Below are 243,793 nucleotides of genomic sequence, written 5' to 3' on the forward strand. Positions count from 1 at the left end.
CAAGCAGCCCCTGCCTCTCCCTAATGGAAGCAGCAACTGCACACTCACCTACCAGGTGGCCCAAGGAGCATTTGGAAGTGCCGAGCGCCTTCCAAGTGTCCGGGACAGACACACTCTGTCTAGGTGACTACAAGCAAAGCCTTCTTGCTCTCTGGGCCTCAGGTCACAGATGAGGAAACGTGATTTCTAAGTCCCTTTCATCTGGAGATTCCTGAAAATGTTCACTTGGGCTTCAGCTGTGAGGGAGCTTACGTGAGTTTCAGGGCTACTGTCTGGAGGTGAAGCATGCAGGCTGACCAGGTGTACGGTTGCCAGATATAGCAAATAAAAACAAAAGGATACCCACTTAAATTTGAATTTCAGATAAATGACGAACACTTGTTTAGTCCTCATCTCATATTTGGGATATACTTATCCTAAAAACATATCATTGTTTTTCTGAAATTCAAATTTAACTGGGCATCCTGTATCTGATCTTACAGCCCTAGCGGGTGTAGGTTGAATGCCTGCCTGAAAGACACTGGTGTTGGTCTCTCTACACCAGAAAAACATGGCCCCAAGAAGCCAGAGGCTTTGTGGGAGATGGTAGGAAAGTCAGAGGGAAAGCATATCTCCCCTTCCAACATCCTCCCTCCTCCTGTTGTTGTTCTGAAACTCACCCCTGCTGTTGGCTGAGCACTGGCTCCCTCAGCGCTGGGGGCCTGAAGAGATATGATGTAAGACTAGCCTTTATCTGATGGGCAGGCTCAGAATGGCTGCTTGGGTGCTTGAGAGCAGGGTATGGGTAGGTGGGGCAGGCAGCCCCAGGGACTTGGCAGGCTCCAGACCCCGTTATTTATGCCACCCCCTCCTGCTTGCCACTCCCCCACTCTGATTGGAACCCAAAGAGCACCCTGGATTTGAAGACCACCCTGCCTCCCAGTACAGGCCACGGCTGTGATCGGGTCTGCAGCTTGCGTGGCGTCTCAGGGCACTCCACGGCGAAGAGGCCCTTCTCTCTGGGTCCAGTGTTCTCTGCCTGTGAAGTCGGCTTTAAGTCCCCTGGCCGTTCCAGCCAGAGGAGATGGTTCCCCGAGCCCCTCTGGCATGCGCGTGTGCACAGTAGTCTGCCCCTGGCCACTTCCCTCTGCCCATCCTGAGTCCTCACATGTGCCCTGTCCTTGGGCCGGCTGCGTAATTTGGAGGCCCCTTAACTCTGATTCAAAAGGCAGGAATAAAGTATGGTTGAAGGACTAAGACATAAACCTTTCCCATTCTTCCATGGTCTTTCTTTCTCTCTGTTCTGTCTCTCTCTCTCTCTCTCATGGTGCTCTGTATTGGCTACTTAATGTCACATTCTCTTGAGCGCAGGGACACTGTGGGAGACGGCGCCTGCACCTGGGATGGTGCCTCACAACTCAGCACTCACGTGCCCGCTGATTTGGGCCGCCCCTCCCACAGGGACCAGTGGGCCATGGCCTAGACAGGTGGCAGTCCAAGCCAGACCGTCCCCCTTCCTGGGCCTGCCACCTCAACCCATGGGGACAGGCACTCCACAGGGTAGCATACCCTCCCTGCTAGGGCAGTAGCCCTCTGTGCTGGGCACCTAGATGCCCCTGTCAGCTGGGGCAAGAAGACCCATTGCTTTGCCTCCTCTGAGGTGCCGGGGGCGTGTGACCCTGACCCTCTCTCTGCCAGCACCCAAGCCCCGGCGGAAGGCACATCAGCTAGATGGGGTTCTGATGGGAACTTCCGTGTCCTAGGCTGGTGGCAGGAGGTGGGACCGCGTGCCACAATGCCAGCTGAGCCTCCACGTCCCTGGTACACGCTCCACATTGGACTCAAGCAACACAAATTCGAACATAAAATTATTACGAATTTCAAGGCGACAACTAGGGGTTTTAAACCCCAAGTGTGGGGCTCTTCTGAGCAACGGCACCGGGCTTGTACCCCAGAAGGCCACCTGGTCCTGCTCCCTCCTGCTTCATGGCCTTTGCACAGACTGCTCTCTCTGCTTGGAATGCTCCTCCCTTCCTTCCTTCCCCAGTTCACTCATGCACACTCAGCACTTGCCCAGGTAATCCCCTGCCCACCCCCCCACGCCCCCCCACCGAGGGATCCTGCATCACCCCTCCTTCCCAGACGGGAGGCTCATGAGAGCAGGAAACAGATTGTATGGTTCTTGCCCAGAGTACACGGGGCCTGTCACACAGAAGGCGCTCAGTAGTGTGGAGTGAGCTTTCAACTGAATGAGTGGCCAGGGCTGAAGAGGAAGGAGGGGGTGTGTCCCAGGCACTGGAGACAGCAAGGCAGCTGCCTGGAAGCGGGATGAGCCTGCTGTGTTGGGGAGAATGCTGTGTCCTGGGCCCGAAGGCAGGTGAAAGGCCGGCAGGCAAAGATGCACAATGGCAGGCGCTGGGGTCAGATTGCTAAGCCTTGAATGCCAGGCTAAGGGTTCAGGCTGTGTCCTGGGGAGGGTGGAGTTCTCCGAGGAGATTCACAGTGGCGTGCTGTGGTCACAGCTATGCTGAGGGCCGATTGGGCAGGGTTAAGACTGGAGGCAGGGAGCCTGGCAGAGGCTGGTACAGTTGTCCAGATCCCAGGGAAGTGAAAGAGGAGGGAGAGCCTTTTAGCAAGCTGCCCCCTGTGCTGGGTCCCACACAGCCTAATCCCTTCCTCTGGCTCAGGCTAGAGCAAGGTGCTTAGATGTCATGTGGCAGCGGAGCCCCATGCTCTGGGATTACTGTACGCTCATGGAAGACTCGGGCTCAGAGGAGGGCAGAGCCACACACCAAGCTGCAGCCACCTCGGAATCTCATTGCTGCCACAGAGCGTCTCTCATCTGATCTAGGGTCCAGATTTAGCTCTGAGGGTGAAACCCCACTCCTAGAATAAGAGAACACTGGAGCTCTGGCTGGCCACTGTAAAAGGGAGCGTGGAGAGAGACGGGCAGGTGTCAACCCAGGAGAGTAAGTGACAATTCCAGGAGCCCTGCAGGTACAGAGTCCCGTCTCAGTTTGAAGTGTTGCCCTTAGAACAGAGTGACACCTAGGCAGGCGGAGAGGCTGGGGGTGGGGAGGGAGTCAACAGGAGGAGTGTGAACGCCAGGCCAGGACAGTGCGTGGGGGGGATCAAAGATCTCTGAGTTTACCCGGCCCTCCTCCGTTCTGAGTGACTTCTTGGTTTGGAAAGAGACCCTGACAAAGGGAGAAATCTGGGCTGGGCCGGGGACCGTGGGCTAGACCGTCCCGCTGTCGATGCCAGGGCACAGCTGGTCATTGCACCCCAGAGCAATGGGGGAGCAGCTTGCCAGGTCCTGGCAGAAGTGCGAGGTAGTTAGTTTATCGGGTGTTTAAAGAGAGAGCTTGTTAAATGGGTTGATTGACTAAGCGTGTCAATCAGCCTCAGAACTGCCCAGCAGCGCAGTGAGGCCCCAGAAGAACCAGACAATCAGGTGCTGCTTCTGCCCTCGAGGAGCTTTGAGTCCTGGCTGGGAGTTGACTGGGACAAGGGGGCCACCTCAGTGAATTACTCTCAAGCCAAAAGAGGTCATTCACTTCAGAGAGAGGAACACGCTGCTGGGGAGCCAGAGGAGGGAAGCTGGAAGCCAGAAGATGCCCAGGGGGAGCAAGGGGAGGCCCTGGGCCTTAGTGTCCCCTGTCGCACTGGACAGGAGCTGGGGTTCTCAGCGCTGCTGGAGCATCGGCATCCCAGGGGCTTGTGGCACCGCCCAGAGTATCTGATTCTGTAGGTCCGAGGAGGGGCCAGGAGGGGACATCTCTAATGAGTTCTAGGAGCTGCTGCTGGCCATCCAGGGACCCCACCTTGAGAACCAACAGGCTGGAGGAGGGTTTTCAGATGTTGCTTTAACTGCATAGCCTGCCTTTGTGAAGCCCTACTCCTAGAAGGAGCTCTAAAAGAGAGCTGCAAGCATGTGGGGGGGCACCCATACTGTCCCCGCTCCCCACTTAGGTGACACGTTGAGGCCACTGTCTGTCCTCAGCGGCCCTGAGCCCGTCCCCAGGGACGCCACCACCGGTTCAGACAAAGTGTGCGGCCTACGAAGTGAGCTTGGGTGAAGGCCCCGTGCTCTCCCCGGCCCTCCGTTTCCTCCTCCATAAAGTGGGTCGTTGAGGAAGTGAGCAAGGCACGAAGCTGGGGGAGCCCGGTCAGCACTTCTGCCTTCTCCCCGCGTCCTCGGGCAGCTGCGTTGGCTCCTGGAGCTCACAGCCAAGAATCCAGCTGGATTCGGCCCCCAACGCCCCAAACCACAGGCATGTGCCGCCCCCACTGGGCAGGAGCAGGCCAGGGTTAAGCTGGCCCCTAGGACCCCCTGGCTCCTGGCTTTGGGACAGGGTGAGTATTTCCAATTACAGAACCTCCCGGAGCAGCAGCGGCTGTCTGGGGTTGGGTATCTCTCTGCCCACCCCTTGCAAAGCCCCTCAGGCAGAGGCTGTCACGGGGGTGTGGTTCGGTGTTTTGTTACCAAATTCTTCTTCTGGAAGAAAGGACCCACTGTGTCTGGCTGCTCCCGGAGGCTGGCTGGGTGAGAGGGTCAGCCCCATTCCCCCTCCCTCCAGGGCTGGGGTTGCTGAGGCCAGAGAGAGCTCAAGGGGCTCAGTTTGCTTCTCCCGAGCTCTCCTTCCTTGAGGGAGCAGTTTCCAAAAAGTCACAGCATTTCCTAATGCCCACATCTTGTGCTCGGCATTCAAGGCCCCTGGAACCCAATTGCTCCTCCTTTCTCCCTCTCCTCCCTGTTCCCCGACCCAGGGGGCTTCCACAAGCTAAGGCAGCCATATCTGCCACTCACACACTTTCTCTCCCACCTCCTAGCCTTCTCCACCGCTGGGCCTCCTGCCTGCCTTGCCTTCCCTTTGCTTGAGAATGACCAACAGGCCCCATTAGCCCTGGACTAAGGTTTCCAGGATGCACGGCGCTCAATGCTCAGGCTGGGATTGTCCCAGACACACAGGATGAGTTGGTTACCCTGCTTCTCTCTACCCGCACCACATCAGGGCACCGACTCGCCCACTGCAAGGCAGGGACACAGACACAGAATGGAATAAAAATTCAGAGTCCAGCCAATCTAAGTAGACCTTGGTCCAGGTCACACAGCCTCCTCCTGGGTATAGGCTCCGTCTTCTACTACCCCATGCCTTGCTTCCTGGAGTTGGGGATCTGTTTTACAGAGCAAGTAGCAAATGTTAGGGAAACCGTGGGGCAAAGGCTGAGCCAAGAGAGGCAGCCAAGGGTGTAGGCAAGATGTGGATTGGCAGTCTCCACCACTTGCTGCTGTGTGGCCTTGGATGAGCCACTTTCCTTTCTGAGCCCAGTTTCCCCAACTGTAAAACCAGCCTTTTGATACCATACCTCTAGGGGATTCGAGAAATGACAGATCATATTACAACAAAGTATAACCAGCAGCCCACAGCATGTAGAGGATCCAGAATCCTGCAGTCCAATGCTCTGTGCTCCCCGCATATTTGGGACGTGAGACTCTGGGCCCCCAAATAGAGGAGATGTCCCCTTCCAGGCACTGAGACCACCCAGCGAGTGAAGGTACAGCAGGGCTGGGCTGACCTCATATCTCCTGGGATGGTCAGGAAAGGCCTCTTTGAGAAAGTGACCTTTGGGCAGAGACCCAAAGAAAGGGAGTAATGAAAATCTGGGGGAAGAAAGAGCATTCTGGGTAGAAGAAACAGCCAGTGCAAAGGTCCAGAGGTAAGAACTAGGATGTGTCTGAGGCTGATGGGGTCAGGGTAGGAGATAAGCTTGGGAAGCCCAGTGTAGGTCAGGTCATGCAGATGCAGGAGTGCAACAGATGTGAGTCTAGAGAGATAAGGTGACCCACCGAGGGGCACACATCGGGCTCAGGGGTACAAGGCTGAGGTGGGAGTCACGCAAGGTTGGAGATGGACGCTCAGAGCTCAGTGGCCTGGGCCCAGCAGAGGATGCTGCTTCTGTAGTGCTCACGAGCCAGACAATGCCAGGATTCAAGGTGCTATCCCACAGCACCCCACTCAGCTAGGGCAGGGCACCTAATCTGACCCAGATACAGCCTCAGCATGGTGGCTTGAACAGGGAGCAGACCCCAGATCCCCTAGAAACTCTAGGACAGGAGGCATAGAAGGGCCAGCTGCACTTTTTGGTCCTGGGCCCTGGGTTCCAGGTGTTTCTGGATAACACATGACATGTCAGCAAGATATGAGAGTAAGGGTCCCTGCCTCCAGAGTTCCCCCCATCCCTGGAGATTGCATGTGACCCTAAGCCCACCACACACCCGCTTGTCCATTCATTCATTCTTTTACTGACTTAATTCACTCACTCACTCACTCATTCATCCACTCAAAAAACTTTAATGAAGAGCCAGGCTCAGATCAGATCTTTATTTATAGCCACAGAGCCTTAGATCCCAAAAAGACTCTTACAAAAAAGAAAAAAAAAATCCCAAAAGAGACTTGACCCTGAGAAAGGATCCCCAGAGGTGAGGACATTTGCACTGAGGCTGCAGGAACTCTGTTGAGGCAGAGGAAAAGTCCTTCTGGGCTCCAGGTACTGACTACAAGGGCACGGTGAATTTGCATGGCTTTCAGTGGCCGAGGACACGGCCACTCGGGCATGATTGCACCACAGGGTACAGGGATTTGTGTGAGAGTAGGAGGGGGTGAGTAGGTGTGAACAGGATGAGGCAGCTTGGTGCCATGGACACTGGGAAGCCACCAAGGATACATACCACTGGTTCCATGACTCCAGGCCATGTCCAAGCTGACCCCAGGACTGCAGCACCCTGGCTCCCTTTGGCAGCTCGGCCTTTTCTGCGTCTTCCTCCCAGCCTCTCATGAGCTCCAAACCCGGGCTCATATGTGTCTTTTTTCCTCCCATAGCCAGTCCCCATAAATCAACCCTGCTCATCCCTGAGTTATTTTTTCACTGTGGAGATATAACCTTGCACATGCTTGGCCTAGGGCCACCCATTTGCTGGAAGGAGATATCAAGGCTCGTGTTGCTCAAAGCTCTGTTAGCCTATCCGGCCTCAGCACGGCTGGGAAGGGCAGCTAAGCTGGGCACATTCCTATACTTTGGTCGTTAAACATGTACAGAACAAGGGGCTGGGCCCATTGAGGGGCTCAGTGCCCAATGATGGCGTCAAGAGAACAAGATGGGGCTCATCCTCCTCCTCAATATACAGTTCAGGTGAGGTAAAGAAGGTCTCCCTCAATTCACATAGAGGTTGAGTCTTTCACATCTTCACATTTCCTTCTTAAGCCTCCCACTTTCCTTTCCCAGTTCGTCAGGGTCTTGTCTTATTCTGGCTGAAATAACAAAGAAATTAATGTCCACTAAAGCGTTAGCTGAAAAAGAAGATGGTAGGTGTTAACTGAGAAGTAAGGTATTTAGCTGAAAGCAAAGAGGTTAGTTCGCTAATTAAAACATTAGCTAAAAAACAAGGAGTTAACTCATGACTAACTTAAAGATCAAGATCTTTAAGACCTTGGCTAAAAGTTAGGGTTGGTGGATAACTTCAGTGTTAGTCAATAACTAAGATGTTGGCTGAAACACTGAGCAGTTAACCATCACTAAGGTTGAAACTCAGATGTTACTTCAAAAGTAAGGTTTTCATAACTCAGTAGCGAAATGACTACCCGATTGAGGCAGAAACCCTAAGAGATATTTGTACACCAATATTCATCTCGGCATTATTCACAATAGCTAACACATGTCAGCCAATGGTTGAACGGATAAACACAATGTGGTCTGTCCATACAATGGAGTATTATTCAGCCATAAAAAGGAAGGAAATTCTGACACAGGCTACAACGTGGACAAACCCCGAGGACATTGTGCTCAGTGAAATAAGCCAGTCACAAAAGGACAAACACTATAATTTCACTTCTATGAGGCCCCTGTGGTAGTAAAATTCATAGGCATAGAAAGTAGGAAGGTGGCTGCAGGGGAGGAGAATGGCGAGTTTGTGTCAGTGGGGACAGAATTTCAGTTTGCACCGATGAAAAAGTTCTGGAGACAGATGGTGGGGATGGTTGCACAACACCATGAATGTACTTAACAACACCAAACTGCACACCTAAAACAGCAAGTTTTACATTATGAATCTTTTACTACAATAAAAAAGGACAACCCCACATGGGCGAAAGGAAAGATATATGGTGGCCAATATGCACATGGAAAGATGGTCAACATTGCTAGGCATCGGGGAAATGGGAGTTCAGCCACGATGCCATACCAGCACACGCCCTTTGGAACTAAAGTCACTTCAAGTGTTGATGTGCTAATGAGCAACTGGAACTCTCACGCACTGCTGGTGGGCGTGTGAAACAGCACAATTACCCCAGAGAACAGTTAAGCGTTAAACATCTACCCACCATTCAACCCAGTGATCTAGCCCCCCCACCCCACCCTGTGGGGTGGCGGGGATATCCAAGAGAAATGGAAATATATGGCCACACAAAGACCTGGACCCAAATGTTTCCAGAACCTTTATCTTCTTAAACCTCAACCTGAAAGCCACCCAAATATCCCTCACATGGTGGTCCATCCATACAAAGGATTGCTACTGATGATAATGGGGAAGAAACTACATTATCTACAAGACACAGGAGAACCCTGAAATCATTTTTGCTGAGGGAAGGGGCTAGACTCCAAAGAGAACACACTGAGTAATCCCATTTATGTGAAAGTCTAGAAAGGACGAATTGAATTGATGGTGACATGAGGGGTTAGAGGTGGGAACTGTCCACAAAGGGACACGGGAGTGATATTTTTGCAATGATGGATACCTTTCACATCTTCATTGTGCCATTCAGCCACATGGGTGTATCCCTTTGTCACAACTCAGATGACCATAGGGACTTTAAAGAGGTGATTAAGTTAAAATGAAGTCTGTATTGACATTCTTCCAAAGAAGACACACAGATGGCCAACAGGGACATGGCAAGGTGCTCAACATTACTAATCACAGGGGAAATGCAAATCACAACCACAGTGAGCTATCACCTCACATCCGCTAGAATGGCTATCGTATCAAAAAGACAAGAGGAAACAAGTGTTGACAAGGACGTATAGAAAAGGGAACCATTGTGCACCGTTGGTGGGAATGCAAATTGGTGCAGCCACTATGGAAAACAGCATGGCAGTTCCTCAAAAAATTAAAAATAGAATTATCCTATGTGCCCAGAACCCTACTTATAGGTATAGATCCAAAGAAATGAAATCACCATCTCAAAGAGACATCTGCATCCCTGCATTTATGGCAGCATTATGCACAAGAGCGGAGGCACAAAAACTAAGTTTCCTACAGCGGATGAATGGACAAAGAAAATGTGGTGTATAAATACAATGGAATATTATTCAGCCATGAAAAGGAAACCCTGCCATCTGTGATGCTATAGATGGCCCTGGAGGACATCTTGTAAGTGAAATAAGTCAGAGAGAGGCCAACACCTTATGATCTCACTTACGTGTGCAGTTTTAAGGAGTCAGACTCAGAACCAGAGAGAAGCGTGCTTGCCAGGGGCCAAAGGGTCAGGGAAAGGCAAAATGTTAGTCAATGGCACAAACTTTCTGTTATAAGATGAGCATGTTTTGAGACTCCAACGTGCAGTGTGGTGTCTGTAGTTAACAATCCTGTCTTGTATACTTGAAATTTGCTAAGACGGTAGATCTTAAATGTTCTCACCACAAAACAAAAAGAGGTGAGGTGAGCGATGTGTTGACGGATTTTATTATGGTGATCGTTGCACAACATATATGTACTTTAAATCATTATGTTGTATACCTTAGGCTCATATAGTTTTATTTGTCAGTTGTACCTCAATAAAGCTGGGGAAAGGGGAAGGTTAAAATGAGGGCGCGTGGGTCGGCCCTAATCTAATAGGATTGTTGTCCTTACAAAAAGAGGAGATTGAGACACAGACGAGGACCATGTGACCATGTGAGGACACAGGATTAGGAGAGAGGCCTGAGAAGAAACCAGCTCGGCCAAACCTTGATCTTGGACTTGCCAGCCTCCAGAACCATGAGATAATAAATTTCAGGTGTTTCAGCCCCCAGTCTATGGTATTGTTACGGCAGCCCTAGTAAGCTAATCCAGGGTACATTTTACTGTATATAAATTATAGCTCTATAAAATAAAACTAAAGGAAAATAAGAAGGCGAGCAAGTTTGGGTCATAACTGGATTGTACCGTCACCCTCCAGGGCTCGCGCATCCTTGCACTCAGCTCTGTTCCTAGTCAGCCGACATAAATGCTAACTTAAAGTCCAGGCTGCTACCTGAAGTATTAAGTGATCATCCAGGCACTCCCTTCCCTTCTCCAAGAGATTCTGGAATTTTTTAAAAGCCTCTCCAATGGAGACAGAAAGTAGGGTGGTGGTTGCCAGGGGCTGGCAGAGAGGGGGAACAGGGAGTTAGTGTCTAGCCGGCGCAGAGTTTCAGTTTGGCAAGACGAAAAGAATTATGGAGACGGATGGTGGTGATGGCTGCAAACAACATGATGAATGTGTTTAATACCACTGAACTGCACACTTAAAAATGGTTAAGATGGCACAGTTTGTGTTAGGTGTACTTTATCGTGATTTTCAATATTGAAGAAAAAAAAAAGCATCTCCAGTCCAGAGTAATACTTACTATGTGCCAGACAAAATGTGCAATAATGGTCAAGTGACACAGGGGTTGCAAACCTCGTAAGGCAGTTGTTTTTCTTTTTATTTCTTTTTTTCAAAGATATTTATTCATTCATTCGAGAGAGAGAGAGAGAGAGCACACACGTGCATGAGTGAGGGGGGGTAGGGGAGAAGGGAGAGAGAATCTCAAGCAGATTCTACATGGAGCTCCGAGCCAGACTCGGGGCTCCAGCCCAGGACCCTGAGATCATGACCTGAGCCGAAATCAAGAGTCAGCTGTTTAACCAGCTGAGCCACCCAGGCGCCTCGAAGCTGTTATTTTCATCTTTATTTTACAGGTTCAGAGAGAGGACATGACTTGCCCAAAGTCACTCAGTGAGTTGGTGGCCAGTTCAACGTTCCAATGAAAGGCATTGTTCACACAGGGGCGGGTCATGTTTCCATGGGCTCGCTGGGCCCCGGGACAAGGGCCCAAATCCTTTCAGGGGAGTCAAGTTCCTCCATACCTGTCCTTGTCAGGCTCTGAGAGGCTTAAGACAGGTGTTACCTTTCAGGGCTGTGGGGCCCCTGCACCGGCCAGCAGGCTGCACGCAGACGCTGCCACCAAGGAGGCAGGGCAGATGGCCTGGAAGGTGGGCTGGGCCGTCCCACCCCACTGGACGGCAAGCTGCCTAGTGACCCGAAGCCCAGGAGGTGCACCCTGGTTGACAGGGGCGGGGGTCACATCCCTGTGACCCCGGAGATGTGGCTGTGCTGGACAAGGCTGTTGCGGTGTGATCAGGGTGCCTGCCGCCGGCTGGCTGTGACCTTGGGCGTTCCTCTCTGACCTCCTTTTCCTTATTTCATTTCACGCCTTCTGGACAGCTGGCTCTGCCCCTGGCAGGTTGGGGGCCCCCTGGCTCCCACTGAGCTCTCCTCTCAGCTGCACGTGGACCTTCCTCCTCCCCGCAGACTGCGAGCGCCGAGCGCCGTGGGGCAGAGCCGGCACCTGCCTCCCCGTGGAGCCCCCGCTCCCCACGTCACAGGGAGGCTGCACAGCGAGGGGCGTAAACACAGGAGCCAGAGGCACCTTCCAGCTCTCCCACCACAGCTCTCTGAGCCTCAGCTTTCACTTCTGCCAAATGGGGCTTCCGAGGACCATCCTGCCTCTCTGACCGCAGGTGACATGAACAGCTGGATCGGTTAGAGGAGCCCAGGCGAGCCTCCTGGAGGCGTGTGGCTCAGGCCACAGCCACACTGCCAGACCTAAGCAATGTCATCTTCCAGCAGCCGGCCCCAAGGTGTCTGCAGCTGCCGAGTGAGCCCAAACAAAACCGCGGCAGGGCCCAGCTGCACCCAGATCAGATGGCAGAGCTAATGAAGTGGTTGCTATTTTCAGCCTCTGAGTTTGGGGATGGTTTTGATGCATCCATAGATCATTGAGACAAACTTCTCAGTGTCTGGTGTCCGAAAAGGAAAAGACAGGCGATGTGGTACGATGTGACATAGCAGAGGACTGTAAGGTGTCCTGTCCTGGGGAGCATCGTGGGAAGAAAAGGCTTAAAGGGGGAATTCCCAGGCTCTGGTTTGCTGACCTCTGTGGCCCCCTGAGGAGGTATCAGGGGTTTGCACCCTCCTCTGCATTCTGGACCCTGGAGAGAAGCCTAGCCTCTCACATCACTATTTCCAAAGCACTGCACTCCCCTCAAAGGCTGCAGCCCACCTCTTTATCTAGCACCCGGCACACGTCCAGGCACATGGTAGGTGCTTTAGAAATAGTCAAATGATAGAGGATGCGTGGGTCCTGTTCTCTGAGCCACTGTGGGAACACTAGACTTCCACTGCCTTGTGATTCCGGGTGTGCCCACCCCCAGGATGCGTGGAGTGTTTGCCTCCCTCCTTAGACTGACTCGGGCATCTGTTCTGTCCCCCTCCGGGTGAGGCAGCACATGAGTCTCCCCTTGGGACAAATGGGGGTGTGTGCCCCCCCTCGTGGAATGGATAAGTGTAACCTGCCTTCCCCCTTAGATTCTCTGGAATATCCACCTACGCCCTTACACCGGGTAGGAGTAGCTCCCCTCCCCTTTGGGACTAGGGGTTCCTTAAGAGCAGGGTGCCCACTTCACCCAGCACAGAACACGGCCCTGGGGCTCTGCTGTGTAGGTCACTTGCTGATCTGTCAGTGTCCTTGAGCCTGGAGTCCGCGAGTGATGGTCAGAAAGAGGGACAGACACACAGCCTTCCTCCCCAGCAGGCCTCGTGCCCCCATTTCAAAGAACATGAATCTGAGACCCAGAAGGGATGAAGGATGTGCTCGCATTCATGACAGGCAGCATGTGGTGGGGTCAGGACTCAAACTCAGGTCTCCCTGGCTGCAGCCCCAGTGTTCCTGAGAAGCGCCCCCACTGCCACTGTGCAGGAGGGTCTTGGAAGCCCGTGCTATTTGCAGGGGGCCTGGATGAGGCTCCTAAGTCAGTCTTGACACATGCCTGGAGAGGGTCTCTCTGAGAGGGCTGTGCACCTGGTCAGGGCTTCCGAGGACCACCTGTGGAGGGCTACAGGAAAGCCTCCAGGCCCACAGGCACTCTCAGGCCCTGCAAAGAGCACTGGACCAGGAGTCCCATGCAGCCAGAAGCCAGACCCGATTCTACAGCTAACCGGCCCCTCTGCCTCCATCTCCTCATCCGTACAATGGGGACAGGTGGTACCCACCCAAGAGCATGGTGCTGAGTGCCTGGCCCACTGTAAATGTGAGTTCCCCTGCCTCATGGAGCCCCATCCCATCTTGGACTCCCTCCTTCCTCATTCACACAGGCTCCCTCCGTTTCCTGGGTCAAATGCCAGCCACAGATTTCTTCCTCCTTTTGACTTAACCAAGGCAAGTTGGGGTTGGCCACAAAATAGAACAAAATACCTGCAAGGAAAAAAACAAAACTCAGAACAAACAGGATGCCTCTGGGTGACATGTGAGGTGGGGGTCACTTGGGCAGCCGTGACCATGTAGGGGCTGCTCACCCCCACTGCAACCATCAGGGATTCGAGAGGGCTGGGGGCCAGCCCAGGGTCCTGGAGCTGCCAGCCCTGCCATTTATCCAGACTCCACTTTTCAGTCACTACAAGACCTTGGGAAAGTTGTGTCGCTTCTCTGTGCCTCAATTTCCCGATTGGGAATTGGGAATGGGCAGAGAAGTAACAGTACTTGTCTGTCCTTTTGCCTGTCAAATATTCTTTTCTGGGTTTTTAAAAAGATTTTATTTTATTTTATTTATTCATGAGAGACACAGAGAAAGGCAGAGACACAGGCAGAGGGAGAAGCAGGCTCCACGCAGGGAGCCCAATGTGGGACTCAATCCCAGGACCCCGGGGTCACACCCTGAGCCACCCAGGCACTGCTGATTTATTTGTTTTAAACTGGAAGTTTGTGTTTCTTAATCCCCTTCACCTATTTCACCCACCCGCCCCCACCCCCAGCAACCACTGGTTTGTTCTCTGTATTTATGAGTCTATTTCTGTTTTCTTGTTTGTTTTGTTTTCTAGATTCCACATATAAATGAAATTTTATGGCATTTGTCTTTCTCTGATTTATTTCACTCAGCATTATACCATCTAGGTCTACCCATGTTGTCGCAAATGGCAAAAGTTCATTCTTTCTTATGGCTGAGTAATATTCCACTTAAACGTGCGTGCGTGTGTGTGTGTGTGTGTGTGTGTGTGTGTAGGCTGCTTCCATATCTTGGCTATTGTAAATGATGCTGCAATGAACACTGAAGTGTGTATGTCTTTTTGAATTAGAGTTTTCATTTTCTTTGGGTAAAGACCCAGTAATGGAATTACTGGATTGTGTAGATATTTCTATTTTTAAAATTTGAGGAACCTCCTACTATTTTCCACGGTAACTGTACCAAGTTACCTTCCCACCACAGTGCATAAGGGTTCCTTTTTCTTACATCCCACCAACGCTTATTTCTTATCCTTTTGATACCAGCCATTCTGACTGGTATGTAGGTAAGTTCTCGCCTGCCATCTCCTTTGCTCTGCACAACCACCCAGGAGGTAGAGCCTGCCTGACTCTAAGACTCATTCCTAGTGCCATAGGAACTCGCAAGAGAAGTGGTGGTGACAGAAAGAGGGACGGGGGTAATTTGTCTCTAGAGACACCCACTAAGAAGCCCTCCACCCCGTCTCCAAACAGAATGTGGGCTCTATCGCACATCTGGTATGTGCCTGTTGAATGCATGGTGGAACAGATGAATGTAAGGCTTGTTGGTAGTGCTCTGCAAGAGTTTCCTGAGCAGATGGATGGGTGAATAGATGGGTGGATGGATGGGTGGATGGATGATTTGCAAGAGGGTACATTGTAGGCTCTTGGCCTCTGCCCTTGGACAGGAGGTCTGGGGCAGTCTGCTTCCATGCCCCTAACACCATGTGTTCTCTTTTCCCCTTCTTATTCCTCCAGGAGAGCCACCTGCCCAGCTCCATTTCTCCTTTGGAAGTAATTGTTTCTGCTTCCCTCTGTCTCTTGTCACCCAAAGCTAGCTCCATGATTCATCCCTTCAAGGACATCTCTTGACCGAGGAATGAGCACTGATGGGCTAACTCGGTTCCTTTCTATGGGGGCAGGTTTACATTTTAAAGGGCATAGTCTTGAGACAATCGAATCTAAGGACCCGGTGTGTGGTCTGGTGGCATCCAGGTTTGGGGCTCAGCTTGGGGCTGGACTCAGAACTCAGTGTGTCACCAGGACAAGGGCTCAGCTTGGAGACAGGACAATGGGTCATCCAAAGATGAAGTTAGTGCTCAGTCTATGACCAGGAGCAGGGCTCAGTCTTTGACCAGAGTCAGGGGTCAGTTTAGGAGCTGGGATTAGAGGTCATCTAGGGATCAGGATCAGAGCTGAAGACTCCGTCTATAACTTGGGTTAGGATTCAGCTGGATGAATTTGGGATCGGACAAGGATGAAGATAAGTTTGAGTATATAGTCATGATCAGGGCTTAGTTTTTTCCATGAACCAGGATTAAGGATTAGTCTACAGTTAGCATCAGAGCTCTCTGTAAGACCAAGACCAGGCCTAATTCTTTGGCCAAAACTAGGGCTCAGTCTGTGACTTGTAGCCCAGTTCTGTCTATGACCAGAGTTAGGCCCAGGTTATGATCAGTTGTCGTGATCACTGTCTGAGGCTGTGTTTATAACCAGGCTATGATTGGGGTGACAAGTCTGAGACAGTGATCACGACTCAGCCTATATCTGTGTTTAGAAGCTCCTCCACGGGTTTCTAATGACATCAAAGAATGAATCCTGCTTCCAGAACAACTTAGCTCTCTCCCAAAATTTGGACCCCTCTGGAGCCAACGGAATTTTTCTTTTGTTCTCTGAAAACCTAGCTGCTAGCTAGTGGGCACCGTCCCGTACTCCCCACGCCACCAGGGGAGCTGCCTCAATGCGTCCGCCAAGACCCTGTCTCCCCCATCCCTGCCAGGGAGCCTCCCGGCTCCAGGGTTATTAAGGGAGGAATCTGTGGGAAGAAGAGGGTAAACAAAATCCGTCACGCGGGGCTGGGGCAGGCGCCCATTCCTCCTGTGGCTCCACAAGCTGACTCCGAAGGAAACCAGCAGCTCTGAGCCAGTGATGTTGACAGGATACTTAATGAAATCCAGAGGGAGGGGCCCTGGCAGGGCCCACCTGGAAGGAGGCCCGAGATGGTAATTAAATTAATTTTGGTATATGTCCCAACAAGCGCAAAAGCAAGAGCTGGGGCCAGGGTCCATTCGCCCAAGGCTCCAGGAGTGTCATAATTACAGGGAAAAATAAGTTTCAGAACTTACGTAACCCCACTGCTTGGGCCCCAAGGGTTAGGCCCAAATTGTTTTTCTTTTCCAGGAAATGCACATACTGCAAAGCTGCACCTGCACACCAGAGTCACCTCCGTGGGTCATGGGACATGAAAGAGCACAGAACATTATTCCCATTTCTCAGATGAGGCAAAATGAGGCTGGGGGAGCAAAAGAGTCTTTTCAGAGTTCTGTGATCGTCCTAGGACTACCATCAAGCTCCAGAACCCAATTATGCTGCCCCAGAAACCTCTCTACTGTGGAACTATGGGCAACTAGGGGTGGGAGAGGTTCACTCTACCAGAGATTGAGGAGGGGAAGGCGCTGGAAGGCCTCCTTTAAGAATGAGTTGGGGCTGGCCAGGCCGAGAAGAGGAACAGCATACCAGGCAGAGGAAACGGCACATTCAAAGGCACAGTGGCTAGAAAGAGCACGGCGTGATGGGAGGAAGGGGTCATCCCATCAGGCTGAGTGCCGGCTCACAGGCAGGGTTGGATGAGGACGCTGACGTGCGGTGGCAAAGAGCCCCATACACAGCCACAGAAAGGTCTCCCACCACTTATTTAATTTAATTAATTAATTAAATTATTATCTTATTTAATTTCACCCCATGCCCCATGAGCTAGATGCTTCCACCATTCCCATCTGACAGATGGGTAAACTGAGGTTCAAGTGATTTGAGACATCTGTCCAAAGCAACACAGCCAGAAAGTGGTGCAACTGGGATTTGACCCACATCCATTGGGCTCAATACTGCTTCCCTAAACACATTTATTTCCTGCTTCCACACCCCCACCCCCACCCCAAGGCACTTTCCCCGCTTCCTAGTTCAGCTCAACCTGGGTGCCAAGGCATGAAGGTGCCCCTGGCCGGGGTGGAATGCCATCAGGATCTCCAGGAAAAGAGGACGGGCAATGGGACCACCAGCCCAGGAGCAGGGTAGTAGCAGGGAGCTGGTTCCTGACCCCAAGTGTCTGCAAGGCTGTCTGAGGAAGCAGAGGAGTCCCGGGGACCCGAGACCCATGGCGCAAGGGAGGGAGGAGTTCCTGAGAAGCCGGGGCCAGCTCAACTATGGGCTTCTTGGGCAGGAAGTAAGCATCCCATCCAGGAAGACACATAGGTGGGCACGGACGGGGAAGCAGGAGAAGCCACTTCTGGGTTGGTCGCTGTGGGATCTGCACATCAAGTTCTCAGGACCCCTGGAAAAAGCCATCCCTGGTGGTTGGCAAGTGTGGGATGTCATCAAATGAAGCTCTTAGAAGAGGCAGGGCCTACCCAAGGGGTCTATTTGCTTTCAGAGGGTTTCCCTCTTCAGAGGTTCAGATGTTTCCAACACCTTGAAAACAGCATCTGAATAGAACCTGTCAAAAAAGCCCTTAGCTCGTGGAGAGCTCTCTGTGGGGATCTGTCTCCTCCCTGAGCTGGAGGCACTAGACTCGGTGGCACAGAGAAGGACAGCGACTGACAGGGCATCACACAGCCCTACCCAGGTGGGCCTCCTGGGGAGGGCATGTGACCAGGCTCGGCTGTCCAGGCGAGGCCCTCTCCTTTGGGTCAGAGGGTCCTTGACTTTGCCCTTAATCAGGAATGAGAGTGTTTGCTTTCAGCTGAATATTTCCCCAACCGCAGACAAGACGGGACTGCAAATTCCAGATTCCTGGCAGCTTGGGAAACTGGGCTGTGGGTCGTGCCTGGTCACTTCTCCTCCTGGTGGCCTACTGCCCACCCCGGCCGGTACCCGGCTTGGGCCAGGCCCTCACTTTACTTTCCTCCCTGATTTCCGGGATGTCATACTCCCACCTGCGCAACCTGCCCCCCGCTGACCCCCGCCCAAGGGTGTTTCCAGGGTAGGCTTCCAGCCTTGGCACTCCCTGCTCACCTTCTATGGCTCTCTGAGGCTGCAAGATAAAACACAAGGCCTGAGTGCTCTGGGCCCTCAGCAAACCAGCCCATGCCTGCCTTGTCTCATCACCCCCCCTCACTGGCTGGGAACCCCCCCCACCTTAGCCACAGAGCTCACGTGCTTTCTCCAAAGAGGCTGCACCTTTGTTGTGCCTCTGGGCTGCAGCACGTGCTGTTCCCTTGCCCAAGATGCTTATCCTCACTGTGTCTGGTGAAACACCAATGACTCAAGTTAGTGTCTATGAAGATGAGATCTGAGGGAGGGGAATAGAGGAATCGGGAAGGACGGGGAAAGGAGAGGCAGTAGGATCCTGCCAGCACCTTTTACCACAAAGAGGGTTCTCACCCAAGCTGGCAGCCAGACCCCCGGGCCTTGGGGGTGAACCCCCTGTCCTAGGCCTCCAACGTAGCTCACCTGAACAACAGAGCAACTTTCTCCCCAAGCAATGCATCACATTGGCCACCCATGTACTCTACCATCCTAATGACACCAAACTGTGTGATGTTGCCCAATAGAGCACACACGCCCACATGGCCACTGACTTGGCGCTTGCCATTCTCTCCCCTGGATCACTTTTCCCGGTGAACTCCTCTTCATCCCTCGATACCCAACTGGAAACCACCTCCTCAGAGCTGCCCTCCGCATGTACACAGAATCAGTTTCTGTCTTTTCCAAACCCTAGGGAGGTGGCTTGCCTTGCCCCCCCCAACACCCCCACCACCAGGGAAGGGACAGGGCACCTATCTCACCTCTGCCTCCTTTGCATCCAGAACAAGGTATACAGTAGGTCCTCAATAACTGTGTACTGTAGTCAATGAGAGAGAGAGAGAGAGAGAGAGAGAGGAATGAAGGCACGGGTGAGTGAATGAAGGAATGACTCAACGCCCACATCCCAGAAGAACAGATGGTCAACGACAAGTTTGAAGTTAGATCCCAGCTCCGTCTTCGGCTCGCGGAGCCTCAGTTTCCTCTCCTGCGGAGTGCTGGCAATCCTCCTTACCGTGCAGTCGGAAGAATACGTTAGGTAACACAGCGATAACAACCCAGCACGGTGGAGCCCTTGGAAGCTCCAGGAAGCCAGCCGGCCTGTTTGCCTCAGCCACTTGCCAGCTGTGTGAGTTGGGACAAATGACTTGACTGCTCTGTGCCTCGGGTCCATCTGTAAAATGGAGAATAACAGTGCTGACCACACAGGGTTATCCGGAGGATCAAAAGAGGAAATGTGTGCAACATGCTTATGACAGAATGTGCCAAGTGGTGAGAGCTTGGCACGTGTTTGTTTTATAAACCCGTCTGTGGAGTGCCCGGCACGCGGTGTGTGCTTGAACCGGGTGAGCGTGCGGGCTCTCACCTCCCCTACCTGCATCCTGCGGCCCAGGGGCACTGGGGGTTCTGATCAGTTGTCACAGCCACAGCCACAGCCTGCAGAAACATTGGTGAGTCCAACCCTGCAGGATTTGCTGGTTTTCCAAACAGAAATCCCACACAGACCCCAATGACTTGCCCATGTCAACAATAATGGCTTGCGTTTCGGATCTTTCCATGGAGGGAGATACAAAGCAAGTCACGCTGAGAAGGGACTTGAGCTCAATGGCTCTCAGCCTCTGAGCTCTGCTCCAGAAGCATCTGTTCAACACGCTCCTTTCAAGGCCCAAATCAAAGTGTTCCCTTCCACTATGCAAGGTTGATATTGCTGTGAGCATGATTGTTTCCATTGCACTTGCTTGCTTGCTTTCTCTCTCTTTTTTTTTTTAGCTCTAAGTACTAGATAATTTGCTCAAATTATGATTTAATCCCTTTAGCCCGTGACAAGAGTATCATTCCCAATGGAAGGAGAAGGAGACCAAGGCTCCGAAGGGTTGCCCAGCAAGTCCAAGTTCACCCAGCATGGAAGCAGAGGCAGGAATTGAACCTACATGTGTCTGACTGCAAAGGTTTTCACCACTGGCTATACGTTGGTATCGAGTGGGGAGCTTTGAAAATGCTGACTCTGGGAATCCCTGGATGGCTCAGCAGTTTAGCGCCTGCCTTGGGCCCATGGCGTGATCTTGGAGTCCTCGGATCGAATCCCACATCGGGCTCCCTGCATGGAGCCTGCTTCTCCCTCTGCCTGTGTCTCTGCCTCTCTCTCTCTCTCTCTCTTTCTGTGTGTGTCTCTCATGAATAAATAAAATCTTTAAAAAAAATTTAAAAAAAAAAAAAGAAAATGCTGACTCTGGGGTGCTGCCTGGGCATCAGGTTTATGAAGCTCCCCAGGAGATCCACCAGTCAGCCAGGTTGGCAGGAGAGGTCCAGGGGACAGAGGAGCATGGCCAGGGGAAAGGCATCCAGTGGAAGATACACAATCCACACAGCAAAGATGGGGTGAACACCTGTGCCAGCTCGACCCAGGCTCCCAGTGATGATTTATTTATTTATTTATTTTTAAAACTTATTTTTTTTTTAATTTATGATAGACATAGAGAGAGAGAGAGGCAGAGACACAGGCAGAGGAGAGGGAGAAGCAGGCTCCATGCCGGGAGCCCGACGTGGGACTCGATCCCGGGACTCCAGGATCGCGCCCTGGGCCAAAGGCAGGCGTGAAACCGCTGAGCCACCCAGGAATCCCCTCCCAGTGACGATTTAATCACTGGAGATCAGACCCCAGCCAGACACAGGCCTGGAACTTCCAGAACGCTGCAATTCTGCAGAGTCAACAAGCAGGGAGCATGTCTTGGGACAGAACTTCTCCCAGGAACCCCTCCTGACCCCCGACTGTCCCCAGGACTGGAGGTGCAGCGTGGCCCCCAAGTCCGGCCTGGATGCCAGCCCCCTCTCATGGTTCAGCTCAGGCATGGCTTTCTGACCTTTTATTCCCTTATTACCATGGGATCATTTCTTCAAACAAAATCTCAGGAATTTGGTTCCTCTAGACTTTAACTCAGGCCCATTCATTTTGACATTCCAGTGAATTGTCTCTAAGCCAGCATCCTCCCTCCAAAAGCTCCTCTGACCCCCACAAACGCTGGTCCTGGTTGCTCATCCACCTCCCCTGAGGCTTGCAGACTCCACAGCCCCTAAGAGAATTTAGGTTCGAATCCCTGTTCTGCTGCTTTTGAACTGAGTGACCATGGGCTGGTCACTCAACTTCTCTGAATCTCAGTTTCATTTTCTGTAAAATGGGCTCTTACTTCATACTGCTACAGAGGCAGCAGGTTAACTGAGATGATAACGTCACATCTCAGCCAGCATCTGGCACGCAGGAGTGCTCAGTGAAGACAGCTGTTATTAGTTGATCGTAGTACGAGAGGGAGAGCAAACCCAGAGTCCCACAGCCTCCACTACAGGCCCGGGGGATTCATTCGCTTTGAGGCTGTGTCATTGTCCTGCTGCCAGAGATGGATCCCCGGGGGCCGTCACCAATACACTGCCCATCTCCCCTGGCACTGGCTATAATAATGAATATAACGAATGCTGAGAAACCCACCAGGTGCCACCAGCCCTCACACCACCTGTGTAACTCCTTTGTCCCGCCCCCATTGCCACCACCGTAGTCAGGCCCCGTGGGTGCTCATGTTCTCACTCCCACCCTGCCTCTGGGCTCAGCCCCACAAGTGGTTCTCTACCCAGCTGAGGCCACATACGTCATTTTTTTTAAAAGATCTTATTTATTTATTCATGAGAGACACACACACACATACACACACACACACAGAGAGAGAGAGAGAGAGAGAGAGAGAGAGAGGCAGAGGGAGAAGCAGGCTCCATGCAGGGAGCCCGATGCACGACTCAATTCCGGGTCTCCAGGATCATACCTCAGGCCTGTGGCAGTGCCAAACCGCTGGGCCACTGGGGCTGCCCCACATATACCACTTTAAACCCCTGTGATCACCTGGTTACACTCTTCCATGGCTCCCCAGTCCTTCCATCTAAGCCAGGCTTTGGAGGCTTTTTGTGACCTGACCTCTCCGTGCCCCTGGCTTCCACTGTATGTTCCACCCACCACATGCCTCTCGGAGCTGCCCGGATGTGCCAAGCTTTCTCTTGCCCCTGAGCCTTTGCACGTGCTGGTCCCTATTTCTCCTGGAATACCCTTTCCCTTTCTCCTCCACTGACCAACTCCTGTTCATCCTTCGGCTCAAGTGGCTGGGGCCTTGGATCTTTGCTATATGGGCCTCCACATACCGCCTGGGATTCCTCACAGCATGGCAGCTGAATTCCAAGAGTGAGTGTCCCAAATGAACCAGACAGAAGATATATGGCCTTGATGGCCTTGCACTAGAAGTCACACACCATCATTTGTCTTTGTCACAGGCCCACTCAGACCCAGGGGGACAGACTATGTGGACCTCACCTGTCAAAATGAGGAAGGTCAAAGTCACATCATAAAAAAAGCCTGTGCAATGGGAGCTGGTTGTGACCATTCTTGGAAAACACAAAATGGCACAGGGGGGAGGGTAAATGTCACAGCTACATAATCTCAGCCCCTGGGGACCTCAGGGCAGGGATAAATGTCCAGGACCCTCTCTCTTACAACTAGTGTCTTGGTAGATGATTGGCCTAACTCCTTTGGGAAAGCTCAGCTGTTAGTCCTGTCCACAAGGTGCAGGAAACATGAGGAACGTGTCTGTCTGTACTGGGAACATTTGCAGTGTAACAGGTTTTGAATCTTAAAGCTCTAAACAGTAGTGATCTTAAAAATTCCCCTGTGGTGCTGACAATGTGAGTTGGGCCACAAGTGACTTAAAAGAGGTTTGGGGCAGGAAAGAGGGGGAAATTCTCCAACTACACATGGTCAGCTAAGGACCAAGTCCTCCAGAGGTTTTCAGGAGAAAAGGGACCTCCTGGCATCTATCCTTCTGAACACAGAACGGGGCTGTGTTCTGGGTCGATGTCCCAATGGGACTGGGTGTGTACACATTCCATGCAGAACTTCCAGAAGGAAATTACAGGCTCAGGGTTGGGGGCTGGCATGGGCAGAACCAGCCCAGATGTACTCTCTTCCTTCTTACTCTGGGCCTCGCCTCGTCTTTCCTTCTCCCAGTTGAGCCCAAAGAATTCAGATTTCCAGAGGTGAGGAATCCTTCAGACCCCACGATTTAGTCCCTGACACTAATTTTGGCTGTTTTCTACGGAGACCCCCACTTACACTCAGGCAGTTGGTTGCACCATTTGGGTCTCCCGGGCCTGCGGCACCGACATCTGCTCTGTCTCCTTGCCCAGGAAAGGCAAAGCCGTGCTAACCCGGTGCATGCCCCCTCGCCTCTCGGAGCCACTCCTAATAGCAACCCCTGAGCTAGTCTTACGGGGCAGTTAGGGAATAGCAACACAGAAGTGCTCCGTAAGGGAACTGTAATTGGCCGTGCAGTGAGCACTCGGTGTCGATAATGGAACCCCCAGTCCCGGTGCCCGCACCAGAGCAGGAGTGTGGGAAGAGAAAGGGTTTTAGGATGAGAAAGCACGAGCTCTTTTCCTTCCAAGAGTGAGTAAACCTTTCAGTGAGCATTTATTGAGCACCCATGGTATGCTGGGCCCCAGGCAGTACTGTGGACAGAATACAGAATAACACACATACAATGGATGTGGCCTCTGCACCCGAGGTCTCACAATCTGGACTGTTCCAGACACAGGGGACGTATAGCAGACATCTGAAAGATGAAGAAGAATTAGCCAGAGAGGGCGGTGGCAGGGGAGGGTATTGTCTTCCTAATAGGGGGAACAGCATGTGCGAGGACCCGGGAATCAGGGAGCACAGAGACTTCTGGAGTATAGAGCTTGAGCACAGAGGCAGAGCTAGAGGGGGAATAAATAATAATAAAGACCAATAAAGAAAACGCACAGCATGTGAAGAAGGGGTCGTTGTGAAACAGAAAACTAAAGCAGGAAAGGGACTGAGTGTGTTGGAGTGAGGGTAGGCGCTGCTGTTTTCAGTAGGGGAAAGGCTGTACCAGCAAGAAGACATTTGAGTAGAGGCCAGGGAAGTGAGACAGTCATGCGTACTGGGGGGAAGAGTATTCCAGGCTGGGGGAAGCAAGTGCAAAGGTCCTGAGATAGAGGTGTTCCTGGACTTGGGAGGAACGAACAGGAGGCCAGTGCAGCGGGAGCACAGATGAGGGGAGGCAGGTATGATGGGCACACATACCTGTCTGTTCTCTCCTGAGGTCCTGACAGATGTCATTAATTGTGACCTTGTCCTCTTGATCCCAGATCGATCTTCAGACTCCTCCTCAGCACAAACCTTCAGGCCGTCACTCCCAGCAATCAGAGTTGAATACCCAGTGAGGTCAGAAGGCAGTCTGGGTTCACACAGGGACGGAAGCCGTGATCTGTGGTTATCTGCCATGTGCCTAGTCGTGGCTAGTTGCTTTTTGAAAAATCAATTTATTATTATTATTATTATTTAATAATTAATATCCAGCTTTATTTAGGTTATAATTGACATATGCTAGTTGCTTCTCAAATTCTCTCGTTTCAACATCCACAACATAAACTATAAGGTTGGCATTAGCATCCCCATTTCACAGATGAGGAAATGGAGGCTCTGGGAGGTCCAGAGACTGGCCCAGAATGCCCCTCTTCGGAAATTTAATTCAAACACGGCAGTCCTGTATTCCAGGCCCCCTCCTCCGGGACCCCCACCAAAGACCCTGCTCAGGCCTCACTCGCCACACCCGGGCCTCCTGGCCCCGCCAGGACTCTACGTGCCAGCAGGCTGGTAGAGGCAGGTGTGGGCAAAGCGCACCGGAGGCCGAGAACGCCTGCCAACCCTCGGCAGGCAGGACGGCGTGAAGGGGTGCGTGCTCGGGCATCAGGGGCCAGGCGCTGACTGGGCCCCACCCCTCCCAGCCGGGGGCTAAGGGCAGAGTGAGGCCAAGGTCCTCAGTTTCTCCGCTCCCTGATGTATGTGTAGAAGCAGGGCCCCGAGTTATTAAGGACAGAATGTGGCTGAGGTCCTGGCATCATCGGTGCCTGGGGCTGGGGCTGGCCCTGTCGCCTGGGCCCTGCTCCCCTGCTGGGGCACCTTCCACACAGACAGTCCATGTGCCTGTCTGTCCTGATGGGCCGTGGGGTCTCCAGGAGGCTGCTATGACTTAGGACAAAGAGGCTTGTGCCTTCACAGGGGGCCCCAGAGGCTGAACTGGGATCCTGCTCTGTCACTCCCCTGCTGTGGGGCCCAGGGCCATTGCACTGTCTTCACCTCTCTGGGCCTCTTTCTATGTAAAAAGGAAATAGTATCTATCTGATAAGGATTTATAAGTGTTGTGAGTGGCAATATACACGAAGCATTTAGCATATTATTATTATTATTATTATCATTACCATTATTACTCATCCCTGAGTCTTCAGGATCCACCTGGATCTAAGCAGGCACGCAATCAGTCTGGGGAGAACAGTGCGACCGGCCTCCTTTAAGCGGGTCCTGGAAGATGGGAAGGGAAGGAAGGAGCCAGGGACGAGCCCATGTTGGCTACCACCTTGCTGGGTGACCTTGGGCAAGTCTAATGCCCTCTCCGGCCCTCACACATGACAGCCCTCCTCGCTTGGCAGCTCTGCGACTAGAGTTTTTAGAACCTGCTGTGAGCCCAGGCCAGGGCCAGGTGCTTGGTGGGGTCTTGATATCAGGGTTAGAGAGGGCTTAGGATGCCCGGGCCCCCGGCCCCTTGGAGGGGGCTTGTTTTCCAAGGAGGAGGACTGCTCCCGTTACGGGGTTTCTTCCCTGGTGCCCGTCCTTCCCACCTCCCACCGGTCTGTAAGCTCCAGGGCTGAGCCATGTGCTCTCTCAGTGCTTTGCAAGGCTCAAGCCTCAATACCAGGCCTGCTCCTCCTCCTCCTCCTCCTCCTCCTAACCTCAGAATTGGGCTTCTCTTTCTCCGGGAAGCCTTCCTTGACTCAGGCTGAGTTAGCTGCCTCCCCGGGCCTCCTTGGGGTTTGTGCTCCCCTCTCCCATGAGCTGGTCAGATTTGGGATCCGTCTCCCAAACAGACCGCTATACTGGCAGGCAGGGGCCATGTCTGACCTGGTACTATGTCCTGGGCACTGATAGAGCACTGGCCACAGCAGGCCTGGGGACTCCCTGACGACTGATGGATGAATGAGTGGAGAAACCCCAGAGGAGGGGATCTTGAGGCACCTGAGTGGCTCAGGTCACAATCCCGGGGTCCTTGGATCTAGCCCCATACTGGGCTCCCTGCCCAGCAGGGAGTCTGCTTCTCCCTCTCCCTCTGCCTGCCGCTCCCCCTGCTTGTGCTCTCTCTCTGTCAAATAGATAAATAAAATCTTTTTTACAAAGAAAGAAGGAATCTTTGACACTGTCTGCCTGGTGGAATGGGATGGTGCCGAGAAATGGAGCCACAAGGATTTGGATCTAAATCCCAGCTCTGCTCTGTACTGTCTGGGCAGACAGTCCCATGCTGAGCCTCTGTTTCCTAATCTGCCAAAAGTGGCCCATTCTTGCTGCCTCTCACACGGGCCGGGCACTGGAGACAGCGTGGGTGCGGCCCCTTAGGGTCTGTGCTGAGTGTTTCCACTTGTCCCCCATCCCAGGCATGGGCACCCCCAGAAGCCACCCTGCCTCGCCAGCTTCCTGCCACCAGGCCAGCTCCACCTTGCACACCCAGGGCAGGGCCGGGCTGCACTGGCCTGGCCCCCTGTGCTGAGTGAGGGTGGCAGCCCAGCCGGTGGCTGTGGGACGGGCAGGTTCTCATGACCTGTCTGCTTGCAAGGGTCTGAGCAGAAATCCAAGCAGGCTGGGGAGCCTGCTCATCCCCACCCTGGCTGGGCTACCTCCAGCAAGCCAGCAACACCTGAGAGCCTCTTTTGTCACCTGTTAAGTGGGAACACTCAGCACCATCTCAAAGATGAAAAGTTAGAGATGCAGAGCCTGGCAGGGCTCTAAGGAGAAGAGAGAGACTCACTGGTGAGAGAGCTTTGCCCTTTGCTAATGTCAGAGCGGGGCTGGGCGTCCGGATGCCTCTCTGCCACTTGGAGTCTGTCCTTCTAGCAAACCAGAGGCATGTCTCTGGCTTTGAGTTCTCCCAGGTACCAGCACCTAGAGAAAATGATAAAATCACATTCTGTCTCTAATTATATCCGTTTTTCTGGTACCTTCTGTTTGTAGCAGCCATTTCTCACATGTGACACAGCTTTTTCTTTTTCTTTTTTAAAGATTTTATTTATTTATTCATGAGAGACACACACAGAGAGAGAGAGAGAGAGAGGCAGAGACACAGGCAAAGGGGAAGCAGGCTCCATGCAGGGAGCCCGACGTGGGACTTGATCCTGGGACTCCAGGGTCATGCCCTGGGCCGAAGGCAGACACTCAACCACTGAGCCACCTGGGCGTCCCAGCAGCTTTTCTTTTTAAACCTGCTGACCTAAGCAATAGTGTCAAGTAGCTGGCGGGGGTAAGTCCAGGGACTCTGGGGCCAGGTGGTCCCAGTTCAAATCCCAGCTCTGCCTCTCTTCGCTGCTGTGTGCTCGCAGACAGTTGTCGCCTCTGTCTCCCCGCCTGCAAGGACAGCACCGGGACCCCCGTGTGGCCCGAGGGCCGTGATGAGGGTAGATGAGTGCCAAGTGCTTAGAGCTGAGCCCAGGGCATCATCAGGGCTGCCGTCTGCCGGAGACAACGTTTTACCAAGTGAGTTGACACAGAGTGAGTGCGTTGGATAAACCCGGTGACTTGCAGAAATCACGGCCTGGGAAACACTGGCGCAGGCCACCCGCTCTGCCTTCCCAGGGAGGGCCTGCTGTTACCTGCCTCCCTGGTAAGCCCCCTGGCAGCAGCGTCGCCTTTAATCTCGGGGCTGGTAAACATGCGATCAGGTTTCCCAGGCTTTGTCCTGTTACTTGGAGCAGTTCTCAGGCCCTGCACACTCCTCCCAGCCGTCCTCCCCACCGGCCTGCCTCCAAAAGCCCCGGATTTCCTCTGCCCCTGACCCATGCCTCAGTCTCCCCGTGTGCGAATGGGCAGGGATACCACCTGGCACCCATCAGTGGGCACAACACTGTTTTTACCTTGTAAACGGGGGTGAGAGGGGGCCGCTGTGCTCCCACACACCATTGCTGTGCACTGGCTGGTTCAGACACTGCCTGCGGGGCCCCAGATGATTCTCCTGTGCCCTGTGCCCTCCGCCGCTCACACCCACCTCTCAGCCTCTTCCTGAGCTGGGACCCTCACCCAGGATGCCCTTGGCTTGCTTTGTCCATTCACCCTCCCCTCCACTGCGGACATCCCTCGGTGTGGGGGCCCAGGGTGCGGGCTGGGCAGAGGCCGGTCAGACCTCGGGTGCTGGCCCCATGGGCTTGGGAAGGGCACCTGGCTCTCCGTGGCCCTGGGTCTGCCTCTACAAAATGGGAAAGGCAACCGCGGCCTCCTCATGAGGTTATCGTGGTGACTTCTGCAGCCACACGCCTGGCGTACACTCGGCCTCCCGCCGCTGTGTTCACCGGCATCATCATCTGTGTGAGTCCAAAACGGGGAGGAGATCCTGCCTTCTGTGGGGTGTTTCTGGCACTGTCCTTGCTCTTAGCACGTATGGAAAAATTCACCCCATTGCATACTCTCTGCACACAGCTCCCTTGGCAGGGTGGCTGGCGCTTCTCACCCACCCGTCTCCACAGCCCCCACCTGTCACCGTGGCTTCCAGACCCCCCATCTGACCAGCTCCTCCCCTGGTCGAAGCCTCTTATGCACTTCATTGTCCTCACCTCCTCCCAGCCACTCTCCCTGCTGCCACCACTGGTGCCCTGGCCAGGCTCCGTGACGTACTTTCCCCAGATATGCCTCGTGCTTTCCCAGCTGGGCCTCCAGCCCAGAGACCTCTTGGGCCAGCCCTGTCCTGTCACCTGCTGAAATCTTACTCATACTTCAAGGCCTCGGGCTTGCCACCTTCCTGGACAGAGCTAGGAGCCCCGGGTCAGCCAGGCCTGCACCTGAATCACAGCTTCCAGCTCCCATCTGCTGCATGATCTTGGCTAACTCACCTTTCTTCCTAAAGCCTCAGTTTCTCTAACTGGAAAACAGGATCATGCTGGAGATTAAGGATAACACAATTTATCAAGTGATTCGGATGCTCCAGGCACCCAGCCAAGCATTTCACCAGCATGATTTCATTTTCTCTTTCCAACTGCACTGTGATGTGGGTGATGATTATCGTTTAAGAGCAATGACTCTGTCAAGCCGTGTTCCAAGCATTTTATCTATATTCATTCATTTAATCTGCAAAACGATGCCAGAGTCTCTATTTTACATAGGAGGAGACTAAGTCATGGGATGGTGAAGTGACCAGCCCAAGGTCACGCCCCAGCAACTGATAGAGCCAGGCAGTTCTGCTCCAAAACAGATGCCCTTGGCCACTTAGTGATGTGATATTTACATATACCCATTTTGGATAAGGAAGTTGAGACCCAGAGAGGGAAATGACTTGTCCAAGTCCCACAGCTAACGCATAGAAGAACCGAGTCCAAGGCTGGATCATTCCAAAACCCATGCCCACTGCACAAGGCCAGGTGCCTAGTAGAGCCTTTGCAGGGAAGATTGAATGGGGCTGCCACTAAGAGAAGGTCAGTCTCCCTGGGAATCTGCTTTGGGACCCCTAAGCCTTTCTGTCTGAGGAAGAAATGAGTGATGAACAAGGGTAACTGTCCTAACCTACCGAGGGGCTCCTTGATGACAGTGCCTTTGCCTCATTCACCGGTCCACCTACCCATCCATTCATCCTTCCACCCCTCCACACCCTGCACCCCTCCATCCATTCACACCCCACCCACTCATCCATCCCACCTACACCCGTCCATCCGCCGACCTACCCGTCACTACTTTCTGTCCATCTTCCCATCTATCCATGCACTCATCTACTCTCCCTTTCTTCCTTTTTTCTTCCCTTCCTTCCCGCCTACTCTCCTTCTTACTTTCCCACCTCCCTTCAATCCTGCCTGCATCCATCCATCCATCCCATCCATCTTTCCACCTACCCAGTCAGCCAGCATCTCTTCCGTGCTAGGCCCTGTGCTGTGCTGTGCTGAGGACTTGGGTCAATTGCCTCAGTCCCTGATGTCTAGAACTCATACCCCAGTAAGGCAGCCCAACTTATAATTCGGTGGGACATGGTGTGACAAACGCTATGTAACTGCAGCATGGAGGGCTATCAAAGAACAGAGAAATGGAGGATTCCACCCAGGAGTCAGAGAAGGAGGTGCCCTTTGATTGACACCTGTATTGGTCAGATGCAGATGCAGATACATACAGATGGACATCTTTATTCTCCAAAGAAACAGAACCAATGTAAAAGAGATTTATTTTAAGGAATTGTCTCTTGTGATTATGGAAGCTGGCAAGTTCAAAATCTGCAGAGTGAACCAGCAGGCTGGAGACCCAGGAAGAGTTGAATCTGAAAAGCGGCTGCTTGGGGTAGGTTTTTTGCTCTATTCGGGCCTTCAACTGATTAAATGAGACCCACCCACGTTTGGAGGATGATCTACTTGAAGTCCACCCTTTTAAATGTTAATCTCCAGGTTCCTGGGTGGCTCAGTTACTTAAGTGACCAGCTGGTGATTTTGACTCAGGTCAAGAACTCAGGGATGTGAAGTCAAGTCCCCCCATTAGGCTTCCTGCTTAAATGGGGAGTCTGCTCAAGGTTCCCTCTCTCTCTCTCTCTCTCTCTCTCTCTCTCTCTCTCTCCCCCCCCCTCTGCCCCTCTCCCCACTTGTGTTCTTTCTCTCTTTCTCAAGTGAATAAATCTTTTAAAAATAAAAAATAAATAAACGTTAATCTCATCCCCAAACCGTCTCATGGAAACATCTAGAATAATGTTTGGCCGTGTTTTCAGGCTCTGGGACCCAGCCAAGCTGGTGCGTAAAATTAACCATCATGACACCTTATGTGAGAACAGGGGTTCCGAGCATTCTAGGCAGTGGAAATAATCCTTGCCTTGGCCCAGGGGTGGGATGTGGCCTTGGGACAGTGAGCTGCCCACTAAGCACAGGGAACGCGGACGACGGGAAGGGCGGCCAGCAGGTGACTTTGTCCACACACAGCAGGGAGCATGAGAAACGTGCCGGTTCACAGCTGACTGTTGCCCATCCATTCCCCTCCCCGCTCTGGGGGCTTTGGCAGGCCCAGGCCGGATGTGGTGGGCAGGGGGAGGGCCTGGCGGGCCAAGGCTGCTTCAGCTGCTGCCTCCAGCTGCCCCCGGGTGAGGGACCTTGTCCTGCTAGCAGGAAGGGGTGGGCCTGGCTGGGCCAGGAGCCCCACCCCCACCCCCACCCTGATTCTTCTCACCCCCACCCCCCAGTCTCCTTCGCCTTCTCTGTTCTCTGCACATTTATCTCTAGCTCCACCTGCTTCTCCCCACCACCACCGCTCCCACTGGTTCTCTTCTCTGCCTGTGTGCTATCTGCTCTTTGTGGCTCTCTCTCTCTCTGTCTCCAGATAAACGAGGCACACATCAATGGCTCTTTGCCACCCAGACATCCAAGCATCCCAAATACAGAGAACATTCAGCTGGAAAGACCTCAGAAACCACCTTGTCCGACAGCTGGGATGATTGAGGCCTCCGAGGGTTGCCCCAGGTGGCTCAGCAGGTAGAGGGGCTGGGAAGTGCCCCCACCCCCACCGACTCCCAGGTGGGCCACTGCCCAGCTGCCCAGGCCTGGGAGCCCGCTCCTTCCGTCTCTGCAACTCCTCCAACTGCGAACACCTTGAAAGTCGTAGAAGCAGCCGGGTGCCCCAGGATGCTCCCTGGTGAGGGATAAGCTCCCCACAAGTTTTGGGCAACTGCATGTCGAGGGATGTCCAGGAAGAGGTGGCTGGGGAGGCAGATGCCACATGTGTGCCTCAGTTTCTCCACCTGTCTCTCTCTGCCTCAGTGATGCCTCCGTTCCTCAGAGGCTGGGACCCCATTTGGGGGTTTCATCCCTGGCCTGTGCCCTCGGAGGCCCCCATCCCTCGTTTCCTGCTCTTCAGCCTCTCTCCTCACACCAGCAGGTGTGGAAACACCTGCAAACATGGGTGCTCTCCTCTTTGGGTGGCTTTGGGCAAATCAAGCCCCCTCTGTCAAAATGGGCAGGGCCCTGGTGACAACAGGTGCTGAGTTCCTGGCATTCATCTCCCTGGGCCTCACTTTTCTCACCTATAAAATGGGGTAAGTGCACCTGCTTCACAGAGCTGTTGTGCAGCACGACGAAGTTCGTATTTCTGGAGTGCCTGGGACGGCGCCCCGCACAGGGCAGGCACCATGACCCCCTCCCACTTGCGAGTGTTGTTATAATTACCATCACAAGTGGCTTCAGCCTCTTATTTCTCTAAGAAGATGCCAATTCTGTTACATTCACTCCAGAGAAAGAGCTTAAGAAATTCTGACCAACTGATGCTGTGATCTTACTAACAATGCCATCCAAAGGGCAGGAGGTCTGGACCCTCACCCACCACTGCTGGGTGATCACAGGCAAGTCCCTGAGCTTCCCTGTGCCTCAGTTTCCCTATGTGGGAGATGATGTTACCCCAAAGCCCTTCCAGCTCTGACATGATTCAAATCTGGGAAATTTTGGCATAAATCTCAGCCCAGCTATTTAAGTGCAAAATGCAGCCTCCTCCCTGGCAGCAGAGGCAGGAAGGGAAAGGAGAAGAAGCCTGAGCTCTTGGTGGTGACACAGTGGGCCCAGATGCCAGAACCCTTCCAAAATGACCTGCCCACTGGTACTGAGGGACACTGACCAATGGGACTCCTTCCTTTGTATTCTTGGTTGATCAACCTCTCATTGGCCCTCCTCCAGGCTCAGCTCAAATGCATCTTCTTCCAGGAAGTCTTCCAGGCTCCTCACCCCAGTGGCTATCATCCTTTCTCCTTGTCCCTCCCTCCTTCCTCTCTCCCTGGCTCTCTTGCTGGTTGCTTCTCTCTCACTCCCCAGTCTCTTTCTCTCTCTCTTTGCTCCCATACCTCTCTGGCTCCCTGTCTTCACTGCTCCTTCAGGCACTTATCAGCCATGCCAAACTCAGCACACAACCCCTCTGGGCCTCTCTTTTGTGGCTTTCAGCATTTGCCCTGAAGTCATGGGTGTGAGCCCCGCAGCAAAGGGCTAGGACCCACTCGCCTCATCTTCCCAGACCCCTGTGCAGGCCTTGCTCCCTCTGCCATCCCATCGAGTCCTACATCAGGGCTTAAACAGGGCACATGGCATGCTCAGGGGTCACACAGCTTGAGAGTGGCAGCCCCAAGGTCAGACCCTGCTCGTCTGACTCAATCTCCAAGCTCCCGGATCAACCTGCCGTATCTCCATCAGGGTGGGGCCCTTGTTGGGCCAGAATTGACTTACAGGGGTCTTTGCAAAGGCACTGAGGGACAGGGAGGCAGAAACGGACAAATCAATGGGGATAGGGATGGAAGGGCCCAGCAGGCCCCCGGTACTTGACAACACCCAGGTAAGATTTCCCAGCAGGGCCTGCCCGAGCCCCGAGCTGTCTCTCTGAGGGTGACCTGAATTGGCTCTTCCCGCCCGGTTCATGTCTGTGTCCCGCCAGTGCGTCGTGCCTGAGTGAAGCCGTGGGGTGGGCAGGCTCCCCTGGTGGCGGCCGCCCTGGGCCGGATGGGTGGGGGCCTGTGCCAGTGCTGAGGGTTGATGGTCTCTGGGGGGAGGCAAACAGGGGCAGCTGTGGAAAGTCCGAGGGAAGCGGCCGCCTCTCCCCCGGGAGAAGGAGGAAGGAGGTGCGAAAGGAAGGGTGGAGGAGACGGGAGGGGGTGTTTCCTTGGGTCCCTGATCTTGGGGTGACATGCCTGCATGTCTGAGGCATGAGCTGACTGACCAGTTGTGTCCACAGCCACATCCCAAAGCCCTCCCAGCGTGGGGATGGTGCCAGCCCCTGGCAGCTCCGGGCTCCAGGATGCTCACTGGTGCCTCTGGTAGGCTTGCATCCATCTGCAGGGGCTGCGTGGAGAGGTGCTCTGCTCAGAGCACGGAGATAAGACACCACTCACCTCCCTCTAGCCAAGGGACGGTCTGGGCACCTCACAAAGCCCATTCCGCAGAGGTGCAGAGAGGGCAGGGTGGCCCAGGGTCGCATAGCTCACCCCCATCTGTGACTAGATCCCATCTGCCACAGCTGCAGCCGTGTCCCCGTGTCCTCTGCTCCATCCTGATTCCTCATCCTTCATCCCTGTTGGATCCTCAGAGCCCCATTTAGCACTTGGCCACGGCAGGTGTCCAGCATGTGCTTGCCAAATGAATGAATCTGAACAAAACCAGAATTAGGGCACCTGGGTGGCTCAGTGGTACTCGGTGCTCGGTGCACCATAGGGTTTTTTCTGCCACTTAGAAGCTGGCTAATCCCAGACGAGCTCTTTAACCTCTGGGAGCCCACTGTCCCATCTGCAACATGGGAGACAAAACCACACCCACCCGGACTAGTGGATGTAAACTCAGGAAGAAATCTGCAGCGAGTGCCATGTGCAACGAAACATGAACGAGCAGGGGTTACGCGGACCAACGCGGTAAGCCTCATGAGCACACTCCGGAGGGAGAAAAGGCAAGTTCCAAGAGGAAGCATTCCATGTCGAGCTTATCCAAGGCAGAGTTGTGTTAAGATGTGATGTTTAAGGACACCTGGGTGTCTCAGGGGTTGAGCATCTGCCTTTGGCTCAGGGCATGATCCCGGGGTCCTGGGATCGAGTCCCACGTCGGGCTCCCTGCATGGAGCCTGCTTCTCCCTCTGCCTGTGTCTCTGTGTCTCTCATGAATAAATAAATAAAATCTTAAAAAAAAAAAGATGTGATGTTTATGCGTATCGCGTGTCCCATCCATGCATTGTCCAGGCGTGTGATCAAGGTGGGCGGGACCAGTACGCTGGCACAGGGGGAGCACATCTGACCAGTATTTTGAAGCATGCTTTCACAGGTCATGCTCTGGAGCTGCATCTGCCTTTGGGCAAGGGACTTGACCTCACTGAACTCAGCTTCCTCATCTGCAAAATGGGGAACACTTCTGTACGAAGGGCTGCGAGGACTCGGAGCTGTAATGCCCACAAAGTGCTCAGCACAAGGCCTGGCTTGCTCAGGTTCTCTTTCAGAGATAAATGGCCTTAACCACTAGGGTGGGGGATGGAAGAGGGGAGAAGCTGCACGGGGGCTCTGGGACTCAAGGCCCTAAGCTAGGGCAGCCCCTCACTAGCACATTAGCGGGTCGGGGCTTCTACAGCTCCCCCCACTCCACCCTCCATGGCAGGAGGTCAGTCCCAGAGATACTTCACTCACGGCAATCCCTGAAAATCCCTCCCCATGGGCCTCACGGGCCCCACTAATCGGTCATATGGTTGACCTTGAGCTTAGAGGCTGAGCCACACAGCTCAGTACTGACCTCCTCCCAGCGTCCTGAAGCCCTAGCCAGATGGGGGTCTCCTCCCAGTGGGAAAGAGAAACCAGCCCTGCAGCCCAGAGCATTCCAGAGACCCAGGCTGAGAGCTGATGCTCTCGTGTCGTCTGGACTCCCAGAGCCCACTTACAAGGCCTGGGATTAGGCTTGGCTCTGTGGCCACAGCCGGTCCTTTCAGCTGTGAGCCTTGGTCTTCTCACCTGTCAAAGGGGGATATGATGTGGCCACTGCAATCAGATGACACGTGTACATTGCTTGGCTGGAACGGAGGTAACTTTACTATTAGCATCAATCCCAAGGTCATCTCCAGACCCTGTTCCTGACACAGGACCACAGTTTTAAGCACCACAAGGTCTGTTTCATCCCCCCACCGAATCCCAGTGGCCAGCACAGGCCACGGCACACAATATAATATGTGATTAACTGCTTTGTGTCAAGGAAAAGTGGAGAAGTACCTCAGGAGGTCCCTGTAATGGGCCCGAGCCCCACATCTGACCTGACCCCTGAGTAACAGTATCCCCTACCTTCTTGTTTTCCTGGACATCCAAACCAGCTCAAATGCCACCTCCACCTGGGCCTTCCCTGATTGCTTCCAGGCCAAGGAGCTTTCTCTCTCTTTCTAGGGTGTGTTGTCCTCCATCCCAGTGTTCCTGGCATATCCAGCCGTGTATTTGAGCTCTGGGTGGTGCGTGATGCCCTCGCTAAGGAGATGCCATCAGGGTTCGGAGACTTTGTCTGTCCCTCTGTGGCCCACAGGACTTTGGAGCTGAATGGCTGGAGTTCTTTCTCTGCTCCAGTCAGGCCAGGCTTGCTTCCTTCACCCCAGCGCACCCGAGGTCAGGTATCCCGTGTGCCAGGGCGACGAGTGCGCTGGCAGGTAGACCCAGAGGTCGGGGGCATTTTTCCCTATTCACCCCCACGTGCTTCCAAATCGGGTCCAGTGATTCTTTCCCCCTGGGAAGCACACTCTTGCACAGTACCCCCTCATGCCAAATAGGGCTGCCCTGTGCAACCGATAGGATATTGCAGAAATGATGGTGTGTGACTTCCGAGGTTAAGTCATAGGTATTACAGCTTCCGCTCCCCTCTGGGACCACTTCCTCTGGGGGAAGCCAGCCACCACGGAGGCAGCAGCCTGTGCAGAGGAGCCAAGCCTTCCCCCCAACAGCACCAACTGGCCGGCCCTGTGAGTGGGCCACGTCAAAAGCTGAGCCTCGGCCCTAGGCAAGCCTTCTGATGACAGCAGTCCCAGCTGACCCCTTGACAGTGACCTCATGAGAGACCAGACTGCCTCTGCAAGCCAGCAGCACCCAGCTAAGCCACTCCGGAATTCCTGAGCCTCAGAACACAGGAGATGTAACCAATGTGTATTATTCTTTGGGCCGGTCTGTTACACGGTGATGGATAACTGATGCAAAGAGCCAAGGGCCCCACCACATTCCTTGGGGCGACAGAATTTCAGGCAGGAGCTGCCCGTAGTTGCTGGGGGACAACTTGCCAGGTGCAGGGGCCTGACCCTCCCCCACCAGGGCCAAGCCTGGGGGAGGAAGAGAGACCTTTCTGACCTAGGCTCTAGGCCAGGAACTTTCTGTCCTCAGGTGGCAGACCTGACTATTCTCTGGAGCAATGTGAACAGTGCTCCCCGAAGGCAAAAGGGCCTCCCTGGTGATTCATGGTTCTCGGGGAGGAGGGTTAAGCGTGTTATTAATCAAAAGCTTCTGCAGGGGCTGCTGGGAAACTGGATCAGACTCTTGTTCTGTTTTTTTGTTTTGTTTTGTTTTGTTTTTATTGCAGCATCAAACCCCAAAAGTCACAGCCTCTCCGAATTCAGGCACACCCAGGTATGACGAGAACCTTCTCTCTGCCTGGCTTCAGGCTGGGCACACAGAGGTGAACCACCCACGGTGTCTGCCTTCTCAAAGTTCAGCTCAGGCAACTAGCCTTGATAGAGCACCTCTGCCTGTAGGCACTGAGGCCAGCACGACTCTACCCAGAATCTACTTCTCGCCACCTCCACCCCGCACGTGGTCTGCTTCTGTAGCCCCCTCACCCACCACCCTGATTCTGCCCTTGGCCCTCTGCAGTCTGTTCTCCAAATGGCAAATCACATCTTGTCATTCCTCTGCTCAGAACCCTCCACTGACCCTGCCATAAAAACTGAACCTGACTTTAACAGTGGAAAGATCTGGGGTCAGCGCCTGACCACTTTGAAATCACTAACGGTGAGACCACCCAACATTTTGGGCCTCCTTGTAGGATGTGTTATGATGAGCACAGCCCCACCTATGGGATCTTGATGTGGCTTCTCCAAGGCGTTGGAGTCCATATAAAATAAGGTGAGAGAGGAACAGGCTAAGCCATACCACAAGGAAACTGGCAGACACCACAACTGTCCCAGGCTCGTCACTTGAGTCTTTTTTTTTTTTTTTAAGATTTTACTTATTTATTCATGAGAGACACACAGAGAGAGAAAGAGGCAGAGACACAGGCAGAGGGAGAAGCAGGCTCCATGCAGGGAGCCCGACGTGGGACTCGATCCCAGGTCTCCAGGGTCATGCCCTGGGTCGAAGGCAGGCGCTAAACCACTGGGCCACCCAAGGATCCCTTGAGTCAATGTCGTATTCACAATAGTCAACACACTCCAAATCCCCTTCAGTGGGACAGGAGAAAAGTGTGGTTCATTCGCAGAAATATGGTGACACTCTCAGATGTCGTGCTAAGTAAGAGAAGCCTTACCTGAGAGAATGTGCTGTATGGTTCCATCTACAGGAAGTTCTAAGACCGCCTAAACCAGTCTGTAGTGACAGTAATTAGAACTGTTCTGGTCTCGGGAAGGGAGGGGGTAGGGGGCAGGGATCCCCTGGAAAGAGCTTGAGGGAAACTTCAGGGAGGATGGAAATATTCTCTATCTATTATATATGTGCAAATTGACCAAGCTACAGATTAAGACTTGTTCACTATAGGGGTGATATATCTCAATTTAATAAAGTAATCAAATGAATAGACTTTTTAAAAAGTCAGTGTTGGCGGTGGGGGGAGGGGTGCCTGGGTGGCTCAGGCAGTTAAGCGTCTGCCTTAGGCTCAGGTCACCATCCCAGGATCCTAGAATCCAAAGCCCCGCATCACAATCACAGCATCAGGCTCTGTGCTCAGCAGAGAGTCAGCTTCTCCCTCTCCCTCTGCCCCTCCCGTTCCCCCTCCCCCCCCCCCCCCCCCCCCGCTCATGCTCACTCGTTCTCAAATAAATAAAATCTTAAAAAAAAAAAAAAAAAGAAAAGGCAAATATGCCAAAATATTCGCAGTGATTGAACTGAGGTAGAATCCTGTATGGGTGTTTATTCTGTATTCTTTGAATTGTTCTACATTTTAAGGCATTTTTATGAGAAAAATTTAGGGGTACAATGAATAAAATCTAAAGTTCTGTGAGATGAAATCTTGCCATTTGCAATGACGTGGATGGAACTAGAGAGTATTACGCTAAACGAAATAAGTCAGTCAGAGAAAGACAAATATCATATGATTCACTCATGTGGAATTTAAGAAACAGATGAACATAGGGGAAGAGAAGGAAAAATAAAATAAGAAAAACAGAGGGAAGCAAACCATAAGGGACTTTTTCACTATAGAGAACAAACAGGGTTGCTGGAGGGGACGGGGGTGGGGGGATGAGGTACCTGGGCGATGGGCGTTAAGGAGGACACGTGATATAATGGGTATCATGTGCAACTGATGAATCTGTAAATTCTACCCCTGAAACTAATAATACACTATATGTTAATAATTAGAATTTAAATAAAAAATTTAAAAATCAAACAGATGAAAGACAAAAATGAAAAACCAAAAATAAAATAAAGTTCTATAAAGTTCTATGTCATACAGACCCTGCCACCCCTGATCTCCTCTCCTGCACGCTCCCCCTCTCCTACAAGCACACAGGCGCATGCACACACACGCACACACACACAACTTTCTCCCTGGCATCGGAGCACACTAAGCTCCTTCTTGCCTGGGGTCATTGCCCTGGCTGTTCCCTCTGCCTGGAACACCCGTTCCCTAGACTGCCAGAAGGCTGGCTCTTGTCACTCAGGTCTCAGCTCTGATCCCGGGGGGACCTAGTTGTTCAGTGCTGCCCCAGGAAGCCACAGCATTTCTGACTTTCCCCAATGCCATCCTCGGCATTTCAGGGGAACGAGTGGTGGACAGGGTATCCAGCACCCCAAGCTGGGAGGACTGGGCAACAGCTGCTTCCCTGAACAACGAGGTGTCCCTTTCTTTTCTCCAGAAGGAAAACTTTCTCTTAAAGCCCCTAGCAGACTTTCTCTTAAGCATCATTGGCCAGAACTTGGTCACACGGCCACCCCGGACCGACTCTGGCTATGGGGAATGGGATGGCTGGGCCCGCCTATTCCATTCAGAATTGTTCCCTGGGGGGGGGGGGGGGGGGAGCACGTTACTCTCTCCCCCCAAATCAGAGTTCACCTGACCAGGAGGAAGGTGGCTGCCTAATGGGGAGACAATGCCAGGGGAGGCTCTTGCATGTTTCTGGAACTTGGAGATGATAAAGCTCATCATCTGTCTGTATCTTCTTTTAAGCCTTCCCACTGCCTTGGGGAAGAGCTGGTGGCCCCCAATCCCACTTCACGGATGGGCAAATGCTGGATCAGAGAGGCAGGACTTACCTAGCCCTGGCTGATCCAACCCCCAATTCTCTGTAAGTGGAGAGGCTACAAGGACACCATGGGCAGGATGTCATAGAGTCCAGGAGGGGAGGCGGTCCATCACACCAGGAAATACAGCAAGGCCTGTGCCCAGAGAGTGCAGGGGATTGCAACAGAGGCTGGACCAAGTGTGGGGATGGGGGAGCGAGTGAGTGAGGGCCAGGAGGGGTGGAGTACACGGAACACTTGGGAGGAGAGCGAAGGAAGAGGAGAATGGGCCTGGATCCCAAGGCCGCTTGGAGTGTCAAAGGGGGCCTGCTCTTTGTTCTGCAGGCGAGCGGGAGCCACTGAAGGTTCTAGGGGGCAAGAGCATCGCAGAATGAGCCGAGAGAGGACTGGAGGGGCGAGATGGAGGCCAGGAGGCCGTGGAGACTGGTGCAGAGCTGTGGACTCGGAGAGAAGACTTGGGGTCAGCTCAGGGGGCTGGGGGTTTGCAGAACCACTTCTCTGGGGAGAAAAGTCTCTCCTTCCTGGGTGACTGGGCCTTACTTGTGAGACGGCATCCCAGCAATGCCACCTCACAAGACTCTGTGAGGACTACGTCTCTTAGCGCCTGGCCCTAGGGGCCCTCCCCTCACCAACCTTTTGGGGTACTGCCACTCACTGCCTACGCAGAGGCCTTGTGCTGAGACCTGCAATTACTGCACGTCGCACCGAAACTCCTCCAGCTCCCGGCAAGAACAGCATTTTTGAAGGACCTTGTCCACAGCAAACAGCTAGGGGAGTGGCCAGTGTCCTGGAACTGGGGGGCCTGTGCACCAGCTGCCCCGTGGCCTTCTGACCCAGAGCCTCACAAGTCAGGCCAGCCCAGCTCAAGTGCTCCCGGGACCTACTCTGGCCTGCCTCAAATGACCCCCGTTCCCAGGCCACCTCCCACCTCCCCCCACCCCTGCCTCTGCCCCAGGGCAGGTTCGTCTCCCAGACCCCCAGCTCCCTCTGACCCTGACAGTGCCACCTGCTGCGGGCTGGGCAGAGGTTGCTGAGCTTCCCGGAGGCCAAGAGAACAGGCCCGACACGGGGTACCTCCCTCCTAGCCCAGGGCACAGCTCAGATGTGGGCACAGTTTTGGTCTCAAGGAAACCTCATACTTGGAAGAAGCACAGAGAATCCTCCTGAGGGGCCCCAGGGAGGTCTGGGGTGAGCAGAGGGACTCACGGGGGACTGATGTGAGGCTATGCGTCACTGAGATGGGCACAGGGTGGCAGCTCTCCGCAGCAGGACAGACAGCTGACAACAGCCTCGGCACGCTGGTTTTCCAAAGCCTCCCAGCTGGTGTCCTCTGGGATGTCCTGGGTATGGAAGACGGAGGGCGCACTAGCTTCTCAGGTTTGTTCAGATGCGGAGGCCTAAGGGGCCTGGATCCTGAGACTCTGCTGCCTGACAGCCCCCGTTAGGACCCCGGGCTTCCAGCAGCCTCATCTCCTTTCGCTTCTTAGACTGAGGGCTCCCTCCATCTGGCGATCCTCCCCTTGAGTCTGGGGAGGTGGTGGGGTGCAGGGGTAGAGAGGGGGCTGGCTCCCAGACTCAAGGGGCTCAGGAGGAAGTAATCACACAGAACCCACTATGGCAAGACAGTTCAACGAGCTCTGTTACCTACTTCGGGAGGAGCCGTTAGCTCGGCCTGGGGGACAGGAGGGTGGACCCATAGGACTGTTCACAAACACACACACACACACACACACACACACACACACACAGTGGGAAAATCCAAAGGGAAGAGAAGACTTGCGGGTGGCCAGTCTGAAGAATCTGGGGAGGTAGCTGAGAGCCCAGCTGGGAAGAAAGCATTAGGAGCCCAGGGAAGGCTGGGCTGAGGAGTTGGAGCATTTGGAAGAGCATAAGGAGGCACCACCGAGATTCTTTACCGAGAGGGACGAGGGACGTGTGAGTTGGCTTGCTCCCACCCCCACCGCAGGACTCAAGCGGTGGCAAAGCCAGTGAGGAGGGATCTGTCAGGATCTGTCAGGGAGCCTTGGGCTCCCCCTATTAGGTGAGAGTCTTGTAGGGTGCCGTGGGCCTGCGGGTGGGGACTGACTCGGGGCTGCCCCGGTGGGGCAGGAACTGGGAGAAGCCAGGAGAGAGGAGCTTCTGGGTAACCCAAGAGAGCAGGACTCAGCCTTTCATGGTACAGATAGGGCAACTGGGGTCCCAAGAGAACGGGGCTCCAGCAGGAGTCTGCGGCAGTTCTGAGCACAAACGCAAGGTGCGAGCTCCCGACCCTTGGACAGGCACCCCCTTCCTGCCTGCTCTGGGGTCAGGCTGCCAGGATTAGATTCCAGTCCTTCTGCTCCCAGGTCCTGTCACACATGGGGAGATGTCTTCGTTCTCTGTTGGCAACGACGAAGATACCAGCCCCGCTTCGTTGGGCTACCGTGAGGACTAACGGCCTGACAGGGTGCCAGAGCAGAGAGCAGGGGCTGGCACACAGCAAGTGCTCGGGGCATTCCTGCCACCATCCCCCCTCCTTCCCCCCTTCTTTCCTTTCCTTTTCCTTTCCCCACCTCCCTCCCCCAAACAACCCTCCACCCCCACCCACGTTTTGTTTCTCCCTTCCATAAAAAACAGGCATCCACCTGGTCAGGTGTGTTGTATGAAAACAAAGAAGATCCAAGTTGAGCTCCCTGGGAGTTCCACCGGCCGAGCAGAGCCTCACACCCGCACTGCTGTCCGCATTGCTGTCCGCTGGACGCCCCCTCCCTGGGTTCTTGGCTGCTCTTTGTCACTGAAGAGCCAGGAGTGTAGGCAGCCACCACAACTCCATGGTTCAGGTGAAGATGCCAAAGCCCAGAGAGGGGAGCTCACTTGCCCTAGGTCACACAGCTCACAAATGTGGGGTGTCCTGCTCCAGAGCCTTGGTGCTGGGCCCCAGTGCTGTGCTGGGGGGCAATCTACCCAAGGAGATTACACTCACTCATTTGTTCTTTTATTCATTCATCCACCATCTCTGTGTCTCCCCGAGGGATCTCCCATTTCTGAAGATGCAGACTGTTGGGTTTACTTCTGTATCCCCCAGTTCCTAGGAGCACAGGAAGTGCCCCTAGATAGAGGTGGAAACCATACTTCCATGAGAGAATATTTGCAAACATAATACACCTACGCTCCACGCCTTCTCTTCATCTAGATTCCCCCTTGAGCCATGGTGTTCAGACTTCCTCCCTGTGTACTCCATGGAATCCCACCTGGCCAGTGCCGCTGACGGCTCGTCTTCAGGTGGGCACATCCAGTTGCCACTTGTCAGTCCTCTTCCACTGAGCTTCTTTGGACCCCAGTAAGCCCTCCTCCTTCACGATTCCCTTGCTCTTCTCTTGGCTTCCATGACATGCCCTCTTTGGTTTCCATCCACTTCCTGCCCTTCTTTTTCAGGCCCCGTTATGAGCTCCTCTTCCGAGGCCCACTCCTGCAAGGTTGGGGTTCTCTCCTCTCTTAACGTACTCTTCCTCTGGGTATTCTGAATTCCTGGGGATCTAAAACCCTTGTAAGGATGGCTTTCCTGAAGAGCACCTTACCCCCAAACCACCAACAGGGGCCCCTCTCTAACAGGGACATGGGGAAGAGAACTAATCTCAGGTGAAATGAAATTAGTGGGAAAAATCCCCAAACCTACGAGAGATTTCATGCGCTTTCTTTTACCTCTAACTGCTAAAAAACTATTTTGTCAGAGGAGTGAGAGACCATTAACATCTATTGTGCCTTCTCACTGTGGCAGGCCCTGTCCAGAGCATAACTTGATTTACTCCTCACCAGCCCAGAGAGGCTTGGAGTGGCAGGTGGCAGCTAGCTTCAGCTGTATAACAAGCATCCCAAAGTGAAGGGACTTGAAACATCATGACGTCTTTGGTTCACAGTTCTACGGGTTGGAGATGTGGACTTAACTCAGCGAGTGGTCCTTCTGCTGGCTTGGCTGGCTTCCCTCATGAGTCCTCATGGTGTCTCATCCTCCAGGGGGCCACCCTGACTTTTGCACATGGCATGGCTGCCATGTGACAACAAAAGCAAAAGCTATAAGGCCTCTTGAGCCCCAGACTTAAAATCGGCACCGCGTCCCTTCCACCATATTCAATTAGCTCAAGCCCATCACTGGCCCAGCCGCCATTCAAGGACAGTGGGAACAGACCCCACCTCTTGTGGGGAGGGTCGTGAAGTGTCATGGGCACTACCTAGTCTGCCACATGGGCCATCTTCATTTTACAAAGGGGGCTGGTGGGAACAAAGGGGCTGGCTGGACTGCAGGTCCCATGCCTCTCCCACAAATCCAGACCCGTGTGTCTCTGAGCTCAGAAAGGCAGTCCTCACCAAAGAGACTGCTCTGAGGGGTCCCAGGCAGGCCAGTGACAAGCAGGGGCTTGACTCAAGAGGAGGATTAAGGACACTAAATCCATCCCTTGGACTTGAAGCCTGGCCAAAGCAGTAGGGCATCGCTCCAAGTACAGGCCTCTAAGGGAGACAAGCACGGGTCTCCCCACCAGGCTGCCTGGCTCAAGCTTTGCCAGTCTGTCCTCTTGGGACTCCGGGCACCTGGCATGCACCAGGCCCTGGGCTGGGCCCAGGGTTCTGATGGCTGAGCACAGTCACTGCCCACACTGTCATCAAGTACCACCAACTCAAGCCTCGATATTTTCCCTGTGGTTGTCCTTAGAGCTGGGGCTCCCAAGCCTTCCTGGGGAGAACTCCATCTTTCCCACGTGCTGGGTAGGTGTGAGACCTTGGGCAAGTCACTGCATGCTCTCTCTGAAGCTCGGTTTCCTCCCCTGTAAAATAGGATTGAAGACAACGCTTTCCTTACAGGGAGGTGACGGGGATCAGAGAAGACAAGCATGTAAAAGACTTCTCTCTAGGCCAGGGACGCCTGGGTGGCTCAGTGGTTAAGCATCTGCCTTCAGCTCAGGGCGTGATCCCAGGGTCCTGGGATGGAGCCCCACTTCGGGCTCCCTGCATGGAGCCTGCTTCTTCCTCTGCCTGTGTCTCTGCCTCTCTCTGTGTGTGGGTCTCTCATTAATAAATAAATAAAATCCTTTAAAAAATAAAAATAAATAAAAGACTTCTCTTTGGGCCAGATAGATGTGACATTGTCTAGAGAGGACAGCCATCATCAGTTATACTCTCGGGTCCACAGTCCTGTCTGCAAACCCTTGAGTCCAGATGTGACTGGGATTACAAAAACCATGCAGTGCCTGTACCATATATTACGTATCACCCCAGGGTGTGTGGAGCAGCCGCTTTAGCCAACCCACCTGATATTTCTACAGCAAAGCCTATGACTACTAGTGGTATATGGGCTAAATAAAACTTCTAGATAGTTTCACAGAATCTCTAGTTTTGCCACCAAATTCATTTTTAGGCTTTTGGTTTTCAAAAAATTGCTAGCAATGGGAATTACAGATTTTTGGATCATTGTAATTATTAGTTGTGATTCTCAATCCTGGCTTCATATTAGAATGAGCTGGGGAGCTGGTTAAAATGCAGGTTCTTGGCTTCACGCCAGACCAAAGGAATCAGAAGCTCAGGAGGCAGGCCCCAGGGAATGGGCATTTTTTTAAAAAGGAATCTCTGTACCCAATGTGGGGTTCAAACTCACAATCTTGAGATCAAGAGTTGCATGCTCCACCGACTGAGCCAACCAGGTGCCCCAGAATGGGTATTTTTTTTTTAAGATTTATTTATTTACCTTGTAGGGGAAGGGCAGGGGGAGAGGGAGAGAGAATCTTAAGCACACTCTGCACTGAGTGGGGAGCCCAAAGTGGGGCTCGATCTCACGGTCCTGAGATCATGACCTGAGCCAAAATCAGAGCTGGCTGCTCAGCCGACTGCACCACCCAGGCACCCCCAGAATGGGTATGTTTTACAAGAGGCCAAGGTGAGTCTGATGCAGAACCTGTGATGAACCATACCCTAGAGATCATAAAACAGCATGGGGTTGGGTGGCCTCACTAGCTTAGGAGGACCAGGGAAGACTTGCCTGAGGGTAGGACCAGGCTTGCGCAGAGCAGCCAGGAAAAGGGGTGGATGAATGTCCCCAGCAGAGGGAACAACGTGTACAAACCCCACAAGGCAGGCAGACCCTTGGCAGCAAACTACAAACCACGGGAACTGAAAGGTCCCTAAGGTGGCCCGAGCCTGTGAGAGAAGCTGCCTCCTCCACTTCCTCTCTGGTGGGATTCAGAGGGGAGCTCGGAGACTGGGGTCCTTCCCGAGGGTGAAATCTGTGCAGATGGACACTCTACTCCCAGAGAAAAGCAAGAAGCAACTGTTCCTCTCTTCCTAGACCAGGGAGGGGAAAAAGTTAAAATCAGGGTGGGTGGGACGCCTGAGTGGCTCAGCGGTTTAGTGCCTGCCTTCAGCCCAGGGCATGGTCCTGGAGTCCTGGGTTTGAGTCCCACATCGGGCTCCCTGCATGGAGCCTACTTCTCCCTCTGCCTGTGTCTCTGCTTCTCTCTGTGTCTGTCATGAATAAATAAGTAATTTTTTTAAAAAAATAAAATAAAATAAAATCAGGGTGGGTGCCAGGAGTTGCTCAGACTTACCAACACAGTGGTTTTCCAAGTGTTTCCATTTTGTAAGTTATTGTGGTGCCTTTTTGTCAAAATATTTTCCTACTGTCCCAACAATGGATGGAGCAAAGTGGTAGTGATACTGGGGGGTCTGGAGTCTTGCCGTCTTTGACCTCTCCCAATTCTCCCCAGGTTCCTTTGGGACTCTGGGGGATGGGGACCAGCTCAAAAACTCCAGGGAATCAGGGCTCAAAGAGGGTGACACCGGGATTGCCCGAGGAGTTTCTGTCATGCGGGGAGGCTGGGGCAGGATCCTGGCACCCCCTAACTCCCTTTCCCATGCCCTTCTGGCCTGGGTGGAGTGTCCCTTAGGTCTCTCTGCATAAGTGTTTCTTTTGCCACAACTCACCTGTTAGGTATGGGTTGGACCTGTGTGTCCACAAAGGGAGATGTTGAGGTCCTAACTCCCAGCACCTGTGAATGTGACTTTCTTTGGAAACAGGGTCTGTGCAGATGTAATCCGGTCAAGATGGGGTCATCAGGGTGGCCCTAACCCAATATGACTAATGTTCTTATAAGAAGAGGGAATTTAGGTTCTCGGCGGCTAGTTCCCAAAGACATGGGGTTCTGCAGAGTGAAGATATAAATCCTAAGGTCATGGCAAAACATCTGAAGTTCACTGCCAGGACTGGGATGATACAAGAGGGGAATGCGGAAGGTGCAACCAGGACCCTAAACAGAATCCCCGCCATGGATGTACATTATGGTACTCTATGAAAAGCCTTGCCGCCAACAGAGGGAAAGCTGCCAGCGGATCTACAATGTGGAAATGACTTGCAAGACCAATCTGTTGTGAAAGAATCAGGAAGATCCGTGGCTGCACCGCTGAGGCATGTGAATAGTAGCGGGGGGAGGGGGGGAGGGGCAGAGGGAGAGAGGATCCCAAAGCAGACTCCACACTCAGTGCAGAGCCTGACACGGGGCTCAATCTCACGACTCTGAGATCATGACCTGAGCCGGAATCAAGAGTCTGATGCTTAACTGACTGAGCCACCCAGGCGCTCCAACTATAATAACATTTTTTCAAGCAAAAAAAAAAAAAAAAGGACGTAAAAGAAGAGGGAATGTAGGACACAGAGTGATGGCCATGGGAAATCTGGGACGCATAAGGAGAAGGCTATGTGACAACAGAGAGAGATTGGAGTGATGCAGATACAAACCGGAGATCAGCGGAAGCTAGCAAGGGGCAAGGAAGGGTATACTATCCACCCAGAGACTCAGAGGGAGTAGGATCCTGCTGACACCTTAATCTAGGACCTCTGGCCTCCAGAACTGTGACACTGTTCCCACTGCTTTAGGCCGGCAGTCTGTGGTGCTTTGTTCAGGCGGCCCTAGGAAACTGATATGCCTCCTAAATCATTGCTCGTTTAATTCTTTTTCCTTCGAATGGACTCATTTTTAAACAACATGCATACATTTTGCTAAAAAGTAAATCTCCCATCACTGCTATAAATGGAAGACCACGATCCTTTCCATAAATAGAAGGCGCCTTAAAAATAAAGACAATGAAAACCAGGCAACGGTGGCTCTGATCTGGGGACGCCTTTGTTGAAAAAGGACACACGCTAGCGATGAAGGAAGACACACAAGCCCCTAGCTGAGACTTCTTGATTTAGCAGAGAGATAAAAGGAGAACTGAAAAGGGAAAACCTGATTATTACCTGGAAATGTCATATTCTGAGATGTCTCTAAGGATTAGGATTTCAGGGGTGGTCATTCCCCCTCCCTGCCATCTTCCCTTTATGTTTGAGGAAACTGAACCCAGAGAAGCTCAGTGATTTGCCCAAGGTCACACAGCATCAGTGGCCAAGTCTGGATCTGAGCTGCGCTCCTGCGTGCTTTCCAGGAAAAAACTTCTTGGGCCCATTCAACAACCCCGGGTCATGCTGGGGTGGCCAGGTCCTGATCACATGGTTGCAGAGCAGGGTCAGTAAACTCTGAAGGCCGAGCATACAGACACAGCCTGTGTGTTCTAATCCCATAGAAGTTATAGCTCAGCGGAGGCTCTACCGGATATTACTATGCTTCGAGCAACTGGATGTGCGAAAAAATTGGCTCACACGGAGGGTTATAACCCACATGATGATTATAAGATTTTTCTCTTCTTCCTCCATTGGATCATCATCTATACTGAAAATCAGGGTCCATGCAGGCAGCTGTCCCACATCCTGTCACATATGGTCACATGCTAAGCCACTGAGGTAATGGGGCACATCTCCCACACCAGGTATCTCCTTCACCCTTGTTCTGACCCTGAGGTCATCTTCCTCCTCCTCCCTCCACTCCTCTCTCCTAGCTTCCATTGCCTGCTCTGGCCTCTGAGAAGGAGCAGGGCTCATAGCTTAGAGTCTGATATGTTTGGATTCAAATCCCAACTCCACTGTGTGGCCTCGAGTCAGTGGCTCATCATCACTGAGCATCAGTTTTCTCATCTGCGAAATGGGTTCCCTCTTTCCAGGTTCAACAAGAGCACGCTGTGAGTGAACCTAGGAGCTCAGAAGATATTCATTCCTTCCGCCTGCCAGACTGCAAGAGATGAGAGAGGCATTTTCACCACTGCTGTGTGTCCTAGGACCAGTCACTCACCCTTTCTGAGCCTCCACCACTCCTAGGGCAAGTGGCCTCAGAGGGCACCTAGGGCCACTCAGAGCTGAGGGATTCTGAGATTCCAGGAGTAGAGCTGGGGTGGCCTTTGAGCTGGGGCCCACTCTTCCTGGCTCAGATGACCAGTCCCGAGGGCCCAATCAGGCCAGCCTTGGATCAGGCCATAAGTGGGAACAAAACAGCCAAGGAGCTCGCCTCTCTGGCTTTGTTTATTGTCTGGAAGCTGGGAATATTTTGAATTGTTGTGTTTGGGGAGGGAGGGGAAAAATAACCAAATATAAGAAGGCAGCCAGTGAGAGGCCCGGGCAGGAATGCAGAGGAATTAGGCCTGCCTGGGTATGTCTGGGAGATGCTGATGCTCCCAGAGTCCCCCCGCACCCCCTAGGTCAAGTATTCTCATCTCTGATGAACCATTCAAATTGCCTGGAGAACTTAATTTTTTAAAAAACCTCATGCCCAATTACATTAGGATTTCTTTTTTTTTTCTTTTAAGATTTATTAATTTATTTATCATGAAAGACACACAGAGAGAGAGAGAGAGAGAGAGAGAGGCAGAGACACAGGCAGAGGGAGAAGCAGGCTCCACGCAGGGAGCCCGATGTGGGGACTCGATCCCAGGACCCAGGGATCATGACCTGAGCCAAAGGCAGATGCTCAACCACTGAGCCACCCAGGCGTCCCTACGTTAGGATTTCTAAGAGTGGGACTCAGACGCAGGGTTTTGTAAGCTTTCTGGGTGACTGTAACGGGTAGCCCAAGTTGAGAGCGAGAGCTGCCCAAGTGGTGCATCAGAAGCCCCCGGAGGGCTTGTCAAACGTGATTGCTGGGCCTCCAGCCCAGAGTTCCTGAATCAGGAGGCCTGGGCCAGGCTTGGGACTGTGCATGTCTCACAGGTTCTCAGGCGCTGCTGCTGCTGCTGCTGCTGCTGGCCTGGGGCCTTCACTTGGACACCCTCTCCTCTGCATTCTCAGGACTCAGGATGTTGTCTGAGGACCCGGGGCTTCTGCCTGGAGCTAGTCAGAAATTCAGATTCTTGGGCCCTATTCCAGGCCATGCAGTGGAATCTGCACGTGAACATCCCCTGGTGGCTCCATGCGCTTCGCAGTTAGAGGAGGAGCAGGCTAGGTCATCTTGGCCAACATTTCCTGGTACAGATGGGGAGACTGAGGCACCCAGAAGCCCCCTCAGGGCTTAGATCCAGGTCTCTCTAGGATGGAAGGGTAGGAGAGGGAGCTCCTGTGGGTGGAGTTGCATTCACAGTTTTGCAGATTGGCGCCTTTACCCCCAGCTCCACAGAAAGTTAATTTTGCAGTGTGTGTGTGTGTGTGTGTGTGTGTGTGTGTAGGAGGGGTGATCCCTTATGAGGATATGTACAGCCGCTGTAGGAGAGCTACAGTCCCCTTCATCACTCATTCAGCAGACGTTCCTGGGGCCGGACCATGGGTCTCGCCTTGCTCTCGGCCCTGGGAATACGGCATTGGACCTGGCGGCCTCAGCCCTGCCCTGGTAAAGCGGGCAGCCTCGAGGTGGAAACAGACGTAAACAGGCCAACATATAAGTGATCAAGGTACCTTCGCCCTGTTACCCAAGTTGGGATGAAAATAAAACCGGGCCAGGGCACAGTGCTGGGGGGAGGGGCAGGTGGCTGTAAGAGACCTGGTGGTCGGGCAAGGTCTTTAGGGAGGAGACACTGGTGCCGAGGCCTAAAGAATGGGAAGGAGCCCACCCTGGAAAGGGCTGAGGGGACCGTCTTGGCGGGGCCGGGGAGTGGGCAGCCAAAGCAAAGGCCAGCCGCTGAGGAGCAGGCTTGGAGGGGGGCAGGAGAGCAGTGCGGGAGGGCAGGGGCGCGGGCTTAGTGTCAGCGTGGTGCGGGGTGTCCAGTGGCTCCAGGCAGGAAGGAGGAAGGGGTGAGTCTGAGGATCTGTCTTGATTTTTACTGAGCATGCTTTGCATTTGCGTGGAATGCACCTAGCTAAAAGGACACAGCTCCCGGGCGGGCGTTGGCATGTGTATGCCAATGCTCAAGACACAGGCTGGTTTCTGCCCTCAGGAGGGCCTGGGTGGGTGGGGGGGGGCTTGCGGCCAGCCCCCCCCCCCCCCCCCCACCAAGGCAGCCACCAGCCAGGCTCCAGCACTTGGCCTGGTGGAGACGCCGGCGCTGTGGTGTGCGGGCCTGGTGTTCTGGAGATCCCCCTATGGTTTTGCACATCTCTGGAGTCCTTCATCTGTTTGTCTGTTTTTCCGTTCTCCTGTGGGTGTTACGCAACCAAGGCTGTTTCCGTTTTTTTTTTTTTTTTTTTTTTTTTTGGCTATTATGAAGAGTGCTGCCATTCACATTCTTACACAAATCTTTGTGTGGATGTATGTTTTCATTTCTCTTCGGTCAAAGCCTAGGCATAGAATTGCTGGCTGTGGCTAAGTGGATGTTTAACCTTATAAGAAATTGCTGAACTGTTTTCCACGGTGGCTGTGCCATTCCATTCCCCCGCCAGCCGTGGAAGAGAGACCCAGGACCCCTCAGGCTGCTCATTGGAGGTGGGCCGGTGGGCAGGAGAGGAAGCCAGAAAGCCAGGAAGGAGGCCCTTGCAGTCACCGGAAGGGAGACCACGGTAGCTTGGTCTGGAATGGATCTGCAGCATTGCATTAGCGAATGAATAAACACACACACCCTGAATGTCTGTCCCCTGCCCTGACACCTCTCTGGTCCGTGGGGACAGATTTGGTCCTGTCAAGGGAGACGATAAAGGGAGTCCTCGGAGGCTTGCCACGTATAGGCGACCATTTCCTGGGATCTTCTATGTTCCAGGCCCCCGTCCCAGGTGCTGCTAGGGCTACCTGGCTTATGGGTACTCCCAGTCTGGGGCTCCAAGATTGGCTGAGGCCCGGTTGAAGGAGGACAATGAGCAAAGGGCATTGGGGATGGGAACAGCATGGAGGAAGGCTGGAAGGTGGGAAAGCTCAGAGCCCATGTGGGCAAAGTCAGCAGGCATTCTGGTTACCCCGACGTTAGACTGTGTGCCCGGCACCAGGCTCTGTATGAATCTTCTCCACTTAATTCCCACAACAACCTGGGGCATAGAGATTATGGTTAGCCTAGCTTAACAAATTGGGAAACTGAGGCACAGAGCTATTTGTTTGTTTGTTTTTTCCAATAATTCAATCTAGGTCACACAGCTCATGACAGATGAAACTGAGATGTGCAAGCAAGCAAGAGGAGGATGGGCAGGTGGGAAGCAGATTCCCGAAGGTCCAGATGCTCTGCTAAAGCCTCTATGGTACAGGGGTCCATTTACACACATCCAGCAGTGAGGGCACATGGAGTTTGCCCAGGAAAAGGTGCCCAGGATGGGGACCACTTGACAGTCCCTTCACTGTCTCTGTCTCTTCAGGGAATGATGTCCTGAGAGGCTGGCTGGATGCCCCTCGGCAGGGCTAGTGCGGAGGGGCTGGTCGGCCCTGGCCAGATGGCCTGGCACAGTTAGACCTCCAGCAACCATTTGGACAACTCTTGTTGGTCGCCTGATAGATGAGACAAACGATTCTCTGGCAAGGGACTAAAGATTTTGTTTAAAGTCCTGGATCGGTTTTATTTTATTATTGCCAGTTGCTGAAAAAAGCATTACCAGGAACCTTTTCAAAATCAAATCCACCGCCTTTAAGTTAAGGACTGGAGACTAAAGCCTGAAACGCAGCCACCTTTCCTCACAGGCCCTCCGTGAGCTCTCCTGGCAATCAATTTTCATTCTTGAAATGGCAGGAGTTAGTCCCAATGGGATTTCAGACTAGTATGTGGCTTCTGAAGGAAACCTCTGCCTGGGTTTCCTTGAAGTTCCCTCCTTGCTGCCAGCACTTTGGGCTCCTTGGTGCTCACAGTGTCTTCCTGGGGTTTCCAGCTGCCATCCCCCTGGCAAGGGGCAAGGCCAGTGCACAATGTATACTCTGGGCTTCACAGTGTGCTCCCTGCAGGGCCAGGTGGGTGGCATAAATGAGGGAACCAGACAGGTGGGGACTGTGGCACTCTGGGGATCTTGCATCACCAGGTAAGGGGCTGGCTGATGTCACTCAGCTCCCAGGGATGCTGGGCAGGTAGAGAGTGGGCCCCAGGGGGCTCCATCGTGCCATTTTCTAAATGTGAAATCTTCCAGCCAGACCTTCAGATTTCTAAGATGTGAAATCTTCCAAGTTTTTCTTCATGGCAATTAAAATGTTTTTTTTTTTTTTTTAAAAAACAAAAACAAAAACAAAAACAAAAACACCTTTTAAAGCCAAAAAAGCACATCTGGGCACTAGATTCAGTGCAGACACCCGTTCCCTGTCCCCCCCCCAAGTTTGAGACCTTTCCTCACAGTGGCTCAGTGACACAGGACTCACTATAGCATATTAGGGATGAGGACACCGACCACCCCCTACCCCCCACCCCGGGGAGTGGGCATGCAGGCCCAAGTGGCACAACTGGGCAGCAGCAGAGGAGGAAATGCATCCTGGGGGTGGGTCTCTGGCCTTCACAAGGAGCTCTCTCCATCCCACCCTATACTGCGGCACATCCCCTGTCACCTCTCCACCCTCAGTGCCAGCTTTCCTTGGGGTTGAGGTTGGAGCACTTCCTGGCTTCTCTTCTCCTTCCTGCCTCCTTTCCCTGTTGCTGCTGCTGCTTCTTGGCTTGGGTTTAAATTCCAGCTCTATACCTATACCATCATCTTGTCTTCTATGTCACTCACTCGTTCTTCTACCTCGTTAACCCCTCGTCGTTAGGACTTCTAGTTTGGATTGCATCTCATTCAATTGATTTTTAATTTCTGCCTGATTAGATCTAAATTCTGCAGTCATGAAGTCTTTTGAGTCCTTTATGCTTTTTTCTAGAGCCACCAGTAGCTGTATAATAGTGCTTCTGAATTGGCTTTCTGACGCCGGGACACCTGCACCCCGATGTTTCTAGCAGCAAGGTCCACAATAGCCAAACTGTGGAAGGAGCCTCGGTGTCCATCGAAAGATGAATGGATAAAGAAGATGTGGTCTATGTATACAATGGAATATTCCTCAGCCATTAGAAACGACAAATACCCACCATTTGCTTCAAAGTGGAGGGACCTGGAGGGCATTATGCTGAGTGAAGTAAGTCAATCGGAGAAGGACAAACATTGTATGTTCTCATTCATTTGGGAAATATAAAAAAAAGTGAAAGGGAATAAAGGGGAAAGGAGAAAAAAATGAGTGGGAAATATCAGGGAGGGAGACAGAACATGAGAGACGACTCCCAACTCTGGGAAACGAACTAGGGGTGGTGGAAGGGGAGGGGGTGGGGGGTGGGGGTGACTGGGTGACGGGCACTGAGGGGGGCACTTGATGGGATGAGCACTGGGTGTTATTCTATATGTTGGCAAATTGAACACCAATAAAAAATAAATTTATAAAAAAATAATAAATTCCAGCTCTACTCCGTACCAGCTGAACGACTTTGGACAAGTCATTTAATTTCTCTGTGGCTCAGTTTTCCTTTCTGTAAATGGGGCAGATTAATAGTATGAACCTCATACGGTGGCTGGGAGGATTCGGTGAGTTGAAACACACAAGTGCATCTGGGGTGCCGGGCACTCAGCTAAGTGCTATCTGTATAAGGATCTGCGAAATAAGCGCAACTAACATTTCTGGGGTGTCTGCTGTGTGCCAGGCCCTCGGATGAACCCCAGGACTCCGTGGGGGCACAGAGAACAAGCCCCCACCCCTCAGAACTTACTATCTAAAGGAGGAAGATCCAGGGTGTGTGAGCCTCGTCTGTGTTCTGCATTATACTGACTCGCCTGCAGTTTGCAGGATCCAACGGGCCTTTCCGGACCACAGTCCTGGATGGGCCCCCCTCCCCCTCACTCCTCCCATGGCCTCTGCTGCCTTTGCTCACTCTCTGACCCCCAGCTGGCCCACGTCACCTTTGCTTACGGCCCAACCACGCTTGCCAACAAGCTTTTGCACGGCAGCTTCCTCTGCTTCCCCCTCCCTGCCCCTCAACCCCTTGGCTTTAGTCAAAGCCTCCTCTCCAGAGTCACTTAACGGCGTTATGACCTGACACTTTGTGCTGTGTGCAGTGACACACGCAGGGAGGCTGGGGGGGTTTTGCTTGCCATCTGCTCCTTCAGCTCATGGAAGAGGCTCACTCACATGGGGAAGGAAGGGAGAGATGTAAGGACTCGGCTGCCTTCCGCCCACCCCCCAGCTTTGCTTTCCTCACCTATAGGAGTGCTGTTGCCATGAAGTGGGAGGACCACGCTGAGGAGCCTGGAAGTGGATGCCCCCCCCCCCAGGTAGTCGGGTGCCTCCTGGAGGAAGGGGCCGCTGGGTGAGGGTAGCAGAGGGCAGGGGGCCTCAATGAGGAAACCAGGCAGAGAATAAATGTCATCTCTCCCGCCCTGCTGCTCAGCGTCCTTAGTCCTCCCTGGGGGCCGATCCGGGAAGAGGGTGCTACGAAGCTCCTCCAGGCAGCGGGTCCAGGCTGGGCCAGGGGTGATGCAGGGGAGGCCTCTCTGTGGAGCCTGCGTGTCTTCTTTTATCCTCAGTCTAAAAGCTGGAACGAGCCAGGCTTCTCCACACAGCCTTCCAGGTGCAGAGCGCGAGGGGGTGAGAGGAGAAACTGGAGAGTTCTTAGGGGACAGGCGTAGCTGGAGGTCACACAGCACTGCTCCTCAGGCCCAGGTAGGGCGCGCGTGTGGAAAATGGTCTCAGAGGAGCCGCTCCCGCAAATAAGGACAAGAATAATGGCACATTCCCCATTTTCATTTAAAAATAGTCACGGTGAGGACAGCTTGGCACTTTCTAAGTGCCCGGAGCTGTTCTGAGCTTTTTGCACGTTAACCTCGGATCTTCACAGGGGCCAGAGGACACAGGTTCTGTTGCATTTATTTCCATTTTACGGATGAGGACACTGAGGCACAGAGAGCCTCAGTCACTCCCCGAGGTGACCCAGCGGGGACAAAGCCAAGAATCCGGGAGCTGTCGGGTGACCGCTTCACATCACATTCCGGTGAGGCAGCGGGGGCGGGGCTGCTGTGCCCATTTTTCGGAGGAGCAAGCCGAGGTTCTGAGAACCGGGTCGCCCGCCCCCGGGGAGGCAGGGGAGTGGTTTGGACTCGCCACTCGCCCGGCCGCAGGCCCCCCGGCGGGCCAGGTCGGGGCGGGGGCGGGGGCGGGGGCCGGGGCCGGGGCTCTTCACCCGGAGGCGGGGGGAGGCGGGGGGAGGCGGGGGGAGGCGGCACCGCTGGGCGCGAGCCTGGGCTTCCTCGCACGGTGCGCTCGGGCGGGGAGGCGGTCCGCCGTGCAGCACGAGGGTGTGCGCGCCTCGGCGGGCCCGGGCCCTTTGTCCGAGCCGGTGCGCGCGCGCGTGTGGTGTGCGCGTGCGTGCGCGCGCGCGCGCGTGTGTGTGTGTGTGTGTGTGTGTCCGCGTGCGGGGCGGGGCTGGGCGCTCGGCCCCGCCCCCGGCCCGCCCCGCCCCGCCCCCGGCCCGGCCGAGCTGGTATTTTTCCACCCAGCAGGATGGGTGATGCTGAGAGCAGCCCGCTCAGACAACAGACACGCGAGGTCAGGAAGGAGCCGCGTACACGTTACCGCTTCCTCCGCGCCGCCGCCAGCGCCGACCCCCGGGCCCCGCCGCAGCCCCGCTGGCTCCCCGGCTCCGAGCCCCGAGCGCCGCGAGCCCCGAGCGCCGAGCCCCGGCCACGCGGACGAGCGACGAGCGCGGAGCCCGCCGGCCCGAGAGCGAGCGGGAGGGCAGCCCCGGCCGGCGGAACCGAGCGCAGCCGAGCGCAGCCGAGCGCGGCGCCGCGGCCGCCCCAGGTACCCGAGGGACGGGGCCCCTCCCGCGCCCCGCGCCCCGGGCAGCCCCGGCCCCCCCCCGGGAGCCCCCGTGCAGGCGCCCTCTCGCCGCCGGGGGAGGGACGGGGGCCGCCGGCTCAGCCCCGCCGCGCGGCTCTTATTGTTTGCCCGGCGAAAGGGCTCGGGCTTCCCGTGCAGGCGGCAGGTGTGCGTGTGCGTGTGCGTGTGCGTGTCGGCGCCTGTGTCTCGCCGGGTGCCTGCACGTATCTCCGTGTCCCCGCGTGTGTCTGTGTGGCCGAGGGGGCTGTTTCTGCAGCTCTCCAGCAGCGTGCCCTGGGCGCCCCAGTGTATGCCTCTGTACGCCGCGTCCCGGGGCGCGCGTGTCTGTGTGTCTGTCCTGGGGTGTCTGCGATACCTGAGTGCGGCCGTGGCCGTGTGCCCTAGGGTGTGTGCGCTCGCGTGTCCCGGCGTGTGTCTGCTGCGAACCTGTCTGTATGTGGCCGTGTCTCCGGGTACCTGGCAGTGCACGTGTGTGTCCCAGACTGTGGCCGTGTCTCTGGGCTCCTGGTTGCAGGCGCTTGTGTGTCCTCCGCGGCACCTGAGGGAGTGTCCCTGGTGCCTAGAGGGCCAGACAGCCAGAGCTGATTCTCCAGGGCAGGCACTGAGTCGAGAGGGGTGACAGGGGGCAAGGCTCCAAGGGAGCTGCCCGTGTGTGGCGTGCAGGTGGCAGTGCCAACGTCCAGCCGCCTTGAGTGGCAGGACACAGGCCCCGAGGGATAGCTGGGGGCCAAGTGGGCAGCAGGCAGGGACACATCCTCCTCTTGCCTTTTCTCCTTCCTTTGCAGGGTTCCTCTTTTGAGCAAGAGGTTCTCGTCCCCCTCCCACCAGGGAAGCCAGACAGAGAATCTCAGGGACCTTCTCCAGCGGCCCCAGAGCTTCAGCCTGAACTGGAAGGGGGGGACCTGTGGGCCACCCCCAGCCCCCCACATTCAGAGGGAGGTGTGTGCCGGGCAGGGCCACCAGCCTGGCTATTTTGGTCACTGCCTGGCCCCTGCCAGATTCTGGCGTCCCCTAGGACCAGCCTCAAAGCCTTGGGAGGTAGCCCGGGCCCCCATTTCCTGCCTGGAGAAATAAATCAGCTCAGTAACTGCCCCGACACTTGAACGGAGGGTCTTTGGGCTGAGGTTTAGCGGCGCGTGGCTGGCTCCATTTGGACTTTGGTAAATTGGCCCACGCTTTGGCACTGCTGGCATTCAAATAAATGTCATGGAGGAGATCTTTTTAAAATTTCTTTTTAATTTTTTTTTCTTGGCTAGAAGGGAGGGGAGCTCATCCAGAGTCTCCCAGCCAGAAGGAGTTTATTTTTGTGAGAAAGAGCGGGTGACTGCTTAGCAACCGCCTGCCTCACTCTCGACCAGGGAGTCATCCTGAGAGTGTGGGGTGGGCATGAGAAGGTGTGGGGGTGGAGTAGGGGAAGGAATTTAATCAGGATGGTGTAGGGGGATTAGAGGGATGTCCGTGCCGGAGCGCCCTGGCTCAGAACCCGCCACGGGGTGGGATTGGCAGAATAACCAGAGGTCCTAGGCCTGGCTCAGCCCCTCGTTGACCCTGTGCAGCTTTTGGAGGGGGTTGGGCTCAGTTTCCTCATCTGTAGAATGGGTGAAGTAGACTGGTTATGGGGTCAGCGGGGACCAAAAGGTAGGAGCGTGTCCCCAGAGAGCTCAGATCAGTTACCGTGCCTCAGTTACTCAGTAGGTGACCTTGGGTGATTCTCTTGGCCTCTTGGGACCTCAGCTTGGCTGTCTGGGCAGCAAGGACGCCAGTGCCGGCCTCACTGTGTCCTTGAGGGGATTGAGGGAGATGAGGATGAATAAGCCTGTGGTAAGCTGTAAAGCCGGGCTCGGCTTCGTAGCTGCCGATTAGAGAGTGTCACGAGGTCCCAGGTCACTGGTATATGGCAGGGCCAAGGTGCACTCCTGAGCTTTTGTCCTTTGGGGATACCGTCATGCTGGCCCAGGATGCAGCTGCAGTGGGTCTCCTCTGCCCGGTTCCTCCCCTCTCCACCTGCAGCGATGGGGTCACAGCAGCTTTGCAGAGTCAGGAGGCCTGAGTGGGAAGTGCCCATTTTAGAGATGGGCAAACTGAGAGCTGCCTAGGGGACTTTGCCTTGATTGGGCAGTGGCAGGAGCGGGCCTCAAAGGTCTTCTTTTGGCCAGCTGTGTGTTTGGGCCCCATGGACCTTTAGTCAATGATGTGCTGAGGATTTGAACTTGGACCTCAGTCGAAACCTGGGGAAAATGAGGGACAGAGACCCCCTCCCATCCTCAGGGTTGGAGGATGAGTGCCTGGGACCCACTGACACCTCGGTTCTGCCCCTCATTATTCATTTTCCCTTCCATGTGCCTTCTGGGGGAGCCCTGCCACTCTTCCTACACAAGTGTCGGTCCCCAGGAGGGAGTTTGGGCTCTGGGGGTGGTATTTTTTTAACACCTCACTTTGGGGGTTTGACTGTCAACCTGTCAGAGGACTTGGGAGCCGTACTTCACTGAAAGTCCTTCCAAAGGTCCCAAAATGATTAGATGCTTGTGAGACATTGAACACGTTCCTGTATATAGGAAAGAGCTGACAAATAAATTACAAGGAGGGCCCAGAATCTAGCTTAGCCTCAGCTGGAGGGGGTCTGGGCAGGAGGAGGGCTGGCTTTGGAAGCCCAGGGTCACCTTGGCAGGTGCAGGAGGTCATAAGCAAGCGTCAGATTCTTTGGGGCTCCATCTCACTCCTCTGTGTTGGCCAACTTGGCACAGGTGTTGGTTTGAATTTATGGGTTCTGGGGAGGAACTGTGGAAATGCCCAGGGTGGCCTTCAAATGTGAAAGTGAGGTCTTTTTAAATATGCCTTATCTAGCTGTTTAATAAACCTTGCTTAAGGTCAGTTCTGGCCTGGCACTGAACTGGGGATAGAGTATTGGCTTTCGAGGTGCTCAAAGTGCAGAGGGAGATAGGACAGTGACCATGCCCTCCAAGGCGTGCCGTGAGGACTCGGGTGACTGAGTGTGCACCGATGGCAGGGTTGTAGGCACTTCAGCTTCTTAGAGGAGGCGATGTCAAAGCTGGCATCTTCTGTGACTGGAGGAACAGTATGGGCTGGCATTCTGGGCAGGGGGTATAGCAGGTGCAAAGGCACAGTGACATGAAATAGCCAAGGTTGTTTGTAGATAAAGTCTTGCAGGGTTCCTGCTGGAGAAAACAGGAGCCGGGTGGTAGGAGGGCCTAGGCATTGGGTAAACCGGCTTGAGCTTTATTCGGAGGGCAGCAGTGATAGAAACAGCATCAGACTGGGTTTGGGGGCAGCAGTGGGAGACGCCAGTTAAACCTAGGAGCCCAGAAGACCCCCGATGGTGGGCAAGGTACTAGGCTGGGGTCCAGGAAACCGAAGGTGGCCAGGCCACTGCTGGTCAGGGCACAAAGCATTTTCCATGCCACTGAATCTTGCCTGGAGCTCTTTTTGTAAACACAGGGTAAAGGCCCAGACATGCTGTTTAATAGGTACACAGGCCATTAACTTACTGGCTCTGAGCTCCCTGGGAGCATGAAGCCCAGGAGTCTTTAGGGTGAATTATGTCTGCCCTGGACAGGGGCTTTGGGGTTTCCCCTCTAACCTCACCTGGTCAGAGGTTTCATTTGGAAACCTGAGCTGAGGGGCAGGTTATGGGTGGCCAAGAGAAGCCAGAGGGAATGGAAGTTGCTGGGAATTGCAATAAAATGGTTTCTAAAGCTCTGAGTCAACCAACTCCCTTATAAAAACCAATGTACAAACAGCAAATCACCCAAAACAATAAAAGGGAAGGGGAGTATAGGGGACAGGGGTTGGGCAGCAGTAACTCTAATCAGGCATAGAATGACCTGAGTTACTTTTTACAAATTCAGGTCCCCAGGTCCAGCATGGACACACTGAATCAATCCCCCATGGGGTGGAGCCTGGAATCTGTATTTTAAATTTCATCATGTGATTAAAAAAAAAGATTTTATTTATTTATTTTTTATTTTTTTTAAAGATTTTATTTATTTATGAGAGACACACACACAGAGAGAGACAGAGACAGAAACAGAGACACAGGCAGAGAGAGAAGCAGGCTCCATGCAGGGAACCTGATGTGGGACTTGATCTTGGGTCTCCAGGATGACACCCTGGGCTGAAGGCGGCGCTAAACCGCTGAGCCACCCGGGCTGCCCAGATTTTATTTATTTATTCCTGAGAGACAGAGAGAGAGAGGCAGAGACACAGGCAGAGGGAGAAGCAGGCTACCTGCAGGGAGCCTGATGCAGAACTCGATCCCAGGACCCTGGGATGATGCCTTGAGCTGAAGGTAGACGCTCAACCACTGAGCCACCCAGGTGCCCCTAAAAAGAATATTTTTAAATGGAGATACGATTTACATGCAGTGAAATGCAAAGATTCTGTTTCAGTTTGATGAATTTTGACAGATTTGTACATCTGTGTAACTACCATTCGGATTAAGATAGAGGATATTTCCAGCTCCCCTAGAAAATTAGTTGTCTCATGCCCTTCCCCTCCCATAAGTGACAAGTTTCTGATTTTTGTCACCATAAATTAGTTTTGCCAAGCCTAAAACTTCATATAAATGGACTTGTCTAGTCTATGCTCTTTTGTGTCTGGCTTCTTTCCACTTGATGTTTTTGAGATCCATCCATGCTATGGAGTGTATCAGGAGGTGATTCCTTTTATTGCTGAATAGTATTCCATTGTATGGATTTACCCATCTTTATCCATTCGCCTGTTGATGGACGTTGGGGTGTTTCCAGTTTGGAGTGTTGATGAATAAAGCTGGTATGAACATTCCTGTGCAAGTCTTTTAGTGGGCTTATTATTGTCCATTTCTCTCAGACTGGGACTGCTGGGTCCTAGGGTAGATAGCTGTCAATTTTTTTTTTTAAGATTTTATTTATTTAGGGCACCTGGGTGGCTCAGTGGTTGAGCGTCTGCCTCTGGCTAAAGACATGATCTTGGGGTCCTGGGATCGAGTCCTGCATCGGGCTCCTCACAGGGAGCCTGCTTCTCCCTCTACCTGTGTCTGCCTCTCTCTCTCTCTGTGTCTCTCATGAATAAATAAATAAATAAATAAAATCTTTTAAAAATCAAACATAAAATTGTTTAAAAAAAGATTTTATTTGGGGGAAGGGGAGGTTGAGGGAGAAGCAGGCTCCCCGCTGAGCAGGGAGCCTGGGATCATGACCTGAGCCAAAGGCAGATGCTTAACCAACTGAGCCACCAGGCACCCGGTAGACGTTAACTTTATGAGAAATTATCAAAGAATTGTTTTAGTTACAAAAATAATACACCTCAAGCAATACAAAACTGTATAAACTAAAAGTGATCCATAAAGATCATTAAAAAAAAGTGCACTCTCCTCCTCTGTATGTCAATTTGTCTGTCTCTTTCTTTAATGACAATAAAGACCCATAAGATTATATATACATTTTCCTCTGCATACAGCTTTACCCGTATCCCTCGGCTGTCTCTGTGGACATTTATTTTCCCTTTTATTACTTTCTAGATCAGTATTCATTTCAGTTTTGATTTCCTCTTTGACCTGGGGCTACTTAGGAGGATGTGTCCAGCAAGCTAGCTGGAGTTTCGTTTCGGTGTCATTGAAAATGGCATCATCCCGTTCTTGGTCCCGCCACTCAGCCTTCAAACAACGGACCATTGTGGAGCCACCCCTCCTCAGAACACACGGCTCTCCCAGGCCATCCTGAGTCTGCATTTGGGACTCGCTGACCTAGTGTGGCCTGCCTTAATCACCGCCAGCGCCGCCAGCTCAGGGAATGCAAAGCTCCCAGCCGGCGACTTTGAACTTCCCCTGAAGGTGGGCCACGAAGCAGGCCGGGGCCATTCGGCATTCTGAGATGGGAAGGAGCTGATGTTTATCGAGCACCTGAGATGCCTTATCTCCCTTCCTGCTTATAAGCCGTGTGCCTGACTTGGGGTTTGTACCCCCATCTTCTGGATGAGTTCATGCAGCCTCAGCAAAGTGCCCTGCTGAGGCTCACACCGGTGGGAAACGGGAGGTCGACGTAGAACCGGAGCCCGTCCTGATCCCACTGGTGGCGCTGCAGAGGCTTCCTGAGCACCTACTGGGTGTCAGGCAGGGCGCCAAGGCTGGGAGGAGAGGGACGGTAAAAAAAAAACCGGCCCTGGAGCTCAAGTGGCTCAGTCTCACGGAAGGGGAGAAGATCTCTATCAGGAAGAGGTTAATGAACAATTCCAGGAGGCTTATGCCAAGGGCAGGCAGTGGTCCAGGCAGCAAAACGTGGGGAAGATCTGAGGGAGAGTGGTCCATTGGCCGGGGAGCGAGGAGACTTCGGGAGCTTTGAGTTAAGCCTTCCCGCCCGTCCACTTTCTGGATCAGAGACCGAGGTCCCAGCGAGGCCGATAAGCTATCAAGGGGCCATTGTTCACAAGCTTGCGGTTCTTCCCCCACTCACCCTCCGCTCGGGGATTCTGTTGAACAGGTAAATGCCAAGGCACTGTTTTAGCCTCTGTCTCAAACTCCTGATGATCACGTTCACAATTCAGATCCAAATTTTATCCCAGCTGATGGGAAGGGGGAGTGAGAGGACAAAGATGCACCCATCCAAAAGATCCCTTGGGGTTCGGCTGCTCGGGAGACCCCTGCAGAAGCCGGGGTGGGGGTTCCTGGAAGGCAGGACCGCTGGCTCCTGCGGGCCCCTCTGGCTCCTGGCGACGGTGCGGAATAGAATCAAGGCAATTGCAAGAGGGCTGGAGGGCAGGAGAGCTGAGTTCTGGTTTTGCTGGCTTGGGTCCTCCCTAGCCTCCCCATTAAGCAGAAGCTTGGGCCACATCTCTGAGGGGTCCCTAGGGTGGGCGTTCCGAGAGACCTGCCCTTCCCCACAGCTCCTAAGTGCTAAGCCACTCCCTGCCATGGTCCACCGGCCCTTTCCAGCAGAAAGTCTAACCCATGCCAGGTTGCCTGTTCCCTGGGGGGTGGGTGAGCGGTGGACGCGTGTAGTGGATTTCAGCGGAGTCCTGCTCCAGGAGTGCAGGGCACCAGAAGGGGGCAGTCCCGAGGGCTCTGCCCTCGTGCCCCATTGCCGACCGGCCCCTGGGGTGATGGCTGCCTAGGCTTCACTGAAGACGGGACCATGATTTCAGGCCCTTCCTCCCTTTGTCGTCTTCTTTTTTTAAAGCAGGCTCCATGGCAACGTGGGGCTCGAACTCACAACTTTGAGATCAAGAGTTGCATGCTCTACGGACTGAGCCAGCCAGGTGCTCCTCTCCCTTCTCTTCTTCTTTCCCCTCTTTCAGGGCCATCTTGAAGTTGCCCACTCATGAGGCTTTCCTTCAGCCCTGTGACTGTGCCTGGCACATAGTAAGCACTCAAAAAGGATCAGATGAGACAAAGTGTACATTATCTCACCTTGCTCAGAGCCTCTGTAGGGCAGAGTTCACATCTTTGTGATCTTCCCTTTTATCTCTTCACCTGGTTGAGATCACATCAGGGGAGGGATAGAGGCTCCAGTGTCCGGCATAGGGCCTGGCACACAGTAGGTGCTCAGCACACACCCAAAAGGCTGTCTGATTCCGTCTGCTCTAAAATGAGAGCCTATAGTTTAAACATCTGAGTGGGTCTGGGCTTGGAAATTTTATTCATCCATCATCATCCGTATGTCTTGGTTCTAGGCCCCAGGGATGTGACAGGAAAATCAGACAGACCAATACCCTCATGGAGCTGACCATGAAATAGTTTAATGAATTATTGCAGCAGCATGGGGCACGAGGGTTTGGATGCAAGATCAAGTCCCAGGCCCGAAAAAACACTACCAGTTGCTGCAAAATGGTCTCCCAGGGACAGCTCTGGACGACAGGCATGTGTTGTCCACATGGAGTTTTATACTTCAAGCCAGTATTTTTCAATGTGGATTTTTTTTTTAAGATTTTGTTTATTTATTCATGAAAGGCACAGAGAGAGGCAGAGACACAGGCAGAGGGAGAAGCAGGCTCCCTATAGGGAGCCCGATGTGGGGACTCTGGGATCACACCCTGAGCTGAAGGCAGATGCTCAACCACTGAGCCACCCAGGCATCCCTGGATTTTTGTTTGTTTGTTTGTTTTTTGTATCTGCATCTGGTCATTGTCCGGTGTCCCTGAACTTCCTTCCATTCCACTTGGCAGTCCCCCTTGGGCTCTCCAGCATGATGCCCAGTGCCTCCCGCCTCCAACTGGCTGCTTCCTCAGTTAGGTCTGGTCTGGCTCTGGAGGCATGGAAACGTCTTGACAGTGGATCTCTAGCAGGTGGAAGCATTCTGCTCTGTTCATTCACCAGGGCTGGCCGCAGCACAGGAGACAGATTCATGGAGGCGGGCTTTATGTTTATAACCCTCCTGTGGGAATCCTTAGTGCTTTCACCAGGGCAGTTCCAGGCTGGAGTGGGGAACTCCAGGCAACCCCCACCCCACTCCAGGTAGGGCTCCAGGTAGGGCTCGCAGTGCACCCCCACAGCAGGCCCCCACCTTCCCCACCTTTCCCACCTTCCCCCACAGCCCCTCTGTGGTCAAGCTGCTGTGAGTTGGGGGCGGGGGGGGGGGGGGGGGGGGGGGGACGACTCCAGGCAGAGAGGATAATTTGCCTCCTTGAAATGCTAAAGATTCAGCCTTCTGCGGGAGGATCAGAGGCAGCCACACTGCCTGCCCGAAAGTGAAGCCCTAAATCTGAGACCTGGAATGTTTTCAGTATATCTTGTTACCTTGGCTGAGCCTGTGAGTGAAGTCCAGTGATCAGTACCCGTTTGCTAAGTCTCTTTGCAGGATGCAGCCAGCCTCCCCTGAGCCTTGGAGAGGCTCCTCGGTAGTTGGGAGGCTGAGAGGCACAGGAGAGGTTTCCTTCCCTCTCCAACCTTTCAGTTACCTCTGACCCCTGCTTGCAGTTCTCCCAGGCTCAGGGGTCGTTGCCACATCTTGGCTCGGTCCTGGGATATGGTAACAACAGCAATGATGATGACATACCAGTGCTCCTCAGACTTAAGCCCAAGACGTCACCTGAGAGCTTGTTCAGATGCCTTTTTCTAGGCGAGAGAACTGAACGGGGCTCTGAGATCCTGCATTTTTAACCACCCCCTAAGCTCTGTCAATGCTGCTGGTCTGGGAACCACACTCTGAGTAAAAGAGGTAAATCACAGCCCTTGGGTGCCTGGAAAGCATCATCTCCCTGGCCATCACAAGAGATACCATTATTCCTATTTTGCATGTCGAAAGCTGAAGCCCCAGAGACCTCACGTAACTTGCCTGAGGCCACACAGCTGGGAGGCGGCTGAGCCAGGCCAGGCCAGGCCCTCTGGGCCAGCGCCACTTTGGAAAGGATGCTGGTGGGGAAGCCGTTTTCTACTGAACAGTGTCCACGGTCCAAAAGCCACAGGAGGCATTTCAAGGCAGCCAAGTCGGATGTAAATCAGGGAGAGCCCAGGGCCAGCCAGGCGGTGCTGACAGCAGGGCAGCCTGAGGCAGTGTGTCAGGATCAGGTCTGAAGTGGGACTTGCTGCTGGCAGCCGCCTGGTGTGGGGAGCCGTTGGGGGATGCTCACAGCTCCTAGAAGACCAGCGTGGGGCCTTGTCACTCTTACGACCTCATTTTTTAGATGAATCCCAGGGTGGAGGGCCAGCTGGAAACATTGGCAGTGGGATATGTGGAAGCTGGGAGCTGGTGCATTAGTTGTTCAAGTACAGGTTCATCCTTGCAACTGGGGATCTGCTTGAAGACAAGGGTTGCTGAGATGTGCTTGGCTGGGGCTTTATTTTTGCACCAGGCATCTGCCCCAAGCACCCAGGAAGAGTAGAACAGATTTAGAATCTAGGTTCTCGACTTGTGGTCGCAGGATGTGCGGTCTGGTCATCACCTGGGAGCTTGTTAGAATGTAGAATCAGGGCCCCACTCCAGACCTGCTGACTCAGGCCCTGGGAGTGGGTCCTACCAAGTTTTAAGAAGCCCTCCAGGCTTAACTTTGAGAAGGGCTGATTTCTCCATCTCCGGCCAAATGCCCAGAGGTCATCAGGGAGGGTCAGTCCCAATCTTTGCTAAGGGCTGAGAGTACCAGGGCTGCAGGGGGTCATTCTATTCCCCAGTTTTCTGATGGCCTAAACATCAGGTAAAGGGGCATGCATAAAGTTATACAACATACCTGAGGCAAGGCATAGGTCTGGATTCTTAGAGTTGCAAGTGGCAAAAATCAGTTCAAACTATATTTATTTATTTATTTATTTATTTATAAAGATTTTATTTATCTGTTCATGAGAGACACAGAGAGAGGGAGAAGCAGGCTCCCTGAAGGGAGCCCAATGTGGGACCCGATCCCGGGTCTCCAGGATCATCCCCTGGGCCAAAGGCAGGCGCCAACCGCCAAGCCACCCAGGGATCCCCCTGTTCAAACTATTTTTTAAAAAAAGAAAGGAGGGAAAGAAGGAGAGAGGGAGGGGAAGAAAGAAGGAAAAAAACATTTACGGATTCTTAACTGAAAATCCCGAACTTCAGCATACTTCAGGCATGGCTGGATCCAGGTGCTGAGCTATGTCATTGGGACTCCGTTTCTTTCTCTCCATTTCTGGGCTCCTGTGTTGGTTTTATCTTCCTTGGGGTACTCTCAGCTGCATAGGATGCTTCCCCTCCCAGCAGAATCATCTCAGTCTAGAAAGAGCCTTTTTTTTTTCCAATATTTTTTGCACAAGCCCCTGTCATTCCCTCTCATTGTCCAGCCTTGGTCAGGTGCTTATCCTTGAGCCAATTGTCACAGCCCCTCTGGTTGGCTAGGCCTGGCTCACATGCCCACCCAGGACCCCATGGGCTGAGAGTGGGTAAGCATGTGTCTCCAGGTGGAAGAGATGTGAGGCTGCCCCCAGAAGAAGTGGCATGGGTGCCAGCAGGCTATATCCACAGGGACTTAGTGCCATTCTTGTCCTCCTCTTTGAGCTGGGTTGCCCTCACACAACTGCTTAGATCTCAGGCCAGATAGAATTATACTCCTTTTCCTGGTTCCCTTAACATTATGCTTATAATTGTGCATTAAACATGCCACCTTCATCTTTTTCTTTGTCCCTCTTCCCATGGTATAGTCCAGGATAGCAAGTTACACGTTGCCACAGCACCTACACCTGTTGCAGGCATTACTAACCCACCCCAGCCTTTACAATGCCATGTGTCCACCCAGAAAATGAATCCTCTGTGGTATCTGTGTCACATGTTGGCCATTACCGTGGGGTTGTGGGGTTGTAGAGCAGGGACCTCAGCTGTGTTCTAGTACCTGAAGCAGTGCCTGGCACATCGTAGGGGCTCAATAAATTTTAAATATATATATATATATATATTTTATTTTGGGGCAGCCCAGGTGGCTCAGTGGTTTGGTGCCACCTTTGGCCACCCTCCTGGAGGGTCCTGGGGACCCGGGGTTGAGTCCCACATTGGGCTCCCTGCATGGAATGGAGCCTGCTTTTCCCTCTGCCTGTGTCTGTGCCTCTCTCTCTATGTCTCTCATGAATAAATAAAATCTTATAAAAAATATATATATATATTTAAGTAATCTCTCCACCCAGCATGGGGCTCAAACTTACCACCCTGAGACCAAGAGTCACATGTTCTACTGACTGAGCCAGCCAGGTGCCCCTTAAGAAATTACTGACTGAATATTGCTACCCCACAGTGCCTTGAACACTGGGCACCTATAGGAGCCCGTTGAATGTGGGGGCCCTAATGTAGTAATGAGCTTGTCTAATTTGGGGGGAGGGAGCTCTGTAGACTTGCTGAGGCCATGTGTCTGAGTCCAAGGAAGGGCCTCAGGTACATTGAGGAAACACTTGTCTACCCTACAGGCCTCTTTCTGCCCTCCCACAGCTACTCCGTTCCCTGCACTGTTAATCCATTTACCTGTTCATTGAAATGTGTGATCTTATTTGATAAGAAACCATTTCCTGGTTTTCTGCATTTTTATATTCTAGGAAACCAGGGGAGCCTTCCAGCAAAGCTCTGCTGGTGGAATGAGAGGGGCAGAGGTGATCTTCCTCGACTTGCATTTTTTCCCAAACCGAGTGCCAAAGAACAGGAGGTGTTCTACTTTAAAAAAAAAAAAAAAAAAAAAAAAAAGCCTTCTGGGGTCAATGACATTTGGCAACTGCTTGACTCAGCGAAGTTCAACAGATTTCCTTGGCACTGTGATTCCTGGAGCCTTTAACCAGTCGATGAATTATCATATTCTCCAAGAGTCTGGGGCCCCCAGGCCTCCCTCAGCCCCTCTGTCTTGTCTTGATGTGTCCCTTTGCTTACAGGGACACAGTCATTCACAGACTTGGGCCTGTGACCAGGCTGGTATGGTGCCCCTGGGAGTGCAGGCTTCTGGGGCAGGCTAGGGCAATGGCAGTGGCTTATGTTTGCAGTCCCCGGCATAGGCTGCCAGCAGTCCTCGCTGCTGACAGTTTGAGGAGCTGGGTATGTGAGCAAGTGTGGATGTGTGTGCGTGGGTGCACCTGTATGTGAACTCGTGGGTCTGTGTCTGCATGTGTGTGTGTGAGCATGCATGTGTGCATGGGCGCCTGTGCACCCTGGTTTTCCCAGCCCTGGCCCCACTGGGTGTTGACTTGTCCTCTCCCAGTGTGTGTGAGTTGGACAGTCACACGTAGAAGATCCCAAGCCCTGCATACAGTCACAACCTGACCAGATCTTTTCTTCTTTGCTTCCTCTCGTTGTATTAGGTCCAGAACAACAACTTTTGCTGAGGAGCCTCCAAAACGTAAGTGGCATTTGACCTCCCCATGGTGTTGCCGTCTCACCAGTGTGGGGTGCCCAGGATCTCAGTGTCTCCTTCAGGCTTGAGGAGGAGGAAGCAGAATGCCCAGGGCTTTGGGACCTTGTCCATGTGTCACCTCTGGGTGTTGGGTTTATGGCCCCGGTTGGCCACCTATGCCTGACTGTGCAGGGGAGGCAACCCTACAAATGCTGAGCACTGATTTTGGAGTCTGGCCTGGACCCCATCCTGGCTTTGCCACCGAGCAGTGATAGGGGGCTTCTTGAGTTAATTCTGAGGATTGGGGTCAGACACACATAAAAGGGTGAGATGCTTGGCTCCCAGTACTGATAGGATGCTCCTATCAGGACTTGGGGCTACTGTCCCAATTGTCTCATTATTAAACTTTTTACTTATTTCTTTTTTAAAGACCTGTTCATTTGAGAGAGAGTGAGCATGCGTGAGGGGGGAGGGGGCAGAGGGAGAGAACCTACAAGCAGACTCCCTGCTGAGTGCAGAGCCCCTCCCCACCACCCATGAGATCCTGACCCCAGCAGAAACCAAGAGTTGGACGCTTAACTGACTAAGCCACCCTGGTGCCCCTAAACTTTTTCTTTTTAAAAAATTGAAAACCTTCAGAAAAGTGGAATGGAGAATACAGTGAACTCTTGTATACCTTTCACTTAGATTTTCCCATTGCTAACATTTGCTACGTTTGCTTCATCTCTCTATATGTATGTATGCTATCAAAATAGTCACATTAATACTTTTTTTTTGCTGACTCATTAGGGAGTAAATTACAGGCATGATGCCCCTTTAGTCCTAATCCTTTGACTGTATTTCGTAAGAGCAAGGCCATTCATTCTCTTAAATAAGCACATGCAGTTATCAACCCCAGGACATTTAACATTGACACAATTTTGTTATCTAATCTACAAATGTTAATGACGTTTTGCTGACTGTCTCATATTTACAGAAGCTAACCCCCCCCCCCATTGGTTCAGGATCACAGTGTTTTATAAATGGGGCAGGAACCTGAGTTTTCTGCAGATTACTTCTTCACCTTGGTTTAAAACATCTTTACTTTGAAAGTCTTTTTTGTTCTGACATTCAGTAAGGAATAGATTTTACGACAGGATACCCTGTGTGTTCGCCCATACACACACTTGAAAGTGAAACCAGTCTCACAAACCCGCAACTTCAACATCTTTAGGGCTCTGTTCTAGTCTGTTCTCTTTTGTAAAAATGATTGTCCAAAAAAAAAAAAAGGATTGTCCTGACCCTTTAAGTTGATTTCATGACTCACTAGTAGACTCTACTCTAGAATGTGCAAACCACCCTGGCTTCTTGGGTAGAAATTTCTCCCAGGAGGGAAGGTAGTGCCTTGACCCAGCTCTTACTGGTCCAGATTTGGAGTTTGGCTGATGTGGGGACACCTAAGAAGCCAGGACTGGGAGAAAGGCCCTGAGACCCTGGCCCTCTGCTGCCTATAGTGGGCCTGACCCAATCATCAACAACCCCCCCACCAGGCCACATGACCCCATGGAGACCTGTTCTTTATGCTGTGCCATCAGGCAGGCATATCCCTGGTGGCTCAGGACACCTCCCTGGCTAGCTGCTGAGTGGGCATGGAGATGTCCTAGTCCATGTCAGCCTCCAGAGTCATTACCATACTGCTCACCAATGTCAGTAAGAGTGATCATGAGCATTTATTAAACTCTTTAACAGCATGCTAGTTATGGCACCTAGAGCAGCAGCACGTTTTAGCCCACAAGAGTCTTAGGATGTGGGTGCTGCTGTTCTTTTTGTAAAAATGGCAGGTACATTTATTGAGTGCTTACTGTGTGTCAGGTACCGCCAGGCACTTTAGAGACTCAGTCCTCAAAATAGCCCTATAAGTTAGACACTGATAGTATCTCCATTGTACAGATGGGGAAACTGAGGCACGGGGAGGTGAATTCCCTCCTCCCAAGGTCACCCAGGTAGGAAGGATCTGAACCCCACCTCTTCTGACCCTGGTGCCAGCCCTGCTCTCTCCTCCCCCCAGGCTGGGACCAGACTCCTAGGCCAGCCCATTCCCAAGGCCTTGTGCTCGTTAATAAGTAGCCTGGGGCAGACCAGGAATGAGATGCCTGCTGCTGCAAAGCTGGAGTGCACTGAGTGAGTTCTGCTTCCAGATAAAGAGTCTTGTGCAAGGCTCCCAGCCCCCAGCTGGGCTGGTGATTTTCCGGGCAATAAACAGATAGAAGCCTCTCCTACTAGGTGTGCTGATCCACCCACAGTTGGTGGGAGCCCATTTCACAGGAGACACAGCAGAGGCTGAGAAGTGGGTTTGCTCTCAGGCCTGTATGACGCCTCCTCCACATGGCCCTTTGGGTTTATTCTTTCTGGAAGGGCTCCCGGGCCATGTGACACGGCAGGCAGCAGGATTTGGAGGGAAGGCGGTGGTCTCTAGGGAGCACTCCCAGGCGTGTAGGTGTGTGGCCCTCTTACAGAGGCCTCCAGGCTCCCGTCTGAGGAACCTGAGGAACCAGATGACAGACACTCACAGCCCCTCAAGGCGCGCAGCAGGGAGGTGATTGAGAGGTGGGCGTTTGACGGTTGTTCTGCAGACTTGGAGCTGTTAAGGAACTGGCCAAAACTGTGATTGCTGGCAGTGGGAAGTCCGTGGAGCTGGAATATCACGCAGTTCTGGATTCGAACCCCTGGCTCCGTCCTATGCCAGCATTGTGGCCTTGAGAGGAGAATCACTGGACTCAAAACCTTGGCTTTCCCACCTGTAAGATGGACCAATAGCAGCACCCAGGAGGATTAGAAAGCATGTATGGTATCAGGGGTAAGGGTCCCTTTGTCCCTGAAGCACTCAACAGGCCTAACAAAATCAGTATGGAGCACCCCCGTACATGTTCTAATTTCTCCCCCTTGGCAGGATCCCTTAGCTCAGTCCCCTCATTTGCCTCTGCTGAAATCAGATCTACCCTTTTGGGTATCTGTGGTCATTTTAGCTGCAGGGGCCTGCTCCCCCGCCCCCTCCCAGATCCCTCCAGGTTGTAAACTCAGGGGAGGGAGTGTTCATACAGCAGACCTGTGACCCCTCCAGTGACAGCGACACTCTCTTCACTGGCTCCCTGGAGGAGCCAAGACAGTGAGAAAATGATATTTACTGTCTGTCTGCCCTGATCATAAAAATGATACATTTAAAAAAAATTGAGATAATTTGACATGCAACAGTCTCTAGGTTTAAGGTGTGAAAACATTTTGATTTGATACATTTCTACTGCAAAGTGTGATTGTCACTGTAGCATTAGCTAACACTTCTGTTGGGCCACATAATTACCATTTCTTCTAGTGTTGGGAAGTGATGTATTTTTTAAAAGATTTTATTTATTTATTCATGATAGACACAGAGAGAGAGGCAGAGACATAGGCAGAGGGAGAAGCAGGCTCCCTGTGGGGATCCTGATTCAGGACTCGATTCCAAGACCCCAGGATCACGCCCTGAGCTGAAGGCAGTCACTCAACCACTGAGCCAGCCACCCAGGTGTCCCGGAAGTAATGTAGTTTTAATAGGGAAAAGTTGGAGAGCACAGAAAAGTCAAAAGAAGAAAATAAAATTCATCTCCTTTCCTGCCATGGAGACATAACCACCTAACAGTGCATTTGTAAATGTGTGGGTGAATATGCATTATTTACATTTTGCCTTTTAAAATTGAACTCACCGTGTGGCGGTGTTTGGGAGCCAGCTTCCCACCCCCATTCCCAATCAGATTTCTTAGCGTTTTTCTGGGTCTTCGATCTTCTAAGTCAAGGTCAGCAGATATTTTTTTAAAGGGCTAGATAGGATATATTTTGGTTTTAGGGTCTTGTGGTTTTACCTCCACTGATCTCAGATGGTCTCACATCTGCACTTATACCCAGAATGCAGTCACAGACAAAATGCAAATGAGCGGGTGTCATTTTATACCAGTAAAACTTTATTTACAAAAATAACCTGCTAGGGCAACCTGGGTGGCTCAGCGGTTTAGTGCCGCCCTCAGCCCAGGGCATGATCCTGGAGATCCAGGATCAAGTACCACGTCAGGCTCCCTGCATGGAGCCTGCTTCTCCCTCTGCCTGTGTCTCTGCCTCTCTCTTTGTGTGTCTCTCATGAATAAATAAAATCTTAAAAAAAAATAACCTACTAGATCTGGCCCTGGGGCAGGGGGAGTGGGGCAAGTTTGCTGATCACTTGCCCACCCCCTATCCCCACTTCTTAATTACTTTAGTTTGGGCAAACCATCATTTATTGAATTAATCCCCTAGTGACGAGAGATTGGCCCATTGTAGTTTCTCTTTCATGTAAACCACTCTCCTGTGAACATCTTTCTTTTTTCTTTCTATTTTTAATTGTGGTAAAATATACATAACATAAAACGAACCATCTCGACCATTTTTAAGTCTACAGTATAGTAGTGTTAAATATATTCACATTGTCATGCAATGGATCTCCAGATCTTGCAAAACTGCGTGCACTGAACATCTCTGAGTAGGCATCTTTATACACTGGTCTGGTTGAAAAGATTGGAATGGCTAGCCTAAAGGGAGTGTGCTTTTTTAAGGTGCTGGGCACATGTTGCCAAATATTGGCCCTCAGAAATTACCCTAATTGGGATGCCTGGGTGGCTCAGAGGTTGGGCCTCTGCCTTTGGCTCAGGTCGTGATCCCGGGATTTAGTTCCACATCGGGCTTTCCGCAGGGAGCCTCCTTCTCCCTCTGCCTGTCTCTGCCTCTCTCTGTCTCTCATGAATAAAATAAAAAGTCTGAAAAAAAAAAAAAAGTCTGAAAAAAAAAAAAGAAAGAAATTGCCCTAAGGGAAGCCTATGCCTATCTTCAGTGACAGCCTCGCAGGCCTCAAGAGGGAGTAGTACCACTTCCCTGGGGAGCCCCTGCCTTCAGGGATTCAGGGAGCCATGGCTTGAAAACAACCCATCCCAGAGAAGCAGCCCCCAGTCTGCCAGCCTTCCTTTTTTGGAAAAAAAAAAAAAAAATCAATAAACAAGATGTGTTAGGAACACTGGACCAGACTCTGAGTTTAATTAATGCCCTTTAGAGAGAGGAGAGGTGTGGTTAAGACCTCAGCTCAGGTGTCCCATGAGCCTGGGCATAAATGTCATTTGGCCTCTACCTAGCTGTGTGACCCAGGGCAGGTCACTTAACCTCTCTGGGCCCTCAGGTCCTCTGTCAAAATAGACATGGTGTAGAATGATGTAGAATCTCTCCTCTCTGATTGGAAGATCAGGGAACTCTGAAAGTTCTTCACATGGTGGCTGGCACTTGCTGCCCCCCCCCCCCGCCCCCCAGCCCCAGCACGTGGCAGTTGGGATTGCTATTCTTACTGCTGCTGTCAGGATTACTTTTAACACCTCTGTCACAGTAGTCTGAATATACAGACAGTAACAGCATGTAGGCCGTTCGCAGTTCTCAGAAAGGTTTTCCATCCGTAATACTTGCATTATTTTATAGCGTAGTTATTATTACTGTCCATGTGTAACAGGTGAGAAATTTGAGGCTTGGGAGGGCAGCGGCCAACTCGAGGTCAGCCATGTGTCAGGACAGGGAGCCTGGGCTTTAGTCCACACCTTTGGCTTACACTCTGTTCCACACAGCAGCTGCTGGAAGCACAGGCCTCTGGGCGACCAGGGCAAGCAAGAGCCTCTTCTTCTGGTCTCACCTGTTGGGGGAGGCTTGGGCCTCCAGTGGAGAGAAGACTCCTTGCTTTCTTTTCCTGTCTCTGGCTCTTAGCCCCAACAGCGGACAGATTTTTTTTTTTTTTTTAGGAGAGAGGTTACAATTCTGTGTGTGGGGTCCCTCCTCCCACCCCACCCCCATACCACCAAGCATTCCGGCACTCCCTGGAGGTCCTACCTATTAACTCACTTCTGACACTGTTTACTTTGGGATGGCGTCAGATGCCGCAGGTTAATGATTCAGCCCTTCCAAGGCCGACCTCCTGCTCCCACCTCACTTCTGCTGCCTGTCGCCCAAGTGTCAGGATCATCACCTGTGCTTTCGGACACCTGGCTGTAAATCGGAGCTGTAAATCGGAGCGTCCCGTGACCTCCGCCATGGGTTTGATGAAATTGCTAAGGCAGCTCACAGAACCCAGAGAAACATCTTATGGACCAGATTAGTGGTCTGTCCATAAGGGCCAGAACGCAGGGACAGCCACAGGGAAGGGATGCACAGGGCAAGGTGAGTGGGAAGGGGGGTGGAGCTTCCACGTCCCCCTCTCCAGGGGCCACTGTCCCCCCACCCCCCACCCCCGTCTCCATGTGTGCAGCGGGCTGGAAGCTCTCTGAATCCAGTCCTTTTACATTTTTATGACAGCTTCATTACTTTAAGCATGATTGATTAAATCAGTGGCCTTTGGTGATTGAGTTCAGTCTCCACCCGCACGGAGGGTGGGACTGCGAGTTCTAACCCTGGAATCGCGGCTGCTTCTCCTAGCAACCGGCCCCTATAGCCTTGGGTACAAGCTAAAAGTCACTCATTAACATAACAAAAGACACCTTCTCACTCTCATCACTTAGGAAATTACCAGAGTTTTAGGAGCTCTGCCAGCAACCAGGACAAAGACCAAATATATTTATATATATTAGAAATCACAATATCACAGGGTTTTTTTTGTCGTTTTTTCCAGAAACTAGCAGGGCATGTCAGAGACCAGAGCTGCCTGCCGAGGTGAAACCTGAGAGGGGCTGCGGGAGGTATTCCCATCTGTTAGTCTGTTCTCAGCCAGCAGCGGATCCCAAGTCCAGAAACCGAGGCCTCCCGGATCCTAAAGCTGCAGACGCCTCTGGGTTTGGCAGGCTGGCTCCCTGGGGGAGGGTGCCCGGGGTCAGTATTCAGGCACGACCGCCCAGAGGGTCCCCCAGGGCCCCACCTTTATCTACCAGCTTCCCACCAACATGCTGGGGGACCTTGGATGAGTCATTTCCCTTCTCTGGGCCCTCATTCTCCTCAGGTATAAAACAAGGATCTGGAATCTTCGCTGGGGGAGCTCCTGGGCTGGCAGTGCCCAGCTTTGGGCATGAATCTGAGCTCAGCCACTTAAGAGCCAGTGCCTGCCGTGATGGCCTCCCTCTCCAGGCTGGGTGTTCTCTATAAAGCAGACAGAAGCGCACATGCCCCAGAGGGTCTATCGCGTGCTTGAGGGCTGGTGCCTACCGCAGCCTGGCAGCCAGGTGCCCCCCCCCCGCCACGGTGGGGCTGTACACTTGGATACCTTGGCTTCCCATAATGGATTCTCGCCCCTACGCCTTCATCCCTAGGAGTAGCCAGAGGCAGTTCTGAATCCCCAGCTCCCCTGCCTCACATGCCCAGCCTGACTCCGCTGACTCAGCTCCCATGTTACCTGGCACAGGTGTTCTCTCACCTCCAGATTCCCTCAACTTTGTTCTTTTCATCACCCCTGAGCTCTTGCTCTGTGGGCCCCATCAGGGCTGCCCTGTTGTAAAGGGCCCGTGCCTCCCTCCCTCCCTCCTGCCACAGTGAGGGGACATGGCTCTTATTTATGTTTTCTTTATTTTTTTTAAGATTTTATTTATTCATTCATGAGAGACACAGAGAGAGAGAGAGAGAGGCAGAGACACAGGCAGAGGGAGGAGCAGACTCCCTGCAGGGAGCCCGATGCAGGACTCGATCCCAGGACCCCAGGATCACACCCTGGGCCGAAGGCAGATGCTCAACCAGTGAGCCACCCAGGTGCCCCTTATTTATGTTTAAGAGCTGAGTGGTGCTCTGGCCTTCTGTTTGATTCCTAGTCTTTTCTAGGCATCCTACCTCCCCGACCATGCACCTGACATGAGAGCTTTCTCTTGTCCATTAATTCCTGAGGCCCAGAGAGAGGCCAGGGGTTGATAAGGACTCTAGGGACTTCCCACTGATCAGTGGGAAGGGTGCCACGATCAGTTAGCAATGTCTGAGAGGGGAGCAGGATAGGTGGAGGTGGCATTTGGGCTCATCAATGAGGTGAGGACTGACTATAGGACATCCTTGGGAGTGGGCACCCGCTCTGCAAAACCTGTGGAAACAGGGAGGAGGTTAGAAGACCTCGAAAGGTCTGGGCAGCTACCGGGGAAGTGGCTTCCTCTGAGTGGGAAGAAACAAAAGAGCATGCCTGTGGGAGGGTGGGACCCCAAAGTCCCAGGCCCTTTAATTTGTACTCCGTTGAAGTTTTCAGACCAGGAGGCCAGAGTATTTGATCCCTCTTATGACCTCAGGGCGTGATCTTATTTCATATGCATAAACATTGTAACAGGTGTCATATTTTGTGCTGGATGCTGTAGTGTGTGTGTGAGATTCCTCCAGATACTCTGAATAAAGTTGCTAGATGCAATACAGGGCATCCAGTTAAGGAGAATTTCAGAGAAACAGCAAGTCATGTTTTTAAGTATGCACTTTGCAGTCTGAGTAAATCTAACAAGCTTACCTGGCAAAGTCATTTACCCAGTGGCCAGGGAGGTCATGCTTGCAGGCTGGTCCCCATGAACCAGTGGCAGGAGCCCTTTGCCCAGCCCTAGCCCCCCTTGCTGTGGGTCCCTGAGATGTTGCGCCCTGGGCATCTGTGTCCTCCCCCACGCAACAGAAGGGTCAGCCAAGGTGATTTATGAGATCTGTTTTCAACCTGGAGATGCTAACTGAGCACCTGTGACACCCCGGAACTTTACGGTCCTTTCCTCATTGGAGGCATGAAATGGTCCTGTGGCAAAGTTCTCATGTTCTTTGCTTTGTGGATGAAGAAACCAGGCTCAGGGAGGTGCCCTGTGATCCCGTCCCGGCCACACAAGACTAGGGGTCCTGTCTTGCATGCTTCTGGGCCCCAACTCCCCACCCTGCCCTCCTTCCACGTGTGTGTGTGGGGGGGGGGGGCTGCCCAGTGGGGCCCTACTGTTCTTTCTGGATTGTTCCCCCCTCACCCGGCTCTCCTGTCCTGTGAGGAGCCCTCATAGTTAAATGAATTGAGGTGTTTACTCAGCATTCCTGTGTCCATTCACTAATGCACTGAGTGTTTTTGGAGCACCTGCTGTATACTAGGCACAGTGTGGGGCAGTGGGGATAGAGTGAGGAATGAGGCAGGAAGGGAGAGATGACATAAATGATCACACAAACCATGGTTTGGTTGCAAAATGGAACAAGACATTGTGTCCCGTGTCGTGTTCCTCTCCCCCACCCAACCAGTGCAGTCGTCAGTGTATATAACCAGGAGGCCAGATCTCTTAGGGTGGAGGAGGGAAGTAACCTTGGAACGCAAGCCACTTCTCATGAGCCTGTCTGCCTTCCACCCTCCTATCCATCCTTCCTCTTGATGAGCATTGTGAGGCTTAGAGAAGTGCATTGACGTGGCCAAAGTCACACATCCCCTTAAGACATATGACCTCCACTCCTCCCATAGCCAGCCCTTCTGCTGTTTCCTGGCTGTATGAACCCCAGCCAGCCCCATCTCCTACCTGGGCTTCCATTGCCCCATTTGTAAAAGGGGTCCACAGGAGGGTGGACCATGATGCCCACCAGGCTAACTGGCAGCAAATAGGAGAAAGTGGTTTGGTATAGTGAAAAGCTTGATGCAGCTATTTCTTATTAATGTATTTTATTAATAATGGCTATATTAAAGTGCTTTCAAGGATGATTTAGTCACATTAAAAAGTCCAGACATCGAGGAAACTCTTCATCCCAAAAAAACTAGAAAAGCCACAGCTCTGGAAGATCCCTGGGGGCAGGAGCTGCTTCTAGGTACTGATCCCCTCCCCCTCCCAAATCTCTGGCCTTGCCTGTGTCAGCTGACCCCCATGTGGCCTGCCCTCAAAGCTTCCTTGTGGTTGAGGACTGGGCCTGCTGGGTGCCTCTGGGGAGAAGGGCCACCCCCAACTTCTTCAAGAAATTAATCTTATTTCATATGCATAAACATTGTAACAGGTGCTAGTATTACAAACATAAGTAAGACACTGTCAGTTTTTTTAGAATCTTACAATCTATGCGGTGAGACGTAGGTGAACATATGAATTACAGCAAAAAAATTTTTTAAAGATTTTATTAATTTATTGCTGAGAGACACAGAGAGAGAGAGAGAGAAGCAGAGACACAGGCAGAGGGAGAAGCAGGCTCCATGCAGGGAGCCCGATGTGGGACTCGATCCCAGAACTCTGGGATCACGCCCTGAGCCAAATGCAGACGCTCAACCACTGAGCCACCCAGGCGTCCTGAATTACATTAAAATTGAGTATCAGCTTTTTTTTTCTTGTCTTCTTGAGAAACGATTGGCATGCATCACTGTATAAGTTTAAGGGGTGCAGCATGACGGTTTGTTATAAAACGCTGTGGACTAATGACCACAAGAGATTCTGTCCACATCCATCTTCTCGTAGGTACAGTAGCTCCCAACTTCTTAAGGTCATGGGAGGCAGACCTTTTGTTTTCCCTTTGGCTTTTATGGTTCCTTTGAGAAATGTATATATTTTCAAACTCCTTCCAGCCCCACTGAGTGGGGGGAAGGCCCAGATGAGAACCTTTGCTGTCTGGGGAAGTTTGGGGAAAACCTGTAAGCATCTGAAAACCGAGAATTGAAAGTCTGTTCATTCAGTGATCAGAGACTTAAGTATTTTCCTGTGCACAGGCCCCAGCCACACCCCGGGGACCCAGAGTCGAGCCTCGCTCTGTTTGTTCAGCCAGGAAACAGCCAGGCCAGGGAGGAGACAAATCAGCTGTCCGTCAGTGGGGGTGTCTGGAAGATGCTTTGGGCCCCACACGAAATCAAAAAAGTATCCCAGAGGCCTTGAATGGCAAAAGCATGCCAGGCAGACACAAGCCTGGAAGGGCATTTGCTGATAGAGGGAGGCACCGCTGAAGAGGGAAGCAGAGAGCCGCAGATGCCCTCAGTAGCATGGCTTAGCTGCAGGGTTTCTCTGGGCCAGAGAAGAGAGACAAGGGGCTAGGTGGGAGGTCTTGGTTGGTACCCCAAAGGCCCTGCTGAGTGCTCGGGCCTTTTTTTCTTTTTTTAAGATTTTATTTATTCATTCATGAGAGACAGGGAGAGAGAGAAGCAGAGGGAGAGAAGCAGGCTCCCTGCGGGGAGCCCCATGTAGGACTCAATCCCATGACCCCGGGATCATGACCTGAGCCAAAAGGGCAGACGCTCAGCCACCAAGCCACCCAGGTGCCCCCTGAGTCCTGGGATCTTGATTCACTTTGGGGAGCCCTTCTGGAACCAGAAGCCCCCTTAAAGGTAGTGACTTAGTTCTTCATCCTGAAGAAGAACAGCCCAGCCCAGCTCTCACCTAAACAGGCTTGCAGGAGCATCACAGGCTCTGCCAGAGGTCCCAAGAGGAAACCCACTCTAATGAGATGTCTAACCTAGTTTTGATGACTCACATGGTTTTGGGAGCATGCGAAATGCCTTGAGAGGGGATGGCCGTGCCAGCAGACTGGGCTGCTTGTCTGACACAGCACACCCGATGGGGAAGCTGTGCCTTTGCTGTTCTCCCTGTGTGAAAGCAGAGCCCTGGGTGCTTGTTTCTGCCTCTGGTCAGTGTTGTTGATGAACTGTATGAAATGAAAGATGGTGGTCCAGGGGCGTCCTGTTTCTCGTAAGAGCAAATCCAGTCGCGTTTGGATGCGCTTCCTCCTAACTCCCCTTGTGTAATCCGAGATGGCCCATTTTACAGATGATGTAACTGAGGCCCCAAGGGGAAGTGACATTCCTGAGGTCACAGTTTACAGCTGACCAGGGACAGAGTCAGGTTCCAACCAAAATCTTTTAAGGTGATACAGCAGAGGCAGAAGGGGAACTAGGCAAAGGGGGTTTGGGGAACAGGGTCTCACAGTGGGTGGTGTCCTGGGGAATTCAGAGAACAAAGCTGGAGAGGCCGGGAGGGTGATGGCGCGGGCCAAGGGCGGGGGTGGGGGGTGGGGAGGAATTATGTAGAACTCAAGCCATCTGGGGGTCAGCAGGGACCAACTGCCCAAATAAATAGATGAGTCAATTTAAAAGGATGGATTTCTTGACTATTTATAGTCGTGGCCTAAATCTCAGGTATCCTTGTCCCCAAGGAGTAAAAGGAGACTTTTTTCTGATCGGCCAGGCTATCTAAAGGGTGAATAAGCTGATTAAGTCCCGGGCTGCTGCGGAGGATGGGACGGTGCTGGAGGGTCAGGGTGAGAGTGAACTCAGAGGCAGTGGGGGAGGCGAGGTCAGTCCCTTCCCTTCATCAATACCTTATTAGCCACCTAATTGCTCTAGGTAGCCCGAATTGAAATGCTTAACAGTTCTTCCTGGCCTGAGGGGCCAGCATTTAGTAATCCCAGCAGGTATACATAATTAAATGGGAAGACCCTTGTAAAGCATTTAGCACAAAGCCTCCTGGAGGTGGATGTGTTTATCCTTGCTATTTTTTTGTAGTGAGGCTGACCCAGGACCTGTGATCTGGGGCTGCCGGGAGACCTGGATTCTAAGTCTAACTAGTTAATTTGCAAAACGACACCCCCTATCTGCTGCTGGCCTCAGTTCTCTCCTGTGTCAAGAGGGGGACTTCCTGGCATCAATGCCCAGAGTCAGGTGGTTGAGGACCTAGGATTCTGGAATCCTCCCTGCCTCTTTCTGGTTGTGCAACTTTGTTGAAGTCACTCAACCCCTCTGAGCCTGAGCCTCAGATGGGGTATGATTCCTCATCTCAGAGGATGGTTGGTAAGGACTGGGTGAAAATGCGGCACCGAGTCCCAGGCGCTGAGCACCATCGCTCAACCCAGGGAGCTGATGTTCTTCTCTGGGTCTGGCTGTGCAGTTGGAGGACTTCCCATACTTTTAAGGCATTTAGAGTGTGGGTTTGTTGTTGTTGTTGTTGTTGTTGTTCTATGAGAGTCTCTGAAAATGTTATAAAGTCTCATTACCTTTGAACTGATTATAGGAGAAACACAAGCAGCCATAATCAGTGAAAAGTGATTTAAAATGCAAGAAGCAAAATATTTAGCATGATTAAAAAATTACTACCAGTTAGAATTATATCAAAATGCCCAACAGAGTGCCAAACACATAATGTTACCTGCAACTATTTTTGTTTCCAGGCAGTAAGAACAGTTGGAATTGGAACAAAAGGTTGCTATGACGATGATACACCAGGGTCCTCATTCACTGCCTCCAGGGAGGAGGCCCACCCGCTGCCCTAGAGCATCCCCCAACCACGAGAGAAAGAAACTGGGATTACAGCTGACCAAATGAGCAATTCGTTCTGCTGGGAGATAGACAGGATGGTCAGGGAAGGCTTCCTGGGGGAAGTGTCATTTGAGAACAGAGAAGAGCAGAGATGTGCATTCCAGGTCCTGAAATGGCTATAAAAATGCACCAAGCTGTGAAAGCCCAGGGCCCCCCAGGCAATGACGTCATAGAGGCAGTGAACCAGCAGGCAGTGAATCAGCGAGTCCTATGGTAAAAGAATCTCCACTGGCTTTAATTCTAGGGGATGTTCCTAACTGGTGGCATTTTTCTGGAGTATGCAGTCTCTGGGCACCTGGGATGTGTGTTGGAAGGGGCATTGTGTCCACCTGTGTCCCTATCTGCTCACAGAGCCTCTATCTGTCCCCTTACAGAACCCTACTGGGCTGCCTTCTGTGATGCAAGCTTGGGAGGTCCCCAACAGCTGCGGTTACCTAGGAAACAGTGTCTAGGGAGTCCACCCAGGAGAGGGAGCAGAGGACAAATATGGGAGCCCTTCTCTACTCTGACCTGAGTGGTCCTGCTGGAGGTCTGGTGGGAACAAGGTCTTTCCCAGGGGCATCCAGCTTGGAGTGGGCCATGGCTCCCTTTGCTGAGAACTGTTCACCCAAGCTGCCCACCCCACACCACCAGTGGGACCCTCTGTTTACCCACCACCTCGGTCCAAATCCTCGCTGCCCCTGAGCTGACTGGAGGTAGGTTGCTGGGTAAACAGGCAGGGCATTCCCTTGGGGTCAAAGACTTCTGTGGGATGTGGTGCTCTGTATGTCCTGGACCTGGGAAGGAACTCCTCAAATAAGTAAGTTGAGCTGGTCCTAGGCATCCAAATAGCAGGCAGGGCACCTGGAGGCCTAGAACACAAGTTGAAACACTGGAGACCAAAGCTTTTGCACCTAGGCCTCAATCTCCCTTCCTGTAAAATGGACACATGAGACCAGATGGTGGTGTTGAATTTCATGAACTAGTACATGTCCACAAAACAAATGGGGGTTGAAGAAGGGAGTAGCCCACCCTTGGGCTGGCAAACTTCTTACCGTAATCGCTGTTGTCTTACCTTCCTACTAGCAGGCCACTCGTTCCCTGAGAGCAGCTCCAACACGAATAACGCTTGCCCTCATGCATGACATCTTAGCAGGCACCTGTCTGTGTGCCTGACCCTGTGCTGACGGGTTTACCTGCATCGGCTGCATCACTTCATGTGATCACCCCTTTGCCCTGAGACAGTGGGGCCGTTATCAGCCAGATTTTACAGATGAGGAAACAGAGGCGCGGTAGGCTGCCCAGGGTCCCACAGCTGAGCCTGACTCGGGGCTTCCTGGAAAGCCCCTTTCTCTTTTCAAGCCTCAGTCTGCTTATCTGTAAACCCTGGGCATCGGGGTCCGGGTCTGATGGCCAGTTGAGGGGACTCAGGCACCCAGGGACCTCCAGCTAGGACCTTCGGGGTTTTGAGGCTGCTGGGAGTTGGGGGGGTCACAGAATCTGATTTCTATAACTGCAGCCAATCTGGGGGAGACCACCAAGCAGCTTCTTCTCCCAGAGGTTTTTTTCACAGCTGCCCAAGGAAGGAGGGGGCTACTTGGCCATCTGCTCCAAGGACACTTCCCTCACTGCTTGTCGGGCCTGCTCTGCAGCCCGTTTCCCAGCAGTGTCTGTGGCGCTAACTTTGCTCCCAAGGCCAGGCCCCAGGCCCTGAAAACTTCCGCCTCCCCAGCTGGGCAGGCACCACTGCCCATGGGGTATTGACATGTTGTGCGGGGAGCTGCAGGCCCTGGACAGCTGCCTGAGATGTTCTCCTGACCCTACCCCAAGGCGAGGTGGAAGAGGTGACAGGAGGTTTCCACATCCGCGCTCAGATCCCCAGGGAGCCACCAACCTATAGGACCTATATTGTTCCATAGTCAGCAAGAATATTGGGAGGGGGCCCCAGAGTACCCTGGTTCCATCCGCTGTGGAAGAGGAGTGAAAGCTGGATAGAAGGTGGGGGTGTTAGGGTGATGCCCTACCTGGCTGACCTGAATTCAAACACTGGTCCCGGCTCTGAGGTGATATGTCAGGTGCCCAGACACGCCCAGCAGGTGCACGGGACATGCCCAGCAGGCCTTGGCTCTGAGTCTAGGCTGTCACTGGTCTCAAGGTCATCATCCTGATAGCTCACGCTTTGTTCAAGTGCTAGTCTCGGTGGTCGATCCATATAAGCTCATTTCATCTCTCAACAACCCTAAGAAGCAGGGACTATTGCTATCATCGTACTATATTTGAGGAAGCCCCAGGTAATCCACCTGCCAGCCCCAACCTTGATTTCTCAAACTCCTTTTAACTTTAGCAAGCGGATAGAGGGAGTATTGCCTTGTCCCAAATCCAGTCTGTCACCTGCTCACTGGGTAACATTGGCTGGGTCCTGTTTCCTCTCTGAACCAGTTTTCTTACCTATAAACTGGGGGCAAAAGGGCCCATCCCCCAGAGGTACTTATAAGGGGCAGTAGCAAAAGGGAATAAGAGAGCCTCTGGCAAACTGTTAAGTCTGGGCACGTGGTTCTGGGGTCGTCCTTGGACTCAGTGCAGCTGACAGAAGTAAAACCCAGCCTGGCACAGCCCCCAGCTGCTCTGGCAGGGGACACCGTCGTCCATGGGCATAAACACGTGCACATGGCTGTGCATGCTCACATGTATTATCATTGGCCAGCAGTAGATTCTTTCATTGGTTAATTTTGTTTTACATGTTACCAAGCATCTCCCAGTTCATTAGCATCGCCCTTCCCAACCTCGCCTCATTCTAAGATTCACTTGGCAGGGGTTGGTTTAATAACCTTGAAGATGGAGAGTCAGGAGGTCTGGGGCAGGTCCAGGCATCTGCATTTTCAGCCAGAGTCGCAGGCAATGCTGATGTTCAGGCACCTGTGGTCATCCACCAGCTTGGCCCAGAGACTTTAGCAAGGAATGGTTTTACAGATTATGAGGACCACTTTACAGATGAAGAAACTGAGCCTTCCCAAGGAGAACTTTGAACTTTGTCCAGGGTTGAAGTCTGAGCAAGAGCCTAGCGCCAGGTGAATGGTATGGCAACACAGGCCGGAGGAGGCCGAGGGGGTGGGGGCACGGGGGGAATAGGGTGAGCAGGAAGGGCTTCCTGCAGGAGTGACACTTGGGCCGGGTCTTGAAGGTGGGTGGGATCTATCTTCAACATAAGATAACCCACAAAGCACAGGATTGAATGGGATGATGATGGAGAAATCAAGGAATTCCCAAGACTCAGGCAGGACCGAGGAGAGGTAAGGTGGCAGAGACTGGGGCCCGGGTGGTGTGAAGTATAATGAGGTTTGGAATCCAAGTGGGGAAATAGATTATTCTCCAAGCAGCTGGGAGCCACCAATAGTTCTTTAGCTGAAGGTGACAAGAACTTTCCTGTCTAGAAACAAGCTTGGCTGAGCTAGTGGGCGTGCCTCTAAGGAGTTTCCAGTGGTTGAGGTGGCCTCATCTTGTGTTGCTGCATGGGTGACTGGCTGTGTGAGGAGGCAGTGGCACATCCGCCACACCGTGCTCTTGGTGGGCATGATTAGGCCACACGTGGAATTACAGTGGAAGGTTAAGGGAAGTGGAGGCTGTCTGGAGGTTGCCTGGGAGATGGTCTGCACAGTGCAGAAATGTCACTCTTCCCTGGAGTCCACCCACCCCTGGTATGGATTTTAATGCTGAATCCTTCTAGCTCAACAGTAGCTGCTGTTAGGCACCATCTCATAGCCCTGGGAGTTGTCCCTCCCGCCGCACCACTATCCGCCAGCCTGACAGAATTAGGCATCAGTTGGGTCCAGCCAGGTTGGGAATAGAGCTTTACTTTCAGCCTCTGGCACCCACTGTATTCCACTGGGTTGGGGTGCTGGGAGCCTCCCTGCCCTCCATCACCTCCTCCCTACCTCACTTTCCCCCTCTGAAGCAAGATTCCTTCAGCTCTGATGGCCCATCTGTGAAAGAGGCTGGTGGCTTTTGTTGGTCTGCTGTGGGTCTGGGGCCTCGGTTTGCTCATCTAGAAAGTGGGCTTGCATTTGCATGTGCCAATACCCTAATCCCCATTTTGAGCCTTCCAGTTTTTTTTTTTTTTTAAATATTTTATTTACTTGAGAGGGAGAAGTAATGAGAGAGAGAGAAGGAGCAGTGGGGAGAGGGGGATGAGGGAAAAGCAGACTTCCTGCTGAGCAGGGAGCCCCATGCGGGCTTGATCCCAGAACCCTGGGACCATGGCCCGAGCCAAAGGCAGACGTTCAACTGACTGAGCCACCCAGGTGTCCCGAGCCTTCCAATTTTTGTGCGGGATCCACAAGGACCCTCTAGTAGTACTTGACAGAGCTTTAGGAGACCAAGGAGAACACACTTGAAGATCTGTTTTGGAAGATGCTCAGGAACACCTTGGTTTCATGAAAATTGATTTCCTAAAGGTTTAGGGCTCATCTATCGAAAGAGGGAGAAGCTTTGTAGAGTTTTGCACATTTGGGGAGAACCCCGCTCAGATACCGGGGACACATCCCCTCTTTGTCTAGCAGAGAGGATGTCTGACTCATCCTTACTCTGTCGGCAGCCCTGCCTGGTCCTAAACATCTGCTGCCATCCAGTGTTCTCCACCTGGCTGAAGAATCCTCACGGCTCCAAGGTAGCACCTAGTTACTCCTGTGTTGAGAGTCCCCAGGGTTGTGAGCCTTAAGCATTCTGACAATCGTCTATAGTGCTGGGCCTCCTACTGGGTGTCAGGAAGCAGGCCCTGGGTGACCATAAGCACACAATTATAATCTGGGCTGGTGAGCTTGGGGCCAGAGGTGGTGTGACCCACGAGCCCAAGGAAGACACTGGGGAGGACTCAGGACCATTGTCCTGGGGGATCACTTGAGGATAGCCTGTGCGTTACTCAGGGGACAGTGCCAGACTAGGGGAACAGAATGAGCCAAGGCATGGAAGTATGAGAAAGCCTGGAGGTAGGTGTGTGGTTCGGTTGCCCCTGGGGATCTCAGGTGGGCTTCGGATGGTGGAGGAGACCTGACACTTGACTTTCAGATACATGGAGAACATTCCAGGCCACAGCCCCTTTGCTCTGAAACGGAGCACCAGCAGCGGGCAGCAGACATGGCTCGTTGATCATCACTGTTGTCTTGCTAAGTCTCATGCTTCTTTGTTCCACAGGCACCAAATTCCCCTGGAGCTAAATTTTTTTTTAGTGTTGTTTTTTTTTTTTTTTTTTTAATAGATTGTATGTATTCATTCATGAGAGACACAGAGAGAGAGGCAGAGACACAGGCAGAGGGAGAAGCAGGCTCCCTGCAGGGAGCCTGATGTGGGACTCGATCCCAGGACTCGGGGATCACGCCATGACCGAGGGCAGACGCTCAATCACTGAGCCACCCTGGCGTCCCTGGAGCTTAATTTCTAAGGGAAGGTGAAGTATGGGTGCAGCTAGGAAGGAAGAAGTTCCTTCCTCACTGAGTGGAGACATGTTTAAAAGAAGAACTAATAGCAGGGGCCTTGTTTACATATATTTAATGAGCTAGGAGCCTTCATGCCCTGTAGATGGGATGTTATGCCCATCCTACAGATGGTAACGCTGAGGCTGAGATGCTGTCCCAAGCCGCCCAGCAAAGAGTACTTTGGCTGTTTCCCTGAAGACATGGAGACATGACTTCTGACAGAGCCCTGGTGACAGACTTGGAGGTGACTGGCTCCGAGTGGGTGTTGGGCCACTGGTGTGCCCTTAGCTGGCCTTGTCACTGAGGGCCTATCTCTTTCCAGTTTCTGGAGAGCTAAGGAGGGGCCGCCCTGTTAGCTTTTCACTACCAGTGAGAGGAGGGCGGCTTTGGGGTTCTTACAGCTTAAAAGGGGAAGTCTGAGGAAATGGAAACTGAGCTTTTCTTTCTTCTTCTTCTTCTTTTTTTTTTTTTTTTGTATCTTTTTTTGTGAGCTCCAGAAATACTCCTGGGTTCTGCAGAGCCGGCCTCAGGACCATGGTAGACCCTACCCCACCCCCACTTCCGGCCAAACTAGGCTGAAGGCTGGGGTGGTGGGGAAGCTGACAAGAGTGACAGGCTGTGGCTGGTGAGTCAGTGCCAGGAGGCCGTTGCCTGCTGACTCACTGCCCTGCGCACCAAAACAGGCCCCTGAGCACCCCCTTACACATCATGGCGGCCCTCCCCTCTCTCCCCGCTTCCTCTCGCTCGGCTGAGCTTTGGCTGTGGTGGCGTATGCTGGAAATCTATACGCAGGTGGCATCTGGAGTCTCAGCCCGCCCACACAGAATCCACGAGGCCGGACTGTTCCCGAGCCTTCTCTGGGAGTACAGGTCCAGCCAGGCTGCAGGGCCCAGTCCGGAGCGTGCCGGGGGCCTGCTCCTTGGAGCTCCTTCCATTTGCCCTGGACCAGATGCATACTCCTGTCCTCCTGAACTTGTAGAATAATTTTTGTGTTACTTTGGCAAAACGAACCCCTCCCCTGTCTCTGGAGATTGGCACCTGGAGGGCAGAAAGGTGACCTTGTATCCCCCTGTGGTGGCCCTGGGCCAGCAGGGTGGTCATGCTTGGTTACCATGGGACCCGTGGGGCTTTTCCTGCCCTTTCCCCCAGGTGAGTAAGTGCTTGAGGTCATATAGCATCAGAGGCTGACCCTGTTTTTCCCAAACCCACGGGCTTCACCCCTAGCGGTAAGGGTACAGACTCCGTGCACCAGGGCATTGTCTTCTGTGGCACTGGTGGTGTAGTTCTTGGCCAAGGGGAAGGAGTTCCAGGCCCCATCCTTGGCTGATCCCTTTTCATAAAGAACAGTGGCCCCCTTCAGCCAGTCCTGCAGGTACTTGGTACATGATGGGGGTGCTGGGTGGCTCCCGGGTGTTGGGGGTAAGGACTCCAGTTAGTTACAGGCGCCCACTAGGAAGTCCTCACTAGCAACAGCTTACAGGGAAAAGCCCAGCATGGGCCCTCAAACCCCTTCCAGAGTGGAAGGGAGGGGTCGGGCAGGCAGTCAGGAGAAAGCAGGGGTTGTCGCCAAATGGTTGAGTCCTGGCCCAGCACAAAACTCTCCAGGGGTTCCCACCGGCCTCTGGCTAAATCCAGCTTTTAGTCGCGGCCTCCAGACCTGGCCTCCTGGCTAGGTCATCTTGTGCCCTACCTCCCTTTGCTCTCTGACCCGCACTGGACTTCTCTCTGTTCCTTTACCATGGCCTGTGACCTTCCTGGTACACGCTGTTCCCTGCTCTGAGAACAACATTGCCCAGATGTTTGCCCCACAGACCTCAGTTTCAGTGTGGTTGAAAGCATGGACCCCTGCAGCCCATTGCCTGTGTTCAGATCCCCGCTGTGTGACTTTGGGCCAGTGACTTCACATCTCATTGATGCCTGAAAAGGCTTAACAATGGGGCCTGCCCGCGTCCAGTCCTCCGTGAGCTTCTGCCATTATGAAACCTTTTACCCCCTCAGAGGGGCCTTCCTGGCTCCTGGGTCCTTGTCACCTCCATCGCATCCCGCTTGATTGTCTTCTACATGCTGGTCCTGTAAATGTTTCTCTCTCCTTCTGGAACATCAGCGACTCGGGGCTCACGTCCGTGCCCCTAGTTCCTAGAGCAGTTCCTGGCACCTGGTAGGGTAGATCAATAAGTGTTTACTCAGTAGGCCCTGCTTGCCAGAGCTACCCTTGCTCTGCTTTGCCCCTGGACATCGAGGTGCAGAGGGGCAGTACTTGGGCTGTGTGACCCAGTGGAACCGGAACTAGACCCTAGGACTAGGGTCAATGACTCCTAGGTCAATGCCCTTTCCCCTGACTCAGTGGCCTGCTTGGCCCGTGCAGGGGTGCCTCTGTGTTGCGCGGGGTGAATGCCCCCGCTTGCCTTCACCCCCGGGAGCCCGCCCAGCCGGCCCGCCCCCACCCCTCAGCCCCTCCCTGGGCCCAGCCCTGCACCTTCTCCCCACCCCCACCATTTGCATGTCCTCTTTTTGTTTCATCTCTGTTGGCTGCCTGTGGTTCTCTGGGCTTTGGGTCAGTGCCTGCCACATCCGAGGAGATAAGAAAAATATTTGGACCTAGTCCTCAGACCTTTTACCTGTAAATGTTTTTGTGAGACGAGGATAAGGTAGCTGTAACTGGGCCCACATCCTGCCTGCCAGTGTCGTCCCAGAGGCCAGTTGTATGCAAAACCTGCTCACTTTCACCCACTTTTTCCTCTGTAAACCGCAGACCAAGAAGTAGGACTTGTTCTGGTAGGTCCCTATCCAGAGGTCACCTTGCCTCTAGGAGCATGGAATCAGGATCTGGGTGCAAATCCCAACCCACTGCCTTGTGGCTATGTGCCTTGGGCCACATCTTCCCCTTCTCTAAGCTTTACATCCTGATCTGTGAAAGGGAAGGCTCCGTGAGGCTTGGGGAGAAGTTGACACTTGTCCGTGGGTTGAGGTCTGATCATGTGCCACGCAAGGTGCTCTCAGCAGAAATGAGGGGCTCTGAGGGGAGACCTGCATTTTTGTGGGGTGGAGGGTTTGCAGTCAGATCAGGGGAGGGGAAGACCTGGCCCACAGGCGCGGAACCCCAGGTAGATAACAAGCCCTGTCCCCCAGAGATGTCAGGCTAAAAACAATTCCCCAAACAGAATTCACTTTCACTAGGATCAGAATGTGGTTGCTCATTGTTTGACTTTATTCCGGGCAAAACAATGCCAGACTTCCTGGATGACCTCACTGGGGCGAGCCATTGGGCCTGCGAGGCCGGGCTGGTCAGCATCTCCAGGCAAGCCTGCCCTGCCCTTGGCTGTGGCCACTTTGGGTGACCTGGGGTAATGGTGTGACCAAAGAAGCCAAACAGTTTGTATTGGGGCCACGCAATGTTTCAGAAATTAGAAAACTGGGTAAGGCCATTGGAGCCGAGGAGAGCCGCCCATGGCTGGAACCTAGGCTCCCATTTGTTCGCCACAGGCCCTACTGCTCCCCGAGGCCTCCCTGCCTCCCCGCTGTACTCTTGTCTTTCGCCTGCCGGGCCCTTGAGATTTTTCAGGCACGACTTATCCCAAGATACAAACAGGTAAACAAGATAGAAGGATATAGACCACATGATTCAATCAAATGATTAAATCTTTTTTTTTTTTTAAGATTTTATTTATTTATTCATGAGAGGTACAGAGAGAAGGCAGAGACATAGGCAGAGGGAAAGGCAGGCTCCCCATGGGAAGCCCAATGTGGGACTCGATCCCAGGACCCTGGGATCACGACCTGAGCCAAAGGCTGACACTCAACACTGAGCCACCCAGGGGTCCCAAATGATCAAATCTTTTAAAAGTGTACCTTTTTATGGAAAAGTCGAAAAGCCTTTCTTTGATTACTTTCTACTTTTCTTTTCAAAAACAGCTACCTTTAAGGTGCAGGGTGAAATAGTGCTCCCAACACACTTCATGCTTTTGTTTATTTGTTCGAATGGCTTTTGGTGTCTATTTATTTGTTTATTTATTTTTGTGCTTAATTTTCAAATGCTTCCTGGGGCCAGCATCGTCCCTAAGGAGCATGGCCTTGGCAGGCATTACTAATTGATCGCAGCCCTTCTACTCCCTGAGCCTGTCCCTTGCCTGGAACCTGTGGACAGTGCTTGAAGGAGCACCATGAGCTCTCTCAGAGAAGTCTGGGAGGCTCTCCTGCCCACTGGAGGAAGCCTCATGGTCCGGAGTGCCACATGTCCTGGCTACCGATGCCATTTCGTCAGCCCACCTAGCCGGTCCCTAGGGCCCCGGGCTGGCCCTGGCTGTGTCCTGTGGCTCCTCACTTCCCTGTTCGCCTTCCCCTACTTCCCTGATGTGTCCAGTCCAGTGGCTTGAAGCTGACTTAAAGGCACCAGGCCTGATTTCACTTTGCCGACTTGCTTAAAGCAGGTGATCCAAAACAACCGAGTGCTGGAGAACATGGGATTGAGGCTGAAACAGATCGGGGAGCCATTTGAAGCTCCAGCGGCCTTTTACTTGCTGTGTGATTCTGGACAAGTGACTTCACCTCTCAGGCCGAGTCAGCAAAACGGGGATGGTAATGGCTCCCGTAGAGGGGGTTAACTGAGAAAATGCTTGCAGAGCACTTTGCACAGTGCTAAATAAACGTGCCTGTAGTTAATGCTTAATAAAGGCAGCTTGCTTTTCTCTTCTTTTTAAAACACTCAGGATATGATGCCTACCACACAGTATTAATAAAATTCCAATGTGGGCAGCTTATTTTCTTCAGCGGTCACTAATATTTATTAATCACTGAGTATGTACCAGGCCCTGTGCTGGACATTTTACAGGCATCATCCTGTTTAATCCCTATGAGGTGGTTCTTTTAACTAATGAGGCACACAGAGAGGTTGTTATTTGTTCCAGGTCACACAGCTGGGTTGTGGCCTCAGTGAGCCCAGAACCCTGGCTCTGCAGTGGACCGGGAAACGAGGAAAGGGGAGGATATAGCCCTGTTCTCAGGGCAGGGCTGTCCAGGTCTCTGGTCTCCCCACCCGTGAAATGGGTGGGTCATTTAGATCTCTCTTGGGATTCTGGGAGCCACTTACCTAACCCTCAGAGGTTCACTGAGAAACACTGACTGTTCAGTGAGGCCCAGAGATGGATCTTAAAGGCTGACTGAGGGCTAGGTACTTTGGAGATGGGAGGTATTCTAGAGAGGAAACAGCAAAGTACCTGCCTTCTTATTTCGAAAACCTGATAAAAGCTCATGAGTGGTTAAGTCCTGACAGTGCAAGATTTAAATCATTGTTCTTTTCCAGAGCAATCCTTGTGGGAAGCTGATTGTTTTTACTTGAGAAGGTTCAAGTTCTGCAGGGATGGGTGAGAATTTCCCAGCTTCTGGGCAGCTCAGCCAGGAAAAAGAGTCAAGAGCTTGGTTTCGCCACAGCCTTGGACCGAGGTGGCAGGTGCTGGGGGAGGCAGCCACAGCAGCATCTGCAACTTGATTCAAGATCCAGCTGGCTGGTGTGTGGGCACCTGGGGCCAGAGGGGTTGGGAGGGCAGGACTCAGGCAGGATACTCAGTCCCCAGCCCTACAGTGCTCTACCTCTGCAGTCCTCTTCCCTCTGGCCTCAGCATCTCCATTTGCAAACAGTGCAGATGCCTCCTCTTTCCTAAACTTTGCTCTGGTCCCCAAGGCATTGGGCAGATCAAGTTGGGAATTCTGACTTCTGTGCCTGGCCTCAGGCAGGCCACTCGCTTCTCCGTCTGAGCTTCAGTTTCCTTCATCTGTAAAACAGGACTAAAAAACCCCTTCGACAAGAAGGCTGTTAGAGGAGTAAGTAGAATTTAGTGACAGCTCCACACAAAGGAAGCACCAAAAATCTGGTAGTTATACATTGGGCAGAAGCCAAGGCACATCTGATAAATCACAGAATTGCTTGCACCAGGTTGAATCTGTCCCAGGGACGTGCCGAAGCCGACCAGGTGATCTGCAAGTTGGTCCTCAGGCACAGCAAGTTCTGGCCATGACCTCTGGAACAGAGAGACAAGGAGAATTTCAACTGGGCTAGGAGGGAGCCTAATCGCTTGTCACTGTAATAACCAAAGAGGAAGCTCTTAAAATGGGGAATTATGTATCACGGTCGCTACAAAATAGCCCTGGGCCTGGCGCCAAGGAAAACAGCTCTTAGCGGCTGCCTTCAGGCAGCAGGCTGCTAGAACGCCTGGGGAGCCGGGGTGGGGTGGGGGGGGCTTGCTCCTAAGTGCTTACTGCACGGTGGGGTGGCAGGTGGGAATTAGTGGGCTTCATCGTGAGCCTGTGGAGAGGCGTGGAAGTACTCCAGGGAAGGTGGTGTCTGAGATTGGGCCGGGCTGGCAGAGGGGTAGGGTTCAGGCACATTACAGTTACTGTCACTGCCAGCTGTATGACCTCAGGAGTGTCGCTTGGCCTCCCTAGGCCTTGCCGATCTCACCCTGAGTGAGACACCCCAAGGTCAAGGTGCACCTGATGATTACGGCAGGAGTAGCAGTAATACCGCAGCTCTTATTTAAGGAGTATTTGCTACTTGTCAAATACTGTTCTGAATACTTTCCATGCATCCTCCCCCCTCTCCCCATTCAGTCCTCACATCATCCCTATGAGGTGGGCATGATTATCCTCATCTTACAGATGAGACACTAAGGACCAGAGAGGTTGAGTAACTTGCCTGCAGACACCCAGCCAGGAAGTGGCTGTCAGCTGCTAGACCAAGGCTCACTGTCTAGTTCCTACAGGTGACATGCTGCCACCAGAGGGCTTGGAGCAGCTGTGCAGGCAGCCTGAGCCTGAGTGGGATGAACAAAAGCAGTTCTGTGGAGCCAGTGTCCCAAGGAGAAGGGAGAATGGGGCGACAGGGCCTAGCTTGTGGTGAGAGGTTTGTGTTTTCTTCTGGGTGTGATGATGGAAGGCTGGGGTGGGGGGCACATACTGGTCTGATTACGCTCTAGATGTTGCCCTCAGCCACTGTCAAGAACGTTTTGCGGGGGCGTATGGGGTAGCAGTAGGGAGACCTGGAAGGAGGCTGCTGTGGTGGTTGCCATGGCGACGGAGAGATGTGGGTGGATGCCAGGAATGTACAGGAGGCAGGAGCCAAGGGGCTTTCTGCAGTGGGCTTATACAGGCGTGGGGCTGGTCAGATACCCCAGAGGGGCTTGGAATAAGGGGGGGATGCCCGCACCTGGATCTGGTCTCCAGAGCTGTGAGTGAATCTGGGTGAGGCCATGCACCATGATCTGGCAGGAGGGGGCCAGAGGATGGCTGCCGGCCGTGTGCTCCTGAAGAGTACGTGGGCTTGTATTTGTGGCAGCCGTGGACGGACAGGTGACGTGACCGAGGAACACAACCTTGGATACACGGGATGGGGAGCGGGGAGACTCCTACAATGCCAGATGCATGACCAGCTCCAGTTCTGCCCCGTTCAGGCCCCACCCTACATCCTGGCTCAGCGTCGGGTGTTGGGGAGACCGGGTCCTGAGTGGGGAGCAGGCTGGAGGTCTCGCCTCGTGGGAGACCAGCTCCCAGAGCAGAGGGTCTCCGGGAACTTACTGCCACCCCCATCCACGAGCTGCTGCGGGGTCCTTTGAGTGCCAGCCTGGCCAGTGGGTTTCGGGGCCCAGAGGACAGAGCCAGGACTCTCAGGGTAGCCTCAGGGAAGCAGTGCGCTATTGGGGACAACTTTTGCTATTCCCAGCTGCCTGTGTGAGCAGAGGCGGGCCACCTCCCCCCTCCTCCTGGCTGACCTTGTGAAGGGCCTTGCAGCCCAAGATCCAAGCAAGAGCCTGAAAGGGCGGAACCGACCCTCTTGGTGAGGAGGTTCAGGGGTCATTCCCTGAAAAACATCTTCACTAGGAGGGACTTAAGCCGCACATCCTCCAATTATGCTCCCATCCAGCCGGCCCACAATGGGCCGCTCAGATAACCATCGGGGGCTGCACAAATTAATGCTGGAACAATGCTGGCCGCTGGGGCTATTTTTACAGTAGCCATACGCCTGGCCGAACCCCCACGTCGCCTCGAGGGAGCAGGGCAAAGAAAGGCTGTGCGGATGCCGCCGCCAGTCTGCGCTCCAGGAGACAGAGGAAGGGCTCAGCGAGCGCCTGGCGGCTCCAGGAAGCCTTTTCTTGGTCTGCTCATGGCCAGATAGCAAAACAATCGGGGTCCCCCACCCCGAGCCAGGGAGAGGAAGGAGGCGTGGGGGAAATGGGGATTCTGTTGTGCTTTTCTGCCTCTGCTCCTCAGAGCAAGGCCCCGGTGGGCCCAGCTGCTGGGGCCAGGCCAGCGCATCCTCTGTGTGCACACCCCAGGGCCGCCGGCAGCCCCCACCTCGGCCTGCCCAGACCACCACCTTCCATCATGCAGGCCGCAGAGGCTGAGACATCGCTGGTGTCACAGAGTTGGGGACAGAGCTGGGGTTTATATTGAGCAGCAGTGGCTTGTAGATCCCACCCTGGGGACCATCTATGCATCAGTTCTCCTCCTGCAGTCCAGGTTCTGGGCATGGCGGTGGATGAGACAGATCCCTGTCCCCATGGAGCCTCTGTTTTTGTCGAGGGGGAGACTGTTCACAAGGAAGCAAGGACTTGAACAAGACATTGTCAGGTAGTGCTAAGCACTCAGATGAAGCCGACTCAAACCCCCACTGGATATGTCCCGTGAGCCAGGTGGCAGGCAGGCCCAGATGTGCCTGGGAGATGGGGACACACTGGGTCCAGCTGACGGTTCCCTCAAGAAGTGTGAACCCAGGGTGTCTCAATGCCCTTCATGTGTCTTGAGGAAACCTAGAAAACTCCACTTTTCTCGGTTACTTCACTGCTGGCCACCAGTTTGGATCATAAAGACAAGCGGTGCCCCAGGCTGTTTGGCTATGAGTTGGTCACTTTTGCTTTCCAGCTTTTTGTTCTGCAGATAAAACAGGCTCAGAGATGGGTGGAGTAGGCCCACTAGCTCTGACACCTCCAGCTTAGCTGTCTTCCACGGCCCCGCACCATGTGGGGGTCAACCCTCAAAGTCTCCCTTCTCCCCCTGGGCTGGGATTCAGGGTGCTCTTGCCCTCAGGACTGAGGTGGGAATGCGGGTGGTTAGGACTCAGGGATCTGAGAAGTAGAGGAAGATGTTCTGGCCTGGCTGGTGGCAGCCTTCCTCTAAGGTGGGGACCAAGCAGGGGTGGGCTAAGGGTGATCCTGAACAGCTCCTGGCAACTTGGAGGTGTGACCTCCTCTGGGGCCTTCCATTACTGAACCCAACAGGGAGTCACAGGGAGAGGGCAAGGGAGCCTGGATGGTACAGGGGTTAGAGCAAGCCAGAGGGTGGACAGGGGGGCTGGACAAATGGAGATTCACTGACATTCCTCCATAATCCTCACAGTGCAAATCCCTATGCTTTATGCTGCAGAGATGTGACTGGTAAATGACTTGCAAATATATTTCATAAGCCTCCATTTTCCATACTCTGATGGAAACCTTTTCAAATATTGTTTCTGTTCCAGCCTGAAACCCCATTCCTTATTCATTGATATTGACCCATTCTTTCAAAGCTCAGAATGAACACCTCCTGTGGCCAGGCACTGTGCTGAGCCTTGAAAGAAATGGGAGCCATTGTTTTCTTAGAATTGTCCGGAGTGTGTCACATTTCGTAGAGATGATGCCAGGGTTGGGGTAGCCTCATGCTTCTCTGCAGGGGCAGAATGAGGTGTGACATTTGGAGCTGACAGACGTGGGCTCCCGTGCCTCTGTTCAGCATGTGGCTGGGGAATGGAGCCCATCAGTTCCCGAATCTTGAGGTCGCTGATCCCCTAGAGGGGCCCGAATCACTCAGGATATTGTCAGAGCAGTGGACAGATGGGATGCAGGCCCCTCACCACAGGCCTGGGCTGGTCGGAGCTAGCCCATGGGTGAGAAGAGAGATTGCCAAGGATGCACAGCAGGCCATCCCTTACTGAGTGCACGTGGGCTTCTGTTTATTCCCCGCAGAAAGTGAGGAGGACATGGCCACCAAGGAGAAGTTGCAGTGTCTGAAAGACTTTCATAAAGACATCCTGAAGCCATCCCCAGGGAAGAGCCCAGGCACCCGGCCTGAAGATGAGGCCGAGGGGAAGCCCCCTCAGAGGGAGAAGTGGTCCAGCAAGATCGACTTTGTGCTCTCTGTGGCTGGTGGCTTTGTCGGCTTGGGCAACGTCTGGCGGTTCCCGTACCTCTGCTACAAAAATGGTGGAGGTGAGTGTGGGCAGGGGAGCGAGTGGTCATGGAGGAGAGGGAGGGGCCGGCCCGTGGGGGCCTCTTTGTACCCCGCTTTCCCAGCCCCCCCGCCCCCCGGACCTCCGCCTGCCCACCCCAGCCCAGCTCACTTCAGAGGCAAGAACTGAACGTGACCGAGAGTCCAGTGATACCCTGCCAGGGTCTTACTGTGCAACCTCGGGCAGGTTCCTGCCTCCCTCTGACTCTCTGGTCTGTCCCCTCGGAAGAGAGGCAGTGAGGCCAGGCCCTGGGTCCCAGGCCTCAGGCATTCACACGTCCCCTTCACAAACCCCGCCCCGTCCATGTGCCTTTGCTCTGGCTTTTTCTAACTTAATCCAAAGGTACTTCAAAAACAGGCTTTGTGTCCCCTCATAAATGGAAAACCATTATCACTGGCCATGATTAGAAAGGTATCCAGGAGAAAAGAAAAATACAGTGAAGCTATTTTTAGTTCTTCCATCTTAATTTAAAACTTTGCTCCCGTTGTATGGAATTGCCATATAACATGTGCCAGTTTAAGGTGTACAATGTGAGGAGTTGATACATGTGTACATGGCTAAATGATCACTATGCTATTACCTTCCATCACCTCCCATAGTTATAACTGTTTTTCTTGTGATGAGGATTTCAGACTTACCCTCCCAGCAGTTTTCAAGTATGTAGCACAACACTTTGACTGTAGTCACCGTGCTGTACACCATGTCCCCAGAATTTACACCTTGAAGTTTGTATCTTTTGACTGACCACTTTCAAAGACCGTTTTTTAAAATGTAAAGTCCCTGTCTGACTGATTAGTTGGCTGGTTTGGGTTTTTTGGTTTCGGTGGGGTTTTTTTGTTTTGTTTTGCTTTTGGCTTTTGTGGGTGTTTTTTTATTTTTACCTGCTGAAGGCTCTGAGCTAGAATCCTCTCCTGTTGGAGGTATTAAAGTCGGGTAGCACATGACAGAGACATTCTCTCTGGTTCAGGAGAGGGCTTGAAGAGCCTCAGGCAGGGGCTCAGCACTCGGGACAGTCGCAGTCAGAGGCTTGTATGGCAGCAGATGGCATGCTGCTGCCGCCCAAGTTCAGAGAACCACCTTTTGGGAAATTCTGCCTTAGAGCCTGGTTTCTTAACCTTTTGTAGGTCTCAGGCGCCTTTGGGACTCTGATGAGTGCCCTAGACGCTCCCCAGAACAAAGCATACCCATAGACCCAAGTTGCCCACAGTTTCAAAGGGTTTATGGACCCACTGAAGCCATTAGTGGACACAGGTAGGAACCCTCACCCCGGCTCTTTGCCCTCACTTCTCCCCTGGCTCCCACCCCCAGCCAATGCCCACCTCTTGCTTCTTTTTTTTCACCTCTTGCTTCTTATCACCGTACCCTTCCTTGCTAGTTCTTAGCTGCCTGCCCTGAGCAGGCCTTGGGAAGTTCGGGGTGAGGGCTTCAATGAGGTCATATTTGAGATGGATGGATGGATGTGGGGAAGGCAGGCAGGTAGTTGGCACAGCTTTAGCAAAGGTTCAGAGCTGATAAAAGCACCTGGTGGATTTGGAGGAGGTGAGAAGGCCCACTGGAAAGGATGTCAGCTGGACAGCTGGGCAAGGCCTGGAGAATTTTCACCCAGGTCCAGGAGTTTGGCCTTTATCTGTCCTGTCCCTCACTCATTCTCTTGGATCTCATTGGTCAGGAGGGCTTGGGAGCGGCCCCTGTGACAGCCACAGCCTGACCCTCACCCCACTCTGCTCTCTCTGCAGGTGCATTTCTCATACCATATTTTATTTTCCTGTTTGGCGGCGGCCTGCCTGTGTTTTTCCTAGAGGTAATCATAGGCCAGTACACCTCTGAAGGAGGCATCACCTGCTGGGAAAAGATCTGCCCCTTGTTCTCCGGTGAGTATGAGACAAAGGTCACCCGGGGCCCAGTGTTCATCAGCTCAGCAAATTTTTATTGAGCACCTGCTATTTGCCAGGTACATCGGATCTTCACACCAGTCCACTTGGCACTGGGCCTGACACAAGGTAGCGGTTGGTACATTATTCTGTGATGCTGCTGCCCACAGTAGCTGCTCAGTACGTCCTGGCTGTTCTCACCTCTCTGGGTCATTGAAGGATTGATGAGCTAGCAGCTGCCCAGCAATATAGTGCAGAAGATGAACACTCAAATTCAGGAGTCTGTATTGTTTCAAGTCCCACTTCCTCCTCTTATTCAAACTCATGTGACTTGGGATAGTCACTTAATCTCTTTGTGCCTCAGTCTCCTTATCTATAAAATGGAAATAGTGTGCTTGCTTCATAGGGTCGCTAGGAGAACAAAATGACATAGCTTTGTAAAAGTGCTTTTTTAAAAAAATATTTTATTTATTTATTCATAGAGACAGAGACGGGGGCGGGGGAAGAGGCAGAGACACAGGCAGAAGGAGAAGCAGGCTCCATGCAGAGAGCCTGACGTGGGACTCCATCCAGGGTCTCCAGGATCACGCCCTGGGCTGCAGGCGGCGCCAAACCGCTGCGCCACCAGGGCTGCCCACTGTAAAAGTGCTTTGTATACATAGTAAGCTCCAAATTAATGGTAGCTTTATTATTATTGTAACATTTAGTCCTGTGCCTGATACCTAGTTGGCACCCATAAAATCATCCCTGTTATGACTATAGTTGGCAGAGATGGGAGGATGTGTGGTTCTCTTCATTCATTCATCTATATAAATCTGTGCATCCATCCCATAAACTTTCTTCCATTTGTCAATAGTTAGACCAGCCATCCATCTTTCCAGCAACTCATCTACTCATTCCTCCATCCAGTCATCTACCTAACCTTCCAACCAATCACCATCTGTACATCTATCAACAAATTGGATATCCATCCATCAGTTCAACATCCATCCATCCAACTGTCTTTTGAACCAACCATCCATCCATCCATCCATCCATCTGCTCATCTATCCATCTAGCCATCCGTTCACTGAGCTATCCCTCCTCTATATATTCTTCCATTCATCCAGCTTATCACACCATCCATTATTTTCACTTGTCCATTCATCCTACAAATATTTGCTGGTCCTTGTTGAAGGGCTCCTTCTGGCCCCAGGCCTAGGGATAGTGGGGTTGACGATGTGGCCATGGTGGACCCGGCCTCCCTTCTGATGCTCATCTTGCTTGCCCACACCCACAGGCATCGGCTATGCCTCCATCGTGATCGTGTCCCTCCTGAATATATACTATGTCATCATCCTGGCCTGGGCCACCTACTACCTGTTCCAGTCCTTCCAATCGGAGCTGCCCTGGGCACACTGCAACCACAGCTGGAATACGCCTCAGTGTATGGAAGACACGATGCGCAAGAACAAAAGCCTGTGGATCACCCTCAGCACCAAGAACTTCACTTCTCCTGTCACCGAGTTCTGGGAGTAAGGCTGGCCTCACTGAAGGAAGGAAGGAGGGAGGGCCTGGGTGGGGGCAGAGAGGACAGCCTACTCCGTCATCTCCCCAGGGATGTGGGAGTCACAATCTCGGGGTGGGTGGTGGGCGGCAGGAGGGTGCAGATTTGGAGATAAATCCATGCCTTTGGTCTCAGACAGGCCTGGAACCGAATCCCAGTTCTGCCATTTTACTGGCTGTTTGACCTTCAGCAAGTCACTGCCCCTTTCTGAGCCTCAGTTTCTTTAACTGTCAGATGAGGGGAATGAATCGTTACTACACCCATACGCAGGTATATGTACTTCTGTTGTCTGAAAATGATATAGTTTTCTTAATGTATTTTAGACAAAATGTAGTTAGCACATCAAACCTGTTATTGTACAGAGAAAAATGCGTATACGAAGCTGAAGTAGTTACTCAAGTGACCAGGTGAGTCAATAGAGTGAAAAATATGCATTAGTTAGCTTTTGCTGTGTAACAATCACCCCTAGACTTGGTGTCTTTTTCGACAACCTCCATTTCTCTGGCTCGTGGATCTGCTGATGGGCAGTTTGGGCTGAACTTAGCTGGGCAGTTCTTCCGATGTTTGCCAGGCTCCCTCATGAGTAGGTCGGCTGTAAGACATCAGGATAGCTCTTCTGGGGATTAGCTGGCTATTGGCTGGGGTGCCAGGGGCAACTGGTCCACATGGGCCCATTCCCCAGCAGGCCATCCCAGGCTTGTTCGTGGGCGACCCAGCATTCCACAAACTACGAAGGGGAGAGCCCCCTTGCGGGAGTTCTTTTCAGTTCTCTGTTTGCATCATTTCCATTAATGTCCCATCAGCCAAAGGAAGCCATAGACTCGAGAGGTGAGGAGAAAGGCTCTCTATCTTTAGGTGAGAGGTGGAGAACTGTGGCCATTTCCACGGTTGACCACCACGTAGTCAGCGGCTACAGGAATATAGACATAGAACAGACATCAGGAAGGTGGCATGTGGAAACCTGAAGTGTGGGTGACTCTTAGCTGACATACAGGGGAGTCCTTTGAACACGGTGCTTGGAGGCCAATCACAAAAGCACTTATGCATTACTTTCTCTGCTCTTCATGAGCTACTAAACTTGGGAACCTGTGTGTTCCCCATGATCCTGGAGATAACTGGAGGCAGAGAGCCAGGGGCAGGAGACTGTTTTAAGGTCCCTCATCATCATGAGACAGTACTCCTCTTTGTATTAGCTTTGCCGTTTCTGAGGGTCTTCCCACGTCTTAGAACCAGGAACAAACCCACAGGACAGAGGGTGGCCTGCTGGCTGGTCCCAGCCATGCTTGAGGGTCGGGACCAGGAAATCCTAGGCAGGCAAGGGTCACTCAAGGGGGTCCCTGTCCCTATCTTGACATACGAGCCTTTGGTCTATGCTCATGAGTCCTGAGGCCTCCTTGGACAGGGGCTCTTTGTGTGTACATATTTTCCACTTGCAGACAAAGAGTGCATTACAAGCACATTCATCACCCCCTCTATGCCACACCCTCTGGAGAGCTGAGTTTTCAGACAAAGAAATGTGGGCACTTCATTCTTCTCACTTGAATGGGGCCTGAAGCCACAGCCCTGTCTGTTCTAGGCTGTTCCTGGCACAGCCTGACCACCCACCCTTCCCAGGGCACTGGCACTCAACCAGCCACTTGGGCTCCTGTTGGGACCTTGCTGCCTCAGGCATATGGATTGGTAGCCTGGGCTTGACCCTTCGAGTCTGTCCCTTGTAGCTTGGGCAGGCTTTGCCCCTCTGGGCCCCAAATATCCTCACCTGTTCTTGAGGGGATCATAGCACTGCCCTCCCAGGGTTGTGGAGCTGCCCTAACTGAATGAGACTATGTATGGCCAGCCCTGAGAAGCCGCTTGAGAAATGTGTGGCCTTATTATTTATTTGGTGCTCTCAAAGTGGGTAAAGCTGCCCTCTGGGGGCATTTGGAACTCAAGTGATCTGACCGTCAGAAGGAGGGCCCACCTGCCCCCACCATCGCAGAGGGGCTGTCTTTCTTGCTCGTCTCTGCTCTCATAGGCCTGAGGGCTCTTGGGAAGGAGCCCCTGTGAACCATGAGGTCCTCAGGGGGTCCCATTTTCTCCCATGCCTTTTCTCCTGCCTGTCCCCTACACTCAGCCCTCCTGAGGGGTCTCGGGGCTCCTTGCCTTGCAGAATCCCCATTCTGAGTGCCCAAGCTGCCCTCCCTGGCCTGGGAGCCCTGAACACAGATTTATCTTTGGAAATCAGGCAGCCTGGGCCCACAGGATCCAGATGGACTTGCTTATTAGCCCACAGGGCACTGGCCACCTGCCTGGGGCTCACCTCCCACTCCAGCCTTTGGGTCCTAGCAGAGCTTGGTGAGCCCACCTGGACATCCACAAATAACGTGCCCTCTTTCTGGAACCCTGGGAGGACTGGGGTCTACAGAGCAGGTGCCTGGAATGCAGACTTAGTTGAGAAGACCAGGCCTGCCCCCTGCACGAGCGGAGGCAGAGGCCTGCGAGTCAGTTGGGGGGCTCCAATGCAGTGCAGCTCTGGGCCAGCCTACGGGGAAGAAGGGCCCAGTTCCCAGTCCCTGGCCTTCAAGAGCCTTCCATTCTCCTGCATATGCAAGAGGGGAAAGGAAAGAGAGCTACTGTGGAGTAGCTGGCTCCCGTGAATGTCATGCCAGGGACTTGCCTCTCTTATTTGTATTTCATCTTCATGGAATCCCTTCAAGTAGGGAAATACATAGGAATCCACCCAAACTCCTGCCTGCCTCAAATCTCCCATCCAGGTCGCAGGTGCTCTAGGCTCTCCCAGAGTATGACCACTGTCCCACTTGGCACTCCCCCACCTCCCACCCTCCGTGGGACCCCCATCATCACTCTCCTGGACCACAGCCCTGAACTTTCCTCCCTCCACCTTACTTTGCAGCTCTGCAGTCAACTGTGAATCCACACATGACATTTTTCAGCTCAGAACCCTCTCGTGGCTTTTCCTATACTATGATCTCACTCAGCCAGAGAGGATTAGGTGAGAGTGTTTCAACACGATGAGTGCTCACCGAATGCTGATTCTTCTTACTGATTCCATGCCTGCATCCACTTGACAGTGTAGCCTGGAGCAGCAAGTGAACGACCCCTCTCTGGCCTGAGTTTCCTCATCTGCAAATGGGAGGGCCTTATGAGTTGGGTTTTGAGGCATGGATAGGAGCTCACTAGGCTGAACCGGAGAGAGAAAAGACATTCTGGATAGAAGGAAAGCCCGTGCAGAGGCATGGCATTCTGAACACACAAGTGTTTGGGAATAGTAAGTCATGAGTCTGGCCCAGAATGTAGGACACATGGGGCCGGGGGAAGGTTTGAAGCCTTGAATGTTAGCCTGGTAAGTTGGAGCTTTGTTCTCAAAGGTCAAAGGGGGAGGAACCATGGAAGGTATACAAGAAGGAGAGTGACATGGTTAAATGTCTTGGATACCGCTCAAGGAACACACTAGTGGGAGAGAGACTAGGACATACATTAAGTACCAACTGTATGGAGGGCCTCAGAGAGTTTAGCCATCAGTGGGTCTGAGTTCCCTTTGGGGTGAAACGGCTTATATGGTTTCCCCTGAAAGTAGCTAGCAGCCCTATAATTGACTAGCTCTGGGGTTTCCTTTCGGAGAGGCTCGCTGGGACATTACTGAGGTGTCACTGACCGGTAGCAGGTTGGGCTGCAGAGCCGTGCGGATACTCTCAGAAGGCTGGTCTCCGTGCCCCTCGAACCAAAGCCCAGGCCCAGCCCCAGCCGTAGTTTCTCTCTGCTTCTCTTACCTGCAGCAGACCTGTGGATCCTTGAGGTAGAACAATGCCTGTTGGGTGTTTGGGAGCTCCCTGGGAATCAAGATAACAAGGCATCATGATAGCAAGACTGCCTCTGGCCCCAGGCGGGGAAGGAATTTACTGATCACCCCTGCTCGCCCTCTCCCTCTCTCGTTTTACTAGAGGAGAGAGTTGGGAGCATGGGTGATGTTCCAGGTCCCTTAGAGCAGGGAGACTGACTGCCTCTGGACTCTGCGTTTCCCAGCTGCGTGACCTTCGGATGGTCACCTCACCTCTCTAAACCTTGAGGATAGCATGGTCCCAACACCTCATAGTCTGGCTCGATTTAAAGGGCGAAGACAAGTGATGTGCTAAGGACAGGGCCTCCAATCATGGCTCGTTGGGTATGACACTGAGGACCAGAGAGGTTAAGTGACTTGCCCGAGGTTACACAAGCAGCTAGATACAACAGAGCTCCCAGCCCTCACCTCCCGACACCAGACGCCACCTCCTCCGACGTCTGTGTCCACGGTCACTGGTAACATCATGCTGTGTGTGTGTGTGTGAGAGAGAGAGAGAGAGAGAGAGAGAGACACCCCAGTCTCAGGTCGCGCGAGGTCTTCCCTCGGCATGGAGCCTCCCTGGCCCCCCATGCCCACCCCATCTGCAATGCTAAAGCACCACTGTCAGCAGGAACTGGTGAGATGTCCTCATCCAGACCCCCTTGGAAGCCACCGGGGCCTCTGAGACAGTGATTTCACGCCGGCTTGATAATTTGACTCTGAGTGGCTCTGTGATGGAAAACAGAGCTTCTGCCCCCGCTTAACCTCATCCTGCTCGTCCCTGCTCTGGGGTCCTCGCTCCGTCCCCAGGGTCCTGCTTCACCTCAGCCCTGGAAGACAGGCGGGGCCAGATCTGGCCAAATGCCCTCCATCAGGCCGGAGCCATGCCTTCCTCCCTGGTTCCTCCCAAGCCCCCCGGGAGCTCAGCACGTATCATTAGACTTTATTAGAATCAAAGAAATGAGTCATATTTGCAAACAAGCGGTGCTCAGCCAATCTTCCCCTGCAGCTGTCGGAAGGAGGAGGCGGTGGAGAAAGCCTTGTGTGGCCCCATGCTCAGGGCGGACGGGCTCTTTTATAATTGTTGCCTCCGCCAGTCTCCAGGGAAGAGCCATGGCCAATAAATGGCTGGCCGGCAGTCAAAAGGAAACGATTTGGCCCACTCGGAGGACGTATTTACATCTCTGAGTGCCGGCTGGACGGCAGCAGGGCGGCCGACTCACAACAGACGTCCAGGCGATTCTTTTTTGGATCCCACCCTGGAATGAATCATTACTATTCTTGGACAAGAATGCAGCTCACCTCTGGGTCTCCTCCCTCTGAGCGATGATGAGCGATGCAGGGGAGCCTGGGATTCTGAGGGTCCTCGTGAAGGGCAGCGTAGGACCGAGCACACAGATGGCTGGTCCCCAGGGCAGCACCAGGAAAAGGGATCCAGGCCCAGGGTTGATTTTCATCTGGGTGGTTTCAGGTGAATTCTGAGTCTCAGTTTCCCCATCCACCAAATGGGTCTCATCAATTTACTCAGTTACTGTCTGTTGAACACCTACTATGTGCTGGGCACTGTTCTGGATCTAGCAGCGATCAGACATAGGCCCTGCCTCCATGGGGATGCCGTTCTAGTAAGACAGACAGATGTTAAACAGGTAACACAAATATAATTGTCACATAAAAGCGATGATAAATGATGAAAAATAAAAGCAGGGCCAGGGAGGGAGAGTGACCGGGGATGCTTTTTTCATACGATAGTCAGAAGAGGCTGCCCCAGTGAAGTAGCATTTGAGCGGAGACCTGAAATGCTGCGGGTTGGGGGTTGGCTTGTCATATAACAGGTGACTGAGGAAACAACCAGTTTCAAGGTCCTGAGGCAGGAATGTGCTGTCTATTCAGAGAAAATCTCAGAAGACCACTGTCTAAAGGGGCCGTATGGGGATGAGGTTCAGGGTACATAAACTTGTCCTGGACATGCCCCATTTATATACCTATGTCTCAGTGTCCTTATTAATCGGTCTGAATGATGAGAGTATTTGGTCACCTTATTCAGGGAGGCCACAGGGATGGGGCAGGTTAGGAGGGCCTTGTGAGGTAGGTAGGTGGGAGCCATGGGAGGATGTGCAACAGAGGAGGGGTGTGACCCGCCTCGGGTCTGGGCAGATTCTCTCTTGATGAGAACAGACTTAGGGGAGGGTGACCGTGGAGGCAGGAAGACAAGTGGGGAAGCCACTAAAAAAGCTCTGGGAAGCCATGGGGGGGTCCAGACACGAGTAGTGGCAGTGCTGGGGACATGTGGCTGGACTTGGAGTCACATCCAGTCTCCTGGGGTGGTTGGGAGACTGCTGAGGGGCAGTGCACCATGGTTGTCCCTCTGGGGCACAGCACTCTGTAGTTTGCTGAGCCCTCCCATGCACCACAGCGGGAACACCCAACGGATCCCTGCCTGCTGCTCTGTGGCTGAGGCCATGGGAGCCCCACATGGGAGGGACTTGTGGAGGGTCCTTTGCACTGGGTCCCTTCAGAAAAAAAAAAAAAAAGCTTCAGATGGCCGCACACGCTCTCCGGCCTCCACAGCTACCCAAAGATATCTTTGGAAAGGACGCCGGTCACTTTGGCCCTGGGCCCACGTCGTCAGGCTCTGTTTTGACAACCCCTGATGGATGAGACACATTCATTCCATTCCTAGAACGTCTGCACGGCCCATTACAAACATTTTGAAGAATTTTAAATAATTTTTATAAAGGTGCTATTAAAAACGTTGAGTCATTCATCTAAAAACATCAAACATTCAAAGAGAAAAACACTCAAGTAGGGAAAATGATACCTAATGCCAAGGGAGCTCCCCTCCCCCGCGTCCCCACCACCAGGTCCCCCTCCCCACGGGCAGCCGCCGCAACCGGCGTCTTGCATGTCCTGCCAAAAATAGTCTGTGCGCACTCCAGCACAAATGGACATCCACCCCCTTCCCTTTTGAACACAATGAGGAGCACGCCACAAGCCGCTGTTCACCTCGCTTTGTTCACTATTTTATCTCCAGGATATCGTCCCTCACCTGCACGCGGGGAGCTTTCCCGCGCCTCGGGGGCCGCGGAGCCTTCCACTGCGTGTCCTCTCGGGCCTGCTGGGCCCCGCTGGCGGCCGTCTGGGCGGTTTCCAGTCTTTCGCTCCTACCGACAGCGCGCGGTCGGCAGCCGGGGGTACCCCCCACCCTGGTCAGCTGCCCACGCGACAGGAGGCCCGGGAGAGGCCCGGGAGTGGACGTTGCTGGGCCACAGGGAACAGGCCTCCCCGCGTCACGGAGACCGTGGCCAGCATGGGAGACTCGGTTTCCCTGCCGCGCCTTCCGTGGCTGGTCAGCTGCCCAGGGCTCGCCGGCCGTCTGTCGCGGGCGCCGCCAGTTCGCCCGGCACAGGAGTAGGAGGAGGCCGAAGGGGCGTCGGTGACACGGCCGGAGCCCTGGAGCTTCAGGCTTCTCGGCCCGCTCGCCCCGAGGAGAGGCCGGGCACCTGCTCGGCATGGGCAGCCCCGCGGTCTGCAGGCCGGCTGGACGGGCTTCCCGCCGCAGGTGACGCGCGGTGCCCGCCGATGGCCCCGAGGCCCGCAGGGAGCCGGGGCTGTGCGGGGAGCGGCCGGAGAGGCTCTCTGGGAGCACGAGGACGGGGCGCAGGCCGCCGAGGTGTGGGTGGAAGGGCGCTCTCTCCCCCGACGCTGCCCATTCACCGGGAAGCCTTGGGCCGCTGCCCGGGTGCCCTGGGCCTTCACCGAAGGTGCCGAGCTCTGCAGGCTGCACGGGGAAGGGCTTTTTGTTCTAAAGCAGCTGCAGCCGCCAGACCCACGTGCTTGGCAGGGCCCCAGCCGGGATGCGGCTGGCGGACGGCCTGCCTCCTGGGGATGCCCCCTGCTTGAGGCTCCAGGGGACCCTGACCCATAGCGGGGACTGGGCAGTCTTTTTAAAATTTGGGCTCTATTCTCTATTCTCTCTGTTTATCAGAGGAGCAGACAGCGGGGGAGTGGTGGTGGTGGGGTCCACAGAGCACTGGCTTTTAGAGTCTGACAGGCTGAGGTGCAGGTGGGAACTCTGCCGCCCGCTGGCCACGTGTCTGGGGACGGTTGACTCTTCCAGGCCTCGGTTTTCCCCATCCATAGATGGGGCCAATGACCTCTACTCCGTGGATCAGATGCGATAAACCAGAGAGGCCTTGGGGGTGTTCTGAGCACCTGGTGGTCAGAGGTGCCAGAGGGGAGCCCACTGATGCCAGGGCTCTCCCACGAGAGGACAGGAATGCTGCCCTTTCTAAGGTCACTGGAACTATTTCATGAATTGGTTCAGAGTGCCGTGTGGACTTGCCGGTCACCTCAACTGAGTGAGTCCTTGGTTCATTCACTCCACGGATATTTCTTGAGGCCCCACTATGTGCCATGTGCTGTTCTGGTGCTGGGAGCACAGCCCTGGCCCAAAGAAAGGCCTCACTTGGATGCCAGTTGAGATAGGCATCTTGGTTTTATTCAAGGTCCTCATGTTGAAGCTTCTCTGGAAAAAAAAAAAAAAAAGGAAAAGCAATGCAGCATCCTGGTGCTTCATTCCAAGACCCAGAGCCCTGACCATGGGAAGCCTCCCACCAACTGGCTGGGAGCTAGGGAATCATCTGGAAGGCATTCCTGGGCGGCAGCCTGAGGACAGGAGCTGTTGTTTGTGTTTTATAGAAGAGGAAACCAGGGCACAAAGTCAGACTCCCTCTCTGCTGCCTCTTGGGCTTGTGTATGGCCTTGAAACCAGGAGCTGACTTTGGTTAGAAGGATTCCCAGCTTTTCCCAGGGCAGCACAAGCGCCCTTGCTCCCATGGTCAGCAGCCGGGGGATTCTGGGGACAGGGGACCCTGCTCGAGTGCTGTGCCTGGTGTGCCGCCCTTGGTCACTGCTGCATTATCAGAGCTCTGGGACAATGGGGACTGTTTCTTGGCATGGAGTTTTGTGGCTTCTGGCTGCCAGCACCCTGTGCTGCCCCACCCTGACTTCAGATGACTTCACATGCCCCTCAGGGATGTGTCTGAGTAGGTGCTCATATGCGTTTCTGCACGTCAGCGAGGTTCTTGGACTCCAAAGACCCAGCCTCTAGGCAGGGGTGGTGGGTGCCCTGTGCCGATTAGATTAGCCTTCAAACTGTCTACCTGCCTCCTCCTGTGAGACCTTCACAACCCTGCAGAGAGTTTGCTCGGTGCTGCTCTGGGCATCTCAAGGCCAGAATGGAAACAACCGCTAAGGTTTACTCCCTATTGGCTGCACCCCAGATCCTGTGGTTGGTACTTTGTGCGGGTTTTCTCTTGACAGCGATCCCATAAATAGGTGGGTAGAAACTGTGCAGCCACATACAGAAGAACAAACACTTTGCCCTCTTGAGGCTTACATTTTAGTGGAAATCCAGATAAGAAATGGAGGTGAATAGAATCATAGAAGGATGGGACAGAGAGTGTTGGGGAGTTATTCCCATTTCACAAATGAAGAGACTCAGGTCCACTATGAAGAGACATAGTGGAGCCAAGTTTGAATCTGGTGTTTGGCCCACAGTGGGTGCTGAAGAAGGGTCCACTGAGAATCAATCACATGGGAATTAGTGCCCATTTTACAGATGAGGAAACTGAGGCTTGGGGGTATACTAAACTTGCGCGAGGCCAGGCTGGGTTAAACCCAGATTCACCTGACGCAGGAGTCTGAATCTATCCCCTTGTTGACTTCTCCACAACCCTGTGACCTAGGCGGGCACTGCTTTGGTGATCCATGGGGATTCCAGGCCTTGGAGAAGCGAGGGGGCTTGTGGAAACACAGCACTTGAGCCAGGGTTTCAACCCCAGCCCGTTGGAGCCCTGGCCTCAGCTCTCTGCCCCGGGTTTGCCCCAACTGACCATGTGGCTCTGTTTGCTTGAAGGCGCAACGTGCTGAGCTTGTCTTCTGGAATTGACGACCCTGGCTCCTTGAAGTGGGACCTTGCTCTCTGCCTTCTCCTTGTCTGGCTGGTCTGCTTCTTCTGCATCTGGAAGGGTGTCAAGTCCACGGGGAAGGTGAGTTGTGCTTCTGACCCTCCCCTGCCTCATGGGAAAAATCTCCTCTTAGTCCCCCAGGCCCTCCTGCTTGAAACCGGCTCAGACCGAAGACCGGTATATGCTGAAAGAAAATAAGGCCGTGCTTTGTGGCATTTGCCCACTTCATGGGGCAAATAACTCCTACCATGTCTGATTTCAAGTTACCGATGGTTTAACAACTAGCCAACAAAATTCCTGAAAATCAAATGGTGGGCTCTCTGGAGCCTGCACAGGCTCCCATACACCACTGGTTCCCATTTGAAGGTGTTTGGTGGTGGCGCAGATGTTAGTCGATAACAAACACTGGCTTTGCTAAGTGAGCTGGTAGCAAGGTGAGCTGGCAACTTATTGTTAGTTACCAGCTATTCACCAACTACACAGACCCTTGCTTTGCAAAGGGTGCCCCGATTGGCAGCATCAGCATCCCCTGTAAACTTGTTAGAAATAGGGATCCATGGGCTTGCCCCACACCTGCACAGCCAGAACCCACATTTGAACGGTATCCCCACATTGAGGTTTGAGAAACACAGACTTGGGAGCTTTGCTAAGTCAGATGAGCTGAATTATCTGACAGCTAACGCTTCCGCTGGAAACTAAGACGTTAGTTATTAAGGAAAGCTTTCGCTGAATATTAAGTCATTTGCTCATAACCAGGATGTTAGTTGTTAACCAAAATGTTAGGCATCACTGAAATATTTGTGGCTGATTTAATATGTTACACGGTAACTAGGATGTTAGCTATTAAAGATGGTGGCTGATTGGTAAAATGTCAGCTTATAATTGAGGTTTTAGGAATAACTGGTATATTTCTAATAATGAAAATGAGAGCCGGTAACTAAAGCATTACCTATTAAGTTAGAGCTGGACAGTTACCCGGCAACCAAGACACTGACTGGTGTCACTGTCATCATGATGACAAGTCCGTGGGGAGGGGGCCGTGGTGATCAGAGGTGTGAGCCTGCATCCAAGGCTCTAGACTGTATCTCGGGGAGGTGTTGGATCCACCTTTACGTACCTCCTCCTCCCATCTGTCATTTCCCTTTCATCGTGATAGGGGGGAAATCTCTAAGGTCTAACAGCCTCCAAATGTCAAAAGAGCACGTTGAGGTGGCATCTGAGGTGCGGCGATAGGCAGTGAGTGAAGTCGCTCAGAGAAAGGCCTCCGTTGCCTTGGAATTTACAGTAAGGACCGCCTTCTACGGGGATGAAGAGCCCCTTAAGTGAGATCCTGGATCTGAACAGATCCCAGCATTTACTTCAGGGCAAGATCTGGGTCCCCGGAATGGCAGAGACAGAATGGGGATGACTCTGGGGGAGCCTGCACCGCCTCTGCCCTCTGCCCATTTCTGCAGTCAGAGCCACCCAGCGATCCTAAAACCCAGTCTGGGAAGGAAGCTTCAGAGAGCTGGGCACCGCCTGGCCATATCGTCCCACCAGGACAGGCAGGGAGCGGCCCTCGAGCCTTGGTGCTCATTCACCGATGTTGCCCCAGCGCCCTCCTCTGTGTCGTGTGCAGACAGACGGTTTCCTTACTGCCTTTCTGCCAAGGATGAGAGAGCCGCGCTGGGAAAGGTTAAGTGATTTGTTCAAGGGCTGTCCCTCACCTTCAAGCCCCGGTGTCCTCTTCTACAGAACGGCCGGAGGTGAGGGTTCAAACGAGTGTGTTATGCACCCCGCACGATGCTTGGCACAGACGGTGCAGTAAACAGCCGTCCTGTCTACACCATGCTTCCATTTCCCCATATGGCAGTGAGTTTATCAGGAAGTTTCTAGGGAGCACTCGTCCCCAGCAGTGCTGGAGGCAGGATCATTTCCTGACGCTCTTATACATTTCGAGCCTCTGCTATCCGCCAGGTACTGTTGTAGGAATAGGGCTGGGGGGATGTGCAGGAGGCAACAAAACAGACAGAAATCTCTGTGGCCCGGGGGCTCACATATTTGTTGTCTGTGACAAGGTGGATGTGTAAAATATATTGGATTTAGATGGTGACTTGAGTCTGGTGACTGAAGAATACTGTGGTGGAGGGGAACAGGTGTTGGGACACACATTTTTTGGGGGGCACACCTTTAAATTGGGGTGGCCAGGTGGGCTCACCAAGAAGGGTGACTTTGGGGCACAGAGCTGAAGGAAGTGATGGGTAAGCCATGTGGATATCTAAAGGAGGAAAATTTCCAGGGAGAACAGCCAATGCAAAGGTCCTGAGGTATGTTTGACACAGACCCATGGGGGAGCCCCCAGTCTGACCGAGGAAGCTGATGTTTCCCAGAAACAGTCGGCAACATTTGAGATACAATGGAAGGGGCAGCAGGATAGAATCAAAGCGAAAAGTAGAGAGTACCAGGCTTCAACTGTGGCCAGTTGAAGACGTGACTTGATGGAGGTCCCCCTACCCTACCCCGCCCCTGGAGACAATCTCCTCCTCACGCTCCAGAGGTGCAGGCATGGCTCCCAGAACAATAGCAGAGCCTGGGCCAGCCCAAAGAAGCCAAGACAAACACAGTGAGGCTCTGTGGACTTCCTTGAGCTCCATGGCCTGCCTGCCTGCCCGCCCGCCGCCAGCCGTGGCTTCCAGCCCTGGCCACAGACCAGGTTCACAGCTGCCATGGGGGCTGGGCCCGCGGGCAGCAGGATGGACCTCATCCTGGCCCTGGCCCTGCTTCAGTGGCTGACACTAGTCCAGCAGGGGGTGGATGGATGGAGGGCATGGGCGGCTCAGGACCCAAGTTCAAATCACTTTGCCTCCCTGGACCTCAGTTCCCTTTTTTGTAATTGTCAGCATTCCAAGGGTCTGACCCTTGGCCCTGGATATGCAGGGACTTCATTCATTCGACAGATAGTGACCATGGTGGCAAATGCCGTGTAGCACAGGCACAGTGGGCACCATTCTGTGTTGTGGGCTACAGCTCGTTCAGTCATCCTTGTGTTCTGACATGTTGGTGGCCAAGCTGGGATTTGAACCTGGGCAGTCCCGCTCCCAGCCTCGGGGCCCTGCATCCTTCCACCTCCTCACCCTCACCTGCTGCCCGCCCTCCCCCTAGGCCAGCCTGACAGTAGGCCATGAGGCTGGCGTGTCCTTGCTCACAGTGCATGAGGTCTAGGAAGGTGACAGAAGTCCAGACCCTCACACAGGGTGCTGTGGACCCAGAGGGCAGCAGGGTCATGGACAGGAGCCGGGACGCATCCTGAGGCTGGCTGTACCCTTCCATCGCGGGCTCTTCTGTCCTGCACTGGAAAGCCAAGCAGGGGTGGAGGGGACAGAGTCAGACCCGGTTTGGGGTCTCACTTTTGCTCATAGGCTGCATGACTTTGGGAACGGCCCCTTCCCTCTCTGCGCCTTGGTCTCCCCTATGTGAAATGAGCTGGTTATGCAACCCCCCCCCGCCACACACACACAGGGGTGGTGTGAAGACCCTCAGGGCCTGCCTAGATGCTGGGCACAGATCCATGGCCCCACCTCGAGGAGCTTCCATCTCTGGGCCCAGTGACCCCTGCTGCCCAGGCCTTTACCCCAAAAGGAAGTCCAGGGTGGCAGCGGCAGGGGTGGCGGTGGCAGGAGATGAGCCCATCTCCCTTCTGCCTTGTGGGCCACTCTCTGCCCGCTGTCCCTAGGGGAATGAGGAAGAGTTGTCCTTGCAAGTTTCCAGGGCAGTTGGGCCACAGGGCTTTTGGGTCAAGGGCTCAGAGGAACCACAGAGGCTTGCCAGCAAGAGTGGAAAAATACCATGTCCCGTGGCAAGGCCTGCTGGGCCACCACCAGAGGCCCACTGGCGGCGGCTGGCACCAGCCTCTCCCGTGACGATCCCGGGGGAGTCACGGAAAAGTTGAGAGAATGGCTCTCAGGGGCCTGCCCTCAGAGCAGCACATTCTGCAAAACAAGGGTGGCTTTCCAAAGAGGCAGATGAGGTGGCGTGACCAGGTGGGGCTGTCCTATTCTGGATCGGGGGAGGATCAGCAATAACACGTGCACACACACACAAAAGATGAGACTCCGAAGCCAGCTGGCCGACCGCATCAAATCCCACTCTGCCACCTATCAGCGCTGTGACCCCGGGCATCTGACGTCACCTCTCTGGGCCTGTTTTTTCATCTAGAAAGTGCAGGTGATACGTGTCTCTACCTCTTCAGGATTAAAAATGCATGAATACACAGAAAGCTCTTAGCATAGTGCCTGGCACACAGTAAGTGCTACCTAAGTGCTTGTTAAACAGATTTAATACTGTTTAAAAACAAGGGAAGCCACCCCCATCCCGGGGTGGTTTCCTGTGTCCCTGACACAAAGCCCTCTGGCCAGAGCTGGGTTGCCCAGCCCAGTGGGGCCCAACTGGCTTTGAAGTGGCCGCCCTCTGGGGACAGCCTGCTGTCAGGGACATTGTTCACCCGCCTCCGGGTGTGGTCCAGGCAGGGCCCAGAGGTGAGATCTAGTTGGGGGGGAGCCTGTCTGCAGGAAGGGAGGAGCGGCTGTGGACGCATGCTGCTTTTTCTTTCCTTCACCCCTTCTGGGGCTTCCTGACCTGCCCCCACCCTCCACATAGGCCTCTTGTCCTTGGGAGATTGGGAGAGTTCTCTGCCTCAGGAGAAGAAAATGGGGGTGGCTAGAGAAACTGAGGCCCAGATGGAGAAAAGGCAGTGGGGGGTGGGGAGGCAGCAGCAGGCAGGAGGAGGGCCAGCCCTTTGGCGTAATGGGATCGCCAGGAGAGTACTCATTGCTGTTTCTTGAGGGTGGCGAGTGAGGTAAGCACCCTTATTTTCCTCCTCCTATGGATGGAAGCTGAGGCCAAGCCCTCCAGCTGGGAGGTAGCAGAGGGTAGGTTCCAAACTCCAGCCTGGGTGACCCCTAGCTGGCCCTCCCTGCCACCCCATCCCTCCCACTGGAGCGATGGAGCTGGGTGGAGCTTCCAAGCTCATCTGGCCTGAGCCTCTCGCTTCCCAGGTGGGGAAATGAAGCCCAGAGAGGGCCCATAACTTGCTCAAGGTCTCCCAGCAAGCCAGTCATAGAGCTTGAATTCCAGTCCAGCCATCCTGTGGTCGTTGGAAGAAACTGCTAGAAACTGTTGAAGAAACTGCTGGACGCGGAGGGGCTTTTTATTGCTCTGCCGTTGTCCTCTGGAGGCAGGCTCTGAGGCACCTACGGGCTGTGTGACCTGTGGGCAGGCAGCAGACTCTCCGGGCTTCGGGTTCCTCACCTTTAAGATGAGGATCGTAACGCAGCCTGCCTCAAAGGGTCAGGGCAGGACTAAGCATAGAAGTTACTGCACTGGGAATAGTGCCCAGCATACAGTAAGCACTCAATAAATGCTGGTTGGTGGTACTGGCTGAGGGCAGCTGAGCCAGGCAGGCCCTGAGAGCTTACATCTTGCCCTTTTCCAAAGGCCCTTCCTAGTTGTTTCTGTCCAGGAATTGTGCTCCAGCTAGGTTCCTGTGCCAGAGAGGTGGGGTTCAGACCCTCCATCGATGTCTGATGCCTGCCCAGGCCCTAGAAGTGCCCTGCAGTAAGCTGGCACTGCCCCCACCTCCCAGCACCACGGACACATTCATCCTGTTCTCTGGATGTCCGTTTCCTGACCTGTAAAATGGGTACATTGGCCGTGTAGTCGTTCCTTTCTGGTCCCTCAGGCTCCAAGGCCCTGATGAGGGAATCAACAGCTCTGCGACCCAGGCTGAGCATTTTAGGTGGTTAACAGGAACTTTCTGTATGTGCTGCCGTGGCCAAGTAAACTACCTCATGCCTTTGCTCAGAGCAAGGTGGTCTTAAGCTTCCGGGGCCCTGGGTGTAGATGACCTCAGCAAGTCTTCGAGCTCCGCTGAGCTTCCGTTCCTCCTGTCTCAACACCGTGGCCAGCATGCCCATCTGCGGGATGTGGTGAGCATCGAGTGGGCTTGTGCCTGGGAGCCCTCGATCATCCAGTGCCCTGTCGGAAATACCAGGATCTCACCGTCCATCCAGAACCGCGCACCTTTGAGCTCCTCCCAGGCAAGAACCCTGCCTGGAAACGCCTCATGTTGAAGGCAAAGATAGGGGAAAATCCATCCAAGAGAACTGAGGGCACAGGATGTTTGGAGACCAGCGCTTTGGGGACAGGAGAGGAAATTAGGGCAGACCTTTGGTGATGGAACAGCCAGCCTGGCTCATCTCTGGTCTCCACCTCCAATTGACCTTGGGCTGCCTGGGATGTGCCGTGTGATCCAGGGAAGGCTGCGGGCCTCCCACAACCCCAAGGAAGTGGGGGGCCTTCCCTGTCTCCTGGCCAAGGGACTTCCAGAGGCTTCATTCCCTCCCAGGAGTTCCTCTGTGCTTCCTGCAAAATCCGTGTCTACAACGGGCCCCACTTCTTGAGCACCTACGTGGCGGGCACTGTTTTGATGGTCTCATTGAATCCTCGCCTCACCTCTTGATGGAGGTCTTCTATTACTGTTGTTTCCATCTGCACAGAAGGAAACAGGCCCAGAGAGGTTAAGCATCGTGCCCAGGGTCACACAGCAAGCGAGGGGACAGAGCTGGGATTTGAACCCACACCTAACAGATTCTTCACCCTAAGAGTCATATTAAGAGTTGTTAGCTAATATGTACTGGCACATACCAAGCACTGGGCTAAGCCTTGTACGCATACACTTGAAAGTTTATACTCTTATTTTGCATTTTCCTTCACTCACAGGAATATCTGTTCCACGAGGGCAGGGGTTTGTTTTCTGTCTTGTCCACCACTGTATTTCCAGGGTCTAGATACTCAGTACACATCTCTAGGATTGTTTGCGTTGAATCTCAGTGAATCTGTGAGGTAGGTACCAGTATTACACCCATGTCACAGGGGGAGCAAGCGAGGCCCAGAGGGGTCAAGCAACATATGCAAGGTCACACAGCAAGTGAAACAGCGAGCTCGGCTCCAGATCCCTGGCCTCAGGGAGAGCACTTGAATTTGACAGCAGCTGTTGATGCCATGGGCCCCCCCTGAATCACTGTCACCCCTCACAGGTTGTCTACTTCACGGCCACTTTCCCGTTCGCTATGCTCCTGGTGCTGCTGGTCCGTGGACTGACACTGCCCGGTGCTGGCGCAGGCATCAAGTTTTATCTGTACCCCGACATCAGCCGCCTCGAGGACCCGCAGGTACTGCAGGGCGGCCCGTCCCCCCCCCAAACCCAGGGCAGGCAGGGCAGGGTGCAGGGGAAGGGAAGCCGACCGCACGGTTTCTTCGGTTCCTTGGTACACAAATCCAGGTGGGCCCCCGGCCCCCAGTGCTTCTCCACTGGGCTGTGGCAGGTTATCCTCCGTGCTCGTGGGCCTTTCCAGCTGTGTGTGTGTCTTTTCGTGTCGCAGACTGCTGAGGCCAGCCAGTTATAGTCTTCTTCAGGCACTGTGCCAGGTAAGGGGGGAGAAGTCTCATGAGCTAGGCTCCTCCGAGGCCCGGCCTCTGCCCACAGGGCTCGAGAGGGCCGCATCGTGGGGGCGGGAGAGCTGGCCCCCGAGCGCTGCTGGCTTCCTCGGCCGCAGTGGGATTCAGAGCTGGGGATGAGCTCTTGCAAGGTCGAGGGGCAGACACTGAATGCCCACCTCCTGGCTCTCGGCCACGTGACCACAGGAGGTTGGAGACCCCCCACCCCACCCCGTGGTGTTTAATTGGCCCCATTTGAGGACCTTTTGTCCAAAGGATCCTCAGCCTTCAGGTTGCCTTCTGCTCTAGTTCTCTTTCCCACTGCCCTTTTGCCCCAGGCAGGATGTGGTGGGGGTGGGGGGAAGGGCTTAGCCAACATCAGAGGACAGCTGGGAGGGCAGCTCTGTGGCCATCAGGAGCTGCTGGGTGAAGGTTCCGGAGAGCAGCTTTGCCTGCATAATCCGTTGGGGAAATTCCTCCCCGTTCCAACTCGAGGGCCCCCAGACAATAGCAATTACAGTAATGATAGCAGCCCTGGCTTAACAGTCTTACCACGTGTGTGTCTGCACCGGCCTAAGTCTTTAGAACCTGCGTAATAGCGCTGTGGGGCAGGGCGGTGGAGCCCATTCTACAGACGTGACAACGGAGGCTCTGGGCGGGAGTCCTATCGCTCACAATCATTAAATGGTTGGAATTTAGTTCCGTCTGCTTCGTAAGTCCTTCCTCTTAATCCTGATGCTGAGTGACTGGGGGTTTCTTCGACTTTCCTTGCAGCTCAGTATTACCTTGAAAGACACCTTGAATTCCAGCACAAAGGCTCTCATTGCAGTCGAGAATTTGCACATTTGGAGGTGCAGTCCTTCAGGTGGCCAGGAACCCCCCACCCCTGTCTCCTCCAGGAAGCTGGCTCTAACGGCCCCTTCTTTCTCTCCCTGCCACCCCCACCCAAACCCCCCTAGGTCTGGATTGATGCTGGGACCCAAATATTCTTCTCCTATGCCATCTGCCTGGGGGCCATGACCTCTCTGGGGAGCTACAACAAATACAAGTACAACTCGTACAGGCAAGTGTTGCGCCAGCGGGCCTGGTGGACCTTAGAAATGATGATGTTTAAAGAAAAAAAGAGAAGAAGTAGGGAGCGTGGCTTCCTTGTGTTGTGAATTAACTTGCTCCCTGACATATGTGTAACTTAGGGACTGTATGCTGCTGGGATGCCTGAACAGTGGTACCAGTTTTGTGTCTGGCTTCGCAATTTTTTCCATCCTGGGCTTCATGGCACAAGAGCAAGGGGTGGACATTGCTGATGTGGCTGAGTCAGGTATGGTGGTATTGGTGGCAGTGGTGGTGGGCACTGCCACCTAGTGTGTAAGCCGAGTACCGCAGGCATGAAGCCAGACCCCAGGGGCCTTTGGGGGGGGACGAGCCTGGTTTCGGAAACGGACCCCCCCCACCAAGATGTCCCCCAAGATCAAAGAGTACGAAAGCTAAAATTTAAGCACTTTCATTGCAATTTGGCCCAAGGGGCAGCAGAAATACGGGGGTTGGTTAGGTTGGGGACTATATTTTAGCAACTTGTGCGGTCTTCCCTCCCTCTCCTTCCCCAGCAAACTCCTGGTTTCAGCAACAGAAACCGCTTTCCTAACTCAGGCCCAAGCCAGCCACCAGTCGGCATTCCATCACCACCTTCTCAGCTTTGGTTTCTGTATTTTGCACTTTGCTCCCAGCGCGCTCCCTCTAGCAAACTCATTTCATTCATTCCACCGATGTTATTGATTAATGGAGTCTGCCCTGTGTCAGGCACCACCGTAGGCAGCGGGTAGGGGAGAGACAGTGGACATGCCACAGATCCAGGTGGGGGTAGGTGGAAGGACAGGGTGTGGGCCCTGTTGGTGGGGTGCTCCTTCTGCCAGTAGAGCAAAGAGTCTTAGCATCACGGACTCTGCAAAGCCTGGGATCCTAGGCTGGGATCCTGGATCTCCAGCGAGTTGGCTCTGGAACCTGAAAACAATGAGGTCTGCAGTTGCTAGAATCCTAGATCCTCGGAACCACAGTTTTCTAGGACTTGCCCCTGGATGTTCTAAGTCCCTGAAATTGTAGTTATCAGTGGCTTGGAGATGGGAACAAGAACCATAGACTCCCAGCATCCCCAAATTCCACCTTTGTACCTTCTCCACCTCACTCCTATCCTACCCATTCACTTGGTTGGGTGGTCATCAGCTGCCTGAAAGGTTTGGTTATTTTGTACACAACCTGTGCTGCATCCGACCTTCTGATTTCTCTCGACCTCCCCGGGGCCACGTGGAGGCAGGCAAAGGTCCTGGGCTGAGGCTTCTCTCAGTCCCAGAGGAGAGCCCAATGTCCTAGCCCCAGGGACCACCACGGACCAGAGTCAGGCATAGCTGGAGCCCTGGCCATGGCATCGCCCTTGTCCTTGGGGGATACTGGACGGTGTCCTGGTTCCTCAGCCACAGAACCGTAGCGTTGGGGGTCAGGGGAACCTCAGCATTGTGCATTTGGACATCTGTTCTGCAGATGAGGAGACCAGTGGCTTTAGAGCAAGGGCCTTGCTCAGGATGGTCAGGATCCGAGCCGGGGTCTCCTGGACAGGGCGCTCTCCCCCTCCTGGACAGGCCCCTCTGACAGGTGGCCATCCCCCGCCTCCTGCCTCCCCACCCACCCTGGACACACGTGGCAACTCTGGTCCTCCCCGCGTGAGAACGTATCTGAGCTCCTCTGACCTTCTCTGACCTCAGAGCCCGTGGGCCTTGCTTTCCTCCTCACTTGACAAAGATGTCCTCTGCTACCCTCACACCCACTGTGTCGTAGGACAAGTGTGGCAAGCCCACAGGTCCACCCCACGCATCTCTCCCCTGTCCCCAGTCGTCCCAGACCAGACCATCAAACAGAGCTTTCCTACCCCAGAGGCAGGCCAGAGAGTGAGGGCACAAAGTAATTCCAGAAAGATCCACACCCACTTGGGAGCATGACAATTCCAGTGATGAGGGGAGACAGACAATTTGCAGCTCTTCTGGAGTGTTTGCCTTTGTTTTTGTTTTTTTTCCAGTCGAGGGCTTACAAACCAGTTGTGATTGCCAGGAGCATGGAGTGAATTTGGTGGTGGGATATATATATGTGTGTGTATATATATATATGTGTGTGTGTGTGTATATACACACATATATATCTTGATATATAAAATCTTTCTCCGTGGACAACTAGGTGTTTTTATATATGTATATATCATCACCCTAAGTTGTTTTCTTCCTCCTGTCCCCTTCAAAGACCTTGTCGTTTATTCCCCACGGTGATGTCTGAACAGCTGACACTTCAAGGATGATTATTTCTCTAATAAGCTTTTAACAAGCACCATATTGAGCGAAGTGCATTTGAATCCCATCATTATTTGGCGATCGGAGTGCACGCGGCGCGGCAGGGGCGCGTTCTGCGCCCGGGGAGGCCTGCCTCGGTGCGGAGCGGCTGCGTTCCTTCACATGGACTTCTCTCTCTCTAGTTCACCGGGCGCTTTTAGAGCAAGATGCTCAGACCCTCTCCCAGAGGCTGGCTTGACAAAGGCAAAACTGAAATACAGAAACGAGCGCGTTGAGAACCTCCACCAGGCCCCGGGGGGCGGGGGTGGGGGCGGCAGGTGGGGGGGCGGGGGGGCCCCATTTTACATCTGTCTCGCAGTCGGCTGGACTGGAATCCCCACGTAGTGATGCCCACCAGTCGGGCCAGAGCTGCCGCCTGGGGGCCCCCAGGGTCCCCGGCCCAGGTGCCCCCGCGGCTTCTGTTCCAACTTGGACTCTGGGGTCGCTGCGAGCGCCCCTTCCTCCACCTGTTGTGGGGTTTCTACAGCGTCGCCTGGGGCCTCCAGGTGGTGGTCGAGTTTTCCTCGGTGGGGTAGACTCTGCCGGGGAGAGGGACCCGCCTCTGCCTGCCACGCTTGTGGTTAACACCCCACGGTGTGGTTTCTGGCTCCAATTTATTTTAAAGTTGTTTTTGTTTGTTTTGTTTTGTTTTTCCGCTCTCAAGCCAGTCCTTTGGTTTCTGATAATCTGTTCCAAATATCCTGCCCTCTAGCCATTTTTTGTCTTCATGTGTCTTGACCTTTTTAAAAATTTTTTAAATTATTTAAGTTGTGGACTTTTTTTTAAAGATCTTATTTACTTATTCATGAGAGACACAGGCAGAGGGAGAAGCAGGCTCCCTGTGGAGAGCCCGATGTGGGACTCGATCCCAGGACCCCGGGATCACGCCCTGAGCTGAAGGCAGACGCTCAACCGCTGAGCCACCCAGGCGTCTCTAAGTTGTGGATTTTTTACTTTATTTTTTCAGCCCAGGGCCCTTTCAGGCCTCCTCTCTTTTGCTGTTTCCTGCTTTTTGAGGCTTCCCAGAGGCCTCAGTACCATTCCTCCCCTTGGCCTCTCCCCTCAGGCCTGCTGGAGATGAGAGGCCTTTTCCTTTGGTCCCTGGGATGTTTCCAGTCAGAAAGGTGCGCCCTGAGCTGGCGGGGCTCCTGCCTCCCGCACCCTGCCTCCAGATTCCGTCAGGGTCCCCTCTCTGAGGGTCGTGGTCTCAGCATCTGAGAATCTGAGCACGCGACGGCACCTTGGGAGGCGTTTCCGGGATCCTGCCCCTCGCTTCCCGGGGGGGGGACACTGAGGTCCTACATGGGCACGTGCGGACGAGATGGTGGATGGTCTCCCGAGCCCGGGCCCTTGCCCCGAGCACACTTCCCTTCAGCTTTGGGCCTTGGCTCTGGCATCGCTCAGGTGGGGTGCGCAGATGCACCCCGAAGAGACGTTAGCCCTGTAGGGCATGGTTCTGTACTCTTTCACACTGTTTCAGTCCTTTAATTCAAAAGTCAAAACCTTTTCTTTGCAAACGGGGCTTCGGTAGTCAGATAACCAGATCTCTCCCCCTTCGCTTCCTTCCAGCAAACGTTGGCGTGGTTGCTCTGGTTTGGGGTGAGGGGGGAACCCTCCTTTTCCAAGCAGGCAGACGGAGCCCCAGGCTCAGTCCCGCTTCCTGCCCTGAATGACGGGTGTCCGCCGGGTTCCATGAGGCCACTTGTGCTGCTGCATAGGAGACAGATGCTAAAACGGGGCCCCACCCGAGCCCCAGTGCGCCCCATCCGAAAGGGAGGCAGGCCTGGGCTCTTCCCCCAGGCAGGGATTCAACCTGGTTCCTCCCTGCATTTGGGGTTTGGGACACCATCTCAGTCCCGAGTGTCTTTGTGTGAGCTCCGGGGCTCTGGGGGGGCTGGGTCGCTGATGTGCCTCCCCCTCTGCCCCTCCCCATTTTCTCTTCCCTTTAGGGCCTGGCCTGGCCTTCATTGCCTACCCAAAAGCTGTGACCATGATGCCGCTGCCCACGTTTTGGTCCATTCTCTTTTTTATTATGCTTCTCTTGCTTGGACTGGATAGCCAGGTACGTACAGATGGAGAGGGGGCGCCCTGTGGAGGGCTTGCCCCTGGGGTACGTGGTTCTGAGGGAGCCCCCTTCCCACCCTCACATCAGACTGGCACCGTCTTCAGCCATCAAGGTGTCCTCTAGGACCCCGGGGTGGGGGTGGGAGGCAGGAAGAGGCCTGAGGGCAGCAGGGGGAGGACACTGAGTCTTCCACCCCAGCAAGGGGAAACTGACCGCTGGGGGGTGTGGTTAACACAAAGCCCTAGCCGGGAGGTAGGACAAGACCAAGTGGTGATGATGTGTTCCCATGGGGGGTCACGCAGACAGGCAGTGTGGGGAGGAGACCAGCAGTCACGGCCCAAGCCGTCACTGGTTGTCCTAAACCACAGCTGGTGTTCTGTGATTCCTGGAGCACTGGGGTTGTTTCTCACAAAGTGAAAAACTGTGATTCTTCCGTGCTTGGTGCACAGCCAAGCTCTGGGGAGCCTCGCTCAGACCCACTCTGTCCTCTGGCCATCCTGGCTTCTGCCCCCGCGAGGCAGGACTCCATCTATACCAACGCTGTTTCCCTGCACTGCTTCATCCTATGTCCCATCCCTCCATGGGTAGGTCAGTGACTCAACCAGAGCCCGAGTCTGGCTTTGGAGTAACGGTTCCAAGCCCCCTGCTGCTCTGGGACATTGGGCACATTGGGCACATTTCCTGTCCTCTCTGAGACTGTTTTCTCATCTGGTCAATAGGTGTGACTATACCTCTGTTGCCTTGGATGAAGTACGAGGCACAGTGCCTGATACAGAGCTGCAAGTGGTGCTTGTCTCAAGATGACAGTTTAGAGCACAGGCATGACTCCAGGACTGGGGAGTTAGGGTGTGCAGGGCGGGCTGGTGGTATCCATGGACCAGAACCCTACAGGCAGTACCACCCAGGGGCCCGCATCTGAAAGGCAGGCATTTTGCAGTCTCCTGTGTGGTCTGGGTCTCTGGCTGCCTCATGGGAAATCTTTGGTGAGCGGGGGCCCTGTGAAAGGTGAGGCCTGCTGCCAATCAGGAGGGGGCTTCACCACCCACCCGTGGGCAGCAGCCTCCAAACCAGTGCCCAAGGTGGGTCCCTGTGGACTCAGAACCAGGTAGGAGGAACGTCTTAGAAGGTCAGGCAGAGGAGAGGAGGCAGTCTGCCAGCAAGGTCAAGAACAGAGCAAAGGATTTGGCAGGAAGAGGACCAGGATTAGCAGAGAAGACAGAGTGGAAACATTTGGGAGCCTGAAAACAAAATACTTGTGCAGTTGTTGGTGGGCTTGAGCTGTATAAATAGCAAGAGGACTCCATTAATCATCCCTCGTTAATGAGTTTGGCCTTCGGAGGCCCCAAGCAAATGGCTTTTATAACTTCTTCCAAAGCTCTAAGTGAAAGCAAAAAACAAAAACAGAGAGAGGTTAATAAATGACAAAGCATGACATCCCCATGGACCCAAAGTGGGCCTCTTGGGCTGTGGAAGCTGCTTCCTGAGTGAGCAGAGGTGGTTTATTCATTAGGTTTTCTCCCTGGGAGGCAGGTGGGGCCTGGCCAGGGCTAGGCACCTCTGAGCTAGGCCTCACAGCGGCCAACAGGCTCGGGGAATCGTGGGGAGCTCTCAAAGCCAGCCTCAGAGAGAGCTCAGAACATGAAATGCAAGGTTCAGAGCCCTTAAAAGACCTGCCTAATTGATATACCAGGGACAGGCATGACGGAGATTTGAACCCGAGGAGCTAGGGCATGATGTCTTAGGAGTCTGATGGCATAGATTGGAATCCCTCCTTTGCATCCATTTGCTTTGGGAACGCGGGGACATAGGGGAAGGTTTTGCAGATGCCTGTGACTGCCTCACGCACTGCCCACGCTGTGATCCCGTCAGTAGTGGCACGCAAGCTGTTCCTGGGGGCAAGGCTTCATGCCGGGCTTTTGATGTACCCGTGTGTGGAAGAAGGCACATAACCTAAAACGGACAATCTTAACCATTTTTAAGCATGCAGTTCAGTGGTGTTAAGTATACTCACACTGTTGTGCAACGATCACCACCTTCCATCCTCAGAACTTCCCAAACGGAAGCTCTGTCCCTTTTAAGCACAACTCCCCATTGCCCCCTTTCCCCATCTTGGGTTTTTGTTTGTTTGTTTGTTTGTTTATTTGTTTTCCATATGTCAGCTCCTTAATCTGTAGCCTCCCTATAGCTGGGCCTACTCCCAACTGTTGCCCTATGTAGAGCCCAGAAAACTGAGGGAGATAAGGGCTCCACTGAGTCTCCACCTTAACCCTGGAGATCCCCCTGAACACCCTCCTCCCATGGAAGTGCAGAGATGCACAGCCACCCTCAGGCAGAGGCCTCTCGCTAATGGAGTGTGACCCTTGCACGTAAGGAAACACCCTCCCAGTATCCCTAGCGTCTGGTGGGAGAAGCCTGGCTTGGATCCATTGTACCACTCTGTATTTCTTGGTGAGATGGAGTAGGGATGTCATCCACGTGGAGCCAGACGCTAGCACGAGAGAACCAGCAGCACGAGAGGAGGAGAAAACTGGTCCCCATCTCCCTGGGGCTAACTCAGCCCCCCACCATGGGTCCACAGGACTCATGCAATTGCCAGGTTTATTGTCGTGATTTCAGATCTTGCTCAACAGCCCTGCTGAGAGTAGGCAAGATGCCCCCGTTGCACCGGGGAGAAAACTGATACTTGAAGAAATCAGGGTTACACAAGCTGTGAAGTGAGGGGGACCCGAAGAGGCAGGGGGGAGCAGGGCTGAGGGGTGGGGATGCGGTTCTCCAGAAATGTAGGATGCTTGGAAATGAGGAGCTTGTATCAGTGTTCACCCTGACTCTCAATGAAGCTGCACCTTCCTGTCTTTAATTTCCCCATCTCAAAAAGGAAAGAACTTTTGTTCCTCCATTCCTTTTGAAGATTGATGTTTGAGCTGGTTTGCTGTAATTCAGTGGCAATTTAGGGTCAAAACCCGGTTGGCTAACACATCAACCAGAGGTCAAAACATCAGCCACTTCTCTTTGGGCCCCTTTCAAAAGACTCTTGCTCATCTTTTCTCTGAATTCCTGGCAACAAAGAATCATTTTTCCAGACCCTTCCAGCCATGAAAGGATTTTGCTCCTTGTTTGTATTCCTTGATCCTCCTGTGATGCATCCCAAAGGAGTAACTGGTTAGACTTTTCTTGTAGGAAGGCTGGGGAAACATCCTTCCCAAATGCCTCTCGCGGATCAAAGAACAGAAGGGTCAAGGTTTTAGCTCTTTAACTTTTTTTTTTTTTTTAAGATTTTATTTATTTATTCACAAGAGACACTGGGAGAGGGAGAAGCAGACTCTGCAGGGAGCCTGATGTGGGACTTGATCCCGGGACCCCAGGATCACACCCTGGGCAGGCACCACACCACTGAGCCACCCAGGGATCCCAGCTCTTCAACTTTTAAAGCAATCAGACAGACAGGCCTTGGAGGGGGTGTTGGTTGGCAGAGGATTTGGGCTGTAGCCACCAAATGTAAAATGCTTCTACGTACCCTTCAACCCTGAAGCTTCATTTCTGGGTTGTGCTCTGGATACATAGGCAGCAAAGACCGAGGTAGAGGAAGAGCCCTTGCCCAGGTCAGTAGCCACAGAAGGGTGGAGCCCATCCATCGGGCACTGGTCAGACCCATGATGATACCTGTCTACAGGACAGAGTTTTATGCTGCCATTTAAAACAGAGGCAGCCCACTGTGTAATGATTTGGCTCAGGCTCCAAGTCACATTGTTGGTTGCAAAGATGGGAAGATTTAGAAAGACTGAGAATCATCCTAGCATGTTACCCAAGGAGGGGCCTCTCCAGGTGGTCTTCTTTATCTTTGGGAGCCCAGAATGGGTGCAGGCATGTGGGCACTTGGGTGTGTAGGATTCTTTCAAGATCCGTGATTCCCACAGAACCAAAACCATTGTGTGAATCTATTGGAGAAAGTGGGGCTCAGGCTTACCCTGAGTTACCCACCCACCCCACATTCTTCATATGTCTGTTGGGCAGCCACATGTGCCTGGCCCAGCTGGGAACTCGAGACTAGAAATGGGGCAGGGAGGGCCCCTCCCTCAGTGTCAGAAAGGACCAAGATCGAAATGGGGGAGGTGTTGGTGCCAACACATGTGCCAGCAAGCGGGCTAAGGCGGGAGGTCAGCACTGGCTTCAGAGAAGTGGTCATTCTTGAACTGAGTCTTGAATGATGAGGGAAAGGCATCCAGAAGAGCTAAGCCAAGACACGGATGTGTAGGATGTCTGTGCCTGACCCATTGTGGCTTAAGCAGCAGGTGGGACTCCCTGGGCAGAGCCCATGAGACCAGGTTCATACGTTTGGACAAACTTGACCCCCTCCCCCAGGCTACCCTGGGCATACTGGGGCTCTCCCATCTGAGTGGAGAGGAGGTGCTGGGCATCCAGGGCTCAACCACTGTCTTCTCCTCCGCAGTTTGTTGAAGTCGAAGGACAGGTCACGTCCTTGGTCGATCTTTACCCATCCTTCCTAAGGAAGGGTTTCCGTCGGGAAATCTTCATCGCCTTCATGTGTAGCATCAGCTACTTGCTGGGTCTGTCGATGGTGACGGAGGTAGGTGGCTTTCTCGCCCGGCAGGGGGGACTTCCTCTTGCAGGGCCCTTGGTGACCTACACAGGCTTCAAAGACCAGTTAGTTCAGGGCTGTGCCACCCTCTCCTGCCACCAGACCAGCCCCAGGCCCAGCCATAGGGCCCCATCCAGTTCAGGGTCCCGCCCTGCCCAGGGGAAGTGACCTACATCCTGGGCAGCAGGAGGCAGGTCGGGACCCAGCTGACCCAAACTCCCCAACCCTTTCTCCTGTTACCATGGCAACACCAGTCTCTCCTCTCCCCCCCCCCCCCCCCGTCCCTCCCTCATCCCAGGAAGCCTGGGGAAGAGGTGCTTCAACTGAAATCGTTTTTAATAGCAGCTCTTTTCACCCATGAAAACATGTGCACCGGCCCTTCCCGGGCCTGGAGGGGAGGTGGACACGTTCCAGAGGGTAAATGTGGACCTCCTGGTGAATACTGCAGGCAGTACTGGGCCTGTCTGGTTGACAGGGAGTGTGCGCTGTTCAGAGGGTGGGCAGGGGGCTTGAGGAGGACCCATCTAAATGGGAAAAAAGATACAGAAAGGAAGGAAGCACAGGGTGTCTAAGGCGACAGTGGATCCACTGTCTACGAAGAGGCAGGCCAGAGAAGAAAGAGAATCTTGTGCTAAATAACAAGTCTGTAAGCCTGGCATAGGCCTAGGGCCTGCCGTCTCATGCACCCCTTCCCATCTACCTCCCCACATTCTCCAGCAAATTGCTGCATTTGCCCCCAAACGCAATTTGGGTTTCACCACTTTTTCCTACTGGAAATACAAATAAATGTTTCTCTAGAAGTGTCTTTAAGAAACATGTGCACGCACCCACCAAAGGCAGATCACAGGTCCACCCTGAGCAGCTGGATATCACTGGAGTAGTCTCTGCTGGCCACAGTTAGTTTTCAGCACCTCCTTTGGAAACTGGCTTCAGGAAACCCATCATTTTGCTAAGGAAAACATGTTGTGCTTTCATTTTTCTGTATGTGTATGTGTTTTAAAGATTTTATTTTCTTAAGCAATCTCTACACCCAGTGTGGGGCTTGAACTTAAAACCTTGAGATCAGGAGTCACACGCTCTGCTGACTGAGCCAGGCAGGCACCCCTGAGCATGTATGTTTTTAATTATATTTGTCGAACATGAAGTTGAGCATCTTTTTACACAGGTCATCATAGTCTGTGCCCATTTTTCTCTTGGGTTTTATATCTCTTAAGGATATGCCAAAGCTCTTTATGTATTTAGGGCATTGAGTACCATATAGCAAATCAACCTTCTTTGGTTTTTCCTCTTCACAGGGTGGCATGTATGTGTTTCAACTCTTTGACTACTATGCAGCTAGCGGTGTATGCCTTTTGTGGGTTGCATTCTTTGAATGTTTTGTTATTGCCTGGATATATGGTGAGTACGGATTGTTGCATATCCTTTCTCAAGTCTCTGCGTTGGGTCTGTGTATTTTAGAAGCTTCCGAAACAGAATTCTTTTTTTTTTTTTTTTTTAAGATTTTATCTTATTTATTCATGAGAGACACACACACACAGAGAGAGAGGAAGGCAGAGACACAGGCAGAGGGAAAAGCAGGCTCCCCCCTTCAAGGAGCCCGATGTGGGACTCGATCCTGGGTCTCCAGGATCACACCCTAAGCCAAAGGCAGACGCTCAACCACTGAGCCACCCAGGTATCCCCGAAACAGAGAATTCTAAGAGGAATTCATTCTGAGTTGAATACAAAGATGCAGGATGTGATTATATGTTTTGACAAATAGGGAATTTGGCTATGCAGGGTTCACCTATGATTTACTGCTCTGGGATCCAGCCATGCTCCATTTCAACCCCCTCTAGACATTGGATTGGCCACACCAGGATTTACCAGATTTACAGTCTGCCTAAGTTTGCCTGAAAAATATAGGATATACCCAGCTACATTTGAATTTCAAATAATTTCAGATAAATGCTTGCCACTCTTGGGTCTACATAGTGTTGAGTATCAGGACCCCAGAGACCCCTCAAGGCCCCCAAGGCCCCTGTAGTGCAATTCAGATGCTGGTGTTGGACACAGTGTCACCATCTGTCTACCTCTGTCTCTCCTAGGCAGCGATAACCTTTATGACGGTATTGAGGACATGATTGGCTATCGGCCTGGGCCCTGGATGAAGTACAGCTGGGCCGTGGTCACTCCAGTTCTCTGTGTTGTGAGTCCTGCCCTGCCTGGCTGTGGGTGCCTTTTCTCCTTGGGGCTTGACATTCTTACCTGCCAAACCATCTTTCACTCAGCACCTGCCAAGCGCTGGCCTGTAACTAACAAGCCCAGTGACGCCTCTGTCTGGGGGAGGTGGGGCAGCAGGCTGCTCCCAAAAGTTACCTTGAGATGAGTTTTGAAGGATAGGTAAGAGCTGGTCAGGAGGAGAAGACTGAAAGGGGATCCCTGGCAGAGGAACCAGCCTGTGCAAAGGCAAGGCATTCTGAAAGAGGAAGGTGTATCAGGGCACGTCGAGAAATTGAGAGAGTCCACAACAGAGCACATACTCTTTGCCCAAGCCCTTCTGGAGCTCAGTGAGCTCAGTTTGGGTCACTGATTAAGTTGAGGGGCCTTTGGGATGTCAAATGGAGACAGATCATAGATGTGGGAAATGTGGTGTTTTCATGACAGGTGCAGGTTGTGTCCAGAAAGGGAAAGTCCCAGTAAAGAGATGCTCTGGACTCTGCCAAGAACAAGGAAGCTTCGTACCCACCCAGGGCGGTCATGGGCCATGTTCCCCTTCCCATCAGGGTTCCCTTGCCTGCCATCTTGGAATATAGGATATACCCAGGCACCCCACTTCAAACTTGCACTCAGAGGCTCTGGCAAAAGGGAAGTCCTCTGCTTCCCCAGTTGTTGTTTGAAACCAGTTGTGAGTTTTGGAGCTAACTATAGGGGAAGATATCTGTTGTGCCGTCCTCGGCTCATGGCATGGAGAATGCAAATGGCAGAAATGTTCTTTGCATGTAGGAACCAGGTGCTGAGAGATGGACAGATCCTCTCCTCAGTGACCCTGCTCCCAGGCCAGAATAAACCCGCACTGCCATTAAGTCACTGTGTGGGACCTTAAGCAGGTCCCTGATCTTGCGGGACTCTGGTTTACCCTGTCATAAAGTAAGGACTCTGCAGTGGGAGGTGAGTAGCGCCAACAGCCTTGGGCTGTCACTGCTGTCATTGAATATGGCTATGGTCTTCTCATCTGAAGTGCATATTTTCCCCACAAAATTTGGTGAACTCTAGCAACCAGTAACCACAATTGACAGGTTATTGTTGGAGATAAATTTAGTTGGGTTCAAAGCCTGTGTTCTTGTTCCTCATCCTCACTTGACATTGGTTTGTGAGAAATTCCTCTCACCACTCTGACCGTCAGTTTCTTCCTCCTTTCCTCCCTGAGGAGTTGGATAGATCAGAAGTAGTCTGCATCCCCAGGTGGCAGGATGAGGTCACCCTGGTGGAAAGGAATATGAATGGGCAGGTAGCAAGCTTCCTTGTGCTGGGAGAGCCTCGAGCAGCTGTCCTCTGGGCCTCTCCCTGTCTGAACTACACTCCACCCTTAGGGACGGAAACCACAACAGAGCCAGGCGTACACTAGATGCGTAGTGGAAGGCGACTGCAGCCTCGTGCTCTTCCTTCCTCCATCACTAATTCTGATTTATGTAGATTTGTCTTCCTGTCAAACCCCAGATATTAGGTATTGAAGATTTAAGTCATATTTACACTGTGTATCAATTTAGACAACCCTTGGTTATATACTAAGATGTAATTCTGACAAGAAGCAGAAGTCCTGGGCCCTCCCAGCCAGCCTCATGTGCTCTTCCTGGAGGAAATGTGGACTTTGCACAGGCCTTTGGGCTCAGAGCTCACCACACACCACTATTCATGGACGCTGATGGCCACTGGCCATTGGCATGGGCTTGGGACTGGACACTCAAGTGGGCAAGAAGGTCCAAGCCCACACCTTGTTCTGGGAGGCTAGGCCCCGGGATGGAGAAGGGTGGGTGGCAGTGGGAGAGGGGAGGAAAGACTTTTATCCGTGCAGCTAGAATTTACTATGCGCCTGCTGGGTGCACCTGGAGCTGCACCAGGTGTTAGAGAAATAAGGGAATGAGACTGACGCCCCACCTGTCCTCACTGACTCAGTTGGGTGGAGGAGTGCGTGCTGAAGGAGTAATTATAACCACATGCTTCCTGGAAAGGAAAAGTATGGGCACCTGAGTCTGGGTGGGGCCTAGACAAGGAAGGCAGGACCAAGAGAACTAAATTAGGACAAGGAGATGCAGGGTAAGGGGTCCATTCAGAACACAGCCTGTTCAAAGGTCCCAGGGCAGGTAGCTGGGGAGCTGGGCAGCTGGAGGGTAGATGTAGAGGCAGGGGTGATGGGTAAGTAAGGGCGGAAGGGGCATAGCTCTTGGCTGACATTGCTGGCTGGGTTGAGGCATTCGGATGGCATCCTGAAGGCACCGGGAAGCCACAGAGGGGTCCTGAGCCGGGAAGCAACTCAGTCAGGTTGGCCCAGGGGAGCTCCTCAGGCAGCAGAGTGGAGAAGGGAGTGAGGCCCCTGGGGTGGCGCCTGCCCTGGTTCCTGAAGCTTCCTGCCCCCGATGCGCGGGGCCCCCCTGACTGCCCTATCTCTCCACAGGGATGTTTTATCTTCTCTCTCGTCAAGTACGTACCCCTGACCTACAACAAAGTCTACGTGTACCCCACCTGGGCCATCGGGCTGGGCTGGAGTCTGGCCTTGTCCTCCATGATGTGTGTCCCCTTGGTCATGGTCATCCGCCTCTGCCAGACGGAAGGGCCGTTCCTCGTGGTGAGCACATAGACCGAGGCTGGATGTGAGGGGTGCAGGAGGGTGAGAGGCGGGAGGATGAAAGCTAGCTGCTGGCTGTTGGCCGTCCTAGGTTTGCTGGGTGACCTTGGGCACACTGCTGCCCTCTCTGGGTCCCGGATCCCTTGCCCACCACGCGGAGGGGTTGAGATGGTGGGCAGGCGTGTGGGGAAATGGGAACGAAGAACAACTCATGTGGATGAAGGCTCTGCGGTGACGTTGAGAGCAGGGCTGTGGGCAGGAGGAATTTACCAGGCAGGGAAGAAGAAATGGAAGGGTGTGATGCCCAGTGCATTCGCAGGCAAGGACATGTGATAGCCCTTGGGCAGCAATGACATGTTCTGGGGAGTGGGCGATGGCGCTGGGCAGGCGACAGCGGTTTTGCATGCCAAGCTCAGAGCTAGGGGCTTATCCTGGGAGCAGTGGGAGCCATGGGGCTGTAGCCATACGCCAGGAGACAAGGAGCCGGGAAGGAAGCCTGAGCTCCACCCAGAGGCCTTCTCTTACTCTGAAGCCAAGTTTTGGATAAGCCCAACCCGTGCTGGTGGCCCCTTCCCCAGATCTGCGGCCCCGGTCTTGTGCCTGCCAGTTTCCCACCCGAGGCCCCCTCCTCACCACCAACCCCTCAGAAATTTCTCCCAACAATACTGCAGATTCCAGGCTGTGGCAAGAGCTGGGGCTCTTTCCAAGAAATCCTTTTCTTAGAATCTCCCTTAACCTTTGGGCTTGGGCCAGCTCCAAGACTACACTGTTTTGTTCTGGGCTGTTTTTATTGTTATTCTCTTAAAAATCTGGAGCCAGGATGTCCTGGGGCCCTGGCTCCCCCTTGGGCTGGGCCAGTTTCCTTGTGGGCAGGGGAAAGGCCTGGAGGTGGTATTGGTGGGGGGAGACGGGTGGCCTGGCAGAGAGGGAGCAGCCTTCCCGAGACAGAGGAAGTCGGCCGGGGTGTGCCCGGGAGCAAAACACGAAGCCATGAAGCTGGGGTCCATCTCAGCCAGGACAGCCCTTGGGCCCTTGGGGTGTTCCCTCAGCATCAGACCCATTGTAATTCCTCAGAGGACACAGGGAAGGACCCCAGTGCTCAGCCATAGTACTGCTAGGCCCTATCATTTGTTAAAATCCTGAAATACTGGGTCTGGGGACAGACGGGTGGTTGCTACGGCCCTGAGTCCTCCACATTCACCCCCCACCTCTACCAAACACTCCATGCCAACCCAGACCCTCCCTGGGAATTTCCAGAATGCACCTACCACCCATAAACTAAAAGGTTAATTGGGGCACAGCAGAGAGTCTTGGATGTCTGTTCTGCAATTTCAGCCACAGAGAGGGGACACCTAATACTAACCCGAGTCCCTTCAAAGCTTAATTTTAAAGTAGTTTCATCCCAAGTTCAGAGGTTTGATGAGAATGGGGTTTTGTGGGGGGGAAGGAGGAAGGTATGGGTGAGGCCTCCACCCAAACTTGCACCTACAAACCAGTTGGATAACCAAAGCCCCCTCCTCTGAAGGCATAGGAGCCACCATCAATCCATTTGCTGTGTCCCCCGAGCCTACCCCTCGACCTGTCTCCCGGCTGTGCTCCCAGCCAGGTTTGCAAGCCTAGAGCCCCGGGTGGCCGCCTGGCATTGTCTGCCTCTTGTCCCAATCTTCTGGGCACACATCTGCGCAGAGAGGCAGCGTGATGGAAGGGAGCCAAGCCTGCTCTCCTGCTGGACTTCCATCTTTTGCCCTTTAGCTGCAGCCACCAGGAACTGTCCCCCAGGACCAGGCAGGGAACCCAGGCTAGGGAAGCCCTCGGGCAGGGCTGAGAGGCCCCTGGAGAAGGTGATCTAGAGCTGTAGCAGACAGCCATGCACTCAGCTCTGGCCTATTGTTACCAAGAGGGGATGTGGCCCTGGGGTTACCAGGCCTTGCAAGTTTTTAAGAGCAGATGGAATCTGGGTTTTCTGAGTGAAATAGTGTAGCTTTTAATAAGCAGCTTTAAAAAGATTGTAATATACTTAAGTTGAATGTAAATGCCTAAGTAGGAAGGTTTCTTCTTGACAACTGTTTGCTGCTTAAGTCTCAGAATGGATGCTTGGCAGGAGGGGAGCTGGGGAGTTGGGAGCCCTGAGGAGTCCCAGTCCCAATGCCTGGGAAGGACTCTTTTCCTCACCAAGTCCATGATCCAGTAACCAGCCCAGAGGGCAAAACTCACCCTGCCCAAAAGTGATGGGGTGATTCTCATGCAATCCAGCCTCTGGCTTGTCTCTGTCGGAAGGTGCAGCTCAGGCAGAGCAGTGGTCTCCGAGCCCTGAGCAGGGAAAAGCCCTGCAGAGGGAATGGGTGGGGAGGGTGCGAGAAAGCAGGAAATGCAGTTTACAGGTGGCTGAGGAGTTTGGTGGAGTTTCTTCTTGGGGAAGGTGGGAGCCATGGGAGGCTCACAACAGTTATCCGGCCTCTGGCATGCAAATTGCATGAACTCGGCTGGGGCTGCTTTGCAAGTCAGAGAAATTGAGGGATGGGAATTACTAGGAGGCATATTTAGCTCCATGGGAGGAAAGAAGTCGGAACTGGGAGGTGTGAGTCCCCTGTCCCTGCAAGCAAGGGTTGCCCAGGGAAACTCCTCAGAGATTCCACCCTGATTCAAGGCCCAGAGGGACCTTCCAAGCACCTTAGTTCAATTCCTTCATCTGCCGGTGGATGAAACGGGGGGTGGGGGGGTGGTCCAGAGAGGGTGGTAGTTTGCCAAAGGCCAGAGGGCACACTGGCAGGACTCAGGGTGTAGACAGTCGTGGTGGAGCGGGGAGGCAGGCCGCCTGACTTCTCTCTACTGCCATCCTCTTCCTTCTCCAGAGACTCAAGTACCTGCTGACCCCGAGGGAACCCAACCGCTGGGCCGTGGAGCGCGAGGGGGCTACGCCCTACAGCTCCCGCCTGGCCGTGAACGGGGCTCTCATGAAACCGACCCACATCATAGTAGAGACCATGATGTGAGCTCTTGGGCAGACGGGCCGCTTCCCTGCTGTTTACTAACATTAGATTCTCATAGGACCAGGTTTACAGAGCTTTCTATTTGCACTAGGATTGTTTTTTTTTTTTAATTGTCACAGAAAATGTTACTCTGTGTGTGTGTGTGTTGGTGTGTGTGTGTGTGTGTGTGTGTGTGGTATTGTGCGTATGTGTATTTTGTTTTGATTTGGGGATATTTTGTACAAAAAGAAAACCCACCGGCAGATGTCCGGGACGAGGCAGAGCTTTCATATTGAATTAGATGTATTTTATGGGAACTTGGTAAATTTTTCTTTGTATTTTTTTTACATATAATTATATATACATTTAGAGATTGTCATACAGTTTTACCACTTGAATCGATCTTCTTGCCAGCAATAGATCTCGTTTTTAAAAGCAATTCTTCGGTGCTTGTGTAGCTGGCAGAAAGTTCTGCCCCCCAAAAACACAGGGTGGAATTGACCTGGACAGTAGACCCATTTTAAGGGTGTAGTACCTTCTCAGCCTGGTTCGAGTAGAAGCATATAGTGGGGCTGGGGGAGTGGGGGGAGGCCCCACTAGCTGGCCAGACCCAGAGAGGCTGGAGAAAGGAGGGCCACAAGCTTCAATGACACTTGTCTTAGCCAATAAGAGAAATGCCAAAATAATGGATCAACCTCTGAGATCAAGGGATTGACTTAAGGCAGACAGAGGAGGCCGTACAGCGCAAGTCCGATTCTCTAGAAACCGTTGTACCAGCAGCAAAACCCCACCTGGTACATTGAGATCGAGGGTGGATAGTCAGAAGGACTGTCAGGCAGGTTGTCAGCACCAGAGGGAGCGGCAAGGGCTCCCGGGAGGGCCGGTGAGGATGGCACCCTGACATTCAGGAGGCGGACTGCTTGGCTGCCGCCCATGGCCAGCGCAGCAGGAGCCAGGGATCTCAGGGCCCCAAACCTCGCACAGATGGGGCTGTTGTGTTTTATGGGATTCTATTGTGTCAGGTTCTGGCCGTTTCCCCGCTGACATGTCTTGCAGCTCCGTGTAGGAGAGAAGCATGATGTATCTGGTGAGGGACGAGGGGTGAGCCAGTGGACCAAAGGGTGTGGGCCCAGGCGTTCAGAGAGGCCTGGTGTCAGGGAGGGGTGCTTTTCTTTCCTCATCTCTCCATCCTCAGCTCTGTCCTCATCTCCCAGAGGCTGGGAAACTCCTGACAAGCTCCCCGCCCAGGGCTGCCCCAGCTCCTAGCTGGGAGTGCCAAGAGTGTTTCTGGAGGCTCCCTGAATCTTGGAGTCGGGCTAAGCGCTCCCAAGCCCTCCTCCCCATTCGGGCACAAGAGCAGCCCTTGGTGGTGGCTTGGGAGATAGTGAAGCTCTTCAGGACTTCACAACTCCTGCAGTAGCCGGTGTTGGATGCACACCACGTGGGGACCGAGGAGAGGAGGCGAGGGAGCATTTTCTAGAAAGGTAGGATTGTTCAGGGGGCTGGCACCCCAGAACTGGCTTGGCCAAGAGCCTGATTTAGAGCGGCATTCCTCTCTGAAGAAGTAGAGAAGGTACTCCACCTTTAAAATCCTGAGACGGACACGTCTCCACCCAAGCCCCCATTTGGACCTAAACTGTGCCATTTAAACTGTCACTTCCAAGTTCAGAGTCTCAACTCAACCAAAACATTGTCATGCACAAACGCCAGTGACTGCCTCGTGGGGTGCGGAGGGTGAAGCCCAGCTCAGGTGTTGAGAGCGGGGGCTCTCTGAATCCTGGAACCCTCTCCCCAAATTTGGGAGGGGAGGAGCCTCTGGTGTGTGCCCCCTCCCCAGAGGTGGAGGCAACCCTGAACCTCTTCTCTCTGGCAAGCATTCACATTTCACATTTCACTGTTTCCAAAGGATACACTCTGCCAAACAATACCCAGTCCTATTCCAAACCGTTAACAATTCTGTGTTCCTGTTTTTCTATGTATTTATGGTTGCCGCTGTGTCTGAGTTGATTTTGTTGTTGTGTCTTTTCCTAATTTTACTGAGTAGCAATGTGATCTGTTTTCCTTCGTCTCATGGAACTTAGTAAACTAACCACTGTCCACGATTGGGGACAGGTGATGTGTGGGGTCAAGGGGTGCTTGGTAAGCTGTGGCTGCCTGGGCATTTGTGGTCATCTCAGGCTATAATATCTCCCCTCCGGTAAAAAGGCTACAGTATTTGGGGTTGGTAGGTAAACTGCAACATTCTGGAAATGGCCTGAGAAAGGCTTCTTCTCATAAGATTCGCAGACCAAATTCTAGACCAAAGACACAAGCAGACCAAGTCCCCAGGCCCTGCCTGGAAGGAAGGTCAGCCACTTTCCCCGAGCCCCTCTCTTGACAATCTCCCAGTTTACCTGTCTCCAATCGGGCCCTCTTGTCTACTCCCCTGGCCCTTGTGTGTCTGCAGAACTTGGCTCTGTGAGTACAAGGTGTAATGATGCGTGACTTTGATATGTCTCCACATAAAGGAAACTTGTCATTGGAGCTCATGACTCTGGTCCTCCTGTCTCTGGAGAACAGGCAGTCCCCCCACTCTCTGCCTTGGGAATGGGTCAGAAATTCTGGTGTCCGCACCTAGCCCAGTTGGCCAGCTCTGGGAGGGATGTAAGGGAGATGGTTAAAGAACTTTCTGAGGATGCAGAAATGAGTAAGGGCCTTAGGCTAAATCTCACCCAGGGAGATGCTTCTCTGAGCCTGCCATGGGCTGTGTCGGCCCCTCCAGGGGACAGTCCTGCACAGTCAGTGCCTCCCCGGTCCGCGCCCTTGGAAAATGGGGGGCTTCTGCGAGGCCCGGAGCGCAGAACAGACCGGGCACAGCGGGCAGGGACTGGAACCAGGCTGTCCCGAGTCAGTTCCAGTTGCAGGTTCTCTGAGGGGTGTGTGGCAAGTGGCAAGTGCGTCTCCCCAGTGTTCTCCCTGAAGACCCGAGACGAGCCTTTATGAACAAGGAAGCGCTCTGTGCCCCAGCATTCAGGGACGAGGAGAAGCACCCCTCACCCCCTCCCCATCCTCAAAGGTGTGGCTCTGTAGGACAGGCGACTGCCCTCTGCCCAGCCAGAGAGGCAGCACCCCTTCACCCTGGCCCTGCACCCAGTAGCCCTCTGAGCTAGGAACTGAGATCCCTGTTGCATATGAGGAAACTGAGGCCCAGTGAAGCCAGCTGTGGAAAGAAGCAGAAGTCCTTGGGCAGGATTTAGCCTGAGGCTGTGCGGGACATTCCCAGGCAGCTAGAAGCAGCCTTGGGTGATTTCTGGGTGGCACACAGCCCCCTCTCTGTATCTCTCGTTCTCACCCCAGATCCCCAGTGCACCCCTAAAGGAGGTGGTGAAGCACGAGGGGAGCGAGCTGCTCTCTGCCTAGCACACGGTGATCTTGCATCCCCCACAGGCCGCCACGGCACGGCGGTCCATGGTCCAGCCGGCTTCTCCCCAACACTGCCCTTCTGGAAGGGGAAAAGCTCTGGGCAGCCAGTGCTCAAGGCAGAGGTGCCAGCCTTCCCCTCGAGCCTAGACACAGGCCAGGACGGATGCAAGAGAAAGCTCGAGGCGGCTAGAGGTCCCGTCCAGCCCCGAGACCCGGTGCCAGGCAGCCCCACGTAAATCGCACCGTGCAAAAATCCAACAAGCACCAACCAAACAAAATCCCGAGAGCAAAACTCAGAGAGGGGCGTGAGTAACCCGGAAGCCAGAGAACAGCATTTCCCTCGCCCCCCGCCCTGTTAACGCCTGGCCCTCAGAATGCTCTTGTTTTTAATAGGAAGCTGTTTCATTGTTCTCTTGTGGGTGTCACTACAGACGTGTTCTGACAGTTCCCTGAGGGATGGAGCATCTTGTTATATATTTGGCTTCAAATTGAGATGTTGGCTCCGTTTCTCCCCCCCTCCCCCCAATTAATTTTCGAATCCCTAGCAACTGTGACTGTATTTAGCACAAGAGAAAGCTGAGATCGTGGGTCTTGCCTCCTTCCAGAAATATGTCTGGCTCATCAGGACTTTTTTTTAAGACTTCAAAATATTTTTAAGATATTTTAAACTTTTGTAAAAAAAAAAAAACAACAACCAACGAGACTCTTCTGAGGAGGAACATTTGTATCTGAATAAGATCCTCGGTGTATAATTCAGTCTTGCAGTATACAAGCTTTTGTGTATAAATGTTTTATGATATAATCCCTGTATTTCGCAGGGCTCTTCTTTTCCTCTTTTGCTTTTTAGATAAATATGTATATCGATATTTTAAATTCATCTTTGCTTTTTTTTAGAGGAGTTTGTAATCACCTTATAACATGAAAATAAACATTTCCTTTTTAAAATCCAACACGTGTGGGTTCTGTTTTTGAGGAGGCTGTTTTTCCTCGTGGTATTGCCATCTGGGGTCGGAGACACTGAGGCGGAAGACCCCTCCTGGAGGGGATGCCTCAAGGGCACACAGCAGGTCTGTGAAAGAGTTGTCCTCCGACTCCTGGGTCTACTCTGGCTGGTTCCACCAACCCTGGGGACCGACGCCCACCTGCCGCACACCCAGCTGGGAGACCTCACATCAGTCTGTCTCCCCACCTGGAATAAACCATCACCCCCTTCAAGGCTTCGGGCTGACAAGAGGTGATGCACCAGGGGTAGTTGCTTCCTGACGCCCAAGCAGGGGCTTTCTGATGGCCAAGTCTGAGTGGGGCAGGCTGCAGGGAGGAGGCAAGTCCTAGAGGGATGCAAATAGAAATCATGCCACAGACACTGGGGCCTCGGAAGGTGGGGGACACTTCAGGACCCCAGAAAATAAGTGGTTGGCATAGATGTCCTCTGCCTTGGGAATCATGTACCCAACCCACTGTTACAGATGGGGAAATGGGCCGGAAGAGAGGCTTGGCCTCACTGGGGTCACAGGGCAGGTCAATGTTTTGGGCAGATTGATGAGTAGGCAAGTTCAGGGAAGCCTGCTGGGTCCTTTCCCCAACTTCCCAGACCAAAAAAACACCTCTCAGTAACTCATTATAGACGATGTTAAAATAAAACACCACTCCTTCAGCTCTTCCTCTGGCTATTGGCTTTTTGGATGGCCTCCCTCCTCCCTGAGTGTCTTGGCCATAAAACTTGTGTTCAAACCGTACCTCCATCCTTTACTACCTGTGTGACTTAGGGCAAATTACTTAACATCTCTGTGCCCCATTTCCTCACCTCTAACACTGGAATGATAACAGCCTCCTCTGAAGGCTATAGGAGGATCCAGGAGATTCTTGAAAAGCACACAGAACAGGGCCTACACGCAGCCAGTCTGTGGGACGGGGCTGCTTCTCCAGGTCATGACCTGCCCCTGCCTCCCTCCCATTGCAGAAGGGCTCTGAACCTGTCACCCAGAACTAAGAAGAGTAGTGGTGCCCTGTGCACAGCTCACTTTGGGCTCCCTGGCCCAACCACATAATTGCACCCAATGCGGGCTGGCCATGCTAGCACCCCTCCAGTGATGGGGCGCTCACTCCATCCTGCATAGCTGATGGAAAGAAGCTCTTCCTCCGCCCACACAGAGCTGCAGCGAGGACATGTCCTCTGGGCTCATCCTGCCTGGGATGCCCTGGGAAGATTCATCGATGGGGCCCCACCCAGCACCCTTTAGGGGCTCCATGCAGCAGACCCGCCACTCGCCTGCCTCACTGGCTTCCCCCTGCAGACAGAATGAAATCCATAGTCCCTAACCAGAGCCTTACCACTGGGCCCTGCAAACCTCCAGCCTGGTCTCCCCACTCTGCTTCTGGGCCTCCTTTCTCTTTCTTGAACCCACCAAGCTCACGCCCACCTCCGAGCATGTGCACTTGCTGTGCCCTCTGCCTAGGACACAGTTCCTCCCGGTCTCCACAGGGTTGACTCCTGCCTTTAAAGGTCTCAGCACAAATTATTCCTTCAGAGAAGTCCTTCCTGACCCCATTCTATCCCCATGGTTGGTTTTTTTCCACTGCACTCTATACCTGCTGAAAAACCTCCTCACGGTTTGCTCCCCTGGTCACTGTCTGTCTTCCCTAGAATATAAGCCCCACGCAGACAGGACCTCATCTGTCATGTTCATGCTGTTTTCCCAGGGGCTAGAATGATGTGTAGCCCAAGCAGACTTTTTGGATGCATGAATTAATTAAAAGCAGGGAAGATGTCCTAAGATCCAAATGGAAGCTGACTATTGCCAGCCTATGATGAGAAACAAACAAGCAAACAAAAAAACAGATACCACAGTCTGGCTGCATTTAAATAATTTTATTTAAAAAATCATTCCAACAGCACCCCATCCCCAGCTCCTACGTCACTGCAACCCCTGACAACAGATTTACACATAGGCCCCAAACAGACCCCAAATGGCCTTTGCAATGCAGCCCCCTTGGCATGTGCTTCCCGAGAGCCCTAAGAAAACCCCATGTAGAAAAATACTTTACAAGGAATATGCTCTAATCTCAGCCAGAGAAAAATACAGCTTTTGGGGGTGGAAGGGGCATGTCACAGGAGCTATACCCAAAATGCATAGGCAGGCAGGATGCTCACCAGGGACGGGCATCGGGAAATGTCAAGTCTGGGATCTATGATCCCCATTGAGAAGCCAGAAGAAATATTGCATATGAGAAGGCCAGCCACGGCCAGGGGCCACCTGCCGGGCCTGGTTGCATACATCTGGGGGATGGCAGAGGCCTCAGCCCAAGAAGGTGGGGGGGGTGGCAAGAGGGGCAAACTGGTCGGGGTCCGAGTCGGGATGCCACTTCCCTCATCTGCAGTCGAACGCAGCTCTTCTGAGCAGACGCCCTGGGAGTGTGGCCTGTCCAGCCCTGTCACTTGACAGAGGTCCAGAGAGGCCGGGCAACTTGCCTAAGTTCACTCAGTTGTGGCTGCCAGTAGCCATGTCTCTGCTATGTCACCCCCTGGCCCCCCAAGCTGAGGGCTCTCTTGGCTTTTGCTCAGTGCCTCTGCGATGGGTGGGCAGTGCCCTTTCACCCCAGGGGTGAGTGTTTACACAGGAATCCAAGGTAGCAGAGGCATTGGGCAGTTGGCCGGCATGAAGGGCTCTCTGGGGAAGGCAGGGAGTGGCAGGGTGTGGGGAGGTCGAGGGAGGAGAAGAGGGAATGCAGGCCTTCAGGGAGAGTGTGGGCAGGGCGCCCAATGGGCATGGTTCTGGCCATGACAGGGAGGCCGGTCCCTACTCAGAGACTCTCCACCTCTTGATTGTCCAGAGAGGGTCAGACCCAGAGGGCGTCACAGAGCAACCAAGCAGCAATCCAGAGCAAAAAGAAGACACCTCTTGACTCCCCATCTCATCCCTTAAGCGGGAGAGCATTTCAGGGGCCTCCATGGGACAGAAGCACGGAGGACACAGGCAGGAGTGGGTGCTCCATTTTCCTGAGACCCCTTTAAGAGCAAAGCAAATCCCCAGACCTGACTGAATCCTGCCGGCCCACCTCCATCCCTGGGGCCACAGCCAGACCACCAGGTGAAGGCCTGTGCTCTTCCCCAAATCAAAAGGGTTCCTGGTCTGCAGGGTTCATTGTCTGAGGACAATGACTTTAAGGGATGCTGGTGCTTCCAGATTTCAAGTGGGAATAAACTTCCTTAAAGGACCCCTCTGGACACTCACCTCTGGGTGTGAGGGGGATGGCCTGTCTCTGGCCTGTGTGCCTGCCTCTGTCTCTGTGCCTCCCTCTCCTGGTCTCTCCTCCCTCACTGGTTTGGATACTGAAGAGGAGCTGTATCATCTTACATATCCTATCTCTATGGTTTTCCCATCTCCACAGAAATGGCAGGTGAATGAAAACTCTGGGGTCTTCTCCCCCAAACGACTCCCTCCCATCATGAGGGGCTGGGCCCAAGAGGGGTGTGTCCATATGGATTTGCACCTGTGCCTCCTACAAAAGAAGCGGGAGGGGCTGAGAGCCCAGAGCCTGGCACTGAGCTTGCCCCAAGGGTCCAGAACTATGGCCTCAAATCCCAGAGGCTTCAGGCCAGAGATGCCGAAATGCAAGAATCACCCACTTCCAGATTCGACAGGCCGATGTTTCCTGGGTTCAGCCACCCCAGCTCAAGAGTCCCTTAAGAATGAGGATGCCAGCAAGCCCCAAAAACCAGAATTCTGGAGACGGAAAGGGGCTAGACTCCCACCCTGAGGGGCATCCCTCTTGGTGAGAGGCTGTCCAGAACCAGTGCCCCACCCCCACTGCCGCACCCTAAAGGCTCCCACTGGGGGGAAACTAACTACCTGAGCCTGTGTGGATACATTGCCCCGATGCCTCACACCTCAGTCCGTGACTGCACTGCACTGGGGGTATCCAGTTCCCACTCTCTCACCTCCTGTGACAGGGAGCCCACTCCCCCCGGCCACTCCATAGCTCTCCTGGGAGAAAGCACTGCCTACACTGAGCCGTGCTCCCTGGCCCCAGACCCCTCTTCTCCCAGCTGAGCGGCCTGTCTCAGCTCCTACTGAGTAGGGCTCCTCTGGACATCCTGGAGACCCGATATGAAGAAAGACCTAGATGTCACTCCAACTGGGGCAGGGACCTCACTGCCTGGTACTCCAGGCACCACTGAACCAGAGAATAGAGACAGGTTCCGGCCCATGACTCGGAGCCTCCCAGACAGACAGACGGATGAGTGAGTGGCCACGTCTCCAGCCCAGTTACAGGCCTGGAGGCCAGGATCTACTCCCGTGGCTCCTTGGGTGTCCAGACCACACGCTGACTTCAGAGCATCCGGGGGCTGCTGGGGCCTGGTGCTCGTGGGGCTCGGCTGCTCTGTGCCAGCGGGTTGCGGCTGATGACCAGGGCCAGGACATCACCGGCCTCCGCCAGGAGCGGCACGGCCAGGCAGCAGTCGAAGTCCCGCGTGCGAACGTGGTTGACCTGCACGGGACACAGCCAAGGGGACAGACGGCATCAGCTGAGCCCCGGGCTGAAGCAGGCAGGAATCGTGAGATCTCCTCAAGTGGGGGCCCCGCCCCAGCCCAGACACCCGGTAAATCTAGAACATTCACAGAGAGGAAGTCCTCCTCCGTGTAGTTCTCCTTCAGCCCTTCTGCTTGGGGTTTATCAAAGAGAAACCCCTAAGGGGATGCCAGTACATCCTTCCCACTCCCCCAACACCTACGTCCCTCTCCCTTTTTTTAACATAAAAGAGCAGACCACACACTCGGCTTCCTGCCTAGAATTCCACGACATTGCTTTGCTTCTGTTTTATTTTTATTTGACATTGACCTTCTATATGTCAAGCGAGGGGTGCTGGATTCTCATTCCTAAGTGACATGAAAGGCTTCCTTTCAAAATAAGGTTGAAAAAACTCCACCACCCGTTTAAAGGAAACACGGTCCGTAAAGGTAGTGCGAGTACAGCAGAAACCACACCAAAGAAACAAAAGTAGCTGCGGCGTGGGGAAGGCGGTGCAGGGCAGCCGCGCCGGGACTCTCCCAGAACTTTCCATCCATGCACCTGCATTTCCCAGGCTCCCTTGCACTTAGCAAGGTCATGTGACTGATTCTGGCCAATAGGCTGTGATGGGGGATGACACCTGTCACTTCTAGGTGAAGGCAGAAAAACCCACATGTGATTTTCCCGGCCGGGTTCCTGTGTCACGTGGTCTAAGGCATTGGCATGAGGGTAGAGCCCCATTAGCCTGGGAGAGGAAGCCTATGCCAGCCTACAGTGGGCAAATACGGTCGGTGTGTGTGAAGCCAGTGAGATTCGGGGTTGCTACAGCAACACGACCGGGCCTAACCTGACTATAGGGCTGCTGTTACCATTCCCTTCCACAGGAAGCTGGGGCTCAGAGGCAGGAGGTGACTTGCCTAAGGCCACTCAGCCAGTGTAGAAGTGAGGCTCTTTCAGGGCGCCTGGGTGGCTCAGCGGTTGAGCATCTACCTTCAGCCCAGGGCATGATCCGGGGTCCTGAGATGGAGTCCCGTATCGGGCTCCCGGCATGGAGCCTGCTTCTCCCTCTGCCTGTGTCTCTGCCTCTCTCTGTGTGTCTCTCATGAATAAATAAATAAAATCTTAAAAAAAAGTGGGGCTCTTTCCCCACGAGGCAAAGGAAAGCCACACCATCCACAGTGCCCCCAGCTCAGCATTACCTGAAGGACCCTGTCGAATGGCCGGAGGCCCCCACGTTGGGCTGGCCCATCGGGGCGCACAGTGTGGACATAGACACCCTTCTCCAGGAGGCCGTCAGAGACACTAAAACCAAAGTCATTCCGCAAGGGGTCCTTGTGCAGGGTCACCTGGGAGCAGAAGGAGGAGGAGGTCCCTGGAGCTCTGACCTTTGCCCCAGCTCCCCACAGTGACCCAAATTCCTCAGCGTGGGACCCACGCCCAGCGTGCTGCCTAGCTGTGCTCCCCACCACTTCACTGCCTTTGCCGCGTGGCACCCCCTCGCCATCTCCACTGCAGCACACCCTCCAGTTCACGGCACTAGTCATACTGGGGAAGCTGGGGAAGGGGCGCCTTCTCAGTTCTTCAATCCTCTCCCTTCCCCCCAGGAGCAAGTCTCCATGGGGTATCCACGGGTCCCCAACACTTGCTCATCGCCCAATTTACCAAGAGACTTGGAACCTTCTGAGGGCTACAGGCTGAGAGGTCTCTTCTCTTCTGTTTGTTTTTCTTTATGGCAACCTACAGATGGCAAGGAAGGCTGGCTTCTCCTTTAAGGATGTGATATATATATACACACACACACATACACATATACGTGTATCCTATCTAAACACATTTATATATTATATATACACATGCACTAATTTAAGTAGGGAAAAAGTGAGTCTACTTAAAAAAAACTGCTATATTCATAGCAGCCCAGTATATCACAGGGGTATGCATGTGTGTGGATCACCCAAATGATGAGAATTTTGGAAAGTCCAACCTAATACAGAATCGTGTTTGGTGGAGGAAAATGAAGCCCAGGGAGCAGAGGCCCATGTAGAGCCCCTAGTGGGTCCTCACGACACCAGGACACGCATCCTGGCTTCCTGTGCCCAGCCCCAGCGCCCACCTTGTGCATCTCCAAGGGTGTTGGCAGCAGCAGCTCCTGTATCTCTTCAGGGGATGCTCCTCGTACCTCCTGGCCTCTCCGCCAGGGCCGCTGGCTGGGCCTGCCCTCGAGGGCCACGTTCTGCACCGTGCCCGTCATGATGGATGCCTGTGGACACACAGCCCTTCACTCAGACGCCTGTCTGCTCCCTATTTGGAGCCGGCATCTGTGGACACCTCCTTTGTGCCAGCCTTCAAGGTCACAACAGTGAACAGCATAGACAGGATCCCTGCCCTCCTGGGGCTCTCCATCTGCTGGTGGGCAGGGATGGGGGGTCCTCGATCACACCAGCAATCAGAATACTAATTGTTGGTGCTGAATGATTAACACTTACTCTGTGCCAAGCTCGGTTCTACATATTATACACGGAGAATTCCTCTTGTTCTCTATGATACTGAGACAGGCAAATGCCATTTTTGGGGTCCATTTTACAGGTGAGGAAATCGAGGCTAAGAGAAATGATGATTTGAACTCAGAGTCTGGTTTCAAAATCAAAGGTCTTAGCCACTCTGCTATCTTGCTAATCATAAAAATAAGATAAAATCACACACAAAACCTAAAAGAGTTTACGACCTCAAGATTCTCACTAAAAGATCTTAAAGGATGAACTCAGAAGGAAAAAATAGAATGCAAGAAGCAACAGTGAGCAAAGAAAATAATTGCCTACCACCCTAATGAGTACTGACGAAAGCCCCACATTAATTAACTTTGAGCAATTTAAACAAGCAGGGAGGGACAGCCAGGTGGCTCAGCGGTCGAGCGGCTGCCTTCAGCCCAGGGCATGATCCTGGAGACCCCAGATCAAGTCCCGCATCGGGTTCCCCGCAGGGTGCCTGGTTCTCCCTCTGCCTGTGTCTCTGCCTCTCTCTGTGTGTCTCTCATGAATAAATAAATAAAACGTTTAAAAAAAAAGAAATAAAGCAGGGAAGTAAGAGGAGTTTAGAGGGAAGTGTAAACATTCTACAGGCCCTGTCCCATTCAGGAGCAGGACCAAAGGCATTGATTAGACTTTGTTAGAAAAACCAAAGCAGGGACACCTGCGTGGCTCAGCGGTTGAGCGTCTGCCTTCAGCCCAGGGTGGGATCCTGGAGACCCCGGATCAAGTTCTGCGTCAGGCTCCCTGCATGGAGCCTGCTTCTCTTTCTACCTGTGTGTCTCTGCCTCTCTCTGTGTCTCATGAATAATCAAAATCTTAAAAAAAAAAAAAAAAAAGAAAAAGAAAAAGCAAAGCAAAGATAGTGGAAATTCAAGGCAAAGTCAATTGGGCCTGGTCTTTTCAAAAAGTCAGTGACACAGTCTATCCATAGAATGGAATATTATTCAGCTATAAAAAGCATGAAGTACTGATACATTCTTCAACATTAAGCTAAATGAAAAAAGTCAGACACGAAATTCACCAAGAAGTTATAGCAATCATGAATTTATATGAAACTAACAATATAACCTCAAAGGATGGAAAACAAAAATTGACAATGTCAAAAATTTGCCAAATCACCACTCATGATGGGAATTTTATCATACTGCTAACAAAAAAACCCATAAAGATAAATAAAGCATATAGCATTTCATAAGGATGCAGATTTGAACAAGTTTATGACAATCTTGATCTGCAGAGAAACCTACACCCAACAAAAGGGAATCTGCATTGTTTTGCAGGCATACATGAAATGTGATACTAAAACCGATCAGATCCTAGGCCACAAAGAAAGAAGTCTTAGCAAACTCCAAAGAATTAATAGCAAATTGAACATATTTTCTGGCCATAGTACATATGAATTAAAAGCAAATATGAATTTGTTATAAAATTTAGGTTTAAGGGCAGCCCAGGTGGCTCAGCGGTTTAACACTGCCTTCAGCCCAGCATGTGATCCTGGAGTCCTGGGATCAAGTCCCACATCCGGGCTTCCTGCGTGGAGCCTGCTTCTCCCTCTGCCTCTGTCTCTGCCTCTCTCTCTCTCTTTCTCTGTGTCTCTCATGAATAAATAAATAAAATATTTTTTTAAAATGGGGGTTTAAAAAAACCTTTCCACTTCTGTGTAATTCAAGGGATTAACTAAAATCATAATAGATATTTTTAAAATATTTGGAATTAACTGATCAACAAAAGTATCCAAATGCAGCCAAAGCAGAGCTGATGGGTAAAATCATTGCTTAAGATTCACTATGGCAGAAAACAAGGAAGACTGAAAACTAAGAAGCTAAGAAACCAGGAAAAGTATCATTATTTAAACACAAATAAAGAGTCTAGGTGGCTTAGCGGTTGAGCGTCTGCCTTTGGCTCAGGGCACGATCCCGGACTCCAGGATCGAGTCCCACATCGGGCTCCCTGCAGGGAGCCTGCTTCTCCCTCTGCCTGTGTCTCTGCCTCTACCTCTGTGTTTCTCATGAATAAATAAATAAAATCTTTAAATAAATAAATAAGCAAACACAAATAAAGTAGAAGCTAAACACAGAAATGAGTAAGATAGAAAACAATGAAACATAAGAGAGTATTAACAAAGCCAAAAATCAGTTCTTTGAATTGGCAAGACTGATGGAGGAAAAAAATTGGCACTAATCAGTAATATTAGGGGCAGGGATGCCTGGGGGGTCAGCAGTTTAGCGTCAGCCTTCGGCTCAGGGTGTGATCCTGGGGTCCTAGGATCGAGTCCTGCATCAGGCTCCCTGCAAGGAACCTGCATATCCCTCTGCCTCTGTCTCTGCCACTCTCTCTGTGTCTCTTATGAATGAATAAATAGAAAATCTTTAAAAATAATAATAATAGTATTAGGGGCAAAAGCACAGATAAGGTGGAAGTTTAAATTATTGCTCACAGAGTAAGAAGGAGCTTCTGAAATGATCCAGTTGGATCCTTCCCAGCCTGTTCCACTGTGGGCAACACTGACCTCACACAAAGCTGTATTCACTTCTCAGCAACCCTGACCCCTCATGCCCTGTGCTGTCCCTGGGGTTGACACCCACATGCCTCCACAGGGCATGCCCACAACCATGTCCACATACCGCACCTGCACACACAGACACCCGATCTGCCCCTCTGCCTCCAAATGTGCACTCGGACACACATGCTCTGAACATAACCTCAGCATTTGTGTGTACGTGAGCATGCTCCCACGCAGGCACACACACATGCACACATGATGACGCCAGACACGTTCATAGGTGTACACACGTCGATGTGCCATACCACAGTGCTCTCGATCACACTTTTGTATGTGTCCATGCAGTCTGCACGTGTGTGAAGACCTTTACATAGAGGGGGCTGAGCGAGTGCATGATACACACGACGCTGGAACAGGATTCCATCCACATGCTCGCCTCCTACGGGCACTCACATCAGTGTGTCCATGCACAGGGGCCCCCAGGAAGGTCTGTGGGGCAGGTGGCCCTACCTCCAGTTCCCTCAGCAGCTCTGACTGACCACATGACTCCAGGTCCTCAAGGGCTTCTCCGAACATGCGCCAGAAGCCCTCCTCACGGGCAGGGCCAGGGGCTGGGCTGTAACGTAGGAACCAGAAAGCGTCAACTCCTGGTGGGCGGGTGGGCGGGCAGGCGGGCTGGGGCCTGACAAGTCTTCGGGGCCCCAGGGCCCAGTGTTGCGCTCGAGGGGCCTTAGGGTGGGCGGGCGGGCAGGCGGGCAGGCAGGCGGGCGTCCTCGGTGGCAGTGCTGGGGCCCCGGGGCAGTGGTTGGTGACACGGAATGGGGGGAAGACGCAGTTAGGGGCGACCAGGACTGTCGGTGGCCAGTTAGAACAGGGGCAGATGAGACGGGGTGGAGAGCGGTGACACAGGACGCCTGGGAAGAGAGACAGACAGACGGACGGACAGACAGACAGAGAGGAGATCCATGGTGTAGCCCCAGAGGACGGCCCCTGGCCCCAACCAGACACATGGCATCGTAGCACAGTGACAGGGACAGAGCTGGAGCCAGCAAGGACACAGATGGATGGAGAGGATGGCGTCTCTGTGCTGGGGGAAGGGTCAAGGCCACCCCACGGCTTCCATCACAGGCTGTATGAGCCCGTCATCAGCTCTAAAATCGAGGCTTGTTAGAATGGTCACAAGTCACACTTGCACACTTCCTAGTTCCCAAAGCCACTTGCCACCTATAAGGTCCTGGCTGCTTATGAAGTAAGGTTTGCAAAGCACTTTCTTACAAAGGCCCGGGAGCTTCTCTCTCCGAGGGAGACTCGGGGAGGATGATGTACAATAAATAGTTGCCTCCAGCCCTTCCCATTTTAAAGATGAGAAGACTGAGCCCGAAGGGCACTCTCTCCATTCAAATCAAGTCTACGAATATTCCCCGAGTCAGGGCTCTGCAGGGCCTGGGCCTAGGGAGGTGAATGTGGTGTAGTCTCTGTTCTTATGGAGTGGGTGATTCATTCACAAAGTGTGCAGGAGTTCCATGGGGTGCCAGGCACCCGCTTAGGGGTGCTGCACAGAAGGGATGACAGCCAGGTAATTAACCAGTGGGGCACAAGGTAGCCAGTGCCACGAGGAGGCTCGTGGGGACCAGCAGAGGGAGGGAGGAATGCCTGCTGCCCGAGGGAGTCAGGGGAGCCTCCAGAGGCAGGGGAATTTGAGCTGGGTTTTCAAGGCCGGAAAGGCCTTGGTCAGGAGAGAGAGGGAAAGGTGTTGTAGGCAGAAGGAAGCGCCTGAGCCAAAGCACAGACACGGGGGTGGGGTGGCTAGGGCTGAGTGAGGAACAGCGTTTCTCTACAGGGCCTCCCCCAGCAGCGATGCGGTGTCCTTCAGAGCCAACACTGCGAAGCCCACCACGTCCACGGCCAGGGCTGGTGCCTAGGACCCGAGGACCTCTGCAGGAGGCAGGAGGCCATCAAGCAACCTGAGCTAAGTCAGGAGGATCGGGTTCAAGCTCTGAGCTGTTCTTCTGAGAACAGGAGACTACCAGACTCTGGAAAGGCAAACGCCTTCTGCGCCTTTGCCACTGCTGTGCCCTCGGCCTGGCGCAGCCTCATCCCCATCTCCGCCTGGCCGAGTCAGCTCTGCCCGACGCTTCCTCCCCTCTCCTGGGAGGTACTCCCCTCTACCCCCACCACCGTGGCACAGGGACCCTCACCCCGGAGACCATGACTGCCTCCCTCGTGGCATTCCCACCACAGACCTAGTTGGTGGCTCCCAATCCTCCTCTTCCTCCTCCTCAGGGAAGCTCTCGTCCGTGGGGGCCGGGGTATAGCTCATCCTCCGGGGCTCGGTGGGTGGGGGGCTGCTTCTCAGCCGGCTGGGCCGCCACTCCTGGGGGGTCATGCCCCGAGCCGCTGCCTGTGCGGTGTAGGAGCCTGGCAGGTGGAGAGGAGGGTGTCTGGATCCACTCTGTGCCTTTAGCTTGCCTTCCTTCCTGCCCCTTTATCAGCCGTGCTGGATGACTCTGGAAAGGTCTTTGCCCCCTCTGGCCTTGCATGACCACCCACAGTTCCCTGAGGGCCCTGCCACCTAGTCCCTACCTCCAGAACTCCTTGGATCTCTTGACCACCCACAGAAGAGCTAATGCCCAGGGCTCCAGGATCCTGTCCAGTTCCATTGGGCTTAGCCTGGCTGCCTCCAGCCAGGGAAGGAGGTTCCCTATTTTGACCATTGTTCTCTGTCTGCCTTTGGGGATAAGCTAAGAGATACTGATTGAGTACTTGAGATGTAGAAGCGGAGACTTGAGATGTGGAAGGGAAGGCAGATATACAGCCAGTGGGGACCAGGGCTGGGAGCCACCTGAGGACATTAGTTCTCTGAGCTGGGCCTTGGGGAGTCCCCATGGCTCTGCATCACAGAGGCCAGAAGGCCAGCTCCTGGAATTCAATCGGCCCCCAAGCCTCAAGGCCACCCATGGTTTGCAATGTGCATGGGCAGGGAGCATGTGTCCTAAGAGGGCAGCCTGGAGGTGTCCACCTTAAGGCTGGGTCTTGCGGATGCGGTGGGAAGAGGCCTACTGCCTTCCCATCTTCGACTGGATGCAATAAACACACTTTGGGCACCTGCTGTGTGCAGGGCACTGGGCTAGGAATGAGAAAGGCAGAAGTAAGGCCAGCTTGTCCTAAGCTCAAGGGGGAACTCTGCATAGCCAGTGGGGTGCTAAGGATGCTAATCAGAAGATGTGTGAAGGCCTTAGGCCCACGCTCTGAGCAGTGAGGGGCCCTGAGCATGGCTGATGCGGCCCAGGCCGGTCTGCCACCAGCAACTGTCTCTGAAGGTGGGAGGAGGGAGGGGGAGGCAGAGGGAAGAGCCCCTGCAGAGGTCTGGCAGCTGCGGCAGCCAAGAGAGGGCATGTACTTGTCCCAGGGCCCCGGGGTGTTACCTGGGCCCCCAAATCCACCCTCTGTGGCCGAGCTGTCCCAGGACTCCACAGCGCTGTCCACACTGGGCACGGCGGGTGAGAACCGGGCTGGCAGGAGGCCTCCTTTGAGAGCCTCTGGCGGGTCCTCATCTGCATCGCTGGCCTCACTGAGGCTGCCTGACTTGCGGCGTGGGAGGGGGCCTGCAATGAAAAGGGGTGTCACTGCCAGTGGCCTCTGACACAGAGACCCAGACACACTCAGTGAACCTCAGTTTCCCCACTGCAGTCCAGTCTGGGGACTCATAGGCACCGAGCCCCCTGAGCCTGCTGCTGGGCAATCTGCTAGGAGGAGAGGTGGCACGGTAATGGGCAAACCCGTTCCATAGACAGGAAAACAGGCTGAGCTCTCTGAGCTGTGCCTTGGGGAGTCCCTGTAGCTCTGGGTGGGTACAACATGCCCAAGGTCACATGGTGAACACCAGTGGAGCCCAGATTAGAAGGAAGACCCTAAAGCGCATTCTCCTTCCACTGCAAGGGGCGGCACCCCTGCCAAGGTTCAGGGCACAGATTCAGGGGAAACTGAGGAATGTAGAAGCTATGGCCCTAAGGCAGAACAAGCAGCCTTGAGAGGTGGGAAGCGATAAAGAGGGTGGTTCAGACCCAGGCTCTGCCCCACACAGGCTATGGCCTTGGGACCACCACTCCCCTTTCTGAGTCTTGTCTCCTCAGCTGTCCCAGGTAGACTTCCACCTCCAAAGGATTCGCTGAGGAGGCTGTGAGGTTGGGTACATGAAGCCTGACACAGGGGTGCAGAGGGATTTCGCTTCCTAAATGGGCTGATGGCCCCCAGGTGGTGGGGTGAGGCTCACGGTCTAGCTGCTTCTTGATCTTCAGTGTCACGGTCTCGCCAGCCACCTGCAGGAGGTGGATGGCCTCACTCAGAGGCCGGCCCTTGAGGCTCACGCTGTTGATGGCCAGGATGCGATCCCCAACATGGATAGCGCCGGTCCTGGGGAGGGAGCACAGGACAAAGAATGAGAGACATTCAAGGCTTCAGGGTGGGAGGCTCTGTCCTCAGGGAACTCAGGACCCCAAGGCACAAGCCTGACTGACCTCAGTTAAACCCAGCAGTAACAGAAATCTGGGGCGGCATTCATAGAGGCATAAAGTCTAGAATTTGGGGGACATCTGGGTGGCTCAGTCAGTTAAGCATCTGACTCTTTTTTTTTTTTTTAGCATCTGACTCTTGATTTCAGTTCAGGTCATGATCTCAGGGTGTGAGATCGAGTCCTGCATGGGGCTCTGTGCTGGGCGTGGAGTCTGCTTGAGATCCTCTCTCCTTCTCCCTCTGTACTTCCACCCACCCTCTCCCTCTCTAAAAAAAAATAATAATTAAAAAAAAATAAAGTCTAAAATTTGGGAGGGATGGAGGGCAATTTGGGAGGGAGAAGATTATTCTGCAAATTCATGTCAAGCATGAATTTTGAGCACGGTTTGAATCCCACACAGTAGCTGCCACGCACTAGCTACATGACCTGGGGCCCCGTATCTTAACCTCCCTGAGTCTCAGGGCCTTTGTGTGTAAACAGGGAGCGATACACTTACTCTAGTTATAATTGAAAGATGGCTAGGTGGACGGGATTCCTGCTTCCCTCCAGCAGAAATCCAGGGCAGCAGAAATCCCTTTCCCTGGCCCTGTTTCCTCACCCAGAGAATGAGCACGGGGTGCCCGGCTGACCTCTAAGGGGGTGTGAGCACTGACAGGGCCACACAGTAGCACTGCTCTGGCCCAGTGGGTCTCTACCTGGACACCATCAGAATCACCTGAAGAGCTTTTTAAAAAATGCGTGCTGCCTGGCCCCCAGCCCTGGCCAGTTAAATGGCATCCCTGGGAACCCGGCTGGTGAAGGTGATCCTGAGGAACAGCGGGGGGGGGGGGGGGGGGGGGGGGAGCTGCTGTGGATGGGGGGCGGAGCACCTGACCTGGGCGTGGGAGGGCAAGGCAGTGCTCCCTCATGCCAGGCCTTGCCCACCCAGCTCCCCAGGAGCCCAGCGGAGTAAGTCAGGGGGAGGGCGGGCTGAGGGAGGGAGGTCAGAGCTGTCAACTGTGTAAAATACACATCGGATTCTGAAAACGTGGTATGACTAAAAGAACATAAAACATCTCGTTAATGATTTCTAAATTGGGGGGCCCCTAGGTGGTTAAGTGGCTAAACATCTGCCTTTGGCTGAGAGCGTGATCCGGGGTCCTGGGATGGAGTCCTGTGTCGGGCTCCCTGCGTGGAGCCTGCTTCTCCTCTGCCTGTGTCTCTGCCTCTCTCTCTCTCTCTCTCTCTCTCTCTGCATCTCTCATGAATAAATAAATAAATCTTTAAAAAATAATAATTTCCAATTGACTATGTGTTGAAACAAATATGTACTTAAGATTCCTTTTACTTGTTTCTTTTTACTTTGCTAATATGACTACCAGAAAGTTTATAATGAAACGTGTGGCTCGCCTTACATCACAGTCGTACAACACTGAGCTGGATCAGCCCGGTGAGGGGGGCAGGAGGGCTGCATGTTGCGTCCCCAGCACCCAGAATGGACCGGCACACAGTGGGTACCCAGTCAAGGTGAGTGTCCATGAACACCCTTGAGATGGGAATGGCCACTGCCGCGGGCCAGCAGGGGGCGCTCCAGGAACAGGGAGCCTTCCCTGATCCTCCACCCGCTCCATCCGATGGCCGCAGCACTACCATGCGGCCCCTCCTCCTTTGTGTCCTCCTGCAGGGGCCGTGCCTGTCACCCTCAGGCCTGGCCAGGCTGCTCGTCTACAGCCAGCAACTCTCGGTGTCTGGAGAAAGCTGCATCCCACCCAGACTGCGATCACCGACCTGTGACCCCCACGGGGCCCTGTTCCACCTCCGGGCCCCAGATTCACCTGCTCCCACACTAGTCTGGACAGACTGTTACACTCTCTTTCTCACAGTTTCCCCAGAGGAGAGGACAGCAAGGGGGACCCCTCATCCTTCCAGAAAAACCCCAGGCTGTGTCAGGATTGGAGTCACACAGCAGATGCTCCAAAAGGGCTCACAGCGCTGACTTTCCAGAAATGGAGAGTCTCCAGACTGGGCCAGTGGGGGAATCGGTCTGCCTCTGGGGAATCGAGGCTCAGAGAGGGAAGGGACAGGCCCGATGTCACCCAGCACATCAACAGTGGAACTGAGACCAGAATCCACTTCAGCTGTTCCCAAAGCCCAACCCCTGCCCCATGATGGTCCTCGGCCCGCCCTGTGTGCCTCCACAGAACCCCAGCTCACCTCTCAGCCAGACCGCGCTTGGTGAGGCCTGAGATGACAATGGGGTCAAAGGGCTCCTCTGTGCCAGAGATGGTGATGCCCAGGGGACCCCCGTAACGCTTCAGTTCCACTGTGTAGCTGATGGCACCTGTGGTCTCCTGCTCATCTGCAAAGGTGGCACCCATCGGGGCGGGGGTACAGTGTGGCAGGACCCAGGAGCCGGATGCCCCCAGCCCTGGGTGCCCTCACACTCATCCATTCACTCATTTGTTAATCCACCCATCCACTTGTGCCATGGCTTCAGATGGCACAGCCTGGGCACCCTGAGGCCCCCTGTTGCCTCCACAAATGTTTTCTTGCATCCAAACCCCATTTTAAAAAAAAGGAGAAGAAAGAAAAGAATCAATCATTGAAACCCAACATCCTAAAATACAGATTTCACATAGGACACAAAATAACAATAATGAGGATAAGGAGAAACCAGATTTCCAACTTTTCTTTTAAAAAGATGATGATGAAGAAGAAGAGTCTGCCCACAAGAGACAGTCTGGTCCTTCCCAGGGCAGGAGATGGCGGCTGCCCCTCTGAATAAGAGATTGGCTCTCCAGGGGTCACAAGCCTCACGCCTTCCTTTTGCACCCCAACCTGTACCATTTTTCTTACCTCTGTCCAGTTCACTCACCTCTGTCACCTGTCTGGTCTCAGAGGTGTCAGACTTGGCAGGCTTTCCTTCTTCACTCACACACCACCCCAGCAGGACGGACCCCCACCCCTCCGCCCTCGCAGCATCACCGCTCCGCCCACTCCTCTGCTAAGCTCTGTGCTGGACACGGGGGATCCAGGCAGCCCCAGGGACAGTGAGCCATCCGTGCTGAGCTCCGTCCTTGCATTTGTTCATTCAAGGAGTCTCCACCAGCTGCCCGCATCTCCCTCCCGGGCCACAGGGAGCCCCAAATTGCAAGCTGGAACCCGCTGGTCTGGTGGCTGGACCCACAGAGTTGGCAGGGAGGGGCAGGGGCCATACCAGAGTTGTCCTCATCCTTCCGGATCTTCAGCTTCACCAGGTCCTCGCATTGCCGCAGGATTTGCACAGCGTCCTCCATGGGGCAGTTGTCCAAGCGGATATTGTCAATGGCCAGCAGCTTGTCACCTGGCTCAAGGGTGCCCGTCCTGGGGGAACAGGAGTGGAGGACAGGCACGGGTGGGGGAACAGGAGCCTGGCACATGCTACTCCCCCTGGACTACTCCCCTTACTCGCGCCCAGGGTCACCGACCCCTACCTGTGTGCCACACTGCCCTTCTTGATGTCAGAGATAATCAGGGGCTCTCCTCGCTTCCTGCTGGTCGCTGGGGGAGAAGAAGCCATGAATCCAACCTTTGACGGCCTCAGCCTCTGGGAGGGGGACTGGGAGGGCCCAGGAGTTGGGACATGAACACAGACCCCTGTACCCTGCTCCCCCTGCTTCCTGCCTGGTGACCATGAGCAAATCAGCTCCTCTTCTGCCTCAGTTTCCCCTCTGCAAAATGGGGACAACGCCACAGAACTCATGGAGATGTCATAAGATTAAACTAGACAAGGCAAAACCCAAGTGCATCCTGGCACAGAGCAGGTGCTTAATCCACATCAGCACTTTACCCTTCTGCTCAGCCCATCCCCCAGCAAGCTGTGAGCTCCTTCAGGGGCAGTGTCTGGCTGGCACACCAACCTAGCACCAGGTGGGACCCAGAACTCCATGACCTTTCCACAGTTGAGTTTTCCCTTTTCCCAGATGCAGGGAGTGCTGGCTGAATGGCTCACAGGGGGCTCTCTCTCTCTGGGAATTGCCTTTGGCAGAGACAGAAGCCTCAGCCAAGGTTGTGCAGCTCCTGGGTGCAGCCAGGTCCACACAGTGATGCAAAGGCCCAGCTCCCCACCTCATTCAGGACAACTTCTAAAGCCTTCCCGGCCTTAGAGCTCTCCGTGGGATTGGCTGCACATAACCAGCTTCTCTGTCTGCCCAGTCCTGCATCTCTCACCTCGCACAGATGCTGATGCCAAGAGCCCTTCTCAGTTACCTCCCGAAAGTAACTGTGTCTATGAAGCTCTTTCTGGGGGAATGTGACCTAAGACAATGGGTATTGCATGAGTAGCTAAGTGTTTCTGCAAAAAAAACATCCATCTGGGCCAATGGGTTTTCCCATTAGTGAGCAGATGGTAGGAGCCCCCTCTTGGCCCATGTGGCATCTTTGTTGATGAGACAAGGGCAACCCTTCCAATTAGTCTGTTGAGGAAATGATGTAATAAGATTGTAAGTCTACCTTAAATGGGCACCTTTATGTCACGCACAACTTGTGCAACCATATCTGGCAGCCCTACCCAGAAATTCCTGAGCTAGGAGCAGCTTCTCTCCTCCCAGATTGCTTAAACTCCCACCTCCATTGACTGTGGAGGCTGGGGTAGGAAGGAGCTTCAGCAGCAGCCCTTCTAGGCAGCCCTTCTAGACAGTTGCTCTCTGTGAAGCCCAGGGTGGGAATTGAGGATCATTTCACACAGTGGGGACTGCAGTCCTGGTCTTGTTTTTCTGAGGCTCCCTGAATCTCCCTAGGGAATGATGTCTCTGCATCCCTTGCCCGATCTGGGGTCAGTCCGCCTATGTGTGTGCTGCCCTGGCCAGAGTGGACACTTGCCAGGAGGACACCTCAGCAGGAGAGTGGGGATGGCAGTGCTACAGCCAGGCAGGTGGTGTCTCCACCCCTCACCCCCACTTCTTCCCCTTCAGACTCCCCAGGGCACAGCTGAGCTGAGCACAGTGCTGAACCAGGCTCCCAGACCCTCACGAACTTCTCTACTCATCAATCCATCCTATACTCATTCATTCGTTCAACAAACTCTTACTGAACCCTACTATGTACCAGGGAGAGGCACAGTGAGCAAACAAAGATCCTTACCCTCCAAGAGCGAAGCAATCCAGTGGGGGTCACACATAATCAACAAAATTTTAAAGTAAAGGGGCACCTGGGTGGCTCAGTCACTTGAACAACCAACTCTTGATTTCAGTTCAGGTCATGATCTCAAAGTCATGGGATCCAGCTCCACACTCAGTAAAGCTGTGAGAGCCCCAGAAAACACAAGACCAGGACTACAGTCCCCACTGTGTGAAATGATCCTCAATCCCCACCCTGGGCTTCACAGAGAGCAACTGTCTAGAAGGGCTGCCTAGAAGGGCTGCTGCTGAAGCTCCTTCCTACCCCAGCCTCCCCAGTCTGCTTGAGATTCTCTCCCTCTCCCTCTTCCTTCCCCTGCCCTCTCTCTCTCTCTCTTAATAAAATAAATAAATCTTTTTTTTAAAGATTTTATTTATTTATTCACGAAAGACCCAGAGAGAAAGAGAGAGGCAGACACACAGGCAGAGGGAGAAGCAGGCTTCATGCAGGGAGCCTGACGCGGGACTCGATCCCGGGACTCCAGGATCACGCCCTGGGCTGAAGGCAGTGCTAAACCACTGAGCCGCCCAGGGATCCCTAAAATAAATAAACCTTTAAAAAAGTTTTCTAAGTACAGTTGTCCTTTGAACTATGTGGAGTTAGGGGTGCTGACCCCCACCCAGTCGAAAATCCACATATAGCTTGTGACTCCCCCAAAATTTAACTCCTAATAGCTTATGGCTGGCTGGAAGCCTTACTGATAACATACAGTTATCAAACATACAGTTAACATACAGTTCATTAACACATACTTTGTATGTTGTATGTACTATATTCTGTATTCTTACAATAATGTAAGCTAGAGAAACAAAAATGTTAAGATAATCATAAGGAAGATAAAATACATTTACAGTGCTTACTGAATTTATTGGGAAAAAATCCACATTTAAGTGGACCCACACAGTTCAAACCCATGGTATTCAAGGGCCAACTGTATATAGTTTGTCAAATAATAAAAAGAGGCATGCTGTAGAGAAAAATAAAGAAAGGAAGGGGCTGTGTGGAAGGCAGGGCAAGTTTAAATTAGGGTGGTAGAGGAGGCCTTCCCAAGGTCACATTTGGGCAAAGACCTGAAGGAGGTGAGGAAGGAGGGTAGAGGGAACAGCCAGTGCAAAGGCCCTGAGGCTGGAAGGAGCACAGCGAGTTCAAGGATCAGCAGGGGACCAGCAGTGGCTGGAGGGGTGTGATGGAGGGATGGCACAAGAAGAAGTCAGAGATCACGGGGACCAGATCACAAAGGAACTCATCATTCCCTGAGGACCCCAACTTTTACTCAGAGTGAGATGGAGTCACGGGAGGAAGGTTCTGAAGGTCCCTATGCTCATGCATTCTACTCTTCTGTTTTCATTCTCTCACTTTCATTCCTTTGGCAAACACAAATTAAGCTCCTGCTACGTTTCAGGCCACTTCAGGGCCCTGGGAATATGGAGGTAGGGAAAAAACCCAAACCTGGCCCATGTACGTGTTTGGTGCCTTACAAGCTACTTAATCCCACCAGGAGAGCCAGATGTCCAGGAGACTCCCATTGTGTGGAATGGGAAACTGAGGCTTCCAGTGACTGGGGGTATTGCGGGGAAGACAACACAGCTGGGTGTTGCAAGCAGAGGGAACCCAAGCCAGCCCTCCCACCAGGAGCATCCCCCTCCGCCAGGCTGGAGGTATGTACTTCCCCCCAGCAGGCGGCTCGCTCGGGGCAGGGACTGGACAGCGGGGAGCCGGGGGGTGGGGGAGACTCACAGCCGATGGTGATGCCCAGCTCCACGCCACGTCTCTTGGGCAGCTTCACGTGGAAGGTGCCACTGCTCGGGATGACGGACTCTGCATGCAAACACACATGCATTCACCTAAGACCCAAGGGAGGAGACATAGGGAGTCCCAGTCTCCCACACAATCTAGGCCATCTGGGAGAGATTGCAAGAAGTCACCGTCACAACCCCATCCTGCTTCTTCCACCTGACGGAGGAGGAAACTGAGGCATGGTGAGCTGACATTTGTCCAAGACAACCAATCTGATCAGAGCAGACTGGGGGCTGGTGCCAGACCTCATGACTGCCAGCCCAGGGCTTCCCCATAGTCAAACCCAATGGAGTTCAGATCCAGCAACAGCCTACTGAGCACCTACTATGTGCCAGGCCTCAGCTGGGTGTTTCCACATGACTGACCTCATCTAACCCAACTGATATCCACTGTAGTAGAGGAACTCTAGTCATTATTTCACAGTTGGGGAAACTGAGGATGGGTGGTGGAAGGGAATGTCCTGTCCAAAGTCACAGAATGTCCAAAGCACAGGACCAGAATTCTAACCTGAGTTTGTGTCTGGGGTTCTTTGCCTAAGCCCTGCAGAGGGGCATGGAATATTTTCAGCCCCCCTCTGCCCTCCCTGAGGTCCTGTTTCAGCACAAAAATCCCTCATCAACCTTCATGCTGGCGTGTGGGGTTCCTGCCTCCCAGGCAGGGCCTTCCTTGCCACGGCTGGGGCTCTGGTACATGCTACAAATGCTCTGGGAGGAGGACACCAGGTGGGGAGCTGGGGGGGGTGGTGGTGGTGGAAGAGCACATGCCCCAGGGAGGAGCATAGGGTCCCACAGCGTGAGGAGGAAAGTAGGGGCACTCACTCACCTGCCACATCAAACTCGACCTCCAACACGACCTTGTGGGCCAGCGCCGCGTCCCGCAGCAGCTGGTTGGCTTCCTCCATCGTCCCGTCCTCGGTGGCAATACCGTTGATGGACAGGACCCGATCCCCCACCTGCAGCAACCCACACCTGAACCCCAGGCAGCCCCACAGAGAGAATAAGCTCCGTTACCACCACGGCGACTCCTGGGCACAGGAATGCCATGTGTGGGCAGGCTTGGGGGGTGACTCCACAGCTCTGCCCTGTGTGGGCTACAGAGCCTCAGGCAATTTACCATATGACTCTGGCTAAGGGAGTGACCTCGCTGGGCCTCAGTTTCCCTATCTGTCCAAAGGGGATGACGCCGTGCCTTATGAGATATGTCTATAGAGGACTCTGCCTTCAGACAGACAGGGGTTCAAGTCCTGGGTCATTCATGAGCTGTGTGACCCTGGGCAAATGAATCAGCTTTCTCTGCACCCCAGTTTCCTCATCTGTAAAATGGGGCTGATTAAGTGAGATACCCTTGTGAAGCCAGGCTTGGTTGTGACTTAGTTTCTCTGGCTGGCTGTGAGAGTGGCAGGCCCCATGGGGCAGGGGCAGCTGGCTCACCTCTCTGCTGGGCTGTCAGGTTCGATGAAGCGCACGAGGGGAGGGGAAGACAGGGTCTCGGTGGCAAAGATGCCGCCCTGGAGCTGGAGGCCAAAGCCGCTGAGGGGGTCTCCGCAGAGCACGACCTCCGTGGTCTCCGTGTGCACGATCTGTCCCCCTGGCCCCACCGTGCTGGAGGCCAGTGACACTGCAGGACAGGCCGGTACAGCTCTCAGGGAGGCAGCCCCCGAGGGCCCTTCCTGCCAGAATCAACCCATCCCTAGGCTCAAGGACCTGGAGTCAGAGGGGCAAGCTAGGGGGAGCCCTGCCTTGCCCTGGGGGTGGCACAGTCACAGCATATTGAGCAGAGCTCTCCCCATCCGTACTGTGGGTGATTCCCACCCAGCAGGGCTGTGACAAGGATTAAGGAAGCCAGCCCCTGGGACCGCCACACTGTAAAACAGATGTTGTGAGGGTTGTGCTGTTACGTGATCTTAGCTTTGTTACAATGCTATTATAATACCACACTATAGATTATGTTATTTTTGGTGACAGTTTTATTGAGATACAATTCATCTATCATAAAGTTCACCAATTTAAGGTGTACAATTTAGTGGTTTTGCAGTGTATTAATGATGCTACACAACTGTCAGCACAATCCATTCTCATCATCTCAAAAAGAAACCCTGTTCCCTTTAGCTGTTGTCCCAAATCCTCCCGTGTCTCCCGGCCCTAAGCAACCACTAACTTATTTTCTTCTGTATAGATTTGCCTCTTCTGGACAATCCATATAAATGCAATCCTATAATATGTGATCTTTTGTGTCTGGCTTCTTTCACTAAGCATGATGTTTTCAAGGTTTATACTGTAGCACGTATCTGGAATTTGCTCCTCCTTATGGCTAAATAATATCCCATTATATGAATACACCACATTTTGTTTATGCGTTCATCTCTTGATGGACTTCTGGGTTGTTTCCACCTTTTGGCGAAAATGAATAATGCTGCTAGGAATATTTATGCATAACTTTTTGAGTGAACATGACATATGTTTTCATTTCTCCTGGTCATATACCTAGATATGGAATTGCTGGGTTGTATGAAAACTTCATATCTATTTGATATTGTGTTAGTTAATATATCCTGTTTTATATTCCATATATAAAATATATTTGTGTTAATATGTATATTAGATATTTATTAAATATAATTTATTATTGTATGTAATCCTATTACTAATTCTGTTATACTATTCTGTCTTTATTACTATTTTGTTATATTTTATATTATGCATTATGATACATAATACATTGTTGCATATGTTGTTACTATATTTATATTTATTATATTTTCACAGTTACATCCCTAATGATAAGAATGGTGCCTGATACATAGGAGGTGTTCAATTTTTAATTAATTAATTGTTATCATCAATAATAATAATGATAACATTTTATTAGTCATCCAACCTAGTAAAGGGACAGATAAGTGGTCCCAAGAGCCCCCAGCCTCCACATGCCCCCACCACTGAACAGCATTTCTGAATCTTTTCACCTACAGACTCCCGACTTTGGTGTTTGACAAAGGTGGTTGGTAAAGGCATATTTTACCTCTCATCTGACTCTGAAATCTGTTTCCCTTTTCACCTTGGCTTCCAGGAAGCTCATAACCTTATTTCAGGTGCCAGGTGATTTGTACTCTTTTCCCTCAGCTGGCTCAATTCCAAATGGCCTAGTTTGACCTTTCATCCTTCCTGGAGGCCTCTGCAACTCACAGGGCAGGAGGCTGGAGAAACTTTCTATATCAGCAAAGGGAAGGGCTTTTCCTAGGAAAGACTTCAAAATTCTTGGCATCCTTGTGACTTTGCTACATGTCTCCTGCATTATCATTCACTACTATTTGTCTTTTTACTTTTTCAGATACTTAAATACCTTCATCTCAACAAGGAACTAATAATGATCATAAATAAAGAGAAATGCCTATAAATCAAAGGGAAGAAGAAATATCTGTATGGGTATATATATGTGTATAGATAGATAGATAGATAGATAGATAGATAGATAGATAGATCTTTTTTTATTGGAGTTCAATTTGCCAACATATAATATGTGTGCATATATATAGTGAAAATTATTACATCCTGGATGGCTTTACTCAGGCCTATGTATCCTTGTCTTAGGGTAAATTAAAAAATGTCAGAGAAGCAGTAAAGACACAGCTATCCCACACTGAGACTTTCTCCCTGAATGGATCAAAATGAATTAAAGAATGAAAGAAAATGAAGTGGAGGTACTGTGAGAATTTTGTGCACATCTGAAAAGGTATGCTTTCCTCGAGACACTTTGCCATCATCTGCTGAGAATTTTCCATAATCAAAATACAAGTACCAAGTGACTGGCACCCATCAGGTGGGACCTTGTGCAACCCGCCCAGCCATCCATGGCAGCCTGGGGTACCACTCATGCTATTTAGTGACCCTACACATAGACCAAAGACCCTGTGTCCAACACCCCATCCTCTGGCAAATCTCTCAGCCATACAGGCAGCCCAAAGAGGAGGGAAGAGATCACAGCTTACTTACATGAGCTCTTGTGTTCCCTTCTTCGCTGCCGCCTCCGCCCCATTGTGGTCCGAGGGCTCATGGGGTGGGACCCACGGGGAAGGGTGCTGGGGTTGGTGCAGGGAAAGGCATGATTCATGGTCGGCGAAGAAAAGGGAGTCGAGGACAAGGCTGGGGAGATGAGAGCACAGCCCCGTGAACCCCGGAAGGGCCCTCCACCCTGCCGCACAAGTGGGTGCCAGGGAACCCCACCGCAGAGAGACACTGGACGCCTTCCCCCTTTCACCTCAAGCACTGGCGTGTGAACCTCAGGCAGGTCTCTCCCACTCTGGCCCTCAAAGATCACAGGGTTTCACAGACATGGTGAAACCCAGCTGCTAGGGAGGGGGGCCCATCTCATCACTAATGTGCTAGGTAACGCCGGGCAGACCTCCTAATTGCTCGGAGTCTTGGTTTCCTCCCCTATGAAACATGCACAAGCCACGGTGAGGTGGACACATTACATCGGCTCTGGTCCTGGCCGGCAGGTGTGGCCCAGGTGGGCGTCCTGCAGTGGCCGGGCCGGGGGCTGTGACAGGAGAGCACACAGGGGTCCCAGCGGTGTGGCTGCTCACTCCTCTGCACCTTCACTGCGACCCAAGGGAGAGGAGAAAGAGGTGCAGGCGTTAGAGATTCAGCATGTCTGGACTCACTGTGCCCTCCCTCCCCTGGAGGCCAAGTTCCCATCTGCAAGATGAAGTGTGCAAAGCAGGACCACACAGCTTGAGTTTCCCCCAGGCCAAGCCAAGCCAGGCATTCAGATTCTGCTCGTGTGTCCAGGAAGCCCACTAAGTGCCTGGCACTATGCTCAGTGCTCAGCCAAGCAGCAACAGAGATGGGAGGGAAAGTAGCCCCATGAGAACCGGCCCATCAGCTTTGAGCAGTGCAGTTGGCAGATGGCATCGGGCCCCTGAACCTCCAGGAGCTGCTGTGGTGCTATGACCTGGGCAGCCTTGGCCAGGGGCCGAGCTGCCACACAGGGTGTGGGTGGGGGGCACTACGGTTTGGCCATTTCTGCCCCACGCTGGGCTCTCAGGAGCAACCTATGCTCCAGGGCCCCTGGTGGGCTGGCCGGGGTTTGCTCAGAGCCTCACTGCAGACAGGCTGCTCTGGCCTCCTTCCCTCCAAACTTCCATAGGGTTTACCCCCAGATGAATTCTTTGCACTCCTTCTCTGTCTGCTTCCCACAGGTCCCCAGAGTTTCTGCCTCCCTGACCTGCCCCATCTGATCCTCCAAACCGCCTGCCATACAACACCTCTTCCCAGACTGCCCCAGGTCCTGTCGTGGCTCTTCCTTCTGCGGGGCTTTGTGGGGTCCAACCTGGTGCAAGGTATCCATGGATGGATGAGCGAGAACCCAGCTATCTCAGCACACTGACTCCGCCCGCTATGCAGCACCTCCAACTCGGGAGCCAGCGGCCAGGTCCTTGAGATAAGCCATGTGGCCCCTCTGTGCTTCATTGTCATTATCTGTATAATGGGACTAAGAGAGCGGCTGCCTTCTAGGATAATGAGAAGGATCTGAAAGTGTTTAACATGTAGGGTGTGCTTAGAGCTGTGCCTGGCACCTAGCTGAGGCCCAGTATAATGAAGGCCAGGAGGACCGTCAGCAGCCCTCGTAAGGCACTGTGCTTTTCTGAGCCTCAGCACCTCAGCCCCCTGTGTAAAGTGGGCGAACAGCAATACCGACCTCACAGACTTGTCACAAGGATGAAAAAAGAGGACCCACAGGAAGCCCCCTCACTGAGCCCGGCCCACGGCAGGTGCTCCATGAATGGTTTTCAAGAATGAGTCACTCCAGTTCCCACCCCAAAGCCTCCTGTAGCAGGCCCTGGCTGTGGCTTGATGGGGCCTGTGCAGACCCTAGCAGAGATGGGTCCGCACAGAGCTGCAGAGAAGGACCCTCCCCAAGGCCTTTCTCCTCACATTTTATTTGAGGGATTTCTTTCTCTCCAAGATGATCAATTAGGCTTGCAAAGGATGGGGTGGGCCGACTCCATTCTTGCCCACACCAACACACTATGTCCTGAGGGCTAGAATTCACAGCCTGACCACCCAGCCCACAGCCCTGGGCTGTGCTTGTCCTCTATCTCTTTTGACCACTCCCAAGTTGTGATCCTCCCATTTACAGATGAGGCATCCGAGGCTCAGAGATAGATGGAAAGCACCTGTGCAGCCAGGGCAGTGCTGGCATTTGTACCCAAAGCCCAAGGTTTGGAATGCTGGAGGCACTTCCAGGCTCTGAGCTGAAAGCTGCATCCTTGTGGCCACCTCCCCGGGTTGGGCTCTGCCCTCTGGTCTCTTAGACCTCCTGCTTCCTCTGCTCTCGGGCTGCCTAGCACCCCACTCTGGGACACCCCAACTCCTTAAAAGGTGGGGGGGTCTCTAGGCCCTCCCGACTGACTGGCTGCCTCCTCTGGACCTGCTGAGAACCCCAGAGCTGAGCCCCAGATCTAAGTTCTGAGTGGCACAGATCACAGAAGGACTGTCCTCTCCCTTGGGATAGCCCTTATACTTCTATGAATGCAAAGAGCGATGGAACCAGCTTTGGGGCATCCATGCCAGCAGACTGTCAACTCAAACATTCAGGTTGTTTCTCTGCCCGCCCTCAGCTCCTGCTCTTGGCAATCTGAGGTTCTCAATAGCAATGGACATTTGTTCCAGTAAATTTTAGCTTGCCGAGGGCTCTGGTGCTGGGCCTCTGGGACTTTGTGCACCTCTCCCCATCAGCCCTCAGGTCTGGGTCCTAAGACCCTCCAAGGAGACCCACCTGCCTCTGAGGGTTTCAGGGGCCGCCGACTGTGGGGGGCGGGCAGGATCTCCAGCCGCACTGTCTCCGACACGTTGGCCAGGAGCTTGGTGGCTTCAAGCAGCGAGCAGTGTTCCGTGCTGGTGCCGTCGATGGACAAGATGTGGTCTCCAGCATGCAGGGCCCCACTCCTAGCCAGGCAGGAGAGGGAAGGGGGAGGCTGGTCCAGCCAGAGGGAGCTCTGGGCCGCCTTCCCCCCCTGTATCCCTGCCCACCACGGTGGCAGCACCCAGTTGTGCCTCACCTGTCCACCACACTGGCCGGCTTGATGCGGTCAATGGTGATGACTGGCTTGTTCCGGTGGGAGCCAGTGCTCAGTGAGATCCCCAGAGCTGACCCAGGCGTCTTGGTTATCTCCACTATCAAGGGCCCTGAAGCATTGGCCACCGTATCTGGCAAGCAGAAGGCAAGAAGAGTTTGAAATGCAAATACTGAGCTTGCCTCCACAGCCTCAGTCTGCTATCTCCATGTAATCTTCACTCTTAGGGAGGGATTACTGCACCCGAGGGGTTCAGCTCTGAGGGGCTCTGACCCCAGGGCTCTGCTGGATGACACTAACATGCTCACATTTGTGGGGAGCCTACAGTTTGCCGGCACCTAGCTGCGAGTTCATTATTACCACCTTTCTGCACTCAGAAAACGGCATCCCCAGGAACCCACCCAGTGGCTTGAAAACAAAACCTAGCTCCTTCTGCTCTCACCTCCACCCCAACCCCTGCCACTGTGTCCAAGTGTCAGCAAATCAGACCAAATATACTTTGGTCATATTTCCTGAATGTGATTCTTCTATGCTTCCTCGGCAACCAGCCTGGTTGGGCCATGATCACGTTCCTCTCCTCCAGCCTTTCCCATCTCTCCCTGATTTTTTTTTTCTAGCACCACTTACTGCCATCCCATACCCTCTGTATTGGTTTTATTCTGCTTACTGTCTGTCTCTGCCCACCAGAAGGTGAGCTCCATGAGAACAGACACCTCGTCTGTATTGTTCTTACCTGGATACCCAGGGCCTCCAACAAGATAAAAGTGTTTATTGTCCAGAGAGGCTCAGAGGGGCTGTGTGACTGGCCTTTACTGTGGTAAGGATCTGTGTCCACTACCCACTCCCTCAACCCCAGGCCCTCTTCCTGACCCGACCCTAGTTCAGGCCCCCAGCTCACCTGGGATGGCCACATCGTACTCCACCTGGAAGAGTGCCTCGTGGCTGCACTGCCGCAGCGTGGCCAGGGCAGTGGCATGGCTGGCCCCGTGCAGCGGGATCCCATCAACACTGAGCAGCCTGTCGCCCACCTTCAATGAGCCCTCCCTGCAGGGAAGGGCCTGGTCAGCCAGGCTGGCTCCGTGCAAGCACTGGGCACAGCCCTGCCGAGAAGCCGCTGAGAACAGTGATGTCCCAGGGGACAGATGGGGGCAAGCAGTGAGTGACGGAGAAAGGGACAGAACAGTGAGTGAGGGAATGCATGAGGGTGTCTATGGGTAAGCAGCTAAATAAATGAAGTGGGCATGTAAAGACAGCTGGGGCCAGCTCGGACATCGCCCACTCTGCTTGGTGCTTAATAAAGTCATAGGACCGGCTCAATCGTAGGATGTCTGAGCGGGGGTGCCCTGTGGAGACAGGAGACAGCCGGGGCCCAGAAAGGACACCAGCCCTGCCAGGGCCACACAGCGTCGGGGGTGGGGCGGTCTGGAGGCCTCCTGAGGGCCCTTCTCACTGCCCTCTCTCTGCTTTCTCAGCAGGGATTCTGGCCTGGTGACAAATGCACCTGGGGAAGGAATTCGGCAGGGGCCCCGGGAGAAGGGCCTGAGCAAGCAGGGGGTTCACCTCAGTTTGGGTCAAATCCCCACCCTGGAATGCTTGCTCCAACAGGTGGCCAAAGCTATTCTGGGAGGTTCTATGAATAGCTCGTCACAGGGCCCTGTCCCAAGAACGGGTTCAGACTTCTGACAAGGCTGTTCCAGGCTTCTCTTAAAATGGCCAAGAATCTCCCATGGGGGAGGTGAGGGGGTCGGGTGCTGGGAACTGGACATGTTTCTCTCCCACGTTCTCTCCTCCTGGGCCTGCCCGCCTGACCCTTCTGGGCTGTGCCCAGGCAGCACTGGGCAGGGGGGCACAGCCAAGACTCCAGAGGCTGCGTTACAGAGGCCACGGTAGTGCTGCTCGTCATGCCCCAAAACCACTCACAGCAACTCCCAGGAGCTGCAGTATCAGACCCCTTCCACAAATGGGGGTACCAAAGCGAGGGAAGGAAAGAACAATGTAATGCCAAGGCTTGCTTCCCTCCCCACCCCTGAGACAGTAGGACATAAGGGAGGAAAGAGCTCAGGGTCTCTCTTGTTTGGGATTGAGGCCTGGCTCTACCAAGAATGACTCTGGGGCAAGGGGGGTCCTCTCTCTGGGCCTCAGTTTGCTCATCTGGAGAATGGGCACAATGGCTTCTGGTCTGCCTTCTTCACAGAGGGAGCTGGGGGTAGTCAGGGCAGGGAGAGACTGCTCGGTTTCTTCTGGCTCAGGCTCACCTATCAGCAGGGCCGCCAGGCCGGACGTAGGTCAGGACGAGTGGGCGGGTCTTGTGTATATCCTCATGGGCACCCCCTGAACAGAATTCAACAAGAGGTGGCAGTCATCTACCCACTCTTTCCCTGATACCTAGAGGCCCTGACTCAGCCCCTAAGAGGCTCTCTTAATTAAATCTGTGGAGGACCTGTCCTTGCTATTCACAGGCCCTCTTATAAGATAACCAACTGTAAATCCCCACAGAATGGGACAAAAAGTAGGGACATAATCGAAATCCCCTCTCTCTTAAATGGTTTGCTTCCCATCCAATGACCTCATCCTATTTCCCTTTCTTGCCCTGGTTCCTAGGAAGCTCCAAACTTTGTTCTCAATCTCACTCCCAGCAATCATGTACCCTTCATTGCTTGGGAAATTTTTCCATTTAACATTTGACTTAATGGTCCTGGGCTCTTTTTTTTTTTTTTTTTTTAAGATTTTATTTATTTATTCATGAGAGACACAGAGAGAGAGGCAGAGACACAGGCAGAGGGAGAAGCTGGCTCTCTGCAAGGAGCCTGATGCGGGACTTGATCCCAGGACCCAGGATCACAACCTGAGCCAAAGGCAGGTGCTCAACCACTGAGCCACCCAACCCGTCCTGGTCCTGGGTTCTTTAAAGTCAGAAGCAAAAATCTATCTATCTATCTATCTATCTATCTATCTATCTATCTATCTATCTATCTATTATCTATCTATCCATAAATCCATATAATCTCACTAAAGCAAATCAGAACACACATGTAATTAGCATTAGCCTCCTTCCCAAACCCCTTGGCCCCAAGTGCGACTCTTACACTGACCTCTGAGGACAAAGCCAAAGCTATTGCCCTCCTTGTACAGGGAGACGTCCACTGTCTTTGTGATGATCCCTGGGTTGTTCTCAGGGGCTGGGGAGAAATGGAGGGCTCCTTTGAGTCCCTCAGTCACATCACCAAGCCACAGACATCACCAAAGCTCATTCTGGGAGAGCTGGGTGACCAGTCACAGAGATTACAGGGAGGGTAAACTCCCCCACCCCTGCCCATTTATAGGTAGAAGTAAGACTTCAAAGGACCCTCCTCCCCAGTACTTAATCCCCCACTTAGAGGCCTGCCCACGCTCACACAGAGACCATGACAGAGCTCAGACTGTCCATGGCTATGAGCTCAGGCCAAGGTTGAATTCTAGTTATTCAAATCTTAAGACTTTAGACCAACTTTGAAAATTCAGAGCTAGGCTAAACCCTAGGCCACTGCACTCAGTGCAGGCTGGTAGGGGGGAGAGAGCAGTGGGGCAGGGAACAATTTCTTTAGCCAACATTCCCAAAACTTGCTCCCCTCAAGGAAGAACATCTGGACACTAAACATACAACATGACACTGGGTGACAAACAGGGCCCTGCCACCTCTTGGTGACAGCATACTGCAGTTGCAGGCAAAGTCTCTAGGTACGCCATAGATGTTTGTGGCCAATCTTCAGGTCCCACCCGCCAAGGTCCCCAGCTGGCATGTGCAGGTGGGGAGACAGCTGTGTCTACCCACAACTAAGGCAGTGGATAAAGATCCCCGTCCAAGGGCACCCACCGGGCGGGGGCAGCTCATACTCCACCTCCAGCACCACGCGCTCGCCCACATTCTTGAGCAGGGTGATGATCTCATCATGGCGGAGCCTGGTCAGATGGATCCCATTCACTGACCGAATATAGTCGCCCACGTTCAGCAGGTCACTCCTGGGAGCAAGGAGGCCAGAGCACATGCATGGCGATGGGTGCCAGCATTCACACCACTCTTCTGTTGAATCCTTATGATCTCTGAGTCCCCATTTTACAGATGGGAAGCTGTGCCTCAGAGAGGTCAGACATTGTCCAGTGTCACAAAGCGAGTAAATAAGAGAGCACAGATTCTAACCTAGGCCTGTCTGACACTCAGGCCCGGCATTTTCCCCTGCTGGGTGTTGCCCTCCTGATGAAGGCTCTAACCAGCCCCGAGGAGCCTGCGGCATGGCCAGATCATCTCTCCCTTTGCTATTTCCTACTGCACTCACCCTGGCTTCTCACCACCAGCCTTCCATTCTGTTCAACTGGACACTTACCAGCACCTGCCCAGAGGCCCAGAGAGGCTAACCCCTAGGTCTCATGGAACTCGTGGTCCAAGGGAGCCACAGAGGTAAGATGACAGGAAAATCTAGAACGACGCATCCAGAAGCGGCACGTAGGACCATGTGAGCAGAGCAGGGCAGCTGCCTCGCCCTGGGACGGAGACCTCCCAGAGGCAGTGTGGAGGGATGAATAGGAGTCTGCCAGTGAGGAACATGCCTTTCGAGACCGTAACTGCACGTGCAAAGGCCTGGAGGGGCTGGCAAGAGTGGGATGCTGTGGCCAACTCAGCCCATTGTGTTAAGGGGAAGAGAAGAATCACAGCCTCCACAGAGGCTTCCCTCTGAGAAGCACTTGGGTGCTCCTAAAAACACCTGCCTGATTGCTTTGCCTACAGCCCCGGCACATTCTCCCCTGGCCCCTGCCCCCTCCTACTGCCCCACCAAGCCTGCTCCTCACCTGGCAGCAAGCCCCCCCGGTCTCAGGTTGGAGACCCTGGGCTTCCCATCCTTGTCGGTGCCGCCTGAGATGGTCAGGCCCAGTGTGCTGCCTTCCTTTTTGTTCAGCTCCACCATGGTGACCCCGCGGAACTCCTCTGTCAACAGATGGGGGGGCGGTGAGCGGGCAGCAGGGGGCAATTCTGGGCCCCCCAACAGAAGTAGACCAACACTTGGTAAACAGGGTAAGATCATCTCCTTTATACACAAGTTAAGTGGCTAGTCTAAGGTCACAGAGGGAGCTAGCGGCAGCCAATGCCATCTGACCCCGACTCCAAGCTCTCTGTGCCTCCAGGATGGACAAAAAGGAAGGAGAGGAGGCTCATTACCTGGAATGCTCTGTCTGCGGCATGCCAGGGCCACATCGGTCCCTCCTGCATCCTTGCCTCCTTTGGAGTAAGGCCCATCGTCTGCAGGCAAGAAAGAGAAAAAGCCCTGAGATCCACTTTCGTTTCTAGGCAGGAGAACACTTTCTGCCGTGGGAACCATCTCCTTTGAGGATGTGGCCTGAAAAAGAGGCTCCTTCCTGGGAGCCTGGGTCCCAGCTCCACCTGGGTCTCCGCTGGAGCATCCTCATGGCTTCTTCTCTCAAGGGAGGCTCCATCTCTGCTCTTGGGCTGAAAAACCTTCTTCTAACACCAATTACATACAGGGACCTTCTCAGACATTCTGTGGTTAACCATCTCCACAATGTATATTATTCCACTGTACAGATAAAGGAGCCAAGGATCCCAGCAGCACAACGGCCACACAGCTGGAAGTTGTGCAATTTGGATTAGAATGAGGGTCTGTGGACTCCACCACCCAGGCCTGTGCTTGCACATCTGCTGGGACGGGCAGCTCTCTCACAAACAGGCACCACTGCACATGTGAGACCGGGCCGACCATGAGCAAACTCAATCTTGAATGGCTCCAATCCATGCTTCTTCATGAGGACTGTGCTTTATCTTTTACAATTCATATTCTCAGATATTCTGGGCAGCGAGAAATACATCTGTCTCCTTTAGCTTTAATTCTAGAAGACACTCTCCTATTAGTTGTTCAACTGTTGTTTCCTTCCCCCTCTCTTATGAAATGCCTAATAGATATTCCTTGGGACTTTCCATTTTCATAAGTTTCAAACGTAAGGAAAAGAGAATAGTGCAACGCAGAGGTTCTCAAAGTATGGTCCCTAGACCAGCAGTACCTGGGCACTTGTCAGAAAGGCAAATTCTCGGGCCCCCCCTAGGACGGGGTAAATTAGAAACTTTAAGGGTGGGGCCCAGTACTCTGCATGTGTGGTGTTTTAGTATATTGTCCTAACTTGTATTTTCATCTATTTTTTAAAAATCTTACAGACATTAATATTATTTGTGGTGTGCTTCTCTCTGGGTTTTGGGAAATATGTCCTGACCACCACCACAATCAAGATTTAGGACATTTCCATCGCCTCCCAAATTGTCTCTTGCTGCCTCTCTGTAGCCAGTCCCTGCCTCACCCTCAGCCCCCAACTACCACTGATCTGTTTTTTATGTCATTTTGGTTTCCCTAGAATGCCATATAAATAGAATCATACAGTATGTGGGCTTTGGCGTCTAGTATCTTTTACTTAGCATCACCATTTGAGATTCGCTCATGTTTTTTCATGGATTAGTAGTCTGTTTCTCTTTATTGCTGACTGGTGTTCCACTGCAGGGATGTACTGTTTGCTTAGCCATTCACCTGTTGAAAGACATTTCCACTCTCTCCAGTTTGGGGTGATGTCACAGGAAGCCATAATAAGTATCTGCACACAGGTTTTTGTTTGAACAGAACATTTCATTCCACCTGGGTAAATATCCAGGAACAGGATATTTAGGATCAGGATATTTATGATCTAGGATGCTAGATCATATGGTAAGGATGAGGTTAACTTTTTAAGAGACTGCCAAACTGGCTCTCAAAGTGGTCACTATTTTGTATGTCCACCAGTAATGTAAGAGGGATCCAGCTGCTTCATGTTCTCCCCAGCATTTGGCAACGTTAGGGTTTTTCTTTTCTTTTTTTAAATTTTAGTCATTCTAATAGATATGTAGAAGTTTCTCATTATGGTTTTTTAAAGATTTGTTTAAAAAAAATTTTATTTATTCATGAGAGACACACAGAGAGAGGCAGAGACCAGGCAGGGGAAGAAGCAGGCCCCCGGCAGGGAGCCCTATACAGGACTTGATCCCAGGACCCCAGCATCACACCCTGAGTGGAAGGCAGATGTTCAATCTTAAGGGAGCCACCCAGGTGTTTTTTTTTTTATTTGTTTTTTGTTTTTTTTTTTTTAAGTAGACTCTATACCCAGCATGGGGCTAGAACTCACAACCCCAAGATCAAGAGTCACACACTCCACTGACTGAGCTAGCCAGGCGTCCCTCTTACTGCAGTTTCAAATGTGCACTTGGCTAATGACTAAGGTCGTAAACTTCTTTTTGCTATCCATATATATCTTCCTTGCTGAAGTGTCTATCCAGAGCTTTTGTCCATTTTTAAGTTGGGTTGTTTTCTTGATGTCAAATTTTTATATATTCTGGATAGAAGTCCTTTCATGGGCAAAGATCTTGTCCATCTTTCATTAAATATATTCCTAGATATTTGAAGTGTTTTAATGCTATTGTAAATTGGATAATTTTTCAAATTTAATTTTCTAATCATTTGTTGCTGGTATATAATAATACAGTTGATTTTGTATTCTGACCTTTAAAACCCTGGTATTAATTCTAATTAATAGTTAATCTGTAGTTTCTTTGGGATTTTCTGTCATCTGTGAAAAATGACAATTTTGTTTCTTACTTTCAAAACCTCAAACCTTTTCTTTATTTGCCTTTTTGCACTGGCCAGACACCAGTACAAAACTGATAGAAGTGGTTATTGAGACCATGCTTATCTCCTCTCCAGCTCACCCTCTTAATTTCCTGTGAGTTCATGTGTACATCTCAAAGGACTTTGAAGCTGGAAGGTTTCAGGTTACCTGCTCTGTGATAATGCCAGAGCCCCTGTCTCCCCTCAGCAACCCCTTGTTTTAGGCACTGTGCATATTCTGGATTTTCCTCTATGCCTTGACAGGTGAGGGGAAGGGGGCTCATGCATCATGCACCAACCAACCACACTCTCCCCTTATATCTCATTCGCTTCTCACAGTGGCCCTGGGAGGAGGTAGGTGCTACCATCACTTCCACTTGGCAGAGGAGAAAACTTGTGATTCAGAGGACCAAGGTCCTTGGCAAAGGCAACTTCTGCAAAAAGCCAGGACCCGACCACAGGCCCCTTGCCCACACCACTCCATTTCCAGTTTTCCCAGACCAGGTTATTTTTTTTTCACACTCCTTCTCCAGGTCCTTTCTCAGCACCAGACTGAGCTGGGAAAGACAAGTGACAAACCATCAGGCTGGTAGGCTCTCCTGTGCTGCCCCCAGGGGGCCACCCCTCCCAGCACCAGGTATGCCCCATGGGCTTCCACAGCTTCCTAAGGCCTCACTTGAGCCTGCACAAGCCCCTGCCTGCTCTTGAAGAAGAGCCCTCCTGCTGCCCTCATCCCTGCAGCTCCAGCCTGGCCCCATGTTAAAAGGATGGGCTCAGGGTGCAGCCCCACATTAGTGCAGACCCTGGCTCAGCTATTCACCACTAGGGAGAGGAACGCCACTCCTCTCCCTAAGCCTTTGGCTATGACAAGACCTAACTCATAGGACCCGTCTTCCCTTCTCTGTGGAGGCATGAGGAAGCAGGGTTGGAGAGGAATCAGTCTTGGCAAGGGATAGAGGCTGAGTATCCCATCCCAACGAGGTCCTTTTCATGAGGGAGAGGATCAGATTACGGTTTGGGGGGCGTGGTGGTGGTGGTGGAGGGGCATCAGGCTGAGTCAAGGTTAGGGCTCAGCTTGAGGTCAGGGTCAGGGCTCAGTCAGAATCAGGGATAGGGTTCAAACTACAGCAGGTTTCTCAACCTCTGCACTACTGACATGTTTTTTTTTCTTTTCCTAGGTAATTCCACATGGTGGGCAGGCTCTCTTCAGCACTGTAGAGGGTTAGCAGCGTCCCTGCCCTCTAACCACTAGATGACAGTAACAGCTCACCCCATCATGACAACCAAAATTGACTCCAGACATGGTCAAGTGTCCCCCAGGGGTGCAGTACTGCCCCCCATTGAAAATCACTGCTCTAGGGTCAGGGTGGGGCTCAGGCTGGGACTGGGTTGGGTTCAGCATAAGGTCAGGGCCGTGGCTCAGCCAAGATCTCAGGAAGGTGAGACCCTTCCCCACCTGCAGCTCTAACCACTGAGAAACTACCCAGCTTCCCCACCACTCTGCTTCTCCAGACCAAGGCTAGGCTGCCTTTGCTTGCCAGAAGGTAGTAAATAACAAATCAGACAGCAGTTAAGCCCAGAATCATTTCCAGGGCCCCTGAAGTTGGGCCTCCCCTCGTCCCCCAGGTCCCTTGTTCACACCAGCCACCACCAATTCAGGCAACACACCATTAAGTATAATGCCTCCCATTACGGCTCCCTAATTTGCACTTCATTTAGATTCAACAAGATGTTTCTGAGCTAATAAAATTAAAAAGACTGGGTTCTATCAACTACGTGACAGTGAATATCTCTGGTATTTCATGTGGGCCATTCTGGAATTAAAACCTGCCCTATCCCCTGCAAACAAGGTTCTACCACTGGAAAATCCCTCTCTCCTGGGCTGTCCTGGGAAAACCAGAGGTAAGCTTGCTGGCTCCAGGTTTGAGCCTGGGGATGGGGGAAGGAGGGAGATTGTCCTGTAAGGAGAGGACAAGAAAGCAGTGGTCAAGTTCACCAAACTCAGAGCACTAGGATCCCAAAGAATGGAGCATGAAACAACAGTGGGTTACAGGTAGGGTTTGGAGCACAGATAATTGAAAACAAAAGATCTGGAAACCTAGATTGAGGAATGGTGAGATCCCCAAACGCTGGATTCTGAAGCAAAGACTTCAGGATGTCGGCTCTGAGAGGACCCATGTCCAGGGGTGTCTCTGGGGTATCCTCCACGTTTGTCTTCTACACTGCCTCTCCTCCCTTTCTACACCCCAACATTCAGATTTTGCTCCACTGAAGTAAACAGTGCCAAATTGGGCCGCAATTACCTCCTTTGGGTCAGAGGTGTCAGGTCTGCTCATCTCAACACTGAGTGACCCCAACACCCTCCTTTCTACAATTTTTTGTTGAAGGGCTTTGGGCTTCAGGCTATAAGCATTTCTTTTCCTGGCTGTCAGGCAGGCCTGACTTTATGCTGCAAATCAAAATTCACACAACCATGTGCAGACAAAGAGTGAGTGGGCAATAAATAGGGACTTGAGAGACTCTTCTCGAGAGAAGGCGTGTGCATTTTAGTGTGTGACTCTGATGATCTCTCCCGGAGACTGAAGCCACTCAGGACAGCTAATTGCTAGATAAGAGGCTTCTAGATATCCAAGACCCCCCTACCATATTCAGGAAGGCACCCATGAGGAATATTTATATAATAGCTACAATGTTTGCTGATGCTTGTTCAGCAACAGTGGCCCACTCTCATGAGCATCCCAGGGAGGCAGGAAACTGAGGCAGCATTCAAACCCAGAATCAAGGCGGGGCCAGAATTTCCAATTGGCTGTGCAACTTGAGTCTCTATCTCTCCATCCATAGAATGGGGATGTATCCCTCCACTGCCCGCTCCAGCCAGCCCAGGCTTGAGAATTTGAGGGAATTATTTTATTTATAGAAAACCTCACGGGGGTTCAGATACCCGTCCTCCTCCCTCGCAGAACCTGCTCCCTCTCTCCTGCTCTGTCTCCTTTTTGTTCTGGGACTTGGTAATTACATGCTTAGAGATGAAGGCTTTTCAAAAACATCTTTCCCACCAATTTTCAGCTGGAAACGTGCATAAAAACAGGGATATTTTTATCCGCGTGTTTCTTTTTTTCCGTCTCCTCCTTCCAGCAATGGGCAATTATGAGCTTTTGCTTTCAGTCAATCCGTCCTGTAAGGACTCGCTTCAGAGGGAAATGCATTTCCACAGCGATGCCAGCCTGGCCCGGCCGAGTCAGGGGAGCAGGAGGGAGCGCGGCAGTGCAGGGAACGGAGTGTACACCTGGTCGCGGGGGGGGAGGGGTGGGGGGGGTGGGTAAGGGGGGTTGTTCTTTTTTATTTTCTTCCTCTTGAAAGCTTTGCTAATTTGCCTTCATTATCCCGTCTCTCTGGGGCCCCAGGGAGCTATTGAGCTCTGACAAAGGGAAAAGGAAGTCTGCCCCCGGCCAGGCTGCCTTTGCCAGGACCCCGCCTCAGCTAGAAAGGGGCGCAGAGGGCGGGGCCGCGGCGGGGGCGGGGCTCGGGGCGGGGCCTGGGGCGGGGGCGGGGGCGGGGGCGGGGGCGGGGCCGCAGACTCCGCGTGGCGGAGCCGGGTCCAGGAGGGCGCGTTCAGCATCCGAGGGGGGCTCCTGGGAAAACGAATGTCCTGCAGCCCCACTGGAGGCGAGCAGGAGGCTGCACCACAGCCAGCCGCCAGCAGGGCCAGCCCTGCCCGTGGAGGAGGAGATGGGGGCTCCTGGGTCCAGGCCCCACCACTGCACCCAGGACCCCACTGCCAACTCTCAGGAGCGGCAGCTGCTCGCAGCCCCAGCACCCCGCCAAGGGATCTGCTAGTCCCAGCTCGGCTGTTCCCACCTCGGCCGGCATTGCTGGTACAGTGTTAAAGGAAGGGTGGACCTTGGAGTTAGGCAACTTCAGATTCTGATTCTAAACCTTGCTGCTGCCACCGGCGAGGGATCTGGGACAAGTCACCTCCTCTCTGAGCCTCAGGCTTCTCCTCTGCGCTGGCGTGGGTGCCGGGGCCCACCTCCTGGGTTGGTGTGAGGAATCAGTGAGATGATAGGCTGTACAGAGAAACCCTGAAACACAGGAGTTCTCCCCCTGCTCCTGTCACTGACCTTGTTACAAAGGTTTTCATAGATTAATAATGGTAACAACTCCTTATTGAGTGCTGGGTATTGTGCTAGGTGCTTCGTAGGCATTGTCTCGTTGAATCCTCACTACCTCCTGCGATGCTATGATCATTATTCCCATTTTACAGAGGGGGGAAACTGAGGCATACAGAGGTTAACTGACTTCCAGTGGTAAGGAGCAGGGTCGACATTTGAACCCAAGCCCTGTTCTATGAACTTTAAGATGATTACCACTTTATCCTCACAATACTCCCATGTGGTGGGTGCCATGATCATCTTCGTGTGATACATGAGGAAACAAGCACAGAGAGGTCAAGGGAACTGCCGAGCATCACATGGCTCCTTCCTAAGTGGCAGAGCCATGGGGCCCCCTCCCAGCCTCCTCCACCCACCCCATGACAGTCCTGGGGAGACTCAGCCACTCTGATCCAGGCAGCAGCCCAGCTCCTTTGGGCACTACCCACAGAAGAATGCCCCAGCAGCCGTCGCAGGCTGGCCCAGGACAAATAACTGGATGGAGATACATCGGGTACAAGCTGACCTCGGAGTGATAGCCCAGATCCCCCGCAGCTGACAAGTCTCCCCAGAGGCCAGCCTCCCATGGAAAGAGAAGCAGGGAAAGATCAACTTGGCAAACAGGATGACCCCTCCTTCTGTTCAATGCACGTTTTTAAGGGAAATATACCAAGAGATTTATACCAAGAAATATACCAAGAGATTAAAAAAGTAGATGCCCAATTCACTTGCTGCCAAAGATTGAGAAAAAAGAACATAAAAAAAGGAGCGCCAGGCCCACACTTTATATGCACTTACTCATTTAACTCTCCTGAGAGCATGGATGGAGGCTCACTGACTTCCTCATTTGACAGATGAGGAGACTGAGGCCCAGAGAGGTCATTCAGCTGGTGAGCTGCTGAGAAAGGGCTGGGGTCCAGGTCTTTCTGGCCTCCCAGCAGGCCACAACCTTACCCCTCGGCTGCACGCTCTCCCTGTAAAACAAGGCTAACAGACCCCAATGGAGTGGCACCTGGGCGCCAGCCTCCAGGAGGCCCCAGGTTAGGACTCAAGCACCCAGAGACTGGGCACAGCAGAGTACCAGGGGCCATAAGCATGACCTGGAGAGGCTTCCCACCCCACAATCCCCTTTCCATGAGGTGTGTAGGACCCCCAGCCCTGCCCTGAAGCCACACTCAAGCTGACATCCCTACCACGGCCATAGGGCTGTAGTGGCCCCGACACCATAGGAGATGAGGGTGCAGGCTCAAGTCAGGCTTTGGCCTTCTACCTCTTCTGGGCCTGGGCTCTCTAGGGCAATGAAAAGATTCAATTCACTCTGTGAAGAATAAAAGCAAAAGTTCTCACCACAATTGACAGGCCCTTGGCCTCTCTGACTTCACCTCCTAATATTTTTCCCTTCACCAGCTCCACTCCAATTCCCTGGTCTTCCCACTGTTCCACACACCAGACTTGTGCCCACCCCAGAATAGCCTTTGCACTGGCTATTCCCTCTGCCCAGAATGCTCTTCCCCAGTCATTCACAAAACTCCCTCCCTCACCTCCTTCAGGAATTTGTGGAAATGTCACCTTCTCAGGAAGGTCTTCCCCAATCAGCCTGTTGCCTGCTCCCTGCCACCCAACTCCAGCACCTCTCATTCCCTCCTTCTGTGTTTTACTTTTTTTCATGCACTCAACACCATTTAACAGAACTCACTTTTTAAAAAACATAGTAATCTCATTCACTATCCACCTCTGCCTACTAGGATTTCAGCTCCAGAGAGCTGGGTTTTGTCTGTCTGTTCACTGGTGTGCCCAGCATGGAAAGCATGGCATACAGTAAGTGTTCAGTAAATCATCTGGAATTTGGTTCCCACTTACAGAGTAGGAGAATGGGAACCAAAGAGTTGGAATGAGTTTTTGAAGGTCACAGAATCAGGAAGAGCAGAAAGCCAGTATGCACAGCTGGGCCTCCCTGGTTCCACACTGTGGCCTCTGTGGCCGAGAGCCTGGGGTTTCCCCTTGGCCAAAGCCCCTGCCGTGGAGTAGGAGGTCTGGCCTGCTTGACAACCCAGGCAGGCATGGTGAAAGCCCCTCAGAGGAGTGGGTGGCTCAGGCCACAGCAGAAGGACTCCCCCCCTCCACTCCCACAACAGACATACACACCCTGCCTGGGCACTCCTAGGCCCTGGCTGGGTGGCCAGTGCTCACTGAGGCCCAGTAGGCCCTGGGAACAAAGACAACTTTGTGGCAGGAAGTCAGAGTAAACACTGAGGGGCTGGGGAGGTGGGGCTTCTGGCCAAAATCTGTATTCAGGTCCACCGTGCCCCCAACCCTGGTCACATCCTTTTCCGCAGGGGCTTGGGGTTAGTGGGTGGTGAACAAGACTGGACTATGTAGGCAGGAGTCCACCGGGGCCAGAGAAAGGGCACCAAGCAGTGGGTTCCACAGACCCCCTATCCCAAGCCTGGCTCTCACTGAGGAGCTCTGCCAGTGGCCTGACTTCCCAGGGCCTCAACTTTCCCTGCAAAATGCGGAGGGTGTATGGAGTAGTCACCTGTTGGCTATCCTTGTCCCCTGCTCCTGGGAGGCCACATGACCGGGCCAGGCTGGTCAATCAGAGGCCAAGTGATTGGTCGGGGGTGAGTGTGTGGTCCAAGCTGGACCACCAAGAGGCGGCCCTGGGATGTTTGCTGTGAACTAAGAAACAGATTCTCTTTCCTTAGGCGTGACTGACCTGGTTGACCTTAAGCTCAAAGGTTATAGGGCTCTCTGGGCACCTCAAGGAAAGGAAAGAGTCTGCCTGACAATGAAGCTTGCCTAAAGAAAAGCAGAAACCCAGAATCCTAATGATGTTAACTGAGTACCTGGATCCCACTGAGCCTAAGCTCCACCTTTGGACTTCTCCAAAAAAAAAAAAGCTCCCGTGCTGACATCAACTGTAGCAGGTGTAATCGTGAGGTTCTGTGGCCTGAGGAGGAGACTAGGGTGAGGACTACAGTGGTGAGGTGAGGGTAGGGGTCAAGTAAGTCAAGTAAATCAACAGAGAAAAAAAACCAAGGAGATCAAGAAGGGCCTTGAATGCCAAGATAAGGAGCTGTGATCAGATTTGAGTTTTAGCAAGCTCCCTTCCAGGGCAGTATGGGGAGGTGGGGTGGAGGCTAGAAGGCTGAGGAAGAGACTGGAGCAAAGGTCCAGGCAGGCAATGCTGAGGCCTGAGCCCAGGTGAGCATGGCCACAGGCCCATGGGGTGAGGGAAAACACCTCCCTGGCAGTGCTCCAGGGGAAGGTCCCCAGGGCGCTACTGCCCTTGTGGCTCTGACCACTGCTGGACAAGGTCACCCACTCACCTGGGCCTCAAGTCAGAGAGGACAGATATACCCAGGCCAGGAAGGCAGTGCCTCAGTTATAGAGTGGTCCCCAGGAGGGAACAGAGGCAGACCACATGGGGTCAAATCCCAGCTTTGCTACTTCTGGCTGTGTGGCCTTGGGCAAGTCGCTTAACACCTCCATGCCTCAATTTTCCCAGCTGTGAAATGGAGAGAAGAATAGTACCAAACTCACAGTATTGTAAAAATTAAATGAGAAAATACACAGACAGAGCTTAGAACAAAGCCTGGCATGAGGTTAGATCTCAGCAGCTGTCAGCTACGGTTATTATTCATGTTATTATCTAGAGGCCTGGGGGTGACCCGGTCTGTGCCCCTGGCCATGGTAAGGAGTCAGAGTCTAAGTTTCCTGGACTATAAAAGTCATCGGGGTGCCAGTCCTGCCTTGGCCACTCACTGGAGCTGTGGGGCCTTGGGTGGGCCACCACCCCTCTCTGAGCCTGTTTCCTCATCTGTCCGTCGGGACCACACCCCTGCCCTTGGAACTGTTTCAAGGAGCTACCAACAGAAGTAAGTCGAGTGTGGGAAGGGACTGACAGGGGCAGCCCAGGGCTCCCAGTAAAAGACGCCCTGCTCCTGGCTCTTGACAAGCGGGAGGTGGGGGAGCAGGGGAGGAAGGCAGCCCCCGAAGGATGCGGCTGGAGAGACAGGCAGCCAGACAGACGGATGGAGCAGCCCTGTTTGCTCCAGAGCCCCTCTCACAGGGGATGACACCTGCGCCACTGCATTCCCAGGGCTTCTGTCCCCTGCTCCAGGAACTCCCTCCACACGGCCCTGAGCTTGGCCTTGGCTCTCCCATCTCGGGGCAGGGAGCTCCCTCCCAGCAGCTCATGCCTAGGCCGGGCAGGACGCACCTCCCTGGGACACTCTGAGGGGCTGAGCGCCGCCCTCCAGAACCCCGGGTCCACCTGCTGCCCCTGCCGTCGAGACAGCGCACAGCCTCGTGGCCTGGGTCCCCAGCTGCAGGACGGAGGCCAGGGTCACAAGGACAGTCCTCTCGTGCCGCCCCAGGCCCCTGGGGCCAGGTGTCCCAGCCCTGCACTGTCTCCAGGCTCTGGGTCTCTGGGGAGTGGCCGTCCCGGTCTCCCCCTGGGAGCAGCGGTTCCAGAGGGTTCCTGCCTCCGGGTCCCCACGACTTACCCGCCTCTCCAGGGGTCTCCCGGCTGAGCCCACACAGCATGTCTGCTATTGTCTCCCCGGCTGCCCACCAACTCCCTCGGGAGCCACGCTGCTCAGCTCTCCCTCCCCGGGAGGGGCTGTGGGAGGGGAGCTCGGGGCTCCCACTGGCTGGGCACCGAGTCCACCCACTGCAGCGGGCGGCTCTCTGCTTAAAGGGGACACAGCTGCTGTTCGGCTGGCTCTGGGAAGTTCCACAGCGTCCCCACCCCCATGCCCACAGTCTGAGCCTGGGTGGGGAGCTCTGGAGAGGGTGCACCTGGGGCTCCCGCTGGGTCCCCGGCACAGAGACCCCAGGAGGGCCAGTCCTGCCTCCCACCTTGCCCTGGGACTTTGGTAAGTGACTGCTCTCCCTGGGCCTCAGTTTTTCCATCTAGAAAAAGGAACAGTGCCTTCTAAACTTTTTTTTTAAGTAACAGATACCGAGAGAATCTTACACAGAATGCCAGGACATGAGCCAGATAAAGTGCAGCCATGCACCAGAGAGCGTCTACAGGTCTCACGTTAGAAACCCTTAGCTCAGAGTCCCCTGGGGCTCTTCCACTTTTCTGTAAGGCGGGGTATGGGGATGGTGAGCCCAGGAGCCTGCCACCTGGAGCATCCCCCCAGCCTTGGGGAAGACCGAGCAAGATGGGCAGAGGATCTGCCTGCCTTGGGCTTGATGGGCAGGGGCAGCTGGTCACAACTCCAGCCCCAGCTGGGCCTCAGCCCTGCCCAAGCCTACATTCCTCCATGCCAGCTCGGGACTGACCCTGACAACCCTGATGGACACACAAGACCCCTCCTCCAGCTCTCCAGCTGCTTGTACTCTCCATCCCACCAATGTGTGTGGGCACCAAGGGCCAGACGCTGCATAAGTGCTGGGGAGAAGGGTGGGTGAGAGTGACACAGGGTGTCAACAGCCTGTACACCTAACTACATGTTGCATCCTGCTGAATGCAGCAGAGGGTAAGACAGGTGAGGTCCTGGCTCCCATGGAGTTTTTGGGCACATGGGAACAAATGGGGCTGCAATCTGTTCTGTGTCCTGCAGTGAATGAAATTGTGCAGCACTGTGGTTAGGGACCAGGTGCTCTTTCTAGGAGGGAAGGAGCCCACTTCCCAAGGGTGCTTTCTCCTTTGGGTGACTTCACGTATGTCCCAGAGGGCAGGGTCCAGGTTCCAGGCAAAGTTGTTGGGCCAGCAGTGAGGTCAAGGTCTCAGCCATGAAAGGGGTGGTGAGCACTTGGTCAGAGAAAGTGGGCCTGAATTGGTAAGAATTTGCTGGGAGAATGGAGCCGGACAGGGAAGGAGGTGCAGGCTCTCAGTGTGGTGCTTGGTGCCCAGCGATAGTCAGGATGAGGCTCTCAGTGAGGATCCTGACCATCGGCAGGACACCAAGGACCGCTTCGGGGTAGTCCCAGCTCCACATGAGGCAGGAAGGGACCTGGCCCTTCTCAGCGTGTGAATTGCTCTTAATAGATCCTCACCCTCTTCCCCTAAAGGCTTGTGCACCACGCAGCCCTCCACCCCATATTTACAGCTCCCTCACCGTGGAGGGCTATGTGGTGCACAAGACCAGAGCTACATCTGTCCTCTCGTATAAGAAAATATTTGCTCACCATACAGATGCATTTAAATGAGCGATTAAGATTGGTGATCTGTCTCTCTTCCTGCTCCTTTGGAATTTACTTTTGTGGATGAGAAGCTCCTGGAAAGGTCACGCCGTGGGTTATGGGAGAGCTTCCATGCAGCGTTTCTCTGAATGCCTGCTGTGCCAGGCCCTGGGGACCAAGATACCAGAAGACACGTGGGCAACAGCATCTTCTCCCTGCCCTCTGTCCCTGTCATTCCACTGAGCACATTTTCACTTGATTTTATCCAAGAGTGGGTTTAGAAGCAACCGTTAGTCCATTTTAGAACAAGTGGTGCTTAAATAAGTATCTGGCACAAAGGTGAAGTGACTTGCCCAAGATCACCCAGCTATAGGGGTGCAGCCAGGTTCACACCTAAGAGGTCTCTTTTAAAAGCCACTGCTGGGGACGCCTGGGTGGCTCAGCGGTTAAGTGTCTGCCTTTGGCTCAGGGCATGATCCTGGAGTCCGGGGATTGAGTCCCACATAGGGCTCTCTGCAGGGAGCCTGCTTCTCCCTCAGCCTGTGTCTCTGCCCCTCTCTCTCTGTGTCTCTCATGAATAAATAAATAAAATCTTTTTAATAAAAAAAAGGCACTGCTATGTTCCTCTCCAGATTTCAGGAGTTAGTAGAGGGGTCTGGAAAGTGCAGATGAGATGCAGTTAGCTCTGTCAGGGGTCCACCGAGGAGGTGTTTTGAGCCTGATTTTGAAGGATGGGAGGAACTGAGCCAAAGAAGGGAAAACGCATTGCAGGTGTGCATCCAGACATGCAATCCCGTGTGAGCAGTGAGGAGCCCAGGCAGGACATGCACATGAAGCCAGGCCACGAAGGGTCTAGTAAGGCCTCCCTCCTCCAAGGGTAGCCATAAGCAGCAGCCTCCCTAGGAGCCCCTCAGCCTCACTGGGAGCTCCTCAGCAATGTAGACTCCCAGGCCCCACCCTGACCCACAGAATCAGAATCTGCATTTGAACAAGCTCCCCAGGGGATGCATATGAAGTTTGAGAAGTGCTTTGTTTGGAATTTGGCTTTCATCCCACAGGCAAGGGGAGCCAAGGATGGCTGTAGAGCTAAGGAGTAAGAAGGCTCTGCAAGGACCTCAGACACGCAGCACCACCTCAGGGAGAAGGGAGGAGGGCCTGGCAATGAGCAGTGGGGGTCCCTTCTGGGAGCTGAGAGCAGATGAAGCTGCTGTTGGCCGTGCTCCAAAAACGACCCCTCTCATCCAATGCACGCTGCCAAACTTCAGGGAAGCAAAGGAAGAGGGGGACAGATTGCTGGGTGTGTAGGTGGCTAGAAGCCAGGCCTGCTAGGGATCCGGACCGCCAGCAGCTCCCAGTCAGAACATTTGATTGTTTCACATTTCCAACACTGTGAATGGGCCAAGAGAGAGACTGGACCACTTCGGGGAGGTGGCAGGGCCACTGAGCTGGAGGGCACACCCTACATGTTCAGCAGAGGCCCTGACATCCGCATGTCCTCTGGTTTTGTGAGACCATTGGAGGATGGATTGCTGTGTGATCAGGGGCATGCGTCCAAACCCCTCTGGACCTCAGCTTCCTTGCTGTACAATGGGATCATTAAAAGCACCCACCCTCTAGGGTTGGGGAGACTGCATACTAATGAGCCAGAAAGCACTCATCCATCCACTTTCCTGTCAACACTCTCATACCAACACTGGGAAACAGACCAGGGAGATAGAACTTCAAGCTGGCAGAGCATACGGGTCAGGTGCACCCAGGTTCAAATTCCAGCTCTGCCCCCCTTGAACCGTGTAAAGCCTCCGCTTCTCACCCCTGAGGAATGAGGGGCAGAGACTGGGAAGGGCTTTGAGGATCGCGACTGTCCAGCACATACCTTTGACCTCTTCCTTACACGGAACCAGGCCTGCGGGGCCCTTCCTGGCGTCTCTTATCAGGGCACCACTGGCATCATGTTCTCCGGTATGCCAGTCCTGCCCCTGCAGGACACACTGCAGGGCTCCTGGCATTCCTGGTCCCTCTGCCCACCCAGGGGCAGCGACGGCTGCAATTGGGAATCAAATGACCCTATGCCACACAGCTGGGAAGACCGAGATCCAGGTGGGGCCATGTCTGGGGACCCCCGCCAGCGCACAGTGGGGGCCTGGACCTCAGCCTCTGCCTCTTTGTCAGACCCCGGGGCTGAGTCCATCATAACCACAGGGGAGCTGTGCAAGCCTGCCCCACCACCCCCTGCGCCTCTGACTGACAGCCGGAAATGAAGTCTGGGTGGGAAGGAGGCAGAGATGGTGATCTGAAGACAAGACAGATAAACCTTTTACTGCTGTTCCATTGCTTCTTCCTGCCTTTCTCCTCATGCTACCCCAGAGGCCAGGCCAGGACAATCGCTGCCCCCTGCCTGGTTGGTAAACACTTCCATAGGATGGGTCCCCATTTTACAGATAGGGACACCAAAGGCCAGTCTGTGATTCCAGCAGCCACAGAGGAGGCACTCGCTGCCTCCATTTGGCTGCAGTCCCCATGCCAGCCAGCTGTGCCACACACACCCCTCCCCACTGTCCTCACCCGGCTTCAGGGTGGGCTGGGTAGAGTTTCAGGGGTAGTGCCACACCAGCGGGCTGCTCCTGCACTGCACCCCCAGACACCTGCCAGTTCCCAGGGCCCTTCACTGCAGCCTCCCCCCAGCCCTGGAGGGCACAGGGGCATGCCGGCCAAGGGAATGCAGGTGACAGGCTGTGTGCTGGCCCTAGGGCACGGGAAGGCTCTGGGAGGTGAGAGGAACCACAGCTGACGGCTTTTCAGAACCAGGCAGAGAAGAACCCCTGTGTGTGGGGCCTGATGTTCAATGTGTTACATGCATTTCCTCATTTCATCACACAACATCCCCACTTCAGAGATGAAAAAACAGGAGCCCAGAGAGGTGAAGCCCCTTATTCTCAGTCACATAGGGGGTGAGGGGTGAACTGGGATTTGAACCCAGGTCCTCCTGATACCATCCATACTAACACCCCAAACACCTAGGACACTGTCGAGTACAGGGCACACAGAAGTAGCAAGCTTGATCACAGCCCTGACCCGTCTCTCTGGACACTCATTCATTCGAAGAATATTTATTAAGCACTCACTACCTGCTAGAAACTAAGCTTGGCCTGAGTTTTCTGCAATGAATACAAGAGCCATCGAGACTGCCTCTCTGGCTGTCAGTTCAGGGAGAAGAAAATGCAAATATAGATAAGTAATGAGATGGTGCTGAGGGCTGAGGGGAGGCCCGACAGCCCAAGGCAGGGGGTCAGGGAGCTCTCAGGGGAGATGGCATTCAGGCCAAGGGGAAGGACGGCATGGGGGCGTGGGTGTGGACAAGGGGGAAGGAAAGAGGAAAAGGTGCCGTAGAGGCAGGAAACCCGGAACCCAATTTTCTCTGCGCCCCAGGTTAGGTCCCTCCTGCTCTGAGCCTCAGTCTCTCTTCCACCGCACATTTAAGGCCTTCTGACAAGGACAGCCCACTGTGCGAGCCTGGGGAACCGCCAAGTGGGAGACGTCAGGAAGCAGTCAGGATGCATCTCGATGCAAAACGAGAAGAGAAAAATGGGACATTGTGTGTCAACAATACTTCGATGAGGGATCCCTGGGTGGCGCAGCGGTTTAGCACCTGCCTTTGGCCCAGGGCGCGATCCTGGAGACCCGGGATCGAATCCCACGTCGGGCTCCCGGTGCATGGAGCCTGCTTCTCCCTCTGCCTGTGTCTCTGCCTCTCTCTCTCTCTCTCTCTCAGTGACTATCATAAATAAATAAAAATTAAAAACAAAAAAAACCCAATACTTCGATGAAAAACATAATAAAAGCCAAAAAAAAAAAAAAGACATTAAAAAGTGAAAGAAAAAGAAAAAGAAAAGATAAAGGGGCGCTGACTGATTAGACAAGGCACCAGGCAGGAAGGCAAACAGCTGCGGGTTCATGCAGAGCATCCCAACTCACTGCAACCACAGAAGTGAAAACGGAACAATGAACTCTCACTTGACCCTCATCAGAACAGCAAACATTAGAAATGCAGACAAAACAAGTGTTGGTGAGCATGGAGGGGGTAGATGGAGAGTCATGGGCACTCCTACTGGGGGGTAAACTGAGGCAGCTAGAGAGATGAGGTGTCGGTGCCTGCTGTGACCCAGCACCCTCACTCCTGGTAGTTATCAAAGACCAACCCCCCTCACAGCTCCCAAAGGGGCAGGAATGGGAATATTGTTGGTGAAGCTGACCTGGGTCTCCTTCTCCGGGGCAGGGGACGGGTGGCCACTCCCCATGGAGTATGACAGCAGTTAGAAGCACAATGGATGGGAGCGCCTGGGTGGCTCAGCACTTGAGCGTCTACCTTCGGCTCAGGTCATGATCCCAGGGTCCTGGGATAGAATCCCACATCGGGCTCCCCCCTGGGAGTCTGCTCCTCCCTCTGCCTGTGTCTCTGCCTCTCCCTCTGTGTCTCCCATGAATAAATACATAAAATCTTAAAAGAAAAAAAAAGCAACACAGTGAATGGACTTAGAAAACAGTCAAGTTAAAGAAAGAAAGGAAGGCAGAAAAGGAGAAGGAAGGAAAGAGAGAAGGGAGGAAGCGGAGGGAGAGGAAGGAAGGGGAATGAGACCTACCCTGTAATTTCATTTCTGTAACTGAAAAACACACAGAAAGCACTGCAAGGCTGCACACGTGTGTAAAGACCTGTTACACAGAGTGACAGTTTCGAGGGAGGTAACCGGGCTTGGGGATAAGGCACCAAAGGGAAGAAAATTAGATAAAACAGCCAGAGTGAACTGAGGAGTTCAGCCCAACCCCTGGAGCCTGCGGTTAAAAGTAAAAAATTAACAGGTGCCTCATATGGCATGTTAAGAAGTTAGAACTCTCTCCTGAGGACACTGGGGAGCCATGGAAGAGTTAGAGGAAGAAAAGAATAGGTGCTTTAGGAAACTAACTTGAGTGGATACCAAGAGAGTCCCTAAGTGGAGGTGAGGGCCTCAGCTGACCCCAGTCAACCCTCAGCCATGTTCCCCCGACGGGGGCTGCTCCGACTCTGCCCACCTGCCCTCTCACTGCCTTTCAAACAAACAGAGCAAAACACGAAAAGGAATGGGCAAGTCGTCAGGGTGCAGCCCTGGGAAAGAGCAGCGCTGTGCATTCCCATCTCGGGATGTCAATGCCACCTTGGCAGCGGCCCTCCCTGCCCTGCCCTGCCCTGCCCTGGAGAGAGCCCTGGGTTCAGGACCAGCAGCTGCTCACACAGGACTTCCTCCATGCCAAGATCATCACTTACGATGTCAGAACACGAGCATCTCTGGCAGAAGGAACTATACCCAAAGAGGATCTGCTGCAAGCCCAAATACCACAAAGGGGGCCCAAGAGTCAGGGTTGCTGCAAGGAGGCGTCAGGGAAAGCTGCCTGGTAAAGGTGGTGTCTGAGCTAAGCCCAGAGGGACAAAGGAACCAACCACTCAAGGATGAGGTGGGAAGGGCATTCCAGGCAGAGGGAACTGCCTAGGCAAAGGGTGGGAGGTGGAAAGGTGCACAGTGTGTGGGGGGAAAGGCACCAACCAGCATGGCTGGGGTCAGAAGGCCCCAAAGAGCAGGTGGGCTGGCCCAGCAAGTGGGGCTGGGTCTCGAGGAGGCAATGCACTGTACAGGGCATTCCTGGCACCGTGGCCATCACGCGCATGACACTGAAGGAAGAGTGGGCTCTCTTGAGCCTCCCCCCATGAGATGCTGGGCAGAGGGATGGGCATAGAGGGCAGCAGCCTGGGACCAAGCTGCCAGGAGCAGCGGCTGGGGTCTCCGCATAGTGGAGTCTGATTACAATGAAACCCCCTTGTAGCTGGCAATGGCTGACGCTTTGGGAGGGGTGGGCACAGCCCTCGACCTGTGCCCTCAAGTGACCAAGTGGAATGGGAGACTGGCCCTGGGCCCAGATTCAGCCCTTGTGGCAAACACGATGCCTAGAAGCCCACCCTCCATCCTCTAGGTCAAGAATTAACCCTTGTCCAAATGCATAGGCCCCCAAGAGAAGGGGCTAACATGGATAAAAACATGGATAAAGTGCCTACTGGGTACCCAGCACTTGATGTTTAGTGTCTTATGGAATCTTTCAAAAGCCCTGCTCTCCCATTTGATGAGGAGAAACTGAGGTCCAGAGAGGAGAAGACACTTGGCCAAGGCCTCTAGCTAGTACGGGCTGAGGGTCAGATTGTCAAAATCAGGTGCTCCTTCCTTGAGTCCTCCAGATGGGCCTTTCCCTCCTTGTGGAACTCTCCCACCTGCCCCCATCTAAGGATAAAAATCCTTAGAACCCAACCTAAATGCTGCCTCCACCAAGAAGCCCACCTTGACCTGTTCTTTTCCATAGGGGACCCTTGACTATCTTGCTCATTGATTTCAACCCTATATCCAGGGGCGGGCCTGGCATGCAGTAAGTGCTAGAATGAATGAATGAGAAATAAATGATGATTATACATAATCCCTAGATTGCTATGTTGGAAAAGAAACCAACAATTCATCCCCTCTAACACCTCAACCCAACATAGAAGTCCCTTCTGCTGCTTGATACGGCTAGTATACCTCCACAAATGGGGAGCTCCCCACCTCATAAGCAGCCTATCCTATTCCTGAATAGTTAATGGATGAGTCAAGTCACTCCATTATCCCGAGGATGATTATCCTCCCAGGGCCCCAGGACGGCCCTGCATAGAGTCAGATGCCACGTCTGGACCCAGGCCATGGCCCAGGAGGCTGGGATGATCACCTCTTTTTACAGTCGGAACTTTACAAGAGGAAGCTCAGGTGTCTAGCTCCAAAGCCTTAATCACAGTCCAGTAGACACACATTCTCAGAAGGGCTTGGTGCGAGAGCCTCATTTTATTTCGTGCCCTCCTGGTAGACCTGAGTATTGACAGGGAGCCCTAGAGTCAGGGGCTGATGCGGAACCTCAGGCAGGGTGGTAACTAGGAAGGTCTACCCAAGGGTCCCCGCACCGCTCATGAGTATACCACGAGGGCCAGGCCGCAGGGCTCCCACTGGTGGAGCTGGAGGGTGAGGGGCCCTGCAGGGCTGGGGGTGGAACCCGGCAGAGGCCACTTGTTTGAGGACAAGGCCTGACCCTGAGATTTCTAGGCCAGTGCCTGCTGCCAGCCAGCTGAGGCCTCTCACGCTGCACGGCCCCTCAGCGCTGTTTAGGAAGAACCACTGGGAGGCTGCCAACCCGAGTCCAGAACCGGCTACCCACCTCACCCATCCCCAGCACCACGCACCCCGAGCCATTTCCACCTCCCACCTCCTGGCTTCACACTCATGGTCCCCCAGGGATGCCCCCTCCCTCATCCCTCACCTGCCTGACCAAGCGCTGCAAGTCCCCCCAGTGCGGCCCACTGTCTCTTTCCCCAGGAAGCCCTCCCTGATCCTCCAGCCAGCTGATTGGATGCCTCATCTGGGTTCCCAACAGCCTCAGGCACCTCTCAATCCCACTTCTATCAACTCACCAGATGCCACATCCTCTCCTTTGCCCATCTACCCCCAGATGAGCCTGCCACCCAAGTGGTGAGGAACATTGTAGACTGCCCCCTGCCAGCCTGTTAGCACTCCCTCTTCCGGCAGTAGTGCCATGGGAGCCTTAGTGGGGTCCTGGGTCAGGTCTTGACTCTACCTCTGACTGGTTGGGTGACCTTGAGCAAAAATGGCCTCAACCTTCTCAAGTGTAAAATAGGGGTATGCATGTGGGCTGGAGCCAGAGCTGGACCTGTGATCTCTGGTGTGTGGGGAGGGCTGTGTCAGCTCCGACCCCGGGTAGTCTGGGGCCCCTCACCTAGTCCCCGGTGGAGGCTCTAAATGACCCCTAGCCTCTTCCAAACCTCAAACAGACCTTCCTCCACAGACCCGTTCCGCACACAGGCACCAAGACTCAGCGGCAGGGACCTTGCCCAAGGTCACCCACGGGGACCCCAGCTGCCCCAGTTGTGTGGCTATGAGAGCCCCCCCTCCAGGCCCGCCCACCTGCCCACACATCTGCTTATGAGTCACCGTCACCTCGGCCAAGGCAGCGAAATGCGGGGGCTGGAGAGAGAAAGTCAGCGCAAGGAGAGCCAATGGGTGTGTGGGGGAGGCAGCGAGGGGGCTTCCGGCCCCGGGGAGCCCGGCAGGGCCACAGAAGGGAAACTGAGGGCAGGAATGAGCAGGCTCAAGGACCACGGAGGGGCGGTCAGCCGCGATCTCCCATCTAAGGGATGTTGTTTCGGCTCCCCGGGCTGTTTGCTCCGGGAGGGAGACGGGCCCACGGCTCTCACAATTATCCGGGTAATTAAGACAGGCAGATGGTCCCTCTGGACCGAGCATTCGAGCTGACAAGTGGAGACGGTGCTGGGATGTTAGGTGACAAAACCAGCCCTGGTCCCAGGGGTGACACGCGCGGGGCGGGAGGGCCGGGCCATGCGAGGGCCGCTCTGACTTCCCCAGGCCCGGGCTCAGCTGGGGGCGTGCGCTGCGGGAGCGACCCTCACAGGCCAGGGCGCTGACCCGGTCGGCGGGGCCGGTGGGGGCGGGAGACCCCCTGAGAAACGGGGCGCCGCTGCGGAGCAGCGGGAGGGCGGGGCACCTCGAGGAGCCTGGGGACACAGAGCAGCAGCCCCACGCGGGCAGCCCACGGCCCGGAGGAAGGCCCCTGTGGTGGGGGGGGGCGCGGTCAGGCCGCAGGGCCCGGGGAGCGCACGGATTCCCTTTCCTTCCTAGCTGCGTGACCTGGGAAGGTCACATCTCCTTTGGGCCTCAGTCTCCTCACCTGCAAAGTGGGGCAATTAGTTCACAGCTCACAGGGCAATTGTGAGGATGAGGGAGTACATGTGAAGTACTGGCGTGGCACCGGGCAGACAGTAAGTGCTCAGTAAATACCCGGGGAACAAAGCACAGGCCCAGAGCTTGGCCCCTTATCTCTGCCTTTGATTCAAAAGAAGAAGAAGAAGAAATCCCGAGGTCTCTGAGACACGGTGGTTGACGTGAACCTCTGCTGCCCTCCTCCGCCCCGGAATCGAGGAGGGCAGAGCTGGTGCTGTTCGCGCACGGCGGGGAGGGGCTGGTTTCCACACTGGGAGTCAGATGTGCGACCCCAGTGCAGCTGCTGCACTGTGAGAAATGCCGGGAGCCGGATGTGGAGGCGAGAGAGCCTCATTACAGAAGGAAGAAAGGAGTAAATAATTCATCACGGATGCGTCCCATGGAGGGGGCACAGGCACACAGAGCTCGGGAGGGCATGGCACAGCCCCTCCCTATGCCCAGGAGGCGCCCTGGAGCCAGCAGGAGGATTTCTACCCTTAACCTTGGCATAACCTCGTTATCCCTAAAATTGCCCATTGCTCCTCCAACACATCAACTCTCCCACCTTGGTCCAGAACCTCACTGAGCCCATCTCCTCCATCCTCCCCCTTCAGCCCCCCTGCTCTAGCCTTGCCAGCCTGGGAACACCCAACATGTCCATACCTCAGGACCTTTGCACTGGCTGTGGCCTCTGCTATCCACATTCTTCCCCTGGACAGCCACACAATCTCCCTCACCTCCATAAGAGCTTTGCTCTAAGGTCACCTTCTCAGCGTGGCCTTGCCTGGACACCCCACTTAAAACTGCACACTACTACCCACACACCCCATCCCCTCTTCCTGCTTCATTTTTCTTCATGGCATGCATCACCGCCATGCATTTTCCTTGCTCAGCTGCTGTCACTCCCAGAATGTTAGCTCTACAGGGTCAGGGATTTAGGTTGGTCTTGTTCCCTACTGTGCCCCCACAGCCCAGAACAGTACGTAGCACATAACAGGTGCTAACAGACATCTGCTGAATGAGCGAATGGCAAAGGCTACTCTGCTTCCACATCCATCGATTCTGCCCACCGTCGCCCTACACCTCTCACCTCTCACCTGGACCCCAACCCAGCTTCCTCCCCACATCCTCACCTGTAGTCTGTAGCCAGAGCCTGTGCTAACACTCAAAGCTGCCCTCCCCTCTCTCCTGCTCAAGGACCTTCCATGGCTCCCACTGACCTCAGGACAGAGTCCAAGCTCCCCAATCTCCTGCCTCCTCCACGCTGGCTCCCTTCTCTCCTTACACTTTTCACACTGACTAAAGTTCTCAGTTCCCTAAGGCAGGTCTTTGAAGCTTCCAGGTATTTGTACAAGCTAGTCCCTTTGCCTCACAAACTCCTACTCATCCTTAAAAACCCCACTCTGGGAGATTTCCTTGACCTCCCTCAAGCAAGAACATTGCTTTTTTCTCCAGGTACAAGTGGACCCATCCACCCCCATCCATACCTCACCCCACTGAAGCGCCAACATCATCAAACATGTCATTTCCCTCACCCCCAAGTCCTTTTGAAAGTTTCACCTCAGTTGTCCTTGCAGCCACCCAGCAAGGAAGGTTCTGATATTAACTCTATTTTACAGATGGGAAAACTGAGGTCCAGAGAGATGAAGGCACTTGCCCAGCTGCACAGCTGGATTTATAGCCAGCAGCTGGCTCCACGGCCTGTGCTCTGTGTATCCTGCCTCCCTCATATCAACACACATCATATTAAATCCCCCACTCTTTGAATCCAACATGACCATCTTATGCCCCCAGAGGCCCAAGGCGGCCCTGAAGGAAACCTCACTGATCTGACCTCCCGGAATCCTCTGGGGGGTGGGGGTGTCATTATGCCCAGGCTAGGGAGGAAGGCCCAGGGGCCTGGGAATGTCTGGGGTCTAGCATGGGTGTGTTGCCACCAGGCCAGTGCCACAGGCCCCTCTCCTCCCCAGACCTGCATTTCCTCACTGCGCAGGTATGGGCAGCAATGACATGTCAGGGCTGTCCCTGACCACGCAGAGGTGCGCTCTCATCTGTGCATGCGCAGGATGTGTGCCCCCTCCTCTTGGACCCCAGACTCAAATCGGGAGAGTAGAATCAGGACTGAACACCTCCTTCCCCCAGTCTCACCCTGCAGGGGGAGTCCAGCCCCCAGACTTGAGCAAAGCCTCAAATCCCAGGTGGCCGGAGAGACCCAGGACGGGTCTCATCTGGCCAGGTGGCCCGGGGACCCCCTCTCAAGCAATCACAGGGTGAGGAATTTAAGAGTCTTACCCAGAAAAGATGGGAAGCAGAAAGGCCTATTAGAAAATAATGGGCTAGAAATGGGAAGATGTGTCCTCAGGCATTTAAAACAATATTTTGTGAGCCTGGGGGGTACAGTTGGCTGAGCTTCTGACTCTTACTCTCCGCTTACGTCGTGATCTTAGGGTCATGGGATCTAGCCCCACATCTGGCTCTGTGCTCAGCAGGGAATCTGCTTAAGACTCTCCCTCTCCTTCTGCCCCTTCTCACTGTGCACTTGTGCACTCTCTCTCTCTCTCTCTGAAATAAACAAATCTTTTATTTATTTATTTTAAACATTTTATTTATTCATGAGAGACACAGAGAGAGAGAGAGGCAGAGACATAGGCAGAGGGAGAACCAGGCTCCCTGGGAGGAGCTCGATGAGGGACTTAGTCCCAGGACCCTGGGATGACAATCTGAGCCGAAGGCAGATGCTCAACTGCTGAGCCACCCAGGTGTCCCTGTGCCCCCATAAATAAATCTTTAAAAAACAACAGCAACAACAATATTTTGAAAATGAAGACTGGAGAAACACCTCCCCTTCCCCCAATCTCTTAAATCCTTTGAGCTTTTACATTTTATAAATGGATGCAGAGGCTCACTATAAGGGCAAACAAGTTCCCCGTGCCACCATCAGAGCCCCACTCCCACCCTCACCCCTTCACCCCAGCCCGCAAAGAAGCGGAGCGATGTCAGACAGGAGCCTGGTACACACCAGTGCATGGCATGCCCCCAATCAGGGTGTGCCTTCCTCTGTTTTGTTAGGGGTTTGCTGGTCCCAGACACCACCACCCTGGTGGGGGGGCGGGGGGAGGAAGCAGCGAGGCTTCTGATGAGAAGAAGGAATTCAAAATTGCCAGGTGTCTCGCTTGCCCTGGTCTTTCCCAATCATCACTGCAATGTCAGGAGGGTGGCTTTTCTTGGGTCCATCTTACAGATGGGAAACATAGGTTCTTAATGGGCCACACAGGAAGTGAAGAGCCAGGGTAGAATGTGAATCCAGTCTGTTGGAGACAATACAAGAACTTCCTGCGTCTCCAAAGGGTCAGAACCTGAGCCACAGTATTTAGTTGGCTACTCTCCAAATCCTGGGGAAGCTCAAATCTGGAGCAGCCCTCATCGATGTATCTGTCTATCCCTCCAGCCTGGGAGAATCCCACTAGGTTCTCAGGGTGTGTGGACCTGAAGAGGACAACAGCCTTGAAGGGGGAGGGGCTTCTCCCCTGGAGATGCTCCCAACACAGGAGTCCCTGGGAAGCCCAAGGGAGACTCTGTTCCTGATACTCTCCAAGCTTCGACTGCTCTGTTGTGTGAAAGAGGCTTCCAAAGACCTCTGGGATGTCAGACCACCAGCATATGGGCCGGTGCAGAGCCTAGAGTCCTTCAGGCCCCAAGGACCCTGCTACTCCTTGACCACTCCTGGGGCAGCCCCTCCCTATGTAGGCTCCTCCGTGTCTAGAAGATGTTCATGGCACATATGAGAGTTGGCTCGAGAGAGCCTCTGCATGTCACCTGTGTAGCCTTGGGTACATTCCTTAACCTCTCTGTGCCTGTTTCCTCATCTGCACCATCAGGATAAGGACAGGACCAACTTTGCAGGGTTGTTGTGAGGAATTAATAAGTTAATGTATTGCCTGACACACAGTGGCACTGAATTAATGTCAGTGACTGTTGTTTATATTAGCAGCGTGATTATTCTTAGTTCTGAGGCCTGCAGCATAGGACCTGTGAATTCACAATCTCCCACTTCCCCTCCATGTTGAAGATGGAGCGATGGCAGCACAAGGGGGCTGCAGGTGAAACCTAGGGTCACACAGCCCGGGCAGCTTGACGCCCAGCTCAAGGCTCCTTCTACCCCGACTCCCACCCCAGCCTTTCCCCCATCCTGAGCCTCCTCCCAGGGCTGTCGGGGCAGGATGGGACCTTGCACACAATGGGGCTCAGCATACACTCCATCTCACCCAGGGTCAAGTTCTGCCTTTACCCATCAATCCCCTGCCCCAAATGCCCACGTACAGAGGCTGGCCCTCAAAGCACACGTGTGCACACACGCACACACGCACACGCGCACACACACACATAGCACCCCTGCCAGCCCAGCTCCACCAGGACAGCCTCATGCCTCAAACAGAGGGGAAAGAGAAGACTGTCAGGGACATGCCACATGAGAGGGGCAAGGAAGGGGACGGTGGCCCAGGGAAGCAGAGAGGGAGAGGGACAGTCAGGTGCAGAGATGGACCGTGACGGAGACACAGAGGGAGAGAGACAGGTGAGAGCAAGACGGAGGGGAAGAGAAAGACAAGGAAAAACAGGCTGGGGCAGAGAGAACCAAAGATGAGAGAGAGAGAAGCAGACAAAGAGGGACAGCGAGAGACACAGAAAGAAAGAGAGGCAGAGAGAAAGATGGGGAGACAGGACAGCAATTAGGAGACAATATAGCCCATAAATTAGATTAACAATTAGGGGGGGAAAAAGGTGGACAGACAGAGTTAGAAACACTGAGTGAGACAAAGAGAGGGGGTAGGGGCAGTGGGAGGACAACGCAGAGACAGAGAGATGCAGAGATGGAGAGATACGGAAGGTGGCAGACCTGGCCGGGTGGGGAGCAGCCAGACACACGTACAGATGCAGAGACCCAGCACCGAAGCGAAGCCCAAACAGCACCAGAAGACAGGGCGGAGGCAGAGATGGGGCAGGGAGGGAGGCCCCAGGTCCCCCCCACCCAGGGGCCCCCAGCCTCTGCCTACAACCACATCCAGGTCCAGCCGCCCAGCCCTGGGCAGGCAGCAGGGTGGCCCCATGCCCGGCCCCCTCGGTACCTTTGGGACGCCGCCTCACCACGCCCAGCCGCCACTTGAGAGACACAGCCAGCATCGCCCCCCTCGGGCCCTCGGGGCGCAGGGCCGGACACCACCTGCCCAAGCCTCCTGCGCTCCTGGAGCCCAGTGCTCCTCCACGCTCCGGAGCCGCCTGTGCTAACTGGCAGTCTGGGCGCTCCCAGCCTCCACCCTCCCGAGTTGCTAAAATAGATAATCCTCCCCAGAGCCAGCAGCGGTGGCATCGGCAGTGGCATCTGTGGCAGCAAGTCCCTTCCTCCACTGCAGCCCCAGCCTGGGGAGAGAAGCACCGGGGTGTTCTGAACACAGCGGCCAGCCTTCACAGGGTACCCGCCCCCACCCGCAGTCCTCTTCCTCCCAAGGTGCTCACCGAGTCCACCCCTTCCTCTGCCAAAATCTGCCAATTGCCCCCTCCCGCCCTCCCTAGGCTGTGCTGTGCGATGCCCCCGGGCCTTCGCACTCACAGGGCCCTCCACCTGGAACACCTGCTCTGTCTGGCTTGGCTCCACTGAACTTCTCTGCCTAGAACGTTTGCTCAGCCTTCACAGATCCCTGCATGCTGGAAGTCCTTGCCTGCTGTATCTCAATAATGCTTTTCATACCAGGTGAAGATGGTCTATCCACCCCCAAAACCGGGAGCTCCCAGAAAAAGGATAGGGTCCACTTGTCCCGTGTCCCCTACAGTCAGCACAGACATCTGATGGAGTCATCGTGTACGACGATGAGACCTAGGCCCTGCCTCTCCACTTATCTCTACGATGACGCTTGTTTGAAACATGGGATAACGAGAGAATCCACCCAGCTGGCTGATGGAGTGGAGTGGATGGGAGTACCAATGAGGACTCTGGGCATTCAGCAAGGACTCAATAAATGCATCTGGTGTCCCTTCCTCTTGCCGAACAGAAAAAGCTCTGACCTAGCAAACAGAGAGTGAGGGGAAGAATCCCAAGACACAAGTCTTTGGAGATGGACGGACCTGAGTTTGTATCCTGACTCGGTGCGCCCCTCGCAGCCTGTTTTCTCATCTGACTAATGGGGCTAACAATTAGCTCCTGTCTCTGATACGGTGGGGTCTGTATGAAATCCTGTGCAAGGAGTGCTTAGTTGAGTCTGGCACACAGTAGGTGCTTAATAAATAATAAATAACAACTATTTATTTAAAGATTTTATTTTATTTATTTATTTGTCAGAGGGAGCACAAGCAGGGGGAGCAGCAGGTAGAGGGAGGAGCAGGCTCCCCACTGAGCAGCGAGCCATGTGGGGCTCCATCTCAGGACCCTGGGATCATGACCTGAGCCAAAGGCAGATGCTCAACCGACTGAGCCACTCAGGCATCCAGTAACAACTATTAATACTACGATTATTCTGCAGGGACCCCAACCCTTGTGTGTGAGTGGAGATGGGAAAGCCATTGAGGAAATGGTCTGGTTGAAGTCAGACAAGAAAGTCAGGAATCCAGTGCTTTCCACGAATATCATAGTCCACGAGGGTGGTCCTAGGGTCATCTTCATTTTCCAAATGAGGAAACTGAGGCTGAAAGAGGTACAAGATAGCCGTGGGCTCATCCAGCACTCAAGTGGCCAAGCAGGGGCTGTTATGACCACCAGACTACACCACAGCCACTTTCAGGCCATAACGAGGCTCTTGTTATACCCCTACAGTGTGCCAGGCTCCATGCTGAGCACCCTGCTGACTTAGTCCAGGGAAGTGAGGCTGCCAGCCCAGCGTCATATGCACTATTGAGCAGCAGAGCTGCGGGGGGAGCCCAGACAATCCGAGTCCAGAGCAAGAGCTCTGGCCAAGGATGAGGCTGTTCCCCACCTCCGTCAATGCCTTTGGTGAGAAGACAAATGGCCCCAGCAATCTCTGGGACCAGCTGAAATGGACACGTGGAAGGTACAGAAATAAATAAGGATGCACAGAAAGGCAGCATTGGGCCATCAGGGCGGGGAGAGAACCAGCGGCCTGGCCTAGGAGGGATTCCCGTCACCAGTATCTCCTGGAGGATGCCCTGCAAGTGTTCCAACCCGAGGGGTGAGGACGTCCCCGGGGTCAGACCCACATGTGGGTGGGCTCAGCTGGAGGTTCCATTCTGCCCACCTCAGAACCACCACCACCCCTCATGGGCTCAAAGGCCCACAGCTGGAGCCTTGAGACTGGGGTCACACACTCTTGGGGATGGAACGAGCTCAGAAACCCCCCACCTGTGTGGCCTTAGGGAGGGGACCCTTGGTTTCCTCAGCTGTAAAATGGACGCAGTAACTTGTTTCACCTGCCCCCAGGACTGCCCTGGGTCAAATGAAGAAAGGAGGCTCCGAGGGCAGGATGGGGCCGTCCACGGCACCCGGCACAGACAGAGGGCCTGAGGATGTGAAAGGCCATGGAGTGCAGTCACGAGAGTGCTAGAGGGCACAGACTGTGGAACCAGCCCGCCTGGGTTCTAATCCCAGCTCGACTGCTTTCAGGCTGCATGGCAGGGCAGGTCACTTAACCTCTCTGAGCCTCAGTTTCCTCACCCACAAAATGGAGATAATCGCAGTACGTACTTCACATGTTGTAAGGATGAAATGAGCTAAAGTGAACATAAAGCCCCTGGAATGGTACCAGGCATTGAGTAAGTGCTCAGTAGGTGATACACAGGCATCATTACTAAGATGGCTGTTGTGAGGTGTAGCAGAGCTCCAACTTCAGTCTGAGTGGAATTCAGAGAGACCTCGGAGCCTGAGGCAAATGAGCAGGGCAGGTGAGCTGCAGTGGCGGCCTGGGAAAGAACTAATCCTACAGGAAAGGAGCCAAGGGGGATGAGCGCAACCCAAGGGTCCCTACAAGTGGGCCCCTTCACACTGTGGAGGCCCAAAAGGGAGGACAGTGGGAAGGAGTAGGTTTACTTCCCCATCTCTTCCCAGGTTTAAGGGGTCATGGGTTGCCCCTCGTCTAGAGGCACAGGATATACCCAGAAGTCACTCAGGCCCATGGGGCCCTGAAGACCCAGGTCCTACTGAGAAGCTCCCTGGTGCTGTGCTGAGTGCCATCCCAAGAGCAGAGCTGAGGAGCGCATGGTCTCTGTACTCTAGGAGCTCCTAACTGAAGATACTGCTTCTCCCTGAGTCTCTGACCCCATTTGAACGCAGGAGATGGGAATCTATGATGATTCCACATATCAGAGCATCTGTATACCTTCTGTATACAGTAGGTGCTCCATATGCACCTCCTTTCCCCATATGCAGCCCAACTCCTCCAGGCGGCGAGCCCTCTGACAGCTGGCACCTGCGTGGACCCCTGTGGTTCTACCTCCTGTTCTTCTTCCGGCAGCATCACTCGTTCTCCTTGGGAAGTTGCTGCCCCCCCACACTTGGTCTGGGTAGAACTCAGCTCCAGGAAGAGCCCTTGACCCAAACCTTGCTGACGGCACCCTCCCACCCCACCCATGGCACTGAGCTCGGGGATGAGCACACAACCCAAGTCAACCCAATGAAAGACTATTCTGGGACTCAGGGAAATTCCTTCCTCTGGTGGCAGGGCGGGGGTGGTGGTGGTGGCACAGGGATGCAGAGAAGGGGTGTCAGTCTGGAGCTGCTGGTGGCAGAGAGAGAGGGGAGGGAAGAGCAAGGCTCTTGACATCAGGCACTTGGGTGGGACCCACCACGCCTTAAGTTGGTAATACCCCTTTCTAGTTGCTTGAACAATAAATTCCTTTCTTGGCTTAAGCCAGTTTGGGTTGGGTTCTTGGTAACTTGGACCCAAAGGAGTCCTGGCTAATCCAGGGCCTTCCTCATCTCAGAGTCCCAGATTCTCGCACAGACCAGGGGTTCAGCAAATGCACAATGAGCGAATGAATGAAGAACAGCGCATGGATTGACACGCTCCCCAGCGGCCTTCAGCGGCAGCCCCTGCGCCTGGCCCCTGCGCCTCAGCACAAAGGGAGTGACAGATTCCTAGCCTCCAGCGAGCAGCTGCCTGGCAGGCCCGGCACACAGCACAGTCAGTAGTGGGGCTCTGGTTTCCAGGCACCTGACGCTTGTCTGTTATCTCAGCTGCATCCTGCCACGGGCCCCTCTTCCATGGTCCCCGGATTTTCACAGGGCTCCCTTCACAGAAACGGCAGCCGCAGGGAGAGTGTGGGAGAGCACAGAGCCTCTTAGAGGAGATGCAACCAGGGTGAACAGCAGATCAGCCCAGAGGGAGAGCCAGGGGGCCTGGGTTCGGGTCCAGGCCGGCCCTGGACCACTGTGCGGCCCTGGGCAAGACTCTGCTGTCCTCTAGCCCTCCCTGAGTTATACTCCAGGATCCCCACTGTGCTCACCCGCCAGGTGCCATCCTGCTTCCTCTGTCCCAAGGCCCAGAGAGGTTCCTCCTATTGCTTGAGGTCACACAGCCACTGTGAGGCAGCCAGGTTGGGATTCAAATACAGGGGCATTGACCACTCTCAACAATGAGCTGACAGGACTCAAGGATGGGCTAAGAGAAGGACACCAATCACAAAGGGATGCGGACCAGCCTCTATTCCTCAGATACTGCTTTTTCCATTCCTGCCTCAGCCTCACAAAGCCCCAGACTCTAGGGTTCCTGCCACCCCACCTGCTTCCAGAAACAAATTAGCATCTCATCAGACATGCCTTTAATCTTCTCAGCCGGCCCTTTCTTCCCTGTGGGCCAAGTGGTGACATTTCTGCCGCCCAGCTCCGCGGATCTGAATAATACGGAGGCCTCCAGGCTCTGCACGCAGAGGAGGGGGTGTAGGGGGGCAGACCCCTCTTCACCACTTCTCCAGGCTGGAGGAGGGAGAGGATGAGGGCCACCAACCATCCATTCACTCATTCAACAAACATTTATTAAGCACCTTCTGTGTGTCAAGCCCAGAGGTACGGCCGTGAACAAAATCAAGCCTTCACAGATATTCTAGCGGGAGAGGCAGAGAAGAAACGACAAATGTAATAATTAGGTAAATGTTGCAATATGTTAGAGCTGAAACATGCTAGGAATAAACAGAGAAGGGTGAAGGGTGTCGGGGTACAGAGAGAAAAACGCTGCTGATTATAAAGGGGTGGTCTCCCCGGAATCCAGACTGTGGTCTCTATACACCTTGTCCCACTAAAGACAGCCCCCCAGGGCTCCTCGGAGAAGTGGCTGATTCCAAGACTGTGAAGGGGAAAGTACAAGATGATCCTGGAAAATCTCGTGGCGCCAGAAAGTAAGGAAATGCTCAAAGTCTGATAGGGGAAAGGCTGACAGGACACAGAAACCAGCCAGCTTTGTGGGGGCTCCCACTGGCCGACTCTGGGTCACTTTGAGCATCAGAAAGAATAATGACTGCAAAGCTGTAAAAATCCATGTGCTTGTGATTCTCGGAAGAAAAAAAACCTCACTGGCCCCTTTGGAGGTCATTATGGCACCAGTTCCTTATTCTATAAACAGAAAATGAAGGCAAAAAATAAAGCATTTATCCTGTCCTCCCGTATGAATGGTATTTTGGGGGGGAACCCTAATAAGGGAAAGTCATTCTTTGCAGAAAAACCACTGCAAGTAAGTGCATAAGAAATCACAGAATTGGAAAACCACCTTTTTTGCCATCCTAATGAGATACAGGGTAAGCTATTGACCATCAGTGGGAGGCTGAAAGAGATCCTATGATGGAGAGACAAGCAGACAGCCCTTGAACCCCTGGACCAATCTTAGCATCACCAAAAGTGGAACATTCTGGCATTATGTGCCTCCTGATAGGATGTGGAAGGAAGCCCACAGCACCATCCGTGACATATTCCTGCCTACAAAATTAGACCTGAATCAAATCCAGCTTTAGACTCAAATACCAGTTGACAGAGAGTACAGGGGACAGAAGAATGTATGAAATGACACCACGAGGCATTTCCACAGGACAAACAACCCGGTTTCCCCAACAAATAATTAGAGTGGGGGAAAAAATGGGCAGGGGGGAGGGGAGGAGGTTATTACAGATTAAAGGAGAATTAAGAGGCTCAGCAACCAAATGCAACCTGGGGATCTTAGCTGGACCCTGATATGAATAAACCCAGTGTGCCAAGACATTTGGGAGCCAACAGGGGAAACCGTACAAGGCCAGAGTATCCACTGACTTGGAGGACTCCTGCTTCATTCTGCTGGGTTGATGCTGTTCTTGCAATTTTATTTAGGGAAAAGTCTATCTGTTGAAGATATAGATGGAACAATAACAAAAAAAAGAAAAAGAAAAAAAAAAGAAGCCTGAGATTTGCCTTTAAAATGCTCCCAGGGGTATTTCTGTGTTATTTAGAAATAAATAAAATTTTCAAATACAATAAAAATAAATGGGGAAGGGTCATAAAAGCCCTCACTGAGAAGTCAACATTTGAAAAAAGTCTGAAAGGGGGGGGGGGGGAGGATATGCGCTGCTCCAGGAGGGAGGGAGCAGACCTAGCCTGGGGTAGGAAGGAGGGGGTACACCAGAGATGGGAGATGGGACATATGCAGGGCCTCCTAAGGACTCTGGCTTTCCTCTGAGGGAGGTGGGAGCCACGGTAGCATTTGGAGCAAAGGAGAGACATGGTCTGACTGATTTAGCACCATCCTCTGCTGCTGGTGGGGGAGGCTGGATGCAGGGAGGAAGCCCCTGCTGGAGGGCAGGGAGCACCAGAGGCCACTGGACCGGGGTGGGGGGGCAGGAGCAGTGATGCCATGGGCAGAATCTGGTTTCTTCTGAAAGTCCATCCCCCTTCCTCTGGCCTTCCTCAGCCAGGGTTACATGTTGGCACAATGGCAGACAGTTTTTTCTTCAGGTCCGGAGCAAGAGCTCTGGGGTCAAGAAAGAGTTGGCTAGCTAAGATGCCAGTCCCCGCTCTCCATGTGGGGCCTCCACTCGGGGCCTCAGTTTCCCACTGGGAAATGAGGATCATGATTAAGAACTCAGACAATCATCAGGCTGCTCTATGGAGACAAGAGAGGTAAGAATGTCCGATAAACTGGTAAGGGCTGGGCTTGTGTCACAAGAGGGAATCAGCCTTTATTAGGTGCATACTACAAGCCAGGCGCAGAGCTCAGGCCTCTACAGGCATCCAGCCCCACCCTATCACAGGTGATATCTCCTGGGGAGCTTAAAACAACTGTGGCTGAATCAGAAACTTTTTGGGTACAAGGGTAGAGAATCACAGCTTCCTTGCTGCCCTTGGAACACAGATGGGGCACTGATGTGCAGAGAGGGAAAGTGACTGCTCCAGCATCACACAGCTTCTGAGCGGCGGAGGAGAGATTTCCAACAGAGCCCAGCCCCTCTTACCTTCTCCAAAGACCCTCACTTTCATCAGACCCTCCCTCCCAGGCCAAGAGCCAGAATGCAACCCCTGCCAGGGGAAGCAGCTCATCTGTCTGAGAGTTCTGAGACATTTCTGAGCCAAGAAATAAAATGCCACCAAGCATTTTCAGCATGGGCCAGGGCGGCTGTCTGACAGGTGTACCAATGGGGCCACCTGCCAGGAAACAGGTGGCATGCCTGTGAATATTCCTGGCTCTGCCTTCACGGCGCAATAATTAGAAGCAAATGCTTGGGCAGGCACATTAACGAGTATGCAGATTAAGCGGTGGGGCACTTGGGCAGAGGTTACAGAAATGCTCTGTTATGGCCAGGCCAGCACCAGCTGCCCCTTCCACCCTGATTCCTGATTCCTGGGCCTCACTCCTCACAGCTGTCCACCCAGTCCTAGGGGGAGGACGGCCTGGTGGGGAGGTTTAGAGTCTGCCAGAGCTGAGTTCCAATCCTGCGCTGCTTGGCCCAGGTGCTCTTGTGTCCTTAAAGGGGGACACATGACCCAGGCACCAGGTGCTTGTGACAGCCTCATGAAATAACACAAGTCTGAGGCCTGCAAGGGCTCTGTGAACAAGACCTATCTTCTAATCATGCACCCGGTGTCGGCTTTCAGATTGCAGTTTCCTGTCTGCAAAATGGGGATTTAAAAAACTAGCATTTATTAAGTATTGCTCCTCAGAAGACACTGTTCCAGCTCCTGCACACAATAACCCTCTCTGTCACCCCATGAGGTGGGGACAATGACTAGCCTCATGTTAGAAACAGGAAGACCAAGGGTCATGGAGCAGGGCCAGGGGCCAAGGTCACACGACACTGAGCCTAAGCCCAGGCAGGCTGGCCCCAAGCCCACCTCCATACCCACTCTGCTGTTCTTTCTAAACACAGACGCCTCTGTTACGGTCTCTGCGTGAGTGTGTGGGTGGGTGTGATGAAATACAGTGAATGTAGCAGAATGAGCCCTGGGGGCACAGCACAGCCCACAGCCAGGCTCCGGCAAGCTTCCCGAATGGCTGGCCTGGGGGCCACCATTGTTTTCCACCATGTAGCTGTCCCTGCAGGCAGGACAGCCCAGGTGCCTGGACATAGAGGCAGACGGGACAGGACCCCTCCCCGACCCAGGGCTCCTCTCCCCGTCCACACTGTGGGGACATCCACCTGACACATTGGGGTTGCAAAGGTTCATCCGGGTCAGGTGTAGGAGCTAGTATCACATCCACTCTCTCCCCCTGGCACTAGTCAGTGAGACCCACATCTGGGAGCTGAGGCAAGAAATGAAAGAAGGGGGCAGAAGCTGGGTCCATCCTTCAACAGAGGGACTGGCTGGAGGGCCTGCCTGCTCCTTCCCCTCCTAAAGGGGTGGACCTTGTGCCCCAAGGCCCACAGACCCAGAGAGGCAGGAGAGCAGCCCCCACACAGAGGGGCTGTGTGACACTTCGCTGCTCTGGGCCCCACATCCTAGGCTGTAAGTGGACACCGTCACAGCACTGCCCTGGGGGAGCAGGTGCCTATGAGGCCCGGGGACAGAGCAATGTCAGAGCAGCACCCTGCCCCCTCCTGCGGTGCTCAGCAGGTGTGTGTGCCCCCATCCTGGTGTACGGCACACTAAGAGTACACACGGTGGGGGACCAGGCTTTGTCCCCATCCCCCTCATCACCAGCACAACCTTTAGCATGCCAAGCATTTCACCCTCAAGACCCCAACCATAGGGTAACCTGGGTGGCTCAGGGGTTGGGCATCTGCCTTTGGCTCAGGGCATGATCCCGGGGTCCTGGGATCAAGTCCCACATCAGGCTCCCTGTGAGGAGCCTGCTTCTCCCTCTGCCTGTGTCTCTGCCTCTCTGTCTCTCATGAATAAATACATAAAATCTTTAAAAACAAACAAAAAACCCCAACCTCAAGTACAGAGAGAGAAAGGAGGCGACTTGAGGTTACACGGCTGTTAGTGGCAACTACAGATGGAATGTCTGTGTCCTCCCAAAAGTCATATGTTGAAAACCTAAGGCCCAAGATGACAGTATTGGGAGGTGGGGCCTTTGGGCCATGATAGGGTCATGAGTGTGGAGTCCCCCATGAATGGGATCAGTGCCCTAAAAAAAGAGGCCTCAGGGAGTCTCATCTCCTCCGTGACTATGGAAAGGCACAGACCCCACTCTTCAGCACCCCCTACCCCCTTCCCTGCTTTATTTTTTTCTTTAGCATTTATCATTTGACAAACCACTTTCCACTTGTATTTATTTATTAGCTGACTCCCTCCCCCACTGGAGTGTCAGCGCCATCAGGGCAGAGACCACATGCATCTTGTGCCCAGTCCCAGCACAGAGTAGAGGCTCAACATCTATTTGTTCAGTGAGGCATTTTCCTGCTCTTTGCTGGCTGCTGGTCCTGCCTGAGGCCAGCTACACTCTTTAGTTCAGGAGACACATTCCATTCCTCTCGATTCCCCCTCAACATGGGACAAATGCTTGCTCTAGGTCACCCAGCAATGAGATAGGGCTGGGGTTAGAACCCAGGACCTTTGGCTCCAAGAACTGTTTTATCTTTGTCCCAGGACACTGAAAAAATATTTACAGGGAAGAAGAGGGCAGGCCCTCACAAAGAATCCTGGCTACAAATTATTCAAAGTCCTTGCTATCATGTGGGTTCCAGTTGAGTGAAGCCAACCATCCATCATGGCTAGATTAAATGAGTTTACTAAGTGCCATGGCCTTCCCTGGGGACACTGCATGCCTCTGGGTTGCTATGTCATGTGGCATCCAGGGAATCAAGAGACAGAAAGAAAAGTGCCTGGGTGGATCAGTGGTCAAGCATCTGTCTTCAGCTCAGGGCATGATCTTGGGAGTCCCGGGATCAAGTCCCACATCAGGCTCCCTACAGGGAGCCTACTTCTCCCTCTGCCTGTGTCTCTGCCTCTTTCTGTGTGTCTCTCATGAATAAATAAATAAAATCTTAAAGAGAGAGACAGCAAGAGTTTCAGGCTGATACCTGAGTGGGGTCACTACCCTTGTCAAGGGGAGGGGGATCTTCTTGTCCCCACACCAGGGTCTTGCCTGGGGCTTGGGCAATAGAGGCATTGAGAGAAAGGTAATAATGATGACAGCAGTGACAATCTGGTACCATTTATTCCCAGACTCCATGCATTCAGTTATGCCCCATCATTCATTTACTCCCCCACTGTCACTGAGCAGCTCTTATGCTCCAGCAGAGAATAAAATATGTAACACTTATATTCTGCTAGGGGAGACAGACAACATACAGAATATGCAACAGAATATAGGTTGAAATAAGTACATTGAAGAAAAATACAGTGGGCTGAGAGAATTGTGTGTGGGAGAGACTTCTCTGAGCAAGTCTTTACACAAATGGAGAAACTGGGGGACCCAGCCCTGCATATCTCCAAGCCAGGCAGAGGACATATAGCCAGTGCCAGTGCAAAGGCCCTGAGGTAGAACTGTGCCTGGCATGTTGAAGACTGTCAAGGAAGCCAGTGTGGCTGGAGCTGAGTGAGTCGATGTCTCTGTGGATGTCAAGGGGGTCATAGGGGCAGGTGACAGATGACCAGGTTGGGCACAGTGAGAACCTGGGCTTTCCCTCTGAGGGAGGTGGGAACCATGGGAGGATATGGAGCAGAGGGGTGTGATCAGACTTAGGTTTTAACAGGATTTCTCTGGCTGCTGAGGAAGAACAGATGGTGGCAGGTGAGGATGGAGGCAGGGAAACCAGTAAGGAGGCCACTGCAACTAGGGGATGAGATGTGGGGGACCCAGGGTATGTTTTAGAGAAAAGTGATGACTCATTGCACGCACACATAGTCCTGTGAGGCCAGGAGATGTACATCCTCTTTGCAGGAAAGTAAACTGAGGCCCAGAGAGGTTAAGTCACTTGCCTAATGTCACACAATGAGGAAGTGTCAGAGCTAGGATTATAACTCAGCCACCTGGCTCCAAAGCCTGTGCTTTCTCAACATGACTGTCAGGAGTCTCCTCGGGGCTTATGCCTGACTCTCATGGCAGGAGGTCCAAGGTCTGAGGTCAGAAGAGAAACATCCCTCTCCCATCACTAGCTCCTGGGTCTGCTGCAAAGCAAAGCTGGGAAGAGGCTCAGAGGGATGCTCGGGTAGGAGCAGGGGAGGGGGAGATTGGACAGGTGAGAGAGGAGGTGGCCAGGGAGGTATCTCCAGCTCCCTAGGTCTGTTTGTGTAGTGCAAAGTGAGCACAGCACAGGACACAGAGGGGAACATCTCCCAAGGGGAAGCAGTGGGGAGCAGGGTACAATCAGATGACCCATGTTCCCATCTGAACTCTGCCTTCAGTAGCTGTGTGAGCTGCGGCCTAGCATCTAGCCTCTCTGTGCCTCAGCTCCTCCCCTACGAAATGGAGTGGCTGTGGGGGCAAACACATGGAAAGTGCCCAACCAGCGGTAACAAGGCCATCGGGATCCTCAGCAGGGGACCCAGCGAGAGCCTCTTCACTCCATTGCTGGCAGTGCCCACTGTCCCCACCTTTGGAGCTTTGCCTCATACCTGTTCCCATCCTTTACAGTGGACTCAGGGCCTTCTCCCTGCCCCTAATTCAGGAGTGACAGCCATGACTGCGTCGTGCCTGCTTGCCTGGGATTATGACTTCAGGAGAAAAAAAAAAGATTAACGGCCCTTCTGAAACCAGGAGATTGACAGAGTTTTAAGTTTGGATTCTTGGAATCATCCCGTGTCCACACTGTACCTCCCCCATTTTATTCATTGGAGACTGACGCCCAGGAGGGAGGGGATGTTTGCTGAGCCACCAGACTCCCAGATCCAGGCCGGGTGATGGTGTTGGCCAGTAGGATAGACAAGCATCCTGCCGCACCAGCCCTGAGCCATGGCAGATCCAGGGGTCTTGGGGGGAGAGACACTCAGGGGTAGGGGGGCTTGGGGAAGCAGCTGCTCGCCAACCAACAGGGAAGTACTTCATCATTTTCATACCCGGCCACACTCTGACGGGGCCCAAGGGCTTCCTCTGCCCCCTTCCTCCTCCCAGACGTGTGGAGTTCCTTCCTAGGATCTGGTTCCAAGATGCAACCTTTATATGCATAATCCCTCCAGGTCCTCGTGACCACCCCATGAGGGTGGAGGGCAGTGTTAATGACCATCACTTGCAGGGAGAAGTGACTTGTCCAAGGTCCACAGCTGGTGAGCAGCAGAGGTGGCGGCTGAGCCCAGGACTGCCTGACAGCAAAGCCTGACCTCTTGCCACTCTAGCCTTTACCATAGGGCCTCCCTCTCTGGAGCACTGCCTCCCAAGGGTCTCTGCCTCCAGGTCCCCCCACCCCTCCTGGGCCCTGTTGGCCAGGCTCTGCCTCCACACGTTTTGAGAGCAAAATCAGCCCTGCCTAACAGCTGGTTCCAGGTTTCCCTTCAAGGAAGAGACTATCTGGGGATACCCCGGACAGAGAGCATGTGATGATCAGTGGGTCCAGGGGCCAAGGAAGCAGGGGAGGTGGCTGCTGGAGAAAGTCAGAGGGAGTGGGGGGCTGCCTTGGGTACAAAGAAATCCTGGAAGGTGTTTGAGCTGCTTGGGGCCTGGATTAGGGAGTCAGAGACAATTACAGCCTCAGCTGTATTAAGAGCAGAGCTGAAGAGAATGCAATCTGTGGATGTGGGCCCTTCTCGAACTATTTCTCAGTGGACAGCAGCAGGGAAGTTCAGACATAGAATCAATGGTTAGAGACAGAGCAATCTGATAGCGCTACAACATCCAAGCATCTGACCAGTGGCTTCTGTTTTTCATGCCTTTGTTGTCTTATTTCATTTTTCAATAGTTCATTGCTGGTATATTTTTCACATGTATCAGCCTCCAAGAGTCTGAAACTTGAAAGGAAAATACTGGCCTTTCACCAGAAAGTCTGAGAAGCCTTGCTTTAGAGGAACTAACCAGTGACAAGAAGCTGGTACCTGGCCCAATATGCAATTCAACATAAAATAAAGCTGTGAAACAAAAGTGTAGCTTTGGAGATGACACAAAATGTTTATGTGTGCTGAAGCGGAAGTAACTTTTTTTAGATCACAGTTTCTCAGCCTCTAGCACTACTGACGGTTTGGACTGTAAAATACCTTGCTGTGGGGGATATTTAGCAGCATCCGTGTCCTCTACCACTAGATGCCAGTACATTCCCACCCCAGTTGTGGCAACCACAAGTGTCCCCATTGGCCTCTAGGCCAAAATCAACCCCCTACCCTCTGTGGAGAACTGCTGGCTTAGGTATTCTGACTCTGTAGGAAGGTGTGCGTGTGTCCAAGTGAATGTGTCTGTATGTACAGAAGTGTGTGTGTGTGTGTGCGTGTGCGTGTGCGTGTGTGTGTGTGTGTGTGTGTTATCGCTGGCCCACCGTCCTCACTCACACAGCCAGGAATCCGTAGTTTGCAACCTCTGATATCACTCATTACTCTTAAGGGATGCCTGCTGGATCTCCCCTTCCTAAAGTTGGCCCACAGAAGACGCAAAGCTATCACTGAGGACGGTCTAAGGTTGCTATGGGAACGAGGGCTCTCAGAGCTGCAGTCCATGCAAGGCTGAAGCCACCTTCAATGCCTCCTATCCCCACCTCAAAGTCCCAGAGCACCAGGGTCAGTAGACAAGCTCAGCAGGTGGACAGAAACCACAGCCTCCAGCCAGAAGGAAGGGGCTTGGTGCCTGAAGCACATCAGGCTGAGACTGAGAGAAGTGGTCTTCAAGAACCTCAAGTCAACACGGTTGGCAAGGAGGCAGGTGGAGCAGAAGCTCCTAACAGGAGACATCAGCGAGCACACAGCTTGTTCAAACCACAGGATCCACATCCCAACCTGGGAGGATACTGACTCCGAATGACCTGGTGGGGCCTCAGGGTCTGGGTTTGGAAAGCCTATCAGATGATTTTGATGTGCAGCAAGAGTTGAGACCTCCCCGAGTGGATCAGAATCCCCTGGGAAACTGGATAAAAATACAGATTCATGGCCAAAAAATACTTTTGTTAAAGGTCTGACAACACCAAGTATTGGTGAGGACACAGAGCAACTAGAACTCTCACGCACTGCTTAAGAAAATGTAATATGGTACAATTACTTTGGAAAGGAGTCTGGCAAGATCTTTTGAAATTTTTAAATATACCCTAAAATGTACTTCAATATAACATAAAAAATAGGCACATGCTGGGGCACCTGGGTGGCTCAGTCAGTTAAGCGTCTGACTCTTAAATTTGGCTCAGGTCATGATCTCAGGGTCGTGGGATCAAGGCCCGCGTCAGCCTCCCTGCTCAGTACAGAGTCTGCTCCAGATTCTCCTCTTCTCCTCTCCCTCTGCCCCTGCCTCCACTCATGCTCAATAAATAAATAAATAAATAAATAAATAAATAAATAAATAAATAAATAAAATCTTTTCTTAAAGGAAAACATGCATACACTACAGCCCAGCAACTGCACCCAACAGGAACGCATGCACCTGGCTGCCAAAAGACATGTTCAACAATATTCACAGCAGCATTTTCTATGAGCCAAAAACTGGAAACAACCTAGAAGTCCACCAACTGTAGAAAAGATGAATAAAGATGGTGGCGTCTTCATGAAATGGAATCCCACGTACCAGTGAAAAAGGATGCAAGGTTGCTACACACAACACAAAGCATGACATTGAATGACAAGAGCTGGACAGAGAAGGGTACACACTATAAAATTTCATTTATATCAAGTTCAAGAACAGGTGAAAACTAAGTATTGTGTAGTGATATATATGAGGTGGTAACACCAGAAAGAAAACCAAGAGAACGATCAAAAAGTCAAGATGAGGGGATGCCTGGGTGGTTAGGCAGTTTAGCGCTTGCCTTCGGCCCAGGGCGTGATCCTGGAGACCCGGGATCGAGTCCCACATTGGGCTCCTTGCGGGGAGCCTGCTTCTCTCTCTGCCTGTGTCTCTGCCTCTCTCTGTGTCTCTCATGAACAAATAAATAAAATCTTAAAAAAAAAAAAAAGCCAAGATGGCAGTACCCTTGGGTGGAGGAGGAAGGAGGACACAATTTGAAATGAACCCAAGGGGATCCCTGGGTGGCGCAGCGGTTTAGCGCCTGCCTTTGGCCCAGGGCGCGATCCTGGAGACCCAGGATCGAATCCCACGTCGGGCTCCCGGTGCATGGAGCCTGCTTCTCCCTCTGCCTGTGTCTCTGCCTCTCTCTCTCTCTGTGTGCCTATCATAAATAAATAATAAAAAAAAAAAAATTTGAAATGAACCCAAGGGGAACATTCAGGAGGCTGACTACGTCCTACGTCAACCAGGGTGGTTAAAGGGTGTTTGCTTTTCGTTGTTCATTATACTACAGCTCCATGTTATATATTTCTATTTAATGATTTTAAATAAAGGGGGATAAAGGATCTCTGTCATGCATGTATATTTAATGATTTTAAATAAAAAGGAGGGGACACCTGGATGGCTCAGCAGTTGAGCGTCTGCCTTCAGCTCAGGGTGTGATCCCAGAATGCCTGGATCAAGTCCCACATTGGGCTCAATGAGGCATTCCTGCTTCTCCCTCTGCCTGTGTCTCTGCCTCTCTCTCTGTGTCTCTCATAAATAGATAGATAGATAAATAAATAAATAAATAAATAAATAAATAAATAAATAAATAAATAAAATCTTTTTTAAAAATTTTAAATAAATAGGGAAGAAAGTGTCTCTGTCACTCCCAACAAAGCTGTTTCCTCACTGGGTTGGAGCCTTGGAATGAGCATTTAAACACACCCCCACTTCCACTCCCAGGAGATTCTCATTGCCAAGGTTCTAGGGCCACATGTGCTGAGCATGTGCGGGGGTGAGAAGCCCAGACAGCCAGCCCCCAACTGGCAGGTCTGGCGTCTCAAAGCAAGCTGGGCCAGCGCTGGTGTTGAGTGGTGAGTAGCCCTGAGTGAAGAGCCAAGTGGGCCACCAGCACAGGGGCCACCTGGTCAGGTCCTCAGTCAAAGCTGATGCCCTAAAGAATGGCCCTGTGGGCTGCCTGCTGTATCAGGAGTTGTCATGGGTTCCAGGAGGGAATTTCTAGAGATGCCACTTTGATGCAGGGGAAACTCAAAGGGAGGGTGGGCCGGAGTTCACTGGTCACTGAAATCCCACTGCAGAGGGATTGGCAGCCCGGTGTAACAGCCTGGATGCCAGGCCAGGCCGATAACCCCTTAAGGAAAACAAAAAGGATGAGAGGAAGCAATTAAGGGTCTGTCATCAGGGAGGCAGCTGGCATCTGCTCAGGCATCTGCCAAGACTGTTCTGTCTCCCCAGAGCCCAGGCAGGGGGACGGGACCGGGGAGCCATCAGGCCCACCCTGTGTGTGACAAGCCATAGAAAACACGGAGCTGTGCAGACGTCATGTCTCCTTATTGGCCAGGACAGGCTGGCGTTCATGTCTCGAACCCACGGGCCATCGCAGGAGGGAGGGCAGCTATCCCCCAGCAGCCCAGATTTATATAACAGGGAGCTCCAAGAGGCTTTCCTGGAGGAAAGATGCATGGGGTGAGGTCTGCAGGATTCGCGGGAGTTAACCATACAAGGCCCCCTCTCCCCCCAGGCCGAAGGAGCTGCACGGGCAAGGGTCCTGAGGTGGGAATTAGAGTGAATAGCCCTGAGGGCTCCCACGCGGCACTCAGTTCATCCTCATGATGACACCCTGACACAGGTGCTATTATTCCTATTTTACGGATGAAGAAACCGAGCCTCAGAGAGGATAATTAACCTACACAAGGTCACACAGCTCATAAGCAGCAGAGACTGGATGTGAACCCAAGGCACTACCCTACCTCCCATTCAGCTTGTTCCCCCCCAAGGAAGGAAAGGAGGCCAGTGTGCCTGGAGCCCAGAGAGTGAGGGGTGGGGGCAGGGGGCCAGCAGTACCGGGCCCCCCGGGGAGGATAACGACTTGGTCCTGGCAGCAGGGGGAGCCAGTGATGGTAGGTAGAAGTGATGTCATCATGTATGTGTTTTAAAGATGCTGCCGGGGCCAGGATACGCTGAAGAATGGAGCAACACAGGAGTACCAGGAAGCGCCCCCTGCAGCTCCCATTTACTGAGCACCTCAAACATCACGATATTCTCTCCAGAAGGTTGGTTCCTTTTGACTCTCCGGGAGATGGCAAGGACATCTCAAATACACTCTACTTCGACGAACAGGAGAAAGTGCTTTCAGGCATGAGCCCCAAAGACCCCACTTAAACCTCTGATTAATTCCCTGCTAAGCGCAGTGAAACCACTTCCACGTGGTTCCATTGCCATTTTTGCTTTATTGAGGTCGCTTTTACGGAGATCAAGTCTTTCCTAATTAAAGTTTGTAATGATGATTTCACTCATCAGCCACTTTCTTTGCACATCACACGTGCTACCGATTGTGGACCACGGCCACCTGGGGTGTCATGTTCTGGCCCTGACTCTTGTCAACCCCAATCCTCTTGGGTCAGATTTTTGCAGATGTTAGTGTCGGCATGGGGATTGGATTCTTCCGTCAATTTTTAGGTCAATAACTACTCGGACTGTGCATAGTTTTAGTCGATGTCAGTTTTATTTTGTGTTGATTCTTTCCACCAGTGATGTTCATGACGGATTAGATCAGAGACCAACAGTTTGTGTTTCTGAGGCAATCCGTGAAAAATGGAAACGTGTTTGTGAGCAGAAAAAGAAAAGACTAAAGATAGATAGCGAGATCCAGAGACAGAAAGGCTAACAAGGAGAGACAGAAAAACAAAGACACAGAGATACGGATGGGAAGAGAGACCCGTGAACCCCCAACCACTCAGCAAAGGGCAATGTCCAAACTGGTGGGCGCTGCCTCCTGTCCAATCAAAGCCTGGACTTCCCTACCTCCTGACCGTTGTCCCGGCCCAGAAGGCCCTTCGCTTCTTGGCATTCAGCTTGGGGTTTGCTCATTCCATCACTCAGGGAAGCTTTATCAAAATAATAAGAAGAAAAAAGTCCCTCAGATTGTGTCCCAGCAGATGGACGGGCCCCCCCGGACAGACACTGACTAGCTAACAGCCCCAGGCCCAAGTGAAAGCAGGCCCAGCCCTCAGCCTGGAGCAGGGGACTCCCAGCAAAACCAGGGCAGCTGCGTGGCAGAGCGAGCAGGGCCCGGGGGTGGGCCGGCCGGGCTCCGGTTCTGACTCTCAGTAGTTTCTCCACCTCCATCTCCGCTGCCTCATCCGTGACCCGGGGATAAACACCAGCTTGCAAGGGTGCGCGTGTGCAGCTGGGCTCCGCGTGGGACGCGCATAACAGGCCCCTCTGCCCCGACAGCATCTCTGGCCACCCCGCTGCCGGGCTGGCTGAGGACGGGGCAGTCGCTCTCAGCGCTGGTGACTCGCAACGGTGCACATGGCCCGACCCACACTCTGGGGCCTCGGCGGTGAAGAGGCCTGAGCTGGGTCCCTCCTGGCTCAGCCTGCAGGCTGGTGAGCAGAACTTCTGCAGCGCACAGCTGGACCCTTGCCTGCTGCCTCCGATCCATCATGAGTGGCTACGTGAGGTCAGGTGTTAAAAAAGCTTCTGAGGCTGAGTCAGCAGGAAAGTCGGTGACAATCAATTAGCAATATCTGCCATGGCCTTGGGCTGGAGAGCCTGGCTTTTGTTTTCTGCATCTTTAGCTGGTACAGAGCAAAGACCCAGAGCCCAGATGACTGGGTTCGAGATTCAGGGACACCCCTGCATGCCAGTGACTCAGACAAGTCCCGTTACCTCCCTGAGCTTCAGTCTCTCACCCGAGACATGGGGAGAATATTGTGATTTATCTCACAGGACCCTTGTGAGGATTAAGTGAAATGGTGTATTTGTCGGTATTGATAAAATTTCATGAATGGATGAGGTTTTTTCTTTCCTTATTTATGAGGTGAGTCGATAGCGAGGTAAAAGAGCTCTGGGCTGGATTGTTTTTGTACTGGGTGACCCAGGCCAGCTGCCTTCTCTGACTCTCGATTTCCTTATCCATAAAATGGGCTTGTTTCTTACAGAATGTTGACCATAACATTTAGCGTGCAGCCCCATTCCCACTCCTGAGGAATTAGCCTGGAGAAATGGAAACGTGCTCACATCAACACTTAGACATGGGTGTGCGCAGCAGCTTTAGTCACAGCGACCCCAAACTAGAATCCACCCAAACGCCCATGAACAAGAAGAGACTGGATAAAGACACTGAGGTGTACCCACTCCCTGGGGACACTCAGCAAGAAAAATAACAAGGTCCTGACACACGCAACAGACTGGATAGATCTTAAAACATGTTGCATGAGTTGAACATGGCAGGAAAAAAAACTACATGCTGCATGATTCCAGTTACGCGAAACTCCAAAAAAGACAAATCTGAGATAGATGGACAAAAGGCAGATCAGTAGTGGCCAGGGTCTGGCAGGAATAAAGGGTGGCAGGAACTATCCGAGAAGGACACAAGACAACTTTGGGGGGTGATGGGAATGTTCTAATTATACATAAACTGTGGTGGTAGTCACACACGTGCAGATCTCTGTCAAAATGGACCAAACTATACACTGAAAATGCATGCATTTTATTGTGCATAAGTTATACTTTGATAGGGTTGTTTCTGTTTTGTTTTGTTTTGTTTTCACGCTCCTGAGACAACCTTCTTGCACACTTCCTAAGGCTGGTCGGTGGTGAGATCTCACATACCAACAGACATGACAATTCTGTCAAACTGAAGAGTACTTTACAAGTGAAAGGGATTTTTTTCAAAGATTTTATTTATTTATTCATGAGCGACACAGAGAGAGAGAGGGAGAGGCAGAGACACAGGCAGAGGGAGAAGCAGACTCTTCGCGAGAGCCTGACGTGGGACTCGATCCCAGGACCCTGGGATCACGACCTGACCCAAAGGCAGATGCTCAACCACTGTGTCACCCAGGTGTCCCACAAGTGAAAGGGATTGTGGTTATTTTATGGGTGGTACTGAAATGGCCCAGCAGCTGTTTGGGATTCTGTTGAGATTCCTTCTGCCACGAAGGTTAAGTATGCCATGGCTCTGGAGCCAGGCTGACCGGGGCTGCAATTCAGCCTCCCACCCTCACCAACCCGCAGTGCAACCAGGGACAAAGAGGTAGTTTCCCTTCCAGAATCTCAGCTTCTGGAATATCCCTCTGACTCAAAGTCAGCAAAACCCTTGGCTCTGGGCTGCACACAAGGCATGCAATCAGCCTTCATCAAACGTGGACTTCTCTAGGGTCCCACCAATGGAGAGAGCAGCACCAAGAAGGGAGCAGCTCCCAGGACTCACAACTCCACAGTGGCAGAGGTGGCCGGAACCTCACGCTCTTTCTCACCATTCCTCTGGGCTGTGGTCAGCGCCGGACTGGGAAGTGGGCCAGGCCTGTCCGATGCATGTGTAACAGCCTCTGGCACTAATTACTGTGATTCTTCCATCAGTGAGACCAGCAGCCCCACTCCGTTCAGCACAGCAGCTGACGGCTAAACCACCTCATGCCAGGGCACTGGGAGAGCTGCTGATCCCACCGTGAAACATCACGCTGGGTGCCGGGGCTGCCTCCCCACCAGCCTGGGGACCCTGCAGGACAGAGGCTTGGTCTGGCCACCCCTGTGCTTCACCTCCTAGAGCAACACTCCATGATAGTGAGCGAGAATCACACCCAGGTCCTGGTGGCCCCCGAAAGTTCTCCTCTCCTCTCCCTGTGCTGAGGCCATGTGGCCTCTCCTGTCCTTCCCCAAGTGGTTCTCCCAGCCTTAGGTAGGAAGGGGACAAACACATTTTTACATTATCATATAATACTTATTTTAAAAAACGTCTTTGGGGCAGCCTGGTGGCTCAGCCATTTAGTGCTGCCTTCGGTCTGAGGTGTGATCCTGGAGACCCGGGTTCAGGTTCCGCGTCAGGCTCCCTGCATGGAGCCTGCTTTCCCTCTGCCTGTGTCTGTGCCTTTCTCTCTCTCTGTCTCTCATGAATGAATGAATGAATAAATAAATAAATAAACGTTTGTCGCTCTGTGATTATTTGTTTTATGTGTCAGGTTGGTTAGGCCATGGTACCCAGTTGTTTTGTCAAACACCAGTCTAGAAGTCACTGTGAAGTTATTTTTGTAGATGTGATTAACACTGACAATCAGCGGGCTTTGAGTGAAGCAGATTACTCTCCATGTTGTGGTTGGGCCTCATCTAATCAGTTGAAGGTCTTGATAGCGAAGACAGAGGTTCCCCCAGGAAGAAAGAATTCTGCCTCAAGGATGCAGAAGAGAAACCCCCTGCTTGAGTTTCCAGCCTGCCCAAGCTGCACTATAGGTTTCCGTATGCCAGCCCCACAATCACACGAGCCAATTCTTTAACATAAAATCTTACAATAGATATATAGATCTCATACTGATTCTGTTTTTCTAGAGAACCCTGACTGATGGACTCTAAGCCCACTCTCCTCATCCAAGTGAATGGAGGCCCCTAGAGTAGACATCAGTTGTTTCTAGCCATGCAACATCCAGCTCTTCTTCTTTTGGTAATAACACCCTGATTTTGCTCTAGGTGGGGAGACGCTCTGTCTGTGTATTTTATGGGGCTTATCTTGCTTCCAAGGTGGGCCAATACCCAGGTTTAGCCAGTCACAATAGTCTATTCTCTAGGCTACAGGAATTGGCTAAGGAATGGACATGTGACCCAATACTGTCCAATGGGACACAGCCCCAGGACTTTTGCTGGAGCCATCTGTGCCTTCTTTCCTCATCAGAATGTAGAATGATAGGAATCTGGAGCAAAGCCAGCAAAACAGAGAAAGAGAGGCAAGTAATGAAAAGATTAAGCTGTGATGTCCTCCTTTGAGCCCCTGGATTCAGCCCTTCCTGAAGCTGATGTAAACATGTAAGCTCTCTTCCTGGCTTGGGCCAGTTGGGGTTGGGTTTCTGTACTTTATAACCTGGTACCACCTCCTTCAGCAGGCTTGAGAAAGAGCCTGGCTTCTGTTTTGGACACTGGTGTGCAAGCTTGGAAGCAAAGCTGATGGGCAGGGCAACAAAGGCAAGGCTGTGAAGGGGAGGGAGAGGGAGTGGGAGAAGAGACCCAGCACCAGGGCTGCCAGGGGACAGGCTGGAAGAGAGAAGAGAGGATGGCCGGGTGAATGTGACTCCATGTTGCTCTGTGGGGTGTGATGTAAGCTGCTCCTTGTCCCTCCAGGGAATCTTTAGTAAAGTGACATTTACACTCCCACTCTCAGTGCATGAAAGTCCTGCTGTTCCACCTCCACGCAAACACTCAGTATTGTCAGTCTTTTTAATGTCAGCCCTTCTGGTGGGTATCTCCCTGTGGTTTTAATTTCCATTTCCCTTTGTAAGATGCTGTCGAGTACCTTTTTATGTGTTTACTGGTCATTGGGATCTCCTTTGTGAAGCACCTACTCAAGTCTCTTGTCCAGTTTGCTGTCTGGGGGGGGGGTTTCTTGTTGATTTATAGGAGCTCTTTATATATTCAGGATATGACCCTTTGTTGACTATATATGCTGAATATGGTTACAAGTTGGGCACAGAAACCATAGGCTACTCATGAGACTTAGGTGTACGTGTACTTAGGATGTGTCTAAAAGGTGTCTTTGAACAAATCATGAAGCATTTCCATCTTGGATGTAATAGGAATCTCTGACCCTCACATTAAGGTTACATGGAGTATTCAAGCACAGTTCAGGGAGAGCAAGAAAGCAGGAGGGCAGTGGGAAGGAGGAAGACAGACAACAAGTATCTGCCCTAGACCAAGACCTGTGCCAGATGTATCAGCTGCTTCACCTCACTCCTCCTGCTGCCCTGGCCTTCCCCAAACAACACCAGACTTGTCTGCACCTCAGGACCATTGCACGCACTATTCCCTCTGCCTGTGCAGTTCCTTGCAGAGCTGGCACCTTCTCATCATTCAAGTGCATGTTCAATTGTCAGCTCCCCAGGGAAGCCTTCCCTGAGTGCCGCAACTGAGGAAGCATCTCTACCATCTCTGTGACCCGACTCTGCTTCACTGATGCTCATTTCGTGGCCGTTGTTAGACAGCACACCTCTCTGCTGACATGGTGCCTGGCTGGCTTGCACACAGAATGTAAGATCCATCAGGACAAGGTGCTCATCTTTCTTAGGCACCACGATATCCCCTGGGCCTAAGGCAGTGCCTGGCACATAGCAGCTGCTCGGTGAACATTTGTCAATGATGTTGACGCAATGATTTGTGTCACAATGATTCATCTGTGAATGAATGAACAAGCCTCACAGCAACCCCATCAGATAAACATTTCACACTGGGCCCATTTCACAGAGGAGACCTAGAGAAGTGAGGTGACTCGTCCAAGGTCTCTGAAAACGTGGCAGAGCAGCAATGGTACCCGGTCCTTGTGACTCCACAGGCTGGCCCTGGTCTCCTGCCCCACTCTAGCTCTCTGGGGGTGGCCGTCCAGGGATTATCACTCTGTCTTATGACTGGATTTCTGGGCCCCCAGATGAGCTGGGTCAGAGAAGGTACAGGAGAGAACAGACTGCGGCAGGGACAGTTGCAGAGGCTGGGACCCTAGCCAGGGCACCAGTGCATGAACTGGAAAAACCAGGCTCGCCACAGTGAGCAAACCATCTCCAGAGATGTCCCAAGAGTCAACTAGTCCGAACCCCTCTGCAGAACAGGAACCCTTTTGACAGCAGCTTCGATGGGGAGCTCACTACCTCCTGGCACAGTCCAGTCCAGTCTTGCCCAGCTCCAAGGGAAGCAAATGGGTGCTAAGGCCTAGCTGGGAGGTCTGGAAGGGAAGCCCAGCACCTCCAGAATGAGGAGGAACTCTGAGTGCTGCTAAAATGTGACAAGAAATTAGGTTAAAGAAGGAATAATCAGCTCATTAACCCTCTCACCAGACTATACACACACACACACACACACACACACACACACACACACACAGCCTGCTTCAGAGCTACACTGCTGGCTGTCACTGCCTGCCTGGATCCGGGTGGAGCAGTACAAGTGAAATATTTTATTTATGTGTCGTGCATATTTATTAGGAAGAGGTAAATAAATTAGCTGCCTGCCATCTGCAACCACCAGCCTACGATACGTTTCTTCCCTCCTCTCCTGCCTTGGGAGGGGCCACGCCAGCAAAGCCCTGGGCTTGGAAAGGAAGGGGCCCTTCTTTTAGTATGATTTTCTCCAGGGCTAGAGCAGCCCTAGAGTTACAATTTTTCTGAGAAAATGGACATTGAGTACTACTGTAGGCCATTTACCCCACAGCCGATCCCCCGCCCCCGCACTCTCAGGAACCTGGGAGGTGGGCATATTGTCATCCTCCTCTTATAGATGAAGACACAGAAGCTCAGAGACATTAGGTCACTCATCTAGGGTCACACAGCAAGTGAGTGGAGAGGCTGAGCTCAAGCCAGGAGGGCCCCAAGACTTCCACAGTGTGCAGGGGAGAAAGGCCAGACCAAGACCTGATTACATTCTTGGCTCTGACATCAGTTGCCTGGGGGTCCACGCTGGTCCCTTAACTCTCCTGACCCCCCTCTGGGGGATAGAAAAGTAAAATACAACAGGACAGACTCCACACAGGGCTGTGTGGAAAACCCAATTGCCACCCATCCTGAGTGGCCTTCAAGTCCATCATCATGGAGGCTCTGGACTCCCCTGCTGAAAGGGCCAGACCCCACCCCTGCCCCAGGCCTGCTGTGTGACTCTGGGAACACCAGGGAACTGCTCAGAGCCTCAGTTTTCTCTGCTGTAAAATGGAAAAACAACTTGGTGAGGGTGGGGGAAGGGCACAGGCTGTGAGGAGGAGGATCTCACAGTGTGGAAAGGCTTGTAAAATGCAGGTCTGGTGGGAAGCAGGGGGCAGGCTAGGGTCAGGGACCTTGGGGGAGGAAGGAACCTAGAATGCCCAGAGAGGGGCCATGACTTGCCCAGGGTCACACAGCAATCATGGCCATTAGGAGCCTCAGACCATCTGCCTCTCAGGCCACGGAGACAGAGCCCAGAGCACTGAGCCCAGCATCTCCTATGTTCAGCATGGATCTGAGTCTTTCATGAAGCATCATAAATCTCCCCAGAATCGCTCTTGCTCAAGCCCACAAGCCCTGCCTCACTGCCTCTGCCTCCCTGCAGGGCCTTTTCATTAAATTAAGTGCAGAATCAATGCAATTGCTTTGGATTTTCCCTGAGGGGCCACCAGCCACCTCCCTTCAGGGAGCTTGCAGCACCAGAGCTGCTGCAGGCTGCTCACCCAACCCCTCAGACAAACATTATAGAGCTCTCTAGATGAAATATTTTATAGGATGTCTGATTTAGTGTCTTCGATGCTGACATGAGTAAGCCCCCACTACATGCCAGCAAAACCTCCTAGTAGCCCCAGGAGGCAGAAGGAGCCTATTTCACATAGAAGGACAGTTCAGAGCAAACACGGGCCTATCAGACCCCCAATTCTGGAGCCCAGTGAGGTGGTGGGGGGACCACTGATGCGCAGAGCCCCCTTGTGCTAGGGCAGCTGTCCGAGGGAACAGGCATGAGCCACAGCAAGGAGACAGGTCAGACCCCAAGGAGGCCAGGCAGCAGCCCCAGTGTACTCTGGAGCAAGCCAGTCTCACCTCTTGACCTTCTTCATGAAGAAGGGAGCAGCAATAAGAGTGGCTAGCTCAATGAGGCACCTACTGTGTGCTGGGCATCGCGAAGGTTTCCCATGACCCTCAGAAGAGACCCAGGGGCGCCGGGGTGGCCCAGTTGGTTAAGCATCTGCCTTCAGCTCGGGTCATGATCCCAAGGTCCTGGGATCGAGTCGCACAAGCAGGGAACCCACTTCTTCCTTTCTCTGCCTCCTCCCCAACTCTCTGTCTCTCATGAATAAATAAAACCTTAAAAAAAAAAAGAAGACACCCACCTGCTGGCCTACCAGTCTCACCCCATTCCACTCTCCTGCTCCACCACCACACTGTGGCCACACCGGCTTCCGCTCCTCAAACATACAGAGAGTGCCCAGGGCCTCTGTCCCTGCTTTTCCTCTGCCTGGAATCCTCCTCTCCCAGATCCTCCCTTGGTTGGTCCCAGCACACATCACCTTCTCCAGGAGGCCCTCCCTGACCACCCATCACCCTCTTTCATCTCATCCCCTTTTCTTGTCTTCTGAGCGGCACTTCTCCCTGTGAACTTGTATTCATTTCTCCACCAGTTTATGGTTTCTCTCCCCTGTACCATGAGGACAAGCACTGTCTTGTCTACTACTGTATCCCAGCACTTAGAACAGTGGCTGGTATATGGTAGGTCATAGTTAAACAACCACAGAAGGACAGGAGAAAGGAAGGAATCAAGCCACAAAGGGTCTGAGTGCCAGGACCGGGACAAGGGCAAGAGGGAGGCAGCAAATGCCTGGGGCTTGGGCAAGATGATGACAGCCCTCCCTTCCCCACTGGAGGTTAGTTCCCTGCATCGAAGGTGCTGGAAGGGAGGGATTAGGGCAGGGGGTGGCTTCCCAGAAGGAGTGGGGAAGCCTGGTGGGATCCAGAGAGGGGGAAATGGCCTGGAACGTGAGGAACAGCAACACTCCAGGTTACATGGCCATTAAAAATGACAAATTTAAGAAATAACATCTGCAGGGGGAAAAAGGCCATGCAGAATGACATCAAGGCTGATGGCGACCACAGGAAAGCTGAGTCTCGCCACAGCCTTGTTTATAACAGCACAATGCTGGAAACAACCCTGATCCCCAAACGTGGGGGAGCAGGTGGATATACTCCATCTGCTACAGACACCCCAGGGGGCATTCTATAACTGATCCTATAAAACTTAACAAAGAAAAAAACCCCACAAAATGGTATATTCATACGATCTCAACAAAAATAGACAGCAAAGGAAAGAAGACTGGAAGGAGATGCACCAAAGTTGTCTCTGGATGGTGGGTTGATGGAGGATGATTTTAACTTTCTTCTTGTTTTTTTTATCTTCCTTTCCAGAATGGTCTACATTTAACAATAACTGCATACTTAATCAGAGAGAAAGTAACTTAATATATAAGGATACTCTTGTGGCACCTGGGTGGCTCAATCGATTAAGCATTTGACTCTTGATTTTTGGCTCAGGTCTTGATCTCAGGGTTGTGAGATAGAGCCCAGTATCAGGCTCTACGCTGGACGTGAAGTCTACTTGCTCCCTCTCTTTCTGCACCAACCCCCCCTTCCACATGCGCGCGCTCTCTCTCTCTCTTTTAAAAAAAAGATTTCATTTATTCATGAGAGACAGAAAGAGGCAGAGACATAAACAGAGGGAGAAGCAGGCTCCCTGTGGGGAGCCCGATGCAGAACTCGATCCCAGGACCCGGGGATCACGCCCCTGAGCCGAAGGCAGACCCTCCACCACTGAGCCACCCAGGTGCCTCAAATAAAATCTTTTTTAAAGAAAAGGATATTCTTTTTAATGACTGCAAGAGGCCAGGAAAATGTGTACATATCAGTGCTGTATGGAGAACAAGGGACATTACAATGTTTTTGTTGTTGTTGTTGCTGTTGTTGTTGTTGTTTTTACTGATAACTCTGGGTTTAATTATTTAAAATAGTTCAAACGCCCAACGACCATTTTATGTTTTATTTTTTTTAATTGGAGATAGAAAAAGGACAAACCATGAAACTGGTCCACAGGAGGGCTGAGAAACAAGTCCTAGCTCAGCCACAAAGTGGGGCGAATCTCTTCTCCTCTCTGGGCCCCCATCTCCCCGTCTGTAAAATGGTGTTAACCACCCATATCCCCCACTGTTGTTGTAGAATCCAATTCTTGAAATATTTCAAGATCTTTCTTGTGTGCTGGGCATCGTGAAGGTTTCCCGTGCCCAGCACTTAGTAGATACTCAGTAAATGTTGCCTTCTGCCCTCCAATCAAGGGAAATCTCAGCCCAGGATCCCAGGGTCCCTCCAACTACTATAGTCCAACAATTGGGCAGGGACTGGTCCTCAAATCCTTTTGCTCTTGCACCTCATCTGTATAAAAATGTCTGCGCATTGCCCTGCATATTATTTATGACTTACCCATGTGTTTCCATATCCACGTGTCACTCAATTATAAGCATACACCAAACTAGAAAAAAACTAAAATGTGATAGAAAACAAACGTAAACTAAAACTCCTAGTATTTTTTTCCATCTCTTTCTTCAAAAGATGGTCCTGGGTGAGGCACCCCTACCTCACTTGTGGGGTCCTGAATAGCAGAGACCCTTGAGGTCTCTGTCAGCATATAGTACCAGCAAATGGCCAGGACTCAATCAAGAGTAGTTCAGAGGGACATCTGTCTTTTGGGCTGGCTTATCTTCGAAAGAAACAAAACAGCGAAAAGAAAACTACACAAACCAGTCTGACCCTTCAAGTCTGAAGAACTCTGGCCTTCCCTGGGACCTGCACTCTCCCTCTCTCTGGACACAGTCTCCCCACCCAGAAGCTGAGGGAGCTGGACCATGTGGCTTCTGAGGGAGGGGACTCTCCACGGTCCTCCAGGCATCATCCCCTTGAGCCCCTTTCCCACTCCCTTGAGGAAGGCAGCCTCTCTTGGGAGGCCGGGAGACCATAGAGATTTACAGCCTCCTGGGCCCCAGCCTCACTATAAAATACAGCTCTCCCCACCCTGCCTGTCCCCCAGGACTCCTGCCAACCACCGCCAGCTGCCCATGAGCCCCCAGACATAAATCTTGAGGCCCAGCTCCATCAGCACAGAAGGCAAGCGGTAAATTTGAGGCTCCCTGGTCTCTGGCAGTGGAGCTTCCTGGGAGAATTCATCTTTCACCCTAGGATAAATTATCCTTGCTGGACTAGAGAGGGAAAGCATTTGTTCATACAGTTGAAAAATGGTTGTTCAAAGGGCACCCCTCCATGGGATTCCCCAGCTGGGCTGCCAGCTGCCAGAGCTATCCATCCAGAGGCCTCCAGGGCAGATGCCTCTTGGCAGGTCTCTCACACTCAGCCCCCTAAAATCCACCCCTACCTGCCCCCCGAGCTCAGTGAAAGGCACTAGCATACTCCCCCCAGGCCAGGAGAAATCTCAGGCAGGAAACTGAGTGTCATCCAGGCCCGGCCCTCCACAGTTGTCCATTGCCACATCTGGCCCATTCTGCTGCCTATGTCCCCCTACTCTGGGCTTGCAGTCTCTGCCCTGTGGAGCAGACAGGCCAGAGGCCAAACCAAAGTCACCATCAGCCCTGGAACCATGAACAAGCACACCCACCTCAAGGTGGTTTTTTTTCTCCTCTTTTGTAAAATTACATGAATCCCAAAGGGGACTAGAAATCTGAACAGCCATTTTGGAGAGCCATGTTGCACCGGGAGCTGAGAATGATCTATTTCTTAACCCCCCGGTCTTACATTGCTCTTCAAAAAGCACAAATGTCTTAATCACTCCTCTTCAGGGACAATATGTCTCATGATAAAAGAGCAAGGTGCAGAAGTACACGACAGTATGCTGCTGTTTGTGTAAAAAGAAGGAAAATTGGGCATAGTGCCAGGAACAGGTGACCGCAGCTCCCGTCGGCAGAAGGGGTGGGGACTTGGCAAATGGGAGCAGAGGTTCCAGAAAGACCACTGATGTGGTTGGAGGTTTTCCTCAGAACCACGTAGCCCTGTGTTCCCAAGCCAGTCTGCCACTGATGGACAGTTGGTGTATTTCCTTTTTCCCCTCTGCTAACACCGCAGCAAATGTCTCTGTCCATGGTGCCTTATGCATCTGTGCTAGATTTTTTTTTCTCTAGACTAGAAAATATTTATAATACTTACACTTAGAAAAGGAATAGTTGGGTCAAAGGGTTTACGAGCTTTCCAAACTGCCAGATAACTTATCAAACTGCCCTCCTATCTGCCTCTCCTTCCTGCACGTCAGCTTCAGCGTCCCCTGTGACCGCACCAACACTAGATGCTATGAATTTTTTAACTTCTCCTTAAAATTGATACTGTGCTATTGTTTCTCTGAGAATTTTCCTCACGCTAATAGAATAATCCCATAAAATGTTGAGGTTGGTCGTCTTTCATTCACTTTCTGGCCATTTGTCTTCCAGTAACATCCTGCTTGAATCCATGATGTTCCTCCTAGACTGTCTATCTTTTCTTATTGACTTCTTGACCTTTCTTATTAACTGTGTATATTTTCTTATTGGCAGGAGATCTTGATATACACTGGATATCAATCTTTACCTGTGATGTATGTTGTAAATACTTTTCCTCCCGATCCGTGGCTTGTCTTGGAACCTTGTGAAAAATGCCTTTAGTCATACATAACTTCTATATTTTTAAGTAGTCCAATTTTTCAATCCTTTCTTTCACAGCATCTACTTTTGTAGCTTCCATTTCCTCTGAGAATGCTGATAATCCGACCTTGCAGGGTAGTTAGGGGGAACAGAGACAATGTGAATAAGGCACCCTGCAAGGCTGAGCAGATGCTCCTAACATGGTCATTTTGGGAGTCTCCCTGCCTCACCTTGCCTTCCATGCCCCAGCAGCCAGCAGAAGCTTCCTAAACATGCCACCTCTTGCTTAAAATCCCTTCAGCTACTTGATGATGACGAAGTTCAAACTCTATTAGTGAGTGAGTTCAAGATCTCAAGAAGAAATACCACTAAGGCTGAGCAAGTGAGTGAACGCATCGGGGGCCAGACAGGGAGCATGGGAATACACTCCCAGCCCACACGGGACAGCAGAAGTGTAAGCCCAGTGTTACCAGGTCCTCTGAAGAAAGCTGCAGATCTATTTATTTTTTTAAGATTTTATTTATTTATTCATGAGAGAGAGAGAGGCAGAGACACAGGCAGAGGGAGAAGCAGGCTCCACACAGGGAGCCCGATGCGGGACTCGATCCCGGGTCTCCAGGATCACACCCTGGGCTGAAGGCGGTGCTAAACCACTGAGCCACTCAGGCTGCCCTCTATTTATTTTCTTAATGTCAATCCCACCCCGTCCCCCAACACACACACACACACACACACACACACACACACACTCAAGTTTAATGACAACCAATTTCTTTGCACCATTGTCAGGGTCAAGAAAGACCCATTTGTGACCAGGGTGTGGCCATCTCTACCCTCACAATCTCTTCCCAGCCAGAATCATGCCCACCTTTCCCACACACACAGTGCATGCAGCTGACGTGCTAGCCAAACTGCACAACTGTGGTCACACCAGGTTTTTCTCAACTCTGTGCTTTTGCACACACTGATCTCTTGGCCGTAAGTGCCCTTCCCTTCCTGGCCACTCACTCGTACTCTTTCAGGTCAGAGGTCAGTGTCAACTCCCAACCCCAGGGAGAATTCCTGGGTACCTCATTGCTTGTGACTTTTGGAAACAGAATTCCAAAGGAAGCAGCCTGAGGTCAAGGAAAGAGCCCTGGTTTGGGAGAAAGAGATTCCTGGGATAGAAATCTGCTTTGCCACTTCCTAGCAGCACATCCTTGGGCAAGTGACTTAACCGCTGTGCTTTGGGTTAACAGCTGTGAGATGGAGACAGTAAGACCTACACATGGTCAGGTTTCCCAGAATATAAAGTAAAAGAGAAGTAGCTGGCACATAGTAGGGGCTTGATAATGAAATTGCAGACTTAAAGAATAAATGAGAAGGAGAATAAATATTTCCTCAGAACGCTCGAACACACAGGCGAGGTGTGGTCCTGCTCAGTGAGTAACTGGGCACTGCCCCCTCACTGTGCCAGTCACCATCCCACTAGTACACCCTACTCCATATAGCTGGCAAAGCCCTCCCCTATCTGTCATCTCTGGATCCTCACGACAGCTCTCCTGGAGGCTGGTAATGCTCCCATTTTACAGAGAAGCTCAGAAAGGCCAAGTCATAGAGGTTTGTTTAGATATTGGAATGAGGGGCGCCTGGGGGACTCAGTGGGTTAAGCGTCCACCTTTGGCTCAGGTCATGGTCTTGGGATCTTGGGATTGAGCCCTGCATCAAGCTCCCCACTCAGCCTTTCTCTCTCAAATAATTAAATAAAATCTTTCGAAAAGGAATGGAATGAGGCGGGGACTGCACACCAGGCAGGGAGAGGCAGTTCACCTCAGTGGGGAGCCCCCCACACACCAGGAGCTCAGGGCAAGTCCACAACCCCCCTGAGCCTCAACGTCCTCATTACTAGGCCACTGTGAGTGAAGGATGTGAATATGGTCAGTACAGGGCCCAGTTCACAGTAGATGCTCAGAAGGGTGTGTTCCTCTCCTTCCTTTCTATTTCATGCACCACTCACTTAGTGGACACCAGCTGTATGCCAGTGCTGCAGACCTACAGAGGGATAGACAGGGCTGCTGCTCCTGGAGCTCTGTGTAGAGGAGACAGATGATTAGACATGATTGTGCTCCAAAAAGGAAAGGGGCCAGGACAGAAACGTGGAGGGAGAGGCTAACACTGCCATGTTGGGAGGAGGAGGACACGGGAAACTGCACATTGGCCTGGCCTGGGGTTGGAACCAGAGGAAACAATACTTTTCTGGGTGGAGGAGCGGGTGGAGGAAGCACTCCAGGCAGAGCGGCAGCCTGAGCAAAGGCTCAGAGGTGGGACTGAACAAGGTCGGCACATGACTAAGGAGGGAAGAAAGGTCACTGCAGCCAGATGGTAAAGGGCCTGGGGTACTAGAGCCCTCCAACTCCAAAGGGAGCACCGCTGGACTCCCAAGGTCTTTGTTTGAATCGATGTTTAACATTTTGCAGTTGGGAGGTGGCATGTAAAACTCTGGGTTTTTTGCTTCTCTAGAAAAATCAGATCTGGGATGCTGAGCCAGAGCTCCTATAAAGTCTACATACAGTCTCTGTCCCCCAGACCCATTTCACTCCCTTCATCCACTAATGTTTACTGAACAACTACCAAGTGCCAGGCAATGTACTGGTTACCAGGGATAACATGGAGAATAAGATAGACACACAACCACAGCCCTCATGGCACTTGCATATAGTGAGAGAGAAGGGCAATGAACAAGGATATAACATAAGGTCAGGAAGTGCAAACTCTGGTAATAAAAAGAAAGCTATGGACTAAAAAGCTGGGAGGGTCAGGGAAGTCCTCTCTAAAGACGAGACAGTTGCATAGATCTAAATGAAGTGAGTGAATTGTGTACATGTAAGATCAACCAAGCAGAGGGAACAGCGAGTGCAAAGGCCCTGAAGCCTTCTTCACTCATCTACTGGGTCACTTGCCTTGCCCCTTTAGGCATGCAAGTGCAAGACCCCTCCTTAAGTAATGGAGCACATGAGGAATGTATAAACAGATGGAAACCACTCCCAAAGGTATGTTTCAGGTAAAATACCTCTGACCAGTGGTGAGAGAGACACGGAGAAATAGAGACATGCATGGAAGACATGGTATGATTTGTTTCCAACAGGAAACAGGATGATTTCTTTTTCCAAAGACAAAGAGGCAGAGGAGGCTCATCATACACGGAACATTAAAACTTGAGCACAGGACAGAGAAACCAAGGGTGGGAGCAAGGAAATCCTCATTTCCTTCCTCACCAGCTGCCTCATCTGCCAAGCCCCACACAGTGGGAGGCAGGAGTGGGGAAAGAGAGACTAAGAAAGCTTCTGCAGTCCTGGAGCTGGTTGCTGTTGTTGCCATGTTTTGTCTCTTCCCAAGCCCACCTGGGCTGCTGCTTTAGAAAGTCAACTGCAAAGGAAACACTTTGGTGGGTTTTGTTTATTGTTTCCCCATTCCCTTCCTCAGCAAAATTAAAGTGTGGATTCCTTGTCCTTTTACCCACAAAGTAGAAGAAAGAGAGGGCATTACTGTTCTAAAGGAGAGGGGAAGGGAAAAAACAGAACTACAATCTCAAACCAACCTTCTTGGCGGGGTGGAGGAGGCAATTCTGCAAACTGACATCACAGTTCATGTCACAGGACATAACCTCCGCCACTCAAAGCTTTATTTGCATTTTTAGAGATAGAGGGAAACGTTGAAAATCAGCTCCAGGGCTGACATCGCAGTTATTAAAACCAAACAAAAGAGCCTTTCCCAGGTCTGGCTGGTTCTTCTTAAATTTATCTGGGCCCCCACTACCTGATTTAAGGCAATGAGCAGATGTTTCACAGCAGGAAGTGCATTAGCTCCAGATGCCGCCGCTTTGTTCAAGACGGGCACACACATGCACCGGCAACCACACACACACATGCACGTACTTGCGCGTACACACACACACACACATACACACAGGACTCGGGGCAATGAACATTCCCAAGCTCCCCTTTTAGCACCTGGCATGCCCGCATGGACCATTTGTAACCTCTGCCTGCAGTTCTGACACAGAGATGAGCAGCGGGAGTGAGTAGCCAATCAGATCCTGCCCCATCGTCTTCCCGTTGTCTCCTAGGTAACCGGCACAGGGACACATCAGCTAGCTGGGTACCACGGACACACACACACACACACACACACACGCACACACACGAGTCCATAATTGCAGGGGACACCGGATGTGCCTGTCAGAACTCTAGACAGCTCCCCGGAGCGGCATTCAATGCCTTTGGTCCCTGCCTGTCTGGCAGCTTCAGCCCCTACAGCTTTCCCACCTCCGCTCCTTTACTCATGCCATTCCTCTGCCTGGCGTGCCTCTCTCCATTGCCATCTCCATCACTCCAAACCTTGCTCATCTTCGGAGCCAGCCCAAGTCCTTGGTCAAGACTTCATCTTCACAGAATAATATCCACGCTCCTGCGCCTACAGTGATCTGGCCTTTCATGACCTGGCTCCTCCAGCCTCACTGCTCGTCACCCTCCCTCTCTCTCACTCCTTGCTCTTCCTCCAACAGGTCAAATTGGTCCTCTCCACACTACACCCTGCAGACCAGGGCTTTTCTTGGTACTTGCTGTTACCCCGCCTACTAGCTCTGCCTTCTGCTCTTGGCATGCCTGAGCCTTCCTGCTCTTTAGTCTCAGCTCAAAAGTCACCTTTCAGAGAGGATTTCCCTGACCACCCTTGGCTAGCCTATCTGGAGAAGTCCCTTCCCCTGGAACTCCCCACAACATTCCCCTCTGCTCTTGTGTTAACCCTCATCTCACTCATGACTCTAGTACTGTCCCATTCCTATTTTTATTTCCTTGCCCCTGTCCCTCCTCCCTAGGACTTGAAGTCTGTTACAGCACGGTCTTTGTCTCATTCATGGCCATATCCTCGGCCCCCAGAATAGGGCCCAATAAATATTTGTTGAATGAATAAAAAGTCATTTCCTCGTCACTGCTTCTGAATTTCCCATCTCTCTAATAAGACGAGATGACTTCTATTAACCCTCCTGGCTCACATTCCAAGAGCCCATTAGAGAGCAGAAAGGACTGGCATAAGGAAGAAAATTAATCAGGCCACACCATGGGAAGGATCTGCCAGTGGAAAGCTGACCTGCCCCGGGCTGCAGCGCCCCCCTCCTGCAAGCAGCCTGCCCACTCGGAATTGCTCCTGCTTTCAACTTCACATTCCCCAAGCACTGGGCACCTTGAACTTTTGTTATCTGATGGTCTGGGGGCAACGCAAAGCTGAAGCCTGGCTTTCATTTTTTGGATCCCACACAGAGACCAGCAACAACCTGGAGGTGGTGAGGGGCAGAGGAGAGTCCTCTGGAAGCATTTTACTGCAACGAATACAAGCAAATGTGTCACTGTCTACAGGACCATAAGCATCAAGGTGGAATTACATTACACAAGCCACACATACACATACGCACACACACACACATAAACTCAGAAGCATCATGAAGTTAGAATCAGAGTTCTCCAATCTCAGTGGCTGCCCGTGTCTCTCTTCAACAGACATGACTACTATTTCCAGTTCCAAAACCTGCAGAGAGATCTGGACACATGTAATGCACAAGTGTGTGTGTATGTGTGGGGTGGCATAGCGGGGAGCATAACTCTGCTTTTGACCAACCTCCTTGGGTAAGGCCAGATGGTGGAGTCAAGCAGGCACACGGCAGACACAACCCAATTGGGTCCCCCAAACCCTAGGAGTGGAGAGCCTCAAAAGGCGGCTGCTCATCAGCCAGAAATCCACCAAGTCCTGAGTTACTCCACTGACCAACGCACCAATTCATTTCTCCAAATATGAAGTTAAAGCAGAGGTAAAGGCCAAGAAAAGAAGAGCAGGATTAGCATTTCTTGAGTATCTACTATATGCTAGGCTTTGTAGTAAAATATCTTAACACTGATTGCTCAAGACCACCCTGCAAGGCTACGCTTCCCACTTTATGGATTGAAAAAACAAAAAACAAAAACGCTGAAGCCCAGAAGAATTAAGTAGTATGCCTAAGGTCACAGAGCTGGCAAGTGGAGAGGCTTAAGTCTGGGACAGGAGTCTGGTCTTTGAGACCACTCTTCTTTCCTCAGGGCCTGAAATACTACCACAGAATAAGTAGGTAAGCTGGTTTTATTCAAAATGTCCTTCTCACTAACTCTTCACCGAGGATATCAGGTCTATAGTCCTGTCTCTGCATTTCTGTCACTCCTGGGCTTAACTGACCTCCTACCGTGAGCCTCTTATCAAGCTGGACACATATATCAAAGCCTCTCATTTGAGATCCAGCCCACAGAAACTAATGTTCCTGTGGCCCAGAGAAAGGGATTCTTTTCTTTTTAAAACAGTAATTTCCTGCCAGCGAGGGTGGATGCACCAGCCAGCCACCCTCTGATTTAGTGCTAAGCTCAAGGATCAATCTCAAGTCAGATTTTCCAAGGAAAACTTAAATGCTGGGCACCTCCTGGCATTGATGAAGGGAGAAGTGGCCTCCTCGCAAAAGATGTGGCCAGGGGCAGCCAAAAAGACTGTAGAAATCACAAGACCCACGTGCCTCATACATGTCACATGTGAAACTCACTGGCACTCACATGCGTCTTAAAGATGACGCCCACGTGCCTCTATGCACACCTCACGTACACATATACCACCTACGTGTCTCACCCATGCCCCCCCACATATACACACACAGGCTGGGGAGTGTGATTCAGGAGCAAGAGAGCAACATCCTCTCCCCCAGGACATCAGAGCGCCCACTTCTGAGCCTGCTCTGCTATGTGCTATGCCAGGGCCGAGACCTCATTTCACCGCCCTAGGAACCCCACAGGACACAGGGCTAGGCTCTCCCCTTATAGATACAGAGGTGAGCCTCAGAGGCAGGGAATGACTTACTTGTCCAAGATCACAGAGCTGCCCTGTTTTCTGAAAGGCCAAGCTCAGGCTGAACGTTGGTCGTGGGCACCTGGCTCTGCAAGATTTTTTTTCTTAGGGGCACTCCTCCAAGATCTCCTCCCTGTTGGTAGCCTTATCCATCTTCCTCCTCCCTCAACCCCAGGGAAGGAAACCCAGGCGCTCTCTGTGCCCTATGGCTGTGCCATCAGTATCCACTCAGGTTGGAGGAGGAGTGGGAGGTCCGCCCCCTCCGCTGGGCAGAGCTGTCAGCCTGCCAGGGTCTTGGGACATCAGCTAAGGCCGCCTGAGGGTCTAAACAAGACTCTCCACAGGCTCTGCTTCCAGGTCCTGGGAACCTGGGTCCACAGCGGGGTAGAGGTTACAGATCTGACTTAACCCCGGGGCCAGGGCAGGAGGAGCAGGGATGGGCTCTGGCTGTCACCCTCCTCTCCCCCTCCCCCATGCCCCACACAGGAGCTTCTGGCTTGGGTTGAAAATGGATCCTTTGCTATGAACTGAGCCGGGCCCACCTTGGGGGGCAGATAGGAAGGGGGGGGGGGCTGGACACTACCAAAATCTTGCCGGTCACATGGACTTAGGTTCATATCGCAGCTGTACCATCTACTGGCCGAGTGACCTTGGGCAGGAGGCTTTCTCTCTCTGAGGCTCAGTGTCCTCACCTGTAAAGTGGAAAGAATGACGGCGCCCTCTCGAGAGGGAGGCTGTGAAGGTTAAAGACAGGAGCAGACGTGAGGCTCTCGGTGCCCTAGGTCCTTCATCACGCCCCCCGGAGAGGGCAGCGGGGGCGGCTGCCATTCCCATCTCACTCTGCCCCGACTCTCAGGCCCAGCAATTCCTAACTAGCACCGGATCCGAACTTTCCTCGGCGGTGGCGGGGCCCGGGCGCGGGTCCTTTTCCTCCCCCTCCCCCCGCCACCGCGGCTCGCACAACAGGTACGGGGGTGGGGCAGCCCCGGGGGCCCCCGGCGGAGGGGGCGGCGCCGCAGCGCTGCGGCAGGGCCGGGCGGGGGCCGGGCGGGGGCCGGGCGGGGTCGGGCGGGGTCGGGCGGGGTCGTGCGGCCGAGCCCCCCGCCCCGCGCCGCCTCCCGCCGCGGCGTCCTGGCAACTTTGCCGAACTGCGGGCGGCGGGGAGGGCGCGGGGTGCCGCGGGCGGGCGGAGCAAAGTTGGGTCCCAGCGGCCGCGGCGTCGGCTCCGGAGTCCCCCGCCGCGAGCGCCCGCACGTCGCGGCCCCCGCGGAGTCGCCGGGAGCCGGGAGGCACGTGGTGCCCGCGCCGGCCGGGCTGGCTCGGGGGCCGGGCTCGCGGGCGGGTCAGCCTCCTGCGGCCGCGCCGCGCCGGTCCTCGCTCCGCGCTGCGAGCGCCCCCGCGGGTCCTCCGGGCCAGGCTCCGCTCCGCGAGCTCCGCACCGCGTGTCCTGCGCTGACCCCGCGAGCTCCGCGCCTCGCAGCGGCCGCCCGCCCTCCGCCTCCCGCAGCCCCGCGCCCCGCGCCCCGCGCCCCGCGCCCCGCGCCCCGCGCCGCGGCGGTTCTCCCCGGCCTGGGCAGCGGCCGCGTCCTACCTTCGTCCGGCAGCCGCTGCAGGCAGAGCGCGAGGTTCCTCCGCCAGCCCCGCATCCCCGCGGCCGCCCTGCGGCCCGGCCCGGCCTCGCCAGCGCCGCCCCGGCCCCGGCCCCGGCCCCGGCCCCGGCCCCGGCCCCGACCCCGCCCCCGCCGGGCCGGGCGGCGCAGCGCAGCGCTGGGGAGGGCCGCGGGCCCGGGGCGCGGCGGGCATGGGCGGCCGCCGAGGGTCGGGGTGGCCGGGCGGCCGCCAGGCGCTCCGCTCGGCTCGCGAGCCCGCGGCTGAGCAGCGACGCTCCCCGAGAGCGCGCGCTTTCCCCGGCGCGGGGGGCGGGGCGGGGCGGGGCGGGGAGTCAGGCCGCAGGGGGACCCCGCGGGCCGCGCGCTCTCGCCCCCGCGCTCTGCGAGTCGCAGCCTGGTACTCCTGATCACCGCCAACTAGTCAACGAATGAATGAGGGAAACAATGAATGCGTAAATAAATGGGAGAAGAAGGGAGTGGGTGAGTGAATAATGAGGTGTAGAGATGAGTGAGAAGATGAGTGGCTGAATGAATGAATGAGTTAGTGAATTGATGAATGAGAAAATTAACGAGTGAAGAAATATGTAAATAAATGAGAGAATAAATGAATGAGCCGGTGAATCAATGAATGAGTGCACCCTGGCCCCAAGCCTGAGAAGCATGGGTCCCTCCACAGAAGCCTCACCCCCTGCACCTGGGTGGCTCAGTGGTTGAGCGTCTGCCTTTGGCTCAGGTAGTGAGCTTCTAAGGTCTTCCATCCCACATCGGGCTCCCTTGCAGAAGCCTGCTTCTCGCCCTGCCTATGTCTCTACCCCTCTCTGTGTGGCTCATGAATAAATAAATAAAATCTTTAAAAAAAGAAAAAAAAAAAAAAAGCCATTACCCCTGTCCTGGAAGGGAAGCCTTTGGATGGCATCTTGCAGAGGAGACCCGAGAGGCCCAGAGAGGGTGGGGCCTGTCCATGGACACACAGCAAAGGCTGGAGGCCAGCAGCAAGAGGTCTGTCTGTGTGCAGGCCTTGTCTACTGCACCCAATCAGAGCTTCCCTCCTTCTGCCTGGCAGCGGTTCAGCTCCCCAGGTCTCAGATTCTGGGAAGAACAGCCAGGGGAAGGAGCACTGGAGGGTCCTACCCTCAGAAGTCAGATTCACTTCCACCATGGGGATGAGGAGGGCGTGGGGACGTGTGGAATCCAGGCAAAGCAGTACTACACTGCCATAAAAAAGGAGGAGGACATTCTTTGGAAGAGGACAAAATGAAGAACAGTGTTTATAATATGGGCAGAAAACAGGAGGGAAGGCTGGACATTCATATTTGCTCAAGTATATGGAACATGGTCTCTAGTGGAAACACTGGCCCCTTCCAGAATGGGAATCATATGGCCAGGGGCAGGTGGGAGAGATTCACTTTTCATTGAATCCCCTTCAGTGCCTCTTGAAATTTTGAACCCTGGAAATACATTACCTAAACAAAAAATAAGCTAAAGATTTTAAGTAAATTTTTACAATATTAAAAAAAAATCTATACCTCAGTAAAAGCTGTTTCCTCCCTGACCAAACGAGTCAGCCTATTTGCCTGGACACCTCTCCTGCATCTAGCTCAGGGAGGGAGAGGGGCTTCATGGTTATCCGCAGAGCAAAATATGAATGTGGTGGTTAGTGCAGATCACCAAACTTCTACCCTTTAAGAGTGTTGGGAGGAAAACAAGCATCCTCTGCTTGGATCCTGGGTTTGTTAGTTTTTAGCTCTGTCTTTGGGCAAATCACCTCAATTTTAAGCCTCAGATTCCTCGCCTGCAAACCAGAGATCATCATATTGTCCTGACAGAGTCCAGTAAGGCTGGAGCCAGATACTTGTATTCCAAAAGGTAGCTCAATGAGTGACAACCCCTGGCATCTTGATCCCATCAACAAAGCTACCAAAACTTTGACCTTCAGAGGTACCCCTTTTGTAAGGTGAGGGTAAGCATTTTTTTTTTTAAGATTTAATCCATTTATTAGAGACAGAGACAGAGAGAGAGAGAGAAAGGCAGAGGTAGGCTCCATGCAGGGAGCTCAATATGGGACTCGATCCCAGGTCTCCAGGATTACGCCCTGGGCCGAAGGCGGTGCTAAACCGCTAAGCCACCGGGGCTGCCCACCCCACCTTTTTAAAGATTTTTAAAAGATTTTATTTATTTATTCATGAGAGACACAGACAGAGACTGAGAGAGAAGCAGGCTCCATGCAGGGAGCCCAATGTGGGACTCGATCCCGGATCCTGGGATCATGCCCCGGGCCAGAGGCAGATGCTCAAATGCTGAGCCGCCCAGGCGTCCCGAGGTAAGCTTTTAATGTGATCTTAGATCCCTAATACTTCAACAAGGTTGGTATAATTAGCCCCATTTGACAAAGGAGGGCAGTGGGGTTCGGAGGAGTTAACTGTCTTACCCAAGTTCGCACAGACAGGAATTCTCAGAACTGACTTTTAAACCCAGATTTGCCCAGCTCCAAGCACCCCCAGACAGTGCTGCCCACACAGACCATGGGATATATTTATCCCCTGTTCGTGCTCCTAAGACCCTCAGATGGGTCATATCCCAGCCCTGTATTAATTCTGAATTGTTAATCACCTCAGTAAGTAGGCCCGGGGGGGGGGGGGGGGGGGGGGGGAGGGCAAGGGAGGGGCAGATCTGCACCCAGGCCCCAGTCTGCAGAGTGCTGACTCCAGAACTTGTCTTAATGGCTGTGAGCTTCTGACAAAGGAGTGAGTCTCCTCAGCAGCAGAATTGTGAATCACTGCTGTCTGCCCTGAGATTGATGAGCTCCACAGCCAGGCTGCCCGC

The 243,793-nt window shown here is 53.1% G+C and overlaps 3 protein-coding genes, 2 long non-coding RNA genes and 1 pseudogene across 16 annotated transcripts; 2 read left to right on the top strand and 4 right to left on the bottom strand.

Moving 5' to 3' along the window:
• Window positions 1-10,661: 10,661 nt before the first annotated feature.
• On the bottom strand, window positions 10,662-20,364 carry LOC140609776 (uncharacterized). Its single transcript, XR_012011508.1, has 5 exons — window positions 19,691-20,364; window positions 19,331-19,489; window positions 19,080-19,135; window positions 13,311-13,512; window positions 10,662-12,131 (listed from the first exon to the last, which is right to left on the bottom strand). It is a non-coding gene; the product is annotated as an uncharacterized lncRNA (long non-coding RNA).
• Window positions 20,365-23,792: 3,428 nt separating this feature from the next.
• Window positions 23,793-25,363, bottom strand: LOC140609774 (uncharacterized). Of its 3 annotated transcripts, none has more exons than XR_012011507.1 (3): window positions 25,015-25,363; window positions 24,452-24,673; window positions 23,793-23,957 (listed from the first exon to the last, which is right to left on the bottom strand). It is a non-coding gene; the product is annotated as an uncharacterized lncRNA (long non-coding RNA). The 3 variants fall into 3 exon arrangements; XR_012011505.1 differs by having other exon boundaries at window positions 24,972-25,363; XR_012011506.1 differs by having other exon boundaries at window positions 25,052-25,362.
• Window positions 25,364-47,533: 22,170 nt separating this feature from the next.
• LOC140611214 (small ribosomal subunit protein bS21m pseudogene) lies at window positions 47,534-47,765 on the top strand (annotated as a pseudogene).
• A 9,304-nt stretch (window positions 47,766-57,069) lies between these two features.
• Window positions 57,070-141,938, top strand: SLC6A6 (solute carrier family 6 member 6). 3 transcript variants are annotated; one of them, XM_072784996.1, is made up of 15 exons: window positions 57,070-57,361; window positions 70,110-70,147; window positions 98,821-99,063; window positions 100,820-100,954; window positions 102,234-102,468; window positions 112,238-112,370; window positions 119,363-119,497; window positions 120,722-120,825; window positions 120,956-121,080; window positions 125,080-125,192; window positions 129,643-129,780; window positions 131,088-131,190; window positions 131,880-131,980; window positions 134,447-134,617; window positions 137,470-141,938. In XM_072784996.1, exons 3-15 carry the CDS (start codon window positions 98,835-98,837, stop codon window positions 137,608-137,610), a joined length of 1,863 nt encoding a protein of 620 aa, XP_072641097.1. In that variant the 5' UTR covers window positions 57,070-57,361; window positions 70,110-70,147; window positions 98,821-98,834; the 3' UTR covers window positions 137,611-141,938. The 3 variants fall into 3 exon arrangements, with proteins under 3 accessions (XP_072641097.1, XP_072641099.1, XP_072641098.1); XM_072784998.1 differs by lacking the exons at window positions 57,070-57,361; window positions 70,110-70,147 and adding exons at window positions 83,865-84,079; window positions 94,131-94,335; XM_072784997.1 differs by lacking the exons at window positions 57,070-57,361; window positions 70,110-70,147 and adding an exon at window positions 83,865-84,079.
• LOC140611188 (uncharacterized) lies at window positions 101,399-110,243 on the bottom strand. Its single transcript, XM_072788060.1, has 6 exons — window positions 110,151-110,243; window positions 109,367-110,098; window positions 107,623-107,939; window positions 106,271-106,330; window positions 105,524-105,623; window positions 101,399-103,410 (listed from the first exon to the last, which is right to left on the bottom strand). Exons 1-3 carry the CDS (start codon window positions 110,241-110,243, stop codon window positions 107,895-107,897), a joined length of 870 nt encoding a protein of 289 aa, XP_072644161.1. The 3' UTR covers window positions 101,399-103,410; window positions 105,524-105,623; window positions 106,271-106,330; window positions 107,623-107,894.
• Window positions 141,939-143,842: 1,904 nt separating the features above from the next.
• GRIP2 (glutamate receptor interacting protein 2) lies at window positions 143,843-241,068 on the bottom strand. 8 transcript variants are annotated; one of them, XM_072784999.1, is made up of 25 exons: window positions 240,952-241,068; window positions 175,243-175,323; window positions 174,876-175,011; window positions 173,905-174,050; window positions 173,144-173,230; window positions 172,307-172,382; window positions 170,950-171,095; window positions 170,037-170,184; window positions 169,754-169,923; window positions 167,448-167,573; window positions 166,966-167,115; window positions 164,407-164,593; window positions 163,799-163,944; window positions 162,917-162,997; window positions 159,496-159,562; window positions 159,240-159,385; window positions 158,237-158,381; window positions 155,804-155,943; window positions 154,956-155,135; window positions 153,774-153,948; window positions 152,041-152,146; window positions 148,613-148,759; window positions 148,162-148,236; window positions 147,699-147,845; window positions 143,843-146,478 (listed from the first exon to the last, which is right to left on the bottom strand). In XM_072784999.1, exons 1-25 carry the CDS (start codon window positions 241,004-241,006, stop codon window positions 146,320-146,322), a joined length of 3,222 nt encoding a protein of 1,073 aa, XP_072641100.1. In that variant the 5' UTR covers window positions 241,007-241,068; the 3' UTR covers window positions 143,843-146,319. The 8 variants fall into 8 exon arrangements, with proteins under 8 accessions (XP_072641100.1, XP_072641101.1, XP_072641102.1 ...); XM_072785000.1 differs by lacking the exon at window positions 240,952-241,068 and adding an exon at window positions 201,965-202,165; XM_072785001.1 differs by lacking the exon at window positions 240,952-241,068 and adding an exon at window positions 186,381-186,492.
• Window positions 241,069-243,793: the final 2,725 nt, after the last annotated feature.

This window comes from Canis lupus, chromosome 19, assembly GCF_048164855.1.
Source record: "Canis lupus baileyi chromosome 19, mCanLup2.hap1, whole genome shotgun sequence".
NCBI classification, from domain to species: domain Eukaryota; kingdom Metazoa; phylum Chordata; class Mammalia; order Carnivora; family Canidae; genus Canis; species Canis lupus.

Excerpts from the sequence above, each read along its gene's own strand:
- SLC6A6 (XM_072784996.1), top strand. The coding sequence starts at position 98,835 with ATGGCCACCAAGGAGAAGTTGCAGTGTCTGAAAGACTTTCATAAAGAC. Across the intron at positions 102,469-112,237 it reads CCTGTCACCGAGTTCTGGGA|GCGCAACGTGCTGAGCTTGT; the intron begins GTAAGGCTGGCC and ends GTTTGCTTGAAG. Across the intron at positions 125,193-129,642 it reads TGCTTGGACTGGATAGCCAG|TTTGTTGAAGTCGAAGGACA; the intron begins GTACGTACAGAT and ends TCTCCTCCGCAG.
- LOC140611188 (XM_072788060.1), bottom strand. The coding sequence starts at position 110,243 with ATGGGTCAGGGTCCCCTGGAGCCTCAAGCAGGGGGCATCCCCAGGAGG. Across the intron at positions 110,099-110,150 it reads GCTGGGGCCCTGCCAAGCAC|CCTGCAGAGCTCGGCACCTT; the intron begins GTGGGTCTGGCG and ends TTCCCCGTGCAG. Across the intron at positions 107,940-109,366 it reads GGAAAGCTCCCCGCGTGCAG|AACGGCATCCCCATGGAGGC; the intron begins GTGAGGGACGAT and ends CTGTCTTACTAG.
- GRIP2 (XM_072784999.1), bottom strand. The coding sequence starts at position 241,006 with ATGCGGGGCTGGCGGAGGAACCTCGCGCTCTGCCTGCAGCGGCTGCCG. Across the intron at positions 173,231-173,904 it reads GTATGAGCTGCCCCCGCCCG|CCCCTGAGAACAACCCAGGG; the intron begins GTGGGTGCCCTT and ends ATTTCTCCCCAG. Across the intron at positions 162,998-163,798 it reads GGTCGAGTTTGATGTGGCAG|AGTCCGTCATCCCGAGCAGT; the intron begins GTGAGTGAGTGC and ends GTTTGCATGCAG.